Source organism: Bufo gargarizans, chromosome 4, assembly GCF_014858855.1.
Source record: "Bufo gargarizans isolate SCDJY-AF-19 chromosome 4, ASM1485885v1, whole genome shotgun sequence".
In the NCBI taxonomy this organism is placed as follows: Eukaryota; Metazoa; Chordata; class Amphibia; order Anura; family Bufonidae; genus Bufo; species Bufo gargarizans.
In genome coordinates, this window is record NC_058083.1 from 215,092,362 (window position 1) to 215,329,118 (window position 236,757).

The 236,757-nt window shown below is 45.1% G+C and overlaps 1 protein-coding gene across 3 annotated transcripts; it reads right to left on the reverse strand.

Annotated features, from left to right (window-relative positions):
* Nucleotides 1–61,279: 61,279 nt before the first annotated feature.
* On the reverse strand, nucleotides 61,280–173,965 carry ABCC5 (ATP binding cassette subfamily C member 5). Of its 3 annotated transcripts, XM_044289346.1 has the most exons (30): nucleotides 173,807–173,965; nucleotides 172,160–172,343; nucleotides 141,014–141,174; nucleotides 140,774–140,929; nucleotides 138,830–138,977; nucleotides 135,028–135,261; nucleotides 126,626–126,799; nucleotides 124,305–124,452; nucleotides 121,052–121,200; nucleotides 120,019–120,126; nucleotides 118,618–118,968; nucleotides 110,144–110,215; nucleotides 106,610–106,734; nucleotides 104,954–105,026; nucleotides 96,874–97,077; nucleotides 96,612–96,755; nucleotides 94,693–94,795; nucleotides 91,796–91,980; nucleotides 91,238–91,384; nucleotides 91,018–91,147; nucleotides 89,283–89,436; nucleotides 85,357–85,485; nucleotides 83,513–83,699; nucleotides 81,952–82,041; nucleotides 81,435–81,624; nucleotides 81,178–81,337; nucleotides 63,954–64,032; nucleotides 63,742–63,855; nucleotides 62,791–62,955; nucleotides 61,280–61,810 (listed from the first exon to the last, which is right to left on the reverse strand). In XM_044289346.1, the coding sequence occupies exons 2-30, from the start codon at nucleotides 172,295–172,297 to the stop codon at nucleotides 61,709–61,711; spliced, it is 4,320 nt and encodes a 1,439-aa protein (XP_044145281.1). In that variant the 5' UTR covers nucleotides 172,298–172,343; nucleotides 173,807–173,965; the 3' UTR covers nucleotides 61,280–61,708. The 3 variants fall into 3 exon arrangements, with proteins under 3 accessions (XP_044145281.1, XP_044145282.1, XP_044145283.1); XM_044289347.1 differs by lacking the exons at nucleotides 61,280–61,810; nucleotides 62,791–62,955; nucleotides 63,742–63,855; ... (14 more) ...; nucleotides 106,610–106,734; nucleotides 110,144–110,215 and having other exon boundaries at nucleotides 118,835–119,068; XM_044289348.1 differs by lacking the exons at nucleotides 61,280–61,810; nucleotides 62,791–62,955; nucleotides 63,742–63,855; ... (20 more) ...; nucleotides 126,626–126,799; nucleotides 135,028–135,261 and adding an exon at nucleotides 136,386–137,155.
* Between the last annotated feature and the right edge of the window lie 62,792 nt (nucleotides 173,966–236,757).

The following is a 236,757-nucleotide window of genomic DNA, read 5'->3' on the forward strand; positions in this document are numbered from 1 at the left end:
AGCCCAAACTACTGTATTTTTCGCCCCAAAATATGCACTTTTTCCACTTCATCACCACGACGGCTACAAGGAGATTGACCCCTGACCTCTGTAGGGGCAGGAACAGAGAGAGGGTTTAAATCCCCCCCTCCCACCACCAACACCAGTGTTTCCTGTCCCTACAGAGGACAGGGGCAGAGAGAGTCTCCCTGCGGGGAGATGAAGATGTAGCAGAACTTCCTGACACCTACCGGGTGTTCCCCCTGCCCTCCTGCGGTCTCCGTACTAACGCTGGGCAGGGGCGAAGGAGGGAGGCCTCGCTCCATTATTATATGTGAGCCTGCTCCCGGTCGCGATCTCCCGCCGGGCCTGTTTGGCTATCGCCGGGTGCGCGCCTAAGCGCTTCAGGATAACGGCCGTCGTCACTTCCGGGTGCCGAAAGGAAGTGACGTCATTCAGAGGCGTCTCCGAGTTCAAATTTTCGCGCGCAGCAGCGCCGATTGTCAGTGTGCCGGAGCCAGTGTGCAGTCATGTCGGCTGAACCCCGCTCCCCTGGAGACCCTTCTGTGCCGCCTGTAGTAAGTCCCCTGTGGGGAAGCGCTTTTTTTCCCTACCCTGTACTTGTCTTACACTGTACCAGGTTACTTGTTCCTCCTCCTCCACATCTCTGGCTTGGGGCTATATCCTGCTGTTAGCATGTACTTACCATAGCTAATTAGGGTTGTTCTCCCCAGGTCACTAAGGAGGCTCAGAGAAAGATCAAAAAACAGTCCAAATGTGTGTCCTGCCTCAAACGGCTACCGGACGACTATCGTAAAAAACTCTGTAAGGACTGCATATCTAATGTGATTGCCGAGGAACAGCCTTCTTTCCTTAAGGATCTGAGGTCCATGATCCATGAGGAAGTCAAAACCTCCTTATCTCAGATACCTTTACCCAGGGATGAACCCCCTTCAAAAAGACATAGGGGCCCATCCCCTTCACTATCTGATCCAGAGATTATAGAGGAGGAGGCCTCGTCCTCCAGAACACGGGAGGACGAGGTGGTCTTCTCTGATCTTGAGATTCCAGAATCAGAACAAAGATTCTGCTTCTCCTTGGACGAGATGCCTGACCTATTAAGGGCAGTCCGGGCCACTATGGGGGTCGAAGAAACCCCTAAAGCACACTCAGTCCAGGATGAGATGTTTGGGAGGCTCAGGGTTAAAAAAACCCGTGTATTCCCAATCAATGAGAACATACGGGATATGGTGCTGGACGAGTGGTCCAACCCAGAAAAAAGGTTGGGGGTATCCAGATCCTTTAGAAACCGGCTGTTGTTTGACACGGACGAAGTTAAAATCTTCAGCGAAACACCAAAAATTGATATCCAGGTGGCAAAGGTCAATAAAAAGACTGCCTTGCCCTTTGAAGACACCTCTCAACTGCGTGATCCCATGGACAGGAAAGCAGATAGCCTCTTAAAAAAATCTTGGGAAGCAGCGATGCTTGTCTTAAAAACAAACATCGCTGCTACCTCAGTGGCGAGATCCATGAAACTGTGGCTAGAGGAACTGGAATCTCGTATCACAGATAATACTCCTAGGGATGAGATCTTGAGATCCCTCCCCCTGTTAAAATCCGCCACAGCATTTATGGCTGACGCCTCAGCGGAATCGGTCAGATTCGCCGCAAAGGACGCGGGACTCTCCAATGCGGCCCGTCGCGCCCTATGGATGAAAAGCTGGTCGGGCGACAACACATCGAAGATGAAGCTTTGCTCCATCCCGTTCTCAGGGGAATACGTCTTTGGGCCCGTCCTAGACCTGTATCCTGGAGAAAGCGGCGGACAAGAAAAAGGGATTCCCAGAAGAGAGACCCTACAAAAGGAAATATCCCTTTCGGGCCCCCACTAGCCAGAACAATCCCTTTAAGGGTAAAGGGAAGTCAGGACGCTGGAGTTACCCTAAAGGGGGCAGGGGTAGGATTACCCCCTCCTCCTCCCAGGGTAAACCCTCGGATAAACAATGACGTCAGAGTGGGGGGGAGATTGAAGAACTTCCTCACTCCTTGGGAGTTCATTACCCCGAACCCTTGGGTCCGGGACATCATAAGATCCGGGTTCCGGATCGAACTCTCTTCATCTCCCCCAAACCGCTTCATTGTTACCAACCCACATTCCCCCAAAGTACGCGGAAAGATATTGGAAGGAATCCAAAGCCTTCTGGCAACGGACGTAATAATACAGGTCCCGCCAACACAGCAAAAACAAGGTTTCTACTCAAACCTGTTTTTGGTAGAGAAAAAAGAAGGCTCGTTCCGTACGATCATAAATCTGAAAGCCCTGAACAAATTTGTCATCTATCGGAAGTTCAGGATGGAATCCCTGAAATCCCTGATTCCATTGATAAAAAGGAATGCCCTGATGTGCTCAGTAGACCTCCAGGACGCATACTATCACGTCCCAATTCATCCAGAGTCACAAAGGTTCCTGAGGTTCGCCATCCAGGACCACAAGAAGGTAATCCGTCACTACCAGTTTACGGCCCTTCCCTTTGGGATATCATCTGCACCCAGAGTGTTTACAAAGCTGGTAGTGGAGATGATGGCCTTCTTGAGACACAAGGGACTGGTGATCATACCGTACCTGGACGATTTCCTCCTAGTCGGCAACTCAGAGGAGGAACTCAGAACAGACCTGCAGTCCTTTCTGTCCCTTGTCCAGGATCTGGGTTGGTTGGTGAACTTGAAGAAATCAAACCTAGTGCCCTCCAGCACTATCCAGTTCCTGGGCGTTATCCTGGATTCTCAAACACAACGTACCTTCCTTCCGCCAGACAAGGTCAGAAACCTTCAATTAAAGGTCCGACGATTCCAGCACAGGAGGTCCTGTCCTATAAGAGAAGCTATGAGTCTCCTGGGTCTCCTCTCGTCCTGCATCACGTCCGTCCCTTGGAGCCAGTCCCACTTCAGATCCCTCCAGTCGTGGATCCTGAGAGCTTGGAACAGACAGCAGGCCTCCTTGGATCAGAAGGTCATGATCCCTCCGGCAGTAAAAACCTCCCTAGATTGGTGGAAGAACACAAGCAATCTGTCATTGGGGGTCGTTTGGGAAAAAATCCCCTACATTCAGGTGCTTACAGACGCAAGCGAGAAAGGATGGGGGGCGACAGTGGGAGACCGTTGGTTTCAAGGTTCCTGGACCCCAACTATCCGCTCTCAGTCCTCCAATTTCAGGGAACTAGAAGCGGTCTGGAAAGCCCTGAAGACCGCAGAGATACTTCTGAGGGGTCAATATATAAAGATTCTCTCAGACAACACGACGACGGTGGCGTACCTATCTCACCAGGGAGGCACGAGATCGGAGAAACTGATGTCTATTACAAAGAAGATCTTCAACTGGGCAGAATCCCACGTGAATTCCATCTCCGCAATCCACTTAAAAGGGATACTGAACGTAGAAGCGGACTATCTCAGTCGCCAGGCGATAGACCAGACAGAGTGGTCCTTGAATCCAGAAGTGTTCCAGCTGCTGGCAGGAAGATGGGGCACTCCACAGGTGGATCTATTCGCATCCAAAAGAAACGCAAAGGTACCGACGTTCTGTTCATTAAACCCACGGGACAATCCCTGGGCGTTGGATGCGCTCACAATTCGTTGGGACTGGGATCTCAGTTATGCGTTCCCACCACTGCCTCTACTTCCCAGAGTAATCCAGAAACTCTACCGAGAAGATACGACACTAATCCTGATAGCTCCCTATTGGCCGAAGAGGAGCTGGTTTCCTGCTCTAAGGAATCTGTCAGTAGAGGACCCATGGCCTCTTCCTGCCAGGAGGGACCTGCTTCACCAAGGCCCAATACTACATCCAGACCCAAGCTTCCTCAAATTGTCAGCTTGGATCCTGAGGTCCAGAAGTTGAGGTCACAGGGGCTCTCGGACCAAGTGATAGCTACCCTTAAAGCTAGTAGGAAGAAGGTTACCTTCTCAATTTATCTAAAAATTTGGAAGAGATTCTGTACTTGGATGGGGAACCCAGCCCCAAACTTAGAGCCGCCCAATTTCTTGAAGATCTTGGACTTCCTCCAGCAGGGACTTGAACTAGGTCTCAGACCCTCTACCCTAAAGGTACAGGTCTCGGCACTAGCCTGCTTCTTTGATCGCGATATAGCCAGTCATCACTGGATCAGGAGATTCATGAAAGCTGCCTCCCGTCTACGTCCCTCTCTAAAATCTAGGATCCCCAACTGGGACCTTAACGTGGTACTCACCGGCCTAACTCTCGCTCCATTCGAACCCCTATCTGATTGTTCCATCAAACATCTATCATTTAAAACCGCTTTCTTGGTGGCCATCACGTCTGCAAGAAGGATAGGCGAGATCCAAGCATTATCGATACAGGAACCCTATCTCCGTATCACCGATGATAGGATTATTCTTAGATTGGATCCGGGGTTCCTGCCTAAAGTCGTATCGGATTTCCACCGAAACCAGGAGATAGTCCTACCCTCCTTTTGCAATAATCCCTCTAACGATAGGGAATCGGACTTCCACTCTCTAGACGTAAGACGCTCTGTCTTGCGGTATCTTGAAGTGTCAAAGGGTTTCCGTAGATCTAATAACCTGTTTGTCCTCTTCTCGGGGAAGAATAAGGGTCTGAAAGCCTCCAGATCCTCTCTAGCACGGTGGATAAAAGACTCCATTTCCATTTCTTACGGGTCCCAAGACCTGTCTTGCCCCTCAAATTTGAGAGCTCACTCTACCCGGGCCATGTCCTCCTCCCAGGCAGAACGGGCCGGAGCTTCCCTTGAAGACATTTGTAAAGCCGCTACGTGGTCTAACATCCACACCTTTACAAAACACTATAGGTTAGACCTATCCAGCTCAGACTTGTCTTTTGGACGGAAAGTCCTTCAGGCGGTCGTCCCCCCCTAAGCTATAATTTTTTATATCTCCTTGTAGCCGTCGTGGTGATGAAGTGGAAAGCCGGAATTAGACTTACCGGTAATTCAATTTCCACGAGATCACCACGACGGCACATATATTCCCTACCCTTCCTTAAGCCTTACCTGGGAGGTTATGAAGTAATACCCTCGGTTTAGTATGTTTTGTTCTCACCACTTTTTTTCTGTCTCTGTAATTTTGGACACACTGGTGTTGGTGGTGGGAGGGGGGGATTTAAACCCTCTCTCTGTTCCTGCCCCTACAGAGGTCAGGGGTCAATCTCCTTGTAGCCGTCGTGGTGATCTCGTGGAAATTGAATTACCGGTAAGTCTAATTCCGGCTTTTCCCCCCAAAAGGGGGAGGGGACAAGCCGGCAGTGCGTCTTATGGGGGCGAATGCTGCCGTTTTTGCATTGCTAACGCTGATACATCGCCGGCTGCGATGCTGCGCAGCGATGTATCAGCGGCGGGAGGGAGGGGCTGGAGGCCGTCAACTCGCGGACACTAAACAGTAATCCTTAAAGAGGTTGTCCGGGATCAAGATTATTATTATTATTATTAATTTATTTTTTTAAACCAGTTAAATCACTATTAATAACGGTTTGAAGGTCCCCCCCAGATGTTTTTAGGTATTTTTACATTTCAGCAGGGCTCCTACAGTCCCCCACTGATTGTTTACCTCTCTGTGTGCAGTAACTTCCTGTCTCACTGCTTTCTGGGTCCCAGCGCAGCATCGCGTTGTTTCAAGTGTGTGCCTGCTCCTCTGTGCAGCCGCCCCCCCCCTAATTCATATGCTGCCTCCTGCCGCAACTATTCCTCCCCCTAAACGCCTCCTTCCTTGCTAAGAATGCGCCCTGCCCGGTGCTGTCACCGGACCAGAGGGTCGTGGCTTAGCGCGTTCTGTTGCCGCCTAGTTATTGCCCCTCCATGCGCTCGAAAAAATTAGAGGCTGCCTGTGACATCACCAGGCTGCTTGCGAAGCAGAAGAAGAGGCTTCGCTATGCAGAAAGGGACCCAGGTACGTCAATGACTGTGATAGAAACTGCACTTAAGGCTGAAAATTTGAAGTGAAAAAAGGCCATCAGCAATGTCTATTAAGGGAAGGACAGGCATGAATGTAATATTTAGGGGACCATTGTACATGTACAGTCGTGGCCAAAAGTTTTGAGAATTACATAAATATTGGAAAAGTTGCTGCTTAAGTTTTTAGAATAGCAATTTGCATATACTCCAGAATGTTATGAAGAGTGATCAGATGGATTGCATAGTCCTTCTTTGCCATGAAAATTTACTTAATCCCAAAAACAACTTTCCACTGCATTTCATTGTTGTCATTAAAGGACCTGCTGAGATCATTTCAGTAATCGTCTTGTTAACTCAGGTGAGAATGTTGACGAGCACAAGGCTGGAGATCATTACGTCAGGCTGATTGGGTTAAAATGGCAGACTTGACCTGTTAAAAGGAGGGTGATGCTTGAAATCATTGTTCTTTCATTGTTAACCATGGTGACCTGCAAAGAAACGCGTGCAGCCATCATTGCGTTGCATAAAAATGGCTTCACAGGCAAGGATATTGTGGCTACTAAGATTGCACCTCAATCAACAATTTATAGGATCATCAAGAACTTCATGGAAAGAGGTTCAATTCTTGTTAAGAAGGCTTTAGGGCGTCCAAGAAAGTCCAGCAAGCACCAGGATCATCTCCTAAAGAGGATTCAGCTGCGGGATCGAAGTGCCAACAATGCAGAGCTTGCTCAGGAATGGCAGCAGGCAGGTGTGAGCGCATCTGCACGCACAGTGAGGCGAAGACTTTTGGAAGATGGCCTGGTGTCAAGAAGGGCAGGAAAGAAGCCACTTCTCTCCAAAAAAAACATCAGGGACAGATTGATCTTCTGCAAAAAATATGGTGAATGGACTGCTGAGGACTGGGGCAAAGTCATATTCTCCGATGAAGCCTCTTTCTGATTGTTTGGGGCATCAGGAAAAAGGCTTGTCCGGAGAAGAAAAGGTGAGCGCTACCATCAGTCCTGTTGCATGCCAACAGTAAAGCATCCTGAGACCATTCATGTGTGGGGTTACTTCTCATCCAAGGGAGTGGGCTCACTCACAATTTTGCCCAAAAACATAGCCATGAATAAAGAATGGTACCAAAACACCCTCCAACAGCAACTTCTTCCAACAACAGTTTGGTGAAGAACAAAGCATTTTCCAGCATGATGGAGCATCGTGCCATAAGGCAAAAGTGATAACTAAGTGGCTCGGGGAGCAAAACTTTGACTCTTCAGATCTTAATCCCATTGAGAACTTGTGGTCAATCCTCAAGAGGCGGGTGGATAAACAAAAACCCACTAATTCTGACAAACTCCAAGAAGTGATTATGAAAGAATGGGTTGCTATCAGCCAGGAACTGGCCCAGAAGTTGATTGAGAGCATGCCCAGTCGAATTGCAGAGGTCCTGAAAAAGGGCCAACACTGCAAATACTGACTGGATAAATGTCATGTAATTGTCGATAAAAGCCTTTGAAACTTATGAAGTGCGTGTAATTATATTTCACTACATCACAGGAACAACTGAAACAAAGATCTAAAAGCAGTTTAGCAGCAAACTTTGTGAAAACTAATATTTGTGTCATTCTCAAAACTTTTGGCCACGACTGTACACCAATGTCCCAAATCCCGGACAACCCCTTTTAACCTTGAGTAACTTTAACTTTAAAGCAGCGCTATCCTGTTTACTACCTTACAATCAAGCTCCGGTAACAGGCAGAGTGTGCAGCGGTGTAACGTCACGCGCCTACTCCTCACACTTTATGAATGAAGCAGGTGAGTGATGTTATGCTGCCATAACGGTGTCATCCACAGACCACCATTAGTTCAAAAGCCCACCTTTTGGTTCAAAATATTTTTTTCTTATTTTCCTCCTCAAAAACCTAGGTGCGTCTTATAGGGGCGAAAAATACGGTATGTAGTCTTCCCATTTATGGTAATTGTTTTTATTTGGCCTGACTTTGGAAAGGATTTTTTAAGGCCTCTGACTCTAGAAAAAAAAATCTGTTCTCTTTGATTTCTAGGAAAAGGAAAATCCCATTCGTAAATACAAGAAAGGGAATAGACTGAGATCTAGAAAGTGTGAAGGATTTTGTTTAACCCTTGGTTTCGAAGCCGACAAAGGACAACATCTGCATGGAGTTTGGGTGGGTTTCCTCCCACACTCCAAAGGCATACTGATAGGGACCTTATATTGTGAGCCCCTCTGGGCACAGGTTGATGCTAATGTCTGTAAAGTGCTGTGGAATATGTCAGCGCTATATAAGTGTATAAAATAAATAATAATTGATTAAGGCTACTTTCACACTTGCGTTCGGAGCGGATCCGTCTGGTATTTGTACAGACGGATCCGCTCCTATAATGCAAACAATGGTATCCGTTCAGACGGAACTGTCTGCATTATATTTCACTAAAAAAGTCTAAGTACAATTTGTATTCAGACGGATCCGTCCAGACTTTACATTGAAAGTCAATGGGGGGGGGGGCGGATCCGTTTGAAAAATGCACCATATTGTGTCACCTTTGAACGGATCCGCCCCTATTGACTTCCATTGTAACTCTGGACGGATCCGTTTGCCGCCAGGCGGACACCTGAACGTTGCAAGCAGCGTTCGGGTGTCCGCCTGCTGAGCGGACAGACGGTGCCAGACTGATGCATTCTGAGCGGATCCGCATCCACTCAGAATGCATTAGGGCTGGATGGATCCGTTCGGGGCCGCTTGTGAGAGCCTTCAAATGGAACTCGCAAGCGGAGCCTTGAATGCTAATGTGAAAGTAGCCTAAGCAATGACTCCAGGATTCAGGTTGGAGGAAGACTAAGATCCTAGATAGAATTACTGTAAATCCTTGGGTTTAAAGGATCCTAAAAGAAGGTTACAGTAGGTCTTCCTCCACCCTTTTAGGTCTATAGAGTTACTCCAGTCCAGAAATCACTACTACTTCAACATGCTCTGGAAACAGGCATCAGGGATCTGATGCTTATGAAGGTGTTGGTCCCAGTTTCTTAGGGTCAGTTGGGTAAAGGTTATTCTAATAAAAATAAAACATACAGAACTCATCAGGTAATTTAAAATCCTTGAGCAAATTTACGAAATATAAAAGGTTCAAGATGGATTCCATGAGATCCATAATAAATGTAAAAAAAAAAAAAAGTGATGTCATGGGTGTCCCTAGATCAGCAGGAGGCATACTATTATTTACCAATTTGTCCAGACGACCAAACATTTCTCAGAATAGCAGTTGTTCTGGCGAGACAGATTTGTCATCCAGTTCCAGGCCTTACCTTTTGGGATAGCATCAGCCCCAAGGGTATTTACAAAAACTATGGTGGAAGTAGTGGCTCATCTAAGGTTAAAGACTATGTACATCTTTGGAGGCAGTTTTTTATGATTGCATTTTACTCATTTTAAGCTAAAAATAATTTCTTCAATTGATTAAAAAATACTGAGCTGTTCTGTCACAAAGGCCTAAATTTGTGCCGGTCTATTACTATAAGGTCATAAACACTTTTATTTTAGCCACATTCTTATCAGCAAGATAAGAATTGAGCTTTAATGAGTGTTTATAAGGGCAGAGATAAGGAACAGTTAGCTGAACTGAAAAATTGAAAGGGGATCTAAATTAATAAAATCAAAAATTTTAAGCTCAAAATGAATACAATGCAATAATTTTAAAAAAAATGCCCCAAAGGTGTACATGGCCTTTAAATATAATGATTGTACCCTACTTGGATGATCTACTTACTATAAATAGAGAGAAGCTGCAGAAAACAGTGTGTTTCAACTTCTCTACAAATTTGGTTGGTTCATAAACTGCAAACTGAAAAGAATGGTGTGGTATTAAACGAGCAGGAAGTGCTCAACCCCACATGCAGTTGTGCATATATATAGGGGAGCAAATCCTGCACTTGTGGCCCGTTGCTAATGACGATCCCCAGCAAAAATGCATACAGTGGAGGATGCCCGCAGCGAACCACAAGTACCACAATAGACATCCTGCACAAGATAGCAATTATGTGGATGTGATAATCAATCTAGCAATATAACAAAATAGCAAAGACAGGTGCTCTCTGCGGTCTTACTAAACCCTCAAATTGATTTTAAAATTGAGAGATTAGCCAACATTTCCTACGGTGTAGGGCATGTCTGAGCCCGAGCACCGCGCCAAGGTTTCTCAAGTAACTCGGGGACCTAACACTCACCTACCTGTGCCGTATGGGCAATACCAGGAGCCAGTGGACAAATTACAGGAGCATGAGGCTGACTCAAACACAACTCACCAGTTACCTCCAGCATGTAACCATGCTAGTAATGGGAGGAGGACCTGCACTTGTGGCCCGTTGCTAATGACGATCCCTGAGCTACTTGAGAAACCTTGGCACGGTGCTCAGGCTCAGACATGTCCTACACCGGCGGCGGCAAAGAGCTGTGCTGTGGGAAGTGTCTGTTTTCTCATCTTTGTACAGGTGTCCCAAGGGAGTCATATAGACTGTGGAGGAATGCATAAGCCAATCATATGGGTTGATGATATATACCTATTATTCACTGCTTATAGAGAAGCACCTCCTCGAAGTGTCACACATGACGTATGCAGTATTCTTGTTAGGATAAACGCCATTACAAAATGGCGACGATAACCAGATGTTTACATTAGTTCACATTCCAACGTAGTGTGCAGAAGCCAGTGTGCTATCTCCTCTCTCTTATTCCTTCTTCCTTTTGAGCCAAAGAAATAATGCCTGGGCCTCAGAAAGTACTGCCCTTTTCTGAAGATACATATATCACTTACTGTGTAATAAAGGTTAGAGATTGCTTTGACTAACTTTTGTGTCAGTGTCCAGTCTCTTAACCACGCGTGGATATTAACCCCTTAGGGTACATTGATTTGGAGCACCAGAGTGAATCTCAAATGCTCTAATTTAGGGCTACTTTAACAAATGGCACCCCAGATGGGACCCAAAGGCGAAGGGAGCATCAACAGCCGACACACGAGAGGCCCCAGGACTTGACAAACGGCAGAGAGGAGATGGCCGGCTTTAATAGAACGGTAAGAATACTCTTACCCGCCTTTCTGCTATTTAGTTTGTCACTTCATGTTGGCTTAGTCTGCTGTGAGGTGGTACCCATGTAAGTATAGTACTCGGCTAATATGCTGAAAGCCTGGGGTCCATAGAACCATAATCTGAATTGATAGATCACTCTGGTGTGTATATGTTTTGTGTGTGTCTGTGATTTATCTGAGTGAGTGGAGCACAGACGGTAAAACCACAGACAAAGGGAGGGGACAGTAACCTCCTGGTTTGGAAGGGGGCGCTGTAGCGCCGAGGTGTGGGACAAAGTAAACTCCGGCTGCCCTGGCCAGGAAGACGCGTGGAACCGAATGACCCTTAGATAAGGGAAGACTGCAGAGATATTCTCCACCTGACCTGACCCCTAGGAAGATGCGTGCAGAGCCCGTCTGACCCCTGGAGAGGGGAAGACTTGCGGGGAGTCCCAGCTGACTAGGCAGACGTGATAGTCAGATTTGAGCCAACCAGAGGGGAGGGTGAATCCTTTGTGGAGGAAAGGGTTAAAGGTGCCTTTTTACTCCTCTGTTTTGTGTGTCAGTCTAAAATACTACTGTTGCAATGGGTCAGTCCCAGTTTTATGAAGAAGGAGAAAATACAGCCCCTAGCTAGTAGCGAGGGAATCATGCAGAGTAAGTGATGTGTATATATTATACAAGACAAAGAATTGTTCAATAATTTTCTTTCTTTCCCAAGCAGTGTAATGTGGGAATCCAGCTTTTAACAAAATGACTGTACTGTATGATTATAACATGTATATTGTCTTACAGCGACAGACCATCAGCAATTGTGGGTGTGGTGTGGTGTGGCTATCTGTTTCCAGGAAAGCTGTGTTTGTCTGTGCTGCAAGTTTTGGGATGAAACAAAGTAAAATGTGTGGCTGGGTTGGAAGACAAATGATTCAGTGCAATGTGAATGGGTGTGGCTTTGAGTTGTAGTTGAGGCGAATATGTGTGAAGACTGATGGATGTTTTTAGCAGAGCTGTGAATGCATATTTTATGTATGAGAGCGTGGTTATGAGCTGTTTGTGAAAATGAGTACATGAAAATGTGAATACGTATGGAGTACGATATTAGTTTTTAAGTAATATGCGCATTGAGAATTTTAGAGCAAGATTAGGAAACAGGAAATCCAGTATCGGCTCTACCTTTTAAACATTTTTAGCAGATTCAGTCTGGCCCAATGATATCCCTCATTCTGGATGATAAAAGTAGTAGTCCCGTTTTTATTTGATACTGGAGCAGCCAAGACAGTTATGCACAGCAAACATGGCCTCCCCTGATTTACTCTCCAAGGACACCAGTCTTTGGGTAGAAGTGCATGGGAAAGTAGTACGCTCCTTTTTCAACAGAAACCATCCATATTAGATTTGCCCCTAACCAAGATGCGCTTGCCCGTTTGCTGGTCAGTGGTAACGCCCCTTGTTGCCTCCTGGGTGCAGATTTGCTTGCAAAAGTACATGCTGGTGTCTCACATCAGGAGGACGGCACTGTGAAGCTTACAGGTGCCCTCAACGACCAGGAACTTTGTTGGCCATTAGTGATAAAATTCCCTGGTCCATGTTTGTATCAGTACTCCCAGCTGAGAAAAGCAAACCACACACAATTGGATGGTACATGACCTACATGCCGTTAATGAAGCCACAGTTTCTAACACCCACATCGTGCCCAATACACACACACACACACACACCTTGTCGGCTCAGGTTCCTATTACCCCTACTCACTCCACTGTGATTGATTTGTCCTTTAGTCCCTACTGCCTCCCAGATGAGGTGGTAGATGCTTTTTATGCCTAGAACTGGCAATTTTGTGTCCTTCCCCCCCCCCCCCCCCCCCCCCCCCCCACACTGGGCCTATCAGATTATTACATTTAGATTGTATTGTTATGAAGTGAGTGGCCATGACTCAGCTGTCCTCACCCAACTGCTTGGCCAGCAATAACGCCCCGTAGCATATTATTCAGTCAGACTTGATCCCGTGGCCAGAGGTGCCCCTTCCTGCATCAGAGCTGTAGTAGTTGTACTAGCTATGCTTGATGAAAGCTCTGAGATAGTTCTGAACCACAAAGTGATGGTGATATTACATCTATCCTCATGAACGTACAATCCAAATAATTGTTTTGTTCCCTGTTATTTGAGAATGCAGTGTTCCATTTTGTTGCCTGACAATGTTGCTCTCCAAAGGTGTGATACTTTGGACCCAGCCACCCTGTTGCCTCTGGACCAAGGGGGGAGGGAAGAGTTAGGGCACCGCACTTTAAACTTTTCTTCCAGATGCAAAGGAAGAGGCTCCTGACTGTTTGCAGATGATGTCACAAGAGGTAGTGGGATTTGGTAAATCAGCCATTAGGTAATCTAGATCATGTGCTCTTTGTGGATGGATCGAGGTATGGCCAGGATGGCAGGTACTACACAGGATGGGCAGTAGTGATTAAACATGAACTACCACACATGTCTGCTCAAGAAGTGGAGCTAAAAGACTCTGAAGATGGCTTGCAGATATGCAGATGGAAAAACAGCCACCATTTACACTGATTCCAGGTGTGCTTTTGGGATAGCCCATGACTATGGGCCCATATGGAAAGCCAGAGACCCCTTGATCGATTCAGGTAAATCCATCGAAAATGGGGAAGCAGTGAGGTCTCTGATGGAAGCCCTCTTGTCACTAACATGAGAGGTGATGATAGCAACGAAAGGCCACTGTAAACGGATGCAGAGGAGGCAAAGGGGAAAGCCACGGCAAATCAGGCGGCAAAAATGGCTGCCATATTGCTTAAGTAGACCCCTGTCTTAAGTGGCCACAGTTCAGGTCCCTGAAATAACTCCTCCTGTCTCCCGAAATTTCTTAAGACCTTACAGAACCAGATGGGGAAGGAGGAAAGGGACTGGTGGATGGAAAAGGGGGGACTATAAATAAGAAGGGAAACATTGCCTTCCCAGGTCCCTCTACTCCACGATGGCACAGGCAACCCATGGAGTGATGCACCAGACAAAAACTGCTATGTGTGATTTAGTACGTATCATATGGTACGCCCCAGGGTTCAGCACTGTAACAGTCAGACATACTCAAGGATAAATGATTTGTGCCCAGAACAACGTGGGCAAGGTGTGTATTAAAACTGATACAAAAACAAGTAATAGTTCCAGTTCCCAAAAAAGAGGAATGAGAAGAATTTTTATTCTCCTCTGTTTCTGGTAAAAAACAAAGCCAGACAGCTCTTATAGAACAAATATAATTTATTTTATAATTTATATTTAAAAAAATTAATGGGGTCATTTATCAAACTGGTGTAAAGTAGAACTAACAACCAATCAGCTGTCAAAAATAAAAGGTGGAATCTGGTCGTTATTAGCAACTTTCCAGTTCTACTTTACACCAGTTTGATAAATAACCTGATACATTTGTTTCCTAACAGCAAAAATAAAACCATAAAGTCAGCCATAAATTAGCTTTTTCCCTCACTGCTTCATGGCAGTCCTCGATCTAAAAGATACATTTCCTGATCGTCCTACGGCAGCACACACAAAGGGGGTTAATGCCAGATAGAAGAGAGACAGTTTAATTAGTAGTTTAAACAATTAACCCTTACATAAAAGACCTTGAAAGGAAACACACCCTATTTTTTTTGTCTCAACTATGGACAGAAGTATACTACATGATTGAGCCCTATATATACAGAGAGCGTTTCTCTGTCCCTAAGGCTTCATTTGGGTGCTGATCTGTATACCTAACGCTGGGTCCTTCAGTTTGCAACCTCTCACCCTGTGCTGTATACAGGCTGTGTCTGTCCCTAAGCCACTCACTGGAATGGTCTGAACAAGCCAAAAGTATCTGGTTGATGCAGAGTTCTTGTTATCATCCAGGCATACAGACTACCAGGACACCACATAAGGTGTCTGATGTGTAAGTTTGTATCCAGAAGACCACTTACTAACTTGCGGGTATATTGTAGTGTACCAAGATGGCAGCAGTTGGTTCAAATAGGCTTGGGCGCATGCATGGTTTTCGGACCCTATGCTAATTCTCTCTACGCATGTCCGGGATTGTGCAAATCTCGCGAGGACTCACGGATTTAAAAGTCCTGCTTGTTCATTTGGTTCCTGCGCTCTGCCCTCTCTGGCTGTAAGGTATCATTTGATACAACTTTGCCCCTCATCTTTGAGTAAGATGTCTATTTCTTTTGTATACTTAACGGTAATTTATTGTTGGAAGATGACTTTTCTCCTCAGCGTTCTGGAAAGAGAAAGAGCAAGTCTAACCACACACTGTGAGTTCATTGCCAACAAATAATGCCTGATAATTGTGATGAGTCTCTATGCTTTGCTTGTATGCCTGCTGGTTCTCTGCCGTCCCAGACGTCGGGTCTCTTTCTTGATTCAAAGAACAACTTTCTGAGAATTTTGATGAACTGAAAGCAACATTCACTGCTACTAAATCTAAAAAGAGTCATAGTTCTCCTGTTCCAGAAGACTCTTCAGATGGTGAAGTTCTTACTCTCTCCTTTGATGATGACATATCTATGGAAGAGTTGTATCTACTCAACAAACAAAAAATCCCAGCTCTGACTAAGACTCCATTCACACGTCCGCAATGTGTTTTGCGGAAACACGGAGCCACGGATCCGCAAAACACGGAAAGCGGCAATGTGCGTTCCGCATTTTGCGGACGCACATTGCCGGCACTAATAGAATAGGCCTGTTCTTGTCCGCAATTGCGGACAAGAATAGGACATGTTCTATTTTTTGGCGGAAACGGAAGCACGGGTGCGGATCCGCAAATGTGGATGCGGACAGCACATTCCGGCCCCATTGAAAATGAATGGGTCTGCACCCGTTCCGCAAAATTGCGGAACGGATGCGGATCCATTTTGCGGACGTGTGAATGGACCCTAAAGCTGTCAATCCAGAAGTAGAATCAGATAAGGATGTGAGTCATAAATCAAAGAAGGAGCAGTTGTTCTATTTTCCTTTTGCTAAGGATAAAGTGCTGTCTGCTGCATCCAGTGATTAATGATTGGCTGAAAAAAGACTGGGACAAACCAGAAAAGAAAGTAGATCTGGGAGCCAGATTCAAATTTACTTACAAATTGAATCTGAGAGCATCTACGGAACGGGAATTACCACCAAAGGTTGACTTGGTGCTTGCTAGACTGTCCAAGAAGTCCATCTTTCCTGCTAAAGAATCTTCCCTCCTTAAAGATCCCATGGCTTGGAAGTCAGATAATCTTTTAAAAAATGTGTATTTAACATCTATGGCAGCTAAGCCGACACTTTCATCTATTCCAGTAGCCAGGGCTTTGAGATTATGGCTTTCTCAATTTACCCCAGATGTTAAAGAAGGAGTCTCCTGAGAACAAATCCTCAAAATATGACACTAAGGAAGTCAGCTGTTGATTTTCTATGTGATACACCATTGCACACTATAATTTTTTTTCCTATAGATCCCTAGTTTTATCCAATGCTGCGAGAAAGGATTTATGGATTTAAGAGTGGAATGGTGATATCCCATCCAAAAATAATTTTTGTTCACTTCCTTTTCAGCCTTCATCACTGTTTGGGCCTCAATTGGAACCCATTTAGAAATCCTTGAACAAAAATATAGGAGTCTCCTTTCCTCATTCTACACGCAAGATATACTCCAGATTTCAAAGACCACAAACTTCTGGAGCGTCAGGAACACAGTGTAATTGTTGTCCATCCAGCTGTCAAAGACAAAGGAAGACAAAAACACCAAATTTGTCTCTAAAAGGAAACCATTTGACAAAGGATCCAACTAATGACGCCATTCTAGAAGTGATCCCTGTGGGCTTAAGACTAAATCACTATGCTAAAGCTTGGCTCCACATATCCTCAGATGCCTGGGTGTGTTCTATCATCATCCAAGGATACTCTCTGCAATTCAAACAAACTCCCAAGAAAACACTTTGTGATAAACAAAAGTCGAATTATTCTTCAGCCTTTACATGAATTCATGGGTAAACACGCTTTAGAAGTTCCCATATAAGAACCGGGTCAAGGGGTGTACTCCCCTTTTTTTTGCGGTTCCAAATACAGGAGGCACTTGGAGGTTGTTAATAACCCTAATGCATTTGAACACTTGTTTCTTGAACAAAAATTTTTAAATGGAGACTATTCAATCTGTCACCAATGTCATCCAGCAAGACAACTTTCTAGCAACCATAGACCTCAAGGATGCATTCTAATTCTTCAGAACCACAGAAAATTCTTGAGAATAGCTATTCCAGTCCATGGTCAAATTCTTTATCTGCAATTCACCTGCTCACCCTTTGGGATAACTTCTGCACCTCAAGTCTTCACGAAGATAGCAGTGATCCTATCAGCAGCCCTCAGACATCAAGGGTTATTCGTTATACCTTACCTGAATGACTGGTCAATAAGAGCCCCTTCACGCAAAATCCTGATGTCACATCTAGATGTTATTCTACTGACATTGAAGCATGGATTCATTATAAACAAAGATAAGTCCAATCTGATTCCATCCAGAGGGGAAAAAAATATCTGAGATTTGTCATCAATACATGCAATAAGATGCTTTTTCTAACTTCAGAAAGAATCCAGAAAATGACAGGAGTCAGGAAATTAATAAGACAACGCCAGTGTTCGATTCAGTCTGTGATGAGTGTCCTAGGGTTGCTGACAGCCGCAAATAAAAATGGTTCCTTGGGCGAAAGCACCTATCCGGATGTTACAGAGAGACATTTTGAGACATTGGAACAAGGATCACAGATGTTTTGATATCCAGATGCCAGTATCCTTCACAGTCAAAATAGATCTCAAATAGTGTCTAGTCCCTCACATTTGATGCAAGGTTGGGGTGGCCAGTCCCTTCACATTTGACGCAAGGTCAGTCCCTAAAACCGTGTCAACCTATAGTCCACACTGTTAATGCTTCAAATTTGGTCTGGGGTGCCCATGTAGGGACCAAGTGGGTCCAAAGACAATTGATTCCCATCCTCATATATGAGAGGGCTCAGAACCATCAAGTTAGTTAGTCCTGTTTCATTTCCTTACATATCTTCCAATCAGATTTGCTGTGCAGTCACAGGGGCTTTACCTTTATAAAGCACTATCATCTAGTTGTCCCAGCCTCTGAAAGTTCTAGTCTCGTCCTTGCCATTAGTACCAGGGTCCTATAGGGCTTGATAGTACTCTAGGTATTCCTGTCTATGAACTCGCCTACCTTCAGGGTCTGTTCATACTGGTAGTCAGTTAGGATTTTGGTTAGGGTTTTCACTAAGAGGTGTCCATTTTCCTTCCCTAGTTCTCAGGCCTGATTTACTGTCCCCCCCCCCCCCAAGCTTAGTGTGTTGTTTTCCTCCCACACCGAAGCGTGACACCCATGTACCAGAAGTAGGCTTGAGCAACTCGACCTTCGGATCATACAGCATTAAAAATCTTTTGGCTCCGTAGAGCCAAAGTTCGTTTCACCTGAAGTCATGTGAGACTTCAGAGGAATTTTCTACTGTATTCATATATGCATATCAAATAACAATTTAAAATAGCAATCTGACCTGGGCTATGGTATTGGCTGCTACCTCGGTACCAAAGCCCAGTTTGCATTGCTATTTTAAATTGTTTTTCAATACGCAGATATGAATAAAATAGGAATAGGAAGCCTAACCAGAAGCATCAAAAATATCTTCGTGTCGCAATAGAAAAGGAAGAAAATATTCAACAACTACAGTTCCAGGCCTTTCCTTTCGGTTTATCCATGGCTCCAAGGGTGTTCACGAAAATAGTAGCGGGAATGGCAGCTCATGTAAGAGAGAAGGACATTTTATTTATACCTTACCTGGCCGATTTCTTGATTGTGGCCAATTCAGAAGAGAAATGCAGGGTAGCAGTACGTTGAGTATCTCTGATCTTGGAGAAATTGGGGTGCAGTGGAAAAATCGAGACCCTTTCCATCCCAAAGTCAGATCTTTTTGGGGTTAGTTCTGGATTCAGTAAACCAGAAGTGTTTTTGGCCAGAAGAAAAAGTGGTCAGAATACAGGAGAGAATCCTGGATCTACACAAGAATCCACTAATATCCTTAAGAATAGGTATGTCAATTTTGGGCTCCCTGATGGCATGTATATCACCAGTAGTATGGGCCTAGCTACATTCCAGAGAATTTTAATGGCAGATATTGTCGACCTGGAAGGGGGGGTTAAAGCCTCTGGAAGCAAAAATAAAAGTTTCAGAGCTATCCCTAAAATGCTTAAACTGGTGGTTAGTAGAACAGAACCTGACTTAGGGGGTCCCTTGTAAGATAGAAAATCTGATATGTCTGACCACAGATGCAAGCCTCTGGGGGGGGGCTTTAGTTCAGAACCTGTTCCTTCAGGGGTGATGGAGGGGCAGCTTAACAGAAGCGTCCTCTAACCTGAAAGAACTTGCAGCAGTAAAGTTTGCAATGATGGAAGCTCTTACGGTACCTACAGGCAGGCATGTAAAAGTCATTACAACAGAACTGTGGTGTCCTGTATAAAAAGGCGGGGGGGAACAGAAGTGTAATGAAGATGGCCCAGGAAATTCTCCTGTTGGCAGAACAGAATTGCCAGTCAGTGTCAGCAGTTTGTATCAAGGGGTCGGAAAACATTCAGGCGGATTTTCTCAGTTGCCATATGATTTCTCCATTGAGCTTGAGTTATTCTATTTTCAAAATAATAACGGACAGTTGGGGGATGCCAGTGGTAGACCTCTTTCAGATCAAAACAACAAAGGGGCATAATTATTTTCTCTAGACCTAAGGGGATCCCCTTGTGGAGTGGATGCTTTCCTCCACAAGTGGGATTTTTCTCTAGCCCATGCTTTCCTCCTATTACCCTGATTCTGAGAGTCTTGAAAAAGATCAGGGAACATCATGCAATAGTAATTTTAATTGCCCCATTTTGAACAAAGAGAGCTTGGTTTACCCGGCTAAGGGTATTGTCAGTATCAGATCCTTGGATACTGCCAGAGGTCCACGACCTTCTGTCCCAGGTACCGTTTCTCCATCCACAGATAAAAAGTCCTACGTCTGACTGCGTGGAATTTAAAAGGGTCCTTCTAGCTAATAGAGGTTTTCTACCCTTCTTAAACGTAAGACAAGAATAACCATTTTCATCTATGCTACAGTTTGGAGAAATTTTTTTTTATTTTGCTGAATTAGAATTTACAAATATTCCTTCTCCAGCTCCAATTAATTAGACTCTGAAATTCTTATAAAGGGTCTTACACTAAGGGTTAGCTGGTAGTACCCAAGTCCATATTTCAGCTCTGTTGGCTCTTTTTTGCAGCTCCATCTGTGGGTTTCTAGATTTTCTTTTTAGATCAGTCAGAAGATCTACCCTGAGGGTTACCTCAAAATTCCTCCCTGGGACCTGAATCTAGTTTCAAAAGCTTTAACTAAACCTCCTTTTGATCCTATTGATGCCATCTCCATCAAATGTCTAACTTTTAAATTGTGCCTCTTAGTTCCTTTGGCCTCAGCGTGTAGGGTTGGTGAACTTCAGGCCACTTTTGTCAAACCCCCATATACTAACATTTTGGAGGATAGAGTCTTAATATGTCCTGATCTGGCTTGTCTCCCAAAGGTGGCTTCAGAATTTCACAGGTCCCAGGAGATTGTACTTCTAACCTTTTATGACAACCCTAGTACAGATTAGGAAAGGTCTCTTCATTCTTTGGATATCAAAAGATGTCTTGTTCTTGTTCAATCGAGTCTTCCTCGATGTTTATTCTCTTTCAGGGAAGGAATAAGGGAAATGAAGGCTCTAGGAACTCATTGCCAAGGTGGATTACTACAGCTTCTGGTGGGTCTCTTCCTGAGGGTCTTAGGGCTCATTCCACCAAGGCAGGGAGGGCCTCTGTTTCCATTGAAGACATTTGTAAGGCTGCAACCTGGTATTCTCCTTCTACCTTCTTTAAACATTATAGACTGGAGTTAAACTCTCCCTCTGACCTATCTTCTTGTAAAAAAAAATGATTTCTGCTATTGAATCACCCTAATTGATTCCTTGATTACTTGCTCTTGTGGTGCTGTTGGGTGAAGGGGAAAAATGAAAATTACTGTAACCTGTAATTGGGGTTTCCAGCACCCTTATTTCCCTTCTCTTCTTTTCTGGTATTCTATAGGTGTACAGTTGTGTTCAAAATAATACCAGTGTGTTTGAAAAAGTGAATAAAGCTCAAAATCCTTCTAATAGCTTTTATTTCCATACACAAATGCATTAGGAACACTACACATTCTATTCCAAATCAAAACATGAAAACAATATATATATATCTCAAATTTGTGTTGTTCCTCTAAATTTTTTTAAGAGAAGTGAATATTAGACTGTTCAAAAAATAGCAGTGTTTGTATTCTTCTTTACAAACTCAAACATTCACTATATAAACTGAAAAGTGTTTTAAGATTTAGCTTTCCTTTGAATCACAACTAATATTGAGTTGTATAACCACTGTTTCTGAGAACTGCTGTACATCTGTGTTGCATGGAGTCAACCAACTTCTGGCCCCTGTGAATAGGTATTTCAGCCCAGGATGATTGGACTACATTCCACAGTTCTCTATTTCTTGGTTTTGCTGGTTTTGCCTCAGAAACTGAATTTTTGAAGTCACCTGTCGAATTATCTTCTATATAAAATAATTCTTCATATAAAAGAGAGGATCCTAGAAAAATAAAATATAAAATGATCGGATCCTCTAGGCTGACATATCACCTCTAAGTTCTTTGATAAGGAATCTTAATTCATTTTGTGCAATCAGTTAAACAAGGGACAGATATTTATGTAAAAATATATGTAATCATTTATTTATAAATGAGTAAAATCCAATACAAAACAGACATAAGATAAATGGATAGACAAATTGGCGCACTACCAACAAACCAGTATTACTTTCTCACCAGCACAAAGCTATCAAAAAGCCAATGAAATATATAAAAAAATTGAAGATAAAAAGGATAAACAAGGATTAATACAGCAAGAATAACTGATCCACTGTCTCCTTATGACCAATCAAAAATATATATGATATTAATATGATATTATACCCCACTCGGCAATCAGACTATGAAAATATAATTTCCTGAGGTTTTTTCTCTACTCAGATAATGTCTAATCTCCCATTAGCAATATGCATCTTTGCTAAGAGGACAACTAGCATTAGTGAGGTGTTTAAAACTATATGTTCCCCCAGTATGGGAACTCTTGACTATATGCTGAGAGGAATATCTTATTAATACCACGATCAGTAAGCACAATATACGTTACTGGGTCAAGGATAAACAGAGTTTCGGGTGTGATCAGTTCTCAAAAACTTTTCCAGTAGACAAAAATGAATCCAAGTTTCTTTGTGGTAAATCCGTCTTATGAACAATTTTCTCTGTGCCAATGTTTCTTTGTAGTAAGTTTTCTTATATTGTGTTGTATATATATATATTTTTTTGTTGAAGTTGTATTCAAGTAGTATCTTTCTAACTTCTAAGGCCTCATGCACACAACCGTTGTGTGTGGCCGTTGTTCCGTTTTCCATGATTTTCTGCGGACCCATTGACATTTAATGGGTCCGTTGAAAACTCGGAAAATGCACCGTTTGTCATCCGCCTCCGTGATCCGTGTATCCTGTCCGTCAAAAAAATAGGACCTGTCCTATTTTTTTGACGGACAACGGTTCATGGACCCATTCAAGTCAATGGGTCCGTGAAAGAACACGGATGCACACAAGATTGGCATCCGTGGCCATAGGTTACTTTCATACAGACGGATCCGAAGATCCGTCTGCATAAAAGCTTTTTCAGAGCTGAGTTTTCACTTTGTGAAAACTCAGATCCGACAGTATATTCTAACACAGAGGCGTTCCCATAGTGATGGGGACGCTTCTAGTTAGAATATACAACGAACTGTGTACATGACTGCCCCCTGCTGCCTGGCAGTACCCGATCTCTTACAGGGGGCCGTGATCAGCACAATTAACCCCTCAGGTGCTGTACCTGAAGGGGTTAATTGTGCGTATCATAGCCCCCTGTAAGAGATCCGGGGCTGCCAGGCAGCAGGGGGCAGTCATGTACACAGTTTGTAGTATATTCTAACTAGAAGCGTCCCCATCACCATGGGAACGCCTCTGTGTTAGAATATACTGTCAGATATGAGTTTTCACGATGTAACTTATATCCAACAGTATATTCTAACATAGAGGCGTTCCCATAGTGATGGGGACGCTTCAAGTTAAAATATACCATCGGATTGGAGAAAACTCCGATCCGATGGTATAAAAGGGACTCCAGACTTTACATTGAAAGTCAATGGGGACGGATCCGTTTGCAATTGCACCATATTGTGTCAACGTCAAACGGATCCGTCCCCATTGACTTGCATTGTAATTCAGGACGGATCCGTTTGGCTCCGCAAGGCCACGCGGACACCAAAACGACTTTTTTTTTCATGTCTGTGGATCCTCCAAAAATCAAGGAAGACCCACAGACAAAAAAACGGTCACGGATCTGTTGGAGACTGAACATTGTTTCATGCTATGTTATACATTGCTTGGTTTATTTCCCTGTATGCCTATGTATTTGAAGTATTGAGTCTGACCACTAGATGTCACTATACACAAATACTCTATCATAATGTTCTATGTGGTGACTGTTATTGCATTTTCCTGTTATCTATGGTTGTTGTTCTTCTATATCTCCTGTGCTAACATGAGCACCATGCTCTCTGCTGTATGTTTCTTCAATACAAATGAATCCTAGTAAACTACAGCCATCCATATATGTCTGATTATTCTCTGCATCATCTGCACCAGCCAACAAAGGTTATGGGCCCAGACAACGTGAATCATTAGACAGTCGGAACAGAGGCCTAGTCTTCATCTGCACACCATCTTTGATCAAGCTGCGGAGGAAATCTGCTCTGAGGTATCCAGGTGCTTGGAATACGAGAAAGGTACATTAAACATGGCTAGCAGCGGGGATCTTAAACTGGGGATCACTAAGCTAAATAGTGACAACTACCAGATGTGGAAGTTCAAGATGGAGATGTTGCTGAGCAAAGATGACACATGGGATGTCCTCACCACAGACAGGCCGGATGTAGACAACCAGGAGTGGGATAAGAAAAACAGACAGGCAAGAGCCACAATAGCCCTACTGGTAGAAGATGAACAGCTTATCCACATAAAAGGGGAAGATACTGCCAAAGGTATGTGGAATGCACTCCGTAGATTACATGAGAGCTCTAGCTTAAACAACAAGTTATATTTACTAAGGAAGCTGTATCAGTCAAAACTGACTCCAGAAGGGGATATGCAAGAACATATAAGAAGCGTGCTGGAGATTGTTGCACAACTCAGGGACCTCGGAGAGGAGATCAAAGATAACCATGTGACAGCAATACTTTTATGCACTATCCAAGATGGGGAAAGAGTGATAGCAACAGCTAAAGCGGGTAAGCACCTTTATGAACTTGATGTTGTTGAGCAAGAAACAAAGCTCTGCACACATAAGCACAAGAACTGTATTAATTTATGGCACAGACGTCTGGGCCACAGGCACCCTGACGGCATACAGGAGCTGGCCAGACGGGATTTAACGAAAGGCTTCAAGTTAACAGGCTGCCCAAACACGCTAAGGTGTGAATGCTGCATCAAGGCCAAAGCCACCAGAGTAACCCCACCAAAGGCAAGTGAAAGCAGAGCAACAAGACCGATCGACCTAATACACACAGATGTATGCGGGCCTATGAGAACAACCACCCCAGGAGGAAATAAATACATATTAACTTTTATAGACGACTACTCAAGGTTTACAGTGACATACCTAATGAAGAACAAGTCAGAAGTATTCGACAAGCTGAAGGACTATGTTACCAAAGTAAGCAATAAATTTCACAGAAAACCATTAGTACTCAGAAGTGATAATGGTGGCGAGTACACCGGGTTTCAAGTAGAGAATACACTCAGGGAACTAGGAATAGAACATCAAAAGACTGTCCCATATACTCCAGAGCAGAACAGGGTAGCAGAGAGGAAAAACAGATCTCTGACTGAAATGATCAGATGCATGTTGACTGATTCTGGACTCCCTGAAAAATATTGGGGAGAAGCAGCACAAACGGCCACCTACTTACAAAACAGATTACACTCCAAGGCAACGACCAAAACTCCATACGAACTATGGCACAGTCGAAAACCAAGCATCGGACACCTCAAGATATTTGGAAGCAAAGCTTTTGCTTACATTCCGGGAGAAAAGCGCAGCAAGCTCCAAAATAGAGCAATTGAAGGTGTCTTTGTTGGTTATGCCGAAAACACCAAAGGATACAGAATCCTAGACCCAAAGACCGATAAAGTGACAATCAGCAGCAGCGTAACATTTATCGAGGACCTGAGAAATGAAGTAACGGAGCCAGCCATGCCAAGAGCAGAAGAACCAGATAACGCTGAGCAGGTTTTTTTTCCTATGGAACAAACACCCAAGAGTGATACTGTGTCACAGAAGAGACTGGAACAAACTGAACCAGCTAATGACGCTGAACCAAGACGCTCAATGAGGGAAAACAAAGGCAAACCCCCCAACAGACTCTCGTACAAAGTAGAAACATCCTGCGTAAGAGAACCCACTTGTTGGAAAGACATAACACAACTCCCGGAGAGGGAAGCCAAGAGATGGATAAAGGCAGCTGAGGAAGAAATCATCTCACTACAGGACACGCAGGCTTGGGTGCTAACGCAACTGCCGGCCAAAAAGAGGGCAATTGGCTGTAAATGGACTTTCAAGGTCAAGTACAACACTGATGGTACAGTTGAGAGATATAAAGCGAGACTCGTAGCCAAAGGATACTCCCAAAAATATGGAGAAGACTACGATGAGACATTTGCCCCAGTCGGTCAAACATACCACAATCAGAGCTCTACTCACAGTTGCAACTACAAAACAAATGCTAGTAAAGCACTTTGATGTAAAAACCGCTTTCCTACACAGTGACTTAACAGAAGACATCTACATGGAGCAACCAGAGGGCTTTGTAGACCCACAAAAGCCAGAACAGGTATGCAAACTTAAGAAGGGGATCTACGGGCTCAAGCAAGCAGCCAGAGCATGGAACATGAAGATTAATGAGGCGCTTTTGAGAGAATCCTTTCAGAGGAGCAAGGCCGATCCCTGCCTATACACCAAGAAACTAAATGGTAGGTGGATCTTTGTACTCATTTATGTAGATGATCTGTTAGTATGTTATGAGCAAGAAGGGGATTGTTCCAGACTGCTGGAGGTCTTAAACATGGACTTTGAAACAAAAGATCTAGGTGATGTCAAACACTTCCTAGGCATGCAGATAGAAAGAGAAGAAGATGGTAGTTTTCTTATTAACCAGAGTCACAAAATACAGGAAGTAATTGAAACTTTTGGGCTCAATGATGCCAAACCAGTCAACTCGCCTATGGAGACAAATTATCTTAAAGAATTAAACAACTCAATTAACCCCTTGCAGGATGACTCACAATTCAGAAGAGCAATGGGGAAGTTACTATACATTGCTACAGTGGCAAGGCCTGACATAGCCACAGCAGTGGGATTCTTATGCAGAAAAGTATCCCAGCCAACCCAGATGGACTGGAACGCAGCAAAAAGGATCATACGCTATTTGAAGAGAACAATAGACTTTAAACTAAAACTTTCATCAACAGGGAAAAGTGGTCTGACTGGATATGTGGATGCAGACTGGGCAGGTGACCCCAGTGATCGGAAATCCACCAGTGGACACCTGTTTCTATTCAAAGACGGGCTGATCAGCTGGACCACCAGAAAACAGTCCACAGTGACACTGTCCTCCACCGAAGCAGAATATGTGGCCGCATCACAAGCAGGGCAAGAGGTAATCTGGTTGAGACAATTGCTGGAAGATCTAGATCACAATCAGACAGAGTCCACGACAATCTATGAGGACAATCAAGGATGTATAGCACTCGCACAGACAGAGCGGATAAACCCGAGAACCAAACACATAGATGTGAGATATCACTTCTTAAGAGACTTGCAAGAGCAAGGACAGATGAATCTACGATACTGTCCCACTGAGGAAATGTTAGCAGACATCCTTACTAAGCCTTTGCCTGCAAAGAGACATATGGATCTAACAAGAAGAATCGGTTTGTCTAATTAAGCACTTCACAATGAGAAGGGGTGTTGGAGACTGAACATTGTTTCATGCTATGTTATACATTGCTTGGTTTATTTCCCTGTATGCCTATGTATTTGAAGTATTGAGTCTGACCACTAGATGTCACTATACACAAATACTCTATCATAATGTTCTATGTGGTGACTATCTGTTATTGCATTTTCCTGTTATCTATGGTTGTTGTTCTTCTATATCTCCTGTGCTAACATGAGCACCATGCTCTCTGCTGTATGTTTCTTCAATACAAATGAATCCTAGTAAACTACAGCCATCCATATATGTCTGATTATTCTCTGCATCATCTGCACCAGCCAACAGGATCACGGACCAACGGAACCCTGTTTTGCGGACAGTGAAAAAATACTGTTGTGTGCATGAGGCCTTACATGCATACTTTATGTTATCTAAGAACCCATCCCCTTCTAGATTAGGGTTTTTTCAATCAGACAAGGTGGGTGTTCTGGTATGCAGATAACAATGATGTCATTTTAACCCTTGAAATACTGGTGAAAATGACATACTATTATCCATCTACCTCCAGATGGCACTGTTGTACCACATAATTTCAGATATTTTAAGAATTTAACACACATAAATGGCTTTATTACACAACTTAAACCTCTCCCACTTTATATCAATTAGTAGAGATTCTTCTTTGACACTTTAGAATCACTTTCCCAGACATCACGGATCCAGCTTGACAGTTAACATACCATTTTATTTATGGTCAGATAAGAGAACAATAATCTTTTAACTTTTCTCCTGGTTTGTGTACCCTAACTGTTTCAGCTATTGAGTAATGATGTTTGAAATAACATCAGCTCCTCTGAATGGATCCTATTAGGAAAATGCAACTTAAATGCTCTTCTACAAGATTATAAATGCTCTTCTACAAGATTGTATATCCACTTAGTGAGATGCACATGGTATAAACTATACATTAACAATATTTGGTTATAATATATCAATATTGTATATTATATATGAATATATATATAGATATCTATTCCACACCAGATGTGTTTTATGGACATCTCTTCTTATCAGATCATGGCTCAGCCATGATCCCATTGTTCCACAGACAGACCTGTTTAGAGAAACCAGTACATTCCCTATAGATAAATCCAGCTGTAATCAGCATGTACAACATTTGCTGTCTTCCTTCCTTAAATAAGGGCAATAATTGCCACCTGTTTTTCAAAGAATGAATTGAACTCCACACTGCTATTATTTTGAACATGCCCCTTTCAATAAGTGATTGAATTACAGAGAATCAGCAGCATGCATGTCATGAGTGTTGGGTCTGTTGGATTTCTATTACTCTACTACACCTGATAGTAAATTATTTTCCATGCAGAAATATCATTTCTACCAAAAACAGTGATTGATCAGGTTAGCGATGTCTGACTGCTATTATTTTGAACACAACTGTACCTCACAAGTTTATTTTATTTATTGTTAGATACAATATTGATTAAAGGTTGGATGAGTTCCTCTTATACTTGGGAATTCACACTGACGTGAGAGAAGAGCCTCTGCATTTTTAAGGCTACTTTCACACTCATGTTTTGGCTTTCCGGTTGTGAGATCTGTTCAGGGCTCTCACAAGCGGTCCAAAATGGATCAGTTTTTCCCTAATGCATTCTGAATGGAAAAGGATCCACTCAGAATGCATTAGTTTGCCTCCGATACAGTCTCCATTCCGCTCTGGAGTCGGACACCGAAACGCTGCGTGCTTGACGAAACTGGTCCAAACAGTTCCAGACAGTAGATGGCCTTCGTGCGGACGTCTTCACCACTTGGAGAAATGTTCCCACTCACCTCATGGAAACGCTTGCATCAAGCATGCCAAAACGAATTTTGGAAGTGATAAACAATAACGGCGGAGCTACTCATTACTGAGTTCACGTTTGGCAGTTGGATTTCTGTATTGGAGGGGTTTAGTCCTAAACTTTTGATCAGCTGAAAAACAGCCTGTTTCAGTTTATTTGTTGTTTTCATTAAATGCTCAAAAAATGTTTTGTCTCACTCCCATTTCTTCTTGTTGCATGTTGAAGCTCTACTTGGAACCTTGTTAAGATCCAGCCATGCTAAATATGATTTTTTTGCCATTTTTCAAGTGGTCTTAAACTTTTGATCAGGACTGTATTATTATAACAGATACGTTTTTGCAGATCCATGACGGATCCACCCAAAACGCGAGTGTGAAAGTAGCCTAAGCTGCAAGTTTCCTGCCTGTGGTGCGGATGCTCTCTCTTGTGGTGCCTTAAAGGGGTATTGCCATCTTGCTAAACAGGGCCGGACTGGCCTATCGGGATACCGGGAAATTTCCCGGTAGGCCGCCGGCCCTAGGGCCGCTTTAAGATGTGCCTGCACTTTCGGCGGGCCAAAAGCTCTGATGTAGTGTAGCTGAGCAGGCCGGCCTCCGTTGGAGCGGCACTGCTTCCTCTGACCACCTGGTGTCGCTGTGATTTGCAGGCTCGTCCCTTTCAGTCCCGGAAGCGGCAGCCCGTGATCCTGGCCCGGCCTGGCTGGCTGTCCTGTGTGTGGCCACCCCTCTCTTCCTGCAAGTGGCCTCCCGCCGCCTCCCTAGCCCAGGGCTGCAGGGCCTAACCTCCAGATTCAATCTCAGCAGCTATACCGGGCCCGGGCCGCAGACCGGAAGCAGAGCCTGTGTGTATGCCGTCACCGATATAAACAGCCTGAGGCTGTGCCCACATGTGACTGTGCAGGCTGTCAGGGTTATGTAGTGTATATTATTAATATACAGTCTTATAAATTATAAGCTGGAGGTAGCACTTTGTGAAAGGTTGTCACACAGGTTGTCAGGGGCTGGGAGTGGAGAACATCTTGGTGTGTAACCTGGTGTCACTGTGCTGTACAAAGGATCTGCTGGGCATGGTGCCTCCATAGAGGACAGGGAATCAGATTGACTGAGGAGGGCTTGTACTTTGGAGAAGAATATGTAGCTTCATGTGACAGAGCAGAGGAATCTCACAGCAGATCCTTTGTACAGCACAGTGACACCAAGTTACACACCAAGATGTTCTCCACTCCCAGCCCCTGAAAACCTGTGTGACAACCTTTCACAAAGTGCTACCTCCAGCCAGAGCCCTGCTGTCAACTGCCCCAATTTCCTTGCTGTGATGCATAAAGAAGCACGTGAGGGTTACAGAGTGCCCATGGAGCCCAGATCCTAGAAGCTGATCTGCCCAGCTGATGTCACACCTGGAGATTCCCTTGCTGCTCTCTGTACAGGAGGGGACAGTGATCACACAGCTCTCTGCATCCAGCAGGCTGCTCATCCTCCACACAGGCAAGACAAGTGATCACAGCTCCCAGCAGTCTACTGTGCCTTCATACATGGAAGCCTAGAGGTCACTTCCAGGCAGCTGAAACTCCATGCATGATGGTCAGAGTGGCTGTGAGAAGCTTGGAGCCCACCACCTCCAGGCAGCTGCATTTCAACAACTTTTCCAGGAGAATCCAGCAACTCTGTGACAGCAGGAAGGGGTTGCCAGTCACTCGCTTGTCCCTGTGCAGCCTGCAGCTCCAGTCCTTCTCCTGGTGCTGCTGCTGACATACATTCAAGGGGGACAGAAGGGGAAGAGGGGTGGGGGGGGGGGTGAGGAAGAGGGGGACAGAGGGGGAAGGCCAGGTACTTACAGGAGGACTATATCTGAGTATAAATTAAAGGGGTTGTTTGGGTTCAGAACTGAACCCGGACATACCTCCATTTTCACCCAGGCAGCCCCCCTAGCAGTTCATGCTCCGATGCTCTTCTTTGCCCTGCGCTAAATCGCGCAGGGCAAAGGCATTTTTTGAAGATCTGGTGACGTACCGGGGCTTTCCATGGGGCTGCCAGGAAGCCCAGTGACGTCACCGTCACTGATGGCCGGGATTCAGCGCTGCTCTAGCCAGTAAAACGGTAATATGAACAATGGGGTTCTACAAAGGAGCTATTGTGGCGCAAAGTTCATATTTGTGTTTACACATGTTTTAAAATAAATGCTTTCCCCTTTTATAAACAAGTAAATAATGACGCAATGCTGTGGGGCTGGTATGCAACTTTTTCCAGGGCTGGTTTTTATCCCCAGTCTGGCCCTGTTGCTAAATCAGCCTGAACTGCAGTTACAGCAGAATTCACTTCCTGGTTTTTTGCTGCCAAGGCTGGGCGGGCTTAGGCAGTTTGAGTGAAGGCCGGCCACGCCTCCTTATGACATCACAAGGAGAACTCAGTCCTTGCGTGCTAGTTCATGTGAAGGGTATGACTCATCAGTCTGGCAGCCTGCAGTGTCTGTGAGGCAACCCCCTTCTGGGGAATCATCAGAGAGCCATGTGAAGTGAGCTCAGTGTACAGTAACACATGGCTGTTCTGCAGTTTTACACACAAAATCTCTGTCTGATCTTTTACAAACCCATTCTGTGCATCAAAAACTATAATTCCATATTATACATTAGCTCAAAAGCTTGACCAACCCCCACCCACCAGCACTGATGCAGATTTGTTTCCATTACAGCTGTGCTCCAGTTGCGTATAAACCTTACACTATCTATCTTTATAGATGCATATACAGCCCAGCTACATGTGTCTTCTCCAGTCCCCTAACATCACTTTGGCTGAATGGCTTCCTATACAGCCCTGCTACATCTTTATTCTACTCCCCCACTTGCAATGTGTCTGAAAAGCTTCATATACAGCTCTGCTACATCTGTCTGTTTATCTCTTCAACCAGCACTGTGTCAGAACAGCCGCATATTCAGCTCTGCTACATCTGTTTCTCTCATCCATCGGCATTGATGCTGACCCACCACATATACAGCTCTTCTACATCTATCTATTCCCTTCCCCTTTAGAGCTGTGTCTGAAAAGCAGCGTATTCAGCCCTGCTACATCAGTTTCTCTCTTCCACCAGCATTGATGCTGACCCGCCAAATATACAGCTCTGCTACATCTGTCTATTCCCTTCCCCACTAGAACTATGGCTGAACGGCAGCATATTCACCCCTGCTACATCCATCAGCCCCCATATGCCTCCATCAGCCCCCCAAGTGCCTCCATCAGCCCCCCAAGTGCCTCCATCAGCCCCCCAAGTGCCTCCATCAGCCCCCCATATGCCTCCATAAGCCCCCCATATGCCTCCATAAGCCCCCCATATGCCTCCATAAGCCCCCATATGCCTCCATCAGCCCCCCATGTGCCTCCATCAGCCCCCCATGTGCCTCCATCAGCCCCCCAAGTGCCTTCATAAGCCCCCCAAGTGCCTTCATAAGCCCCCCAAGTGCCTTCATAAGCCCCCCAAGTGCCTCCAACAGCCCCCCAAGTGCCTTCAACAGCCCCCAAGTGCCTCCATCAGCCCCCCAAGGGCCTCCATCAGCCCCCCATATGCCTCCATCAGCCCCCATATGCCTCCAACAGCCCCCCAAGTGCCTCCATCAGCCCCCCAAGTGCCTCCATCAGCCCCCCCATGCCTCTAACAGCCCACCATATGCCTCCATAAGCCCCCAAGTGCCTTCATAAGCCCCCAAGCTCCCCAAGTGCCTCCAACAGCCCCCCAAATGCCTCCAACAGCCCCCCAAATGCCTCCATCAGCCCCCCAAATGCCTCCATCAGCCCCCAAGTGCATCCAACAGCCCCCCATATGCCTCCAACAGCCACCCATATGCCTCCATCAGCCCCCATCAGCCCCCCATATGCCTCCATCAGCCCCCCATATGCCTCCAACAGCCCCCCAAGTGCCTCCAACAGCCCCCCAAGTGCCTTCATAAGCCCCCAAGTGCCTCCATCAGCCCCCCAAGTGCCTCCAACAGCCCCCAAGCGCCTCCATCAGCCCCCAAGTGCCTCCATCAGACCCCCAAGTGCCTCCATCAGCCCCCCATATGCCTCCAACAGCCCCCCAAGTGCCTTCATAAGCCCCCAAGTGCCTCCATCAGCCCCCCAAGTGCCTCCAACAGCCCCCAAGTGCCTCCATCAGCCCCCAAGTGCCTCCATCAGACCCCCAAGTGCCTCCATCAGCCCCCCATATGCCTCCAACAGCCCCCATATGCCTCCAACAGCCCACCATATGCCTCCATAAGCCCACCAAGTGCCTTCATAAGCCCCCCAAGTACCTCCAACATCCCCCCATATGCCTCTATCAGCCCCCCATATTCCTCCATCAGCCCCCTTATGCCTCCATCAGCCCCCCATATCCCTCCATCAGCCCCCCATATGCCTCCAACAGCCCCCCAAGTGCCTCCATAAGCCCCCAAGTGCCTCCATCAGCCCCCCAAGTGCCTCCAACAGCCCCCAAGTGCCTCCATCAGCCCCCAAGTGCCTCCATCAGACCCCCAAGTGCCTCCATCAGCCCCCCATATGCCTCCAACAGCCCACCATATGCCTCCAACAGCCCACCATATGCCTCCATAAGCCCACCAAGTGCCTTCATAAGCCCCCCAAGTACCTCCAACAGCCCCCCATATGCCTCTATCAGCCCCCCATATGCCTCCATCAGCCCACTAAGTGCCTCCGTCAGCCCCCCAAGGGCCTCCATCAGCCCCCAAGTGCCTTCAACAGCCCCCCATATGCCTCCATCAGCCCCCAAGTGCCTCTATCAGCCCCCCATATGCCTTCAACAGCCCCCCCATGCCTCCATCAGCCCCTAAGTGCGTCAATCAGCCCCCTAAGTGCCTCCATCAGCCAAAATGCATCCATCAACCCCGCATATGCCTCCATCAGGCCCCCCATATGCCTAAATCAGCCCCCCATATGCCTCCATCAGCCCAAGTGCCTTTATCAGCCCCCATATGCCTCCAACAGCCCCCATGTGCCACCAACAGCCCCCCCCATGGGGCACAGAGTGGGCATTACTACTGTGAAGGGGGCATAATGGGCATTACTACTGTGAAGAGGCATAACTGTTAAGGGGGCACAATGAGAGCATAACTACTCTGAAGGGGCACAAAGAAGGCATTACTACTGTTAAAGGAGCACAGAGAGGGCATAACTACTGTGAAGGGGGCACAGTGTGGGCATAACTACCTTGAGGAGGCACAAAATGGGCATGACTACTTTGAGAGTGCACACATCTGGACAAAACTACTGTGATGGTTGTACAAAGAGTGCAATACTGCTATGAGGTGTACAATTTTTTGGGTGGGGGGGGTTGGTACCCGCCCCGCACAAGCACTTTAGGTATGCCACTACACACACAATTATGTATTCTTTCAAAAAAAATATTTAGAATTATTAGTGTATAACAGTCTTTCGCTTACATCATATAACAGCATAGGCTATTTTCACACCTGCGTTAGGTGCGGATCAATCTGCATATGCCTCTTTTAGCCCCCCATATGCCTCCATCAGCCCCCCATGTGCCTCCATCAGCCCCCCATGTGCCTTCATAAGCCCTCCAAGTGCCTCCATCAGCCCCCCAAGTGCCTCCAACAGCCCCCCAAGTGCCTTCAACAGCCCCCAAGTGCCTCCATCAGCCCCCCATATGCCTCCATCAGCCCCCATATGCCTCCAACAGCCCCCCAAGTGCCTCCATCAGCCCAAGTGCCTCCATCAGCTCCCCAAGTGCCTCCAACAGCCCCCCAAATGCCTCCATCAGCCCCCAAGTGCCTCAATCATCCCAAGTGCATCCATCAGCTCCCCATATGCCTCCAACAGCCCCCCATCTGCCTCTAACAGCCACCCATATGCCTCCATCAGCCCCCCATCTGCCTCCAACAGCCACCCATATGCCTCCATCAGCCCCCATATGCCTCCATCAGCCCCCCATATGCCTCCATCAGCCCCCCATATGCCTCCATCAGCCCCCATATGCCTCCAACAGCCCCCCAAGTGCCTTCATAAGCCCCCCATATGCCTCCAACAGCCCAAGTGCCTTCATAAGCCCCCCATATGCCTCCATCAGCCCCCATATGCCTCCATCAGCCCCCCATATCCCTCTATCAGCCCCCCATATGCCTCCAACAGCCCCCCATATGCCTCCAACAGCCCCCCAAGTGCCTTCATAAGCCCCCCAAGTGCCTCCAACAGCCCCCATATGCCTACAACAGCCCCCCATATGCCTCCAACAGCCCCCCATATGCCTCCATCAGCCCTCATATGCCTCAAGCCCCCATATGCCTCCATCAGCCCCCCAAGTGCCTCCATCAGCCCCCCAAGTGCCTCCATCAGCCCCCCAAGTGCCTCCATCAGCCCCCCCTATGCCTCTAACAGCCCACCATATGCCTCCATAAGCCCCCAAGTGCCTTCATAAGCCCCCCAAGTGCCTCCAGCAGCCCCCATATGCCTCTATCAGCCCCCCATATGCCTCCAACAGCCCCCCAAGTGCCTTCATAAGCCCCCCATATGCCTCCAACAGCCCAAGTGCCTTCATAAGCCCCCCATATGCCTCCATCAGCCCCCATATGCCTCCATCAGCCCCCCATATCCCTCTATCAGCCCCCCATATGCCTCCAACAGCCCCCCATATGCCTCCAACAGCCCCCCAAGTGCCTTCATAAGCCCCCCAAGTGCCTCCAACAGCCCCCATATGCCTACAACAGCCCCCCATATGCCTCCAACAGCCCCCCATATGCCTCCATCAGCCCTCATATGCCTCCATCAGCCCCCAAGTGCCTCCATCAGCCCCCCAAGTGCCTCCATCAGCCCCCCAAGTGCCTCCATCAGCCCCCCCTATGCCTCTAACAGCCCACCATATGCCTCCATAAGCCCCCAAGTGCCTTCATAAGCCCCCCAAGTGCCTCCAGCAGCCCCCATATGCCTCTATCAGCCCCCCATATGCCTCCATCAGCCCCCCAAGTGCCTCCAACAGCCCCCCAAATGACTCCATCAGCCCCCCAAGTGCCTCCATCAGCCCCCCATATGCCTCCAACAGCCCCCACATGCCTTCATCAGCCCAAGTGCCTCCATCAGCCCCCATATGCCTCAAGCCCCCCATATGCCTCCATCAGACCCCCAAGTGCCTCCTTAAGACCCCCAAGTGCCTCCATCAGCCCCCCATATGCCTCCAACAGCCCGCTATATGCCTCCATAAGCCCCCCAAGTGCCTCCAACAGCCCCCATATGCCTCTATCAGCCCCCCATATGCCTCCATCAGCCCACTAAGTGCCTCCGTCAGCCCCCCAAGGGCCTCCATCAGCCCCCAAGTGCCTTCAACAGCCCCCCATATGCCTCCATCAGCCCCCAAGTGCCTCTATCAGCCCCCCATATGCCTTCAACAGCTCCCCCATGCCTCCATCAGCCCCTAAGTGCGTCAATCAGCCCCCTAAGTGCCTCCATCAGCCAAAATGCATCCATCAACCCCGCATATGCCTCCATCAGGCCCCCCATATGCCTAAATCAGCCCCCCATATGCCTCCATCAGCCCAAGTGCCTTTATCAGCCCCCATATGCCTCCAACAGCCCCCATGTGCCACCAACAGCCCCCCATGGGGCACAGAGTGGGCATTACTACTGTGAAGGGGGCATAATGGGCATTACTACTGTGAAGAGGCATAACTGTTAAGGGGGCACAATGAGAGCATAACTACTCTGAAGGGGCACAAAGAAGGCATTACTACTGTAAAAGGAGCACAGAGAGGGCATAACTACTGTGAAGGGGGCACAGTGTGGGCATAACTACCTTGAGGAGGCACAATATGGGCATGACTACTTTGAGAGTGCACACATCTGGACAAAACTACTGTGATGGTTGTACAAAGAGTGCAATACTGCTATGAGGTGTTACAATTTTTTGGGTGGGGGGGGTTGGTGCCAGAGAAAGTACCCACCCCGCACAAGCACTTTAGGTATGCCACTACTTTTCTTTTCTTTCAAAAAAAATAAAAAAATATTTAGAATTATTAGTGTATAACAGTCTTTTGCTTACATCATATAACAGCATAGGCTATTTTCACACCTGCGTTAGGTGCGGATCAATCTGGTATCTGCACAGACTGATCCACACCTATAATGCAAACGCTTGTATCCGTTTAGAACGGATCCGTTTGCATTATTCTTAAAAAAAAATAAAATCTAAAAAAAAAAAAAAAAAAAAGACCAAGTCAAAACGGATCCGTCCTGACTTACATTGAAATTGCACCATATTGTAAAAATCCGTTTGGCTCCGTATCCAGAGTGGAATGGAGGCGGAACGGAGCCAAACTGATGCTTTCTGAACGGATCCTTATCCATTCAGAATGCATTGGGGCTGAACTGATTCGTTTGTAAGATCCCTGAAACGGATCTCACAAACGGAATTCAAACCGCCAGAGTGAAAGTAGCCATATACAGGTTTTTGTGTGTGCACACGTCTTTTTTTCATTAAAAAAAAGCCGGAATTAGACATACCGGAAATTCAGTTTCCACGAAATCACCACAACGGCCCACAAGGAGATTGACCCCTGACCTCTGTAGGGGCAGGAACAGAGAGAGGGTTTAAATCCCCCCCCCCCCTCCCACCACCAACACCAGTGTGTCCAAAATTACAGAGACATAAAAAGTGGTGGATAGACCTTGAGAGGATATTAATTCATAACCTCAGAAACATAGAGCAAAAAATTAGCGTAGGGAATATATGTGCCGCCGTGGTGATTTTGTGGAAACTGAATTACCGGTAAGTCTAATTCCGGCTTTCCACCTCATCACCACGACGGCCCACAAGGAGATATACAAAATTATAGAATTGGGGGGGGGGGGGGGGGGAGACATGGCTCTAGTCGAATGGGCTTTGAAATTGGAGGGGCAGGGAAGGCCCTGGATCACATAACAAAGGGAAATGGTGTCCCTAATCCATCGAGCTAGAGAGGACTTGGAGGATTTCAAACCTCTACTCTTACCTGAGAAAAGGACTAAAAGGTTATCGGATCTCCAGAAATCTTTCGTAACCTCAAGATACCTTAAAACTGAACGCCTAACATCTAGGGAATGAAAGGTGAATTCTTTACTGTTAGAGGGATTGTTACAGAAAGAAGGTATTATTATTTCCTGGTTACGATGGAAATCGGATATGATTTTAGGAAGAAAACCTGGATCTAATCTGAGTACGATTCTATCATCAGTGATACGAAGATATGGCTCCCATATGGATAAGGCTTGTATCTCACCAAGCCTGCTTGCGGATGTAATAGCTATAAGGAAAGCGGTCTTTAGAGATAGATGTTTAATAGAATAATCAAGTAAAGGTTCAAAGGGGGCGAGTGTCAGGCCTGTGAGTACAATGTTTAGGTCCCAAGTAGGGATACGAGATGGATGGAGGCTGATCGCATTAATCTTCTGATCCAGCGGTCGTTAGCTAGGTCTTGGTCAAAGAAGCAAGCGAGGGCTGAGATTTGTACTTTAAGGGTGGAAGGTCTGAGGCCAAGTTCAAGACCTTGCTGAAGAAACTCCAAGATTTTTTGAATGTTAGGAGGTTCAGAATTGGGGACTGGACTACCTATCCAAGAACAAAACCTTTTCCAAATTTTCAAGTAGATATAATAGGTGACCTTTAGGGATGAGCGAACCCGAACTGTATAGTTCGGGTTCGTACCGAATTTTGGGGTGTATGTGACACGGACCCGAACCCGAACATTTACGTAAAAGTTTGGGTTCGGTGTTCGGCTTTCTTGGCGCATTTTGAAAGGCTGCAAAGCTGCCAATCAACAAGCGTCATACTATTTGCCCCAAGAGGCCATCACAGCCATGCCTACTATTGGCATGGCGGTGATTGGCCAGTACAGCATGTGACCCAGCCTCTATTTAAGCTGGAGTCACGTTGCGCCGCACGTCACTCTGCTCTGATCAGTGTAGGGAGAGGATGCAGCTGCTGTTAGGGCGAGATTAGGCAGGGATTAACTCAACAAAAACACTTAATGAAGTGATCGATCTACAGCTGTGAATCATTCAACTTCTGCTAGTTAATTGCTCACAGTTTTTAGGCTGCCCAGAGCGTTTTTCTGTCACTTATTTCTGGGGTGATCAGCGGCCATTTTGTGTCTTGTGGTGCGCCAGCACAAGTCCATTTTTTTATTTTTTTTTGCTATATCCTACATCAGGGGCTTGGCTGTGCTTATTGTCACCCCTAGAAACTCAGGATAGCATTTTCTATATTCTATTGAGGGGTGAAATTCACTTGCAAAAAATAGCAATACCCTAAATCTGGTGTTCCAGCTGTGGCTGGACAAGTTTTTTAGTGTCCGTCAAAGCATATTTTTTGTTCTGGGTTGAAATTCAATTCCCAAAATAGCAATACCCTAAATCAGTGGTTTCAGCTGTGGCTGGACAAGTTTCATAGTGTGCGTAAAAGGGTATATTACACTCAGCGTGCATCTCCAAGTGTATTTTTTTCTGTAAAAGGGTATATTACACAAACTGTTAAATTACAATTGCTGAAAGCATAAGCCTTTAAATTTGCACGCACTATTGTGCATCTCACATAGTGTATTTCTGTCTGTAAAAAGGTATATTAAATTAAAGGTGCAAATTCAAGTGCTGATAGGGTCATCCTCAATAACTTCACACGCTAGCGTGCATCTCCAAGTGTAATTCTGTCCGTAAAAGGATACCTTTCATCCAGGGCCTAAATACTAGGCCTACAATTTATATTCCCCTAAATCTGTGGTTACTGCTGTGCCTGTATTAGTGTAATACGGTACTTAGATAGCCAGATAGTGTTAGGTGCCTGTAAAAAAAGGCCTGAATTTGAATTCAATACATTGGGCCAAATAATTTTTTTCTTATTGTGGTGAACGGTAACAATGGGGAAAACATCTAGTAAGGGACGCAGACATGGTCGTGGTGGTGTTAGTGGACCCTCTGGTCCTGTGAGAGGACGTGGCCGTTCTGCCACAGCCACACGTCCTAGTGAACCAACTATCTCAGGTCCCAGTAGCTGCCACAATTTACAGCGATATTTGGTGGGGCCCAATGCCGTTCTAAGGATGGTAAGGCCTGAGCAGGTACAGGCATTAGTCAATTGGGTGGCCGACAGTGGATCCAGCACGTTCACATTATCTCCCACCCAGTTTTCTGCAGAAAGCGCACAGATGGCGCCTGAAAATCAAGCCCATCAGTCTGTCACATCACCCCCATGCATATCAGGGAAACTGTCTGAGCCTCAAGTTATGCAGCAGTCTCTTATGCTGTTTGAAGACTCTGCTGGCAGGGTTTCCCAAGGGCATCCATCTAGCCCTTCCCCAGCGGTGGAAGACATAGAATGCACTGACGCACAACCACTTATGTTTCCTGATGATGAGGACATGGGAATACCACGTCAGCACGTCTATGATGATGCCGAAACACAGGTGCCAACTGCTGCGTCTTTCTGCAGTGTGCAGATTGAACAGGAGGTCAGGGAGGAAGACTGGTTGGAAGACGATGCAGGGGACGATGAGGTCATAGACCCCACGTGGAATGAAGGTCGTGCCACTGATTTTCAGAGTTCGGAGGAAGAGGCAGTGGTGAGACCGAGCCAACAGCGTAGCAAAAGAGGGAGCAGGGGGCAAAAGCAGAACACCCGCCGCCAAGAGAGTTCGCCTGCTACTGGCCACTGCCACCTGGGACCGAGCACCCCAAAGGCAGCTTCAAGCAGTTCCCTGGCGCAGCAGTTCTTCAAACAATGTGCTGACGACAAGACCGGAGTGGTTTGCACGCTGTGTCATCAGAGCCTGAAGCGAGGCATTAACGTTCTGAACCTTAGCACAACCTGCATGACCAGGCATCTGCATGCAAAGCATGAACTGCAGTGGAGTAAACACCTTAAAAACAAGGAACTCACTCAGGCTCCCCCTGCTACCTTTTCTGCTGCTGCCTCGGCCTCTTCCTCCGCCTCGGGAGGAACGTTGGCACCTGTCGCCCAGCAAACAGAGGATGTACCACCAACACCACCACCTCCGTCACCAAGCATCTCCACCATGTCACACGGCAGCGTTTAGCTCTCCATCTCATAAACATTTGAGAGAAAGCATAAATTCCCACCTAGCCACCCTCGATCCCTGGCCCTGAATGCCAGTATTTCTAAACTACTGGCCTATGAAATGCTGTCATTCAGGCTGGTGGACACAGACAGCTTCAAACAGCTCATGTCGCTTGCTGTCCCATGTTGTTCCCAGCCGCCACTACTTCTCCAAGAGAGCCGTGCCTTCCCTGCACAACCAAGTATCCGATAAAATCAAGTGTGCACTGCGCAACGCCATCTGTGGCAAGGTCCACCTAACCACAGATACGTGGACCAGTAAGCACGGCCAGGGACGCTATATCTCCCTAACTGCACACTGGGTAAATGTAGTGGCGGCTGGAACCCAGACGGAGAGTTCTTTGGCGCACGTCCTTCCGCCGCCAAGGATCGCAGGGCAACATTCTTTGCCTCCTGTAGCCTCCTACTCGGCTTCCTCCTCCTCTTCTTCCACCTGCTCATCCAGTCAGCCACACACCTTCACCACCAACTTCAGCACAGCCCGGGGTAAACGTCAGCAGGCCATTCTGAAACTCATATGTTTGGGGGGACAGGCCCCACACCGCGCAGGAGTTGTGGCGGGGTATGGAACAACAGACCGACTAGTGGTTGCTGCCGGTGAGCCTCAAGCCCGGCCTGGTGGTGTGCGATAATGGGCGAAATCTCGTTGCAGCTCTGGGACTAGCCGGTTTGACGCACATCCCTTGCCTGGCGCATGTGCTGAATTTGGTGGTGCAGAAGTTCATTCACAACTACCCCGACATGTCAGAGCTGCTGCATAAAGTGCGGGCCGTCTGTGCGCGCCTCCGGCGTTCACATCCTGCCGCTGCTCGTCTGTCTGCGCTACAGCGTAACTTCGGCCTTCCCGCTCACCGCCTCATATGCGACGTGCCCACCAGGTGGAACTCCACCTTGCACATGCTGGACAGACTGTGCGAGCAGCAGCAGGCCATAGTGGAGTTTCAGCTGCAGCTCGCACGGGTCAGTCGCACTGCGGAACAGCACTACTTCACCACCAATGACTGGGCCTCCATGCGAGACCTGTGTGCCCTGTTTCGAGTACTCCACCAACATGGCCAGTGGCGATGACGCCGTTATAAGCGTTACAATACCACTTCTATGTCTCCTTGAGAAAACACTTAGGGCGGTGATGGAAGAGGAGGGGGCCCAGGAGGAGGAGGAAGAGGGGTCATTTTTAGCACTTTCAGGCCAGTCTCTTAGAAGTGACTCAGAGGGAGGTTTTTTGCAACAGCAGAGGCCAGGTACAAATGTGGCCAGACAGGACCCACTACTGGAGGATGAGGAGGAGGTGGATGAGGATGAGGATGAAGTTCACAGTGGGGTGGCACCTAACGCAGCTCGGGCCCATCACTGGTGCGTGGCTGGTGGGAAATGCAGGACGATGATGATACGCCTCCCACAGAGGACAGCTTGTCCTTACCTCTGGGAAGCCTGGCACACATGAGCGACTACATGCTGCAGTGCCTGCGCAACGACAGCAGAGTTGCCCACATTTTAACATGTGCGGACTACTGGGTTGCCACCCTGCTGGATCCCCGGTACAAAGACAATGTGCCGACCTTACTTCCTGCACTGGAGCGTGATAGGAAGATGCGCGAGTACAAGTGCACGTTGGTAGACGCGCTACTGAGAGCATTCCCAAATGTCACAGGGGAACAAGTGGAAGCTTAAGGCGAAGGCAGTGGAGGAGCAAGAGGTCGCCAACGCAGCTGTGTCACGGCCAGCTCCTCTGAGGGCAGGGTTAGCATGGCAGAGATGTGGAAAAGTTTTGTCACCACGCCACAGCTAATTGCACCACCACCTGATACGGAATGTGTTAGCAGGAGGCAACATTTCACTAAGATGGTGGAACAGTACGTGTGCACACCCCTCCACGTACTAACAGATAGTTCGGCCCCATTCAACTTCTGGGTCTCCAAATTGTCCACGTGGCCAGAGCTAGCCTTTTATGCCTTGGAGGTGCTGGCCTGCCCGGCGGCCAGCGTTTTGTCTGAACGTGTATTCAGCACGGCAGGGGGCGTCATTACAGACAAACGCAGCCACCTGTCCACAGCCAATGTGGACAAGCTGACGTTCATAAAAATGAACCAGGCATGGATCCCACAGGACCTGTCCATCCCTTGTGCAGATTAGACATTTATAACTACCTCCCCTTAACAATATATTCTTGTACTCCAGGGCACTTCTTCATTCAATCCTTTTTTATTTTATTTTACCATTATATTGCGGGGCAACCCAAAGTTGAATGAACCTCTCCTCCGTCTGGGCGCCAGGGGCCTAAATATCTCACAGTGGCCTGTTCTAGTGGTGGGTGACATAAAGCCTGATTCTCTGCTATGGGACCTCTCTCCTCTGTCTGGGTGCCGGGGCCTAAATATCTGAAAGTGGCCTGTTCCAGTGGTGGGTGGCATGAAGCCTGATTCTCTGCTATGGGACCTCTCTCCAGTTGATATTGGTTAATTTTCTTTTTTTTTTAAATTTATTTCCCTATCCACATTTGTTTGCAGGGGATTTACCTACATTGTTCTACCTTTTGCAGCCCACTAGCCCTTTCCTGGGCTATTTTACAGCCTTTTTAGTGCCAAAAAGTTCAGGTCCCCATTGACTTTAATGGGGTTCGGGTTTGGGGCGAAGTTTGGGTCAAGTTCGGATCCCGTACCCGAACATTTTCGGGAAGTTCGGCCGAACTTCTCGAACCCGAACATCCAAGTGTTTGCTTAACTCTAGTGACCTTCTTTCTACTCGCCTTCAGGGTGGATATTACTCGGTCGGAGAGACCCTGAGATTTTAGCATCTGGACCTCAGGATCCAGGCTGTCAACTTTAGAAAGTTCGGGTTGTGGTATAAGATTGGACCCTGATGAAGGAGATCCATCCTGGGTGGAAGAGGCCATGGGCTTTCTACCGAGAGGTTTTTCAGAGAAGGAAACTGACTTCTCTTTGGCCAGTAAGGGGCTATTAGGATCAGAGTTATATGATCTTGGCTGAGCTTTTGGATTATTTTGGGAATCAGAGGCAATGGAGGAAATGCGTAGCAAAGGTTCCAATTCCATAGTATCGTGAATGCATCCAGCGCCCAAGGATTGTCCCGTGGACTTAGGGAGCAGAATGTTGGTACCCTCGCATTTTCTCTTGAGGTGAACAGATCTATTTGAGGGGTGCCCCATCTGTCCATCAGCATTTGAAAAACTACCCGATTCAGAGACCATTCCGTGTGGTCTATTAGGTTTCGACTGAGGTAGTCGGCCTTTATGTTCAGAGCCCCCTTCAGGTGAATCGCAGAGATGGATGTTACATGGAGCTCTGCCCAATTGAACATTTTTTCTGAAATGTACATCAGTTTCCCTGATCTTATCCCACCTTGACGAGAAAGGTACGCTACCATAGTTGTGTTGTCGGATAGGATTTTTATGTGTAGGCCTTGGAGGAGGTCTTCCGCCGCCTTCAATGACTCCCAAACCAACCTCAGCTCTCTGAAGTTGGAGGATTGAGAACCAATTGTTGGCGGCCAGGTACCCTGAAAGTAATGATCCCCCACCTTCGCTCCCCATCCTTTTTTGCTTGCATCCGTTAGAATCTGAACGTAAGGAGCCTTCTCCCAGGGAACTTCCAAGGAGAGGTTGTTTGGGTTTGTCCATCAGTCTAGGGAGGTTTTCACTAGTAGAGGGATGGACACTCTGTGATTCAGGGAGTTCTGCTGCCTGTTCCATGAGAATCCAGTCTTGGAGGATCCGGAAGTGCGACTGACTCCAGGGTACCGAGGATATGCAAGACGAGAGAAGACCTAAAAGGCTCATGGCTTCCCTTATGGTGCAGGACCTTCTGCTCTGAAAACGTTGGAGCTTTAAACGAAGGTTTCTGATTTTGTCCAATGGCAGGAACGTGCGTTGAACTTGGGAATCTAGAATGACCCCCAGAAACTGAATCGTACTGGATGGTTGTAGATTCGATTTCTGCCGGTTTATTAACCAACCTAAATTCCATATGAATGATAGGAAGGTGTCTAGATCCTCTCTGAGCTGACTTTTGCTGCCCCCAATTATGAGAAAGTAATCCAATTATGGTACGATCACCAAGCCTCTGTGCCTCAGGGAGGCCACCATCTCAACAACAAGCTTTGTGAACACTCTGGGAGCAGATGATATTCCAAAGGGAAGAGCCGTAAATTGGAAGTGAAGGATTGAGCCTTTGTGATCCTGAATTGCGAATCTCAGAAACTTCTGGATGGATCTCAGGGGAATCTGGGTGGATCAGGAAGTGATACTAGGCGTCCCTTAGGTCTACAGAGCACAACAGAGCGTTTCTTCCTATCAGTGGTATCAGAGACTTTAGAGACTCCATCCTGAATCTCCGATAGACTATAAATTTGTTTAGGGTCTTTAAATTTATGATTGTGCGAAATGAGCCTCCCTTCTTTTGGACCAGGAAGAGGTTTGAATAGAACCCCTGCCCTACCTGTGACAATGGGACCTGGTTTACTATGCCCATCTCTAGAAGGCTTTGGACTCTCTGCTGGATTTCCTTGTTTACTGAGGATGAGGCGGGACTGGTGACAATGAAACGATTTGGGGGAGATGAAGAAAACTGTATTTGGAGGCCGGATCTTATGATCTCCTGGGCCCAAGGATCCCGGGTAATGGAGACCCAAGGGGCTAGAAAATTTTTCAATCTCCCACCGACTCTGGCATCATTGTCTGTTGCTAGATTTACCCTGGGAGGAGGGGACGGGGGTGCCTCTTCTCCTGCCACCCTTGGGGTAGCTCCAGCGACCCGACTTCCCTTTATCTCTGTAGGGCCTACCCTGACTATCGGAGGCACGAAAGGGAAATTTCCTTTTATAGGATCGTTCTTCGGGGAAACCTTTCTTTTTGTCTGCCGCCTTTTCTAAAATACGGTCTAACACAGACTAAAGACAGAGTCCCTCGAGAAGGGGATGGAGCACAACTTCATCTTTGAGGTTTTATCCCCTGACCAACATTTCATCCACAAGGCCCGCCGGGCCGCATTTGATAGGCCGGCATCCTTTGCGCTGAGGCGTCCGCCATAAACGCAGTGGCAGACTTCAGCAGGGGAAGGGAATTTAAGATTTCCTCCCTAGGGGTTTTGTCATGGATATGAGCCTCTAGTTCGTTTAACCACAACCCCATGGCCCTTGCCACTGAGGTAGCAGCAATATTAGACTTTAGGTTGTACATTGCTGCCTCCCAGGATTTCTTCAATAAGCTGTCCGCTTTCCTGTCCATGGGGTCGCGTAACTGTGAGGCGTCCTCAAATGGTAGAGCTGTCTTATTTACTTTTGCGACTTGAACATCGATTTTAGGTGTTTCATTAAATATTTTGCACTCATTTGGATCAAATAGAAGTCGATTCCGAAATGACTTTGGTACCCCCAGGCGTTTCTCGGGATTGCACCACTCGTCGAGGACCAGCTCACGTATATTCTCGTTTATGAGAAAAATGCAGGTCTTTTTAACACAAAGACCCCCGAACATTTCGTCCTGTACTGAATGGGACTTCTGGGCTTCCTCCACCCCCATTGTGGCTCTGACAGCCTTTAATAAGTCTGGCATGCATTCAGAGGAAAAACAAAATCTTCTGTCGAATTCAGAGTATTCTATATCAGAGGAGGCTTCCTCGTCGTCCCAGGGTCTAGAGGACGAAGAGTCTTCAGCTATTCCGTCTGAATCTGAGGAAGAGGGGGATGCTATTTTCTGTCTTTTAGCTGGGGGTGGATCCCTAGGTAACTAAGTAAGCTGAGATTAAGAGGATTTGACTTCTTCGTGAATCATGGATCTAAACTCCTCAATTAGGGAAGGTTGTTCCTCACATATAACACTTGAAATGCAATCTTTACATAATCTTTTATGTTAGTCATCTGGAAGCCACCTAAAGCACGATATGCACTTGGCGGGCTTCCTAACCTCCTTCTGCACCTTCTTAGGGACCTAGAAGGGGAGAGCGACTTTAAACCCTCTCTCTGTTCCTGCCCCTACAGAGGTCAGGGGTCAATCTCATTGTGGGCCATCGTGATGAGGTGGAAAAAAGTGTTACTTTTAGTAATAGTATAGCAGTCTTTTGTGTGAGATTATACACATAGGTATTTTCTTCCATAAATATTGTTTAGTACAGGCATGTCCAAACTGCGGCCCTCCAGCTGTTGCAAAACTACAACTCCCAGCATGCCTGGATAGCTTACAGCTATTAGGGCATGCTGGGAGTTGTAGTTTTTCAACAGCTGGAGGGCCGCAGTTTGGACATGCCTGGTTTAGTATCATTAGCGTATAGTGGTCTTTTGCATACATTATATAAAAGTCTATATTAGAGATGAGCTAAACTTTTGAGATTTGGTTTGCTGCTGAATTTTTTAGGACCCAAATTCATTCGTCCTAAATAGGGATGAGCGAACTTCTGTTTTTTAAGTTCGACGTACTCCGTTCTCTGCTAAGTGAAAGCAAACTCCACTAAATGGTACAGCAGCGACTGCATTTCCAGCATCTTGGTCAGGTGGGAGTTCAGCTTGTAGACAAGATTATTGTTGATCAAGAATAGATTTTTCATGGCCACACACAGATTCAGTTATGGATGTCTCACCATGGAGCGGAGGACAAGGAGGAAGAGTTTTCAGAGGGAGAAGAAGAATCTGAAAATTATGCCAAGGTCACCTTATAGCTTAGGGATGATGGCTGGGTGCCACAAGGAGGACAGACTTGTTCTGACTGGGAATACTGGCCAGTTATATTTTCCCAAAGGATCTGGGGATGCTGACTCGTGCTGCAATAGAGCTCTGATACCTATATTTGAGTTTGAATGCCCACAGCTTATTTTAATCCTGCAGATCTTCCACACAGCTGTGGTTTTGTGTGGTGACCCTGTGGAGAAAAAAACACTATACAGGAGTTGCTCGGATAGGTCTAGCACATAGAAGTGGACGTCCTTTAGCCACATCCCACACTGATGACCACCTCATTGTGAACAATGCCCTGTGGAACCAGATGATGAATGCCACACAACTCCAGGCACTTTTAAGGGAGATGAGAGGCACATCAGACTATTCAAAGTCCATTCACCCTGAGCAGAAATGATGGGCAGCAACGATGTTGGAGACATCGAGAGCGCTATGCATCAGCCACTGTTTGCCTTTGGTGGTGGTGTTAAAGTGTGGGCAGGTCTGTCTAGTCAATACAGAACTGCCCTAAACTTTGTGAATGATACAGTGACAAGCCCATACTATGTGAATAACATCATTAATCCAGACATTGTGCCTCTGCATGAACAACACAGGCCTAATTTCATCTTCATGGATGACAATGCGCAAGCTCATCAAGGTCGCATCATTAGGGAATGACCGCTGGAGACTGGGGTACCTCAAATGGAGTGGCCTGTACTTACTTCAGACCTGAATCCCTCTGAAAACCTATGGGATCAGCTGAGTTTCTGTGTAGAAGCTCATAAGTACTTCAAAAAGAGTGGGGTGCCATGCCTCAGCAGACAATAAGTTGACTTGTGAACAGCATTAAATGTCGTTGTCAAGCTGTAATTGATACTCAAGGCCACATGACAAGTTATTGAGACATTGACATTTTCTGTGGTGGTATACACACCATTGTTGTTGGCTTTTGTATCAATACATTGTTTGAGATGAAGAAATCACCATTGCATGCTTCTACTTAAATGCCCTACTTTCATGATACAATATCAGTGTAGCATGAACTTTTTAAATGTTACATAAATTTCACCAACTTTTTACAAAGTAGTGAATATATGTGTGTATGTGTATTCACACACTCTACTCCCCCCACCCTCGAACAAGGATCTACTGGCATTAGGACTGACTTACCCCAATTAATTTGCAATCCAGAATATGAACAAAAATTACACATGATAGTCATGGTTTGTGAAAGCGAGTCTGAAGCATCAACCAAAAACAATAGCATATCATCGGCATAGATGGCTACTTTCTCCTCTCTAGAACAATACCGAAAACCCAGGACCATCTAATCTGTGCTGCCAACAGCTGTAAGGCAATTGCATAAAGCAAAGGGTGGCTTCGGAGGGCGTATACACCAAATATCCACCAACGCAAGTTCCTGAAGGAACAGGAACCCCCCAGTACAATATATACATATTAAAGTCTCCTACAAGTAAACGGGAGATTCAGATAGTCTTGTATCCGTGTTAGAAAAACTTTCAAAACTCCAGAGCAATAAGGCGGAGGAATGTATACTGCAACCATTCTACACTATTATGTATATAACAGTGGAAACTAACATACCTGCCCTCTATGTCAATGGCATGAAGAAATTTAAAGGAAATTCCTTTGTGAACAAGGATGCCGACTCTCCTCTGTGTGGTATGTGTAGCATGAAAGCTATACCCCACACAAGTTCTATGAATCAGATGGGTGGTGTCATTAGGAAAGAAGAGTTCACATATTCATTTCATTTTCCGTTCTTCTGATCTGTCAGGGCTCATACAAGCGTGTGTGCCCCTTGCCGTGGACCGCAAATAGACTGTAGACCATTTGAGGATGCAGAACTATTGACTTTAATAGGTGTGCGATCCGCAAGAGACTGTCTGCACCGTAAAAAAAATTGGACATGTTCTATTGTTTGCGGTGCAGAGGCACTGATCGAAATCCCACAGAAGCACTTCGTAGTGCTCATGTGGGATTCCAATCCATGCCTCCACACCGCTCCGTATCCTGAGGATTCAAGTCAATGGATCCGCTCTCTGCAGTATGGGCATAGGGCACACACATTCGTGTCTATGAGCCCTTATGCAAAGGATCCAGTTTTTTTTTTTTTTACAGGATCCTGTTGCACATTTGGCATCCATTTAAGCCATTTCACTCTGAGATCCTTTATGTAGATGGAAAAAAGCCCTGCATGCAGTATTTTTTTTTTTTCTGTCTAAAAAACGGATACCAGATTCCATTTTTGTAAAGGTTTCTGGCTTTGCTTCTATTTTCTATCTAATGGATCAGAAGAATGGAAAATGAAACAGTGATGTGAACTCTCCATAAGATGTGATTCCTGTAAAGCAATAATTGCTGGGTGAAACTGTTGTAGGTAATTGAAAAATCACATAGCATTTGTTTGCACCCCCCATACATTCCTGGATAGTATATTTATTCTCCCTCCCGTACACAAGTATATAATAATGAGAAGCTCATTCCTCACAAAGCGCCACCAGAGGGCACCCTAGAGCAAGCTTATGCCCTCTCTCTGCCCCTTCACAGTAATAATCCCCATTGTGCCCCCTTCATTCTAGTCATGCCCTCTGGCTCTGTGCCCCCTCCATGGTGATAGAGATGTGTGAATATCTTTCTTTCATGTAACTAGATTGGTTTTCTTATGTAGTTGCCTTAACCCCTTAAGGACTCAGCCCTATTTCACCTTAAGGACTTGGCCATTTTTTGCAAATCTGACCAGTGTCACTTTAAGTGCTGATAACTTTAAAACGCTTTGACTTATCCAGGCCGTTCTGAGATTGTTTTTTCGTCACATATTGTACTTCATGACACTGCAAAAATTGGGTCAAAAAAGTTAATTTTTTTGGATAAAAAAATACCATATTTACCAAAAATTTTGAAAAATTTGCAAATTTCAAAGTTTCAGTTTCTCTACTTCTGTAATACATAGCAATACCCCCAAAAATGTTGATGACTTTACATTCCCCATATGTCTACTTCATGTTTGCAGCATTTTGGGAATGATATTTTATTTTTTGGGGATGTTACAAGGCTTAGAAGTTTAGAAGCAAATCTTGAAATTTTTCAGAAATTTACAAAAACCCAATTTTTAGGGACCACTACAGGTCTGAAGTCACTTTGCGAGGCTTACATAATAGAAACTGCCCAAAAATGACCCCATTCTATAAACTACACCCCTCAAGGTATTCAAAACTGATTTTAAAAACTTCGTTAACCCTTTAGGTGTTGCACAAGAGTTATTGGCAAATGGGGATGAAATTTGAGAATTTCATTTTTTTGCCTAATTTTCCATTTTAACCCATTTTTTCTACTAACAAAGCAAGGGTTAACAGTCAAACAAGACTTTATCTTTATTGCCCTGACTCTGCCGTTTACAGAAACACCCCATATGTGGCCGTAAACTACTGTACGGGCACACAGTAGGGCGTAGAGGGAAAGGTGCGCCGTATGGTTTTTGGAAGGCAGATTTTGCTGGACTGGTTTTTTGACACCATGTCCCATTTGAAGCCCCCCTGATGCACCTCTAGAGTAGAAACTCCATAAAAGTGACCCCATCTAAGAAACTACACCCCTCAAGGTATTCAAAACTGATTTTACAAACTTTGTTAACCCTTTAGGTGTTGCACAAGATTTAATGGAAAATAGAGATACAATTTCAAAATTTCACTTTTTTGGCAGATTTTCCATTTTAATATTTTTTTTCCAGTTACAAAGCAAGGGTTAACAGCCAAAAAAACCTCATTATTTATGGCCCTGATTCTGTAGTTTACAGAAACACCCCATATGTGGTCGTAAACCGCTGTACGGGCACACGGCAGGGCGCAGAAGGAAAGGAATGCCATACGGTTTTTGGAAGGCAGATTTTGCTGGACTGGTTTTTTGACACCATGTCCCATTTGAAGCCCCCCTGATGCACCCCTAGAGTAGAAACTCCATAAAAGTGACCCCATTTTAGAAACTACGGGATAGGGTGGCAGTTTTGTTGGTACTAGTTTAGGGTACATATGATTTTTGGTTGCTCTATATTACACTTTTTTGTGCGGCAAGGTAACAAGAAATAGATTTTTTGGCACCTTTTTATTTTTTGTTATTTACAAAATTCATCTGACAGGTTAGATCATGTGGTATTTTTATAGAGCAGGTTGTCACGGACGTGGCGATACCTAATATGTATACAATTTTTTTTATTTATGTAAGTTTTACACAATGATTTCATTTTTAAAACAAAAAAAATGTTTTAGTGTCTCCATAGTCTAAGAGCCATAGTTTTTTCAGTTTTTGGGCAATTATCTTAAGTAGGGTCTCATTTTTTGCGGGATGAGATGACGGTTTGATTGACACTATTTTGGGGTGCATATGACTTTTTGATCGCTTGCTATTACACTTTTTGTGATGTAAGATGGCAAAAAATGGCTTTTTTTACACCGTTTTTATTTTTATTTTTGTACGGTGGTCATCTGAGGGGTTAGGTCATGTGATATTTTTATAGAGCTGGTCGATACGGACGCGTCGATACCTAATATGTATACTTTTTTTATTTTTTATTTAAGTTTTACACAATGATTTCATTTTTGAAACAAAAAAAATCATGTTTTAGTGTTTCCATAGTCTAAGAGCCATAGTTTTTTCAGTTTTTGGGCGATTATCTTGGGTAGGGTATGATTTTTGCGGGATGAGATGACGGTTTGATTGGTACTATTTTGGCGTAAATGCGACTTTTTTGATCACTTTTATTACCTTTTTTGGAAGTAAGGTGGGCAAAATTTCAATTTTCTCATAGTTTTTTTTTTTTTTTTTTTATGGCGTTCACCATGCGGGGAAAGTAACATGACCGTTTTATAGATCAGGTCGTTACGGACGCGGCGATACCTAATATGTGTAGTGTATTTTATTTTTTTTATTTTTATTCAGTGATAAATGTTTTTTTTTTATCTTAACTTTTTTCACTTTTTTTTTACATTTTTTTTGACCCAGACCCACTTGGTTCTTGAAGATCCAGTGGGTCTGATGTCTGTATAATACAGTACTGTACAATATATATTGTACTGTACTGTATTTTACTTACCACTTTGTCTGAACAGATCTCTGCTTTCAGCACAGATCTGTTCAGCACCATGGACAGCAGGATGCCTGAGAAGGCGTCCTGTTGCCATGGGAACCTTCCCCGTCTGCTCAGTAGTGTTCAGAACTTCGCAGACGGGGAAGGGTAAGGACGGGTCTGTCGGGGGGCTGCCTGGGAGCTCTCTCCCTCTCCCATCGGGGGGCTGCAAAGGCACAGCAGCCCCCGATGGGAGAGGGAGGGAGCTCCCTGACCTGTTAACCTTTTCCATACAGCGGTCCGTACGGACCGCTGTATGGAAAGGGTTAAACGGCTGACATCGCATCACCGATGTCAGCCGTTTATACCAGGGTGCCAGCAATGTGCTGGCACCCTGGTATACCCACTAGAAGCCAACGATTATTCAAGGGGAGGCGGGCGGGGGATCGTGATCCCGCCTCCCGCACCGCCCGCCTCCCGCACCGCCTGCGACACCCCCCCTGCACCACCCGCCCACATAATATCATTCAGGGGTGCAGGGGGGGTTAATAAAAACTTAATTTCTGGCATTTTAACGTTTGATCCCCGCGGTCAGAGACCGCGGGGATCAGAATCGGCTAAAAGCGCAGCAAACCGCAGGTCTGAATTGACCTGCGGTTTGCTGCGATCGCCGATACGGGGGGTCACATGACCCCCCTCGGCGTTGTGACAGGATGCCGGCTGAATGATTTCAGCCGAAATCCCGTTCGGATTAACCCCCGGGGCGCCGCAATCTTATTTTAAACTCATGACGTACCGGTACGTCATGGGTCCTTAAGGACTCGGGAACCATGCCGTACCGATACGTCCTAAGTCCTTAAGGGGTTAAAGGGAACCTGTCACTGGGATTTTGTGTATAGAGCTGAGGACATGGGTTCCTAGAGGGCCGCTAGCACATCCGCAATACCCAGTCCCCTTAGCTCTGTGTGCTTTTAATGTGTAAAAAAAAAAACTGATTTGATACATATGCAAATGAACCTGAGATGAGTCCTGTCCCTGACTCATCTCAGGTACAGGACTCATTTCAGGTTAATTTGCATATGTATCAAATCGTTTTTTTTTTTTACACATTAAAAGCACACAGAGCTATGGGGACTGGGTATTGCGGATGTGCTAGTGGCCATCTAGGAACCCATGTCCTCAGCTCTATACACAATCCCAGTGACAGGTTCCCTTTAAGCTGCTTGTTCCTTATCTCAACTGCCTCCCCTCCCCCTTTGCTTCAAGCTGTCTATTTGTCCAACACTGAAGCAAGAACGGAGGGGGATTGAAGCTGCAATAGGCCCCTAACTTCTCCCACAGAATTATGTATAGACTGTAGAAGAATGTTTGAGCCAATTATTTAGCTAGATGATTCACTGCCTATAAAAAAGCACCTCGAAGTGTCACATGACGTATGTAGTATTGAGGTTAGGAAGACCACCATTACACCGGTCGGTACGCTGATGGCACTTGGGGGGTGGCGGCTGATGGCACTGGGGGAGGGGAGCAGCTGATAGCACTGGGGGTGGGGGGTGGAGCTGATGGCATTGGGGGGGGGGGGGGTCAGATGAGTTTTTATGAAGGAAAACGTTCTTCTTATTAGAGTACTCCATTAATCGTTGGGATAATCAATAGAATACTTGATTACTAAAATAATTGATAGCTGCAACCCTAGTTGAAGTCATTTAAAAAGGAAAATTTAGGAAATTAGATTTGATACTTATATGTCCCCTTCTGTTCTGTTGCACGTCCTCTCTTTGCTAAGCTCTTAAAACACCGGGGTGTGGCCTAGCGGAGCATGCGAGCGGACGTGTGGTGCAGAGCTCCTTCGCTACCTCTGCTATTTTATCCTGAGAATCTGCTGGTTCTACGCTTATCCTGTGCTTGCCCGACCGAACGGGCATTGAGGAATACCCTAGACTGTTGGGGAGGCTGATTGCAGTCACCATGACCCGGAGGAAAGAGCAAAAGGGATTGGAGGAGGGGGGCCAAGATGGCGCCGAGTCACCCCTGGACGTGCAGGTCGCGTCACTGAAAAGCAAAAGAGAAGCGGCGGCCAAACTAGAGAAATATGCCAGACTATCGACTTCTACCTCTGGGAAAGGCACTCCTAAGAAAACAGTGGCTACTGATGATTTGTCAGATGTGGACTCTGATGCTGAAAGACCTGACCCGGATAGAATTCCGGCCGCCCGATTGAACCATTTTGGCGCTCTGGCTACTGTGAGTGACCGTCTGCCCTCAGAAGCTCCCGATTCTGATTTGGAAGAGCCGACATTAAAGGATGTTATGCAAGCTATAACTAAATGTGGCAGGTCGCTGAGCACCCTTACCAAGCAAGGAGGGGCCATTAAGGAAGATGTTTCCATAGTGCGGCACGACATGAAAAAGTTGGCTGACCGTACGACTGCTTTGGAGGGCCGGATGGGAGAAATGGAGGACGCCATGTCTCCTTTGACTAAAAATGTGAGAGACTATTCTCTGAGACTGGACATTATTGCAGCTAAGCAGGACGATCTAGAAAACAGGTGGGGGCGCCAGAAAAAGCAGAAGGCAGCAACCCGACTGAATTTTTTAAATCCTGGCTGAGAGAGAACTTTGGTGCAGATGGGCTGACTCCTTCATTTGCTGTGGAAAGAGCCCATAGGGTCCCTGCACGTCCTTTGCCACCGGGCGCCCCACCTAGAACAATCTTGATCAAAATCTTGCACTATAGGGATCGGGACATTGTTTTGAGAAAAGCACAGGAAAAACCTGACCTGTCTGTGGACGGCCATAAAGTGGCGCACTTCCCGGATTATTCACAGGAGGTTTAGAAAAGGAAGGTCAGGTTTATAGATGTGAAGAGGCGGCTGCAGGTACTTAATGTGTCTTATTCAATGATGTATCCGGCTAAACTAAGAGTGGGACCACGCATTTCTTTGAGGATCCGAAGGAGGTGGCAAAGTGGATTGATCGTCATGAGAGGCAGCTCGCAGAGGAACACGACTGATCCCTAATTGAAGAGTACCATCATGTTTTGTTTAAGGTCCTATGTTCTTGCTTGGTGCGACCTGGTTGTGTTCGGGTGTGAGTGGTCCTTTTCCTGATGAGGGTATGTGGATGGTAACCTTACTGAATTAGGAGTTGACTGTATAGTCCAATAGGTACTGTTATTTTCCTAATATATTCATGTATAACTGACCGGGGAGCGGGGTGGAGGGAAGCTCTGGTTCCTGTTGAGCTTTCTATTTAGTGGTCACGCACCTTAGTTTGTTCCTAGCTGCACTCTAGTCTTACTATCCAAGTGATAGGAGGAAGGCCTTGGATACTCAGCTAGCCTCAGTAGCAGGTTGTGTTTCTCTACCCACAGGCCTTGTCTAGGTGCTTGAGTGGGACCTGCTAGTGGGGTGGCTGTTTTGTTGGGAGTCATTGTTGGAATGTTTAGGGAGGAATATTTGGGGGGGGGGGGGGGGGGGAGTTCTGTTTTATTATAATGCACGTACTATCTATGAAGGTGAAGGTATCTATTTACTGTCTGGGTATAATAAGACTTACCATTATGTTTGTCATCCTGGTCCTACTATACATGACATTAGACTAGCTAATTTTTGGATATTTGATCATGGCGGGGGTGGTTAGTTTTCTCAGCTGGAATGTAAGGGGGATTAAAGATACCATTAAAAGGCGGGCGTTCATGTATTGCATGCAACAACATCAACTATTGATCTGTTGTATTCAGGAGACTCAACTGACCCCGGATCAGACCAGATTGCTTACCCCTAAGTGGGCAGGGCACGTTATCACTCCACCTATTCGTGTCTTGGTACACAGATCGATTGCGTTTACCTGCTTGCTAAAAGGGTGAATAGTGAGGGGAGATATTTGTTTACACTGTATGATTTTCACTACTCTGTGTGTTTTGGTGGGAGTGTACATCCCGCCACCATACTCATCGGCTGTACTTAAAGGTATATTGCAGTTTATCGCAGACATGCCTGATATCCCAGTTATGTTACTTGGGGACTTCAATAATGTTCTCGATCAGAGTTTGGACAGAATGGGAGCAGGACAACTACCTTTAAGTGAGGGGGTTAACCTCCTTTGGGGTTCTCATGCGAGAGGCTATGATGCTAGATTTCTGGAGATTGAGGAATCAGTTAGTGAAGCAGTTCTCTTGCTGCTCTAGTACTTACAATTCTGTCTAGAATAGACCTTATTCTTGGGAATACCCTTATGGGAAAACTTGTGCGGTATATACACTACCTGCCTCGCAGGATATCAGATCACTCGCCAGTGGCTGCGGTGATTTTCGTACGTCACGGGTTCATAACAGTTGTGGTTGGAAATTTAATCCCTATTGGCTCCCCCTTTTGACAGACGCTGGCGGAATTGGAGAAAGGCTTAGAGAATTCTTTCAATTTAATTTACCGTCTGCGACCAAATTAGTAGTATGGGAGACTATGAAGGCGTTCCTGAGGGGCTTACTCATGGCGGAGGTCAATAGGAAAAAATGTGAATCTAGGGCGCACACGAGAAAGCCGATTTTAGAAGTTGAGGCATCGGAGGCAGATTATATTTTACACCCACAAAATATTGCTAGAGACAAATTGAAGGAATCCCCCCAAAAATTAAATGACAGGTTGTTAGAGCAGGTGAAAAACAAGTGGTTTTTCCAGAAACAGACCTTTTATGAGGAAGGAGAAAGAGCAGGTATACTTTTGGCATTGATATCTAAAGCCCAGTTGCAGTCCACGTATATTGCAGCTCTGAGAGATGCGCGTGGCATTATTCTAACTTAATCGCCACAGCTGCTCCAGGTCATGTACTCTTTTTATTACAAGTTGTACAAGTCCAAATAGAGAGTTACGGATTCGGAGATTGAGCAATTTCTAATGCCCTTAGAATTACATACCCTGTCAAGTGATCATAGGGCATTGTTAGATGGTCTCATCACTGTGCAAGAACTGGAGGTAGCATTGGGGACAATGTCTAATAACAAGGCCCCAGGAAGGGATGGCTTGCCAGCTGAGGTATACAAGCGATATTCCAGCATTCTTCTTCCTCAATTATTAGCGGTCTGTAATGAGGCTAAGCAGCGGGGACGGCTCCCTGATTCCATGAATGAAGCAGTCATTGCGCTTCTGCCTAAACCCGGTAAAGGCGTTCTTGATGCTGAATCCTATAGGCCCATTTCTCTGCTCCCAGTGGATATAAAACTTTTGGCAAAAGTATTAGCAAATCACCTGAACAAAGTGATATCCACTCTGATTTGTCAGGATCAAGCAGGCTTTATGCCCAATATGTTGACTGCGGTAAACATTAGACGTTTATTTCTGAATATTCAGGCAACCCAGGTCCACGCCTCGACCGCGGCGGTTGCATCTCTTGATGCGGCCAAAGCGCTTGATAGCGTAGAATGGCGTTATTTATGGCTGGTATTAAAGAAAATGGGCTTTGGAATTGAATTTATATCATGGGTTCAACTATTATATGCATGCCCTAGAGCTACGGTGAGGGTCAATGGCGATATGTCTGACCCGTTTCTGTTGTTTAGGGGCACGAGACAGGGGTGTCCACTGTTGCCGCTTCTTTTTGCGGTGGCAGTGGAGCCCTTGGCGGAGGCTCTCAGAGTGGCTACCACAGTCAGGGATCTTAGATATGGAACTCTGATAGAAAAAGTGGCCTTGTACGCTGAGGACTTGCTTTTGTTTTTGGATGACTGGGAGATGTCTTTTCCTGCTGCAATGACAATCATTAATCGCTTTAGGGATTTGTCTGGACTGGTGATCAATTGGTAAAAGTCTGTTTTGTTACCCTTAGGCAGCAATAATAGTTTGTCACTATCCGCTGCGGAAGGATTACAAGTAGTCACATCCTTTAAGTAGTTGGGGGTGTGGGTAACTGCAAATTCAGGTGATTATGAACGCCTGAATCTGGTGCCAATGCTAGCTGAATTCTGGAAGAAGGTACAAGCCTGGAGCAAATTACCTTTGTCTGTAATTGGTCGAGTCAATCTCTTGAAAATGATATTAATGCCAAAACTGTTATACCTTCTTCATAATGCGCTAATTTGGATCCCGCTTCGGTTTTTTAATACTGATATGAGGGAGACCTGATATGAGGGAGAGGTGTCCCTAGGATTAAATCGTCAACCCTGCAACGGCCAAAAACACGGGGGGGGGGGGGGGGGTTAGCAGTGCCTGACCCATGGTCCTACTACGTTGCAGCCCAGTTGCAACATTTTAGGGGATGGGGGGGGGGGGGCGAGACCCAATTAAACAATTCTGGACGTATCATTCAATACTTAATTCAACGTACCTGCTTAATGTCTGCTTTTAGAGCATGGATCCTTCCGTACTCATGGCACTCAGTACTCATTGTTAGGTATGATGCATAGAGTATGGTGGAAAACTAACGAAAGGGTGAATATCAGTGGGTATCTTTCCCTTACTCCTATTTGGCCTAGTCCCTTATATGCGGAACTGGATATTATTACGACACACTCAGGATGGAAGCCAATAAATCTAACCCGCTGCAATTATATGAGAAATGGAAGGCGGATGTAGAAGATATGACGATGGGATGGAAATCCTTACTGACTTGCCGACACTGTCAATGAGTGAGTCATATAGAATGTCCCAATTGTATCTTTTACACAGGGTCTATAGAACGCCCGTGCTGCTATATAGAATGGGCTACCGGAAGGATGATTTGTGCCCACGCTGTGACGCCTCACGAGCGAGCTTGATTCATCTTATGTGGAACTGTCCGCATCTGCATCTGAGGAGATATTGAGTGGAGGTAGTGGAACTTATTAACCAGGTTTTTCAGTCCAGCCTAGAGGTTACTCCCCTGACCTGTTTTTACTTGGCTTAGTAAAGGTGCCAAGAGGCATGTTGAAAAAAAAAGGTGGCTATTATGAGAGTATTATATCAAGCAAGGAAATGCATTGCTTTTCATTGGATTGATAAATCAGCTCCGACGGTTCAGGAAGTAGTGGGTAGGGTGCACACGTTGGTAAAATTGGAAGAGTATGTTTATTTGAAGAGAAACACGATAAAGAAATTTGAGGCGATTTGGGCTTCATGGGTGTCCCATCATAATCTATCTTAGAGTGGGTTAGTGAGAATTGAGTACCGAGATATGAATGTGTCACGATTGTTTGTAAGTAAGCCGGAGTGAGTGTGGGTATGTGGTGAATTGATGTGTGCGCCTTGTAATATGTGAACATATTACAAGCTACAGAAGTCCTTCAGCGGAGTGATGTCATGCGCCAAGGGAAGGACTGTGTTACCTTCAAATGGACTTACCGGAAACTGAGATGGACTATACCTTTCATCTTCTAAAGCAGTGGTCCTCAAACTGCGGCCCTCCGAGGACACTGATCCGGCCCGCTGGGTGTTTTGGGCATTTCAGCAATTCTGCCAGGGCACAGCAGGAGATGAGCGCTGCGCTAACATTGCGCTCATCTCCATAGTGATCTGCATCGCCATCCTCAGGACAGCGATACAGATTGCTGTGCTCTGGCAGGGGATGGAGATGTGTCTCCGTTCCCTGTTCCTCTGATAGGCTGCGGGCACAAGGCCCGCAGCCTATCAGAGGCCAGTGCAGGCGGCGCGATGATGTCATTGCGCTGCTTGAGCAGTACAGAGCGGGACACAGGCCAGAACCGCACCGCATCGCAGATGGTAAGTATGAGTGTTTTTTTTATTTTATAAAAAAAAAAAAAAGGCTAATTTTTCTGCCACACTTATTACTGACAAATGGGGGGAGCTGGCAGCAGAGAGGAGACTGGCACATGATAGGGGGGAAGAATGGGCACTTATTACTGGCACATGGGGGGGTGGCAGCAGAGAGGAGACTGGCACATGATGGGGGGAGAATTGACACTTATTATTGGCACATGGGGGTGGCAGCAGAGATTAGACTGGCACATGATGGATGGGGGGAGAATTGGCACTTTTTACTGACACATGGGGGGTGGCAGCATAGAGGAGACTGGCACATGAGTGGGGGGGGGGGAGAGGAGAGTGGCACTTATTACTGGTACATGAGTGGCGGGGAGAGGCACTTTTCACTAGCACATGATTAGGGGGCATCTATGGGGCACCTCTTACTGGCACATTATTGAGAGGCACTATGGGGACATTTACTGAAGCCACAAAGAAGGGGTATTTTATATGGGGGGCTCTGTGTGGCACTAATATTATCAGTGGTATTATCTGTTTCTGCAGTATAGTATTGGGGAGCTCTGGATCCGCCACTGGTTCTATTCATCTTGCCGCGCAGGCGCACCTCTTCCAGACCGGTATTAAAATCTTTTAAAATGTAATAAAATTTATCTGATAAAAAAAAAAAAAAAAGCTCTTAAAACACTAATCTCACAATTAAAATGTTGAATAAAATACCCAAACACATTCCATAGTTAACCCAGTGCTCATTTTAATATAAAATAAACCAGCTTACATCTTCACAGTAAATATAGGCTATATACAAACGCATGTAGAAAGCTTCATTCTAAGCTGGCTACATACAGAACTATGGTTGCCTGAACCATTTTAATTATTTTCAGTGCATTTCATAACGAAAACGCATATATTTTTACCTTTAGTAATAGGAATAAATACAATAGAACATGAATATTCAAACAGTTAAAAAAATATCTAAATCAGTCCTGAATTGGTTTGTGCTAAACAAAAAATAAAACAAGAAAAATAAAAATAAAAAAAAGGCAAAATATAACATTTTCAGTCAAGAAATAAAAGTAGGGATTGAGCCTGCCACAGGCAGGGAATGAGAAGCAGCGCACAGCCCCACTATGTGGGGGTTTTAGCTGAGGTGCTTATTATTTAGCCCTTCACGGTAACCTTGTTCTCTGCTGCAGCAAACATGGAATAGAACCGAGTATTCTCATTGGACAGCAAGGTAGACGGTGTGTCAAATTCCGTAACCTGAAACCAATAAAAACACAAGTTAGTGATTTGAAAAATGAAATGCAACCAGATCATTTATACCAACAATAGACATTTTGTTGCGTACCTTCAGTTTTCACAAAAATAACATTAGCTTATGACACTGCTGCTTTCACTTACTTAGAATAAAATACCTTTTACCACCTGAAATCCTTCAGTTGCCAAGTAAGCTTTTGATAATGGATGATATTTCACTATTGTGATTACTCTGAAACTTGGCTCAATAATGAATGGATTCTGTTCAACAGGGCTACATGTAAGAAGTATCATATGGCATTTCCATAAATCATACTGACCAGCAGAATAAAGTTAAAATGTCATTTAAAACCATGCAGTAAACAATGAAAAAATTAAAACCTAAAAGCAAAAGCAGAATTGCATTGTTTTTTTTCACACTGTCTTTTTTTTTTTTAGGGGAAATTAAGTTCAAAACAAAGAAAGTCATGTCATAACACATTCCTTCCCAATATAACTTTCCGCTATCCACCATACATATAATGATCAGTACAGGTGCCTGGCATAGCTAAATGCTGCAGCATCTAAGAGGTATACAGAGGGAAGGGGCTCCCTCTCCATAGTCTTCCCATGATAAGATCAGGGGGTGCCAATGGCTGCCATGACATCTAGAAGCCTTACAAAGGCCTCTGGACCTGCCATGTACAGAAGCTTATAAAAGGCCCAGCATGCAGGTTTCTCTACTGTGAAGTACGATGTGTCACAAGAGAATAATCTCAGAACTGGTGGGACATGTAAAAGCCTTAAAAAGTTATTACTACATTAAGCTACACGTCAGATTTACAAAAATAGCCTCTGTCATGAAGGTGAAAGAGGACTGTCAAAAAGGGGTTAATTAATACTTTGCTCTTGCTTACAATAGAATAATTTCCTACAATGTATTAGGTAAAAAGAAACCAAAGGCTCGGCAATAGAAATTCCATGGTACCATTCTTCTCACTGACCTGTCCCTGTACTAGCACCATGATACGGTCACACCCAAGTACAGTGTTAAGACGGTGAGCTATAGTCAACATTGTGCAGTCTGAAAATGCCTCCCGTATAGTTTCCTGGATCAAAAGATCAGTTTCTGCGTCCATGGCTGCAGTAGCTTCATCAAGAATTAGAATCTGAAACAAAATCATCATTATTTAGTTAAATGTAATTAAAGTATACCTAAACATAAACTTTATTAAATCCTATTGTACATGTTATAATTAAAAAAAAAAAAAAAAAAAAAAAAATATTTCTAATATACAGTATATATTTTTTGTTTGCCTAGTGAAATAGGCACCTGAAGTTCAGGGGCCTATCGCACTTTGGAATCCGTACATACGTACACCGCTGATATGTCACATGGTTACAGGCTTTCAGTAGGCGGAGGCAGAAGCTGGCCTAGTACATCGCTGCTCCTGTCTGTGCCCACTCCCCAAAAGCCTGACATAGCACATCACTGATGAGCTTTTAGAGAATGCAGCTAATACAGCAGGGGCAGCGATGTGTGCTCCTGTCTGTACATTGCTCACAGCAGCGCCAAAGGAATCCGTACACCAACAGTATAGAGCCAACATATCAGCAGTGTACGCATGTACGGATTCCAAAGTGCGATAGACACCTATTTCACTAGAAAAAAAAATAAATCTGAAATACTATTTTTATGTAAAAGTTAAGGTACATATTGGTTTTCAGTTGCAGCAAACAAGTGCGGCCCAGCAATTAGCAGCAACCTCTGTGAGAAGCAAAAACATTGGAAATGCAATACAATTAAGCACTAATTAAAGGGTTTATCCCACTAACAGGAGTTATCAACTATCCACAGGAAAGCAATCAGCCAGTCCCATAGAAGTTTAGAGAGTGGTGATCAGGCAAGCCAGTGGTCACACCCTCAATGAGACATTTATGAGTTTTTAGCTTACCTTGCATTTACGTAATAAAGCTCGTGCTATGCACAGCAACTGACGTTCTCCCACTGAGAAATTCTCTCCATTCTCCAAAACTTCACTTTCAAGTTTAAGAGGTAGTTGGGCAACCTAATATGAAGAAAGATATATGTTGAAGAAAAATGGACTTGCAGCAGTATAGCATTTTCATTCAATGGCTTAAAACATAATTGCAAATATTAACTTACACATTCTTTCATGTGTGTCCTTTCCAGGGTATCCCAAACCTGCTCCTCGGTGAACTTGTTAAATGGATCCAAGTTGTAACTGAAGAGATAAAAGATGAATATCAGAATATAACAAGCTGCAGAGAAATCTTCTGTAGAAAGAATCTGAAACTCTGCCCTAATATACAAATGTTAAATTATCATACACAAGACCAGTCTTAAAAGAAATTCAACAGTCAAAAATATTAAACTGGAAAACAATGCATATGTGCCTGAGTAGCAGAATCCCTTGGGACTACACGAGTCCTCATTAGAGGGTAACTAAACAACCGCACACCCTACCTACAAAACATGACCACGTCAATCCTGGCAATTTCCAGCTCCTCTAAAGGTCATGATGGTTGCTTGTGTGGCAACTAAAGCTTGTCTAAACGCCGATAGCAAAAGGTATAAAAGTCTTGTGCAGATGACAAAACACACAAAGACTTTATCATCAGGGGAATATATGAAGTCAGTTTTGCTGGAGAACTTTACTACTTTCTATTTGATAAATGTGGCATAATGTAGGACCGTGCTGCTTTCTCCACCCTTCAGGAAGCCAATCCTCCCGTGTTCGTTTCACAGGTGTATAGTCAGCACAGGAAAATTGTGATCCTCATACAATCCACAGTCCTCCTTTCATGAAGGACTCTGTGATAGACCAGAAGATCGCACCAATAGTGAAGCACTGTCAACCAACTTGCTATTTAAAGGATTTATTTATATACTCACAAACATCCATAAAATAAGGCACATCAAATAATAGAACACCCTCAGGATTCTGCCCGACCCGGGTTTTGCTCATACTTCATCAGGGGCGAATACCCCACCCTCATATGGGCTGTCCTTTATATCCACAAATCTCCATACCCCTCCCCCATTAGGACTTTACAGGTGTTACTGTACATAAATTTAAAACATCACAAGTACAACAATAAAATTCATTTTCTAATATAAACCAAATACTCATACATAGCCTATCTTATATATCCTATATACCACCATTTATATATATTTTTTAATTCAGGATTACACCTCACTCATTCATGAAATTGCACCTATTCCCAATTCTAACCACCAGAGGGCTTAACTACTATCCTTCCCCCACTCAGACACAACTTTCTTATTTCCTACTTAAACCATCAGGGCTCCGCATTCTGTTATTTCTGAAAAACACATGTTTCTGACCTCATTCAGACATTAAACTAAGGGTACTTTCACACTAGCGTTATTTTTTTTCCGACATTGAGTTCCAAACTAGGGGCTCAATACCTGAAAAGAACTGATCAGTTTTATCCTAATACACTCTGAATGGAGAGCAATCCGTTCAGGATGTCTTCAGTTCAGTCTCTGACTTTTCAGGACTGAGATTATACCGCAGCATGCTGCGGTTTCATCTCCTTCCAAAATTACGAAACACTGATTTTTTAAATCATGTTGATTTACGCCCAATTAGAGAGGAGATGGAGGAAGCTCATTTGCTGGTTGCATAATTATTTACAGGTTCTTAATTGTGCAATCCCCTGTTGAGTTTTTTTTTTCTTCTCTCAATCACATCCGAAAGCAATTTTCGCTTTTGGCCTCGAAATGGAACGGTCACCCCCATCTGCCAACAGAGGCAATCTTTTTATTTTGGATTTCTCTCTGCTCGGTTTTTTGCTTTATTTCTGATCACACATTTTTGTTATTATATTCTCTTTTTTATGAAGGGTCATTTTCAGGGCTACCTCAGGCACGTCAGCAGCCAAATTAAGAGTTATCTTACGAAACCATGGGACTGAAAATATTCTCCCTTAACACCAAATTGCCTACAAAAAAGATCATATTTGTGGAAGGAGGCAGTGTCTACTGGTGCAGATATTCTTTGTATACAGGAATCTCATCTTCTGCAAACAGATGAATGCCACATATAACACCGTCTATTTCCAATTCTCATCCATTCACATAATGTGAAAAAGTCCAAAAGGTGTGTTTATAGTTAAGAATTCTGTCTCCTTCTCTCCCATATCAGAGGGGCAGATACATAGTTCTGTTATGCTGGTGAACGTTATTTATACGCTAGTGAATATGTACGCTCCCAATGAACGTCAGATATCCTTTCTACACAAGGTAATGAGACAAGTTCATAAGGTAAAACAGGGCAAGCTAATAATATGCAGAGAATTTAACGCTATCTCTGATCCTTCTCTTGACTCTAACCCCTCTAGACGCTCTCTCTCAGGCCTAGCAGCATTTATCTACTCCGAAGGTCTGATTGACGTCTGGTGGGATAAACACAGTCAAGAGAGAAATAACACTTTCTTTTCCCAGATCCACTCCTCCTATTCCTGAATGGACATGTTTTTAGTAGACCACAGTCTTGTTTCACACACTGGACTCTATCGGCCTAATCCAATGGTCAGATCACGCCCCCATAATGCTACATCTAGCAGAACAATACCAGTCCACCCCCCTCCAGTCTGGTGAAATAACACCTACTTATTTTCTCAACATAAAGTCGAAATAACACAAGCAATTCAGGAATACTTTCGACTAAATGTTGGTTCGGTTTCAGACCCGCTCATTGTATGGCAGGCCCATAAGGCTTTTGTTAGAGGTCTTCTCATCAAACTGAATCATACAGAAAAGAAAAAGCGGGACAAAAATCACAATGATACTAGGAAAAATCTCAAAACTTGAAAATTAATAAAACAGCAACCTACAGCAGGTACCACAGAAGAATTACGCATTGAAAGGAACAAATTAAGGAATATTCACAATAGAGACTTTGATAAGTCACTTTACTTAAAAGCCAGATTTTATGCTCAAGGAAACAAAGCGGGCAAACTGCTAGCCAGTAAATTTAAACAGCAACAAGGGAAATCCAAAATCCCCTTTATACTACACCCAACCTCTAAAGCTAAACTCCTTGACCGTAAGGAAATTGCAGAACAGTTCCATCTGTACTACAGTAACCTATACAATCTTAACCCCTTAAGGACCAGGCTCATTTTCACCTTAAGGACCAGGCCATTTTTTGCAAAATCTGACCAGTGTCACTTTATGTGGTGATAACTTAACGCTTTGACTTATCCAGGCCATTCTGAGATTGTTTTTTCGTCACATACTGTACTTTAGGACACTGGTAAAATGGAGTAAAAAAAAAAATCTTTATTTATAAAAAAAAATACTAAAATTTACCCAAAATTTGGAAAAATTAGCAAATATCCAAGTTTCAATTTCTCTACTTCTATAATACATAGTAATACCTACAAAAATTGGTGTTACGTTACATTCCCCATGTCTACTTCATGTTTGGATCATTTTGTGAATGGCATTTTATTTTTTGGGGATGTTACATACAAGGCTTAGAAGTTTAGGAGCAAATCTTGACATTTTTCAGAAATTTTCAAAAACCCACTTTTTAAAAGGACCAGTTCAGGTCTGAAGTCACTTTGTGAGGCTTACATAATAGAAACCTCCCAAAAATGACCCCATTTTAGAAATTACACCCTTCAAGGTAGTCAAAACAGATTTTACAAACGTTGTTAACCCTTTAGGTGTTCCACAAGAATTAATGGAAAATAGAAATAAAATATAAAAATTTCACTTTTTTGGCAGATTTTCCATTTTAATAATTTTTTTCCCAGTTACAAAGCAAGGGTTAACAGCCAAACCAAACGCAATATTTATGGCTCTGATTCTGTAGTTTACAGAAACACCCTATATGTGGTCGTGAAACTGCTGTACGGGCACACGGCAGGGCACAGAAGGAAAGGAATGCCATACGGTTTTTGGAAGGCAGATTTTGCTGGACTGTTTTTTTGACACCTTGTTTCATTTGAAGCCCTCCTTATGCACCCCTACAGTAGAATCTCCAAAAAAGTTACCCCATTTTAGAAACTACGCGATAGGGTGGCAGTTTTGATGGTACTATTTTAGGGTACATTTGATTTTTGGTTGCATTGTATTTCACTTTTTGTGAGGAAAGTTAACAAGAAATAGATGTTTTTGCATAGTTTTTATTTTTTTGTTATTTACAACGTTCATCTGGCAGGTTAGATCATGTGGTATTTTTATAGAGCAGGTTGTCACGGATGCGACAATACCCAATATTGGTTGTTTGTTTCAGTTTTACATAACAAAGCATATATTTTATTTTTTTATGATTCTTTAAGTGTCTCCACATTCTGAAAGCCATAGTTTTATTTATTTCTTGGGTGACTGTCTTGTGTAGGGGCTCATTTTTTTCGGGATGAGATGACGGTTTGATTGGCACTATTTTGGGGTGCGTATGACTTTTTGATCGCTTGCCATTATACTTTTTGTGGTGCAAGGTGACAAAAAATAGCTTTTTTTTATTTTTTACGGTACTCGCCTGAGGAGTTAGGTCATGTGATATTTTTATAGAGCAGGTTATTACGGATGCGGTATTGTCCCAGGGTGCCTGCTGATCGATTTCAGCAGGCACCCAGTTCTGATCAACACCAGCCGCACGGCAGCGATCGGAAATACACATGACGTACCGGTACATAATATGTCCCCAACAGGTTAAAGACAGTTCCACATTACCGGAAGATTATGGGACCTGGGTCAGAGAATTCTTGAACAAGGCCCAACTACCTCAGCTCTCACCCTCACAGTTAGCCTCTCTAAACGCCCCAGTTTCAGAGTTGGAACTGAAGAAATTGATAGACCATCAGGACCTGGGGATTTACCCATAGGGAGGGATAGTATCAAACGAATATTATAAACACTTCTACACCACTCTAGCCCCATTTCTACTAACTATGTTCCAGAATACTATGTCAGGAACACCTTTCCCATCGGATATGTTGATGGCGTTGATAGTTACGCTGCCTAAGCCTGGCAAGTCAGACTCCCCTTAAAATTTTAGGCCTATTTCCCTACTTAATTCCTGTGGACGGAGGAAGAGGTCAGAAAGACCTCAAAACGCGTCTGGTGCTGTATACTGATGCGAATCCAGCGATCTGAGAGACGATCTTTCAGCCACATTAGAATACAACGCGAGAAGAAACCCGGCCCGTGACTTCGCACTCAAGTTCCCGCGAGAACCATACAGTTTGAACAACTGCACGACAGTCTGACCCCACCACAGGTTATCGATCCACTCCAAGTGCGCACACATGAGCGCACACCAGCCAGTGTGACGATCCTATACCAGGTGGGGTGAGTGCTCAGAGAGCAAGATTTTACTATCCGCACGTTGACACCTTACTGTGGTTACAAACTTTCCCAGCTCGCGGTTCCGACATAACCTGCAGACAAGCTACAACGCTAGATCAGAGCGTGTACGAGCTGCTACATATAGGCTGTTATAACAGATGCGCTAACAAGGACACCATTTGGAATATCCATTCATTCCGGCAGGAACATTTCCTTGCACCATCTCCCAGAGTGATATTTTATTGCCAGTATATTATATTGATATTGTGTTATTTATTTTGCTTGCTCCATGATGTATTCAGTGCTTGCCCACAAGTTTTATTGTATCTATTTGCATCTATTAAATAGAGTGATTCAATTTCAGGGTTTTTAGCACCTCTCCAGAGTCATTGGGGGTGAGCCACCCTAATAGTACTATTTACAACACCAGGAAATTGTTCGATCTTTTTAATGTGGCGGAAATCAAAAATATACCTCTTGAAGCAGTTATCCTGGACGCTAAGAAGGCGTTCAACCGCCTTCACTGGTCTTATGCCTTCTCGGCTCTTGAGGCGATGGGTTTTACATTTCACGCAATACAAGGCTGTTGCTAGAGTTTTTGTTAATGGGGTCTTATCAGACAGCTTCCACATTACCAACGAATCCCAACAAGGTTGTCCTTTATCACCCCTGATATTCATTTTAGCTGTGGAACCCTTGGCACAACATATCTGCCTATCTAATGACATAGAAGGATTAATGATAGGTGACACGCCATATATCATTTCCCTATACGCAGACGACATTCTCACAGTCACGAATCCCAGACATTCGTTGAGTCAAACATTATCCATTATCTCCCGCTTTGGGTCTCTTTCATATTATAAAATAAATAGCTCGAAATCACAAGCTCTTCCTATTAATATTCCACTGGCAGAACTAAGATTCCTGAAAAACATGTTCCCGCTAGACTGGCAGTCCTCACTTCTACCATATCTGGGAATTAAACTAGCATATCCCCGTTCGCTTGCATACTGGAACAACTATGCACCCCTCCTCTCTATCATGTCAAAAGACCTTGCAAGCTTCAGTATGAAAGATGTATTATGGGTTGGTAGGGTTGTGTCATTTCAGATCATGACGCTACCAAAACTGATATGTTTTTCGGGCACTGCCAATTCCGGTGCCGGATTCTTTCTTTAAAGAAAAACAGAGACTCCTTCATACTTACATATGGCACACAGGGTAATGTTAAGGGAAAAAAAAGACGGGCGGCGAGTGCCTTCCCTCAATTAAAGATTACTTTCATGCTATAGGCATCTCCTTTCTCAGGGACTGGTGGAACCCCACATCGGACAAACCCTGGGTCAAAATCGAAACTCAATTTTTACTGGCAGGTACATTGAAAGACCATCTTTATTTAGCTGCATGGAAATCAGAGGCTCTCAATCATTCCCTCATAACCATTATGGTCGCAGTTCCACCGCTCTCAGGGAACATCCAATCCCCCTAATCTTTCTCACATAACTATATATCTCTTGGGTTTATGGGCGACATTAATCTCTCAACCTGGAGGGAAGCAGGCATTAGCTCAGCCACTCAACTTATTTAACACTCAATGATGGTCTCTTTTGAACATCTTCACAAGGTCAGAAATCTACCTCACTCCGAGTTTCTATCATATATGAGGGTTCGCCAGTGCCTTGATTCACTCCTCCACTCTCTTCCTAAAACCCAGCCGGATGTCAGAATATTCCAGAATTCTACTCACCATATATACGATCTTTTAGGAGATAATGTAAATTTGTGAAAACCCCTCCAATGATAAAGTGGGAACAAGACCTGCAAACAACCTTTTCAGATGCGCTTCTCATTATGAAGCTGGAATAAAAACCCTGCTCAGATGGTACTTTACCCCCCCCCCCCCCCCCATAGGTTAAGTCTTATATACCCAGGATCATCGGCCTGTTGCTGGAGGAGATGTGGGGAAACTGGATCACGTCCTGTGGTCATGCCCAAAACTTGCAGCCTACAGGCAACAGACCTTCATCTTGATTTCACAAGTCTCACGTCCCCCACGACTATAGACGTATTATAGGTCATATTCTGTTGTGTACTAAACTAGTTATCACGAGACATTGGAAAGCGGTAGATTCCCCCGCTTTATTAGAGATCATTCAAGCTTTAAATACCTCCTGTAGATACAAAAAATTTCTCCCCGAGACCATACTCAACTCAGTAGTTAGGGATAAAACATGAGCTCCTTGCATGTTAGGCTACTTTCACACTGGCATTTTGGTTTCCGTTTGTGAGATCCGTTTCAGGGCTCTCACAAGCGGTCCAAAACGGATCGGTTTTGCCCTAATGCATTCTGAATGCATAAGGATCCGTTAAGAATGCATCAGTTTGACTCAGCTCCGCCTCCATTCCGCTCTGGAGGCGGACACCAAAACGCTGCTTGCAAACGGATCCCGACACACAATATAAGTCAATGGGGAGGGATCAGTTTTCACTGACACAATATGGCACAATAGAAAACGGATCTGTCCCCCATTGACTTTCAACGGTGTTCAAAACCGTTCCGTTTTGGCTAGGTTACAGATAATACAAATGGATCCGTTCTGAATGGATGCATTTATTTTATGCACTTATAGCACCACTATATTCCGCAGCGCTTTACAGACATTAGCATCCAACTGTCTCCAATGGGGCTCACAATCTAAGGTCCCTATCAGTATGTCTTTGGAGTGTGGGGGGAAACCGGGGTACCCGGAGGGGAGAACATACAAACTCCATGCAGATGCTTTCCTTGGTCGGATTTGAACCTAGGACCCCAGCACTGCAAGGCACCAATGCTAACCACTGAGCCACCGTGCATGTGGTTCAGGGGCGTAGCTAGAAATGACTGGGCCCCATAGCAAAAAAATGTTATGGGCCCCCCTCTCCCGGATCTCCCACCCCCACATACCTCTCAGACCCCCACCCCTTCCAGAGCTCCCACCCAAACACCCTTGCAGGACCTCCCACCCCAACATCCCCACACCCCTCCTAGACCTCCCACCCTAAATCTTCCACCGCCAGTCCCCAGATATAGTGGTCCAGACATCAAGTGTCCTGCTCCCCCCTCCTGCCTATATAATGGTCCAGACCTCCAGGTTCATGCTTCCCCCTACTCCCCATATATAATGGTCTAGACTTCCAGAATCCTGCTTCCCCCTACTCCAAATATATAATGGTCCAGACCTCCAGGGTCCTGCTCCTCCCTATATAATGGTCCAGACCTCCAGGGTCCTGCTTCCCCCTCCTCCCTAAATATAATGGTCCAGACCTCCAGGGTCCTGCTCCCTCCTAAATAGAATGGTCCAGACCTCAAGTGTCCTGTTCCCCCCTATATAATGGTCCAGACCTCCAGGATCCTGCTCCCCCCCCTTCTCCTTAAATATAATGGTCCAGACCTCCAGGGTCCTGCTCCCCCCTTCTTAAATATAATGGTCCAGACCTCCAGGATCCTGCTTCCCCCCCCTACTCCCAATATATAATGGTCCAGACCTCCATGGTCCTGCTCCCCTCTCCTCCCTATATAATGGTCCAGACCTCCAGGGTCCTGCTTCCCCCTCCTCCCTAAATATAATGGTCCAAACCTTCAGGGTCCTGCACCCCCTAAATAGAATGGTCCAGACCTCCAGTTCCCCCCTATATAATGGTCCAGACCTCAGGATCCTGCTCCTCCTTAAATATAATGGTCCAGACCTCCAGGGTCCTGCTCCCCCCTTCTTAAATATAATGGTCCAGACCTCCAGGGTCATGATCTCCCCCTTCTCCTTAAATATAATGGTCCAGACCTCCAGGGTCCTGCTCCCCCCTCTTACCCAGATATAATGGTCCAGACCTCGGGAATCCCACTCCCCCCTCCTCCCCAGATATAATGGTACAGACCTCCAGTGTCCTTTTCCCCCCTATATAATGGTCCAGACCAGACCTCCAGGGTCCTGCTCCCCCTTCTCCTTAAATGTACTGGTCAAGACCTCCAGGGTCCTGCTTCCCCCTTCTCCTTAAATGTACTGGTCCAGACCTCCAGGGTGCTGCTCCCCCCTCTTTCCCAGATATAATGGTCCAGGACTCCACAGTAAGTTTTACCAGTCCCAGAGTCAGCCAGCCCTCACTTCACAGCCACTTGAACGTCTGCGCACCCACACTCCAGCAGCACTGCCAGGTCTAGCAGCACGCAGCTTCGCTGTACGCTCCGCCTCCTCCACTTCCGGACAGTTGGACTGCCACCCAGACTGGGAGCGGGACCACTCCATCTCCTCATTACAGGTAGGCCTCTCTGCCTCCGGCCGCGCCCTATTGCACCGCCCACAGCCTGCAGGCCTTGCAGATAGCGCCTTCTCTGTCTGTCCCGGAGGGGCCTGTGACCCCTGTAGCTACGCCTTTTTTTAAATTTTAAAAAAATAATAATCCTTAGCCGGCGGCCCGGGCCCCCAGTGGCGTTGGGCCCCATAGCCATTGCTATGGCTGCTATGGTGATCCCTACGCCCATGGTTGTATTATCTGAACGGAAGCGTTAATGCAGTTGACGGATCTGCACCAAACGCGAGTGTTGTAAAAAATGAGGAAGAACTCCAGAGACTTATCGGACAGGGATACATATCAAATACTAAGAAGAAAATCTGACTGAGGAATATAAAAACAAAAGTTGACCAACCTTTTGTTAGAGGGCTTCAAAAGGGGGGATTATTAATAAGAGAGAACTAAAATATCTAACCATCAAGTTCCCTGTGACTCCGGTTATATACCATCTGCTAAAAATTCATAAGAGTCTGATCAACCCCCTATAGTCTCTGGAATTAATTCACTAACGAGTAGACTGACCGAGTATATTGACCGAGTATATTGACTTTTCCCTCCAAAAATATGTCACCCAAATCCCCTCCTACCTTAAAGGCACAGGCAGTGTTATTGAGATTAAAAACTTAGGTCCCAGCAAGAAAAATACTTGGCTCGCAACAGTCGATGTAGCATCTTTGTATACAATTATACCGAAAGAACTGGGTCTCAAAGCAATAGAAGATGAGTTGAAGAATGGCCCTGAAATGTCCAGTAAGCAGAACCTTAAAGGGAACCTGTCACCCAAAAATCGCCTATTAAGCTGTTTACAGTACCTTATAGTGCTGTATAGTCGTTTCCTGATGCACTTTTTGTTAGTTTTGCCGCATGTATGCTCAGTCAGAAATCGATGTTATATTCAGCTGCTGCCCCGTGCTTCAAGTCAGGCTTGAAGTCACGGGGGCAGCGGCCTCGGCGTCTTACATGGCCCTCTCCCCGCCCCCTGCCTCTGTGACTGACAGCCGAAATCCGATTCCGGGACCGCGCTCAACGGCCGCATGCGCAGTAAAGGGCGGCAGGAGCGCGGTCCCGGCTGCCGCGCGTACTACGCGCCGTCTTACTTTCGCCGCACTGCGCATGCGCCCGACATCCTGTATCAAACGCGCCCGCGCCCGGCATCTGGGCGCGGGCGCGTTTGATACAGGATGTCGGGCACATGCGCAGTGCGGCGAAAGTAAGACGGCGCGTAGTACGCGCGGCAGCCGGGACCGCGCTCCTGCCGCCCTTTACTGCGCATGCGGCCGTTGAGCGCGGTCCCGGAATCGGATTTCGGCTGTCAGTCACAGAGGCAGGGGGCGGGGAGAGGGCCATGTAAGACGCCGAGGCCGCTGCCCCCGTGACTTCAAGCCTGACTTGAAGCACGGGGCAGCAGCTGAATATAACATCGATTTCTGACTGAGCATACATGCGGCAAAACTAACAAAAAGTGCATCAGGAAACGACTATACAGCACTATAAGGTACTGTAAACAGCTTAATAGGCGATTTTTGGGTGACAGGTTCCCTTTAAATTTACTAGTGACATCAGTGCGACTTCTATAATTTTTATTATTTTATTGAGAGTGAAGTTTTTAAGACCAAAACCTTTTTCAAAGATACTGATGTGAATGGATATATTGCCACTACTAGCTGTCATTATGAACCGTGGCTTAAAAATATACCGAAAGGGCAATTTAAGATAATATATGCAAATTGTACGGATAGGGATGATTATAAAGCACAAAGCCAGATCATCGATGAGAGGTTTTTGGAAAAGGGCTACTTAGAGTGAACTAAATAGGTATAGCAAAAGTCTAGAAGGAAGCAATGAACAAAGAAAGATTGAGAGAAAAAAAGATTTCTGGTTTACATTCTTCACGCAGTGTGGGCTTCTTGAAAAAAGCGATCAAAAAGAACTGGGCAGTTTTGAAAAATGACCCCATTCTAGGAGATAAAATTCCTGATCAACCTGTAACTCCAAGTATGTAGGGAGAACGACCATAAAACTAAAGATAAGGATACAAGAACACATACAAAATATTAAAAAGGGTCTCGACACACATAGTGTACCTGCACATTTGGATTTAAGTTCGCTGGGATCGAAGCACTTAAACCACACTGACCCTTGGGGGATATCCAGTGGCCAGGATTAACCTGGTGCTTCACTATTGGTGTGATCTTCTGGTCTATCACAGAGTCCTTCATGAAAGGAGGACTGTGGATTGTATGAGGATCACAATTTTCCTGTGCTGACTATACACCTGTGAAACAAACAAGTGAGGATTGGCTTCCTGAAGGGTGGAGAAAGCAGCACGGTCCTACATTACTACTTTCTGGCTGCTGACTTGTGTGTGAATAGAACCCATTTTAGGACATGCAGCGTGGTTTACAGGCAACGTATCAGAGCCTTTTAGAAATTTTAAATTGCACATTTATCAAATGCTGTATGGCATTTGATAAATTTGTCTCATCCTTAAAACCTCAAACTTCCATCTAGAAAAGCTACTCCAGTTTTCCTACTCACCCTCCTACTGAAGCGAGATTGAAAACGAGATTTTTGTATAACTTACCAGTAAAATCTCTTTCTCGCTCTTTCCTTGGGGGACACAGAAGACCTTTGTATAGCTCATCTCCCTAGGAGGTGTGACACTAAGTTTAAACTGTTAAGCCCCTCCTCCACAGCTATACCCTCAGCCTGGAGAGAGAGACTGCCAGTTGCGTGTCCAAGTAGTGAGAAAAGGCAAAGCCCAACAAGTGGAACCAACAAGCCATCTACCCAACGGGTAAAACAAACTCGGAAACCGTGTAGAGAAAAACAAAGAAAGAATGGGTGGGTGCTGTGTCCCCCAAGGAAAGAGTGAGAAAGAGATTTTACTGGTAAGTTATACAAAAATCTCGTTTTCTCGCCCAGTTTCCTTGGGGGACACAGAAGACCTTGGGACGTTCAATAGCAGTCCAAGAGGGGAGGGACCACAGCACCAAGGCGAGGCACCCGAAGGCATCAAGAAAACCGCCACCTGCAGACCAGGCGGCCCAAGACAGCATCCGCTGAAGCCCGAGTATGCACCCTGTAGAGCTCGGTAAGACGTGAAAGGAAGATCAGTGACCGCCTTGCACAAATGCATGGCCGAAGCCCAATGCCTCCGGCCCAGGGGGCACCGACCGCTCTGGTGAAACGAACAGTGACACCAAAAGCAGAACCCTGCCCTTGGTGCGGTAACCACAGCAACAGCCACTCTGAGAAAGCGGAGGAAAGCCTGGAGGCCGCAACCCTTTGTGCGGACCTTCCGGAAACACAAGAGACCAAACATCGACAAGATTCGGAGATCTCCAAGGAAAAATGCAAGGCCCAAACAACGTCCAAACGCTGAAGCGTCCGTTCCCGGGGGTGGGAAGGGGAGGACGAATGCCTCGCTGAACTGAACGACAAACACCACCTTCAGAAGGAAGGAAGAGACGGGATGGAGAACAGCCCTGTCCTGGGGAAAGAAATAAGGCTCGGAACAAGAAGGGCCGCCACTCAGGCACCCGTCAGAGACACGATGGCTACGGAAACACAACCGCACAGGACAGAAGGAGTAGAGAGAACTACTGTAACGGCTCCAAAGGAAAGACAGGAGCGCCAAGAACCCAGCATGTAGATCCCAGGGCGGTACCGGAGGGCAGTACAAAAGGAACCCAAGAGTCGCTCCATGGAAGAAGGTCTTGACAGGCCCAGAGGGCCGGGGAACACCAAAAGAGGAAGGACAGCGCCGACACTTGACACTCCAAGCAACAGGGTCCCAGTCCCAGGTCCAGGTCGGACTGGAGAAAGACAGAACCATGGAGAGAGAAAGGCAGAGTGGGGGAAACGCCCAGCTTCCCACAGAACCCCAGGTAAAAACCCTAAGTCCTACAACAGATCCTGGACGAAAACACGGCCTGGAGCGAACACCAGCGAGCCCTCTAGGGTCGCCTAGGCAAGCGGGTGAAAACCCAATGAGATCAGGCGCAGACCAGTAACACGGGCAGAATGGTCGGCAAAACTGGTCCCGTCGGCCCCCGAGCAACGTTGCCCCGCATCCACCCGGAGTGGGGGAGCAGAAGGACAGACGGAAGGAACCGAAGGCTCCGCCCCGCAACCGCCAGATGCCAGGACAAAACAGGCTAAAGTCCATGCCGATGTAGTCACCACAGGAAGACGTTCTACAGTCCCGGTGTGGGAGATCAAAGGACAATCTTGCCCGAATGGTAGTCCTCCCAAGTTACCGAGAAGGTAAGTCCCTAGTAGAACCATTGCCCAGAATGGAAAAAACGCAATCTGCACCCAACGGGAGGACAGAATGCGGTAGACCCGGTAAATAGGCACACAGCTAGTACAGCCAGTGTGAACAAGGGAGACAGTACAAGGCCAAAAGGAACACCGGAACCATCCACATGAACAACCATGCACTCCCCAGAGGGGAGGGCAGTGAAAGAACAGCCTCTGAAGCGTGGCCGATACACAAAAGCCACATCAGAGTGATCTGTACTGAGCGGGAGCCAAACAGAGCCGGCGAGAAAAGGCAATCGAGCCAGAGGCCGGCAGAACACCCTCCAACCGAAAGGAGGGGTGGCCAACAGGGAAGCCACAGGACAGCTCAAGAGCAAAACCCCGCTACACCGAGACGCCCGGTACACCGTCTCGCACCAAGGTGGAGGTCCACCGGACCTGGGTAAGCGAGCACCCAAGAGAAGTTGGGTGACCTTCCCGAGAAGAGCGTCCCGAACCTGATAACAGATCAGACTGAAGCGCAGAGGGTGCCAACCGGAAGGACTCATACCACACCGCATCCGAAGGGGAGGAAATGGTAGTAGGCGAGGGAACCGTAGTCCCACCAGAGCCAACATAGAATTCGAGGGGCGCTGCAGACAGCACTCTCGACCATGTGACCACTAGCGCAGGGAAACAATGCTGCGGGAGGACGAATGGGTACGTATCTAGGGACCACGAACACACCCCGGGCGGAAAGGCCAACGAAAGGAATGAGTACCACCCAGCTCGGTGCAGTAGCGAACAAGTAGAGCCCGTCTACTTATATATAAGGTATATACCTTTGAATACATTGGGCATTCATCTGCTGTTTGTTGAACACCACCTTAGGCTCACACAGGTGGACCGAATGAGCTCTTTAGAGAATAGTGCAAGGCTTGCTGCAAGCATCGTATCTCAAGAGAAAAAAGTATATCTCAGGAGAAAGGGAGGCATACGTACGAGTAGCCCCGTAAGCAGTGAGAAGGCCAACTCACCTATGGGAGGAGAAGGCATACACGGCCCAAACAATGGACAGAGCGCACAAGAAAGTCCGCTCACTGCAAAAAATAGTCACTCCGTGAAGGATCAGCCAGAGTCCAACCGTAACAACGGAAGTGCAAGTGCAACCTGAAAGGTAGTCATGCACAAGACTAGTACTGCATGCGATGGAACGCAAACAGTCCGCCCAGAAAAGGGGGGAAATGTACCTGGCAAACACTGCAGTCGGCAAGAGTGCAGAGGCCTGCCCAAAAAAGGGGAGGATGCCAAGGCGAGTACCTACTTCGGAAAAGTAGGACATACCATATTCCGCCCAGAAGGGGGCCATGCCCATGGCCGCACATATCCAGCAGAACGCAGGAAGGTCCACTTAGTGAAAGGGGGCATGCACAGGGTTACCATCATTAAGTGATTGTGCAAAAATCCACCCAACACCGAATTTCATGAGAGTGCACCACTCCGCCAATGAAGGGGGACGTGTACCAGTCCAGCACAACATAAACAAGGACAGCCGTGGATCGCGTGAGCGTGCAAAATGCCGCCCATGGAATAAGGGGTGGCCATGCACAAGACCAGCACCGTATCCAATGGGAGTGCAAGCATTCCACCCAAGTTAGAGGGCATGCTCAGGACCGGCAACGCATCCAGTGAGTGCAGTATTCCGCCCAGAAATGGGGGTCATTCACATGGCCAGCATCGCATCCAGTGAGAGTGCCACCATGGATGGGGCCATGTACATGGCCAGCAACGTACTGGCAAGAGAACAAACACCGTCAGTGAGAGCGCTGCGAACCCCTGGGGGTGGGGGAACCTCCAAGCGGGAAGAATTCGCGCTTGGAGAGTTCCCCCCCCCCACCCAGAGGCCTGAATTTTGCAGCCTAGTAGGCCGTGAAGCCGGGGCCTAAATTTTAGCGTCGCCCGGCTGAACGGGCCGCAAGTATTTAAAGTACCGACCGGGCCTAAGCCGGCCGCGGGAGCCCCCGTACCGGTCGCTGGTGCCCACCCCGAGTGCCGGAATTGTGCCAGCAGGCCGCGAAGCCTGAACAAACTATGCAGCGCCCGGCCGGAATGCACCGACGGCCGGCCGGGGCCTGTTGGAGCACAGTTCTAGCCAATGCCGGCTGCGGGAGCCCACCCCGCGGCCGGAAGAATCAGGGACCCGAGAGGAGCGTGGAGGTGCGGCCCAGCAGGCCGCGATGCCTGGGCGCAAATTTGCGGCGTCCGGCCAACCTGACCGATGGTCGGCCGGGCCTAGTTGGAGCATAGCTCGAACATGCAATGCAGGCCGCGGGTGCCCACCCCGCGGCCCGGAAGAGTCAGGGCCCGGGAAGGAGCACCGGATGGTGCGGCCCAGCAGGCCGCGAAGCCTGGACTAAATTTTTGCGGCGCCCAGGATTACCCATGCCGTCAGGAGCGGCAGCAGGTCCTGAGCAGCGCACCGGTAAGCGCCCCCTCTTTGCGCGCGTCCTGCAATCAGCGGTATGATCTATGGAGGGGAGGAGAGGGAGCAGATTGCCGCCTTGCGGCACCCCAGGGACCGACCAGCAGGGCCACCCAATAGCCACTCTGCTCGGATAGGCTACCAGTATGGGGGTCAGTCACGCAGGAGACCGGGGAGGGAGGGGACGTAGGGCTGGAGAAGCCACTCTTACCACAGCCGTCTTCACCCTCGGTCCACTCCAGCAGGGTCGCCCCTTCAGCTACTGGCACCGTAGTGGCAGGACGCTGGAAGAGGGACTTGGCGTGCGGGCGACCCTTGCGCTGGCGGGATGCAGGGGAGCTGGGCTGCCCTGGTCCACCTTGCCTTCTGTGGGGGAGGCAGCAGTGCGGGTGACCGGCACTGGCGCAGCTCGACCCCGGGAAAAGCAGAGAGGTCTAGTGCGTCTCTGTTGTCCCTGATGATCTGGAACAAAAAGAAAAGAAAAAAAGTTAAAATCTAAATTTAGACGAGGAGAAAACAGCCCTGCAGAGCAGGGAGTGTCTTGCCTCCTTGGACACTAAGCAAAAAACTGGCAGTCTCTCTCTCCAGGCTGAGGGTATAGCTGTGGAGGAGGGGCTTAACAGTTTAGTTTAAACTTAGTGTCACGCCTCCTAGGGAGATGAGCTATACCAAGGTCTTCTGTGTCCCCCAAGGAAACTGGGCGAGAAATTTTGTATTTCTTTTTTGCAACTTTTAAAATAAGTCTCAATGATAAACCTGACGTAAAACTCATTAACATAGCTAACCGTAACCATGCCCGCTTCTGCACCTATATTTCAAAACTGGAGTAAATGGTGTAAAAATGCAAAAAGTCGCTAAATGTTTGCACAAGTGAGCCCAAACAAATTGGAAAAGGAGTATTTTAGAAGCCATATTTCGGGAGTGAAAGCATCAGTTCATGGGGAAAAGGGTGGGACTTACCGTACATATTTTAAAAGTGCTTACCGGACAGTTCCACTGAACAAGACAGGCTCCTGGGGTATAATCGAGAGCTTGCTGCGCAGATCTGCCAAGCCAATGTCGCTGATATTTACACCATCTATTTTTATACAACCATTAGAAAGCTCCACAAGTCGAAAAAGAGCCATACCCAGGGAGCTCTTCCCTACAGGATAAAATTTTATATTGGAAGGATTAAAAAGTACTGAACTGCAAAAATAAAGACATCAAATGATGTCATCGTACAATGATACTTCTCTCACCTGAGCCAGTCCTTCCCACAATTCCAATCTTCTCTTTCGGCTTGATGGTAAATGACACTTTCTTCAGTACCAAGGGTAGGTTCTCTCTGTATCGCATTCCTGCAGTTTCAAAAATGATCTCTCCTTCTTGGGGCCAGTCTGCAGGGGGTGCCTTGTTTTTAATCCTGGCAGGAGCCTCAAGGGCCAAAGTCTAAATAGAAAAAGGATTGTATAAAGAATCATACCAATGGATGATGGGGACATGCCCGAGGCCACTTTGACATGGTCAGTATTTGTAAGCCAAAACCAGGAGTGAAAACTATTTGTCTTACAAACACTGATGAAAAATACAAACACTAACCGTGTGAAAGTGGCCTAACCTGGGAAAAATAATGCTGCAAGTCCCAGTGGAAGGAGCACAACAAACTATTCTCACAGGAAGGAGGAAAGACTGGAAATCTGCTGAAGAACGCACACGAGTGCACACAGGCGATTAGGACAGACCATGCAGAAATCTTAGATACATATTGATGCTTACCTTGATATAATTGCTGATACGCTCTACTGAGGTGAATCGAGCTTCAGTTTCTGATGCAAGTCTGACTGTAAACTGGAACAATCCAGTTAACTGGAATTTAAAACAAAAAAATAAAATAAAATAAAAGTCAATAGCAAACGCATCCACTACTACTTAAAAGCAGAAAAGGTTACTGCAGCTTGAAGGCCATGTACACTGTAAAGAGACATTTTTAATAATTGCATTGCACCTTTTATGGGCTAAAAATCATTCTCTGAATAGGTTTTTTATTAAAGGGGATGGTCATTTTCTGGTTACTGCTAACCAATGTGTTTATAAGATGACTATATGGCACTTACAAATACAGCTTTTGTTAATATTCTGTGCAGTCTGCTATATTTCATAAGCCATGCCCCCTTCTTCAGTGCTCTCCACACAGAGGTCTTGTCCATAATATGGCTGCTGATGGAGGGTCATGTGACCAGGCAAAAATCACTCAGCCTCCTCTATTCACAGAGAGCACTAAGCTCCCAACAGTACAAGTGCAGTGTGTGAATAGAAGAGACTGAGCGATTTGCCAAGTTTTGTGCGGTCTTGTTCATACCATGGCTGCTGATGGAGGGTCATGTGACCAGGCAAATGAGGAGGCATACCTTATAAAATATAGAAAATGGTGCAGTATATAAGGAATGGCTACATTAGTAAGTGCTGTATAGTTATTTTACATACACATTAACCAAACGTAGCCAGAATGTGGCCAACCCTTTTAAACAGGTTAGTCATCTATAGCTGCGGTACTTGCGTATATACACACACACAGTTGACTTGGTATTTCTATTTGTCTTGCCCACTTTAAATATGACTGATCTTATGAAGGAACAGCACGCCAAATTGTGCACGCCGATAAAAATGTATACACAGCAACATGCTGAAATACAATTAGGAACGTATGACTTTGTGAACATGTCCCTAATGCCCTAATAGTTTTGTAATATAATTAATGCATTTTTATTACACTTCTTACCCCCTTAAAGCGCACCTTTCCCTGTGTGCTTAAAATTCACTTCTCTGTACACTGACTTGTCAGCGGTATACGGACTGTACATTTTATTAATGGGACCACAACACAAGGAGTACAGGCAGGAGCACACATTGCTGCTTCTGCCTGTGCCCCCCAAAGGTTTACCAACTCCTGACATAGCACATGGGTACCCTGTACCCATGTTTCATGCCAGGATTAGTTGAGTGGAGCAGGCTCCTACTTCTGCCCGATTTGCTAAGCTTAATGCCGACATGCAGGACTTTTAACTTGACAAAGCAGGAGCCCACTCTGCTCAGCTAATCGTGGCATAGTACATGGGTACAGGATTCTTTTATAAGCTCTTGAGAGCAGGGCCCTCATTCCTCTTGTTCTAATTATTGACTTGTCTGTTGCTATGCCATTTATGACTGTTTGCATGAAACCCTGAATTATAAAGAGCTGCAGAATAAGTTGCCGCTATATAAAGATTATTATGACTAGAAAACTGAAATGGTATGGAATATCACAACGGAAATCCAATTCCATAAATCCTTCACTCACCTGTACTGCATATGACATTGCAAGTCCAGCGTATGCCGGAGAGATGCTCCCATGCATCAAAATAATCATAAGGCCAGTAGTAGTGATTAGCGATATACTAATTATGTCAAGCCGTATGGCCAACCAGCGCATGGCACAGTTAAACAGATAGAAGGGGGCTTGGTTACTGTCCAGCAACTCCTGATACCTGGAAAAGCAAATCGAAAAGTCTGAGGCTAAAAGAAGACATTGCTATATTCATATCAACCATCAACAGCTGCTATACAAGAACACGATTTTGCAAGTTCTCCCACTGTAGGGGTCTGAAATTCATATTGTAGGTGCATTCCCACTCAGACAGAATTAAAAAAAAAAAAAAAAAATGGGGGGGGGGGGGGGGGGGAAATCACATTGTATGATTTTGAAAGAATTTATTTGCTGAACTTAAGTATCTGAACACCTGAGAAACAGCAAGAATTCTGTCTCTCAAAGACCAGTTACTGTGCCTTTAAAAAGTCCACCTCTACGCCACTCATTAATCTAACTTAGTAGCACCTGTCTGAGCTCTTTAAAGACCCCTGTCCAACCCACAGTCAGATGCCAACTACTACCATGGGCAAGACCAATGAGCTGTCAAAAGACACCAGAGACAAAATTGTGGACCTCCACAAGGCTGGAAAGGGCTACGGGGCAATTGCCAAGCAGCTTGGTGAAAATAGATCAACTGTTGGAGCAATTGTTAAAAAATGGAAGATGCTAAAGACGACTGTCAGTCTCCCTCGGACTGGGGCTCCATGCAAGATCTCACCTCATGGGGTATCACTGATGATAAGAAAGGTGAGGAATCAGTCCAGAACTACAAGGGAGGAGCTGGTCAATGACCTAAAACGAGCTGTCTCCACAGTGTCAAATGTCACTGTCGGTAGAAAACTACGCCGTCATGGTTTTAAAATCATGCACTGCACAGAAGGTTCCCCTGCTCAAGTCATCACATGTCCAGGCCCGTCTGAAGTTTGCCAATGACCATCTGGATGATCCAGAGGAGGCATTGGAGAAAGCCCTGAGGTCAGAAGAGACCAAAGGAGAACTTTTTGGTCTAAACTTCACTTGTCGTGTTTGGAGGAAAAAGAAGGATGAGTTGCATCCCAAGAACACCATCCCTACTGTGAAGCATGGGGGTGGTAACATCATGCTTTGGGAGGTACTTTTCTGCGAAGGGGACAGGACGACTTCACTGTATTAAGGAGAGGGGGCCATTTATTGTGAGATTTTGAGCAACAACCTCCTTCCCTCTGTGAGCACTGAAGATGGGTCGTGGCTGGGTCTTCCAACATGACAACGACCCAAGGCACACAGCCAGGATAACCAAAGAGTGGGTTCTGGAGTGGCCTAGCCAGTCTCCAGACCTAAATCCAATAGAACATCTTTGGAGGGAGCTGAAACTCTGTGTTGCTCAGCGACAGCCCCGAAACCTGACAGATCTAGAGGAGATCTGTGTGGAGGAGTGGGCCAAAATCCCTGTTCAGTGTGTGCAAACCTGGTCAAGAACTACAGGGAACGTTTGACCTCTGTAATTGCAAATAAAGGTTTCTGTACCAAATATGAATACTGAGTTTCTCAGGTGTTCAAATACTTATGTTCAGCAATGCAAGACAAATACATTCTTTAAAAATCATAAAATGTGATTTCCTGAAATGTTTTTTTAAATTTTCTCTCTCAGAGTGGAACTGCACCTACAATGTGAATTTCAGACCCCTCCACAATTTCTAACTCTAACTAAAATCGCAGGGTGTTCAACTACTTCTGTTCCTCACTGTATACCACACAATATAATGAAAATGCCAAGGTAAACATGTGGCACTGACCTGTGCAGAAACTCGTGCCCTTTGCTGTATGCGTGAATTGTGGAAAGTCCCTGAATACTAGATGTTATGTGTGACAAGAATGGACTTTGTGTAATGTTATCCAGCCGCTTTAACTCCCGAATGAACACCCTAGAAAACAATATACATTTACTTTCAATAACGAAAAAAAACACATATTCACATAATTCTTGACAATTTGTTTGCAGTTACAGGTTGTTTAACCCCTTGAAGACAATGACCTGTTTCTGCCTCTCGGCATTTATAAGATTTCAATTTTTATAGTGATTTAGCCCCTGAAAGCATTTTCAAATTCTTTGGGGTAGATATAGGTTAGTGATTATTATACACTATTCACCTTAAAGGAGTATTCCCATCTGAAACACTGATGGCATAGCGCTAGGATATTCTATCAATGTCAGCTAGTAGCAGATCCCAGCGGTGGAACTCTAACCTATTTAGAGAACAGGGCTCCCAAATATAAAGGAGAGCACACCGCGCATGTGCGGTGCACCCTCCATCCATAGCTATGGCAGTTCCAAAAACAGCTGAGTGAGCGTGCTCTGTTATTTTAGGTACTCCCAAAGTGGTGAATGGAGAGCAAACTAGCGTGGCCACCTTTCACTGCCTGAAACAGCTGAGCCAATGCTCAGCTATATTAAGAACTCCCATAGTGGTGAACGCTGGGGTGGCTGTGAATGTGCGGCTGCTCTGTGTTCACTTCAGGGGTCTGGTTCTAGGGATAGGAGCAGGTCCAAGACATGGGACCTGTACCTGACACAGATGGTGTATCCTAGCGATAGGCCATCGATGTCCCAGATATCCCATTAAATAAGGTTAGATTTACAATAACAGGTTGTTATATCAAATGTGTACATTTTCGTTTTGTAATTACTATATAATAGTATGTATAAACTGTAAAAATATTGGGGGTCATTTATTAAGACTGGCGTTTTAGACGCCAGTCTTCATACCCCTTTAGCTCGTGGTGGATGCGCCAAATTTATGTAGCAGCGCCGGCCTCTGCATAACATCAGCTTATCCACCTCCTGTCTAAATCTACACCACCTCCCTTGCTGGCGTATATTTAGACCATTTTCTACGCCTAAAACAGGCATAGAAAATGATAAATGAGGGGGGCCTGCTGTACCACAATCTGTGACAGATACAGCCAGGTCCATAAATATTGGGACAGCGGCACAGGTCTAAAATTTTTGGCGCTATACACCACCACAATAGATTTGAAATGAAACGAACAAGATGTGCTTTAACTGCAAACTGTTTGAGGGCATTTACATCCAAATCAGGTGAACGGTGTAGGAATTACAACAGTTTGCATATGTGCCTCCCACTTGCTAAGGGGCCAAAAGTAATGGGACAATTGGCTTCTCAGCTGTTCCATGGCCAGGTGTGTGTTATTCCCTCATTATCCCAATTACAATGAGCAGATAAAAGGTCCAGAGTTAATTGCAAGTGTGCTATTTGCATTTGGAATCTGTTGCTGTCAACTCTCAAGATGAGATCCAAAGAGCTGTCACTATCAAGGAAGCAAGCCATCATTAGGCTAGAAAGAAAAAGAAAAATCAGAGCGATAGCAAAAACATTAGGCGTGGCCAAAACAACTGTTTGAAACATTCTTAAAAAGAAGGAAAGCATCAGTGAGCTCAGCAACACCAAAAGACCCGGAAGATCACGGAAAACAACTGTGGTGGATGACTGAAGAATTCTTTCCCTGGTGAAGAAAACACCCTTCACAACAGTTGGCCAGATCAAGAACACTGTACAGGAGGTAGGTGTATGCGTGTCAAAGTCAACAATCAAGAGAAGACTTCACCAGAGTGAATACAGAGGGTTCACCACAAGATGTAAACCATTGGTGAGCCTCAAAAACAGAAAGGCCAGATTAGAGTTTGCCAAACGACATCTAAAAAAGCCTTCACAGTTCTGGAACAAAATTCTATGGGCAGATGAGACCAAGATCAACTTGTACCAGAGTGATGGGAAGAGAAGAGTATGGAGAAGGAAAGTAACTGCTCATGATCCCAAGCATACCACCTCATCAGTGAAGCATGGTGGTGGTAGTGTCATGGCGTGGGCATGTATGGCTGCCAATGGAACTGGGTTCTCTTGTATTTATTGATGATGTGACTGTTGACAAAAGCAGCAGGATGAATTCTGAAGTGTTTCGGGCAATATTATCTGCTCATATTCAGCCAAATGCTTCAGAACTCATTGGACAGCGCTTCACAGTGTAGATGGACAATGACCCAAAGCATACTGCAAAAGCAGCCAAAGAGTTTAAGGGAAAGAAGTGGAATGTTATGCAATGGCCAAGTCAATCACCTGACCTGAATCCGATTGAGCATGCATTTCACTTGCTGAATACAAAACTGAAGGGGAAATGCCCCAAGAACAAGCAGGAACTGAAGACAGTTGCAGTAGACCTGGCAGAGCATCACCAGGGATGAAACCCAGCGTCTGGTGATGTCTATGCGTTCCAGACTTCAGGCTGTAATTGACTGCAAAGGATCGAATTGAAATCAAAGTGACAGTTTGATTTATGATTATTATGTCCCATTACTTTTGGTCCCTTAACAAGTGGGAGGCACATATGCAAACTGTTGTAATTCCTACACAGTTCACCTGATTTGGATGTAAATACCCTCAAATTAAAGCTGACAGTCTGCAGTTAAAGCACATCTAGTTTGTTTAATTTCAAATCCATTGTGGTGGTGTATAGAGCCAAAAATGTTACAATTGTGTTGATGTTCCAATATTTATGGACCTGACAGTATATGCAAAAAAGTGGTATATATCTGTTAATAAATAACTCCCATTGTTTTTGTCATTTTATTAATTTTTTTCTTAAACTTTTTAGTAGAATTTTTTTTTTTAAAGTACCTATATGTATACTAGCGCATTGGCCTGTCTCCACCAGGATATATCTTAGTTTGCACAGGCATCACAGACAGGCAGCACTATGGTCCTTCAATAGAATCTGCACGATCTACCCATATAAAAAGGTAGGGTATAGATAGGGTCACAAAATATCCAGCGACACAATCCAAGGGGAAGACCACCTTTGCTTTGACTCTTGTGTGCTGATGGCAGCATCCAAGGGGTTATTAGTCGTTTTCTAACTCTACATTGTGGCTACTGTGCGGCATACTATTACAGTGGCAGTCATTGATATTTTCAGCTTCTCAGTGAAAGCATAAACAACAACAAGTTGTCTACCCCCTAATGACAGCTGAGAAAATAGGTCATCAGTATGTGATTGAGATTGATGGGTGTCAGACGACCAGCTGTTTGAAGAAGCAGCTGTGGCCTCATTGCAGTTTACCAAGCACAGCGGCTGTGATTGGTATTGCGCCTCATCCCCACTCACTTGAATGGGATTGAGCTGCGCCTAGACCATGTGACTGACGAATGTGACATCACTGGCCTAGGAAGAGGCTGTGCGCTCATTGAGCACCACGGTCTCTTTAAACAGCTGATCTTCAGGGATTGCAGGAGAGTCAGACCCCCAAGATCAAATAATGATGACCTATCTTAAGGATAGGTCATCGGACAACCCCTTTAGTAAACATAACACACCTTTCATCAGTAAATGGTCTTGTCTAGGGTTAGAAAAGAGGGTCTGCTCCATCTCAATCTCTACTCCCATCTCATCCTGTAACAGTGCCACATGTGTGTGTCCATGGGTTGAGCGAGTGTGGTATGGTAAACCATCTCCATTTAAATTCATGGGGATAGGCTGCAATACCAGACAGTCTGTGGACAGATGTGACACTATGACTTGGAAGGCAGCTCCTCGTTCTAATCCTGGATAACCTTACCAAATAGATCAGCTTAAACAGAAAATGTTGCCCTATGTCAAACCAGCCTGTAACAGCTAAGCCCTAAAATGTCTGTAGTATAGCACTTGCCTGGAAACCACGTGCAAAATGGTGAACAAGACAATAAGTGGTCCGACAGCTACCAGGAACCATGGAAAGACACCAGCTATGACTCCCAGACAAAAGAAAACTAGTATGACATTTTGGACAAACATTTCAGCTTGAAAAGGAAGGCGGACATCAACTGTAAAGAGAAGAGATTAGAATTATGTTCATCGGTTAACATTTCATGTAGATTGGGGTTAGCTCTCAAATACCACATTGTAGTACATAAACGAGTATTGTAAATTCATCCTAAAGAGGACCTTTCACCGATGATGACAATGTGAACTAACTATACAGACATGGAGAGCGGCGCCCGGGGATCTCACTGCACTTACTATTATCCCTGGGCGCCGCTCCGTTCTCCTGCTATGCCCTCCGGTATCTCCGGCCACTAAAGTTATAGTAGGCGGAGATTTCAGTCACTAAGTTATGGCTGGCGGAGTCTGCCCTTGTTCTGCTGTAGCGCTGGCTAATCGCAGCGCAGAGCTCACAGCCTGGGAGGTTATTTTCTCCCAGGCTGTGAGCTCTGCAATGCGATTGGCCAGCGCTACAGAAGAACAAGGGCAGACTCCGCCTACCATAACTTTGTGACCGGAGATACCGGAGGGCATAGCAGGAGAACAGAGCGGCGCCCAGGGATAATAGTAAGTCCAGTGAGATCCCCGGGCGCCGCTCTCCATGTCTGTATACTTAGTTCACAGTGTCATAATCGGTGAAAGGTCCTCTTTAAAGGTTTCTGTTAGAAAATGAAAAATGTCAGACACAAATTGGTTAAATTAGAATGACAATGGCTGTCTGCACGGGAATCAATTTACAGGGGCTGTCTGATCAGAAACAACCAGTTGCAGAATGCAGTCATGGTGGTGACCAGCTGATCGCCTTGAACTCATTAGTTTTGGGGAAAGCTTGGTCTGGTGGCCACTGTAGGGGGAATATGGTATTACATGTGTCCATTGAGATAAACTGATATAGAAGAGTCCCTCATTACAGTCCTACAAATTGTGAATGCAGTAATAGAGTATTTTATTTACACCAGGAATGCAAGTGATGTAGTAAAAAGAAACAAGAAGTCTTAAAGGAGTTCTCACTTTTGCAAATGGAATTTATTATGTGGAGAAAGTTAATACAAGGCACTTACTAATGTATTGTGATTAATATTGTCTTTGCTGGCTGGATTCATTTTTCCATGGCTATGACCACTCCTGCAATCCAGCAGTGGTGGTCATGCTTGCCCAATGCACATTGTAGGAAAAAGTGCTGGCCTCTATGGCGGCCAGTAACACAGGAATGTATGTAGGCCAGCGCTTTTTCTTATAGGGTGCAAGCACGACTACCACGGATGGATTGCAGGGTGGTCATAACCATGGAAACGAGAAGGTTATAATGCAATTGAAATATGAATCAAGCAAGCAAAGAAGGCAATATGGACAATCACAATACATTAGTAGGTGGTTTGAATTAACTTTCTCTACATGATAAATGCCATTTGCTGAAGTGAGTCAACCATTTTAAGTATTTCTTGTGACTCATTGCACATACATTTTAGTGAACCTCAAAGGTTCATCTGTTTGTTTATGTAGAAACCATTACATTTTCACAAAAAAGTTCAGAATAGTTTTTTATTTTAAAGAAATACCAATTGCAGCCAATTTGTGAACCAGCAAATCCTTTTCTATCAAATTACATGATACAATCTCTCCAAGAATATTAGAAAACTGACCTTCATCCATGTCTTTAGAAAACCTAGTCAGAATTCGACCTGTGGGGGTTGTGTCAAAAAACTTCATGGGGCTCCGGAGAATGCGTCTAAAGAGATCATCATGAAGCTTAGAAGAAGCTCGAAGAGTGCCCTGAAAAAATGAAACCAAAGAATATTAGTTATCCGTGGAGAGGAGTTAGCGGGGGAAGGGGGAATACCCCAAAAACTGAAAATTCATTACCTTAACGAAGACAATGCCACGCACTGCTTTCAGGATTAGCATGATAACCATAGACAGAGCATAGATGCCAGTATAGTAGTGCACATGAGGATTGTCCTTCATGCTGTTACTGACGACAGTTTCATTGTGTAACAGCACCGTAGTGTTCTGTAGGAACAAAACAGGTTTCAGAACCACTTACAGCAGTAATTCTGTAACATTTCACCATCATATCATACTTGTTCAAAAGTGCACAAACAGAAAAAATGAAGCAGTACTCTCACAGTCTATGACAATCCAAGATGAGTGCCAGCGTATTTAATCCCAACCGAGGATTCAAATAACAATAAGCAAAAATACCCCAAAGAACTCCAGATACATGCAAAAATGAAAGCGATTTATTCACCCATGTTCACAGCAGCAATTTTTGCATGTATCTGGAGTGCAGAGGAGTATTTTTGCTTATTGAATGAAATATGTGTCTCTCTCTCCATAGGAAAAAGGAAATCTGATACACAGTAAATATGGTTCAATCTGACTTTATGGACATGAAATTTAACATTGTAAAGAGAGCCTTACCCCGCTTCCTTGCTTAATCCAATAACCGAGCCACCAATTGCTGAAGGCTGTGCTTCCAACATTGAGCACAAATAGGGCCATGATGATGAAAAACGCGAAAGGACCGCCAGCTGCCTGGATATAATCACCATATACTGACCAGGGCACCGATCCTTTGCCTTTCTCCTCCATTTGCATAAGCTGGCCTGTGGATTACATAGCCCAAATAAAAACAACATTCTGTATAAAATGATAACTTATTTCACAATTATTTTAAACAGATCCTAATAATCCATCAACATTATGGAACATTATTGTAAATAATAACTACAGTTCCAGAAATGAGAAAGCATAGCTCGATAACAAATATGGATTCTTGCCCCTCTGAAGAACACTTTTCGTGCCTGTTTCTCAGTACACCCCACTGTTGCCCATCACTGCCACATCTTCAGTAGTATCACTCTAAAGTGCAGAAAGGCTGGCAACAGAGGATTTCTAGGTAAAGGTCCCAATCCCATGCCTTTTTATTTATTCTGGCATGGGAAGTTCCATTAAGCAGATATAAAAATTATAATCATTCCCAGTAAAAATTTCTAGCCTGATATCAATTGTCCCCACAATCAAACTTGAATTAGACAATGAGGGCATAGGTATAAAAACTGTACTGATGGCGATGTCACACGAGCGATGATCGGCACATGACCACAGTAGTCCCAGTGGGGGTGGGACACTTAAAAGGTGAGTTTTTGCCTTTATTTTATAACACCTACTGATTTTGCTACATTTTTGAAAAACACCTTTTGTTGTGTCTTTTCAAAGGTGTATAACATTTATATCTAAATATCCTAATTATAGTGGATTTCTTTACCTATAAGAGGCCATATTGTGATATATTTGTATGTATTTTAGAGTAGGCCCAAAGAGGTTCATGGAAAGGACACGGTTTATAAGGTTTCTTCTCTATAAGATGTGCCAGTCTAAGAGTCATTCTTGGCTCCTTACAGATTTATGACTGAGATAAGGATATTTTCTAGACACATCTGGTACTAATTATCCCTATGGTTTAATGTGAATTGATGAAGCAGAAAATCTGTGATTTATATGTATAATGAACATTAAGTTTTAATAGAAGATAATCAATAGGACATATATATTGTACTATGTTGTTGAATATTATGAAGGACATAAATGCATCTATTATCTTATATATTTCTCACTAGGAATGCATACACTCTTAAAGCATGATGAGAAAAATTTTAAGTGTAAACTTTATTAGTAAGATAATTTTATTTTAACTAACAATCAACCGTTGGAGTAACAGAGGAGACACACATCTGAGAGTACAAGGTCTATTATATTCTTATCGGTACCATAAATTTGATTAGTTTAGGACAGTGATAGTGAACCGTGTAGAGACCAAGTGCCCAAACTGCAACCCAAAACCCAAATATTTATGGCAAAGTGCCAACACGGCAATTTAACCTGAATACTACAGTCCAATATAGTATATAGTCCATGTACCAGAGCCTGCCTACATTCAATGAGCCACCTGTGCTGTTCATAGTGCGCCTTGCGCTGATGAATGGCGGGAAAAGTCTAAAGGCATATTGGTACACCATAGACTATTTCCAGGGTGTGGGTGCCCAGAGAGAGAGCTATGAGTGCCGCCTCTGGCACCCGTGCCATGGGTTCGCCACCATGGGTTTAGGAGATGTCTAACTGGTACCTGATTGTCTATACTTTAATTGGTACATGTGTCAAAGTTAATCCCTTAGCTCTGATTTAGGATTCCTTATGTTATGTGTATGGAATGTAAGACTAAATCAGACCTGGACATTTAACCCTTACTAGTGATGATGCTAGTAGCTCATGCAATAGTGCCACCTAGGTATGAATAGGCAACATTGCGCCAACAATTGAAATGCATTCTGGGTGATATAGTGACATCACAGTCATTATCATATGTACACACCTAACCGACAATGATTTGAAAACTCCAAGTTAGAAAGGTGTGTCTGATAAGTTTGTGATCATAAACCACATACACCTGAAGGGAAAAGAACACTGAAAAGAAAGACAAAAAGAGAGAAAAAAGGACAAAGAAAGGAGAGACACCCCAGGAGGAAAATCCCAATGATCAGAACAGACTTGAGAGCTGACTTCCCATAGACTCTGCATATCATTTGCATTCTCGGGTAACATAAATTTAATATGTGTAGTATTGATTGAATTAATTCGCTTGATATTTAGTAACTCCCCGCTGTAGTGCGGATGTATAATGTTAAAAGCGCTACATCAATATTATCACTATTCAGTAAATATGCATATTACTGAATAAAACATCTACTATTGATATCGGAAAAACTCGCCGATTGGAATCTTCACATTCCATAGTAATATCAGGCCTGATAATTTATAATTTGTGTAGTGATACTACCCGATATCCGAGATTGGTCATAGTTTGAGCAGAGCAAGGGTTCGTATCTGTCCTTATCACTTTTGAGTTTTATATCTGATAATTGTGGTCGGGACATGGTATTACATTCTTATGTTTGAGAATTAATAAGGAACGCTGGTATGTGTGCGAGAGCAATCTAATGCAGAATTTAGGGTACTGCATATCGCTGCTTGTTATTGCATATTATTGAATTTTATGTTCATTAAGCTTTGATTGTATTTTGAGTTACTGTATAATAAATTTATATTTTTGCATAGACGCTAGTACCATGTTTTACTGATTGCACAACATAATTAAAATTAACAAAAAACTCTTTTTGAGGTGTTTTATATGTCCACCTCTAGGATCAATTCCCCTTGAAATTTTTCCTTTGATCTTTTCTTTTATATAAAGCATTTACTTATAGTTCCAACACTTTAATGTGCTCAAAGGAAACCTGTGGGGGAGAGAAATAGTTTACCATCTTCTTTTTTTGTGACCTTCTCTTTCTTCACAGACCCTGGCTTATTTCCTTTGTCTAAAGGCTTCTTTAAGGAAGTGCTCACATTCTTTTTGAGACTCACCTGCATAGATAAAAATACATTTTAGGAAAATTACAAAAAAAAAAAGACAACCTACTCACGTGGATATTACAGAAAACAAACAAACAAGTGGGTTAATTATACAGTAAGCAAATGCTGGTAAGAAGTGTAAACCATTAAATGGTGAGTCTATTCCATACAAGTTACTTGCTTTAGACAAGTTGCAATAACAGTTGCAGAAATTGTCCTACTGGTTTAATAAACTGTCCCACTTCTGGGATCCCAATCTGTCAGGAGCGCTACAACCTCTTCTGGCCAACTTGTATTGCAGAATGGAGGTTAAGACATACAGTTCTAACAAAAAGTGCAGATCCCAAAAGGTGCTATAAGTGTATTCAGTTGAAAAACTGTCAGCTCAGGGTAGTGCAATTAACTTATTTCTCTATGCATGCCACTTAGATCGAGTTTACATCTACGTTGAGCTTTCTGTCCTTCTAATCCATTTTCTACGCTTTTGTCTCGTCAAAAATAACTGATGTCTGACGGAACTGACAGAAACTGATGCAAACTGAGCATAACTAATGTTCAAAATAATGGACTGACAGATCAGATGGACTGAAAGTTCAATGCACATGTGAACTCGGCCTTAGGCCTCATGCACACTGCCGTGTTTCACAGCCGTGTGCGGGCCGTGGAACCGCGGCCTGGATCCCTCCTGAGAGCAGGAGCGCACGGCGTCACTGGTTGCTATGACGCCGTGCGCTCCCTGCTGCCGGCACAGTACAGTAATACACTGGTATAGATCATACCAGTGTATTACTGTATTGCGGCGGCAGCAGGGAGCGCACGGCGTCATAGCAACCCATGACGCCGTGTGCCCCTGCTCTCAGGAGGGATCCAGGCCGCGGTTCCACGGCCCGCATACGGCCGTGAAACACGGCAGTGTGCATGAGGCCTTAGTGTTTGGCTAAGATCACAGTGATTACATGACTACATCCAAGGCACAGAATGCTCATTTTAGGTAGAGGGAGCATCCAGAGAATTTTCTGACCAAGTCATATTCTGACCCCTCCTCCCCCTAACTTTTTAATGCCTACAGGGCTGTGAGGGCTCAGTTTTTGCAAACCGATCTGTTTTTTAATGATAACATTTTGGAGTGTGTATGATTTATGATCATACATTTTTGGGATGGTGAAGTGACAAAAACCCCAAGACAACAAATTGGCCAACATCATTTCCCACCCCATTAAATGCGCAAAAACCCAATGCCCCAGACATTGGTAGTTGCACTGAACACTGTAAGCCTTAGCATAAAAAAAAAAAAAATGACCTTCAACGGTTCCAAACAAAAACACAAAGGGCTGTGTTTTCAAGTTCATCAACCGTCCTATAGTATCTAATAAGTTGCTCTCTGAATTAAGCTGTTTGACAGCCCCTTCCCTCTAAATGACAGCTGTAGTGGTCTTCTGATTGGATGATACACCTATCACTCGGAGTAGAGGGGAGGAGCTTTGAAGAAGCTTAATGCAGAATGTTTAACAGTGAGACCAGGCCATGGGAGAGAGCAGAATAAAACTTTATATTCACCACTTTTGATGAGAAAAGCTCCACAAAAACAAATTTTAATTCCCTCTTGTGCCCCCTACCAAATGCTGTCAGCAGCTTAGCATGGTCAAAACTGCTAACAGAATTTGTTAAATAAATTTGGATCATTTTGAGCCAATAGACTATGCCGAGACTGGCGTATGTCATGCCAGTTTTAGTACATTTGCCCTTGTTTCTAGGTTTTAAAGTATAAGAGGAGTAACACAAAAAAAAAAAAAAAAAAAAAAAAAAAGGCTAAATGCCTTAATCTTACCTCAACATGAGGTGCATCCCCGAGTTGTAAGTTATTAAAAATCGTAGCATATTCCCCATTGAGCTTCATAAGATCCTCGTGTGTCCCTCTTTCTGAGATGCATCCTTCCTTCATGTAAATCACTTCATCACAGTCCACAAGGTACTGGAGGTAGAAAGTGTTAAAGAGGGCACAGAATGACTGGTGTGTCAAGTTTGACCATGTGTTCAGGCTATGTCACCTTGGCACCATTCTTAGCACTTCCCTTGTCTCTGACCATTACCTGAAGTTGGTGGGTGATAAACAAAATTGTTTTAGATTTCATGTGCTTTTTGATAGCACTATTGAAGATGTGGTTGCCTACGTGGGCATCTAAGGCACTGAGAGGATCATCCAGAATGTAAATGCTGCGGTCACTGTACAGGGCCCTTGCCAGACTGATTCTTTGCCTCTGGCCACCACTCAAGTTGGCTCCACGCTCTCCAATCTATAAAAAAAAAAAATTCAGTTAGTCTTTATTAAAAATTTTGAACCACTGTCTTTGTGCAGCGCCTTGAGTTTCGATGGTCTCCTTATCTCAGAACTTGACCTCAAATGCTCATACAGCCCTTATCAAAAGTTTAAGGCCACTTGAAAAATAGATTTTTTTTTAAATATTTTACATTGTTGGATCTTAACAAGGTTCCAAGTAGAGCTTCAACATGCAACAAGAAGAGATGAGAGAGACAAAAAACATTTTTTAAGCATTCAATTAATTGAAAATAACGATTAAACTGAAACAGGCTGTTTTTCAGCTGATCCAAATTTTAGGACCACGTGCCTTTAAAAGGCTAAATCTGTGCAAAGATGTGGATTCATTGTCATTTTCTGTCAGGTAGTCACACGTTGTGATGGCAAAGGCAAAAAAAAAAAAAAAATCCCCTTTTTGAACATGGTCGGGTTGTTGAACTGCATAAGCAGGGTCTCTCACAGCGCGCCATCGCTGCTGAGGTGGGACGCAGTAAGACAGTCATTTGGAATTTCTTAAATGATCCTGAGGGTTATGGAACAAAAAAGTCAAGTGGAAGACCCAAAAAAATGTCATCAGCACTGAGCCGGAGGATCCAATTGGCTGTCCGTCAAGACACTGGACGATCCTCGACCCAAATTAAGGCCCTTACTGGTGCTGACCGCAGCCCCATAACCGTCAGACGGCATCAGAGACTGAAGGGCTTCAAAAACAAAAAAAAAACGTCTTCAAAGACCTCGTCTCCTTGAACGCCACAGAACTGCTCGTTTGGACGTTTCAAGAGAGCACCAAACATGGGACATTCAAAAGGTGGAAGAAAGTTTTATTCTCTGATGAGATTATTATTTTTTTTAACCTTGATGATCCTGATGGTTTCCAACGTTACTGGCATGACGAGCAGATCCCACCCAAGATGTTTTCTACGCGCCACAGTGGAGGGGGCGCCATAATGGTCTGGGGTGCTTTTTTCTTCAGTGGAACAATGGAGCTTCAGGAAGTGCAGGGGCGTCAAACAGCCGCTGGCTATGTCCAGATGTTGCAGAAAGCATTCCTCATGACTGAGGGCCCTCGTCTGTGTGGTAACAACTGGGTTTTTAAACAGGACAACGCTACAGTACACAATGCCCGCAGGACAAGGGACTTCTTCCAGGAGAATATCATCATTTTTTTAGGCCCATCCTGCGTGTTCCCCTGATCTAAATCCAATTGAGAACATTTGGGGATGGATGGCAATGGAAGTTTACAAAAATGGACAACAGTTCCAGACAGTAGATGGCCTTCGTGCGGACGTCTTCACCACTTGGAGAAATGTTCCCACTCATCTCATGGAAACGCTTGCATCAAGCATGCCGATTTTTTTTTTTTGAAGTGATAAACAATAACGGCAGAGCTGCTCATTACCGAGTTCATGTTTGGAATGTCGGGTATATAAAGCAAATGCTTTATATAAATATAAAAAAAAATTATCGGGTCAAAAGAAAAATTATGCAAACTATATTGACCCGTTAGATGGACATAAACATCTCAAAGAGTTCAATCAAGAACCTGATTATTTTGTGCAATCAGTAAAACAGGGTACAAGCGTCTATGCAAAAATATAAATGGTTTATTATACAATAGGTTAAAATACAAACGAAAGTGAATCAACATAAATTTCAATAATATACCATGATATGCAGTACCCAGAATTCACCACTATATGATACCAACAAAACACTACTCAACCAACACAAGAATTTTATGCAATACAGCTTTAAATTTTGTGAGAAATATACAATCAAAAAATGATGACCAATCTTTCAGATAATGGTAGTATTGCAACAAAACTTATAAATTATTGGCTTGATATCAAACTAGGGAATTCAAAGATTCCCAACAAAGAGTTTCTCCAATATTATCCCCTTGTTTCAGTTATATGCATCGTAACTGAAATCAGAGAAAATACGGATGTAGCAACTAACGTAACACGTCCGCAAATGAGTGGGTATCTGGCTAAGTATCAAGCCAATTAATTTAGATCAATACTACATAAAACAAAATATACATTACCCAAGGGTCAAGTGATGTGCAGAGTCTTGGGGCAGCCAGCTCTCAAGAGTTTTTCCCGATAATCCAAATGATTCTCCAGAGATCTATAATCCAAATGTTTGTTTCTCTTTTTCTTTCTCTTTTTTTTTCTTTCTGGTAACTGGTTTCTTAACCCAAAACTTATCAGATGAACACGCCCTCCGAGTTTGGAACTTTCCAATCATTGTTGGAGGGGTGTGTGCATTGATAAGGAGCATGACGTCATAATACTACCCAGAATGCAATTTTGCTACTGATGTAGTATTAACCGCTTATATCTAGATGGCACTGTTGTATAAGCAATAAACATCATACCATTAAGGGTTAACTCATACATGCCTAATATTTTCACTACTTCACACCTCTGACATCTGGGGCCTTGTCTCAGGGCTGAGGGACAAACTTTGATACATGAATATATACTTTGAGGAACATCTAGACCATTCTCACACTTTGGAATTCATGTTCAGATAGGAAAAACAATAAAGCCTCAGAATCTGCAGGTGCGGCGTATCTTCTAACTTTCTAAATGTATAATATATTGTTACAATAACACTAGTTATGAACAGTACAGTAATCTTCTCATGGACTTACTTTGGCCTACATGAAGCTTCATATAAAACAGTGAATATAAATCAACATTGCTCTTAAAGGCAATGAATACCCATTATAACTAAAATAAGTAAGTATAACTGTTTAAACTTATGAAAAAGCACAACAGGAAGTTGGATTTCTGTTTTGGTGGGGTTTAGTTTTTTTTTTTGGAGGTGTGGTCCTAAACTTTTGATCAGCTGAAAAACAGCCTGTTTCAGTTTATTAAATTGAATGCTCAAAAAATGTTTTGTCTCACTCACATTTCTTCCTTTTGCATGTTGAAGCTCTACTTGGAACCTTGTTAAGATCCAGCCATGCTAAATATAATTTTTTGCCATTTTTCAAGTGGTCTTAAACTTTTGATCAGGGCTGTATTTAATGATAAGAAGGTGGCTAAAGGCCCTATTACACGGGCAGATAGAGCAGACAATTGTCGGGAAGCCATCAATTTACAAAAAGCCCCCGTCTATAATTGACAGCACAACGTTCCACCTGGAATAACATACAATGTCATAACAAAAAAGCCAGTGGAGATAATATATCCAAATTCATATAACTTTATTATGTATAAAATATAGAGAGAAAGGGCAAGATGGAAAAAAGTAAACAGAAAAGCAAAGGGCATATATTCCACTAGACTGTAATGTATCCCCACAAGGCTAATAAGCACTTAACAGGGACCAGGTCCGTGCTGTGACTCACAAACATCCAATGTGCGCCAAAGAGGTGTATATACCCCCAGTGGAGAATTGCATAATATAATACTATTATCTCAAGAAAAATTAATGGATGTTAGTGCGATCCACAGCCTACGTCCATGGCAACCACAAGCAACATAGATATATGGTGCTTGGTACCAAAAGATCCACAGCCTAATCTAAGCACAGCACACGATAGTATATATGTATGACCTGATCAATAACATAGGCCTAATATGGATGCTGTATATGGCAATGTCTATAATGGTGTCTCAATAGACACTTAAGTCCTGGGACGTACCTGAAGACATAACCAAGCCCAGATGGATGTAATAGCCCTAAGCACAAAGACCTCGATGCGCGTTTCACCTCAGCGGCTTCGTCAGGAGGTATAAAAAAAAGGAATGAAAGAGCAGGGTATATGTACTAGTAACATAAGCGAGTAAGGTACCTAGATTGCGGACACCTGTGCTCCAACCAATCGGGCGCGACAGCACCATGATGTACGGCGCCATCTCTCAGCGTGTCCACGCCAACCATATATACTATCGTGTGCTGTGCTTAGATTAGGCTGTGGATATTTTGGTACCAGGCACCATATATCTATGTTGCTTGTGGTTGCCATGGACGTAGCCTTTAAACAAGTAACTGCACCACAAATATTTGACCTAGAATACTGAGCCTGGAATCATTTGAAAGCTAAAGGGCTCGGCTTTAATACCAAGATAAGCGCTAACTCTTACGGTATGTTCACATTGAAGTGTTTCACGGCAGTGAGTGGTCTGTGGAACCACGGCCTGGATTCCTGCTGAGAGCAGGAGCGCAAGGCATCATTTGTTGCTACGACGCCGTGCGCTCCCTGCTGCCGCCGCAGTACAGTAAAACTGGTATGATCTATACCAGTGTATTAATGTACTGCGGCGGCAGCAGGGGGCGCACCGCGTCCTAGCAACCAAGGACGCCGTGCACTCCTGCTCTCAGCAGGAATCCGGCCCATGGTGCCTTAGTCTAGACAAAGCAAGTTTTTAATTGGGGTCTCCTGATCTCCACCTCACCTCATGAGGCAGTTGCCAAACATAAGTAGCCACCTCTCTATTCATTCCCGGTCTGAATACAATGTGGGTCAGGGCATCTCCCCTTCCACTTATGGAGATTGGTGTGGAAATGCCCCATTAAAGTCATGGATGTATCACATACATCCTTGGGAGTAGAAGAATAATTGCGTACAGCTAACCATATCAAACTCATCATATTTAGAAACAAAGGTAAGAACTGCTTTGACTCCGTTTCAAACTACTCATGTAACAGTTTAACCTCCTCAGGACCAGGTCTTTGCGGCGGTCCTGTAATTCCTCCTGGACGCGCCGGCGCGTCATCTCGCGAGACTTCGGTCAGAGCCGGCCCGCGCATGCGCATCGCGGGCCGGCAAAAGTTAAAGGACAATTTCGTCATCAGCCTGCCAGCCAATGATCGTCGCTGGCAGGCTGATGAATATAATGTGTTAAATGGCTTCTGTGCTCCTCTGCTGGTCCTTTTCGTCGGTTGGTTCCAGCAGAGGAGCACAGTTCACAGTGAGTACACCAAACAGCACACTTAACCCCCAGATCACCCCCCCCCCCCATCACCCCAATTAACCCCTTGATCGCCCCTGTCAATCACTAGTGAAAGGGAAAAAAGTGATCAGTGTAAACGGTCACTTTTTTCCCCCCACTAGTATTGACTGTTAGGTTTAGGATCGTTTAGGCCCCTTGGTTAGTTAGTTAGCGTCGGTTAGCGCCCAGCCCACCGCAGTCACTGATTCGCTGATTAGCGTATTGCTAATCAGCATTTGTACTTTTATAGTATCTGTAAGTGATCAGAACTGATCACAGTCAGATCTATAATAGTATTAGTGTCACCTTAGCTCGCCCTCCACCCAAAACGCAGTGTTTGCCCGATCGGTCGCCCACACGTGCGTTAACCCACGCCCGCAGTGACAAAATTTGTATTTAATTTTTTTATCACTGCACAATCATTTTACAAGCGCTGCGGCGATAAAAAAAATAAAATAAAAAAAAATAAAATCAGTTTTGATATTTTTATCAATCGCAGCGGCCTCCGGTACTTCGCTAGCCTCCCATTTGTAAGACAGGCATGCTTTTTTCCTTGGTTAGTCTCAGGAAATACCCCCTAAATTTAGTAGTCCAAATGGCAAATAAGGGGTATTCTTCTGAAGAGGCCTACAGGCTTCTGACCCAGTCGGATGAGGAATGGGAACCCTCATCTGACGAATCCAGCGGGTCAGAATACAAATCTGTAGAAAGCAGTGGCACTCTGACCCAAAGTTCGGACGAGGAGGTTGAGGTCCCTGATACCACCAGGCGTACCTGGCCCCGTGTAGCTAGACCACAGGTTGCGCAGGATCTGCTTCAAGGGCAGCAGAGTGGGGCTGGCGCTGGCGGATTACGTGGTGAGGCATACACCAGCAGCGCAGCCCATCCTGGACCTAGTACCAGCACTGCCGTACAACATGGTGAAGTGGCGAGCACCAGAAGGGCAGTTGAAGCTGGTACGTTGGCACGTGCATTAGTTCCCCCGTCGCAGCCACCGCACAGACAGGCCCGTAGAGCCCCTAGAGTCCGTGAGGTACTGGCAAACCCTGATTGGCAGCCCCCAACTTCAGCCGCACCAGTAGTCCCCCTTTCACCGCCCAGTCTGGAGTTCGGGTTGAGACAGCTCAGATCGGTTCGACCATGTTTTTTTTTTAGATGTTCTTGACTGCGGAGCTGTTGGACTTAGTTGTGGTAGAAACAAAACGACATGCCACTCAATTTATAGCCGCCAACCCGGGAAGCTTTTATGCCCAGTCTTTCCAGTGGAAACCCGTCCAAGTTTCCGAAATTAAAATTTTTCTGGGCCTTCTCCTCAACATGGGACTAACAAAAAAACATTAATTGCGGTCATATTGGTCCACGAACCCAATTCATCACATGCCCATGTTCTCTGCTGCCATGTCCAGGACACGATTTGAGACCATCCTGCGTTTCCTGCACTTTAGCGACAACAGCACCTCCCGTCCCAAAGGCGACCCAGCTTTTGACCTGCTCCACAAAATTCGGCCCCTCATAGACCACTTCAACCAGAAATTTGGAGATTTGTATACCCCTGAGCAAAACATCTGCGTAGACGAGTCCCTTATACATTTTACCGGGCGCCTTGGCTTCAAACAATACATCCCAAGCAAACGCGCCCGGTATGGGGTCAAATTGTATAATCTCTGTGAAAGGGCCACAGGCTATACCCACAAATTTCGGATCCATGAGGGTAAAGATCAAACCCTGGAGCCGGTCGTTTGCCCTGACTACCTGGGGAGCAGTCTGGGACTTGGTGTCACCCTTATTTGGCAAGGGGTACCATCTTTATGTGGACAATTTCTACATAAGTGTGCCCCTCTTCAGGCATTTGTTCCTAGAACAGATTGGCTGATGTGGCACCGTGCAACCTAGTCGCCGGGGCTTCCCCCAACGGCTCGTTACCACCCGTCTTGCAAGGGGGGAGAGGGCTGCTTCGTGTAACCAAGAACTGCTCGCGGTGAAATGGAGAGACAAGCGTGAGTTATTCAATAAAATGTATCTGTATAGCGCCACCTGCAGTTAGTTTTTTCTCTTATTTCTTTGTCCTGCTCACTGAGATGGCTGCACATGCTCAGTTTCATCCTTCAGCTGCCTCCTGAGTTGTGATAAGGAGAGCATGGACACGTCCCCTAAGCTGCGTCAGAATAGACACTCCCTTGAGCTGCCAGGTTGATATAAATCTAGCAGAGTAATTAATGGGGAGATCTCTGGATCCATGTGAGGTACAGGGCTGGTTCTAGCTGCATTAGAAAGAGATGGTCATGTACTGTACTATAGAATGTCTAATTTTCATTTTTTACATTAGTCATGGGATAACCCTTTTAAGTAACAGTCTTAAGTAGCAATTATTTATGTAATCATTTATTAGCACAGTACTGGCAATTATTGATGGTGGTTATGTAGAAGATAATACAACATAAGTTATATAGAAAACAATCAGCAAAACACATAGGGCCAGATTTATCATTACTCTGACAGCTCACTCCACTTTCACATATGGCTATGTTTGATGGTAGCAGTTTATCCGTCAGTAAGCAGCTTTACAAAAGTCGCACGTCTTTACGAAAAAGTCGCATGTTCTATTAAAAAGTCTCATAAGATAAGCAAGGTCCTGACTGGAGTAAAATTGCGAATTTTTTTGCAACTTTTTTAATAGTCGCAATAGTAAATCTGTCTAAAGATTAATTTACATAAGAAAACACGCCTACTTTCAGAAAACTGACGAGCATACTGCAGAGCAGAAAAAAGTCGCAATTTTTTGCGCAGTTTTAGTGATTGCGCAAAAATTTGCGCCTTTCACGTCATTATTCTGACTTGAGCTAATGATAAATCTGGCCCTATGTCGGCAATGAATAAGGCAATGTAGCACTTAACAGAACGCACCTCTGTCAAATCACTGTTGGGCAGTATTGCCAAATCTGGTCTGAGACAGCAAACGCTTAAAACAGTGTTGTACCTGGAAAAAGAAGCAAGAATTAAAGCACATACAGATCATAATTACCCTAACTGTATCAAATAGCACAATTTTGTGGTGTATTTGCTCAAACATTTACTACATTCTACCAGTATGTATTTACATTATACATTCTAAGGTAACTACAGGCATGTACAATACAGTCACACCAAAACCATGCCTAGTAGAGATATCATTACCATTAAAGAGGAGACTGTCAAGTAGGAATCATCAGCACAAATGACATAGTAGTATGACGTGGCCTCCAGAAGTTACTGTGTCTAGATGTCATCACATTATGATCATTTGTACCTATGCACACAACTTTTTGCAATGTACAATTATGAAAGCTATTACCTAATGTTGCATAATGTCAGCCATCGATGAGGGCACAAAGTTAGGTTTAAGGCGTTTCTGACATTATATAGTTAAGGCATAAAGCAATAATACAGGCAAAATACCCTGTTCTAGAGTTTTCAGCTGTTTTCCTTCTTTTGTAAACTAACTTTCTCAGAAATGTGTGAGAAATCTTCTGCGATCAAGACAGACTACCTGCTCACTGAAGGATCAGATTACATCATTGCCAAGGCCATCTCCAGTGCTTCCAATAGAAATTAATGAAACGGCGGTGCATATTTCTGACCTGCTATTACGTCCATTTCAGGGGAGGGGTCCACATGGTATAGGGCCCCCTTTCTCGTAATTGGTGGGGGGTCCCAGCGGTAGGACCTCCCACCAATCTGATAGTTATCCTGTAGATGGGTGACAAATTATCACCTGTAAATAGGTGATAACTTGTTTTAACTGGAATACCCCTTTAAAGGGTTTCTATCGTGAGAAATAACATTATGTAGCTGACTGACATTAGCGATGTGCTAATGTCAGCAGTACATAACAGTATGATTTATAACTCTCTGCCTGCCGCCGCTCTCTTAAAATAAAGACTTTACAAATATGCTAATTAGCCTCTAGGTGCTATTAGGGCGTTGCTTCAGCACCTAGAGGTTCAGTCTACGCACCCTTTGGCACGCCCAGGTCCAGTTGATTCACTTTAGAGTTTTCCTCAGGGTCCCGTAAACCCTGCGCCATCTTGTTTAGTATTCGGCGCAGGTGCAGTGAGTGAATGACGCGCTTCTGCTGCTGGCTTCCTTCCTTCGGCGCAGTGAGTAAGCAGGCACCAGGAGCGCATCCTTCTCTCACTGTGCCTGCGCCGAATACTAAACGAGAAGTCGCATGCGCAGGATTTACAGGACACTGAGGAGAACTAGAAAGTCAATCAACTGGACCTGGGCGTGCCAATGGGTGCGTAGACCGAGTCTCTAGGTGCTGAAGCAACGCCTTAATAGCACATATAGAGGTTCATTAGCATATTTTAAAAGTCTTTATTTTAAAGAGAACGGCGGCAGGCAGGGAGTTAAAAAGCATACTGTTATGTACTGCTGACATTAGCACATCACTAATGTCAGTCAGCTACAAAACGTTATTTCTCATGACAGAAACCCTTTAAGCGCTGAAAACCGAAACATGGGCATTTTTTCATGCAGTTTTTACTTGGAGATGGATGTAATATAGTATCTGACACATACCTTTCCTCATCATAATCATTTCCAAACAGAATATTATCTCTTAGAGTTGCATTCAATATCCAAGCTTGCTGAGCAACATAGGCAAAAGACCCATTGACAGCAATGCTGCCTTCTAGAAGTGTCATCTGCAAAGAATATACTAGTGATTAAGTACTGAAAAAGTACAGAAAAAAAGAAAATTGGGGGGGGATTTATCATTCCCCTTTAGGCCTGAAAAATGGTGTTAAAAATGTCTCCCCTTTATTTGCTGTCCTTGTCACTTTTCTAAAAGGGTGTGTGACAAGAGTGGTAAAGGGGCGTGGCCAGACAGCAACAAATTTATCTTAATTTACACCAGTATGGAAATGAAGACAGAAATGTACGGCAGCTCCACGTGGTCGTAGATTTCTGGTTAGGCACACAGACTGCAGGAGGATGCACTTAATTTATGACAAGGTGTAGCCTAGTCATAAATTATGTGCATCCTCCAGCAGCTAAGGGGATATCAAGACAGGCACAGAAAGCGCCAGTCTTGATAAAACTCCCCCTCTAAAGTAATGCAGATATTACAGGGCTCCAGACAAAAAAAAAAAATATCAAGGAGCCATTGGCTCCTAACCGGAAAAATTTTGGAGCCAAATAAAAATTTTTAGCCGCCAAACTTAAAAATACATTATAAATTACGGTATAATTAAAAAAACAAAAAAAAATGTCTTACCTAGGGTTGTCACGATACCAAAATTTTGACTATTTCGATAGCATAAAAAAGTATTGCGATACTCTATTCCATGTGAAAAAAATAAACCGCCAAAAAAGTTGCGTGCATTCCAGATTTTATGGAATGTCTGGACCATAATAGAACAGTCCTAACCGAATTTTTGTTGGGACAAGGTGACAAAAAAAATGGCAAATTGCAAGTCCCCCCCCCCCCCCCGTTACAGCGTTCACCGCATAGGAGATATTTTTAAATATATTTTAATACTTTACATATCGCCACGCCTGAAAAAGTTTTTATTTTTTTATTGTTATAGTTTATATATTTTATATGTAAAATTGGGCAAGGGGGTGAGTTAAAAACGTAATATTTTGGTGTTTTTTTTTAACCTTTTTATTTATTACCCATTTACCCCCCTTAGGGGCTAGAACCTGGGATCTTTCATCCCTTGTCCTATTCACCCTGATAGAGCTCTATCAGGGTAAATAGGACCTCACACTGTCCCTGCTGCCCTGTGCACACAGCAGTATGGAGCCGACTATGGCAGCCAGGACTTCAATAGCGCCCTGGCTGCCATGGTAACCGATCGGAGCCCCAGGATTACACTGCTGGGGCGCCGATCAGAACTGCCACCAAAGATGATACTTGGGGGATGGGGGGCGCACTGCACCACCGATGATTATAATACCAATGAATATTGTTTATGCTTCATACAAACGCAGGCTGCGGGTGGCGGCCATATCCCATACCCGGCACCCAGCCTCTATGACTGCGCGCTGAGATCCGCCGCTATCAACCCCTCAGATGCGGAACCTGGGGGGGGGAGGGGTTAACAGCGTCAGATAGCAGCGCGCAGTCATAGAGACTGGGTGCCGGGTATAGGATGTGTCCGGCAGCTGCAGCCTGCGTTTGTATTAAGTGTAAACGATATTCATTGGTGGCGCAGTGGCCACAGCCCCTCCCCTCCTCCTCCCTGCTATCAGCGCATTGGTGGCAGCAGCAGCAGTGGTGCAGGGGGGAGGGACTGCCTCCTTCTCCCCTGTGCTGTTGAGAACATGGCACGAGGCTGAGAGCAGCGCGTGCCATGTCAGTAATGTGAAAGCGGCAGAGGTCTAGGCGCAAATGGCGACAAGACTACAATGTCTTGTCGCCATTTAGCAATTCTAGGTCGCATTTGCGACCATTTTGGTCGCCATCTGGAGCCCTGTATTATAGTCAATCATTTCTCAAAATAAAACCTAAATCTAAAAGGCAGGCAGGGGAGAAGAAACTTAAGAGAACTGTGCATTTCAGGGAATTGAGCCTAGCAGCTATAGACTGAATGCATGATGACTTTGGAATCCATGCCCAGATTATGGAGAACACAACATGATCCCAGTATATGGCAGCAAGTAATAAAAATTCACATCCCAATATTTGCTTTTAGTGTTATTACACTGGAAAACAATTGGAAAGTACACTATACTGCAGATATATTAGTGTGCCAATATACTCTGACACAACATAACATTTATGTAGCTTAAGGATCTGAAAACTCATTACTATAAAAGGCCTCATGCACAAGACCGTGTGTTTTGCACAGTCCGCAAAGTGCCTCTCTGCCCTGTCGTGTGCCAGAAACTGAAGTCTATGTCAGCCAGGGACGCAAGTTATAGTACAACCGGAGAGCTGCCCTCCCACTAAGCCACGCCCATTAAATAGTGCTTCGGAAAATGGCACAGACAGTGTGCGTTATAATGTGTAACTTTTTTACGCCACAATAGTAGCATAAGGGGCTTAGTAAATGTTCCTCAGTGTGTTGTCCACATCTTTTATGGCCCTGCTGAACTGAATGGGTCTGCATCTGATCTGCAAAAAAATAAAAAGGGACCCGACACAGACCAAAAATATGGTCGTCTGCATGAGGCTCAACATAATTATCTGTGATTTACTGCACTTTTACGTCTAGATTTCTTAACACAATATTGATATTTTAATCTGTCACCAGGAAATTGGCTACTAAAACCAGGCACATTGCCTTGTTAGCTAGCTGAGCTGAATGTAATGTTTCCTATTACTTAGCGATCTGTTGCTTCATTCTGGAGAAAAAGTATTTTTTGTAATCCATAGGCAACTTAGCAGTTAAGTGCACCTATAATGGGTCGATGGTCCTCCTTCCAGCCCATTCCCTTCCTTCTCGATAGAGGGCCTGTTCATGTATATTAATCTCATCTGCCCCTGTTTTAATCATAAAGAGGGAGGGGCTGGTAGAGGAGGAGGAGAAGGAGCAAGGGTGCTTACAGTGGCTTGGACTCACCCTCAGTGTAACTGCTTATTTAACTTTTTCTCCAGAATGAAGCAATGGATCAAAGTAAAAGGTATCATTACATTTATCTGAGCTAGCCCTACAAGGCAATGTGCCCAGTTTAAGGGTCCATTCACACGTCCGCAGATGGGTCTGCATCCGTTCCGCAATTTTGCGAAACGGGTGCGGACCCATTCATTTTCTATGGGGACGGAATGGATGCGGACAGTGCATCCGCATTTCTGGAGCATACCGCCGATCTTCCAGTCCGCGGCTCCCCCAAAAAAAAAAAAAAAAAAAAAAGGAACATGTCCTATTCTTGTCCGCAATTGCGGACAAGAATAGGCATTTCTAGGGGGGTGCCGGCCGGGTGTATTGCGGATCCGCAATACACTACGGACGTTTGAATGGACCCCAACTATGAATTTCCTGGTGATCATTTAAAATGGCCACGATTGTGTCAAACTTTGCAAAGATCAATAGTACAGGTGAATATGAGAAACTTTGTAACATATCTTACAAGACACATACACACTGAACTTATCCAGTACATTACCTGTCCCAGTATTGCAGAAATTAAGGATGTTTTTCCACTGCCCACACTACCACATATTCCTATCAGCTTGCCCTATGGAAAAAAGCAAATGAACAACTATGAAGAGATCACATTAACATAATTAAATGCATTCATAAATTGTATTCTTTAGGCTAATTAAATCAAGATTTTCTAATAATTTTATTAGGAAAAACAAAACAGGTTAAAATACTTTGGATATATAGTGGTGGTGGTGGCTACTCTCCTATATAGCCTATGGTATGGTGCTGCAAGCCCAGGGAGAGGACACCCTACCTCTCTGAATTGAATTGGAAATGAAGAAATGTATTTGGGCGAGCACTCTACCATAAAGCACACATTTATTGCAAAATAGGTTAATATAAAACAAGTGATTTAATATAAAACCAATGAGTAGCAATGTAAAACAAGTTAAAAAACACAAATAAAATACATCGATATAGCCACAATGGGGTGGATGGATATAGATCAATGTCCCAAAAATTATTATTCGATCCTCTTGCGTGAATTGTATCTGGAATTCTTTATAGGGCCTTCTAGTATGGCCTTAGTCTCCAGTGGAAGTCCAATATGCCCACAATGATAGGTAGTTGATGTTGTGAATACCTATACAGCGCTATAGAGGGTTCTAACAATCGACTAATACTTTTGGTATATCGGACGTCAATCCTGTAATATTTTGGACAGAAAAAAAAGAATGTTCTCAGCTATTCTGCCGCTTACCTCCCCTTTGTAGGGATAGTCTGCGTTTTTTTTCGAAGGAGCGGGTGAGGAACACCGGGTGATGTATGAGACCAGCATCTCACGTTGCTCTGTTCGATGACCGTGTTCAGTACTCGCAGGATTACACTTACGTGACTTCCCATATGGTCCGGTAGTGACGTCTTTCTTATATTCGATTCGAAGATTTGAAAATTCGATTTTTCGAATATTAAAGTCCTGTCTGCATGGCCATGCAACTAAAGAAATTTCGACAGGTGTATGGCGTTTACCCAGCCATACACCTGTCGAAATTTCTTTAGTTGCATGGCCATGCAGACAGGACTTTAATATTCGAAAAATCGAATTTTCAAATCTTTGAATCGAATATAAGAAAGACGTCACTACTGGACCATACAGGAAGTCACGTAAATGTAATCCCGCGAGTACTGAATGCAGTCATCAAAAAGAGCAACGTGCGACGCCGGTCTCATACATCACCCAGGTGTTCCTCACCCGCTCCTTTGGAAAAAAAAAACGTGGACTCAAGCGGACTATCCCTACAAAGGGGAGGTAAGCGGCAGAATAGCATAGAACGTTCTTTTTTTTCTGTCCAAAATATTACAGGATTGACGTCCGATATACCAAAAGTATTAGTCGATTGTTAGAACCCTCTATAGCGCTGTATAGGTATTCACAACATCAACTACCTATCATTGTGGGCATATTGGACTTCCACTGGAGACTAAGGCCATACTAGAAGGCCCTATAAAGAATTCCAGATACAATTCACGCAAGAGGATCGAATAATAATTTTTGGGACATTGATCTATATCCATCCACCCCACTGTGGCTATATCAATGTATTTTATTTGTGTTTTTTAACTTGTTTTACATTGCTACTCATTTGTTTTATATTAAATCAATTGTTTTATATTAACCTATTTGCAATAAATGTGTGCTTTATGGTAGAGTGCTCGCCCAAATACATTACTTCAGGTTAAAATAATTGGTTTCACATGCATACATAATATAAATTAATTACAGAGCATAAGTATAAAATATGACACACACAATAGTTGGAGAATTATCTTTTCACGACCTAACCAGTGGCGTTGCAAAGGGGGTGCGGGCCGCACCGGGTGACACCAGTAGGGCTAAAATACAGGCTAAATTAGAATACACAAGCACTGACTCCATATATGGACAGACAGGGCAGAACACAGGAAGAGACTGCATTGCATCGCTGACATGGAGGTAAGTAAAAGTTTTATTTTATTTTTTTATACCCGACTGCTATTGCCATGGGGGGAGCGGGAGGCACCATGATACTGGCACATGGGGGGGGTTGGCACCCTGATACTGGCACATGGGGGGGGTTGGCACCCTGATACTGGCACATGGGGGGGTTGGCACCCTGATACTGGCACATGGGGGGGGTTGGCACCCTGATACTGGCACATGGGGGGGTTGGCACCCTGATACTGGCACATGGGGGGGGTTGGCACCCTGATACTGGCACATGGGGGGGGTTGGCACCCTGATACTGGCACATGGGGGGGGTTGGCACCCTGATACTGGCACATGGGGGGGTTGGCACCCTGATACTGGCACATGGGGGGGGTTGGCACCCTGATACTGGCACATGGGGGGGGGTTGGCACCCTGATACTGGCACATGGGGGGGGGGTTGGCACCCTGATACTGGCACATGGGGGGGGGGTTGGCACCCTGATACTGGCACATGGGGGGGGTTGGCACCCTGATACTGGCACATGGGGGGGGTTGGCACCCTGATACTGGCACATGGGGGGGGTTGGCACCCTGATACTGGCACATGGGGGGGGGTTGGCACCCTGATACTGGCACATGGGGGGGTTGGCACCCTGATACTGGCACATGGGGGGGGGGTTGGCACCCTGATACTGGCACATGGGGGGGGGGGTTGGCACCCTGATACTGGCACATGGGGGGGGGGTTGGCACCCTGATACTGGCACATGGGGGGGGGGGTTGGCACCCTGATACTGGCACATGGGGGGGGGTTGGCACCCTGATACTGGCACATGGGGGGGGTTGGCACCCTGATACTGGCACATGGGGGGGGTTGGCACCCTGATACTGGCACATGGGGGGGGGTTGGCACCCTGATACTGGCACATGGGGGGGGGTGGCACCCTGATACTGGCACATGGGGGGGGGTTGGCACCCTGATACTGGCACATGGGGGGGGGTTGGCACCCTGATACTGGCACATGGGGGGGGGTTGGCACCCTGATACTGGCACATGGGGGGGTTGGCACCATGATACTGGCACATGGGGGGGGGGTTTGGCACCCTGATACTGGCACATGGGGGGGGGTTGGCACCCTGATACTGGCACATGGGGGGGGGTGGCACCCTGATACTGGCACATGGGGGGGGTTGGCACCCTGATACTGGCACATGGGGGGGGTTGGCACCCTGATACTGGCACATGGGGGGGGTTGGCACCCTGATACTGGCACATGGGGGGGGGGGGTTGGCACCCTGATACTGGCACATGGGGGGGGGGTTGGCACCCTGATACTGGCACATGGGGGGGGGGTTGGCACCCTGATACTGGCACATGGGGGGGGGTTGGCACCCTGATACTGGCACATGGGGGGGGGTTGGCACCCTGATACTGGCACATGGGGGGGGGTTGGCACCCTGATACTGGCACATGGGGGGGGGTTGGCACCCTGATACTGGCACATGGGGGGGTGTTGGCACCCTGATACTGGCACATGGGGGGGGTTGGCACCATGATACTGGCACATGGGGGGGGGTTGGCACCCTGATACTGGCACATGGGGGGGTTGGCACCCTGATAATGGACATGGGGGGGGGGTTGGCACCCTGATACTGGCACATGGGGGGGGGGGTTGGCACCCTGATACTGGCACATGGGGGGGGGGGGTTGGCACCCTGATACTGGCACATGGGGGGGGGGTTGGCACCCTGATACTGGCACATGGGGGGGGGTTGGCACCCTGATACTGGCACATGGGGGAGGGGTTGGCACCCTGATACTGGCACATGGGGGAGGGGTTGGCACCCTGATACTGGCACATGGGGGAGGGGTTGGCACCATGATACTGGCACATGGGGGAGGGGTTGGCACCATGATACTGGCACATGGGGGAGGGGTTGGCACCATGATACTGGCACATGGGGGAGGGGTTGGCACCATGATACTGGCACATGGGGGAGGGGTTGGCACCATGATACTGGCACATGGGGGAGGGGTTGGCACCATGATACTGGCACATGGGGGAGGGGTTGGCACCATGATACTGGCACATGGGGGAGGGGTTGGCACCATGATACTGGCACATGGGGGAGGGGTTGGCACCATGATACTGGCACATGGGGGAGGGGTTGGCACCATGATACTGGCACATGGGGGAGGGGTTGGCACCATGATACTGGCACATGGGGGAGGGGTTGGCACCATGATACTGGCACATGGGGGAGGGGTTGGCACCATGATACTGGCACATGGGGGAGGGGTTGGCACCATGATACTGGCACATGGGGGAGGGGTTGGCACCATGATACTGGCACATGGGGGAGGGGTTGGCACCATGATACTGGCACATGGGGGAGGGGTTGGCACCATGATACTGGCACATGGGGGAGGGGTTGGCACCATGATACTGGCACATGGGGGAGGGGTTGGCACCATGATACTGGCACATGGGGGAGGGGTTGGCACCATGATACTGGCACATGGGGGAGGGGTTGGCACCATGATACTGGCACATGGGGGAGGGGTTGGCACCCTGATACTGGCACATGGGGGAGGGGTTGGCACCCTGATACTGGCACATGGGGGAGGGGTTGGCACCCTGATACTGGCACATGGGGGAGGGGTTGGCACCCTGATACTGGCACATGGGGGAGGGGTTGGCACCCGATACTGGCACATGGGGGAGGGGTTGGCACCCGATACTGGCACATGGGGGAGGGGTTGGCACCCGATACTGGCACATGGGGGAGGGGTTGGCACCCGATACTGGCACATGGGGGAGGGGTTGGCACCCGATACTGGCACATGGGGGAGGGGTTGGCACCCGATACTGGCACATGGGGGAGGGGTTGGCACCCGATACTGGCACATGGGGGAGGGGTTGGCACCCGATACTGGCACATGGGGGAGGGGTTGGCACCCGATACTGGCACATGGGGGAGGGGTTGGCACCCGATACTGGCACATGGGGGAGGGGTTGGCACCCGATACTGGCACATGGGGGAGGGGTTGGCACCCGATACTGGCACATGGGGAGGGGTTGGCACCCGATACTGGCACATGGGGGAGGGGTTGGCACCCGATACTGGCACATGGGGGAGGGGTTGGCACCCGATACTGGCACATGGGGGAGGGGTTGGCACCCGATACTGGCACATGGGGGAGGGTTGGCACCCGATACTGGCACATGGGGGAGGGGTTGGCACCCGATACTGGCACATGGGGGAGGGGTTGGCACCCGATACTGGCACATGGGGGAGGGGTTGGCACCCGATACTGGCACATGGGGGAGGGGTTGGCACCCGATACTGGCACATGGGGGAGGGGTTGGCACCCGATACTGGCACATGGGGGAGGGGTTGGCACCCGATACTGGCACATGGGGGAGGGGTTGGCACCCGATACTGGCACATGGGGGAGGGGTTGGCACCCGATACTGGCACATGGGGGAGGGGTTGGCACCCGATACTGGCACATGGGGGAGGGGTTGGCACCCGATACTGGCACATGGGGGAGGGGTTGGCACCCGATACTGGCACATGGGGGAGGGGTTGGCACCCGATACTGGCACATGGGGGAGGGGTTGGCACCCGATACTGGCACATGGGGGAGGGGTTGGCACCCGATACTGGCACATGGGGGAGGGGTTGGCACCCGATACTGGCACATGGGGGTAGCGGATGGCACCCGATACTGGCACATGGGGGTAGCGGATGGCACCCGATACTGGCACATGGGGGTAGGGGTTGGCACCCGATACTGGCACATGGGGGTAGCTGATGGCACCCGATACTGGCACATGGGGGTAGGGGTTGGCACTATGATACTGGCACATGGGGGGAGGAGAGAGGCACTTGATACTGGCACATGGGGGGGTTTGGCACTATGATACTGGCACATGGGGGGAGGAAGGAGAGGCACTTGATACTGGCACATGATGGGGGGCATCTATGGGGACACTTACTGGCACATTATTGGGGGGCATTAGGCCGGCAGTCTATCAGAGGCAGGACACTGAGGGCATCTACTGGGGCACTATATATGGGGCATTTGATACTGGTACATTATGGGGGGCACTAGCAGGAAGGGGGGAGAGGAGCACTATGGGGGAACTACTTAGGGGTATAGGGCATCACTTACTGGGGGCACTATATAGGGGTATTTTATACTGGCACATTATGGGGACATTAACTCAACTGGGGGCATTACAAGGGGGTATTTTTTGCACTGTCACATTATAAGGAGAATTAATTCTACTGGGGGGGCATTATGGTGGGCTTTATTACTCCCCCGTGGTACGAGCCCCCTAGTAGCAGCAGCAGCCTCTCCCTGCTCTGCTATCCCTCTGCCCCTTCTCCAAATCCTTATTATGAAATCTTTCTCATTAGGATAAAACACATCAGCTCCGCCGAGCCCCCAAGCCAAAGTGTTGAAGTGGTGTCCGAGATCCCCAAGGGCCAAGCCAAGGAATTGTAAGTTTTCATATGAAATATGTTTATGTTATACACATATAGCCTACACTGTGCCACACAATATACAGTATACTGCTACACTGTGTAGTCTGTTCTATAAGCACCATTGTTTTTTGGCGACGGACAGAAAATCTTCTGGAAGTGCCCCTCCCGAGACCAGGCTCTGACTGCTGGGGGGGGGGGGGGGGGTCTTCTGAGCTAACGGATGCCCCCTATGGCAGTAGCACCACCATAGCCCCCATATAGTGACACCAGCCCTAGCAACACCACTGGACCTAAAGCCTCCCAAACCCACTCCCCAACACATTGATTGCGTGAGGGAAGACATACTGAAGAACAAAGAAAAAAAGGAGGGGGCTTTATACCAATCATTTGCCCAATTTATCCATGGTTCCCAAACACTGTAAAAATTAACAGTGTACCCCTCTTAATCTAACTAAGCTCTTCATACAGGATCATGCGAGTAAATGGCTCTTTTCAAAGATATAATAGATGGAGAGCTTGGATTTTTCCACCCCAGGGGGCAAGGTTCCTGTATAGTCATCTGGCCTGGTTCTGCCAAAGAGAGGGAGTTGGCAGAGGAAACAAGGGTGCACATGCTGGCTTGGTACCTCCCTTTATGCACTTAAAGGGGTTCTGCACTTTGTTTTAACTGATGACCTATCCTCTGGATAGATCATAAGCTTCTTATCGGCGGGGGTCCGACACCCGGGACCCCCGCCGATCAGCTGTTGGATCGCTGCTGCCTTCTCAAGTAGCGCAGCGGCCTTCCCACTGTCATCACGACCAATATTAAACTAGCGTGGGCGGGGCTAAGCTCCATTCAAGTAAACAGAGCTTAGCCCCGCCCACGCTAGTTGATACTAGTCGTGACATCACTGGGCCAGCGGTAAACAGTGGAAAAGCCGTGGCGCTGCTGCCTTCTCAAACAGCTGATTGGCGGGTTTCCAGAGGATAGATCATCAGTTAAAACAAAGTGCAGAACCCCTTTAACTGCTCATTTTCATATATTTTAACAATACTGTTTCTCCAGAAATAATCAACGGAAGTGAATGGTATCAATACTAGGCATTGTGCCTGGTTTAACAGTGAATTTCCAAATTACAGTTTCTGGTCTGTGCCCAATTCACAGACTACAGGCTGCCACCATGCTATAGTCTGCCAATGGGAACTCAATGTAATTTGCCAAATATGAAAACCATTGCTAATAATGTAAGAACTCTCAAACTACACACTGTCCTCTATACAAATATGTTCAGCCACGAGGTGGTTTTTCATTTACTGTAGATCATGCAGCTCACTTCATAGTCTGATGCAATATTCCATTTATAAAGATGAAATCTACTTAAAGTGTACCTAAAACTTTTAAATAAAAAGCTTATAAAAACCTATTTTAAATGCCCTAAAATAAAAAATTTCTAATATACTAATTTTTTGGGGGATGTTCCACACAAAATAGGCACCTGAAGTTCACGTGTCTATAGCGCTTTGTAAGGCTACTTTCACACTAGCTGAACGGATCCGATCATATTAATGCAGACGGAGGCTCCGTTCAGTACGGATCCGTCTGCATTAATAACTTAGAAATTTTTCTAAGTGCGCAAGATGCCTCCATTCAGACTGCATCAGGGCTGGACGGAGGCGTTCGGGTCCGCTCGTGAGCTCCTTCAAACGGAGCTCACGAGCGGACCGACGAACGCTAGTGTGAAAGTAGCCTAATCCGTACTCTCGTACACTGCTGACATATTAGAGGTGTATGAGAGTACGGATTCCACTGCTGGGCTCAGTGAGCACACATCGCTGCTCCTGCCTGTCTGCTGTGCTAAATCCTGGTGTAGATGGGCTATGCCAGGCTTTAGTGGAGCAGGCAGGCTAGTCCCTGCACCATGCAGAGTGAAGCGAGTGGGCTCTCAGTGTAGTAGAATATGGATTGCAAAAGAATCACCATAAACATGAATATGGACTTCTTAAATTAGTATTTTAATAATAGGATTATATTTCTTTTTTTACCTACCATTTCAATATCCAGATCAATGTTGTATAGAGTCCGCTGCAGCCGTATATTTGATAGCTGGATTTCTTTACCTTCTTCATCAGGGCTGGCTTGCTCATCATTATCCACCAGTAAATGTCCTTTCTGCTCTGCCAGAACAGCCTGTGGCCCTTCGTTCTGCAAATTAGCCTTCTCTTTCTTTCCTTTTGCCCCCTTCTTGTCTTTTTTCAGTTTGGGGGTTGTCTTCGGAGAGCACTGGGTGCTGGCATGGGAAGAATCCCATGCTAATGTAGCATTTTTCAGCTGAATGGTGATGTTTGAGGAGGATGGCTTTTTCTTTACCATGTGAACCTCTTCCATTAGAAATAAACTCTGATAGGAGGTTGTGAGAAAGGTGCAAAGATGAGACAGCAGGTCAGGTCTAGGTCACGCAGGAAGGAAAAACATCAGGCTATACAGTGGAAGGAAAATGCTGCGAAGCAAAAGGTAGCTCATTAGAGTCAACTAACTTCAGATTGAGGGTGACTCTGAGTATTTCTGGAGTAACTCTGCATTCTTCTTATATCAGACAAATAGTTTGGACAAGGCAGAACCCCCATTTATTCGGGGGGTGGGGGGGTGCACTAACCTTATAATATGAATTGAACCTGTACTAGTATAACACACCCATAAAGCAAGGACAACTGAATATAAATACATCCATACTGTTGTACGGTGTTTTACCTTTTTATTTGAAAATGCTAATAAAAATAAACTGATTACAAAAATTAAATATAAAAAACATGCAGCAAACCGAAATCCTCAAAGAATGAACCCCAACCTCATCCCAATATAGCCTATTATCAGCTATCCACCTTCTAAGCCTCCAATAGCCATACCCTGTGCAGCTACACCTAGTAGTCTTAAAACTTACATCCGTGAGATTTGACCAGGAGACCAATCTGACTTGATTGCTAGAGCTGAAACAAATGGCTGTTAGTTTTTTTTTAGTTTTTTTTTAAAGAGCTGGCATGCTCTTCTGGGCCTACATTACCTTTGCGGCAGCCCATAGGTCCCTCTGCCTGCTTCAGTGTAACTTTAACTGGCATGACATAACTCTACGTATATAGACCTGAAGACTGGTTAAGCACAAGAAGTGAGTGTTTTAAAAAGAAACATCTGCAGGTAAGTCCAGCTGTAATAACGTGAGGCAGATGGCGCCAATATTGTGCAGCCAGGAAAAATGCAAATAACCGTTACATACTGTTAACTACATGGACAAGATTATCCCCAGCATGAATCAAAGTGGCCAATTGACTAAAACCTCCAAAAATTAAACCCCAAGTTATAACATTTTGACCCCAGTTAGAAATTTTACATGACCGCATGTCATTTGGATGACTCAGGAAAGAAATGGGACCAAACCTGTGGACAGCAGCTTACCTTAAACCTTTCCATAGATACAGAAGCTTCAGACAGAGATTTCACAGAGAATGGCGTCACCTTTAGCGCAAACGTCATGGAATTAAAGACTGTGACAACTGTAAATGCCTAGGAAAAAAGTGCTCATTTTTAATCTTCACTAAATGAAAACTCCACCATCCGTTAAATTTACAGATGCCTTTTATTTAGTGGTGGAGGAGCCCCATGCAACTCAAAGGCCTATTTGTGCATCTTCTTAGTATCTGTTCGCTCTGACATGATGGCTCTCATTGTTACAGGTTTCAGGAGATTTGCAGGCAGTTGTTAGATTCTGATGAATTTGGTCAAACCGCAGATGTATTATAGTGTTTGCATAAGCAGGGCCCATATGTGTAGGGTAATATACATACATGTAGTTCCCAGTATTTGTAGATCCAGCATTTCTTTGGAAATAATTCACTTCTGTAAACGGGTTCTCTGGATTTTGATATTGATGGCCTTTTACTCAGGATAGTTCATCATTATCAGATTAGCGGGGGATCAGCTGCTCGAAATAAGTAAGTGCTTAGGCCTCTTCCAAGGCCATGTGATGTCACATTCATCAGTTACATGACCTAGGCCAGTGATGGCTAACCTCTGGCACTTTAGCTGTAGTTAAACTACGACTCCCAGCATGCTCTATTCATTTCTATAGAGTTCTCAGAACAGCCAAGCAATTGTGCATTTTGGGAGTTGTAGTTTTACCACAGCTGGAGTGTCGGAGGTTAGCCATCCCTGTCCTAGGCTGTGAATAGGGCTGAGCTGCAATACCAAGCATGGGCGCTATCCAATGGACAGCACTGGTGCTCACTGGAGCTATGGTGAGTGCTTCGACTCCATCAAACACCTGATTGTCCGGAGTGCCTGATGTCAGGCCCTCAACCAATCTCATATTGATGAACTGTCTCGAGGATAGGCCAAAATTGCAGAATGGCTGCGGACCCATTTATACAGTTATGTAAATGCACCCTTAAGGTTATATGTAATAGGTCCCTTCTAAATCATCGTATCTTACCTGGGCAGCGGTGAGATCATATCCAAGCAGCATATGCACAGAGAAAGTGATTACACTGGCAATGACCACAACAATGGGAGCAACTCCCACAGTGATGCTCTGGAAATACCCAGCTTTCTCAAGGATATTGCGTTCAGTTTCTCGTATTTCTAAAAGGAGGAAGAGGTTTATTATAAGAGTACTAGAATGTAAAAGATAATTTTTTAAACATAAGCAATGCCTGCTGCCTTACACAGATAGGGACATTGCACTAATTTTAGTACTGACATAGAGCAATATACAGTTCGCCCAAGATGGGGGAATAACTTTAACCTTTAATAAATGTAGGTTAAAATTAACACATTTGCTATGAACATACTATAAACACATTTGCTATGAACATACTATAAACATATAGCCAATATCTCTGTATATTTCTGGTGCACTTTATACATTTCCCATGCTCACATCACAAAGTAACTGTTTTAGAAGTTAGGTATTAATATAGTCAGTGCTGACCTCTATTGTTGCATCGCCGATCAACTGTATGAGTGCTTTCAAAACTAGCCGGACTCTGGCATAAACTGAGCACTCGCCCTGAAAAGAGCAATCCTGGCCCACACTGGAACCTAAACCTCCCTAACCATCAGGTCCCTGTCCTATGCATTTCGCTGTATCTGCTAGCTCCTCCGGGACTATTAGAAGCAGCATGTGAACAGGTGGGAGTTCAGAATGGCAGTGGCAGACAGCTCTCTCCTTATTGACATACAGACAAACTTTTTCCATGGTTAGTGCAGCATGAATCTGCTGACAGACTCCCTTTAAGAATACTACAATTACAATACCGTATTTCCCGGCGTATAAGATGACTGGGCGTATAAAACGACCCCCAACGTTTTCATTTAAAATATAGGGTTTGGACTACACTCGCCGTATAAGACTACCCCTGAATGCCCAGCCCTCCGTCTTGAAGGACTGGAGATCTGTGAATGGCAGTTATTGGGAGGGGGATCAGTGGATGACATGGCTATGGGTGGGGGGAAATCTATGGATGACACTATATAACATCTTATGCTATAGGTGTCATCCACAGATCTCCCTTCCTATAACAGTGCCATCCACAGACCCCCCCCCCATGACAGTGCCATCCACAGATATCCCCCCCATGACAAAGCCAATCCACAGATATCCCCCCCCCCCCCATGACAAAGCCAATCCACAGATATCCCCCCCCCATGACAAAGCCAATCCACAGATATCCCCCCCCCCATGACAAAGCCAATCCACAGATATCCCCCCCCCCATGACAAAGCCAATCCACAGATATCCCCCCCCATGACAAAGCCAATCCACAGATATCCCCCCCCCATGACAAAGCCAATCCACAGATATACCCCCCCCCATGACAAAGCCAATCCACAGATATCCCCCCCCCCATGACAAAGCCAATCCACAGATACTCCCCCCCCCATGACAAAGCCAATCCACAGATATCCCCCCCCCCATGACAAAGCCAATCCACAGATATCCCCCCCCCCCATGACAAAGCCAATCCACAGATATCCCCCCCCATGACAAAGCCAATCCACAGATATCCCCCCCCCCATGACAAAGGCCAATCCACAGATATCCCCCCCCCCCATGACAAAGCCAATCCACAGATATCCCCCCCCCCCCATGACAAAGCCAATCCACAGATATCCCCCCCCCCCATGACAAAGCCAATCCACAGATATCCCCCCCCCCCCATGACAAAGCCAATCCACAGATATCCCCCCCCCATGACAAAGCCAATCCACAGATATCCCCCCCCCCATGACAAAGCCAATCCACAGATATCCCCCCCCCCCCATGACAAAGCCAATCCAGATATTCCCCCCCCCCCCCCCATGACAAAGCCAATCCACAGATATCCCCCCCCCCCCATGACAAAGCCAATCCACAGATATCCCCCCCCCCATGACAAAGCCAATCCACAGATATCCCCCCCCCATGACAAAGCCAATCCACAGATATCCCCCCCCCATGACAAAGCCAATCCACAGATATCCCCCCCCCATGACAAAGCCCAATCCACAGATATCCCCCCCCCCATGACAAAGCCAATCCACAGATATCCCCCCCATGACAAAGCCAATCCACAGATATCCCCCCATGACAAAGCCAATCCACAGATATGCCCCCCATGACAAAGCCAATCCACAGATATGCCCCCCATGACAAAGCCAATCCACAGATATGCCCCCCATGACAAAGCCAATCCACAGATATCCCCCCCATGACAAAGCCAATCCACAGATATCCCCCCCATGACAAAGCCAATCCACAGATCCGCGCCCCCCCCATGACAAAGCTATCCACAAATTCCTCCCCCCTAAACAGTGCCATCCACAGATTCCCCCTCCCATAACAGTGCCATCCACAGATCCCCCTCCCGACGCTCAGAGGAGTATACATTAACGGTAATCCATAACTAACTTTAAATCAGCGCTCATCTCTTTTTTAGGGTACCTTACTCTCAGCTCCGGTAACAGGCAGTGCGGGCGGCGCTCACTCCCTGACGTCACGCGCCTGCGCCGCCTAGTGGGACTAGCAGGCACGTGACGTCAGTGAGTGAGAACCACCTGCACTGCCTGTTACTGGAGCTGAGAGTAAGGTACCCTAATAAAGAGATGAGCGCCGATTTAAAGTTAGGCCTCATGCACACGACAGTCGTTTTTCTCGGCCTCTGTTCAGTTGTTTTTTTTTTGCAGATAGGATGGGGACCCATTCATTTCAATGGGTCAGCAAAGAAAAATGCTGATAGTTCATCCGTTTGTGTTCCGCGTCCGTTATCAGTGTTTCCCTTCAGCAAAAAAATAAAATAAAATAGTGCACGTCCTACTTTTTTCACATTTGCGGACAAGGATAGGCATTTATTACAAGGGATCTGTGGGAAAAACCAGATCCTCCCCAAAAAACGGATACTGCATCCGTTTTTTTTGCGGATGCAAAAAACAACTGTCGTGTGCATGAGGCCTTACAGATTACAGTTAATAAATGTATACTCCTCTGAGCGGCGGGGCCCTGTATAAGACGACCCCCGACTTTTGAAAAGAATTTCTAGTGTTAGAAAGTAGTCTTATATGCCGGAAAATACAGGATGGTATTAGTAGTATTATACAATGACTTAAAAGCAAAAGCAGCATTAAAAAGTAGGGTATTGCTTTGTGCCTTTATAAAATCAAAAATAGAAAATGAATTAAAAAAATTAAGTGTCCAGTCCTGTACTTACTCTGTACATTTTGTGAGAATGCTTTCACCCATGCATACATCTTAATAAATTTGATGTAATTTAGAACTTCATTCATCTTCTGCACACGTTCATCCGTGACTGAAACGCACTTTCTTCTAAAGTATGCAGTGAGCCTGGATACAAACATCTGCAGGAAAGAAAAAAAATATGAAAAAAAAAAAAAAAAAAAAACATGTTTACTTGTGCCTCATTGTGCTAAAAATTTGATTCTCTAGCCGCTGCCCAAATATGCTTCCTTCACTGCAATAATACAATAAAACGTGCAGCTTAAAGGGACTGTCCTAGTATTCACCATGTATTGAAATGTATTGTTGTAGAGTATAATAAAAGGACAGAAGTGAATCTGTGATAATGAAATGCTGAACTGTCAGTGTAGTTCATAATACACTTGTGGGCGGGACTGTCCAGAGTCATTGAAAGTTGTGGCCTAAGGGCTGTATTACACCAACAGATTATCTGACAGACTTTCTGACCAATCCTTGTTCAAATGGCCAATTACACACAGCTCTTTTGTTATACACAACAACTATTGGTTTGATTGGACAGAAATTAGTCAGATAATCTGTTGAGGTAATACGGCCCTGCTGCATTTTAGAAAATCTGTATTATAGTTACAGTTTAAAAAAAAAAAAAAAAAAAAAAAAAAAAAAAACACAAGTCCATCAAGTTCAACCTTTCTCAGATCAATTATACGACATTGTTAGATAAAAGGGGTTCTGCAGTTTGTTTTAACTGATGATCTATCCTCTGGATAGCTCATCAGCATCTGACCGGCGGGGCTCCAACACCCGGGATCCCCGCCAATCAACTGTTTGAGAAGGCAGCAGCGCTCCAGCAGTGCACAGTGGCCTTCTGTTTACCGCTGGCCCAGTGACGTGACGACTATTAGCAACTGGCCTGGGCGCGGCTAAGCTCTGTTCACTTGAATGGAGCTTAGCCCCGCCCAGGCCATTTGATCCTAGTCGTGACGTCACTGGGCCAGCGGTAAACAGTGAGAAGGCCGCGGCGCTGCTGGAGTTCCGCTGCCTTCTGGAACAGCTGATCGGCGGGAGTCCCGGGCGTCGGATCCCCGCAGGTCAGATGCTGATGAGCTATCCAGAGGAACAAAAACTGCAGAACCCCTTTAATTATAACACTCAATGCGGTTTGCTATTAGATAAGAATCTAGCCCCCTTTTTTAAACACTGACACAGTATCTGCCATTACCACCGCTTGCGGTATTCCATAGACTACTCTAACTGTAACTGTATCCAGGGAAGAAATTTTCAGAGCTGGGGTCTATTCAGAAATCCGTAATGTTTTGCGGTCCGCATATTGCGGACCGCAAAACACTGACACCACACATCGCCAGCACTAAATAGAGAATTCCTATTCATGTCCGCAGCTGCAGACAATAGGACATGCTGTATTTTTTTTTTGCACAGCCGCGGACCGGAAGTTCGGGGCTGCGGACCGGAAATACGGATACTGACAGCACACTGTGTGCTGGCCGCATCTTTTCTGGCCCCATTGAAAATTAATGGGTATGCACCCGTTCCGCATAATTACGGAACGGATCCGGACGTCTGAATGGACCCTTACTGAGCAATAACATTACAGTTGGACATAGAAGAATGGGGGAGGAGGGATCTTCAGATTAGCTGCAATATCTCCTACACAAAGCACACAGAGAAATGGCTCTAGTACTATAATGAGGGAAAAAAAGGCTCCAGCAGGGTCTCTATTTCTCTGCCCCTCTATAGCCGCTTCCTCCTTCCTAGACTTCTATGGTCAACTGTAACCGGATCTCTTACCAAAGCTGAAAAGTCATCTAGAGATGGATATACATTTACCAATGAATGCAGAGTGAATGGCTACTTCCAGAGAAAATGAGCCTGATAAGATATTACGCGTTATTGTCACTCGTACTACTCATTTATGGAAATTTGTTTACAAATGGAGGTACACTTTAAAGGGGTTCTCCAGGATTTTCATATTGATGACCCATCTTCAGGATAGGACATGCCAACAATATCAGCGGGGGACTGACTCCATAGGATAGGTCATCAATATGAAATTCCCAGATAACCCTTGAACACTGGGCAGTCAAAATAAAAATAAAAATATTACAACAGTGCTGTATAGTATGTGCAGTGACCTACTAATTTAATAATAAAAAGGTCACAAAATTGAAAGGGGTGGACCTCCAATATGTGGATCTAAATACACAGCTCTAACATAGACCCACAATATGGCCGTGTATATAAAAAACAGGGATGAAGTCACACAAAATAAAGTTAAAACTGTATGAAATAACTTACCATAGCTGGGTAAAACATGATGAACACTGCAGAGCCAAGGAAACCAGTGGGACCCAATACATAGACATTGTACACCATTCCAAGGACTGCAACTATGGGCCCTCCTGCCAGCAGACTGCCAACAGCTGCAGCTTCAAACACTCGCTGCCCATCAGTGGAGCAAACATTTATCAGCTGGGAATCATAACATGGTAGTTATTAAAACCAGACCCCAATGATTAACAAAGATGCTGCAATTAGAACTTATTATATACATCTTTTGATAAAACACATTCATTTCATAAAGTATATAAAGCATATCCATTCCCGGATTAAGGAATTTCACGCCAACTCTAACCAACCATCTAGGGTCATTCCTAAATTCATATAATCCTCCTCACCTTCAAGACCAATATACTTTATAGAATACATTAGAGAGAAAAATGCTGCTCTGCTATCAACCAGATAGCGGAAGGTCTAATTAGGCCCCTTTTTACACGGGCGAGAATTCTTCGCGGGTGCAATGCGTGAGGTGAACGCATTGAAATCCATGACTTCAGGACCTGACCTGGGCAAGGTTAATCACAACTATATTTACAAATGCCTATGAGGGCAATAGAAACCCATCTTGGCCCAAGTACAAACTAATACTTCACTTTTATTATATTATTCATTAAAAAGTGTCACTGGTGGGTGTGATTCACATGTGATGGGACACAGACAAACAAACAGAATAACCTTCTAAGGTATTAAAAACACAGCCTACGACCCACTGTGAGAGATGGTGGATATGACTGGTTGGAGGCGATGTGTGTAATTGCTCGCTCCAAACAACATGAGAACTGCAAATTGTGCTACAACGTCCCACAAGTATTGTTCCAACTAATTTCCAGCTGGAATTACTGATTTTATTATCAGATATCAATAGTGGGAGACTGAAGCCTTCATCCCACTATATGGATTGAGAAGCTGTTTGACAGCCTACAGTTTACCAAACACAACATACACTTGTCATATGTGCGGCCGACTGGAGTGTGTGGACTACTGATAGTGCCAGTCAGGTACCAGTGAACGGGCCCAGCCCCTGTTTATTACTGACAGGGTAAATTGCCACGTCTGTAAATACTGATGCCTACTCAAGCTGATTGTACAGCAAAAAAACAGATTTACAGGTTGTTGCCCTTTATTTGTGAAGGGGGATTTGTGGCATCAACCCTCTACACAACTGGGAGTGCTATTTAGCAACTGGCAATTAAGTACAGACGATGGCAATACTGTTGATCACCTGAATGTGAACTCATTGAACCCGCACTGAATCAGGACACATTCACTATAATAGGGCTGTTCAGATGAGCGGTGATTTTCACGCATCACTTGTGCGTTGAGTGAAAATCACAGCATGTTCTATATATTCACGAATGGGGATGCGTGAAAATCGCAAGCACCCGCAAGCAAGTGCGGATGCAATGCGAGTTTCACGCATGGTTGTTAAGGAGACGAGGGATGAGTTACCCGGGACCCCATTTACTTTATTATTTTCCATTATAACATGGTTATAATGGAAAATAGCATTCTTTAATTCAGAATGCTAAGTAAAAGGTACATTGTGGGTTTAAAAATAAAATACGCAACTCACCTAATCCACTTGATCAAGCAGCCAGGCTTGTCTTATGTTGTTCTTCTTGCAGGACCTGACTGGAAAAGGACCTTCGGTGACGTCAGCGCAGGTCCTGCTGAATGAAGATAGAAGAACCTTCTATCTTCATTCAGCAGGACCTGCGCTGACGTCACCGAAGGTCCTTCTCCAGCCAGGTCCTGCAAGAAGAAGAAAGAAGATGAGCCCGGCTGTGCAATCAAGTGGATTAGGCGAGTTACATATTTTTTTTATTTTTAAACCCACAATAGACCTTTTACTTAGCATTCTGAATTAAAGAATGCTATTATTTTCCCTTCTAACCATGTTATAATGGAAAATAATAAAATATACAGAACACCAATCCCAAACCTGAACTTCAGTGAAGTCCGGGTTCGGGTCTGGGTACCACAGTCCATTTTTTATCAAGCACGTGCAAAACGCATTGCACCCACGCGATAAAAACTAAACATCGGAACCCAAATCGCGTACCTATTCGCATGATTTTCCCTGATGGTAGACGCAACGCATCCGGACACACTTGTCTGCAAGGGGCCTTACGGTCTTTCCATTTCATCCACCATATCGGCAACAAATGAGAACTAACAGATTACAATGTGGGGGGGGGGGGGGTAACTGCTTGCAATACAGAAGCAGAAATAGTCAGGCAATAGTGTTTTATGAAAGTACTGATACTAGACCAAGTTGCCGCCTTGCATATCTGATCAAGAGACACCCCGGCTTTCTCTGCCCATGAAGAAGCCATAGCTCCAGTGGAATGGGCCTTTAATTCCAGTAGGACAATTTTGACACATTAGGGAGTAGCAGCAAGAAATAGTTGTTTTTATCCAACGTCCTATGGATGCTTTGGAGAGCTTCTTCCCTTTATTTTTCCCCGCAAACTATATTAAAAAGGTTATCATCCTTCCTGAAAATTTCTGTGGCCTTTAAGTACTGAATAATTGTCTCGCTTACATCTAAGAGATGACATATTTTCTTCAGTGGGATCTTTTGGGTCACTACAGAAGGATGGCAATATACAGACGTGGACAAAATTGTTGGTACCCTTTGGTCAATGAAAGAAAAAGTCACAATGGTCACAGAAATAACTTTAATCTGACAAAAGTAATAATAAATTAAAATTCTATAAATGTTAACCAATGAAAGTCAGACATTGTTTTTCAACCATGCTTCAACAGAATTATGTAAAAAAATAAACTCATGAAACAGGCATGGACAAAAATGATGGTACCCCTAGAAAACACAGAACATAATGTGACCAAAGGGACATGTTAATTCAAGGTGTGTCCACTAATTAGCATCACAGGTGTCTACAACCTTGTAATCAGCCATTGGGCCTATATATATGGCTCCAGGTAATCACTGTGTTGTTTGGTGATATGGTGTGTACCACACTCGACATGGACCAGAGGAAGCAAAGGAAAGAGCTGTCTCAAGAGATCAGAAAGAAAATTATAGACAAGCATGTTAAAGGTAAAGGCTATAAGACCATCTCCAAGCAACTAGATGTTCCTGTGAGTACAGTTGCACATATTATTCATAAGTTTAAGATCCATGGGACTGTAGCCAACCTCCCTGGACGTGGCCGCAGGAGGAAAATTGATGACAAATCTAAGAGACGGATAATCCGAATGGTAACAAAAGAGCCTAGAAAGACTTCTAAAGAGATTCAAGGTGAACTTCATGCTCAAGGAACATCAGTGTCAGATCGCACCATCCGTCGTTGTTTGAGCCAAAGTGGACTACATGGGAGACGACCAAGGAGGACACCATTGTTGAAAACGAATCATAAAAAAGCAAGACTGGAATATGCCAAACTACATGTTGACAAGCCACAAAGCTTCTGGGAGAATGTCCTGTGGACAGATGAGACAAAAATCGAAGTTTTTGCCAAGGCACATCAGCTGTATGTTCACAGACGAAAAAATGAAGCATATCAAGAAAAGAACACTGTCCCTACTGTGAAACATGGAGGAGGCTCTGTTATGTTCTGGGGCTGCTTTGCTGCGTCTGGCACAGGGTGTCTTGAATCTGTGCAGGGTACAATGAAATCTCAAGACTATCAAGGAATTCTAGAGAGAAATGTACTAGCCAGTGTCAGAAAGCTTGGTCTCAGTCGCAGGTCATGGGTCTTGCAACAGGACAATGACCCAAAACACACCGCTAAAAACACCCAAGAATGGCTAAGAGGAAAAAATTGGACTATTCTAAAGTGGCCTTCTATGAGCCCTGACCTCAATCCTATTGAGCATCTTTGGAAGGAGCTGAAACATGCAGTCTGGAAAAGGCACCCTTCAAACCGGACACAACTGGAGCAGTTTGCTCATGAGGAGTGGGCCAAAATACCTGCTGAGAGGTGCAGATGTCTCATTGACAGTTACAGGAAGCGTTTGATTGCAGTGATTGCCTCAAAAGGTTGCGCAACAAAATATTAAGTTAGGGGTACCATCATTTTTGTCCATGCCTGTTTCATGAGTTTATTTTTTTACATAATTCTGTTGAAGCATGGTTGAAAAACAATGTCTGACTTTCATTGGTTAACATTTATAGAATTTTAATTTATTATTACTTTTGTCAGATTAAAGTTATTTCTGTGACCATTGTGACTTTTTCTTTCATTGACCAAAGGGTACCAACAATTTTGTCCACGTCTGTAATTTCCTGGTCATTATGAAAATTTGAAACTTCTCTACATGAAAAAGCTTGGCTCTCTCCTATGCGTCTAGCAGATGTTATTGCCATTAAGAAGGCCATCTTGAGAGAGGTTTTTTCAGGAGATGTCTGTCATTGGGGCAAATGGAGATTTTGTCAACCCATTAAGGACTAAGTTTAGCTCCATTTGAGGAAACATATATGTTTTAATGGCGGTCTAAGTCTGGATGCGGCTTTTCTAAACCTCCTAACCCACCTGTGGTCAGCTAGGTTGGTATGGTAGAAGGCCCCTAGGGCTGATATCTGCACTTTCAAAATACTTGGCCTAAGGCCTATGTATAGGCCTCTTTGGAAGAATTCTAAGAATTTTATCTGGATGGGCTTCTCCCAACCACAAACAGTACTTTTTCCAGAGCTTTAGATAAATGGCGGCAATAACTTTCTTAATCCAAGAGGCCTCTACTTCTTAGGATCTCTCTTTCAGAATCCAGGCCGATAGTTTGAGGAGACCTGGGTTTTGACGTAGGATTGGCCCCTGTGAAAGAATGTCCTCCTGAAAAGGTATCTGCCATGGATCTTCCAGAGCTAAGTTTTTGAGGATGGAGAGCCAGCTTATCTTGGGCCAATATGGGGTTATCAATATTACTGTCACCAGGTCTGTTAGGATCTTCTGCAGAACCCTAGGAATTAACACCCAAGGAGGGAACGCATATGCCAGATTCCAAGTCCATTTTACTGAGAGGGCATCTACTGCCCAAGGCTTTTCCCTGGGATCTAGGGAACAAAAGTGTTTGACCTTTGTATTTCTTTTTGAGGCAAATAAGTCTATTTGTGGTTGGCCCCAACTGGCTACTATTTTTTTTAAATACCTCTGGATTTAATGACCATGCTCCTGGGTTCAGAATCTTATTGCTTAGGAAATCTGCCTTTGAATTTTCTGCTCCTTTCAGATGAATTACTGTAATAGATAGGACATGTTCTCTGCCCAAGAAAATATTTCTCTTGTTAGGGATCTCAACTTTTGGGACCTTGTGCCCCCTTGATGTTTTAGGTAAGCGACAGCTGTCGTGTTGTCAGAGAATATTTTTAGATGTTTTTTGTTTAATAGATTTAATTCTAAAAGTTCCTCAGACCGCTCTTAATTCTCTGTAATTTGATGACTTGTTCCTTATTTCTTCTAGGCCACTTTCCTTGCCAATTTGAGGAGGCCACTTTTGCTCCCCATCCTATCGCGCTTGCATCTGTTACCATTTGTATTTCTGGTTCTTTTTGCCAGATTACTCCTCTGGCTAGGTTTGTTTCCTTCTTCCACCAATTTAAATCCGATTTTATCAGGAGTGGAATTTGTATTACCTTTTCTGAGGATGACTATGCCTTGTTACAACTGCTTAATTAAACTATTTTGTATCCATTTTTTACAATATCTAGAGCCCAAGGGTGCGAGGTTATGGATTCCCACTGGGTCAACAAAATGTTCAATCTCCAGCCTACTCTGGCATCATTGTTTTTCATTTTGGGGGTTGAGGAGGAAACACCTTCTTTTACCCCCACCCCTTCTGATAACTCCAGCGCCTGTTTTTTCCTTTTCCCCCATATGGCCTGGATTGTTGACTGTAGGAACGAAAAAACGTCCTTTTTTGTTCTTCAGGGAAACTCTTCTTTTTGTCTGTGGCCTTTTCTAGGATCTTATCTAGAACATTCTCCTGAGAACGCTATAGAGCACAAGTTTGATTTGGAGGTTCTGTTACCCCCAGGATTTCATCCAAAGTGCGCACCTAACTGAATTTGAAAAGTCGAAATCTTTAGCTGCGTCTGCCAGGAACGCCGTGGTGGATTTCAGAAGAGGAATAGACTGCAGAATTTCTTCTCATGGGGTTTTATTTCTTATTTGGTATTCTAGTTTATTAAGCCAGAAGTACATGGCTCTAGCAACAGATGTGGCTGCAATATTTGTTTTCACCCCAAACATAGACGCTTCTCAACATTTTCTTAGAAGCTGTGGGGATTCAGGGGTGCAGCACAGAGGAAAAGTAGAAGTTCTTGGTTCAAAACATCAGTGTTTATTCACACGTGAAAGCAAAACAAAAACGCAAGTTGCTTGGTGATCGTTCACACATGAAAAGTTCTTATACAAAACAGTCACCTTTTCTCCTGGGGTTACTTCACACTCTGTTCGACCTCACATGGGTCTGACCCCCCCAGCCTAGCTCAAGCCAAAGATCCCAAAAAGCCCTCAGATCACAGCACAGACCTCCTGAGCTCCACTATAAGACAGAGGTAATCCTCTCCACCTGGCAGTGCTGGCTGGTTTTTATGCCTGCAGCCTGGTATATTGGGAGTAGTCACCCACCCAGCACTTTGACTACTCCCAGATCAGCTATTATAGCCATACTAAGTATCAAGGTGTCAAACAGCAACTGCTGCTGACACAAAAAACGGCTCTTAATCCACCGAGGCCAGGAACCTCGGTGACACGTACCCATCATCCACGATTATTCTTTGTACCTTCCCTACACCGCTTTCCGTTCCATTGGGTCATGTAATTGGGATGCGTCCTCAAATGGCAGAGAAGTTTTCTTTAAAAGTTTTGCCACTTGAATGTCTATTTTAGGTGTTTTATACAATATTTTTGCTTCAGCAGGATCAAAGAGAATCTTTTTCCTAAATTCTCTAGAGACATCCAGTCTCCTTTCTAGATCCGCCCATTCATCAAGGACCATTTCTTTAATATTTTCATTAATAGGGAAGACCGTAGCTTTTTTTGTGCGTAATCCCCCAAACATTTCATTTTGTACCGATCTCCCCATGGTCTCTCTCACTGCCTTATGTAGTTCCTCCATCTCTAAGGAAAGTATTTATCGTCCTCCACTATCTCTCCTTCTCACAATTTATCATATTCAAGATCCTGTTTAGAGACAGACACCACCTCGTCCATGTCCTCAACATGAGAGGAGGAAGGGAGGATAATCTTGGTTTCTTAGCAGGAGGTGTGTTTTGAAGGGGAATAAGAGGCCAGTGAGGATGTAATTTCATCCTGAATCATGGATTTTACTTCCATAAGGATAGACTGTTACTCTTCTTTCAGAAGGTCACCCATGCAAGCTTTTCAATGTTTCCTTTTATATCCCTCAGGTAATTTTTATTTTATTTTTTTTAACAATTGACACACTTGTGATATTATGATTTAATTTTTGCTTCTTTAAGGGTACTTTCACACTTGCGGCAGAGGATTCCGGCAGGCAGTTTCGGAACTGCCTGCCGGATCCGTCAATCCGGACGCAAACTAATGGCATTTGTCAGATGGATCCAGATTCTTCTGGCAAATGCATTGAAATACCGGATCCCTCTCCAGTGTCATTGGCATAGGCTGCAGGAGGGCTGAGGAGAAGATTGGTCAGCCAATCTTTTTACACAAACTAAATAAAAATAAGCTGTAGCTTAAGAAAAAAAAAATACTCCTCTTAAGGAGTCCTCTCTGTGTAGTGCCCCGTAGGGACAGGAAAACACTGAGGGGTGAGAGTGGGTGGGGGGCTTTTAAATTCTCTGTATTTCCTGCCCCTACAGAGGTCAAGGGGTCAATCTCATCCGTTGCAGTAATGGTGGATGAAAAAGAAATATGATTAGAAAAGGACTACTCAACAAATGTATATACTGTAAATATACTTAAAATAATAAAAAGGCAGACATATACAATGTATGCTACCCATACCCATGCAAAGTAATTCTTGTTATTGTAACTTAACCATCCCCATCGCCAAAAGCAGCTATGGTTGGCATCTCTGAACAGAGAATACATCTTGCATGCAAATTTCAACGGTTTTATTATAGAAACAAAGGGTCAACAACCTAACTGCAAGTAGTAAGTAAGGGCTACATTATACCAAGAGATTATCTGACCAATCATTGGTCAGGCGGCCAATTACACACGCAGATCTTTTGTTATACACACAAACTATTGGTCCGATTGGACAGATATTGGTCAGATAATCTGTTGGTGTAATACAGCCATAAGTAGCATAGTAACAGACTCCAGAAGAGAAAAGCAAAATTTTACCACGTTAGGGAAACTGAATAACTAGCCAGTAGTATAGTCAAGAAAAATATATATATTACACACCTCTCCCAGTGATTTCTCCTTTATGTTCTTTAGCTTAAGAATCTTCTTAAACGCCATGGTAAGTATCGCTCCTCGCAGACGGGAACCAGTTCGATAATTCAAACCCCAAGTGAGTGCCAGGGACCAAGATCTGACAATCTCAGTCATGAGTAGCCCAAACACTAACAACAAGCTGTATGAGAGGTCCGTATCACTTTGCTGGGTATACTCCAAGAGGCTTTTCACTACGAACGCCTACGGGGAGAGAGGCAAAAGGGCATGAGGCGCCTAGCAAGCGTTTTACAACAATTTTTACCATGCTTTATGCCAAGTTAGAATACTGCCAGTGATTTTCGAAAGACCTAACAGAAAGACAATACCGTTGGAGGCAAGTGTGTAACGCTTGGAGACTGTGAAGAGCAAGTATATAAAAACATATAATGCTATTTGGTTACACATACACCTTCAAAGAAGCAATGGCAGAATTGTGACAGGACTCAGCATTCTAACTTAACATAAAACTTACTTCATGAGTAGTACAATACCAATATAAAAAACTGGTTTATAAGAAAACAGAGGCATTGAAAAAAAAAAATGAAAAAAAAAAAAAAAAAAATTCTTAATGCAAATACTTAATTTGTTTTCAACGTGCGCATTGGATAAAAAGGAACAGTTGTACCTACAGTTGTACGGGGAAGAGAAGGACATTTTGGCAATAAATTCCTGAAAATAAATATCAGCAGTTTATTATCATAGAGAAAAAAAAAAAAAAAAAAAGCAGCACGTTAAAACAATACAAGTCAGTTGTATACTCTGGACACTTTACGCTTACCCAGGCAACCCAGTCTTCCACTATACCAAAAGGTCTGAACGGTGGTTCACATTTCAGCCGTCTCTTTTATAATGATCTTTCCTATTTGACAGTTTCGTTATCTCTAAATAAATAACCAATTTACACTACTTCAAAGCTATTTTGCCAACAGTGGATAAAAAACTATGAACTTAGGAAAAAAACAAAATTTTATTAAGGGAGTGGGGGTTGTATGTCACCAACAGATTCCAACAAGCACTTCCGTAATAACAGAATCACATACAATTCAGAAACAAAACAAGAGAGCAAGTGGGTAATATACAAATCTCAAACATTCTACCAATCCATTCCAACTTGTTCTGGAAAGAAGCATAAATTTTTTTTTAAAAGTTAAAAAAAAAATCCTATTCGTAATTTTCTTGCGCTGTATCCAATATTTGTCGCCAAGATGAGAAAAAGGAATTTTATCGAGATATACAAGATTCATCAATAGATCAGAACGGTTATCAGATGACTGGAATCTTTCGAGTCTCTTCTAGTCCTTTTTACAACAGTCTTTTCAAGCTGAGCCAATCAACCAGTTGGCATGTGGCTGGCACAGAAGCTTTGAGTGCGTATGCCATTAGTAGGTATGAAGGAACCGGAGGTTACGCATTACCCAGCCTGCCTTTCCTGTTATTACAGGATGAGTCCGATGAGTCCATGTCCTTGTAGTTTCCCCAAATCAGCCCTGTTGGGGGTAACTTTCAGCTCATAATTGTATAAGGGAAAGGCAGCACTTGGAAAGGCGGACAGACTGCACATTAGGTTGCTTGTTTGGAAAAGGAACACTGGGGGTACCTGCTTGTGTAAAATTTTGGCACTGGAGGATGAAGCAATCTAATTTAAAAACACTGGATACATAGAAGAAGAAAAAAAACACAGATACAGCAAGATAACTGAAGACCTGCTTCTACTGAGCTTTGCAGAGGCACTGTAGGAAGTGTGTGAACCTCCTGACGCCAGGCAGAGACTCAAGAAAAAGCAGTATGTTCCGTATCCAATGACAAAAAGGCTAATAAAAGAAACGCTCAGCATTCACAATTATAAATTTACCAGGTGAAAATAAAATAAAAAAAATAAAAGAGAAATAAATGTAGAATGGGAGGCAAATAATGAAAGCACTGTTAAGAGTTAATGAGAGAAACTCTGCAGATTAATGTTACCATAGGCTTAAGCTTCTTGTGGTTGTAAGCATTCCCGTGGAATAAATAAGACCTTACCTTAGACTTGCACTGCGTGTGTTTCTGCCCAGCTTGCCTGGCTGAATCTGGCCGCAGAACTGCCACCCTGGAAATTCTAAAGAATAGCTTCTGTCATTGGTTCCACTACAGAGGTTACGTTAGTAACGATCCCCCTCCCACCCCACCATTAGTCCAGCGTCTCACATGGCAAACAGGAGAGGCTGGATTAAAGAGACAAAACATGTAAAACCAAACCACTGTACTTTTATAGTACACCCCAATATTCTTCTAGCTCTCAATTGGGGGACAGTCATTTGAAAATACATAACATTAAATACCTTCCAGTGAAGAATATTTCTATGACATGGCCTTTAAACCAACTTTTCAAGGCAAGGACAGGAATATATCACCTTGGAATGGCAGGTTGTGAGCCCAAAAAACATTCTAACAGGAAGAGAATCTTAGGAGTCCATATTACACCACAGAAAGAGAAACAACTAAATAAAAATCTCCCTGAACAGCTTAAAATGGACACTTACTGTTAAGAAATCAAGAGTCCATACATAGCAGCTCTAAGAGCATTAGGTGCTATAGTCACTAAATTACGCTCACTTTCTTCCTACTGACCAGTTCTCAGGTTCTACCATGGTTTGTTTCCTACTACAGGAAGACATGTTTCTTCTGATCTCATAAGAGGAACCTCGCATATCATCTGACATTGCCATAAAATGCCAACACCACTAAATCCTTCAAAAGATTCAACTCCATACATTTAGCCTCGTGACGTGAACTAAGGTCCTAAGGAACAGAATAGTGGATGAGCAGCACACCAAGGTGTGGTGTCAAAACAGGCTTGAAAAAGGCCATGTCAGACGAAATGTCATATCTGGATTAAAGCGATATGCACCTTGCACAATTGGAGTGCTGCCTCTGCTCTTTCATTACTTGAACTGAAGACTATGGAACTAACAGAATCCGATAATATCTAGCATGGGCCTGAAAATGAAGCCACTAGTACAAGTCCTCTGGGAACACCCATCGCCTATGTAGTGTAACAATGACAGAAGCTCTTCTTAAGGAAGCTTGTTTTGTTAAGTTTGGAGCATTCTACGTGTAACAGTACGCCTACAACTTTACACTCAACATTATCAAAACAATTGTATCCTCATGAAAAATAAAAATCAGTCGCTAGTACAATTCAGTATAGAAAGAGCCATTTACAGACATTTTAACAGTGCCCCATAGGTACTTACCCATACATTGCACCTTCATCTTTAAACAGCACACTGAAAATTAGTACTAAAAGCAGTGAAATTGCTATACACCTTAATAAAAATTAGTGAAAAGTCGCAATGGAGAGAATAGGGTACCGTTGTTTGCTGAATACATGCATGTACAGCCCACTGTGGAATAATGTGGGGGATATGGCCTTACTGAGGATTTATTTTGTCTGTCTTATGCTATAAGCAAGATAAACAATACCTCATTAGTGGCACAAAAAGCCAACACTGCTTTATATAAATGAAAACAATATGGATAAGCCAATGTTTAAATCAGCAGTGTATAGATATCATTACTGGGTTACTGGTTCTGCAATGCGTTGTAGTTGCCAAAAGTCAACTGTATACTACACGCCGTCAAAAATTTTTTATAAAATAGTTAACCAGGGTCAATTCTGCAGATCTAAACTAAAAGAAGGCAGTAGTAGGTCAAAGAGCGCACCAAGAACAAAAAGCTCTAAAGACAGTATTTACCTTTGGGCACATGAAACAGGGTGGAAACTACTTACTGGACCAATGAAGCCAGCCAGTTGAGTGAGCATCAGGCACATGATGGAGATGATCAGCCTCATACGACAGAATCTCCACCCAACACGCCGGAGAGAGGCTTCCTCTCCTCCACGCTCTTTCACCTCATCGAACCACAGTTTCTCCAGCCTGGATGGAATCAGAACAAACATTTCTCTTGTGGTCTGCTATGCTGTTCATCATACAAAATAAACTCTTTAATATTTAATAGTCCTGGTATTTTTGGATGCAGCAATTTCTATTATGTTTATTTTAATTTGTAATGGGGAAAGGGGGAGATTTAAATTTTTTATCCTTTTTGCATTTTTTATATTTTTACTTCATTTTATTTTTAGTCCCTCTGGGGTATTAGAACATGCAATTAGGGTTGTTTAAAGGTATCGAAATTTCGATAACCGATTGATACTTTTGTACCGGTTTTGATACGATACCGGGATTTCCATATTTTTTTTATACTGGGCTGCACTGTCTAGTATCACAAGTTCCCTCAGCATCACGCGGAGAAGGAAGCAGTCTCTACCTCCCCCGTGCCCCCACTGCCAACGAGGAGAGACGGGGGGAGGAGGAGGGGCGGGTGCACTGCGCCACCAATGAAAGTTAACTTCTTTTACAAATACAGGAGGCGGCAATCACATAGCCAGCACCCTGCCACTATGACAGGGCGCTGCAATGAGTCACAGTTAACCCCTCAGGTGCCACACCTGAGGGGTTAACTGCCGCTGATCGCAGCTCCCTGTCAGTTGCAGGGTGCCGGCTATGCGATTCTGCCGGCACGCCTCCTGTATTAAAGGTTAACTATCATTAGTGTGCCCTCTCCCCATCTCCAGTATTAAAAACATTGGTAGCGCAGTGCACCCTTCTCCCTCCCCAGTATCCCCCCCCCTTGGCTGCCATGGTAACCAATCGGAGCACCAGGACGCTACTGAAGCCCTGGCTGCCATGGTAAGCTCCCTGCTGCTGTGTGCACTATGCAGGGCAGCAGGGAGAGAGTGAGATCCTATTCACCCTAATAGAGCTCTACTAGGGTGAATAGGACAAGGGTTCTACACATTAGACAAGGTGGGAAAGAGTTCTATTTAAAAAAAAAAAAAATATTTTTTTTAAGTATAAATCACCCCCTTTCCCAATTTTATGCCACGTCCGAAAAGTCCAAACTAACAAAATATTTTAAAAAATCTATGCGGTGAACATCAGAATAAATAAACGCTACGGCTGCACTAGAGCCGGAGGCTACAAGCTGCACGTACGGCATCAGTGGCGTGCAGATACTCTATATGTTTGTATCTTTGTTTCGCTCCTGTGTTAATTATCAGCCAGGAAACGCGTCAAGCTTTAGATGCAACAACTATGGCACCATATGTAGCCGTTAATGCATTAGATGTTTCATGGGAGGGATCCCAGTATATATTGTGGGCGACCCGAGTTCCCAGTGTCTTGACAGACGGTATATAGACTTCAGTGATGGCTGCTATGAAGCCAGTACATAGGGCTTTACTACATTGAGACAGCCATAGAGTGTATATAGACTGCATATTGGGATCCTATATATTTCTCTGTAGGTGGAGTGGTATACAAAGTGAATCTGCAGTACAGAGATATTATTAAAGGAAAGGAGTTGGAGTGATGGAATAGTGTCATGTACTAATAGAGTGGGAGGCAGACAACAGTGGAGGTGCAAGAGATATTACGCTTTAATATGCACCCCTGTATATCTAATGCCCTAGCCTGAAAAGTACATGTTTGTGAACTATCACCTTGTTTTAATAGTTATTTAATAAAAGTATGTTTTAGCGATATTCAATCAGACAGTTAACTGTATTATACTCAATATCACCAATCTTGGTAGTGTTATTTTGCATATAGGTATACAAATTTCACATAAAACAAATAATGTGCATAGTAAATTGGCATTAGCATAAACATACCGTCTACAATTGACATCAGAAGACTCATGGCGGGACAATGGCCAGATATCTTCAAAAAACAATTCTCCCTTCTTGTATGCTTTATGTGCCAAAGGAGTAAGCCAAGAGAAAGTCATGAAGGAAAAAAGTCCAGCATTATCCACAGGGTGCTGGTGTCTGTAAGGACAAAACAGAATGAACAATTTTTGCAAACAAAACCACAAGTTCTAACAAGTGTGAAGAGGTGAGAAGACAACTTACTTGGAGGTAATTCGAAAAGGTTTCAGCAAGTGTAGACCATAGTGGTATTTGCTACTGTGGTGGTTGTCACCCAAGAACTGCAAGTGTGAGTGCATGGAAACATCCAATCCAAGACCCTCAGCTCGTGCAGCGGTCTCCAAGGCATCCAGAATGCCCACATCCTTTGAGGTTAAAAAAAAAATATATATATATTAGAATATTAGGAATACAATTTTACTAATTCTTTATATTAACAGCTAGGTATAAAGTCAGTGTGCGCATGTTACCAGTAGCAGGTGTGTTCGACTCTGTCCAATCAGTGCTGCTGTTGTCAGACTGTGCAGGGACACACCCCCAACTGGTAACACCCATCTGTACCTTTACTGCAAGCAGCTGACAATTCATTCTCAGTAGAAATAACAGGAATGGCACAACAGAGTGATAAGAATAGATGCTCCAGAATTGTTGGATGAATGGAGGATGCAGGTAGTTACAACAGACATGTCTGGAGACGTGGGGTTGTCCAGTCAGTAATCTTTTGTTTTAAATTAATTTAACCAAACAACCCCTTACCTGAAGTGTATACAAAACTTGCTAAAGGGACCAACAAGACAAATTTCACTGGTGAACATGAATCCTTTACAGACGTCCCATAGCCCTGATATGCAGCTGTCAGGAGAGCACAGCACAGTTTCATTAGCATTTGATGGCTAATGAACATGATATGGCACCTGCACAATGCAGGTAAAAAATAAAATTCCATTTCAAGACCTGTGAATGGAGGAGTAAGGCTTTGTCTACGGGTTGTTTTGGGATTCTGACTTGCTGCGGACCTGGGAACTGGCTGCTGCAAGGTCTGGGTGAGAGCAGATGAACAACACGTACAGAGTGACAGTTATGGAGCGCATGCACTGTCTACGTTCCACTAGGGAATGGAGCTTTTTGGTTAATCTGTATAAGGGCTCATGCACACTACCGTATGCCCTCCGAGACATACGGTCAATGAGTGGGCCATATGTTCCAAATCGGCATACATCGTGCGCACAAGAGCGCACAGCATCATAGGTTACTATGATGCTGTGCACATCTGCCCGCCCGCAGGACTATTGTCCCGCACTCATATGATATTATGAGTAACCTATGATGCTGTGCGCACGATGTATGCCGCTTCGGGACATATGGCCCGCATGTCTCGGAGGGCATACGGTCGTGTGCATGAGCCCTAAAACTGTAATCCTTCAGGAAAGAAGTCAGAAGCTCATCCTACAGGGAGAAGCCTCGTGTAAGGACCCAATCAGTGTTTTCCCAATCAAGGCCGCTTTCGCCGAAAGGGCTTCCCAGCTGATGTCGCTGTCAGATGATGTTAATTCAATCTGTGATGTATGTAACTAAGTCCAGCAGTAAAAATACAATCCAATACAGGGTCAGTAGATGTATGTATGTATCCTTCATTCTGGATGTAGTCAGGACTCCAGTTGAAGTGTTGCTATAATTGAGTATTATATTCTTTATCCTTTGTATATAGATAAGTGCATAAGAAGAACATTATATCGCTATATGAATATACTAGTTATTATATTGAATAAAATCATATTATAAATATTCATTTGAAGTGTAGCTGCAGTTAAGAGTCTCTCTTTAACCACCTCCCGACCGCATAACGCACGGATGCGTCCGGGAGGTAGTTGATTTATTCCTCCTGGACGCATCCGTGCGTCATCTCGCGATAGCCGAGATTTCCTGTGAACGCGCGCACACAGGCGCGCGCGCTCACAGGAACAGAAGGTAAGCGAGTGGATCTCCAGCCTGCCAGCGGCGATCGCTCGCTGGCGATGTTATTTTTTTTTAACCCCTAACAGGTATATTAGACGCTGTTTTGATAACAGCGTCTAATATACCTGCTACCTGGTCCTCTGGTGGTCCCTTTTGTTTGGATCGACCACCAGATGACACAGGTAGCTGTGTAAAGTACCACAAAACACTACACTACACTACACTCCCCCCCCCCCCCCTGTCACTTATTAACCCCTTAAGAACCCCTGATCACCCATGATCACCCCATATAGAGTCATTGATCACCCCATATAGAGTCATTGATCACCCCATATAGAGTCATTGATCACCCCATATAGAGTCATTGATCACCCCATATAGAGTCATTGATCACCCCATATAGAGTCATTGATCACCCCATATAGAGTCATTGATCACCCCATATAGAGTCATTGATCACCCCATATAGAGTCATTGATCACCCCCCTGTCATTGATCACCCCCCTGTCATTGATCACCCCCCTGTCATTGATCACCCCCCTGTCATTGATCACCCCCCTGTCATTGATCACCCCCCTGTCATTGATCACCCCCCCTGTCATTGATCACCCCCCTGTCATGATGTCATTGATCACCCCCCTGTCATTGATCACCCCCCTGTCATTGATCACCCCCCTGTCATTGATCACCCCCCTGTCATTGATCACCCCCCTGTCATTGATCACCCCCCTGTCATTGATCACCCCCCTGTCATTGATCACCCCCCTGTCATTGATCACCCCCCTGTCATTGATCACCCCCCTGTCATTGATCACCCCCCTGTCATTGATCACCCCCCTGTCATTGATCACCCCCCTGTCATTGATCACCCCCCTGTCATTGATCACCCCCCTGTCATTGATCACCCCCCTGTCATTGATCACCCCCCTGTCATTGATCACCCCCCTGTCATTGATCACCCCCCTGTCATTGATCACCCCCCTGTCATTGATCACCCCCCTGTCATTGATCACCCCCCTGTCATTGATCACCCCCCTGTCATTGATCACCCCCCTGTCATTGATCACCCCCCTGTCATTGATCACCCCCCTGTCAGGCTCCGTTCACACGTCCGTATGATTTTTACGGATCCACGGATAGGATCCGCAAAACGCATACGGACGTCTGAATGGAGCCTTTCAGGGGGGTGATCAATGACAGGCGGGTGATCACCCATATAGATTCCCTGATCACCCCCTGTCATTGATCACCCCCCTGTAAGGCTCCATTCAGATGTCCGTATGATTTTTACGGATCCACGGATCAGATCCGCAAAACACATACGGACGTCTGAATGGAGCCTTACAGGGGGTGACATTTTTTTTTTGGCCCAAGTTAGCGGAAATTTTTTGTTTTTGTTTTTTCTTACTAAGTCTCATATTCCACTAACTTGTGTCAAAAAATAAAATCTCACATGAACTCGCCATACCCTCACGGAATCCAAATGCCTAAAATTTTTTAGACATTTATATTCCAGACTTCTTCTCGCGCTTTAGGGCCCCTAAAATGCCAGGGCAGTATAAATACCCCACATGTGACCCCATTTCGGAAAGAAGACACCCCAAGGTATTCCGTGAGGGGCATATTGAGTACATGAAAGATTTAAATTTTTGTCCCAAGTTAGCGGAAAGGGAGATTTTGTGAGAAAAAAAATAATAAAAATCAATTTCCGCTAACTTGTGCCAAATCTATGAACTCGCCATGCCCCTCATTGAATACCTTGGGGTGTCTTCTTTCTAAAATGGGGTCACATGTGGGGTATTTATACTGCCCTGGCTTTTTAGGGGCCCGAAAGCGTGAGAAGAAGTCTGGGATCCAAATGTCTAAAAATGCCCTCCTAAAAGGAATTTGGGCCGCTTTGCGCATCTAGGCTGCAAAAAAGTGTCACACATCTGGTACGCCGTACTCAGGAGAAGTTGGGCAATGTGTTTTGGGGTATCATTTTACATATACCCATGCTGGGTGAGATAAATATCTTGGTCAAATGCCAACTTTGTATTAAAAAAAAAAAATGGGAAAAGTTGTCTTTTGCCAAGATATTTCTCTCACCCAGCATTCCCCAACTTCTCCTGAGTACGGCGATACCACATGTGTGACACTTTTTTGCTGCCTAGGTGGGCAAAGGGGCACACATTCCAAAGAGCCCCTTTAGGATTTCACAGGTCATTTTTTACACATTTTGATTTCAAACTTACCACACATTAGGGCCCCTAGAATGCCAGGGCAGTATAACTACCCCACAAGTGACCCCATTTTGGAAAGACGACACCCCAAGGTATTCCGTGAGGGGCATGGCGAGTTCCTAGAATTTTTTATTTTCTGTCACAAGTTAGCGGAAAATGATTTTTTTTTTTCTTACAAAAGTCTCATATTCCACTAACTTGTGACAAAAAATAAAAAATTCTAGGAACTCCCCATGCCCCTCACGGAATACCTTGGGGTGTCTTCTTTCCAAAATGTGGTCACTTGTGGCGTAGTTATACTGCCCTGGCAATTTAGGGGCCCAAATGTGTGAGAAGTACTTTGCAATCAAAATGTGTAAAAAATGGCCTGCGAAATCCGAAAGGTGAACTTTGGAATATGTGCCCCTTTGCCCACCTTGGCTGCAAAAAAGTGTCACATGTGGTATCGCCGTACTCAGGAGAAGCTGGGGAATGTGTTTTGGCGTGTCATTTTACATATACCCATGCTGGGTGAGAGAAATATCTTGGTCAAATGCCAACTTTGTATAAAAAAAATTGGAAAAGTTGTCTTTTGCCAAGCTATTTCTCTCACCCAGCATGGTTATATGTAAAATGACACCCCAAAACACATTGCCCTACTTCCCCTAGATGCCAGGTTTTAATATCTTCTATAGTGGGCATATCCTCTGACACTTCTAAATGCAAGACAGCTTCCTAGGTGTCTTACATTAAGGGTCCATTCACACGTCCGTAGACCCACGCAGACCCATTAATTCTCTATAGGGCAGGAATAGATGCAGACCACACACAGTGTGCTGTCCGCATCTGCATTTTCGGAGCGTGCCCCTGATCTTCCTGTCCGCGGCTATGAAAAAAAAAAAAATAGAACATGTCAAATTCTTGTCCGCAATTGCGCACAAGAATAGGCAGTTCTATGAGGATGCCAGTCAGGTGAATAAACCCTTAGACCATAATCAAAAATAGTCAAGCTCATCGGCATAACCAGCCACTGCTTCCCCCTGGATCCTGGGCACAGTGATCTGCCTGTGGAAGAGCAGAGGAGACGGCCCAGGACCCGCCTACATTTGCACCCAGAGGATAGTAATTGGAGGATTTGCAGGGACTCACATCTCGATAAGGTCCACCAGAATGACAGAACACCGGCTATGTGATTCTGCAGCCGGCAGCCACCTCCTGTATTTGTATTAATGGTTTGCTCATCTTCATTGGTGGCGCAGTGGCCACAGCCCCTCCCCTCCTCCTCCCCTCTCTCCTCCCCTCCTCCTCCCCTCTCTCCTGTCATTGGTGGCAGCGGAACAGGGGGAGGGAGAGACTGCTTCCTTCTCCCCTGTTCTGCTGAGGGAACATGGTGCGCGCTACTCGTTCTGCGATAGTAGGATGCGCAGTCTAGCATTGGTAAAAGGCAAATACCGGTATCAAATCGATACCGGTACAAAAGTATCGATTGGGCACCAAGTCCCAGTGCAACCCTACTCAGGATAGGCCATCAGTATTAAAATCAGCAGTGGCCCAACGCTCTGCACCCCTGCCAATCAGCCGGTACCTTGTAGCTCTGAAGCCTGAACTACACAGCGCCACTGTGTGGTGGACGGAGCTGGTAACTGCAACGCTGCACACACCAAAATGAATGGGAGCAGTGCTGCAGCTACCACCTGCATATTGGATGGAGATGTGTACCTCCAACACATGATTTCCAGTACAGGAGCTACAAGGTAAAAGTTGACCGGTGAGAAGATTTATCCATGTATTTATACCAGTTATCTGGCATAAACACATTAGCAAATCTGGCTGGGTTTTTATCCCTAACCACATTCATCAAGTGGTGTGTTAGTGACTGTGGAGATCACAGGGGGAAGAGACACCAGCACACGCTCTACATCCAGACTTGCACAAGAGACCATATTAAAAGAAGCAAGCCATAAATTACATTTTTTGAGATTACCTCAATTTGTAATATCATTTATTTCAATTCATGCGATTTAACTGAAGATCTTTTACAATGTACGTAAGCTTCCCAAATTTATGTAGAAGTCATAACTACCTTCTACATCCTCTAAGTGCTCTTTAATGGTGCCCATTATAATAAAACCCTGCACAGATTATTCTTCCATTATGTTGCCAAATGCAAGGAGAATTACTGTCAAACGCAACCTTAGTCTGAGCAATGTATAAATAGACAAGAATGCTTCCGTATCCTAAACATTCAGAATTAACGCACTGCCCTGAAGTACTAATGCAGTAGACATTTCTGAACTCGACAGATGCAAGATATTATCATTATTGCACTATTCATTCCATGGTGCTGTACATACAAGTACAGGGGTATACATAAGTAAGGCTACTTTCACACTAGCGTTCAGAGCGGATCCGCTCATATAATGCAGACGGTGGCTCTGTTCAGAACGGATCCGTCTGCATTATATTGTATAAAATTTTCTAAGTGTGAAAGTAGCCTGAGCGGATCCGTCCAGACTTTTACATTGAAAGTCAATGGTGGACGGATCCGTTTGAAGATTGAGCCATAGTGTGTCATCTTCAAACGGATCCGTCCCCATTGACTTACATTGTAAGTCTGGACGGATCCGCACGCCTCTGCACGGCCAGGTGGACACCCGAACGCTGCAAGCAGCGTTCAGGTGTCCGCCTGCTGAGCGGAGCGGAGGCTGAACGCCGCCAGACTGATGCATTCTGAGCGGATCCGCGTCCACTCAGAATGCATTAGGGCTGGACGGAAGCGTTCGGGTCCGCTTGTGAGCCCCTTCAAACGGAGCTCACAAGCGGACAGCCGAATGCTAGTGTGAAAGTAGCCTAATACAGACTGGTACAGAAGGAGAGGGTCCTGGGAGGACTTAATCTACGAGGTATCACAAAGAAAATTAGTAAAATATTGGATGCAAAAATGTCACAGCTACTAGAACGATAGATGCTTTTACATTACGTTCACATGGTGGAACATACCCAGGAAAAATCTGAGTTTTGTCCATATGAAGCAGGGCCATATTATGTCTTGGCCCAGTTCAATAGGGTGGCCGTCCACCACATTTTTTCTTGTGGAAACTATGTCTAGTCACTTTTTCCCCCGCAATACACAATTCCAGACCATATGGGGCACTTATTTTAAGTTCTTTATGATTAGATGCATTTCAGCATGTGAACATATCCTTAAAACGCTGATAATCTTTTAGGCTGTCCATAGTTTGTTAATACATCCATGCACAGTGGAAATAGTGCGCAGAAATGAAACATCTCCATGGGCGTTTTTCCATAATAGAAAAAAAATGATGTAAGACTGGCACTCAATATGTGGGTAATAAAACAGGTCACAATTTAATATGTATTTTACAACAATAAAATAAAAAAATAAAAACAACACAACTATAAATATTCATGCGGTATGGTTCTGCTTAAGCCATATGTGTCTGTGGCTGAGAGAGTGGAAGCAGAATATAGAGTAACAATCGCAATGGAATCTAAGACCATATATCACGTCCCTTGATTCAGTGTAACAAAGAGGTCTTATGGTTATCATATAAAAGTCATCCTCTCAATTCTGAGGATATCCATGGGGATGCCGGCCACTGAGGAAGGGAAAAGAAGTCCCCGAAACGCATCTGGCATCATCCACCCCTGCACCTGTTATCAACTGGATATACCGCAGAATATTGATTAAATAACAAAAATTGGAGCGCTCCAAAACTTTACATCTCGAGAATTGTTCTACCTATGAATTGGGACTGAAAGGCTACTCTCGCGATCTTTTGACGGTAACCACGTGACACGCATTGGTGAGCGAGGACGCCAACGGAAAGAGACATAGCCGCATGGCGTGGTGAGTAGAAGTTTGCGGTACGGGACATACCGATGAAGGATCGAAGCCGGTAGCTGTAAGATACTTAACACCGCTCCACTTACCACCTACACCTAACTGCCAGCGACACACTTGGCAAATACCAGCCCTGATAACAGATATTGTTTTTGATGGACTGAATCGCTGTATGCCCACTGTGCACAGTTTATGGACCGATTTTCTCCCCCAGGCGAATATTTGGAGAAGCAAGTATATTGCTGCTCATATAGCGCCATCTTCAAACAGATATCCTCAGAATTAAGAGGATGACTTTTATATGATAACCATAAGACCTCTTTGTTACAGTGAATCAAGGGACATGATATATATGGTCTTAGATTCCATTGCGATTGTTACTCTATATTCTGCTTCCACTCTCTCAGCCACAGACACATATTTAATCCGGAACTGTGAATGGTTAGAGGTGGCTTAAGCAGAACCATACCGCATGAATATTTATAGTTGTGTCGTTTATTTTTTTTATTTTATTGTTGTAAAATACATATAGGGCTGCAGCTAACGATTATTTGCCGATTAATTTCTACGATTAATCGGAAAAAAACGACAAAATTACAAAACAGAGAGGTTTATATGATCTTACTTGAAAAATTATGTTCAAAGGCCATATTAAAACAAATTGTGGACGACACTATTATGGGGGATCTGTGGACGACACTATTATGGGGGATCTGTGGACGACACTATTATGGGGGATCTGTGGACGACACTATTATGGGGGATCTGTGGACGACACTATTATGGGGGATCTGTGGACGACACTATTATGGGGGATCTGTGGACGACACTATTATGGGGGATCTGTGGACGACACTATTATGGGGGATCTGTGGACGACACTATTATGGGGGATCTGTGGACGACACTATTATGGGGGATCTGTGGACGACACTATTATGGGGGATCTGTGGACGACACTATTATGGGGGATCTGTGGACGACACTATTATGGGGGATCTGTGGACGACACTATTATGGGGGATCTGTGGACGACACTATTATGGGGGATCTGTGGACGACACTATTATGGGGGATCTGTGGACGACACTATTATGGGGGATCTGTGGACGACACTATTATGGGGGATCTGTGGACGACACTATTATGGGGGATCTGTGGACGACACTATTATGGGGGATCTGTGGACGACACTATTATGGGGGATCTGTGGACGACACTATTATGGGGGATCTGTGGACGACACTATTATGGGGGATCTGTGGACGACACTATTATGGGGATCTGTGGACGACACTATTATGGGGGATCTGTGGACGACACTATTATGGGGGATCTGTGGACGACACTATTATGGGGGATCTGTGGACGACACTATTATGGGGGATCTGTGGACGACACTATTATGGGGGATCTGTGGACGACACTATTATGGGGGATCTGTGGACGACACTATTATGGGGGATCTGTGGACGACACTATTATGGGGGATCTGTGGACGACACTATTATGGGGGATCTGTGGACGACACTATTATGGGGGATCTGTGGACGACACTATTATGGGGGATCTGTGGACGGCGTAGTTATGGAGAGGGGGATCTGTGGACGGCGTAGTTATGGAGAGGGGGATCTGTGGACGGCGTAGTTATGGAGAGGGGGATCTGTGGACGGCGTAGTTATGGAGAGGGGGATCTGTGGACGGCGTAGTTATGGAGAGGGGGATCTGTGGACGGCGTAGTTATGGAGAGGGGGATCTGTGGACGGCGTAGTTATGGAGAGGGGGATCTGTGGACGGCGTAGTTATGGAGAGGGGGATCTGTGGACGGCGTAGTTATGGAGAGGGGGATATGTGCACTGTTATGGGCATAACAGTGCACAGATCCCTTTCCTCATAACAGTGCACAGACCCCCCTTCCCATAGCAGTGCCATACACAGACCCCCCCTCCTCCCCATAGCAGTGCTATACACAGACCCCCCTCCCCATAGCAGTGCCATAGACAGATCCTCCCCCCTCCCCATAGCAGTGCCATAGACAGATCCCCCCTCCCCCTTCCCCCTAACAGCCCCGGCCCCGATGCTTGCATCTTTATTTTACCTTTTTACAATGACGCTCCCGCAACATACCAGGCAGAGCGGACGGCGGCGTAACGTCACTCAATCACGTGACGCGCCTGCTCCGCCCACTTCATGAATGAAGGAGGCGGAGCAGGCGTGTCACGTGAGTGCGTGACGTTACGCCGCCGTCCGCTCTGCCTGGCTGTTACAGGAGCGGGAGCGTCATTGTAAAAAGGTAAAATAAAGATGCAGCGCCCGCCCGCCCGCATAGCAACGAATCGGCGATTATTCGATAACTGGATTCGTCGACAACGAATCCAGTTATCGAATATAATCGATTACATCGATTAATCGTTGCAGCCCTAAATACATATTAAATTGTGACCAGTTATATGACCCATATATTGAGTGCCAGTCTTACATACATCTTTTCTATTTTCATTTCCTACTGATTGGCTGATCAGTCAAGACTAGAGCACCTATTCCATTCTGAGAAGGTTGCGAGCTATCCACGTTAACCATATTCAATCTAGTGTTTTTCCATAATGTCAGATCAGCTATCAAGTGCCTCTACAAAAATATCTTTGGTAACACTCTTCTCCTGCCACAACTGGCAGAATCTGAGAAAACTCCGATCCCAGCAGTTTTTGCCCTCAGTGCTCCAGTCAAACATGATCACCGGACTGTGTAAAGGAAGAAGTCCCATTGCCATAGGGATAGCTGTAATCATGGAGACAGCACAGTATCCGACAAGCGGAACCAAGGCCATCTCATGTGTATGTGCATTAGAGCATACTAGTGGTACCATAAAGTCCCCTTTACATATGTCAGGTGATCTGGTTCAATTCTCCTGTGTGAAGCAGAAAACGCTGGATGGGAACTGAAGCCAGAACTGATCCCATAGTGTTCCATGGGATCGTTCTCATACATTCAGCGCATCAGTTGTGATGCGGGATACCAAATAGAGCAAGACTGCATGCTCTGTTTTTCTGTCCGGCACAATCAGTGGGTAGTTACCTCCCGGCTCCCAGCCTAAGGCTACTTTCACACTCGCGTTTTGGGCAGATCCATCATGGATCTGCAAAAAACGATCCGTTACAATAATATAACCACATGCATCAGTCATGGACGGATCAGTTTGTATTATCTTTAAACATAGCCAAGACGGATCAGTCATGAACTCCATTGAAAGTCAATGGGAGACTGATCAGTTTTCTATTGTGCCAGATTGTGTCAAAGAAAACAGATCTGTCCCCATTGACTTACATTGTGTACCAAGACGGATCTGTCTGGCTCCGTTTCGTCAAGCGGACAGGAAAACGCTGCAGGCAGCGTTTTGGTGTCCGCCTCCATAACGGAATGGAGACTGAACGGAGGCAAACTGATTCATTATGAACGGATCCTTTTCCATTCAGAATGCATTAGGGCAAAACTGACTAAGCCAAAACGCCAGTGTGAAAGTAGCCTAAAATAGCTTACCTGGACACAAGTGATGTATGTGAAGCGGGCCCAAGAGGCTATGCATAGCCAGAGTATCCTGGCAAGCAGAATTATACCAGTTTATTGTTAATTTGCAAGTTGCTGAGGAAATGCAACATCAGTATGAAGACAGAGTTCAAGTATGGAGGCCTCATGGTGAGCGCTTCAATCCTGCCTTCGCTGTGGAGTGACACACTGCCCCATCTACTGGTGTAATGATCAGGGGAGTCGCCGCATACGTCAGTAACCCCTAATACTGATGCGAGGGACACTAACCTCTCAGCAGTATGTGCAGGACAACCTGCAACCACATGTTTTCCCTCATGGCAGTGCTTCCAACTGGGAATTTTCAGCAGGATAATACTCTCCCATACAGTTGCCAGATTTATAAAAAAAAACAAAAAAAAAAAAAAACATTTATGGGAACGGTTGAGACTCCAACTTTGGCAACCTACAAACGTGCAGGATCTACAGGCCCAGCTGCAACATCCGTGGGCAAATGTGCCACAGTATCCCATACAGAACCTGTATGCCTCCATGCCCAATCGTTTCTCATCTTGTACCCAGGACAAAAAGGGACCCAACAAGGTCCTTTTAACTGTAAAGTTTCTCCAACCCTTTTGCCCCAATATTGTAATCACTTACATACATCCTCATTACTTTCACACATAGAAAGTTTCATTCCATTCCAACTAGGGTTGTTGCGGGTATCGAAATTTCGATACCCAATCGATACTTTTGTCCCGGTATCGATACGATACCGGGATTTCAGTTTTTTCGATACTGGGCTGCGCTTCTGCGCAGTCTAGTATCTCTGAACATGAGCGCGCTGCTATCGGCGCGCTCATGTTCTCTCAGCAGCACGTGGAGAAGGAAGCTGTCCTCCCTCCCCCCTGTGCTGCTGCCGCTGCCACCAATGAGAAGAGAGGGGCGGAGGAGGGGCGGCAATGAGAAGAGAGGGGCGGCAATGAGAAGGGGGCGGAGGAGGGGCGGCAATGAGAAGAGGGCGGAGGAGGGGCGGCAATGAGAAGAGGGCGGAGGAGGGGCGGCAATGAGAAGGGGGCGGAGGAGGGGCGGCAATGAGAAGAGGGCGGAGGAGGGGCGGCAATGAGAAGGGGGCGGAGGAGGGGCGGCAATGAGAAGGGGGCGGAGGAGGGGCGGCAATGAGAAGGGGGGCGGAGGAGGGGCGGCAATGAGAAGAGAGGGGAGGAGGGGCGGCAATGAGAAGGGGGGGCGGAGGAGGGGCGCGGCAATGAGAAGGGGGGGCGGAAGGAGGGGCGGCAATGAGAAGAGAGGGGAGGAGGGGCGGCAATGAGAAGAGAGGGGAGGAGGGGCGGCAATGAGAAGAGAGGGGAGGAGGGGCGGCAATGAGAAGAGAGGGGAGGAGGGGCGGCAATGAGAAGAGAGGGGAGGAGGGGCGGCAATGAGAAGAGAGGGGAGGAGGGGCGGCAATGAGAAGAGAGGGGAGGAGGGGCGGCAATGAGAAGAGAGGGGTAGGAGGGGCGGCAATGAGAAGAGAGGGAGGAGGGGCGGCAATGAGAAGAGAGGGGAGGAGGGGCGGCAATGAGAAGAGAGGGGAGGAGGGGCGGCAATGAGAAGAGAGGGGAGGAGGGGCGGCAATGAGAAGAGAGGGGAGGAGGGGCGGCAATGAGAAGAGAGGGGAGGAGGGGCGGCAATGAGAAGAGAGGGAGGAGGGGCGGCAATGAGAAGAGAGGGGAGGAGGGGCGGCAATGAGAAGAGAGGGGAGGAGGGGCGGCAATGAGAAGAGAGGGAGGAGGGGCGGCAATGAGAAGAGAGGGGAGGAGGGGCGGCAATGAGAAGAGAGGGGAGGAGGGGCGGCAATGAGAAGAGAGGGGAGGAGGGGCGGCAATGAGAAGAGAGGGGAGGAGGGGCGGCCATGAGAAGAGAGGGGAGGAGGGGCGGCAATGAGAAGAGAGGGGAGGAGGGGCGGCAATGAGAAGAGAGGGGAGGAGGGGCGGCAATGAGAAGAGAGGGGAGGAGGGGCGGCAATGAGAAGAGAGGGGAGGAGGGGCGGCAATGAGAAGAGAGGGGAGGAGGGGCGGCAATGAGAAGAGAGGGGAGGAGGGGCGGCAATGAGAAGAGAGGGGAGGAGGGGCGGCAATGAGAAGAGAGGGGAGGAGGGGCGGCAATGAGAAGAGAGGGGAGGAGGGGCGGCAATGAGAAGAGAGGGGAGGAGGGGCGGCAATGAGAAGAGAGGGGAGGAGGGGCGGCAATGAGAAGAGAGGGGAGGAGGGGCGGCAATGAGAAGAGAGGGGAGGAGGGGCGGCAATGAGAAGAGAGGGGAGGAGGGGCGGCAATGAGAAGAGAGGGGAGGAGGGGCGGCAATGAGAAGAGAGGGGAGGAGGGGCGGCAATGAGAAGAGAGGGGAGGAGGGGCGGCAATGAGAAGAGAGGGGAGGAGGGGCGGCAATGAGAAGAGAGGGGAGGAGGGGCGGCAATGAGAAGAGAGGGGAGGAGGGGCGGCAATGAGAAGAGAGGGGAGGAGGGGCGGCAATGAGAAGAGAGGGGAGGAGGGGCGGCAATGAGAAGAGAGGGGAGGAGGGGCGGCAATGAGAAGAGAGGGGAGGAGGGGCGGCAATGAGAAGAGAGGGGAGGAGGGGCGGCAATGAGAAGAGAGGGGAGGAGGGGCGGCAATGAGAAGAGAGGGGAGGAGGGGCGGCCAATGAGAAGAGAGGGGAGGAGGGGCGGCAATGAGAAGAGAGGGGAGGAGGGGCGGCCATGAGAAGAGAGGGGAGGAGGGGCGGCAATGAGAAGAGAGGGGAGGAGGGGCGGCAATGAGAAGAGAGGGGAGGAGGGGCGGCAATGAGAAGAGAGGGGAGGAGGGCGGCAATGAGAAGAGAGGGGAGGAGGGGCGGCAATGAGAAGAGAGGGGAGGAGGGGCGGCAATGATGAAGAGAGGGGAGGAGGGGCGGCAATGAGAAGAGAGGGGAGGAGGGGCGGCAATGAGAAGAGAGGGGAGGAGGGGCGGCAATGAGAAGAGAGGGGAGGAGGGGCGGCAATGAGGAAGAGAGGAGAGGGGCGGCAATGAGAAGAGAGGGGCGGCAATGCGAAGAGAGGAGGGGGGCGGCAATGAGAAGAGAGGGCGGGCAATGAGAAGAGAGGGGCGGGCCATGAGAAGAGAGGGGCGGCAATGAGAAGAGAGGGGCGGCATGAGAAGAGAGGGGCGGCAATGAGAAGAGAGGGGCGGCAATGAGAAGAGAGGGGCGGCAATGAGAAGAGAGGGCGGGCAATGAGAAGAGAGGGGCGGCAATGAGAAGAGAGGGCGGCAATGAGAAGAGAGGGGCGGCAATGAGAAGAGAGGGGCGGCCGGCAATGAGAAGAGAGGGGCGGCAATGAGAAGAGAGGGGCGGCAATGAGAAGAGAGGGGCGGCAATGAGAAGAGAGGGGCGGCAATGAGAGAGAGGGGCGGCAATGAGAAGAGAGGGGCGGCAATGAGAAGAGAGGGGCGGCAATGAGAAGAGAGGGGCGGCAATGAGAAGAAAGGGGCGGCAATGAGAAGAAAGGGGCGGCAATGAGAAGAAAGGGGCGGCAATGAGAAGAGAGGGGCGGGCAATGAGAAGAGAGGGGCGGCAATGAGAAGAGAGGGGCGGCAATGAGAAGAGAGGGGCGGCAATGAGAAGAGAGGGGCGGCAATGAGAAGAGAGGGGCGGCAATGAGAAGAGAGGGGCGGAGGAGGGGCGGGCGCACTGCGCCACCAATGATAGGTTTATTTCCACACAGAGCGGCGCCCAGCGATGTCTCAGCACTCACCATTAGTCCTGGGCGCCGCTCCGTTCGCCTGCAGTGCTCCATTACTGTCTCCTCTCCTGCTCCACATGCTGCTGATTACTATCGGAGAGATGGGAGGAGACATCAGCTTCACTAGTGGGCGTTCCTTTTCCCTGCGCTGCGATTGGACAGCGCTACAGCCAGGGAGAAGGAACGCCCACTAGTGAAGCTGATGTCTCCTCCCATCGCTCCGATAGTAATCAGCAGCATGTGGAGCAGGAGAGGAGACAGTAATGGAGCACTGCAGGCGAACGGAGCGGCGTCCAGGACTAATGGTGAGTGCTGAGACATCGCTGGGCGCCGCTCTGTGTAGCCTAATAGTGAAAGTCTGGAGTCCCATATAGTAGTCAGTCTTTAACACATACAGGAGGCGGGTGCTGGCAGCAGAATCGCATTGCCGGCACCCTGCCCCTGACAGAGAGCTGCGATCAGCGGCAGTTAACTGCCGCTGATCTGCCAGTACCCGCCTCCTGTATAAAGGGGTAATTATCATTGGTGGTGCAGTGTGCCCCCCAACCCATTAAAATCATTGGTGGCACAGTGCGCCGGCCCATCTCAACCCCCCAGTATTAAAATCAGGGACCTCTCCCCTCCCCTCATTGGTGGTGCAGTGGCAGCTTCTGATCGGAGCCCCAGCAGTGTAATGCTGGGGCTCCGATCGGTTACCATGGCAGCCAGGACGCTACAGAAGCCCTGGTTGCCATGGTAACATCCCTGATGCTGTGTGCACAAAGCACAGAGCAGCAGGGACAGTGTGAAGTCCTATTCACCCTGATAGAGATCTATCAGGCTGAATAGGAAAAGGGATGAAAGATCCCAGGTTCTAGCCCCTAAGGAGGGGAAATAGTTATTAAATAAAAAGTGTAAAAAAATAAATAAAATAAAAAACAACACTAAAATATGAAGTATAAATCACCCCCTTTTCCCAATTTCACATATAAAATATATAAATAATAAACATATTACGTCGCCACGTCAGAAAAGTCCAAACTATTAAAATATAAACAAAAAAAATATAGGTGGTGAATGCCGGAACAGAAAAAATAAAATAAAAACTGCGCGATTCGCCATTTTTAAAAATGAGGAATGCACGTGGCTTTTTTTGTTTATTTTTTTTTGCGTGGTATCGAATGGTATCGAGTATCGCAATACTTTTTCATGGTATCGAAACCGAATCAAAAATTTGGTATCGCAACAACTCTGATTCCAACAACTCTTTCTTGGTGCGTTAGTCAGTGCACCAAGTGTCAAAGAGTGCACATTGGTATGGGTAACAGGCAACAGAATAGAAAATCTCAGATGCAAAGAAGTTGTAATTTAGATATGGTTTAGAAGACAGAATCAGATAATGTGATAGCATAGAGTCCAGCATTATGTCGTGCTTTTTCATAGGTATATAACATTTATAGCTAAATATCCTAATTATAGTGGATTTGATATTTAATAGGCCATATTGTGTTATATTCACCATTGTATATGTATAGTAGGCTGAAAGAGGTTCACGGAGAGGACACAGTTCATATAATTTCTTCTATGCAGATGTACCAGTCTGAGAAGAGTCATTCTTGTCTCCTTATAGATTTATGACTGAGATAAGGATAGACGCATTTGGAACCAATTATCCCCACAGTTTAAGCTACTTTCACACTGGTGTTTTGGTTTCCATTTGGGAGATCCATTTCAGGGCTCTCACAAGCGGTCCTAAACGGATCAGTTTTGCTCTAACGCAATTCTGAATGGATAAGAATCTGTTCAGAATGCATCACTTTGCCTCCGTTCTGCAGCGTTTTGGTGACCGCCTGACTAGGCGGAGGCAAACAGATCTATCCTGACACACAATGTAAGTCAACTGGGACGGATCCGTTTTCACTGACACAATAGAAAACGGATCAGTCTCCTATAGACTTTCAATGGTGTTCAAGACGGATCTGCTTTGGCTATGTTACAGATAATACAAACTGATCCGTTCTGAACGGATGCATGTGGTTGTATTATCTGAACTGAAGCGTTTGTGCAGATCCAACACCAAACGCACCAAACGCGAGTGTTAAAGTAACCTTAAAGGGACTCTGTCACCACTTTCTAACTATAGTTCTGTCCATGGAGCCCCTGTGATTTCAATGGTGTTGTTATATGCGAAATCCGCAGGCTCGTTTTGATAAAAAAAGCTTTTAACTAACCTGTCAGTCATGAGGATAAGGTGCCCAGGGCGTTTCTCCCGGTCTGAACATGCCGCCAGCCGCCGCCGCCGTTGGTGCCCAGCTCCTCCTCTGCCTTGAATTTGCGCCGCCTGAATGTCAAGAAATACGCCTCCGGCTCTCCCTCAGTCCCCCCTCCTTCTTTTCTAAGATCCCGCGCGTGCGGCAGTGTTCGCGTTATCGGGAGGTTGAGCGAAGTGCGCATGCGCACTTCGCTCAATGAGGCTGAATCGTAAAGTCTGCACGGGCGCATCAGGCACAGGCCTGTGCGCACGTGCGAAATTTTGGAAAAGGAGGGGGGACTGAGGGAGAGCCGGAGGCGTATTTCTTCACATTCAGGCAGCGCAAATTCAAGGCAGAGGAGGAGCTGGGCACCAACGGCGGCGGCATGTTCAGACCGGGAGAAACGCCCTGGGCACCTTATCCTCATGACTGACAGGTTAGTTAAAAGCTTTTTTTATCAAAACGAGCCTGCGGATTTCGCATATAACAACACCATTGAAATCACAGGGGCTCCATGGACAGAACTATAGTTTTAAAAGTGGGGGTTAGAAAGTGGTGACAGAGTCCCTTTAATGTCTCTTGATGAAGCAGAAAATCTGTAATGTACATGTTATGTATAATGAACATTAAGCTTTAGTATAAGATAATCCAGGGCTTGACAAATTTTCTTGGAATCTAGGAGCCAGCTAACAAAGTTAGGAGCAAATACCAGCAAAATGGCTAAGATTTTACCAAAAATCCTCACACTTCAAAAATCCACACGGAAATGAACCTACTGTGCACATTTCAAGTCTGCACCGTGGTAATATATGATTTCGCCATGTGTAACTGATCTTAGCCATTCAGGAGTCTTATGGCAGCTCCTAGGATAACTGTGTGGTATACAGCCTGCCACCCAGCTTTCCTGAGGAGAATATATCTCAGTATGGGAACATAGTCATGAGAAGTCATCAGATTATTTGGCCATTCAGTAGTCTTAGTTCTCATAGGAGCTGCAACCCGGCTTTCCAAGACTCCTGAATGGGTAAATCATATGATAACGTATCTAAATGTTCCTATACTGAGATATACTCTCCTCAGGAGACCAGGAAAGCTGGGTGACAGACAGCCTGTATACCACACAGCTCTCCTAGGAGCTGTCACCCGGCTTTCTGTGTGGTATACAGGCTGTCACCCAGCTTTCCTAGAAAGGGACAGAACTAAGAAGTGGCCGAATGGTAACTGCAGGGATGGAGGACGGTGCAGGAATGGCCACCATTTGAGGCTTGCAGGAGCTCCGGCCTAATGACGGCAGCAGGGTTGCAGCTCCCTGCTGGGTTCATGGCCGTGCTTGAGGCCAGCTTGGCTGCAGCAGGCAGACATTACAAACTTTGCAGAGTGCATCATTTACCGCTGCAGAGCCGGCAGTGCAGGGACCTGGCAGCACTTGGTGCCCTGGGATGCTGCACTGCCCAATCATGTACCCTGCTGTATACAGCAGGAGAAATGATGATGGGCTGATTGTCTTTTCTGCACGTCAGCGAGTAAAGTGTCGCTGCCTGTGCTCCCGTTCTGCCTCCCCTGCACTAACGCCTCTTCCCCCACCAAGGCTCTCTCACAGGGACACAGGGTCTGATGTCTGACGTGCAGTTATCACATAAGTACCGTCCGAGCTCCGGTAAAGCTCCAGTGGCTGCGCCCGGCGGCTGGTGTGCTGGGCCTATTTTTAAGCAGGGGCAAATACCCAGGCACCAGCACAAAATTCCTGGTCGCAATGGCGACCTGGGATTTGGCAAGTCCTGAGATAATCAATAGGACATATGTATTGTACTATGTTGTTGACTATTATGAAGGACGTCAATTATCTTATATATTTCTCACTAGGAACGCATACACTCCTAAAGCATGATGAATGAGAAGAATTTTAAGTGCAAACTTTGTTAGTAAGATAGTGTTATTTTAACTAACAATAAACCAACCGTTGGAGTAACAGAGGAGACCCACGTCTGTGATAGCACAAGGTCGATTGTATTATTATCGGTACCATAAACTTGGCAGCTTGAGAAACGTCTCAAATGGTACCTAAACGGCTATGCTTAAATTTGTTTATGTGTCAAAAATAATCCCTTTGCTCCGATTTAGTATTCCTTATGTTATGTGTATGGAATGTAAGATGTAATCAAACCTGGACATTTAACCCTTACTAGTTTGATGCTAATAGCTTATGCAATAGTGCCACCTAGGTATGAATAGGTAACATTGTGCCAACAGTTGAAATGCATTCTGGGTCATTATCATATGTACACGCCTAACTGACAATGATTGGAAAACTCCAAGTTGGGAAGGTGTGTCTAACTGATAAGTCACACACACATATGATGGAAAGAAAGACACACAGAGAAACAAAGTAAGAAAAGGGAGACCCCAGGAGAAAAATCCCAATGACCAGAACGTACTTTACAGGTGACTTCCCTTAGACGCTGCATATCATCTGCATTCTTGGGTAACATAACGTTATGTGTAGCACTGATTGAATTATTTGGATTTATATTATTAACTCCCTGCTTTAGTGCAGGTGTATGTTATAAGTGCTAAGTCAATATTATCACTATTCCGTAAAGATGCATATTCCTGAATAAAAGAACCAATATTGATTTCTGAGAAACTCTGATTGGATTATGCACATTCCATAGTCATTATCGGGCCTGATAATTTATAATTTGTTTAGCAATACTACACAAGATTGGTCATAGTTTGAGCAGAGCAAAGGTTCATATCTACCTTAAAGGGGTTGTCAGTTATTTTTTTGTTCTGTTTCTAACTAGACAAATTTAACAGCTTTTCAATTAACTCACTTTATCTCCAGTGGCTGGTTTCTCAGATTTCACTAAGGGTCACATGACCTGTGATGTCAGCTTCTCCCTGCTCTGATAATGTTCCTGCACAAAGCCTGAGAGAGCTATACACCAGATGTCACTGTGCTGGCCACGCCCCCCTGCACTGCCGGCTGCTGCTTATTGCCCTCTCCCAGGACTCTTCAGCCCTGAATCTGTGCATCTGAAGGGATTAAGTGTTCACTGTGTAGCTGCAGGCAGTGAGAAGACAAATGCTGGGCACAGAAGCTGAAAGAAGTTCTGCAGAGCATTGCAGATAGGGGGAAGATTCTATGTGTATCAGCAGTGTCATTGTACAGCTGGGACTTGTAGCCCTACACATACAACATGCTGCTGAGTCTGCCAGCAGGCAGACATGTCACTCAGGGCAGCACTTGTATTCACTCCCTTAGCAGAGCAGGGGGAGGGGCACAGATTGTTGTTTTTGCAAGTAAACAAAGGGCCAGAAAAGAACCAGGGAAATGAGGAAATAGATTTTTTTTGCCTAAAACTTGCTTAGGTTAGTTATATATCGCTGACCATCAGATTTACAGTGCTATATATTTTTTTTCCCATAACTCTGACAACCCCTTTAATCAATATTATGTTTATTGTATATATCTCTCATAATTGTCGTCGGGACGCTTGAATTAAATTTTTATGTTTGAGAGGTAATATGGAACGCTAGTATTCGTTATTCTATATTGTTCTTTAGCGAAAAAAAAAACAAAACAAAAAACGTGCCAATACATCACTGGGGGACACACTATAAAGGTAGTATAATAATTAGAGTATAGCTATCCAGGTGAAAGGTCCTCTTTTAGCTTTGATTGTATATTAAGTTATTGTATAATAAATCATTTACGGTATATGTTTTTGCATAGACGCTTGTACCATGTTTTACTGATTGCACAATATAATTAAATTAACGACAAACTTTGAGGTGTTTTATATGTCCACCTCTAGGATCAATTCCCTTTGAAATTTTTCCTTTCATCCTTTCTTTTATATGAAGCATTTGCTTTATATCCCCAACAATTTTTTATTTTTTTTGTCAGAGTGCAGCATTCTTACATTATGTAGCAGTGCTACACTACTCCAAAGTTAGGGATATTTGGCTTGTGGGTGAAATTTCAGGATGAACCTAAAATGCACTCTTACAGGTGAACTTAATGTGACCTTCTCAAACTTTTGAATGCACATGTCCAACTGTTCAATGTTTCAGTACTTTTTGCACAACTTGCTGTTTTCTAAAAAGGAGATAAAAAGGGTTATTCACATCACAGACAATGGGGGCATATCGTTAGGATATGACCCCATTGTCTACAAGGAGAACGGAGCAGGGAGAGCTGTGGCTGGAGGACACCGGATTTCCCGGGGTCCGTCCACCACGAAGCGCTGCTCCCATAGAAGTGAATGGGAGCACACGCGCGGCCCCTGCTCCCATTCCTTGCTATGGGGCAGATGGAAATAGCTGAGCCAGCGCCATTATCTGTGATGGGAATACCCCTTTAACATCACAACAGGTGTTTGATCCATGAATCACCCAATAAATTCCCTGGTTCAATTAGAATTAGTATTCAAACATTCCTCCTCCTCCTCATACTGTTCACATTTTGCCATGACACCAAGACGACACCTAACAATTGATAAACAGTACCTCGCCATTATGAGGCCTCAAGCAGGATGTTCTCAGATGGAAGTGGCCACTGAATCATCAGCAGGTTCCAACAGAGAGACTGGAAGAGTCACAGAATAGAAGTGGACGTCCTTTGGCCATATCCCACACTGATGACAGCTTCATTGTGAACAATGCCTGCGGAACCGGATAAAAACTCCAGGCACATTTAAGGGGGGTGAGAGGCACCCAAGTGTCACATCAGACCATTCAAAACAGTTTACACGTGGTCTGCGTGCAAGACGACCTGCAAGGGTGGTCTGCGTGCAAGACGCCCTGCAAGGGTACCCGACCACACCACCAGGCAGCTCATCGAGTTTGCATCATTAGGGAACAGCTGCTGGAGACTGGAGTACCTCAAATGGAGTGGCCTGCACTTTCTCCAAAACTGAATCCCATTGAAAACCTATGGGATCAGGTGAGTCGCTGTGTAGAGGCTCGTAACTCTATACCCCAGAACCTCAATGACCTGAGGGCCGCCCTTCAACAAGAGTGGGATGCCATGCCTCAGCAGACAATAAGTTGACTTATGAACAGCATGTCAGTGTCAAGTTGTAATGGATGCTCAAGGCCACATGTTCTGGAGACTGACATTTTTTGTGGAATACCCACCACTGTTAGCTTTTGTTTCAATAAATTGTTTTAGATGAGGAAATCACCACTGCATGCTTCTATTTAAATGCTCTACTTTCATAATATAGTAACTTATCTGTAGTGTGAACTTTTTACGTTTTCCATATATTTCACCCAAAAGCCAAATATCCCTAACTTTTTGTGAGTAGTGTAACTATCTAGTAAAGAAATTGCTACAACCAATATGATGGACTTATCTTGATTGAGAGTTATTTTTTTGCAGCGTTTTATCAATTACTGTGTTCAGAGTTTAATTTGTATCCCCCAAATATATGAAGGCCAGGAGCTAGATGTCGGCATGTATACTTAACACTGGTTTCCACAAGGAAGTCCTAAAAAGTAATCCTAATAAAATAAAAAAGCAATATTCAGAAGCAGAACTTATTTTTCTATATCACCCAGGCAGATTATATCTGCTGAACGCACACTCTCAGTGAGGAAGTAACAGAATGCAAATCTAAGCAACAAGCATTTCTCTCCTGGTGTGCTGGCAGACAGGATTTAAAGGCACCAAGCCAATGAGAAAGCTGTTGTCATAGGGAAGTGAGAGCAGATAGCGGATGTGAAGGCGATGCAGACAGCCAATGTGCAGCGGAGCAGTCACATGAATCACATGCAGGGGGAGGACAATGTCTGGGACTGAGTGCAGCATCAGCCTGGAACACGTTGCAAAACCATCCAAGTGGCTAGAAAAATAAGGAAGTGGTGGGTAAGAGCCTCACGCAATGCTGACTCACCACAAAAAGCTGACATAATGCAATTAGTACACTCAGTACTGTGATATTAACCCTATCCGGTCACACTACTTTCACGATGAACATTTAGAACTGATGCTTTGTTCTTATAAGGTGAGTTCAGATCACTGTTTTAGCTTTCGGTTCTTCTGATCCATCAGAAAAACAGAAAAGTTAAAAAAAAAACAAAAAAAAAAAAAAAAAAAACACACACCATTTATGCTCAGTTAGCACTAAAGAAATTGATCTGTCTTTTTTGAGCATCAGTTATGATCAGTTTCCGTCACTTCCATCACAGATCACTTATTTTTGACGGAAGAAAGTACCGCATCTCGTCAAAAATAACTGATCTCTAACGGAAGTGACACAAACTGATCATAACTGATGATCGAAATACAGGATATGTTTTTTTTGTTTTATTTCTGTTCTTCTGATGGATCAGAAAAACAGAAAGCTAAACGGTGATGTCGACTCGCCTTAATGCAAAAGTACAAAGTAATTCTATGCATCCGGCTGATAACCATATGGGGTAGGAGCAGAGAAATGTCTGTCAAGAACACAAACAAAGTACGGCTAGGTTTGCATCTGTAGCTAAGGTTATGTTAGGGCATGACCACGCAGCACGGTCGTGATACACGCGGTTAAGAAATGCAGCATGTCATTTCCCAATAGAAGTCAATAGGGAAATATGTTTCTTAGAGCTGGCACATTCCAAGTTATGATGATTGCACTTGTACGTACAGCTGACAACATGGAAAAACATACCCACCCGCTTGTGGAATCTGACCACGAGTATACAGATGATCAGCAGTTTGCGATATATTTTTTCAGATACATCATTATTTGAAGTAAATCGGAATGCTAAAGAACCACAACAGTTCAAAAAACAATCCATAAACGATCTTAGGCAAAAGACGCATCCTAAAAGTATGGTTTCACTTACGGAAGAGTTTCCCAACAGCTGCATGACGACACACACAAGAAAAAAAAAAAGAAAAAAAAACGCTGTATGTAGAGACATTTTGTCTAGCAGAATGACAAACCATACCAGAAACCTGACAGACCAGTCAATAGGATCCATTGAGCCCAGTGGTGTCAATCATATTCCAGGTCCGGTGTTTTATAAAGATTTCCCTATCCTCGTCACTTTCGGCTGCACCGGACATGACGTTACCAGCTTTGGAAGGAGGTGTGCCGCGCCGCGGAGGCGCACAACGACAGGGTAGGGAAATTTCACAGCAGAACAGTGGCCGACACTGCGCATGTGCCGGGAGCCTCAGCAGCATTACAGGGTAGGGAAAAATTATGGGCCAGTACGCACACGCGGCGGACAGGGAGATCTCTTATACCGAACATCCATCCGATCATCAGGCGATGATCAGATGGATGTTCGGTATGAGAGATCTCCCTGTCCGCTGTACGTGCGCACTGGCCCATAATTTTTCCCTACCCTGTAATGCTGCTGAGGCTCCCGGCACATGCGCAGTGTCGGCAGTGTCCTGCTGAGAAGTACGGCGCAAGTGCATTGCTTCTCAACAACTCTGCTATGAAACTGTCCCTACCAAGTCATTGTGTGCCTGCACAGCACGGCACACCTCCTTCCAAAGCTGGTAACGTCATGTCCACTGCAGCCGGAAGTGATGAGGGTAGGGACATTTTATAGAACACCAGCACCGATTTATTTAAAAAAAAAAAATAATAATAATTTCTGTTCCTATACCAGAACAGAAATTATGCCACAGATTTGAAAATAAGTGAAAAAAGTGTCAATAAGTGAAAATGGTAGGAATAAAAAAAAAAAAATAAATAAAAAAGCTACATAATTTGTGCATATTATAATATGTGACTATGCAATGCAGGTTTTACAATTTACTGTTTTGTATAAAGCCCTGTTGGGAAGGCCCCTGACATAAGCAGGCGCCTACACACAGCTGAGAAGAAAAGGGGGGATTTCTGGAGAATTATGTACTCCACAAGGATAGCACTGAGACTAATTACACTGATGATCACAACAAAACCAGGGGACGCGAGAAGGCAAAAGATGCAAGTGGTGAGCAGAAGGCTAGAAAAAGTGGTAGAGATCTCAAAATAGGAAAATTAGACATAGACACAACAGTCTTGTGTTGTCACTTCGCAGAATTGCAAATGTGCAAAGCCACAGAGTTTAAAAGTATGAGCAAATCTAGGTGAAAAGTCACAGCCCCACCACCACAATTCAGCGGCGCAGAAAAACTGAAAGAGAGAACTAAATGTTACAGGGTTTGTTGGTATCATATGCAAGGTCAAGCCGTACCGACAATTGCAAATCATGCACAGCGTTTCCGGCCAGGAGCAAGTATGGTGCTGCACCATTTGAATCCAACAGAGACAATGACCATAGAGCAGGGAGTTCTGACATGGTAGCTGATCAAGACTGGCCACAATGACAACCAGTGAGGACGGGAACCGTCAGATCACAGATTTGCGTCAACGACGAACTCTCCATGCATTCAAAAAGGCATGAAAAAAAAGAGCGTCCGTCACCTTTTCTATTTTTAATATATACGTAACCAATATATAACAGCTTATAGTAGATTGTTTAGTTTATTTAATGGCTCTTATCTTTTTAGGCTACTTTCACACTCACGCTTTGGTTTTCCGTTTGCGAGATCCATCATGGGCTCTCACAAGTGGTCCAAAACAGATCAGTTTTGCCCTAATGCATTCTGAATGGAAAAGGATCCGCTCAGAATGCATCCGTTTGCCTCCGCTCCGCTCTGCTTGCAGCGTTTTGGTGTCCGTCTGACAAAACTGAGCCAAACTGATCCGTTCTGACACACAATGTAAGTCAATGAGGACAGATCCGTTTTCTATGACACAATAGAAAACTGATCCGTCTCCCATCGACTTTTAATGGTGTTCAAGACGGATCCATCTTGGCTATGTTAAAGATAATACAAACTGATCCGTTCTGAACAGATGCAGACGATTGTATTATCTGAACGGATCCGTCTGTGTAGATCCAACAGAACAGGAGGAAATCTTTCCATTACACCCGATCTCTGAGTAGCCTGCACTCCTGGTTTGGGCTCCCAAAAACTGATTAACAAAAAACTGACGTGTGAACTGGGCCTAAGATGAGAATTTTCCATGACTGAAAATCAGTTTCATTCATTTGAGTGGGGCGGCAAGCACGTGGATTTTTGTAAGCCCCATTCAGGTGAATGGAATTGATTTTCAGGTGTCAGAAATTCTGCGTCAAAATCCACAGCATGTGTAGATGCCCTAAGAGCCGTTTCATGCATGCGAGTCCATTGTGGGAATCGTGCTCCATGTGGGAGCGTGAGCCTCCGCTCTGGACTTGCAGGAGAGCACGGCATTATCATGATTTAGAATGCTGTGTGTCTCTGCTTGACCTTATTTCTACAGGGGTATACTGGCAGCTTTATGTCACTATGATTCTGTATCTGTAAAAGTCAGTATAATGCCCTGAGCTTCTGCAAGTCCAGAACTGAGGATCTCACACACACACATGGAGCACAATTACTGCAAGAGACTCGCTCGTCTGAAACAGCCCTAAAAGTTTATATGCCCGGCTGGATCATGACAATTATACACAATCTAGCACATAACAAGCTCTTTCTCACAAAGCTAGAACCAGCCCTGTGCCTCACAAGGATCCAGAGATCTCCCCATTCAATACTTGCAATTATTCTGCTAGATTTATTTCAAGTGGAAGCTTAGGGGGCATGTCCTTTCTGCTGCAGCTGAAGGATGGAACTGAGCATGTGCATGTGCTTCCGTCTCTCCATCCAAAGGATCAGCATAGAGGAAGCTATTTAAAAGGGGTTTTCCAGGATTTTAATATTGATGACCTATCCTCAGGATAAGTCGTCAATATAAGATCGATGGGTGTCCGACACCTGGCACCCCTACCGATCAGCTGGTTGAAGACCGACACCTGGCACCCCTACCGATCAGCTGGTTGAAGAGAAGGCATACTCTGTACCAGACATCGCAGCAGTGAGCAGGTGTAACTACAATGACAAATGCTTTTTATAGTGCTGATACATGCAAATAATACAACTAGTATTCATCAATGGTACTGTCTGCAAGCCTTTTAACGGTCAAAGTAGAAGTCTGTGGACCAGAGCTGTACTTCATATTATGGGATGCTTAGTAGTCACTTAAAAGAAGGCACCTGAATACATTCCCAGAAGTATAAACTGAGCCCATGAGATGTTATACAAGATAATGCTAGTTTAGGAAATGACAATACAAATATACGCATTTTCATTTCAGGCAATAAGCTCTGAAAGCCAGTTGAGTCGGCATTCATGGAGCAAGGTCATCTCCATTATTATTGTAAATGGGCTCAATCACTACACCAATGAGCAATTTACGATAGGTGGCACCCGATCAATGTAAGATGCAGAGTTATTTCTAAACAGGGTGATCAATGGGCAAGTCCTACATACTTATAAATAGTAAAAAAAAAAAATTCACCCTGTAAATGGCATGTTGTAACCCAATATCTGCTGACCACAACTGCCCGCCTTCTTATCTAACAGCTGACAGGATGGGTGCAAGGAGTCAAACGTTGGCACCCAACCTCTTGTTTATATATATATATAAGACTATATCTAGTCTTCGGGACTTGTAGAGTCCTCCATAAAAGGCTCCATAATGACTTCTGGGAAAAACAAAGGCAATGGTCCAGTATCAGTTTATGTGGTCAGAACAACATGGAGATAGATTTTTAAAATGTTGTTAAAAGATAGAGTTTGGTCCTGAGGAAATGGTCTCAAAGGGCTGCCCGACACATGTTGCTTTTAATTATCTCTCTATTTGGAATGCTGCATGCCTTATTTAATAGCCATTCTATTGCTGAAAACGAATGAAAGCCTTAGGGCTGATTCACACGACTGATCGGCCCAGGAAACCGTGTCATGTGTGGCCGCATCTCTGGGCCAGTTCCTCTGACCCGAACTGAATGTATCACGCCAATTTACAATATAGTCAGCTCCTATTGTGATCACGGGGCTATTGTACTGCTCTTTAAGATAAAAATCAAAGGTGATGTCCGCTTTTTACTATTGATAAGCTAGACTCCGAATAGGTCCGGTTGCCGACACCCCCCACCAATCAACTGCTGAAGCTGTTGGGCACAAAGGTTAGAATTTCCTGAGCTTCCAGAGATCTCTTATATCTCATCTACTTTGCTGGTACTGTATACAGCAGGTCCGCAGTGTATCCATCCCAGGATGATGTACTCTATTAGATGATGAATGATTGGTTGAGTCACACCTTAAAGATTATCTGTCACCAGTCAGCTCCCTATCAAAATTTATGCATAGACACATAGCGTTTTAATCAGGTGAAGCACAGCTGTTTTTCTTTTGTTGATCAAGGCTCCATTCCCTGGTTAAACTTTATCTTAATATGCAAATTAGGCCTTTGGTGCAGGGATGGAGTCACCAATGCTCCACTCCTTTCTGTGGTCAGACCCTCCCTGGCTGTTTTGATTGGCAGGATCAGATAGTGACAAAGCAGCAATGCAGGGTCTGACCACAGAAAGGAGTAGAGCTTGGGTGTAACAAGAGCAATGGTGATGCCCTCAGCGCACCAAGGGCCCAATTTGCATATTAAGATAAAGTATAACTAAGTATGGCTACTTTCACACTAGCATTAATACTTTCCGGTATTGAGATCCGTCATAGGGTCTCAATATCTGGAAAAGAACGCTTCCGTTTTGTCCCCATTCATTGTCAATGGGGACAAAATGTAACTGAACAGAATGCTCCAAAATAAGTTCATATTCTTTGGACCCATGAAAGGTCCTCTTTAAGAGGGGATTTTTCTAGACCTACGGAGAGAACAATACAGCTGTCAAACTGATATCCCAAATTCTACACATGTTGCCATCATGAGGATAATCCTTCATATAACATCTCCTTACAATAGCAATAAACTGATAATAGATCATCTATCTACATAGGAGGTTTTAACCTCTGTGTTAAATTTTACAGAAGGAACACTTTCTATGAGTTTAAAAAATAAAATAAAAACTGTCCCTGTAATAATGTATTAAGGGGTGTAGTACACTTGATGAAGATCTTCAAGTAGGCCGATTCAGGGTCCACTCACACTTCCACATGAATGGGTCTGCATCCGTTCTGCAAGATTGCGGAAAGGGTACGGACCCATTAATTTTCAATGGAGCCGGAAAAGATGCAGACAGCGCAGTGTACTGTCCGCATCCGCACTTCTGTTCCGCGGCTCCGCAAAAAAAAATAGAACATGTCCGCTATTGCGGACAAGAATAGGCATTTTCTATTAGGGTCCATTAGGATCCGCACAACACGTGCACATGGCCGGTGTCAGTGTTATACGGATCCGCAATACACTTACGGACGTGTGAATGGACCCTTATACTGTGTCTATATAGAACCTTTTTTCTAATGGTGATGAAGCTTTTATTTTATGTTCATTCATCATAATGTAGTCTATATTCTCGAAAGGCTTTCATTTAAAGTGGAGATCAGTGTAAAGGTCTAGGCTACACAAAGACTATAAAGCTCCAGTTCAAAATAATAGTCTAAACTGCATGCAGTCTAGTAAACTGCTACAGTGAGTAGTTCGAAATGAATCAGTAGTGCTACAAATAGCCTGTGTGGGGTTCATTTCTTCTTATTACTAGGGTTGATTCTTCTTTCGGGGTGCTGTTGCTTTACACACATTAGGGGTACTGTGCTGTCTTTTAAACAGCTGCATTTTTTTGAGGAATGTAAACCCATTTGTTGTACTATTCTTGGTCACCGAAACCCAGAAAAGGTGCTATTTCTGAACTACCATCTGCTGCCAACATTCAGGGCCTTTAGTAAATATGATCAGTCTCGCCCTCCTTGGCTGTTGTCTACCTGGTTTCCTAACTGTTCCTCCATTAGCATTAATTACGGAGGCCCAATCATGCGATTTTCTGCCTAACCTAGTCATTGATTCTAATGCTAGGGTGAGGCTGATGCCCGGAATGACAAGAAGGCACAAGCGAGTGTGTGTGCAACACACACTGCCTTTGTGTTAAGCCGTCAGCTAAAGTAGTCACACTCTTGGGATATTAAAAATACATACCTGACAAATGGCAAACAGGTGCACGGCCATGAACATAACCAGTCATGGTAACAACAACAGACTGACAATACCTACATTCTCCAACGTTCCCTGCTTCAAAGCTCAATGGAAGCAGCAATTCGGTTGCAAAGAAACAAAATACTCTATTGTGTGACACTTCACATAGATCTGTGTGAAAGGATATATGGGCAATACTGTGCAATAATGCTAAACACGCAAGGCTGTTCCGATCAACGCCTTAGGCCGGGTTTACATGTTGCAGGTAAGTGGATGTTAAAAACAACAACAAAAACTACTCCATAAAAATGCTAAGCACCTTTACCACGATTTCTGCAGTTTTGTGATGGTGTGGTCAGCCATGTTAATTAGGTTTATACCAGATTTATAAACACAACTTTTTAATAAGTTGCAAAAAATAAATAAATAAACCTACTCCAGAAGGGGGTGTCTTATGGAAACTTGAGAAGTTGAGAGACAATATTAGAATACAAGAAAAAAAAACAAAAAAAACAAACACACACACACACACGGATGACACCTGTATGCCATCCGTTTTAATTTGCGGATCCACTGTAACAATGCCTAAAACGGACAATAATATGACATGTTCGTTTTTTTTTTGTGGGGCTACGGAACAGACATACTGATGCTGGAAAGCACGGGGTGTGCTGTCCGCATTTTTTTGCGGACCCATTGAAATGAATTGGTCAGCATCCTAACGCAAAAAAAACCCAAACCGACAAGGAAACCAACAACATTCGTGTGCATGTAGCCTAAGAAAGACGTTGAACTGACCGGTGATTTTTCTTTCGGCGCTTTCGAATATCTGAAGTCCTCTTGCTCCTTTTTCTCATCTTGGTTGGTTTGCTCCCGAACATTTCTGTACCCAAGGCTGGGTATGACATATTCGACTCCTAGATCTAGATCTTTCATCTTCTCTGAGCATTGAGTGCCTCTAGTGACACAGCGTTCACTAAAACTTGAAAGAAAAGACAGAATTGTTTCACTCCCATCTGGCCGCACCACCTGCGCTATTCACACCTTACACAAGGAGACTGCAGTTTTTATTGCCCCTGGACACAACTGTACACAAAAACAGGCACATGTCCGGGCAAGCCTGCACTAAGCGGGGGCTGACTGAATGCTCCCATTCATTAGGGTTCATTTGATTTCTGTCTGCATTTAGCTTGAATCATGACATCATGGCTGGGCTGAAGAGAAAGCAGCAGGCGGGTGAGCATTTACGTAATGGATAGAAAGGAGGAATGAGCGCACAAGGGATGCACTTGGTTCAGCATAACACAAGACATTAGGGTGTTTTATAATTTGCAGTACAATCTAAATACCAGCTCCTCTCCTACATCCCTAGGCGTCATATTACACCCAGGTAACCCTCCAATACCCTGGATAGGGGCAGCACTAGCCTGATACCAGGAGAAATGCATGCCAATGTGAAGATTTAGGGTACTTTCACACTAGCGGTTTTGTTTTCCGGCATTGAGTTCTGCCTTAGGGGCTCTGAATAAGTGTTCAGGATTTTTGGCCAGAGAGAAAAATGCTGCATGCTGCGATATTTTCTCAGTTTAAAAACCTGAAGGGACTGAAATGATGCATCCTCAACGGATTGCTCTCCATTCAGAATGCATGGGGATATACCTGATCAGTTCTTTTCCGGTATAGAGCCCCTAGGACGGAACTCAATAATGGAAAAGAAAAACACTAGTGTGAAAGTACCCTTAATTTTCCTTTTCTTTTGGATGGGCAGAAAACATCCTCTACTCCATCCCTGAAGATCCGTACAGAGGTAGAAGAGCAGGATCAGCCAGGCTTGTACATGAAGGCCGCCTGCTCGGTCACCTTGCCCTGTACAGACTGGAAAGAAGTCCATAAACCCCCAGCATCCAGGAGGCCGGGCATCACGTCATGCCGCAGGGTTCACAAATACCTGCAAATGTCTGCGCCAGCAATGCCAACTACTGCGCCAGCATCCAGTGCCAGTATGCCACCCCCCACCCGCACTGTGTGAGGAGAAAGGAGCTAGAGCTGCGCCAACAGCGCCCCCTGCTGCCCAGTATAAAATCACTCAGACAAACAAACAAAAAAATAAAAAGGAAGCGGCAGAGCAGGAGCAGAACACCGTCCGGCCGGGGCTGACAGCATCCCTGCGGCGCGTCACCTCACCCCATTATGTGATACTTCACCAACCGAAAAAAGCGTCTGGGGTGTAAACACAGAGCCGACTGCCCCCGCAATGTCACCTCTATCTAGTTACAATGGGCGAGAGATGTGTCAGGAAGAAGACGGGCGGCCTGCTTGCAGCACCTCAGGAGTCGAATGACAATGGCAGAGATATTAGGGGTGACATTGGTCTCGCCACCGAATGTCTTATCTAAATTTACGTCAGTAGTACTGAGGGGCATCACTAATCCCGGGCCCGGTTACCTGGCAGGGTTGTGAGCGCACGTAGCTGGGGGTTCAGGGCTGTCACAAGCTCCGGTCCTCTCTCGTCCACTGCGGCTCTTCAAATCAGGAAAACAAGCAGCCGGGCTGCGGAGGAGTCCAGGGAGAGACGTACTGCGCCTGCTCAGTGTCGGTAAAGGCTGACTGAACCGTGGTGCGAAACGGGAAATGTAGTTCTCTTCGGCTCAGCACTATTGGAGAAATACTGAGCACGGACTTCAACTCCCAGGATTCAATAGGCCCAGGAGAGGCGTGACTGTACTATCAAAGAGGAGAGTGGGATGGCCTGCCCTGTTGCCGGAGCCACGCCCGCACGTTGTTGTTGCTGCGGCTGCAGCACCCTCTGGAACGTTCTGTGCCGAGGCCTGGGTGGAACTGTTCCAGTCAGTGCTGCCAGAGGTAGTGCTGCATTCCTGCCATGTCGCAAGCTTTAATACCTGGAGATGATATTTCCTGGTGCACTAATTAAAGAGGACATTTCACCAGGATACATGTATTGAAATAGTTATATTACCTCACAGTGTGGCCCCCAGTGATGTATTTCCGCTTATTATTTTTTTCAAAGGACCCCCCCCCCCCCCTTTCGTCCGCTGTGGTCCCAGTTTGTTTTGGTGCCTCATATGCTAATGAAGTGATTCTGTTCAACTAGGCGGGGACTTTGTCCTGGGCGCGGTTATCTTCTCCCTGGCTGCAAGGGCCCCACTCTTAGCCAGGGAGAAGGAGCACAAGTTCTCGAGATTCGCGAGAACTTGAGCTTTTACACATCCCGAGCCTTGCGCCATCTTGGAGTCCCTTAGGGGGTGGTGGGAGGTAAATTAGTGAAACTAACATCATGCTCGTTTGCCTAGGGGGAGTGTTAGTAAAGGTTGAACAAGTTGATCTAAGGTTGTTTTTCATACTTACCCACAGGATGCCGCTGCCGCGGCGATGCTCTCCGCCGGGGACTCCAAGTCCCCGCCCAGTTAAACCTAATCGCCTGATTAGCATATGAGGCGCCAAAACAAACGGGGACCACAGCGGATGAAGGGGGGGGGTCCTTTGAAAAAAAAAAAAGCAGAAAGACATCACTGGGGGCCGCACTGTGAGGTAATATAACTATTTGAAAGGTCCTCTTTGAAGCTGTATTTGACATAGAAACAACGGCGTCCAAGTTCTCTGTTATATAATTACAGATAATAAAGCAGCAAATTACTAGTCTTTAAAGCAAAGTAGGTCGTCCACCAGGGCTAGGAGGCTAACATTGGAAGCAGTTAATAATAGGGTCCAGGTTGCCGCTCCCATTGGTTATCATTACTTGAGACTTACCATTTCATTAACCTACATTTGTAAGCATTTGTTCACACGTGTTTCCTAACATGACTTGTGTGTGTTCAGATCAGACAAATAATTATGGCGCCCATGTCAGTTGCTTAAAGGGAACCTGTCATCAACTTTATGCAGCCCATACTAACAGTAGAATAAAGTAGAGACAGGTGAGTTGATTTCAGCGGTCTGTCATTTATAAGGTAAAAGTAAGTGGCTGCCGAGAACCAACATCACAATCACTGCAGATCGGGCCTGGAAAAGAGTCCCGGCCACCTGAGAAGAGTCCTGGTTAGTCGTGAATTCCTGCCCACCTGCCGATGACTGACAGTCTTCTACCTAGTTTTCTCCCTTTCTCTCTCTAGGAGAGAACTGCCAACCATCAGCAGGTGGGCGAGGAGAGCAGGAGATTAGGAATAACCAGGACTCTTCTCAGGTAGATCTGACTCTTTTCCAGGCCCAGGCTGCAATGATTATGATGCTGGTTCTCGGCAACCACTTACTTTTAGCTCATCAGTGACACACCGCTGAAATCTGCATTTCTGTCACTATTTTATGCTGCCCTCAATGAGGTCAGCATAAGGGTCCGTTCACACGGCCATGGTGTATTGCAGATCCGCAATACACCCGGCCAGCACCCCCCCATAGAACTGCCTATTCTTATCCGCAATTGTGGATACACAAAAATGAATGGGAAACCCACCACTGATGCACAGCTGCCCTTCATTCATTACTATGAGAGTGCCAAAAATAGCCAACTGCTGGCTTGGCTATTTCTGTTAGTCCCATAGAAAATGGAGCTGTGGCCGTGGTGCATTTCCTATTCATTTTATTCAAGCGTTTTCCTAGCTATTTTTGTCACTCCCATAAGAATGACTGGAGGGCGGCCATGCATGTGCAGTGCACCCTCCTTCACTTTGTGCGGCCATGGGGGACATGTCCTAGCAATATTCCCCCAATGTTTGAGGTGGGAGAACCTCTTTAAGTAACAGAAGCAGACGTGCCGCACACCACTAATAGAATATGCTTATAAACGCCTGTCTCTGCCATGGGCACCATAATCATTTGTCTGATCAACAGTCACATGTGATATTAGGAAACACGTGTGAACAAACCCTTACACGGGTAGGTTAATAAAATGGTAAGATTCCAGTAATGTTTGAAGTGAGTCAACCCCTTTAAGGCCTCTTATACATGACCATATGGCTTTTTCAGTATTTTGCAGTCCACATAAAACGGATCTGCAAAAAATACGGATAATGTCGGTGTGCATTCAGTTTTTAGCTGAACAGAACAGGTGGCCGCTGATAGAACAGTACTATCCTTAATGAATGACAAAAAGAAAGCATATAAATCCATAAAACAGGAGTGTAGCACGGAAGCACTGAAAAACTATAAGGAAAAAAATAGAACATGTAAAAAACAAATAAAAGCGGCCAAACTAGAGACCGAGAGATTAATTGCCAAAGAGAGTAAAACTAACCCTAAAATGTTCTTCAATTATATAAATGTTAAAAAGTATAAATCTGAAGGTGTCGGCCCTTTAAAGAGTAATGAGAGGGGAGTCGCAGAGAGCAACGAGGAGAAAGCAAAGCTGTTAAATATTTTTTTTCTCCAATGTATTCACTGAGGAAAATAAACTGTCAGATGACATGCAGAATGTAAAAATAAATTCCTCATTAAAAGTGTCCTGTCTGACCCAGGAAGAAGTACATCAGCGACTTAAAAAGATTAAAATAGACAAATCGCCAGGTCCGGATGGCATACACCCGCCGTATCCTAAGGGAATTAAGTAATGTCATAGCCAGACCCTTATTTCTGATATTTGCAGATTCTATACTGACAGGGAATGTCCCACAGGATTGGCGCATGGCAAATGTGGTGCCAATATTCAAAAAGGGTCCAAAAACAGAGCCTGGAAACTATAGGCCGGTAAGTTTAACATCTGTTGTGAGTAAACTGTTTGAAGGTTTTCTGAGGGATGCTACGTTAGAGCATCTTAGCGGAAATAAGCAATGGCTTCGTGAGGGATCGGTCATGCCAAACTAATTTAATCAGTTTCTATGAGGACGTAAGTTCTAGACTTGACAGCGGCGAATCAATGGATGTTGTATATCTGGATTTCTCCAAAGCATTTGACACTGTACCACATAAAAGGTTAGTATATAAAATGAGAATGCTCGGACTGGGAGAAAACGTCTGTATGTGGGTAAGTAACTGGCTCAATGATCGAAAACAGAGGGTGGTTATTAATGGTACACACTCAGATTGGGTGACTGTCAATAGTGGAGTACTTCAGGGATCAGTATTGGGCCCTATTATCTTCAGTATATTTATTAATGATCTTGTAGAAGGCTTGCATAGTAAAGTATCAATTTTCGCAGATGACACTAAACTGTGTAAAGTAATTTACACTGAAGAGGACAGTATACTACTACAGAGGGATCTGGATAGACTGGAGGCTTGGGCAGATAAGTGGCAGATGAGGTTTAACACTGACAAATGTAAAGTTATGCACATGGGAAGGAATAATGCAAGTCACCCGTACATACTAAATGATAAAACACTCGGTAACACTGACATGGAAAAGGATCTAGGAATTTTAATAAACAGCAAACTAAGCTGCAAAAACCAGTGTCAGGCAGCTGCTGCCAAGGCCAATAAGATAATGGGTTGCATCAGAAGGGGCATAGATGCCCGTGATAAGTACATAGTCCTACCACTTTACAAATCGCTAGTCAGACCACACATGGAGTACTGTGTACAGTTCTGGGCTCCTGTAAACAAGGCAGACATAGCAGAGCTGGAGAAGGTCCAGAGGAGGGCATCTAAAGTAATAACTGGAATGGGGCAACTACAGCACCCTGAAAGATTATCAGAATTAGGGCTATTCACTTTAGAAAAAAGACGACTGAGGGGAGATCTAATAACTATGTATAAATATATCAGGGGTCAGTACAGAGATCTATCCTATCATCTATTTATCCCCAGGACTGTGACGATGGGACATCCTCTGCCTCTGGAGGAAGAAGATTTGTACACAAACATAGAAGAGGATTCTTTACGGTAAGAGCAGTGACGTTATAGAACTCTCTGCCTGAGGAGGTGGTGATGGTGAGTACAATAAAGGAATTCAAGAGGGGCCTGGATTTATTTCTGGAGCTTAATAATATTACAGGCTATAGCTGCTAGAGAGGGGTCGTTGATCCAGGGAGTTATTCTGATTGCCTGATTGGAGTCGGGAAGGAATTTTTTATTTTTTAAATTGGCTTCTACCTCCCTTTTTTTTTTTTTTGCCTTCCTCTGGATCAACTTGCAGGATGACAGGCCGAACTGGATGGACAAATGTCTTTTTTCGGCCTTATGTACTTATGTACTATGTTATCCTTGTCCGTTATGCGTACAATAATAGGACATGTTCTATCTTTGAACAGAAAACGGAATGCATACGGAGTACCAAAATTTTCCATTTTTGCGTTTTTATTTTTACTCCCTGCCTTCCCGGAGCCATAACTTTTTTTTATTTTTCCATTCACATAGCCGTATCAGGGCTTATTTTTTTGTGGAGTTAGTTGCACTTTCTAAAGTCAACATTTAATATTGCATAGAATGTATTGGGAAGCTGGAACAAATTACAAAGGTGAAATAGTTTAAATTTACTCACCGAAATTTCTTCTTTCCATGAGTCCCGAAGCAGCACACTGAAGGGTTAATCCTCCTTTCTCCCTACTAGTACAGAAGAAAAAAAGACAATATTCAAATGAGACAAAACCGCACAGAGGCAGATACTATAAGAACCACAATGGGACAACCCACACATGTTAGTATGCAGAAAAAAGAAAATATTTAATGGGCCGGATAAAGTTGTGCTGCTTCGGGACTCATGGAAAGAACAAATTTTGGTGAGTAAATTTAACCTTTCCAAATCGTCCCTCAGCAGCACACTAAAGGAAACTGGCAAGCAATAGAAAAGAAAAAAAGGGAGGGAATCACAACATCGCCCGTTCAAGGACCTGTCTGCCGAAGGTTGAGTTCATGCTGGCTGAGATGACCAACTTGTTTGATAAACGTCCCTGGTGATGACCATTTAGCTCCTCTGCAAATCTGGTCAAAAGAAATGTTGTCTAGCTCTGCCCACGACGTAAAGCAGTACGAGTGGAATGTGCTCGGATATTTAGGGGAGAGTTGAGACTGATAGCCATATAAACCTGTGAAAACGCATTGTAATAAATTCAAATATCATTGAAAAGTTAATTTATTTCAGTAATTCCGTTCGAAAACTCATATTATATGGATTCATTACACACAGAGTGATCTATTTCAATAGTTTATTTCTTTTAATGTTGATGATAATGGCTTAACCTCTTCAAGACACAGGGAGTACAGGTACGCCCTGATGTCCTGGTACTTAAGGATACAGGGCGTACCTGTACGCCCTGTGTATTTCCGATCACCGCCGCGCAGCCTGCTCAAATCATTGCTGCTTTTTATTGTGCGGGCGGCGGTGCCATCGGGTCCCCATGGGGCTGTAGACACAGTATTACTCATACACACATAGTATTACTCATACAGCCAATGCATTCCAATACAGAAGTATTGGAATGCATTGTAAAGTATTAGACCCCCAAAAGTTGAAGTCCCAAAGTGGAACAAAAAATAAAGTGAAAAAAAAAAGTTGAAACAATAAAGTTCCCCCCCCCCCCCAATTTTTTTTTAAAAGTTTCAAGTAAAAATAAACAAAAACTTCATTTTCCACAAAAAAAGTAAAAAAAAAATTGGTAAAAAATGGGGGGGGGGGGGAGAAAAGACATATTAGGTATCGCCACGTGTGTATCGATCGGCTCTATAAACATATCACATGACCTAACCCCTCAGATGAACACCGTAAAAAATAAAAACTGTGCTAAATAAACCATTTTTTTGTCACCTTACATCACAAAAATGACAACAGCAAGCGATCAAAAAGGCGTACGCCTACCAAAATAGTACCAATTTAACCGTCATCTCATCCCGCAAAAAATGAGCTCCTACCTGAGACAATCGCCCAAAAAATAAAAAAACTATGGCTCAGAATATAGAGACACTAAAACATCATTCTTTTTGTTTTAAAAAAGCTGTTATTGTGTAAAACTTACATAAATAAAAAAAAGTATACATATTAGGTATCACCGCGTCCGTATCGTCCGGCTCTATAAAAATATCACATGACCTAACCCCTCAGATGAACACCGTAAAAAAATAAAAACTGTGCTAAATAAACCATATTTTGTCACCTTACATCAAGTGTAATAGCAAGCTATCAAAAAGTCATATGCACCCCAAAACAGTGCCAATCAAACCATCATCTCATCCCGCAAAAAATTAGACCCTACCCAAGATAATCGCCCAAAAACTGAAAAAACTATGGCTCTCAGAATATGGAGACACTAAAACATCATTTTTTTTGTTTTAAAAAAGCTGTTATTGTGTAAAACTTACATAAATAAAAAAAGTATACATATTAGGTATCGCCGCGTCCATATCAACTGGATCTCTAAAAATATCAAAAAATATCACATGACCTAACCCCTCAGATGAACACCGTAAAAATAAAAAAATAAAAACTGTGATAAATAAACAATTTTTTGTCACCTTACATCACAAAAAGTGTAATAGCAAGCTATCAAAAAGTCATATGAACCCCTTAAAAAAAGTGCCAATCAAACCGTCATCTCATCCCGCAAAAATCATACCCTACCCAAGATAATCGCCCAAAAACTGAAAAAACTATGGATCTCAGACTATGGAAACATTAAAACATGATTTTTTTGGTTTTAAAAATGAAATCATTGTGTAAAACTTACATAAATAAAAAAAAGTATACATATTAGGTATCGCCGCATCCGTAATAAGTTACTCTATAAAAATATCACATGACCTAACCCCTCAGGTGAACACCGTAACAAAATAAAAATATAAACGGTGTAAAAAAAGCAATTTTTTGTCACCTTACATTAAAAAAGTGTAATAGCAAGCGATCAAAAAGTCATATGCACCTAAAAATAGTGCCAATAAAACCGTCATCTCATCCCACAAAAAATGAGACCCTACCTAAGATAATCGCCCAAACACTGAAAAAACTATGGCTCTCAGACTATGGAGACACTAAAATATGATTTTTTTTGTTTCAAAAATGATATCATTGTGTAAAACTTACATAAATAAAAAAATTGTATACATATTAGGTATCGCCGCGTCCGTGACAACCTGCTCTATAAAAATACCACATGATCTAACCTGTTAGATGAACGTTGTAAATAACAAAAAACTGTGCCAAAACAGCTATTTCTTGTTACCTTCTGCCTCACAAAAAGTGTAATAGAGAGCAACCAAAAATCATATGTACACTAAACTAGTACCAACAAAACTGCCACCCTATGCCGTAGTTTCCAAAATGGGGTCACTTTTTTGGAGTTTCTACTCTATGGGTTCATCAGGGGGGCTTCAAATGGGACATGGTGTAAAAAAAACAGTCCAGCAAAATCTGCCTTCCAAAAACTGTATGGCATTCCTTTCCTTCTGCGCCTTGCCGTGTGCCCGTACAGCAGTTTACGACCACATATGGGGTGTTTCTGTAAACATCAGAATTAGGGCCATAAATATTGAGTTTGGTTTGGCTGTTAACCCTTGCTTTGTTACTGGAAAAAATGGATTAAAATGGAAAATTTGCCCCACAAAAATTGAAATTCTGAAATTTCATCTCCATTTGCCAATAACTCTTGTGGAACACCTAAAGGGTTAACAAAGTTTGTAAAATCAGTTTTGAATACCTTGAGGGGTGTAGTTTCTAGAATGGGGTCATTTTTAGGTGGTTTCTATTATGTAAGCCTCGCAAAGTGACTTCAGACCTGAACTGGTCCCTAAAAATTGGGTTTTTGAACATTTCTGAAAAATTTCAACATTTGCTTCTAAACTTCTAAGCCTTGTAACGGCCCCAAAAAATAAAATATAATTCCCAAAATGATCCAAACATGAAGTAGACATATGGGATGTAAAGTAATAACTTTTGGAGGTATTACTATGTATTATAGAAGTAGAGAAATTGAAACTTGTAAATTTGCTATTTTTTAAACAATTTTGTTAAATTTGGTACTTTTTTATAAATAAAAATTATATATTTTTTAATTCATTTTACTAGTGTCATGAAGTACAATATGTGACGAAAAAACATTCTCAGAATGGCCCTAATAAGTCAAAGCGTTTTAAAGTTATCACCACTTAAAGTGACACTGGTCAGATTTGCAAAAAATGGCCTGGTGAAATAAGGCTGTGTCCCAAAGGGGTTAAAGCTAATGAAAACCCAAAAGTCAGTATCTCAGAAAATAAGAATATTGTGAAAAAGTTCAATACTGTAGACTCATGGTGTTACATACTAATAAGCTAATCAACACCTGCAAAGGTTTCCTAAGCCTTTAAATGGTCCCTATGGTTCAGTAGGCTACACAATCTTGGGGAAGACTGCTGACTTGACAGTTGTCCAGAAGACAGTCATTGACACCCTCCACAAGTAGGGTGTCACATTGCGGTTCACAGTGACGTTTTCCGTGTAGGCTGGCTGCATGCACCCTTGCGTGCTGGCTGCAGGCCAAAATCCTGTGCAGACTGGTTGTTAGGGACTGCGTGCTGGCTGCCGGGTCTGTTGTGAACCGCCTTTGTATGTCTGTTGTCCCCGTCTCTGCGGTGCCATGGGAGGTTGTTTCCTCGTGATACTTCTGATTGTCTATGGTGCCGGGTTGGTTGTGCTCTGGCGTACTGGCTGTGGGTGTTCCTGTGTATGCCGGTTACCAGGGGCAACACCCAATTCTGTACCTGTGTATCCTGTTGTTCTAAGCTCCGGTTCCATCAGTTTTTGTCAGTCTGTCCTGAGTCCTGTCTGTGGCTGTTCCTGGGGGTTTTCCATCTACCCTTCTGCTTGGTGTCGCCTGGTTTTGCATCAAGTGTCTGTTTTCCGGTTCCTATTCTGTTATGGTGTTCATGTCATGTTCTGATCTGTACCTGCCCTATATAGCCTTATATGTATTATTTTATGGACCATATGAATTGTCTTTTTGGCATGTTTTTACCTATGTACACATTTGTAGAGGGGAGGGGTTGAATTTTCAGCTGAATTTTCAGCCTGATTATCTCAGGTGAGAGACCCTCCCCCTCCTCTCTACAAAAGTAACTCACAGTGTATCTGAAACAGTCATGAGTAAGGGCTAAAATTGCATTGTGCCCCGAAACATGTAGACTCTGCTTTCTGTACCTGGATTTTATACTGAATTTTCAATAAAGAAGCCTTGGATTACCACAAGTACAAGCTGGACAAAATCTCTTTTCCTCTATATGCCCTGTCTAATGTATCATGTTATGGTCTGTTATCCTGTTCTGTTCAATGTATCGCCTAGCAGTAACTGCATCTGAGAGCCTGGCAGTGCTTAAAGGGACACTGACAGGCCCAATTAGCATATTTAGGTATATATATGTCAGTACAGGTCTTCTAAAGTCTATTAAAATCATCTAAGTACCCCCCCTGTCCACCTTATAAATACCGAAATATAAAGTTTTATAACCTGCTTGTCTGGTCACCAATCTGCCCAAGGGGCGGCGTTTCATGTCAAAATGCGCCGCTTCCAACTGCCGTTCTGAAGCCCCGCCCAGCTCATCAATATTCACTTCGCTGGGCGGCAGCTACAACTCTCCCGACTCAAGATCCTGCGCATGGCCCATTCAATCCTCTGGGCACGTCCTCCGTCCAATCTTCAGCGCATGCGCCCGGCGGGGGTCACACCGCGCCTGCGTACAGAGCGCTGCAGCCTCTGCTTTATGCGCATGCGCCGGGCACTTGAGTCGGGAGAGTTGTAGCCGCCGCCCAGCGAAGTGAATATTGATGAGCTGGGCGGGGCTTCAGAACGGCAGTTGGGAGCGGCTGGCTGGGCGCATTTTGACATGAAACGCCGCCCTTTGGGCAGATTGGTGACCGGACAAGCAGGTTATAAAACTTTATATTTCGGTATTTATAAGGTGGACATGGGGGGCTACTTAGATGATTTTAATAGACTTTAGAAGACCTGTACTGACATATATATACCTAAATATGCTAATTGGGCCTGTCAGTGTCCCTTTAACTGCTTCCGATGTATCATGTCCCATGTCTGTCCTGTAGTGCTTTTGGCTTCTTTCCCTGTTCTGTTCATGTCTGCCTGTTCCGTTCTGCCTTCAGAAGAGGGTTCCTGTGGTCCCCGGAGGGGGATTGCCCATTCTCTGTTCTGTGCAGCTCTGCCTGGGGCCGCTTGCTTCTACTGCTTGCGGCGCAGGTAACTGCTTCTGTCTCTGCTCTGCCTGTTCTGTGCAACTCTGCCTGGGGCCACTTAGCTTCTATTGCTTGCGGCATAGGTAACTGCTTCTGTCTCTGCTCTAGCCTGTTCTGTGCCTTGTATCTCTGCTCTGTGGTTCTCCATGTATTTCCTGTATTACGTCTCTGTCTGTGCCCGTATGTTTATGCTTCCTGCCGGTACCTAATTCAGGTACCCCCTGGTCTGTCTGGACCAGCTGCCACTGACTCAGTTTATGCTCTGGAGTAGCCCCTGGCAACTACCTTCGGCCCAAGCCTATCCTCACCATCGGAGGCTCTAGTGAATACCAGGTGTTGCTTAGTCACACCCCTCCAGAGTATTGCCAGTCAGTGGCATAGTGGGTCCACACCCGCTGTTCCGTGTAGTGCGCCTATGCGTACGTCTGTATCCTTGGTCTGTTTTTCCTGTATCCCAGTTCCCTGACGTCCCGGAGGTCTGGCATGTGACATAGGGTGAGCCACAAAACGTAATTGCTTAAGAAGCTGGCTGTTTACAGAGTGCTGTATCCAAGCATATTAATGAAAAGCTGAATGGAAGGATAAAGTGTGGTAGAAAAAGGTGCATATGCATAAGCAACAGAGATAGCAGCCTTGAAAGGATTGTCAAGAAAAGGCTGTTCAAGAATTTGTAGGAGGTTCACAAGTAGTGGACTGCGGCTGTAGTCAGTGCTTCAAGAGCCACCACACACAGATGTATCAGAGACAATGTTAGAAGTGTCTCATCTGGGCCAAGGAGAAAAAGGACTGGACTGTTGTTCAGTGGTCCAAAGTCCTGTTTTCAGATAAAAGTAAACTTTGCATTTTGTTTAGAAATCAAGGTCCCAAAGTCTGGAGGAAGAGTGGAGAGGCACACTATCCAAGTTGCTTGAGGTCCAATGTGAAGTGTCCTCATGTCATCTGCCGGTGTTGGTCCACTGTGTTATATCAAGTCCAAAGTTAGTTCAGCCGTCTAGCAGAAAATTTTAGAGCACTTCATGCATCCCCCTGCTGAAAAGCTTTATGGAGATGCTGATTTCATTTTCCAGCAGGACTTAACACCTGCCCACACTGTCAGAGGTACCAATACCTGGTTTAATAACCACGGTATCACTGTGCTTTATTGGCCAGCAAACTATTCTGACCTTAACCCACCCCATAGAGAATCTATGGGGTATTGTGAAGAGGAAGATGAGATACACCAGACCCAACAATGCAGACAAGCTGAAGGCCGCTATCAAAGCAACCTGGACTTCCATAAAACCTCAGTAGGTGCATTGTTTCTGGGCAGCAGATCACTGTTCAAACAGCACAATCTGCTGCTGAGAATCGATGGTTCAGGTGTCCACATGAAAAATTATTTCAACTATTTCACAAGCATTTCACTTGCTCATCGGGTGATGTGCAGCATCTTTAAAAAGGCTGATTATCGGGAATGGGCATTTGTATGAACATTTGTTGCCATTATCAAGTCAGGTAAACCTTATGTATAGAGAAATAGCTGTCAATGACTGAATAGGACTGTCCACATGATCCCTAAGCATATAAGGAGAAGAGGTTTAAATTATTAAGATAGACGTCATGCGAAATCTTTTCCCATAAAACTATATATCAATCTGCTCAGCTCCTCTTGCTCTTTAATATGCTGCCTTCAGATTGTACTCCATTTTCTAGGTGACAGGTTCCCATTAGCTTAGATATGAGCTAACATGTTTCCACTGTTAAAGAGGTTGTCTGGGTTCAGAACTCGGACATATCCCAATTTTCCCCCAGGCAGCCCCCCTGATTGTCACAGTCTCTCAGGTGACTGATGTCACGAATTTACGGAGATTGGCTGAGCATGGAGGAATCTAACAGCCTCCTTGATTTCTCTTTATTCAGTGTTGATAGGGTTAATGACCACTTCCCTTTTTCCAACTGTTGCTCAGTGGTCATCACTTCTACTCTTTATAGTCTGACCCCGCCCTTCTGACTATGTGGCTTCATTTAGGTTTGGCTGAGCTGGTGTGAGTTTGTCTCTGGTGTTCCTGCTCGTCCATCTCTACAGAAGTTGTGTCGCGTTTGTTTGTATTTGTTATATTCCCTGTTGTTTGTATCTGAGCCTGAGACAGAGACTTCCATTCATCTTTCTGGGGAAGAAGTGGTTGTCTCTGGTCCTAACCTTTTCCAGGGCCTAATAGGGATATAAAGGCCTAGGTATCCTGCATATGAATATTCCTTCCTTCAGGGTCTATTCATATTGATAGATAGTTAGGGCCCGGATGAGGGTTGTCTAGGAGGTGACCTGTTTCTTCCCTAGTTTCCAGGCCCAGTTACTGTTTCCCTTCCCTCCTGTGTTCAGTGTGGAGTCCCCTCCCCCACTTATTGTGACTCTGATATGAGCATCGCAGCATTTCATGTTCCGATGCTCTCCATTGCCCTGCACTGAATCGCACAGAGTAAATACTTTTTTGGGAGATCCAGTGACGTACTGGGCTCTCCATGGGGAAAGCTACGTGGAGGCTTCCTCCTAGAAGTGAACCCGTTGACACCTAGAAGTGTAAAAATATAAACAAAAAGACCCAATCCAGTGCAGAGTAATGGAGAACATCGGAGCATGAATTGCTCTGATGCTCATATCAGGGGGGCTGCCTGGGTGATAATTGGGTTCAGTTCTGAACCCGGACAACCTCTTTAAAAGTGGCAACATGTTAGCTCATATCTAAGCTAATGGGAACCTTTCACCTATAACAGGGGTGGCCAACCTTACAGACACAAAGAGCCCCCCAAAAAAACAACGTATGACTACCAGGGGTCACAAGCTATACATTTACACACAAGTCACCGTATTTTTTGCCCTAACAAAGAAAAATAAGAAAAACATTATTTTTCATCTGATCTGAGGTCTGATAAAAATATATTTTTCTTATTTTTCATTAGCAGATAAAAAAATGTAAAATATATTTTTCATCAGACCTCAGATCAGACTCCTAAATCAGATACCCAAACCTCATCTGACCTAAAATAAGACCCCCAATGCTTGGATCAGACAACACAAATCATACTCCCAGTGTCAGACCCTCAGTGCTCAGATCCCCCCCCCCCCCCAATATTCAGATATGCCCCCCATGCTCAGATCTCCCCCCTTCTCAGATCTGACCAACCCATGCTCAAACAAAACTGCCCATGCTCAGATCTGACCCCCTATGCTCAGACCTGACCAACCCATGCTCAAACAAGACCCCCATGATCAAATCTGAACCCCCATGCTCAGACCCCCCCCCCCTCCTTGCTCAGATCTGACCCCCATGCTCAGATCAGAGTCCTGATATGATTGCTCAGATCAGGACTCCCCCATGCTCAGATCAGACTAGGACCCTCCCCATGCTCAGATCAGAATCTTCCATGTTTAGATCAGACCCCCATGCTCAGTTCTATAATTTAAATAAATATCTTCCCTCTCCTGATCAGGCACTGGTCTCCTGCTCAGACACCTGCTACTCTGCAGGTCTGACAGGCTCTCCACTGTGACCTGATGAGCAAAACGGCAGGTCATAGTGCATGTCTCCAGGTACTACGTTCTCACGCTGTGTGCATCAGGACATAGTGGCGAGTGAGCTGAAGCTGTAAAGTAGATCTGAGCCTGGGGTGGAGAGTCAGCCGGCCTAACTGCTTCTGGGCTCCCCAGCTAGAGCCGCACTCGAAGAAGCAAAGAGCTGCATGAGTGTCATGGTCTTACCTTCTCACTGTTCTCCTTCGTTTGACATGTGCTGGCGGCCATCTTGGTTTCTGGGTTTCTTGTAGCCTCCCACCCTGCGGCTCCTCCTTCCCACTGGGAGGAGCTGGATGCCTAGCTCATATATATATAGAAGGTCTGTGGCTTCAGTTCCTTGCTTGGTCCTCCTGTGTTCACATGCTTCTAAGACTGCCGCTGCTTCTGGTTCCTGATCCTGGCCTCGTCTGACTACCCCGTTGGTTCCTGATCCTGGCTTCGTCTGACTACCCCGTTGGTTCCTGATCCTGGCTTCGTCTGACTACCCCGTTGGTTCCTGATCCTGGCTTCGTCTGACTACCCCGTTGGTTCCTGATCCTGGCTTCGTCTGACCACCCTCCTGGGTCCTGACCTCTGTCTACACAAGACCCTGCTTCGGTTTAGCCATCCGTTTGGACTTTTGCTACGGCTTGATTTCCAATAAAGCCTTCTTATTTCCACTCATCTCTGTTGTACGTCTGGTTCATGGTTCCATGACATTAGGACCAAGCCATGAATTCTGACGGTACAGGGCCATCCTCGCTACCTACGCTGGTTGCCAGACTTGATCAGCAGGATCACCTGTTGGGTCGGTTCGCTGTGGCGTTGCAAACCCTGCTTGAACGCACGGCTCATTTCGCTTCCGTTACCGATGGGTCGGTTGTCGCTCCTGGGCCCGCTCCTACTGCCGCTCCGGTTGTTGCGCCAGAGTCTACCCCGACACCTGTTGCTGCGCCTGCGGTGTCTCGGGGTATGACCGGTTCTGCCCCCCTTCCACAGCGCTTTGGGGGAGAGCCAACTCAGTGCCGAGGTTTCCTTAACCAGGTGGGCATTTATTTCGAGTTGCTGCCACATGCCTTTCCTACTGAGAGATCAAAGGTGGGCTTCTTGATCTCGCTGCTCTCGGACAAGGCCTTGGCCTGGGCCAGCCCTTTATGGGAGAACAACAATCCGGTGGTTGCCGAGTTTTCCGGTTTTGTTGCTTCTCTTCGGAAGGTATTCGATGTGCCGGCTCGTGCTGCCTCTGCTGCGAAGCTCCTTATGTCCATCAGACAGGGTTCACGATCCGTAGCTGAATACGCCATTGAGTTTCGTACCCTGGCAGCAGAGGTGGGCTGGAATAATGAGGCTCTGGTCGCTGCTTTCTCTCATGGTCTCTCGGATGCCTTGAAGGATGAGGTTGCAGCTAAGGACCTACCAGTGGAGCTCGAGTCTCTTATTTCTTTCCTGATTTTGATTGACACCAGACTCAGGGAGAGACCTTCCTTTAAGGAGAGCCTGCGGAGGTCTCCTAACAGATTGGCGCCTACGTTTGCTGTACTGTGATCCTGATCCTGATCCTGGCCTCGTCTGACTACCCCGTTGGTTCCTGATCCTGGCTTCGTCTGACTACCCCGTTGGTTCCTGATCCTGGCTTCGTCTGACTACCCCGTTGGTTCCTGATCCTGGCTTTGTCTGACTACCCCGTTGGTTCCTGATCCTGGCTTCGTCTGACCACCCTCCTGGTTCCTGACCTCTGTCTACGCAAGACCCTGCTTCGGTTTAGCCATCCGTTTGGACTTTTGCTACGGCTTGATTTCCAATAAAGCCTTCTTATTTCCACTCATCTCTGTTGTACGTCTGGTTCATGGTTCCATGACAATGAGGCTCAAGAGTACAATCTGAAGACAGCATATTATAGGGCAAGAGGAGCTGAGCCGATTTAATATACAGTTGCAAGAAAAAGTATGTGAACCCTTTGGAATGATATGGATTTCTGCACAAATTGGTCATAAAATGTGATCTGATCTTCATCTAAGTCATAACAATAGACAATCACAGTCTGCTAAAACTAATAACACACAAATAATTAAATGTTACCATGTTTTTATTGAACACACCATGTAAACATTCACAGTGCAGGTGGGAAAAGTATGTGAACCCTTGAATTTAATAACTGGTTGAACCTCCTTTGGCAGCAATAACTTCAACCAAACGTTTCCTGTAGTTGCAGATCAGACGTGCACAACGGTCAGGAGTAATTCTTGACCATTCCTCTTTACAGAACTGTTTCAGTTCAGCAATATTCTTGGGATGTCTGGTGTGAATCGCTTTCTTGTGGTCATGCCACAGCATCTCAATCGTGTTGAGGTCAGGACTCTGACTGGGCCACTCCAGAAGGCGTATTTTCTTCTGTTTAAGCCATTCTATTGTTGATTTACTTCTATGCTTTGGGTCGTTGTCCTGTTGCAACACCCATCTTCTGTTGAGCTTCAGCTGGTGCACAGATGGCCTTAAGTTCTCCTGCAAAATGTCTTGATAAACTTGGGAATTCATTTTTCCTTTGATGATAGTAATCCGTCCAGGCCCTGACTCAGCAAAACAGCCCCAAACCATGATGCCCCCACCACCATACTTCACAGTTGGGATGATGTATTGATGTTGGTGTGCTGTGCCTCTTTTTCTCCACACATAGTATTGTGTGTTTCTTCCAAACAACTCAACTTTGGTTTCATCTGTCCACAGAATATTTTGCCAGTACTGTTGTGGAACATCCAGGTGCTCTTGTGCAAACTGTAAACGTGCAGCAATGTTTTTTTTGGACAGCAGTGGCTTACTCTGTGGTATCCTCCCATGAAATCCATTCTTGTTTAGTGTTTTACGTATCGTAGATTCGCTAACAGGGATGTTAGCATATGCCAGAGACTTTTGTAAGTCTTTAGCTGACACTCTAGGATTCTTCTTCACCTCATTGAGTCTGCGCTGTGGTCTTGCAGTCATCTTTACAGGACGGCCACTCCTAAGGAGAGTAGCAGCAGTGCTGAACTTTCTCCATTTAAAGACAATTTGTCTTACCATGGACTGATGAACAGCAAAGCTTTTGGAGATACTTTTATAACCTTATCCAGCTTTATGCAGGTCAACAACTCTTAATCATAGGTCTTCTGAGAGCTCTTTTGTGCAAGGCATCATTCACATCAGGCAATGCTTCTTGTGAAAAGCAAACCCAGAACTGGTGTGTGTTTTTTATAGGGCAGGGTAGCTGTAACCAACACCTCCAATCTCATCTCATTGATTGGACTCCAGTTAGCTGACACCTCACTCCAAATAGCTCTTGGAGATGTCATTAGTCTAGGGGTTCACATACTTTGTCCACCTGCACTGTGAATGTTTACATGGTGTGTTCAATAAAAACATGGTAACATTTAATTCTTTGTGTGTTATTAGTTTAAGCAGACTGTGATTGTCTATTGTTATGACTTAGATGAAGGTCAGATCACATTTTATGACCAATTTGTGCAGAAATCCATATCATTCCAAAGGGTTCACATACTTTTTCTTGCAACTGTATATAGTTTTATGGGAAAATATTCAGCATGATGTTTATCTTATTCCTTTAAACCTCTTCTCTCATATTACAGGGGCTGCCTGGGTGAAAATGGGGATATGTACAAGTTCAGCTCTGAACCCGGACAAACCCTTTAATAAATGTGAGCTTATATTCTTGCATGTTTTTCATTATACACTATTCCTGTGCGCTTTGTTTTTGCCAATTTATTATTATTAAATAATACTAATTTGTAAAAAAAAGACTGCTATACGGCAGCATCATCCTTCTCTTACTAATAACTATAACTTACACACTGCTCAAATATAGCCTGGAAATTGTGTTACAGAATGTGAATCAATAGTTTCATTACATTGAATGCTAAAACTAATAACTGAAATGAGAAGTGTAAGATCCTCACCTGTCTCGCACTCCGGTGTGACCAAAAAGGATCCTCGTGGAGCTGCGGGAAAGGTTACGCGTGTCTCCATTGATACATCAACTCCGACCCCTTTGCGAACCGACGCGGGGATGCGTTCGCATGTGCGCCGGAGGGGAAGACCGCATGGCTTTCGGGGACAACTTGGCCGGGCTAGTGGCAGTACGCTGTGGCCGAGCTTGTCTCCGGTGCCTATTGCGGATTCCATTCCTGTGTCCATGTCGACGCGCTCATGCACTCTTGCAGAGCCTGTCTTACATCCACATTTACGTTCGAAAACGGGTTCGCAAGGGGATACGTGGTCGCTTGTATGCGCTTCTTATGTGCTTCGCTGACCAGTGAAGGGAATAGCACCTGGCCGTAGGTTCAAAGCAGATTAGGGGTCCGGCATTGGTCTAATTGACTCATGACCGACCAAAGCCTTGTACATAGGTGTAGGGCAGGATCATGACCTATGGGGAGTGGACACTTGGCGCCCTGGGATTTGTCAGCAGGCACAAAAGGGTGGCCTCCCAGGTTGGTCAGTGCCCACTGTTATCCTCACTTATCCAGGTGAAGGTCAGTACTGCTAGCTACTGACTGAAGTTTGCTGGGACTCCGTCCATTCCAGTGGGACCCAGGACCCGGGACTTTCCGTGACGCATCCATTTACCTGGCAAGTTGCACAGAGACTTATGCACGGATTGGGACTACTCCTTGATTTCCTTAGTTTTTTTATTTGCCCAGTGAAGTTTACCTGGACTTTGGTTTATTTTGTTAATAAACCCTTTTAATTTCATCCTCACTGGTCTGTTTCGTTGGTGCCTTGCATTACAGAACAGTGGGCCCAACAAACAGTTGCCATAGAAAATATCCAGCAGCAGCTAACTAAGTTAACAGAAGCAGCTAATCTGTTAACCCAAAGACGCCCCAATGTGCCGTCAGTCGCTGTAGCTTAAATCCAGGAGCAACTGTCTAATGTGATGGGGGAGGTTCAGCAGCTGCTCCAAGGAGCTTCCATGTTAACCATCATGATCACAAGACACCAAGTGGAGCCGAAGATTCCTCTGCCTGACTCCTTCACAAGAGATAGACAAGAATTCCTAAACTTCAGGGACTCCTGTCTTTTTTATATTTCCAGTTGCGGCCGATAGCTTCTGGCAATGTCAGACAGAGGATTGGGATCATAATGTCCTTGCTGCGTGGAGATCCCCAACGTTGTGCATTTAATTTGCCCCAGGACCACGCTGCCTATTTGTCAGTCAAAGCTTTTTTTGAGGCCTTGGCCGTTATCTACGATGACCCAGATCGTACCCATACTGCCAAGAACCATCTCAAGCATATCCAGCAAGGGCATATCCAGCAAGGTCACCGCCCTGCCGAAGAATACTCTCCAGAATTTAGGCGATGGGTAGCTTTCACTACCTTGGGCGACGCAACAGCCCTCCGCCATCGTTTCCGGCTGGGACTTTCTGATGCAGTCCAGGATCTTTTAGCCTTACCCACTCCTGTCTTATTGGGGATAGCCATCTCCCAGGCAATCGATGCTGACAGACGGATCCGGGAGAGGCGGTAGAACAGTCGACTTTCTTTACACCCTCACGGCCACATCCAGGGGCCACCAAGCCGGCAGAATAGCCAATGGAGGTTGGGTCCTCCCATCTTACACAAGCGGAACAAGCTTGTCGACAACAGAAAGGTCTGTGCCTGTTGTGTGAAAAAACAGGACATCTCTTTAAGACCTGTCCGCTCCTGTCAGCGGGAAATTAATATACCTAGGGGGCATAGAGGAGAACCTCCTAGGTGCTATTATCCCTCCTCCAACTCGAGTGATAGTACTAATTTCACTACAGTGGCAAGACAAAGTCCATGTGTTTTCTGCCCTGATTGATTCTGGAGCAGCAGGGAATTTTATGGACTCAGTCTTGGTGCATCGACTTGGCATCCCGCTTATCCAACCAAAGACCACCCTGTCGGTGACCGCTATTGATGGATCTCCTCTCCAGGATAGTCGTGCCGTGCGGATAAAACCCGGGATGCAGGTAACAGTGGGGGCTGATCATCGGGAGACCTTAAGCCTTTTTGTCCTGGATATGCCATCCATTCCTGTGATTTTGGGTCTCCCTTGGTTGAGACTACATAATCCGATAGTGGACTGGCACTCAGGTCAGATTTGCCGGTGGAGTACTGAATGCCTCACTCGGTGCATATGTCCTCAGTTGCCACTAGCCTCTACGGAAGTATTAAGTACATTACCACAGCATTACCATCACTTCCAGGACCTGTTTAGTCCACAGGGGGCTGATGTGTTACCTCCCCATAGGTCATATGATTGTCCCATAGATCTTTTGCCATGTACCATGCCACCCCGGGGACATCTATATAATCTCACTGGGCCTAGTGTGATTATATTAAAGAGAATCTTGAGAAGGGTTTCATTCATCCATCCACTTCCGCCTCTGGAGCCGGGTTCTTCTTTGTGGAGAAGAAGGATTGAGGCTTGACACTCTGCATCGACTTTCGCACCCTCAATCAGATCAAGGTGAAGAACTGGTACCCTCTGCCTCTGATTGATGATTTGTTTTCTCAGATGGCAGGGGCACGGATCTTCACCAAACTCAATTTGAGGGGTGCATATAACTTGGTAAGTGTCAGGGAAGGTGATGAATGGAAGACCGAACAGATTTGTTGTTGTCTATTTAGACAAAATACTAATCTAGTAGTCGGATCTAGTGTCTCATCGGAGACAAGTGTGTCAGGTTTTCCCGAAATTGAGGGAGAACCGCCTCTTTGCCAAACTTGAGACGTGTCTGTTTGAGGTAACGGAATTGCCTTTTCTAGGGTACATTATCTCAGAAAGGGGACTGACTATGGATCCATCTAAACTTTCTGCTGTCTTGGATTGGCCTCGGCCTAAGGATCTGAAGGGACTGCAGCGTTTCTTAGGCTTTGCCAACTTCTACTGCAAGTTTATTAAGAATTTCTCTGCGATAGTGGTACCTCTCACTAACCTCACTAAGAAGGGAGCTAATCCTTCAAAGTGGACGAGAGAGGCAGACAGAGCCTTTGAAACGCTAAAGCAGGCCTTTTACACTGCGCCAATCCTTACTCATCCAGACACTTCTCAACCTTTTGTCCTCTAGGTCGACTCCTCCGAGGTTGGTGTTGGGGCAGTTCTTCCACAGTATTCTGGGGTCCCTGAGAGGTTACATCCCTGTGCCTTCTTCTCTCGGAAGCTCTCTCCAGCTGAGTGTAATTATGACATCGGCAATAGACATTGGCTAGAGGGTGCGGAACATCCCATTACGGTTTACACTGACCAGAAAAATGTTGAGTACCAAGAGACTGCCAAGAGACTCTACTCCTGACAAGCTCGGTGGGCATTGTTTTTTACTGTCACGATGGGGAGTGGGGGAAACCCCCCACTGTACAATGTAAGAAGGATAAAAGTAGAAGCTAGGCTAGGATGCGAGGATCAGGTCACCTCCTAAAGTGTCCCTAATCCTTGCCCTAACTCCTCACCAGATGAGCGGACCTGGATGGTAGGACGGCTCATACCCAGGATACCTAGGACCCTGATAATCCCTCACATAGGAGCAGGGGAGAGACGACCTGTTCGTCCAAGACACAGAAGAGCAGGATTCTCTGCAGGCCAAATAGCGAGGAAAGGAAGCCAAGTGGAATGACAGATAAGTATCCAGTGGCAGGGATAACCACTGAATCAAGAACCCAGGAAGGCAAGGTAACTTACCAGCCGCTGGACAGCACAACAGAACACCACACCAAGGTAAACTGGAACCCATACAAACGTACTGCAATCCAAACACCAAGCGGATGCAGTACGTACTGACACACAGGAACCAGCACTCCAGCAACAGCACACACACTTGGCTTCTGGTTCACCCCTCCGGGAAACCATGGAGCCCCCTTCCGGAGGCACAACAAACAGGGTACGACTTGCATACATGCCGGACATAAAACACCAACTGACCAGACATATAATAACAAGACGAGACACCAAACCCTGAACATAAACCCACTCCAAACAACCACACAGGTAAGACAGGGGAACATGCAAGATAGAATGGGAAGACATTGATGTCCCACTAGGTGGCCCTCACACTGGAAGATGGAACAACCAGACAAAAAGCATAGCTCCAGCACACACCAAGGCTGGAGTACAACTGAATCCTGGCCTAAAGCCACAGGTATAAGATGCACAAGTGACCACACCCAGTAAGATAGTTAGTTAACCCTTACAGCATCAGACAGGGGAAGGCTACAATTTAAAGGGGAAGTGCACAAACAAGCCACCACGTTGCCACTGGCAACAGCAAGCATGGCACCAGTGTCACGGCGCACACAGCAAAGGCCTTGACATTCACCCGCTTAAATTTTCACCTCACGTATAAGCCAGGTTCTAAAAATTTGAAGGAAGATGCTATGTCCCGCTGCTTCCCTGAGGCTGCTTCCATTCTGAGCTCTGAGTCAGAGACGATTCTTCCCACTAAATGTTTTCTGGCCGCCCCAGGGACCGCAGAGTTAATGGAGGACTTGTCCTCTCTTCTCGAGCCTTCACAGGCAGAAAGTCCGCCGAACAAGCCCGAGGGGCGATGGTTTGTACCAGTTAACTTTCAGTTAACGCCGTGGAAACACTTTGATCGGCCATCCAGCTTGATAAAGGGCACCAAACTGGGCCCGAAACGTTGCTATAAGCAATAAATGTCATGAGATTGTACCACTGGTAAAATAAAGATTGAATACAAAGCTATTTGCTGACTCCGGTGTGCTGTCTCCAAACCACTTATTTAAAGCTACTATCTCACTCCGTGGGTGGAAGGAGCCTGTCAGGAGATGTGCACCCACAAAACCCATTTGACTAAACGTGTGCTGAGGTCTCACAGCGGTTAAGAAGTTAACCTTCAGTTAAAGGTTATCCAACAGCTCCACGACTTCAAGTCTGCAGGGCATCAGGGTTTTAAGAAAACACTTGCCCTTGTTAAATGTCACGTTTGGTGGCCCAGTATGTCCGTGGATGTTAAGGCCTATATCCAGGCATGTAGTGTGTGTGCTCGATGTAAGCCGTCTCGGTCCGCCCCTTCTGGTTCTTTGCTCCCACTGTCCATTCATCAGGTTCCATAAACTCACATCTCCATGGACTTCATCACAGATTTGCCAAGGTTTTCTGGAAGTATGGTAATCTGGGTAGTGGTGGACCGTTTTAGTAAAATGGCCCATTTTATCCCACTTTCCAGATTGCCTTCAGCCAGAGAATTGGCAGATCTGTTTTTGAATCATGTCTTTCGATTACACGGAGCGCTGGATGATATTGTTTCAGATAGAGGTGTTCAATTCATCTCTGGTGTTTTGTTGGTGCCTTGCATTTCAGAATTCGAGCTGTGCTCGTATAACAAAAGCTCATGCCTCCCAACTCTTGGTAGGCGTTCTGGGGCAGGGTTTAACCCTTTCACTGCCAGGGGTGTTTGGGCATTTTGCACCTCTGGTAGCCAGAATAATTTTCACAGTTTTGTCATGTCCAAATAGAAGTGAAATTACAAACTAAAAAAATCATACAAACCTCCATACCCATATATTTTTTAAAAGTAGAAACCTGCCACGTTGTCACAATGCCACTCAGCAGGGTATGTACACAGACACCTTCATGTAACTTTGTGTCAAAGTGTGATTTTTCATAAAAATTGCTCAAAAGTTGTTAGTCTTAAAAATAAACGTTCAACATGTGTAGAGTTCATACATACCACTTAGGCTAAAAGTGAATCTGTCATTCCTATTTTGTACCATTATCTACAGTAATTCATGAGCAGTCTTGCAGATATAGAGTCCAGATCACTATTTTGTATTTTCCTACTTCCCCCCCATTCCCCCTCTGTCAGCACTCTAAGCTGTGTTATAATACATTGTCAGGACTATCGTGCATGCTCACATGACTCCTCTCTATTATGTTAACACTGCAGTCCTGACAATGTATTTCAGTGCAGCTTCGAGTGCTTGGTGGGGGAAAAGGGTGTTACTGTAGCATGTAACGGGTATCAATAGAGAAGTGACTGGATGGAGAGTATAGGGACAGTATAAAATGTAAACTTTATTGATGTTTGTAGTGTGTTCAGTGGGACTTATTTGGCACTGTGACCTGGATGCTGGTAAATATCTTGGTCATGGCGTCAATATATAGCCTTATTAGGAGCAGATGGGTAATTAGATAAGCAAGCATTCAGCATCTCATACCTTTTCTGGGAAAACAAGACCCCATATGTGACAGTCAGAGAGCAAGTATGCTCTCTAATTGATGGGTGAAGGTGGACTGATAGCATGCATAGAAATCGATGCTATCCTCCCTCTGGAGACATGTACAGTCTGAAAAGTAGAGACTTGCTATGCAATTTCCCCCCTCCCCTAGTTGGCTGGCTTACATCTCAGCCAGCTGAAGGGTGAAGGGCTGCTTTCTGCTGGCATATCTCAGGCTATGTAACAGCTAGAGATTCATTTAAGGTCTTTTTTAAAAGCAGACAGTCTCAGGTTAAAACAAGACCAAATAAATAAATATATATATAGTAGGAAGGCGCAGGGGTCCGTAATTGACGGAAGGTACGTGTCACCGAGGTTCCTGGCCTCGGTGAGATAAGAACCTGTAATTTTGTGTGTCAGCGGTAACTAGTGCTCGCTGACACTGTTATACTTAGTATGGCTGTAAAGCCAATCCAGGTCGGTTCTTATTGGGAGCAGCCAAAGAGCAGGGTGGGAGGCTGTTCCCCACGTCCAAGCCAGGTTTTGGGCTGGGGTTTAAAAACCCAGCCAGAGGCTCAGCTGGGTGTGGTGTTATTCTCCAAGTGATACTGGAGCTGTGGAATCTCTTTGTTTTGGGAGCTGAGGAGATCCGCCACGCTGCCAGGCTGAGAGCTGCACGAGAGGAGCCTGCTATGGACTGCCAGGTGATTTGTGGAATCCTGCTGTGTGAATTAACACCAAGACCCTGTAAAGTGTTTTTTTTTTCTTTTCTGCTTATTTTGGTGTGACTAAACACTAAACTTTTGTTTTTCAACTGTGGTCTTGCCTCTGTGTTGCGTCCGCTTACCCTGCTTACCAGAGCAAATCCCTAAAATATATCGATATATACCATATTTGTGTATATATATATTGTGGCAAGGTGAACAGAAAAGTGTATGGTAAAGTCCTGGAAGGGGTGTATATCCCACCCAGCTTCCTCAACTGGGTCAAGTAAGGTTAAAATGGTCTCAGCAATGTGTAGGTTGCTGAGACAGTTTTGTTAAGTTTATGGGCTGGATTTTATTGGACTGGGAGAAGGTAGTGTTAGTAGAGGGACCTCCCCAGTCCACCCCATTCCGGGTCAGGTTTTCCCCAAGCCTGAGGGATCCCCAGCTGAAGCCAGCTGGGATTGTCAAGGTGAAAAAAAGCACAGTCCAGGCTGTCAGTCTAGGGAGAGTGATGCCTGGAGAAAGTCTGGGAAGCTGGCTGCCCTGCCGGCTAAAGAAGCCAAATTCTCTGTGTGAACTGTGTTCAATAGGTAAGTTAGGAACTTCACTGTGTTAGCCAGAGCCCAGATGGGCAGGTGTTTATTTTGGTTTGGTTTATGTTTTGTGGTGCTGGACCTTCACCTTACCCAGTGAATTATAACTGGGGTTGCCTGTATTTCCGGAGTGTGATAAATAAAGCAACATTTGGACTTTACCTCTGTGGTCTGCAAGAGAATCTGTCATCGCCGCCCTACCTGAGAGTGTAACCCCTTACAATTGGTGGAGGATGCGGGCACGCGTCCATGCTGAAAAAGGCAAAAGCAGGTTTCTAAGGGCATGACAGTTGATGATTTAATGTCCTGGGTAAAAGCTGCAACTACAATGCAAAGTGCATCAAGTGCCATGGAGGTAATGATGAAGCAGCTGGTGCAGGCAAACCTAAGGCAACAACAGGCCATGGAGCAACAGCAGAGGTTGCATGCAGAGGATAAAAAGAGACACGAAGAAGCCTTACGTGTCCAACAACAGGCTAATGCGCAGCAACAACAGGCCATGGCACAGCAGCAGGAAACTAATCATTTGTTGATGGAGCATATTGCTGCAATAAGAGAGACTGCTGTAACTCCAGCTCCACAATTGGGGGTAAGCCCCCAGAGACTTTAAATGTGAGGAGGGCTGTGCAGAGGGCCTTGCAAAAACTGACACTTAATGATGATATCGAGGCCTACCTGACCGTATTTGAGAGGGTGGCGGAAAGAGAAAGACTGCCAATATCAGAGTGGGCAGAGGTCCTTGCGCCCTTTTTGTCCGGCGAACTAGAAAAGGCCTACTATGACCTCAGGGAGCAGGATGTCCGGGACTGTGTCGAATTAAAAATGGAGATCCTGGCTCGTTTGGGCGTTATACCGGCGGTTCGTGCCCGGAGGGTCCACACATGGAGCTACACCCTGGACAAGCCTGCCCGATCTCAGATGTTTGACCTCCTCCATCTTGTACAGAAGTGGCTGGAACCTGAGTCTTCTACACCGGACCAGATCGTGGAGAAAGTAGTGGTGGATCACTACTTCAGAGCCCTTCCGGCGGAGCTACAATGGTGGGTCGGACATGGAGACCCCAAAACTGCGGATCAGCTTGTGAACATGGTGGAAAGGTTCCTGGCGATTAAGGACTACCTCGGTGATGTCCCTACCGCACCAACACCTCCCCGGAGTGCCCAACCTGTGTCATCTGTGGGTAAGAGAGTTCCGGCTGTTGGGGGTGTGTGGAGGGGTGCAAGAGGGAATAAGGTTCTAGAGGTTAGGCATGGGCTTAGTCTCCCGGGCAGTCCGGACCCGGAGAGGTCTTCTCACCTAGAAGACCCGTGGCGCCCCAGTGGTGGAGGTGCCGTGAGTGGGGGCACATTGCTGCCTATTGCCTTCTGACCTAAGAGCCCATGGAGTGTGCCGGGAGCCAGAGACAGTCACTGTAGGCGGTGCTAGTGTGTGCGGCCTCCACAGGACTAGAGACTGAGCCGCAGATGTGTACCCTGGTGATAAATGACTGCTCTGTCAGGGCTCTGTTGGACTCCAGTAGTCTGGTCACCTTAGTGCATGCCAGCTTCGTGGCTGGGAATTATGTGACGGACAAAAGAGTAAATGTGCTGTGCATCCATGGGATGCAAAATCATACCCGGTGGCTTGCGTTAAGCTGGAGACTCCGGCTGGGACTGTATCCTATGAAGTCAGGGTCGTAAAAAGACTTATGCATGATATGAGATTGGGCCGGGACTTCCCCTTGTTTTGGAAGTTGTGGAAGAAGAGAAACATTCCTGCAGAATCGGTGCCTTCTCCTTTAAATAATCATTGCTATGAGGGGCCCATTGAATCCAATGGTTTAAAGGAAGAGACCATTGAAAACAATGGTGCTGATAAGGTGCAAAATGAGGATGTCATGGTAACTGAAATGTCTGATGAAAATGTGGGGTTATGTGACGTACCTGATAATGACACTTTTCCATTGCAGATGTTAGCTGGTGAAAATGAAGCTTCCCCAACTGGGGAAAATGTGTTGGACTTAGGGGTGTCTCGAGGTAACTTTGGTACAGAGCAATTGAGAGACCCCACTCTCATGAGTGCTCACGGAAATGTTACTGTGATAGATGGTGTACCAGAGGTACCAGAAGTGGATAAAAAATTTCCAAATTTTGCCATGAATGAAAACCTGCTGCATCGAGTTAATACATGCAACAATGAAATTGTGGAGCAGCTTCTTGTACCAAAACCCTATAGACGTATGGTACTAGATCTCGCACATAACCACGTATTTGGGGGTTATTTGGGTGTTAGCAGAACACAGTAGAGAGTACTACAAAGATTTTTCTGGCCTGGAGTATATAAGGAAGTGGAAATATACTGAGAGTCCTGTCCAACCTGCCAGATAAGTGCCCCTACCTCACATTTCCGGAGTCCCTTGGTGCCTCTTCCCATCATTGAGGTACCTTTTGAAAGAATTGCCATGGACTTGGTGGGTCCCATTGTTAAGTCAGCTAGGGGGCACCAGTAAATCTTGGTTGTTTTGGACTATGCCACAAGATACCCGGAAGAGGTACCCTTGTGAAACATGGCGTTCAAAAATATTGCTTGGATATTATTTTTCATGTTCTCCCGCACGGGGATCCCTAAAGAAATTCTCACGGACCATGGTACCCCCTTTATGTCTATGGTAATGAAAGAGTTGTGCAAGTTGTTCAAAATCACCCAGATACGTACCTCGGTATACCACCCACAGACAGATGGGTTGGTCATCAGGTTTAACAAGACGCTGAAACAGATGTTAAAAAAAGTGGTCGGGACTGAGACTGCCTCCTAACATACCTTATTTTCTCTGTTAGGGAGGTGCCCTTAGGGTTCTACAGGGTTCTTGCCATTTGAGTTACTATATGGCCATCACCCGAGGGGTTTACTCGATGTAGCTAAAGAAACCTGGGAGGAGAACCTGGGAGGAGAAGACCCTACCAGATTTACCACGTAAATCTGATCAAGCCATGGAAGCCATGGAAAGATCGGGAGTCATTGGTGGCTGCACAGACCATGAGTAAGGAGGTGTCACCACCAATTCCTCCGGTAAAAATTAGTGAGGCATTGTCAGTACCCCAGAAACAAGAAGTAAAGGAGTTTCTACAGGCCGTACCCACCTAATAAAACATTCCGTGAGAATTGAGCCCCACAGTAAGGTGAATCTAAAGCCCTACAGGATACCAGAAGCACGCAGGAAAGCAGTATCCTCTGAGGTCAGGCGCATGCTTGAGGGGTCATTAAGGAATCTACCAGTGAGTGGTCAAGCCCTATTGTCTTAATCCCGAAGCCTAATGGGACTTGGAGATTTTGTAATAATTTCCAGAAGCTAAATGAGGTGTCAAAATTCAATGCGTACCCCATGCCCAGAGTAGATGAACTAATTGAGAGGCTTGGGAAAGCAAGGTACATCACGACCCTTGACCTTACAAAAGGGTATTGGTAGATACCATTATCAAATGATGCAAAAGAAAAGACGGCATTCTCAACTCCAGAGGGGCTGTTCCAGTACATAGTAATGCCGTTAGGGTTACATGGAGCCCATGCTACATTTCAGAGGTTGATGGACCTGATCCTGAAGCCACACTGTGACTATGTGGCCGCTTACCTTGATGATGTGGTCATTTTTTCATCTGATTGGAGAAGTCACCTCTGGAAGGTACAGGCCGTTATAGACTCCATTAGTAATGCTGGCCTAACCATAAACCCTGAGAAGTGTGCAGTGGGTCTATAGGAAGCAAAATATCTGGGCTACATTATTGGTGAAGGGCTGGTAAAACACCAGATCAATAAAGTAGAGGATATACAAGACTGGCCTAGGCCCTTAACAAAGACATAAGTCAGGGCCTTCCTTGGCATGACAGGGTACTACCACCAGTTCATACCGAATTTTGCCTCAATGGCAGCACCATTTACTGACTAAACAAAAGGCACAAAGTCAATAATGGTGAAGTGGACCCCAGAGGCAGAAAAGGCCTTTCAAAGCCTAAAGTCCACTTTCTGTCAACAGCCGGTGCTAATTTCCCCGGATTTCAGAAAAGAGTTTCTGGTCCAGACTGATGCATCTGAGACAGGTTTGGGAGCGGTCCTGTCACAGGTGATAAATGGGGAGGAGCACCCAGTCATGTACCTAAGTAGGAAGTTGACCCCAGCATAAAAAAATTATGCCATAGTGGAACGAGAGTGTCTGACTCTAGCCATTAAATGGGCTCTGGGGTCACTTAAATATTCCCTGCTGGGTAGAAAATTTCTGTTGGTAACAGATCACGCTCCTTTAACTTGGATGAAACAAAACAGGGAGAAAAATGCAAGAGTGACAAGGTGGTTTCTCTCCCTGCAAAATTTTAATTTCAAGGTTGAACATAGGCCGGGGAAATTACAGGGGAACACAGATGCTTTGTCCAGGATACACTGCTTGTTGGCTAAAAATATCCAGACCTCCGGTCTGGAGTAGAAGGAGGGGGGATATGTGGTAATGTGAACAGAAGGTTAAAATGGTCTCACCTATGTGTAGGTTGCTGAGACAGTTTTGTTAAGTTTATGGGCTAGATTTTTTTAGCCTGAGGGATCCCCAGCTGAAGCCAGCTGGGATCGTCAAGAGGAAATAAAGCACAGTCCAGGCTGTCAGTCTAGGGAGAGTGGTGCCTGGAGAAAGTCTGGGAAGCTGGCTTTATTTTGGTTTTGTTTATGTTCTGTGGTGCTGGACCTTCACCTTACCCAGTGAATTATAACTGGGGTTGCCTGTATTGCCGGAGTGTGATAAATAAAGCAACATCTTCTCCTATCAGGCACCTGCTCCTACAGCCCAACTCCACTGCCACCCTCCATTACGCTCACCTCATTTGAAGTACACTATGTTCGCATCTACTCTCCCTCCAACCTTCAAGTAGCCGTCATTTACCGCCCAGCCACCATCTTTGTTGACCACTTTAACACCTGGCTACTACACTTTCTTTCTGCCGACATCCCCACTATCATCATGGGTGACTTCAACATCCCTATTGACACCTGCCACTCGACCGCCTCTAAACTCCTGTCGCTCTCTTCCTCCTTCGGCCTATCACAGTGGTCTTCAGCTCCCACCCACACAGATGGTCACACTCTGGACCTTATCTTTACCCGCCTCTGCTCCCTATCTAACCTTTCTAATTCGCCTGTCCCCCTATCCGACAACAACCTACTCACCTTCTCTTCACTGGTCTCTTCTGCAGCTCCCCCGGTCCACACACCAGCACACCCCTGCAGGAACCTCAAACATCTCGACTTTCGCTTGCTTTCTGACTCTCTTCTCCCAGTCTCTACCATCTGCTGCCTCCAAGACCCAGAAGCTGCTACCACCCTATATAACACCACAATAAGTACAGCTCTGGACACTGTTGCCCCCCTCACACACAACAAAATCCGGAAAATCAACAGACAACCCTGGCACACCAACCTGACCCAAAAACTCAGACAAGCTTCCAGGGCTGCTGAGCGGCGATGGAAAAAATCCCCTTCTAAAGATCATTTCACTGCATACAAGCAATCACTCCTTATATTCAAATCCTCACTTACTGATGCAAAACAGGCCTACTTCTCATCTCTCATATCTTCCCTGTCACACAAACAACTTTTTAGCACTTTTAACTCCCTTCTCTGTCCCCCAGCGCCCCCACCCTTTCCTCTCTTCTCAGCTGAGGACTTTGCCAAATATTTCAAACAAAAGATAGTCCACATCAGAGAAAGCTTTACTGCACAGTCCCCACAGACCCGCTACACAACTGCTCGGTCCTCTTCCCCCAAAACCCGCTTCTCCACTATTACAGAAGAAAAACTCTCCACTTTACTCTCCAAATCTCATCTGACCACCTGTGCACTTGACCCAATCCCATCCCACCTCATCCCTAACCTCAATGCAGTGTTTATCCCAGCCCTAACTCATCTCTTCAATCTATCACTAAACTCTGGTGTCTTCCCCTCTGCTTTTAAACATACTACCATTACACCCATCCTCAAAAAGCCTTCACTTGACCCATCTTCCTTGTCCAGTTATGGCCCCATATAACTTCTTCCGTATGTCTCAAAGCTACTTGAACAACATGTCCATTCAGAACTGTCCTCCCACCTCTCCTCCTGCTCCCTCTTTGACCGCCTACAATCTGGCTTCCGAACCCACCACTCGACCGAGACTGCCCTTACCAAAGTCACCAATGACCTACTGACAGCCAAAACCAAGAAACAATACTCTGTCCTCCTTCTCCTTGACCTGTCCTCTGCCTTCGACACTGTGGACCACTCCCTTCTGTTGCAAACACTCTTATCTCTTGGCATCACTGACCTGGCCCTCTCCTGGATCACATCATACCTCACAGACCGGATGTTTAGCGTCTCCCACTTCCGCACCACCTCCTCGTCTCATTCCCTCTCTGTTGGTGTCCTGCAAGGCTCTGTCCTAGGACCCCTGCTCTTCTCTATCTACACTTTTGGCCTGGGACAGCTCATAGAGTCCCATAGCTTTCAGTATCACTCCTACGCTGACGGCACACAAATCTACCTCTCTGGTCCAGACATCACCACCTTACTATCAAGAATCCCACAATGTCTATCTTCTATATCATCCTTCTTCTCCTCTCGCTTTCTTAAACTTAACATGGATAAGACAGAATTCATAATCTTTCCCCCATCTTGTTCAACCCCCCCAACAGACCTATCTATCATGATCAATAGCTGCACACTCTCCCCAGTCAACAAAGCCCGCTGCCTTGGAGTGACCTTAGATTCTGCCCTTTCCTTCCGACCGCACATCCAAGCCCTTTCCACCACCTGCCGCCTCCAACTCAAAAACATCTCCCGCATCCGTGCTTTCCTTAACTTTAAATCTGCGAAAATGTTTGTACATGTCCTCATTATCTCCCGCCTAGACTACTGCAACATTCTCCTCTGTGGCCTTCCATCTAGCACTCTCGCACCCCTCCAAACAATCCTCAACTCTGCTGCCCGACTAATCCACCTCTCACCCTATTACTCCTCTGCCTCTCCCCTCTGCCAATCCCTTCACTGGTTCCCCATTGCCCAACAAATTCACTTCAAAGTACTAACAAATACACAAGGCCGTCCATAACCTGTCCCCTCCCTACATCTCTGAGCTACTTTCCCGATACATCCCCACACGCACTCTCCGATCCTCACAAGACCTCCTTCTCTCCTCTCCTCTTATTGCCTCTTCCCACAATCGACTCCAAGATTTCTCCTGTGCATCCCCCACACTCTGGAACTCGCTTCAAATCCTTCAAAAGAAACCTGAAAACCCACCTCTTCAGACAAGCCTACAACCAGTGACCCTGCTGCCTTTATACCGCCATGACCAACTTAACCCGCACCTACTGTGTCCTTCTCCCATACCATGTAGATTGTAAGCCCTCACGGGCAGGGCCCTCTCTCCTTCTGTACCAGTTTGTAACTCATCTTGTTTATGATTAGTGCAATTGTCTGGATTATGAATGTGCACCCCTTATCATATGTACAGCGCTATGGAATGAATGGCGCTTTAATAATAAATAATAATAATAAATAATAATAATTTGGACTTTACCCCTGTGGTCTGTAAGAGAATCTGTCATCGCCGCCCTACCTGAGAGTTAAATCAGGCCTTCATGGTGGAATATCTGCTAGGAAACCACTGCTAAGGACAGGCAACAAGCAGAAGAGACTTGTTTGGGCTAAAGAACACAAGGAATGGACATTAGACCAGTGGAAATCTGTGCTTTGGTCTGATGAGTCCAAATTTGAGATCTTTGGTTCCAACCACCGTGTCTTTGTGCGACGCAGAAAAGGTGAACGGATGGACTCTACATGCCTGGTTCCCACCGTGAAGCATGGAGGAGGAGGTGTGATGGTGTGGGGGTGCTTTGCTGGTGACACTGTTGGGGATTTATTCAAAATTGAAGGCATACTGAACCAGCATGGCTACCACAGCATCTTGCAGCGGCATGCTATTCCATCCGGTTTGCGTTTAGTTGGACCATCATTTATTTTTTAACAGGACAATGACCCCAAACACACCTCCAGGCTGTGTAAGGGCTATTTGACCATGAAGGAGAGTGATGGGGTGCTGCGCCAGAGGACCTGGCCTCCACAGTCACCGGACCTGAACTTAATCGAGATGGTTTGGGGTGAGCTGGACCACAGAGTGAAGACAAAAGGGCCAACAAGTGCTAAGCCTCTCTGGGAACTCCTTCAAGACTGTTGGAAGACCATTTCAGGTGACTACCTCTTGAAGCTCATCAAGAGAATGCCAAGAGTGTGCAAAGCAGTTATCAAAGCAAAAGGTGGCTACTTTGAAGAACCTAGAATATGACATATTTTCAGTTGTATCACACTTTTTTGTTATGTATATAATTCCACATGTGTTACTTCATAGTTTTGATGCCTTCAGTGTGAATCTACAATTTTCATAGTCATGAAAATAAAGAAAACTTTTTTAATTGAGAAGGTGTGTCCAAACTTTTGGTCTGTACTGTAGATATATATACAAACCGGATTCCAAAAAAGTTGGGACACTATACAAATCGTGAAAAAAAACTGAATGCAATGATGTGGAGGTGCCAACTTCTAATATTTTATTCAGAATAGAACATAAATCACGGAACAAAAGTTGAAACTAAGAAAATGTACCATTTTAAGGGAAAAATATGTTGAATCAGAATTTCATGGTGTCAACAAATCCCCAAAAAGTTGGGACAAGGCCATTTTCACCACTGTGTGGCATCTCCCCTTCTTCTTGCAACACTCAACAGACATCTGGGGACCGAGGAGATCAGTTTCTCAAGTTTAGAAATAGGAATGCTCTCCCATTCTTGTCTAATACAGGCCTCTAACTGTTCAATCATCTTGGGCCTTCTTTGTTGCACCTTCCTCTTTATGATGCGCCAAATGTTCTCTATAGGTGAAAGATCTGGACTGCAGACTGGCCATTTCAGTACCCGGATCCTTCTTCTACGCAGCCATGATGTTGTGATTGATGCAGAATGTGGTCTGGCATTTTCTTGTTGAAAAATGCAGGGTCTTCCCTGAAAGAGATGACGTCTGGTTGGGAGCATATGTTGTTCTAGAACCTGAATATATTTTTCTGCATTGATGGTGCCTTTCCAGACATGCAAGCTGCCCATGCCACACACACTCATGCAACCCCATACCATCAGAGATGCAGGCTTCTGAACTGAGCGTTGATAACAACTTAGGTTGTCCTTGTCCTCTTTGGTCTGGATGACATGGCGTCCAAGATTTCCAAAAAGAACTTTGAATCGTGACTCGTCTGACCACAGAACAGTCTTCCATTTTGCCACACTCCATTTTAAATGATCCCTGGCCCAGTGAAAACGCCTGAGCTTGTGGATCTTGCTTAGAAATGGCTTCTTCTTTGCACTGTAGAGTTTCAGCTGGCAACGGCAGATGGCACGGTGGATTGTGTTCACTGACAATGGTTTCTGGAAGTATTCCTGAGCCCATTCTGTGATTTCCTTTACAGTAGCATTCCTGTTTGTGGTGCAGTGTCGTTTAAGGGTCCGGAGATCACGGGCATCCAGTATGGTTTTACGGCCTTGACCCTTACGCAGAGATTGTTCCAGATTCTCTGAATCTTCGGATGATGTTATGCACAGTTGATGATATTGCTCCACTATCTTTCTGCGCAACATTGTGGGAATTGGTGATCCTCTACCCATCTTGGCTTCTGAGAGACACTGCCACTCTGAGAAGCTCTTTTTATACCCAATCATGTTGCCAATTGACCTAATTAGTGTTAATTGGTCTTCCAGCTCTTCGTTATGCTCAAATTTACTTTTTCCAGCCTCTTATTGCTACTTATCCCAACTTTTGGGGGATTTGTTGACACTGTGAAAATTTGAATCAACGTATTTTTCCTTTAAAATGATACATTTACTCGGATTAAACGTTTGATCTGTCGTCTATGTTCTATTACAAATAAAATATTGACATTTGCCATCTCCACATGATTGCATTCAGTTTTTATTCACAATTTGTTTAGTGTCCCAACTTTTTTGGAATCCGTTTTGTATATATATATATATATATATATATAGAGGAAAAATGGCGGCACTGGCTATGAAAAAAGTAGGGTGCACGTTCCTGGGGAATAGACTTCTCACCCCTCAATAGAATCCAGAAAAAGGACGGCACTCCAGTAAAATGAAATCGATGTTACCTTTATTCAACCATCCAGTTGAATAATATACATAGTAGATATATATATCACTAGATACAGCACTTTGATTGAGTTTGAGATTGGGTCAGAAATTAAAGCAGCAGGTATGGGTGTGTGGTGCCAGATCCCCGCCAGTCAGATTTTGAAGGTCTATCCTGAGGATAGGTCATATCATAAGTAGGGATGAGCGAACTCGAACTGTATAGTTCGGGTTCGTACCGAATTTTGGGGTGTCCGTGACACGGACCCGAACCCGGACATTTTCGTAAAAGTCCGGGTTCGGGTTCGGTGTTCGTCGCTTTCTTGGCGCTTTTGTGACGCTTTCTTGGCGCTTTTTGAAAGGCTGCAAAGCAGCCAATCAACAAGCGTCATACTACTTGCCCCAAGAGGCCATCACAGCCATGCCTACTATTGGCATGGCTGTGATTGGCCAGAGCACCATGTGACCCAGCCTCTATTTAAGCTGGAGTCACATAGCGCCGCCCGTCACTCTGCTCTGATTAGCGTAGGGAGAGGTTGCGGCTGCGACAGTAGGGCGAGATTAGGCAGATTAACTCCTCCAAAGGACTTGATTAACTGATCGATCTGCAGCTGTGGATCATTGAGCTGCTGATCCTCAATTGCTCACTGTTTTTAGGCTGCACAGACCGTTTGTCAGTCTCATTTTTCTGGGGTGATCGGCGGCCATTTTGTGTCTTGTGGTGCGCCAGCACAAGCTGCGACCAAGTGCATTTAACCCTCAATGGTGTGGTTGTTTTTTGGCTAAAGCCTACATCAGGGTGAAGCTGTCACACCAAGTGCATTTAACCAGCAATAGTCTGTTCATTTTTTGGCCATATACAAAATCAGGGGCAAGCTGCGCCTGTCACCAAGTGCATTTAACCCTCAATGGTGTGGTTGTTTTTTGGCTAAAGCCTACATCAGGGTGAAGCTGTGACACCAAGTGCATTTAACCAGCAATAGTCTGTTCATTTTTTGGCCATATACAAAATCAGGGGCAAGCTGCGCCTGTCACCAAGTGCATTTAACCCTCAATGGTGTGGTTGTTTTTTGGCTAAAGCCTACATCAGGGTGAAGCTGTCACACCAAGTGCATTTAACCAGCAATAGTCTGTTCATTTTTTGGCCATATACAAAATCAGGGGCAAGCTGCGCCTGTCACCAAGTGCATTTAACCCTCAATGGTGTGGTTGTTTTTTGGCTAAAGCCTACATCAGGGTGAAGCTGTCACACCAAGTGCATTTAACCAGCAATAGTCTGTTTATTTTTTGGCCATATCCCAGTCTAATTCTGTCACTAAATCCATACCGGTCACCCAGCGCCTAAATACTAGGCCTCAAATTTATATCCAGCTAAATCTGTCCCTAGTGCTGTAGCTGGGCGAGTTATTTAGTGTCCGTTCAAGCACATTTCTTGTTCTGGGTTGAAATACAATTCCCAATTTAGCAATTTCATAATTTAGTGGTTCCTGCTATATCAGAGCTATTTGAAATCTATCCCAAAAAGGGTATATAATATTGAAGGTGCACATTGGGTCATTCAGAATAACTTCACACACACCCGCTACTGTGTATTTCCAAGTCTAATTCTGTCACTAAACCCATACCTGTCACCCAGCGCCTAAATACTAGGCCTCAAATTTAAATCCCTCTAAATCTCTCGTTACCGCTGTACTGTTGTTGCTGGGCAAGATATTTAGTGTCCGTCAAAGCACATTTTTTGTTCTGGGTTGAAGTACAATTCCCAATTTAGCAATTTCATAATTTAGTGGTTCCTGCTATATCAGAGCTATTTGGAATCTATCCCTAAAAGGGTATATAATATTGAAGGTGCACATTGGGTCATTCAGAATAACTTCACACACACCCGCTACTGTGTATTTCCAAGTCTAATTCTGTCACTAAACCCATACCTGTCACCCAGCGCCTAAATACTAGGCCTCAAATTTAAATCCCTCTAAATCTCTCGTTACCGCTGTACTGTTGTTGCTGGGCAAGATATTTAGTGTCCGTCAAAGCACATTTTTTGTTCTGGGTTGAAGTACAATTCCCAATTTAGCAATTTCATAATTTAGTGGTTTCTGCTATATCAGAGCTATTTGAAATCTATCCCTAAAAGGGTATATAATATTGAAGGTGCACATTGGGTCATTCAGAATAACTTCACACACACGCTTCTGTGCATTTCCAAGTCTAATTCTGTCACTAAATCCATACCGGTGACCCAGCGCCTAAATACTAGGCCTCAAATTTAAATCCCTCTAAATCTCTCGTTACCCACCGCTGTACTGTTGTTGCTGGGCAAGATATTTAGTGTCCGTCAAAGCACATTTTTTGTTCTGGGTTGAAGTACAATTCCCAATTTAGCAATTTCATAATTTAGTGGTTTCTGCTATATCAGAGCTATTTGAAATCTATCCCTAAAAGGGTATATAATATTGAAGGTGCACATAGGGTCATTCAGAATAACTTCACACACACGCTTCTGTGCATTTCCAAGTCTAATTCTGTCACTAAATCCATACCGGTGACCCAGCGCCTAAATACTAGGCCTCAAATTTAAATCCCTCTAAATCTCTCGTTACCCACCGCTGTACTGTTGTTGCTGGGCAAGATATTTAGTGTCCGTCAAAGCACATTTTTTGTTCTGGGTTGAAGTACAATTCCCAATTTAGCAATTTCATAATTTAGTGGTTTCTGCTATATCAGAGCTATTTGAAATCTATCCCTAAAAGGGTATATAATATTGAAGGTGCACATAGGGTCATTCAGAATAACTTCACACACACGCTTCTGTGCATTTCCAAGTCTAATTCTGTCACTAAATCCATACCGGTGACCCAGCGCCTAAATACTAGGCCTCAAATTTATATCCCGCTAAATCTCTCGTTACCGCTGTACTGTTGTTGCTGGGCAAGATATTTAGTGTCCGTCAAAGCACATTTTTTGTTCTGGGTTGAAGTACAATTCCCAATTTAGCAATTTCATAATTTAGTGGTTCCTGCTATATCAGAGCTATTTGAAATCTATCCCAAAAAGGGTATATAATATTGAAGGTGCACATTGGGTCATTCAGAATAACTTCACACACACCCGCTACTGTGTATTTCCAAGTCTAATTCTGTCACTAAACCCATACCTGTCACCCAGCGCCTAAATACTAGGCCTCAAATTTAAATCCCTCTAAATCTCTCGTTACCGCTGTACTGTTGTTGCTGGGCAAGATATTTAGTGTCCGTCAAAGCACATTTTTTGTTCTGGGTTGAAGTACAATTCCCAATTTAGCAATTTCATAATTTAGTGGTTTCTGCTATATCAGAGCTATTTGAAATCTATCCCTAAAAGGGTATATAATATTGAAGGTGCACATTGGGTCATTCAGAATAACTTCACACACACGCTTCTGTGCATTTCCAAGTCTAATTCTGTCACTAAACCCATACCTGTCACCCAGCGCCTAAATACTAGGCCTCAAATTTAAATCCCTCTAAATCTCTCGTTACCGCTGTACTGTTGTTGCTGGGCAAGATATTTAGTGTCCGTCAAAGCACATTTTTTGTTCTGGGTTGAAGTACAATTCCCAATTTAGCAATTTCATAATTTAGTGGTTTCTGCTATATCAGAGCTATTTGAAATCTATCCCTAAAAGGGTATATAATATTGAAGGTGCACATTGGGTCATTCAGAATAACTTCACACACACGCTTCTGTGCATTTCCAAGTCTAATTCTGTCACTAAATCCATACCGGTGACCCAGCGCCTAAATACTAGGCCTCAAATTTAAATCCCTCTAAATCTCTCGTTACCCACCGCTGTACTGTTGTTGCTGGGCAAGATATTTAGTGTCCGTCAAAGCACATTTTTTGTTCTGGGTTGAAGTACAATTCCCAATTTAGCAATTTCATAATTTAGTGGTTTCTGCTATATCAGAGCTATTTGAAATCTATCCCTAAAAGGGTATATAATATTGAAGGTGCACATAGGGTCATTCAGAATAACTTCACACACACGCTTCTGTGCATTTCCAAGTCTAATTCTGTCACTAAATCCATACCGGTGACCCAGCGCCTAAATACTAGGCCTCAAATTTAAATCCCTCTAAATCTCTCGTTACCGCTGTCCTGTTGTAGCTGGGAAAGTTATTTAGTGCCCGTCAAAGCACATTTTTTGTTCTGGGTTGAAGTACAATTCCCAATTTAGCAATTTCATAATTTAGTGGTTCCTGCTATATCAGAGCTATTTGAAATCTATCCCAAAAAGGGTATATAATATTCAAGGTGCACATTGGGTCATTCAGAATAACTTCACACACACGCTTCTGTGCATTTCCAAGTCTAATTCTGTCACTAAATCCATACCGGTCACCCAGCGCCTAAATACTAGGCCTCAAATTTAAATCCCTCTAAATCTCTCGTTACCCACCGCTGTACTGTTGTTGCTGGGCAAGATATTTAGTGTCCGTCAAAGCACATTTTTTGTTCTGGGTTGAAGTACAATTCCCAATTTAGCAATTTCATAATTTAGTGGTTTCTGCTATATCAGAGCTATTTGAAATCTATCCCTAAAAGGGTATATAATATTGAAGGTGCACATAGGGTCATTCAGAATAACTTCACACACACGCTTCTGTGCATTTCCAAGTCTAATTCTGTCACTAAATCCATACCGGTGACCCAGCGCCTAAATACTAGGCCTCAAATTTAAATCCCTCTAAATCTCTCGTTACCGCTGTCCTGTTGTAGCTGGGAAAGTTATTTAGTGCCCGTCAAAGCACATTTTTTGTTCTGGGTTGAAGTACAATTCCCAATTTAGCAATTTCATAATTTAGTGGTTCCTGCTATATCAGAGCTATTTGAAATCTATCCCAAAAAGGGTATATAATATTCAAGGTGCACATTGGGTCATTCAGAATAACTTCACACACACGCTTCTGTGCATTTCCAAGTCTAATTCTGTCACTAAATCCATACCGGTCACCCAGCGCCTAAATACTAGGCCTCAAATTTATATCCCGCTGAATTTGAATACAATACATTGGGCCAAATAATATATTTGTTGTTGTGGTGAACCATAACAATGAGAAAAACATCTAGTAAGGGACGCGGACGTGGACATGGTCGTGGTGGTGTTAGTGGACCCTCTGGTGCTGGGAGAGGACGTGGCCGTTCTGCCACATCCACACGTCCTAGTGTACCAACTACCTCAGGTCCCAGTAGCCGCCAGAATTTACAGCGATATATGGTGGGGCCCAATGCCGTTCTAAGGATGGTAAGGCCTGAGCAGGTACAGGCATTAGTCAATTGGGTGGCCGACAGTGGATCCAGCACGTTCACATTATCTCCCACCCAGTCTTCTGCAGAAAGCGCACAGATGGCGCCTGAAAACCAACCCCATCAGTCTGTCACATCACCCCCATGCATACCAGGGAAACTGTCTCAGCCTCAAGTTATGCAGCAGTCTCTTATGCTGTTTGAAGACTCCGCTGGCAGGGTTTCCCAAGGGCATCCACCTAGCCCTTCCCCAGCGGTGAAAGACATAGAATGCACTGACGCACAACCACTTATGTTTCCTGATGATGAGGACATGGGAATACCACCTCAGCATGTCTCTGATGATGACGAAACACAGGTGCCAACTGCTGCGTCTTTCTGCAGTGTGCAGACTGAACAGGAGGTCAGGGATCAAGACTGGGTGGAAGACGATGCAGGGGACGATGAGGTCCTAGACCCCACATGGAATGAAGGTCGTGCCACTGACTTTCACAGTTCGGAGGAAGAGGCAGTGGTGAGACCGAGCCAACAGCGTAGCAAAAGAGGGAGCAGTGGGCAAAAGCAGAACACCCGCCGCCAAGAGACTCCGCCTGCTACTGACCGCCGCCATCTGGGACCGAGCACCCCAAAGGCAGCTTCAAGGAGTTCCCTGGCATGGCACTTCTTCAAACAATGTGCTGACGACAAGACCCGAGTGGTTTGCACGCTGTGCCATCAGAGCCTGAAGCGAGGCATTAACGTTCTGAACCTGAGCACAACCTGCATGACCAGGCACCTGCATGCAAAGCATGAACTGCAGTGGAGTAAACACCTTAAAACCAAGGAAGTCACTCAGGCTCCCCCTGCTACCTCTTCTGCTGCTGCCGCCTCGGCCTATTCTGCTGCTGCCGCCTCGGCCTCTTCCTCCGCCTCTGGAGGAACGTTGGCACCTGCCGCCCAGCAAACAGGGGATGTACCACCAACACCACCACCACCACCTCCGTCACCAAGCGTCTCAACCATGTCACACGCCAGCGTTCAGCTCTCCATCTCACAAACATTTGATAGAAAGCGTAAATTCCCACCTAGCCACCCTCGATCCCTGGCCCTGAATGCCAGCATTTCTAAACTACTGGCCTATGAAATGCTGTCATTTAGGCTGGTGGACACAGACAGCTTCAAACAGCTCATGTCGCTTGCTGTCCCACAGTATGTTGTTCCCAGCCGGCACTACTTCTCCAAGAGAGCCGTGCCTTCCCTGCACAACCAAGTATCCGATAAAATCAAGTGTGCACTGCGCAACGCCATCTGTAGCAAGGTCCACCTAACCACAGATACGTGGACCAGTAAGCACGGCCAGGGACGCTATATCTCCCTAACTGCACACTGGGTAAATGTAGTGGCAGCTGGGCCCCAGGCGGAGAGCTGTTTGGCGCACGTCCTGCCGCCGCCAAGGATCGCAGGGCAACATTCTTTGCCTCCTGTTGCCACCTCCTCCTTCTCGGCTTCCTCCTCCTCTTCTTCCACCTGCTCATCCAGTCAGCCACACACCTTCACCACCAACTTCAGCACAGCCCGGGGTAAACGTCAGCAGGCCATTCTGAAACTCATATGTTTGGGGGACAGGCCCCACACCGCACAGGAGTTGTGGCGGGGTATTGAACAACAGACCGACGAGTGGTTGCTGCCGGTGAGCCTCAAGCCCGGCCTGGTGGTGTGTGATAATGGGCGAAATCTCGTTGCAGCTCTGGGACTAGCCAATTTGACGCACATCCCTTGCTTGGCGCATGTGCTGAATTTGGTGGTGCAGAAGTTCATTCACAACTACCCCGACATGTCAGAGCTGCTGCATAAAGTGCGGGCCGTCTGTTCGCGCTTCCGGCGTTCACATCCTGCCGCTGCTCGCCTGTCTGCGCTACAGCGTAACTTCGGCCTTCCCGCTCACCGCCTCATATGCGACGTGCCCACCAGGTGGAACTCCACCTTGCACATGCTGGACAGACTGTGCGAGCAGCAGCAGGCCATAGTGGAGTTTCAGCTGCAGCACGCACGGGTCAGTCGCACTACAGAACAGCACCACTTCACCACCAATGACTGGGCCTCCATGCGAGACCTGTGTGCCCTGTTGCGCTGTTTCGAGTACTCCACCAACATGGCCAGTGGCGATGACACCGTTATCAGCGTTACAATACCACTTCTATGTCTCCTTGAGAAAACACTTAGGGCGATGATGGAACAGGAGGTGGCCCAGGAGGAGGAGGAGGAGGATGAGGAAGAGGGGTCATTTTTAGCACTTTCAGGCCAGTCTCTTCGAAGTGACTCAGAGGGAGGTTTTTTGCAACAGCAGAGGCCAGGTACAAATGTGGCCAGCCAGGGCCCACTACTGGAGGACGAGGAGGACGAGGATGAGGAGGAGGTGGAGGAGGATGAGGATGAAGCATGGTCACAGCGGGGTGGCACCCAACGCAGCTCGGGTCCATCACTGGTGCGTGGCTGGGGGGAAAGGCAGGACGATGACGATACGCCTCCCACAGAGGACAGCTTGTCCTTACCCCTGGGCAGCCTGGCACACATGAGCGACTACATGCTGCAGTGCCTGCGCAACGACAGCAGAGTTGCCCACATTTTAACCTGTGCGGACTACTGGGTTGCCACCCTGCTGGATCCACGCTACAAAGACAATGTGCCCACCTTACTTCCTGCACTGGAGCGTGATAGGAAGATGCGCGAGTACAAGCGCACGTTGGTAGACGCGCTACTGAGAGCATTCCCAAATGTCACAGGGGAACAAGTGGAAGCCCAAGGCCAAGGCAGAGGAGGAGCAAGAGGTCGCCAAGGCAGCTGTGTCACGGCCAGCTCCTCTGAGGGCAGGGTTAGCATGGCAGAGATGTGGAAAACTTTTGTCAACACGCCACAGCTAACTGCACCACCACCTGATACGCAACGTGTTAGCAGGAGGCAACATTTCACTAACATGGTGGAACAGTACGTGTGCACACCCCTCCACGTACTGACTGATGGTTCGGCCCCATTCAACTTCTGGGTCTCTAAATTGTCCACGTGGCCAGAGCTAGCCTTTTATGCCTTGGAGGTGCTGGCCTGCCCGGCAGCCAGCGTTTTGTCTGAACGTGTATTCAGCACGGCAGGGGGCGTCATTACAGACAAACGCAGCCGCCTGTCTACAGCCAATGTGGACAAGCTGACGTTCATAAAAATGAACCAGGCATGGATCCCACAGGACCTGTCCGTCCCTTGTCCAGATTAGACATTAACTACCTCCCCATAACCATATATTATTGGACTCCAGGGCACTTCCTCATTCAATCCTATTTTTATTTTCATTTTACCATTATATTGCGATGCTACCCAAAGTTGAATGAACCTCTCCTCTGCCTGTGTGCTAGGCCTAAATATATGCCAATGGACTGTTGCAGTGGTGGCTGACATGAAGCCTGATTCTCTGCTATGACATGCAGACTAATTCTCTGCTGACATGAAGCCAGATTGTCTGTTACGGGACCTCTCTCCTCTGCCTGGGTGCTGGGCCTAAATTTATGACAATGGACTGTTGCAGTGGTGGCTGACGTGAAGCCTGATTCTCTGCTATGACATGCAGACTGATTCTCTGCTGACATGAAGCCAGATCCTCTGTTACGGGACCTCTCTCCTCTGCCTGGGTGCTGGGCCTAAATTTATGACAATGGACTGTTGCAGTGGTGGCTGACGTGAAGCCTGATTCTCTGCTATGACATGCAGACTGATTCTCTGCTGACATGAAGCCAGATCCTCTGTTACGGGACCTCTCTCCTCTGCCTGGGTGCTGGGCCTAAATTTATGACAATGGACTGTTGCAGTGGTGGCTGACGTGAAGCCTGATTCTCTGCTATGACATGCAGACTGATTCTCTGCTGACATGAAGCCAGATCCTCTTTTACGGGACCTCTCTCCTCTGCCTGGGTGCTGGGCCTAAATTTATGACAATGGACTGTTGCAGTGGTGGCTGACGTGAAGCCTCATTCTCTGCTATGACATGCAGACTGATTCTCTGCTGACATGAAGCCAGATCCTCTGTTACGGGACCTCTCTCCTCTGCCTGGGTGCTGGGCCTGAATATATGCCAATGGACTGTTGCAGTGGTGGGTGACGTGAAGCCTCATTCTCTGCTATGACATGCAGACTAATTCTCTGCTGACATGAAGCCAGATTGTCTGTTACGGGACCTCTCTCCTCTGCCTGTGTGTGTGCTGGGCCTAAATATATGCCAATGGACTGTTGCAGTGGTGGCTGACGTGAAGCCTCATTCTCTGCTATGACATGCAGACTGATTCTCTGCTGACATGAAGCCAGATCCTCTGTTACGGGACCTCTCTCCTCTGCCTGGGTGCTGGGCCTAAATTTATGACAATGGACTGTTGCAGTGGTGGCTGACGTGAAGCCTGATTCTCTGCTATGACATGCAGACTGATTCTCTGCTGTCATGAAGCCAGATTGTCTGTTACGGGACCTTTCTCCTCTACCTGGGTTCTGGGCCTAAATTTATGAAAATTGACTCTTACAGTGGTGGGTGACGTGAAGCCTGATTCTCTGCTATGATATGAAGACTGATTCTCTGCTGACATGAAGCCAGATTGTCTGTTACGGGACCTTTCTCCTCTGCCTGGGTTCTGGGCCTAAATTTATGAAAATTGACTCTTACAGTGGTGGGTGACGTGAAGCCTGATTCTCTGCTATGATATGAAGACTGATTCTCTGCTGACATGAAGCCAGATTGTCTGTTACGGGACCTTTCTCCTCTGCCTGGGTTCTGGGCCTAAATTTATGAAAATTGACTCTTACAGTGGTGGGTGACGTGAAGCCTGATTCTCTGCTATGATATGAAGACTGATTCTCTGCTGACATGAAGCCAGATTGTCTGTTACGGGACCTTTCTCCTCTGCCTGGGTTCTGGGCCTAAATTTATGAAAATTGACTCTTACAGTGGTGGGTGACGTGAAGCCTGATTCTCTGCTATGATATGAAGACTGATTCTCTGCTGACATGAAGCCAGATTGTCTGTTACGGGACCTTTCTCCTCTGCCTGGGTTCTGGGCCTAAATTTATGAAAATTGACTCTTACAGTGGTGGGTGACGTGAAGCCTGATTCTCTGCTATGATATGAAGACTGATTCTCTGCTGACATGAAGCCAGATTGTCTGTTACGGGACCTTTCTCCTCTGCCTGGGTTCTGGGCCTAAATTTATGAAAATTGACTCTTACAGTGGTGGGTGACGTGAAGCCTGATTCTCTGCTATGATATGAAGACTGATTCTCTGCTGACATGAAGCCAGATTGTCTGTTACGGGACCTTTCTCCTCTGCCTGGGTTCTGGGCCTAAATTTATGAAAATTGACTCTTACAGTGGTGGGTGACGTGAAGCCTGATTCTCTGCTATGATATGAAGACTGATTCTCTGCTGACATGAAGCCAGATTGTCTGTTACGGGACCTTTCTCCTCTGCCTGGGTTCTGGGCCTAAATTTATGAAAATTGACTCTTACAGTGGTGGGTGACGTGAAGCCTGATTCTCTGCTATGATATGAAGACTGATTCTCTGCTGACATGAAGCCAGATTGTCTGTTACGGGACCTTTCTCCTCTGCCTGGGTTCTGGGCCTAAATTTATGAAAATTGACTCTTACAGTGGTGGGTGACGTGAAGCCTGATTCTCTGCTATGATATGAAGACTGATTCTCTGCTGACATGAAGCCAGATTCTCTGTTACGGGACCTCTCTCCTCTGCCTGGGTGCTGGGCCTAAATTTATGACAATGGACTGTTGCAGTGGTGGCTGACGTGAAGCCTGATTCTCTGCTATGACATGCAGACTGATTCTCTGCTGACATGAAGCCAGATTCTCTGTTACGGGACCTCTCTCCTCTGCCTGTGTGTGTGCTGGGCCTAAATATATGCCAATGGACTGTTGCAGTGGTGGCTGACGTGAAGCCTCATTCTCTGCTATGACATGCAGACTAATTCTCTGCTGACATGAAGACAGATTCTCTGTTACGGGACCTCTCTCCTCTGCCTGGGTGCCGGGGCCTAAATATCTGAGAATGGACTGTTCCAGTGGTGGGTGACGGGAAGCCAGATTCTCTGCTATGGAACCTCTCTCCAATTGATTTTGGTTAATTTTTATTTATTTAATTTTTATTTTAATTCATTTCCCTATCCACATTTGTTTGCAGGGGATTTACCTACATGTTGCTGCCTTTTGCAGCCCTCTAGCTCTTTCCTGGGCTGTTTTACAGCCTTTTTAGTGCCGAAAAGTTCGGGTCCCCATTGACTTCAATGGGGTTCGGGTTCGGGACGAAGTTCGGATCGGGTTCGGATCCCGAACCCGAACATTTCCGGGATGTTCGGCCGAACTTCTCGAACCCGAACATCCAGGTGTTCGCTCAACTCTAGTCATAAGTATAAATATCCTGGACAGACACTTTAATTAACAACCCATTTAATGCATAAACAAGAATGAATATAACTTTGGAAATTAATTTGCTAACGTAAGAAATATATCACGTATATGGTAGAATTATAGGCCTGTGTGCACATACAGTAATACCAGTGAAAAAGGACTTAGTCAACATCTTCCTACTAACTTACTGCAAATAGATGATTTATATAGGAATTATTATCTGTAGGTCTCACTCCTGGGTTATCATCAGTGAGGTTTTTCTGCAAAGGACATTGGGTATGTTTATATATGCCATACTCCATATTTTATTTGTAGAGTCGCTGGTTACTTTATGGTGGAAAAATCTACATTTACTGCATAAATGTTCTGAAGTTTTGAAGAAATGTTCAAAAACGATAAAGGAAAATCTTCAGAATGCACAATTACTCCTTTATTGTGCAAAATGTAGCTAACAAAGTATAAACTCTGCATGCACTCACATGATAATATGTCAGCTTTGACTTCCTGAAGCGTAGATATGTATCTAAAAAGAATGAAGATGGTAACATTAAGGCTAGTTTCACACTAGCGTTTCTATTTAACGGTATTGAGATTCGTCATAGGTTCTCAATACCGGGAAAAAAACGCTTCAGTTTTGTCCCCATTCATTATCAATAGGGACAAAGCGTAACTGAACAGAACGGAATGCTCCAAAATGCTTCCCGTTCAGTTCTCATACCAGAGAGCAAACCGCAGCATGCTGCGGTTTCCTTTCCGTTCTGGGATGCGGAGCAAAACAGATCTGTCAGGACCCACAATGCAAATCAATGGGGATGGATCAGTTTACTCTGACACAATAGAAAACTGATCTGTCCCCTATTGACTTTCAATAGAGTTCATGACGGATCTGTCTTGGCAATGTTAAAAATAATACAACCGGATCCGTTCATAACTGATGCAGATGGTTGTTTTATCAGTAATGGACCCTTCCGGATCCAGCAAAAACACAAGTGCGAAAGTAGCCTAACAATAATATACAGTCAGGTCCATAAATATTGGGATATTAACACAATTCTTACATTTTTGACTCTATACACCACCACAATGGATTTGAAATGAAACAAACAAGATGTGCTTTAACTGCAGACTGTCAGCTTTAATTTGAGGGTATGTACATCCAAATCAGGTGAACGGTGTAGGAATTACAACAGTTTGCATATGTGCCTCCCACTTTTGAAGGAACCAAAAGTAATGGGACAGAATAATAATCATAAATCAAACTTTCACTTTTTAATACTTGGTTGCAAATCCTTTGCAGTCAATTACAGCCTGAAGTCTGGAACGCATAGACATCACCAGACGCTTGGTTTCATCCCTGGTGATGCTCTGCCAGACCTCTACTGCAACTGTCTTCAGTTCCTGCTTGTTCTTGGGGCATTTTCCCTTCAGTTTTGTCTTCAGCAAGTGAAATTCATGCTCAATTGGATTCAGGTCAGGTGATTGACTTGGCCATTGCATAACATTCCACTTCTTTCCCTTAAAAAAACACTTTGGTTGCTTTTGCAGTATGCTTTGGGTCTTTGTCCATCTGCACTGTGAAGCGCCGTCCAATGAGTTCTGAAGCATTTGGCTGAATATGAGCAGATAATATTGCCCGAAACACTTCAGAATTCATCCTGCTGCTTTTGTCAGCAGTCACATCATCAATAAATAAAAGAGAACCAGTTCCATTGGCAGCCATACATGCCCACGCCATGACACTGCCACCACAATGCTTCACTCATGAGGTGGTATGCTTAGGATCATGAGCAGTTCCTTTCCTTCTCCATACTCTTCTCTTCCCATCACTCTGGTACAAGTTGATCTTGGTCTCATCTATCCATAGGATGTTGTTCCAGAACTGAGAAGGCTTTTTTATATGTCGTTTGGCAAACTCGAATCTGGCCTTCCTATTTTTGAGGCTCACCAATGGTTTACATCTTGTGGTGAACCCTCTGTATTCACTCTGGTGAAGTCTTCTCTTGATTGTTGACTTTGACACACATACACCTACCTCCTGGAGAGTGTTCTTAATCTGGCCAACTGTTGTGAAGGGTGTTTTCTTCACCAGGGAAATAATTATTTGGTCATCCACCACAGTTGTTTGCTGTGGTCTTCCGGGTCTTTTGATGTTACTGAGCTCACCGGTGCGTTCCTTCTTTTTAAGAATGTTCCAAACAGTTGTTTTGGCCATGCCTAATGTTTTTGCTATCTCTCTGATGAGTTTGTTTTGTTTTTTTCAGCCTAATGATGGCTTGCTTCACTGATAGTGACAGCTCTTTTGATCTCATCTTGAGAGTTGACAGCAACAGATTCCAAATGCAAATAGCACACTTGAAATTAACTCTGGACCTTTTATCTGCTCATTGTAATTGGTATAATGAGGGAATAACACACACCTGACCATGGAACAGCTGAGAAGCCAATTATCCCATTACTTTTCGGTCCCTTAACAAGTGGGAGGCACATATGCAAACTGTTGTAATTCCTACACCGTTCACCTGATTTGGATGTAAATACCCTTGAATTAAAGCTGACAGGCTGCAGTTAAAGCACATCTTGTTTGTTTTATTTCAAATCCATTGTGGTAGGGTATAGAGCCAAAAATGTAAGAATTATGCAGATGTCCCAATATTTATGGACCTGACTGTATGTGTTGTAAAAAGAAGAAGAATTTTCTATGGGGCTTGCAGAAATCCATGTGCTTCGTTAAACCATCCCTATTCACAAATCAACCTTATGTTAATCTACCTTAAGGGATGTACTCATGATGGGTTTTTCAGCGTAATTTTGATTCACACAGCCGCCACAAAATTTCACAAAAACTCGCTGGCGGCCACATCCTTTCTGCCTCCCATAGCGCTCAACGGCGAAAACAGACATGGAGGATGTATGGAAGGCAGAAAGGACACAGCCGCCAGCGGGTTTTTGGCAAAAATTGAGCGCGGCTGTCCTCGCCAAAATGTTGCTGAAAAAGCTGTTGTGTAAATGGGCCCTAAGGGTGCACACATTCAGGTTTTTTAATGCAAGTTTCAGAGCCAAAACTAGGAGTGGATAAAAATAAAAAAAATTAGCTAAAGTAATACCTGTCCTTTATACTTTGTCGCCTTGATTTTGGTGTATGCATAAAAAAACCTGAACGTGTGGCAGCACCCTATGGACTGCAGCAGGCTTGTCCATGCAGGGGGTCAAGCGGTGATACAAACATCAAATAAAGGATGATCACATATAGCAAGCAAAGCAAAGAGAGAGGAAGGATCTGAAAAGGAAACGGGGAACTCTAGAGAGGTTATTAATGTTATCCAAGTCAATGAAGTGATAATGAGTGGTGGGATGAATACAGGAAGAAATTCAATCTTAAGGCTGTATTAGACAGGCAGATAGTCTGCCAGATTATTTCTAACAAGCATTCGTAGTAACGCTCATTAGCGAAGATCTGGCTGTGTAATATGGCCAATGATTACCTGATGAATGAGTAAACACTCATTCATTTGGCAATCCAGATTTATTTAAATGATCATTTGCCGGCGGCAGATCACGGTGTCTAATCATGATCTGCTGCCGGCAGACAACGAGTGGTGGCATTGGTGATCACTCCTCCCCATCCTGTGGAAGAGATCGCTGCATGTAATAGAAGCGGTCTCTTCCACTAAAGGAAAAGGTGATTGCCGGGAAGGAACACTTCCTTTCCGACAATCGCCTGCTGTAATACAGCCTTTAATAGGAAACTCACACTTCAAGACAAGCCCTAATATGTAGAGGAATACATAAATAGAACAACTGCTGCTGACTCCAGATCAGTAATTTGATCCCCTTCTGAGCACCTGCAAACTAGCCATGAAATGCATTGAGGCTACTTTCACTTCCTTCTTTCACGTTCTGGCGGGGGATCAGCCTGCCGGATCCATGCTGCCGCTAATGCACCGTGCCGCTGGAAGTCCGCTCCGGCCCCATTTACTATAATGGGGGCGAGCCAGAAGTCCGGCCGCAGCACGGCAAACATGCCGAGAGGCGGCCTGAATAGAAACATAGAATGTGTCGGCAGATAAGAACTATTTGGCCCATCTAGTCTGCCCAATATATCTGAATCCTATGAATAGTCCCTGGCCCTATCTTATATGAAGGATAGCCTTATGCCTATCCCATGCATGCTTAAACTCCTTCACTGTATTTGCCGCTACCACTTCTGCAGGAAGGCTATTCCATGCATCCACTACTCTCTCAGTAAAGTAATACTTCCTTATATTACTTTTAAACCTTTGCCCCTCTAATTTAAAACTGTGTCCTCTTGTGGTAGTTTTTCTTCTTTTAAATATGCTCTCCTCCTTTACCGAGTTGATTCCCTTTATGTATTTAAAAGTTTCTATCATATCCCCTCGGTCTCGTCTTTCTTCCAAGCTATACATATTAAGGTCTTTTAACCTTTCCTGGTAAGTTTTATCCTGCAATCCATGGACCAGTTTAGTAGCTCTTCTCTGAACTCTCTCTAGAGTATCTATATCCTTCTGGAGATATGGCCTCCAGTACTGCGCACAATACTCCAAGTGAGGTCTCACCAGTGATCTGTACAGCGGCATAAGCACTTCACTCTTTCTACTGCTTATACCTCTCCCTATACATCCAAGCATTCTGCTGGCATTTCGTGCTGCTCTATTACATTGTCTTCCCACCTTTAAGTCTTCTGAAATAATTACTCCTAAATCCCTTTCCTCAGATTCTGAGGTCAGGACTGTGTCAAATATTCTATATTCTGCCCTTGGGTTTTTACGCCCCAGGTGCATTATCTTGCACTTATCCACATTAAATTTCAGTTGCCAGAGTTCTGACCATTCTTCTAGTTTTCCTAAATCCTTTTCCATTTGGCGTTTCCCTCCAGGAACATCAACCCTGTTACATATCTTTGTGTCATCAGCAAAAAGACAAACCTTACCATCGAGGCCTTTTGCAATATCACTTATGAAGATATTAAACAAAATTGGTCCCAGTACAGATCCCTGTGGAATCCCACTGGTAACATGACCTTGTTTTGAATGTTCTCCATTGACTACAACCCTCTGTTGTCTGTCACTCAGCCACTGCCTAATCCACTCAACAATATGGGAGTCCATGCTCAATGACTGCAGTTTATTGATAAGTCTTCTATGTGGGACAGTGTCAAAAGCCTTACTAAAATCTAGATATGCGATGTCTACTGCACCTCCACCGTCTATTATTTTAGTCACCCAGTCAAAAAAATCTATAAGATTTGTTTGACATGATCTCCCTGAAGTAAACCCATGCTGTTTTTCATCTTGCAATCCGTGGGATTTTAGATGTTCCACAATCCTATCCTTTAATAGGGTTTCCATTAATTTGCCTACTATTGATGTCAGACTCACTGGTCTATAGTTGCTCGATTCCTCCTTACTACCTTTCTTGTGAATGGGCACGACATTTGCCAATTTCCAATCTTCCGGGACGACTCCTGTTACTAATGATTGGTTAAATAAATCTGTTAACGGTTTTGCCAGCTCACCACTAAGCTCTTTTAATAATTTTGGGTGTATCTCATCAGGCCCCTGTGAATAAAACTACGACTTGTCATAGTTTTAGTTTGGCCTCCTCTTGGCATGTTTGCCGTGCTGCGGCCAGACCTCTGGCCCGTCCCATTATAGTCAAGTCGATGTTTTTATCCGTGTACAGGGAGAAGCAGCAGCCGCAGTATGGGAACCAGGAGCGCTGTGGGGAGCAGGGTAAGTATATTACCTGTGAGGGGTCCGGCACATGGGGGGGATGTTTGTGAAATTGGATAACCCCTTTAACGATTGTTCATTCCCATACATTTGGCATGCACAATGATTGCTTAATTTAAATGGAGCTTAAAGGAATATTCCAGGCTATTAATATTGATAGCCATCAATATATGATCAGTGGGGGTCCGGCACCTTGCACCCTGACCAATCAGCTTTTTCAGCATAGCTCCTACACCCCAGAAGTCAGAAGAACCACACAGCAGAACCACACAGCTCTGATCTGTACAGTGGACAGAGCTTTTAGCTACAGCATTGCTCCCAATCACTTCAATGGGAGCAGCGCTTCAGTTTCCAGTTCCGTCCACTACACAATGACCATCAGTTTTAAAATCCTGGAATACCCCTTTAAACAAGCTCTGATTGACATGCTGTATCTTTAGATGGTGCTAGTTACTGGAAGGAAATTTGCTCTTCTCATTCAAAACACATACATGCTCAGCCAACCCATCTGTTCGTGTGTATACTACTATATTGATTTTTGCAAACTCATGACAGTTCGACATGATCAGGATGGATTTTTAGCTTCTGCATGTAAATAAGTATGTTTCCATTCACTGGCAACAAGCCAAGATCTTGAATCCTAAGAAAAATTCAAACAGTAGGGCGAAGGTTCATCAAAGACTTCTCATCATACAATACACACGCCTCATCGTAAGCGCACCCTCCGACAGTCCATGCACCTAGAATGATATCTAAGTCAGCTTGTAGCTGGCATGGATTTTAGTCTACAGTTCCACCAGGCAACTGGCATAAACAATGACAAATCTGCCAGCCCACTCCACTCCCCCTTTGAGTGTTGAGAAGTGTAAAAACTGCATTTACGCAAACAAATTTACTTAAATGGCATTTTTGAACTCACAAACCCACAGTTTGTAACTTTTTTGTGCAACTTTTTTGGAGTTGATAAATGTCTCAGTATACACAAATTAAATCATAACTTTTAATTATATAAACTAAGATAACCCATTAACGAATTGGTTGTGCTTACACAGGATTGACTCACTATGGTGTAGTCCCCCAGACTATTAATTACTGCAGATTATTATTTTTGCTGCATAGCTACCTCTGACCTGACTAGTGACTAATTTACCTTTAATTCCTTGGTGTCGCATTTAACATTCATCGTGTGATTTTCCTACTTTGTCTTCTCCAGGGATTAAAGCTTTCAGTATAAATGAGTCAGTTAATAGATTTCTACTTTTTTTCTTTGAGCTGAGAATAGAAAGTGACGCAATACTCGGTTATGTCACTTGCAGAGAGGGATTTGGGTGTCCTTGTAGATCATAGATTATATATCAGCTTACAATGTCAATCAGCTGCTCCCAAGGCTACCAGGATATTAAACGAGGCATGGACTCATGGGGCAGGGATGTAATATTACCATTTTACAAAGCATTGGTATGGCCTCATCTGGAATATGCAGTTCAGTTCTGGGCACCAGTCCATAGAAAGGACGCTCTGCAGCTTGAAAAATTACAGAGGAGAGCGACTAAACTGATAAGGGGCATGGAGGGTCTTAGTTATGAAGAAAGATTAAAATAATTACATTTATTTGGTCTTGAGAAGAGACGTATAAGGGGGACATGATTAACCTGTACAAATATATAAATGGGCCATACAAAAAATAAGGTGAAAAGCTGTTCCATGTAAAATGCCCTCAAAAGATAAGGGGGCACTGCCTCCGACTGGAGAAGAAAAAGTACAGTCTCCAGAAGCGTCAAAGCTTCTTTACTGTAAGAACTGTGAAGCTGTGGAATAGACTTCCTCAGGACGTGGTCACAGCAGGAACAGTGGACAGTTTTAACCCCTTGAGAACCGGGCTCATTTTCACCTTAAGGACCAAGCCATTTTTTGCACATCTGACCAGTGTCACTTTATGTGGTGATAACTTTAAAACACTTTGACTTATCAGGGCCATTCTGAAATTGTTTTTTCGTCACACATTGTACTTCATGACACAGGTAAAATGGAGTCAAAAAATGTATTTATATTTATAAAAAAATACAAGATTTACAAAAAATTTGGAAAAATTTGCTAATTTTTAAGTTTAAATTTCTCTACTTCTATAATACATAGTAATACCTCCAAAAATAGTTATTACTTTACATTACCCATATGTATACTTCCTGTTTGAATCATTTTGGGAATGATATTTTATTTTTTGTGGATGTTACAAGGCTTAGAAGTTTAGAAGTAAATCTTGAAATTTCTCAGAAATTTTCAAAAACCAACTTTTTAAGGACCAGTTCAGGTCTGAAGTCACTTTGTGAAGCTTACATGATAGAAACCACCCACAAATAACCCCATTCTAGAAACGTCACCCCTCAAGGTATTCAAAACTGATTTTACAAACGTTGTTAACCCTTTAGGTGTTCCACAAGAATTAATGGAAAATAGAGATACAATTTCAAAATTTCACTTTTTTGGCAGATTTTCAATTTTAATATTTTTTTTCCAGTTAAAAAGCAAGGGTTAACAGCCAAAAAAAACTCATTATTTATGGCCCTGATTCTGTAGTTTACAGAAACACCCCATATGTGGCCGTAAACTGCTGTACTGGCACACGGCAGGGCGCAGAAGGAAAGGAATGTCATACGTTTTTTGGAAGGCAGACTTTGCTAGACTGGTTTTTTGGGCACCATGTCCCATTTAAAGCCCCCCTGATGCACCCCTAGAGTATAAACTCCATAAAAGTGACCCCATCTAAGAAACTACACCCCTCAAGGTATTTAAAACTGATTTTGCAAACGTTGTTAACTCTTTAGGTGTTCCACAAGAATTAATGGAAAATAGAGATACAATTTCAAAATTTCACTTTTTTGGCAGATTTTCCATTTTAATATTTTTTTCCAGTTACAAAGCAAGGGTTAACAGCCAAACAAAACTCATTATTTATGGCCCTGATTCTGTAGTTTACAGAAACGCCCCATATGTGGTCGTAAACTGCTGTACTGGCACACGGCAGGGCGCAGAAGGAAAGGAATGCCATACGGTTTTTGGAAGGCAGATTTTGCTAGACAGTTTTTTTGGACACCATGTCCCATTTGAAGCCCCCCTGATGCACCCCTAGAGTAGAAACTCCATAAAAGTGACCCCATCTAAGAAACTACACCCCTCAAGGTATTCAAAACTGATTTTACAAACGTTGTTAACCCTTTAGGTGTTGCACAAGCGTTATTGGCAAATAGAGATGAAATTTCAGAATTTAAATTTTCCATTTTAATAATTTTTTTCCAGTAACAAAGCAAGGGTTACCAGCCAAACAAAACTCATGCTGTATTGAACTGCTAGTGTCTTACACTGTAAGACGCTAACAGTTGCCTAGGAGACCCAGCCTGGGGGCTGGGCCTCTTAGGCCTCGTAGTTAACAGGCCCCAAGCCTCGGAATGGCTTGTGGCTGCCATGGCAACGATCGAGTCCCCGCCACAGCACAGCGGGGACCCGATCCATCAGGTGAGGGAGCGCAAACCTCCATATGCCGCGGTCAGCGCTGACCGCGGCATATGAGGGGTTAATCCACCGGTATCGGCGTTATCGCCTATGCTGGTGGATGCAGCAGGGATCCGGCGGTCAGTAACCGCCGTATCTCTGCTGCTGACCGAGGGGATCGCACGCGGGGGGAGGAACGACTCCAGGACGAAAGCTCTCGTCCTCGAGCGCTAAGTGCCGGCATTTGAGGACAAGCCATCTCATCCTGGGGCGTTAAGGTGTTAAAAAGGGTTTCGATGAATTCTTAAAAGTAAACAACATTAATGCTTATGAAAATGTGTAGAAATCTTATTTTTATTTCCTTCTGGCATTCGCGTCCCCACCTATCCCTTGGTTGAACTTGATGGACTTATGTCTTTTATCAACCATATTAACTATGTAACTATAAAATAAATGCCAGAAGAAGAAAAAAACTGCAGACACTTTAGGCCCCTTTCACACGGGCGAGTATTCTGCGCGGATGCGATGCGTGAGTTGAACGCATTGCACCCGCACTGAATCCTGACCCATTAATTTCTTTGGGGCTGTTCACATGAGCGGTGATTTTCACGCATCACTTATGCGTTGCGTGAAAATCGCAGCATGCTCTATTTTTCACGTGACGCAGGCCCCATAAAAATGAATGGGGTTGCGTGAAAATCGCAAGCATCCGCAAGCAGGTGCGGATGCGGTGCGATTTTCACGCACGGTTGCTAGGAGACGATCGGGATGGAGACCCGATCATTATTATTTTCCCTTATAACATGGTTATAAGGGAAAATAATAGCATTCTGAAGACAGAATGCATAGTAAAATAGCTCTGGAGGAGTTAAAAATAAATAAAAAATAATTTAACTCACCTTAGTCCACTTGATCGCGAAGTCGGCATCTCCTTCTGTCTTCATCTTAGCTGTGTGGAGGAACAGGACCTGTGGTGACGTCACTCCGGTCATCACATGATCCATCACCATGGTAAAAGATCATGAAATGGATCATGTGATGACCGGAGTGACGTCACCACAGGTCCTGTTCCTCCACACAGCTAAGATGAAGACAGAAGGAGATGCCGGCTTCGCGATCAAGTGTACTAAGGTGAGTTAAATTATTTTTTATTTATTTTTTAACCCCACCAGCGCTATTTTACTATGCATTCTGTATTCAGAATGCTATTATTTTCCCTTATAACCATGTTACAAGGGAAAATAATACAATCTACAGAACACCGATCCCAAGCCCGAACTTCTGTGAAGAAGTTCGGGTTTGGGTACCAAACATGCGCGATTTTTCTCACGCGAGTGCAAAACGCATTACAATGTTTTTCACTCACGCGGAAAAATTGCGTGTGTTCCCGCAACGCACCCGCACATTTTCCCGCAACGCCTGTGTGAAAGAGGCCTTAATGCACTGTGTTTAAAAAACATGCCTAAGGCCCAAAAAAACACAGAATTTACAAAAAAGAGCTGGCATTTTAATTGCAAAAAAAAAGGCAACTAAAATCCTAAGAGTGGTCTCATAAATGTCATTTTCAAGCAACTACCAGGATTGGATGATAAATGGAGGGGAAGTGTATACGAAAACTCTACTTCTGCTTTATTTGTAGGTTTGGCTTTAAAACCCTGCACCAAAGCTATGTGTGTAGTCTCTGTTGCTGCAGTGCTGTGCAGTGTGGCTGAGTTACTATTATTTTTTTCTTATTCTTTCCCACTTTCAAAATTCAGCTGATTGCCTTGAAAATAAACAGGTTACCACCCCATGATCTACCAGCTTATATCAAACTCTATCTTTATCTGAACACAGGAAACTGAAGGTCAGCCCATTACAGCTAATGGCAGTGAATGAAGCATCTGATGGGAGTCCCAGGAGCATGTTGCTGTAACCCAGTGTTCCCCAACTCCTGTCCTCAGGGGCCAGTATTTCCTTAGTAGAGCAGATGATATAATTAGTCTCAATGCATCAGGACTTTCCAAAGGTAGTTATTCTGTGGGATATTCTCAAATCATGACCGGCAGGTGGGCCCAGAGAACTGGAGTTGAGGAACACTGCTCTAGCTGCCAGTGCTGCCCCTACCATTTGTGGGGGCCCAAGTATTCAGATGCCATGGATGTACTTGAAAAAAACACTCTTTAATGTATTTAGCCATTAAAGTATAGAAGTCAAAAAAATATAGTTTTCATGATTGTGTCTCTTCTGTTCTCCAACAGCAGCCGTAGGGGCACATTTATTAAAGACCTCCAGTCTTAATAAGAGTCATATTGAAGTCAGATGCAAAGAATTTAAAGGGGTTGTTGCACAAAAAATATTCTACAGTTTTCAAACCAGCACCTGGATCTAAATACTCTTGTAATTGTATGTAATTGTAATAAAAATTGTATAGCCACTGAATTATTTAATAAAATGTATCTGTATAGCACCACCAGCTGTTTGCTGTTTTTCTTATTCCTTTGTCCTGCTCACTGAGATGGCCGCACATGCTCAGTTTCATCATTCTTCATCTGCTTCCTGAGCTGTGATAGTGATTCTAATCATGATCTGACAGCGAACAGTCATTCACTATAGGGAAGAGTGATGGCATTAGCGATTGCTCATCCCCATACTGATGAGGAGATCACTGCATGTAATAGCAGCGGTCTCCTCCGCTGATGAGCAGGTGATTGCCGACAATCACCTGCCTGATCTGGCTGTCTAATCCAGCCTTTAGGTACAAGGCTGGTTCTAGCTTTGTTAGAAAGAGATTGTCATGTACTATATGATGTCTGATTTCCATTTTTTACATTACTCATGGGATAACCCCTTTAGAGGCCTCTGAATCTGTCTAATAAAGTCTACACCAGGTACGGGCAGAAAACTGCCATAGATTAGACTGTGGCTACATGGTGATTTTGGCCGCAACCTAAGACATCTTTTGGGTACTGTAGCCTTAAAATATGATGAAAGTGAATGGAGTCACAGAACAACATGCAAGTTGCCTTAGCCTAAACACTGCTGGATTTTTTGCAATTGTGGAGGTGCAGTGGAGGTAACATGAGTTGCTCTGTGAATTTATTAAATTACATTTTGTTGCAAGTCTACAGTACTACTCAGCAATATTTGGTTATGCAAGCAGCCATAGTCACTATGGAACCCCAGTCTTATGGTAAATGTGTTGGGCCGAGGAGAACATGCCAATTTCACAAAGCCATGCCAATTCCACAAAAAGTTGCAATTCATTCTGCAAAATGACACTTGTGCAAAAAATGCACAACCTTTGTACACCAGTAAACTCCTTTAGTAAATACAGCTATAGTAAATGTGCCCTACATTTTTTTATGCCATGTGACATAGTCAATGGGACAGGTGTACCAATCCTATGAATGGCACAAACTTTGGCTGTCTAGACCTGCACCACATTATCACAGTGGCTTATGCTGGATGGTAAATTTGGTGTATGGATGAAAATTTTACACTAGAATAGTGCCACAATTGTGAATACAATTTTGCATAGTAGATCAACACCCCTTTCCTGCAAATTACACCTTTTCCGGTAAGCCACACCTCTTTTTGGGCTAGCTACAGATCATTTCTCTAAACCTAAATACACTAATTTGCACAACATTTTGGCAAAATTTACAGCAAAATGCACTCACACTAGTAAATGTGGGACGGTTTCTATATATGATAGCTATTTTATTAAGTACATTTATTTCACATACATTTAATCGGAGGGGGCGAGATGGGTGTCAGACCCCTCCATGGATCTGATATTGTTGACTTATCCTTATAGAGCAGACACAGTACACATGTGGAGCCTGCTCTCTCTGAATTAGAGGCCACTTGGCAGTTAAGTATTAAATAGACTAGGGTCCCATCCAGAAAGAGATCACCTTGCCTTGGCGGATGGGTGCAAATGATTTTGACCAAAGTATATTTGCTAAGTACCTCATATTCATTTTAGAGTATAGCATTAGTTCCTATATTCTATGTTTGGAGAGTTCTGTTGCATTGTGTTTGCTATCCTGCGGATAAGTCACCTATAGTTAAAGATAAAGTTTTAATATATGCAAATGGGCCTCTAGAAGCAACAGTGGTGTTGCCGTTACACCTAGAGGCTCTGCTCTCTCTCTGCAACTGCTGTGTTCTCTGCACTGATTGACAAGGCCAGGCAGGCCTGATCACTTTTAAACTGCCCTGTCAATCAAAGTGCAGAGGGCTCAGCAGTCGCAGAGAGAGCAGAGCCTCTGGGTGTAATGGCATTACTTCTAGAGCCTCATTTTCAAATATTAAATCATAATTTTTTTTCAGCCATGCGGGCACATATGAACATAGGATCAACACAGACGCCTTCAGATGCCCAGCGCACATGTAACAGGTCAGCCAGTTTCATAGGAACAAATCTGTTGACAGATGCCCTTTAAGTACCAGAAAACCCCTTTAAGAAACAGAATCAGCCTGGACTCCAGTGACACGCTTCGGTGTGGGAGGGAAACACCACACCGAGCATAGGAGGGAAGGGGGGAACAGGGAATCAGGCCTGAGAACTTGGTAAGGAAAATGGACACCTCCTAGTGAAAACCCTAACCAAAATCCTGACTGACTACCAGTATGAACAGACCACAAAGGTAGGCGAGTTCATACGCAGGAATACCTAGAGTCCTTTCTAGCCCTATAGGACCCTGGTACTAATGTCAGGGACGAGACTACCTGTTTCCCTAAAAGGAAAGACGAACAGGAGTCTCCTTCCGGCCTAATACAAACAATAGGGAAATGCAGCACACAGAACCCAAACAAAATACAAAAGGGAAAGGAAAGACTTAACTTCAAAGGAGCAATGGGAGTACCAGGAACTCAGCCGAGATCCAACCACAATCTATCCAAAAGGTCCAAACAGAAGCTATAAACCGCACAGCATTGTGGGAGAAGCAACTATAAATAGAGAAGGTTAAATGACCCTAATAGCCACACCTGGGGAAAGAAGGTGTGGCAAGCACCAGAAACAACACAGACGTCATTTGATTCAAACGGAAAACATGTCAGATCAAACCACGTGTTGCCAGTCTCACCCGTGTTGCCAGTCTCACCGATCTCCTGCCACCTGTCGCGGGAACGTCCGTGACATCCATACTGATACATCGTAGTAAAATGTCAGAACAGGAAAGAGATTTGTGCTGCTGATTTAAGTAGCTCACAGAGTATTGCCTAATGGATACATTTATCACAAGCACCTAGCCGTCTAGGTTTTTATCCTCTAGATCAGTGATGGCTAACCTCCGGCACTCCAGCTGTGGTGAAACTACAACTAACAGCATGCTCTACTAATTTCTATGGAGTTCTGAGAACAGCCAAGCAAGTGTGCATCTTGGGAGTCATAGTTTTACCACAGCTGGAGTGCCAGAGGTTAGCCATCACTGCTTTAGATACAAACTCACATCACGTTTTTGCTATTCGTTTGACGGATACATTGTAAAAAGAAAAAATGCATACAATAGAGCAGAACACCATGCTTTTGTATTCTGCAGATACTGGTAAAAAAAACATATGTGTTAGCATATACTTTTTTTTTGGGAACTCTATGGTGAATGGATGCCACTGTATGGCATCATTCTGAGGCATCTGTTAACGTATACAGTACAGACCAAAAGTTTGGACACACCTTCTCATTCAAAGAGTTTTCTTTATTTTCATGACTATGAAAATTGTAGATTCACACTGAAGGCATCAAAACTATGAATTAACACATGTGGAATTATATACATAACAAAAAAGTGTGAAACAACTGAAAATATGTCATATTCTAGGTTCTTTAAAGTACTGCTTTGCACACTCTTGGCATTCTCTTGATGAGCTTCAAGAGGTAGTCACCTGAAAAGATCTCAAATTTGGACTCATCAGACCAAAGCACAGATTTCCACTGGTCTAATGTCCATTCCTTGTATTCTTTAGCACAAACAAGTCTCTTCTGCTTGTTGCCTGTCCTTAGCAGTGGTTTCCTAGCAGACATTCTACCATGAAGACCTGATTCACACAGTGTCCTCTTAACAGTTGTTCTAGAGATGTGCTGCTAGAACTCTGTGTGGCATTAACCTAGTCTCTAATCTTAGCTGCTGTTAACCTGCGATTTCTGAGGCTGGTG

Excerpts from the sequence above, each read along its gene's own strand:
- ABCC5 (XM_044289346.1), bottom strand. The coding sequence starts at position 172,297 with ATGAAAGATCTAGATCTAGGAGTCGAATATGTCATACCCAGCCTTGGG. Across the intron at positions 140,930-141,013 it reads CCTTTTCGAATTACCTCCAA|ACACCAGCACCCTGTGGATA; the intron begins GTAAGTTGTCTT and ends TTGTCCTTACAG. Across the intron at positions 63,856-63,953 it reads GGACACACATGAAAGAATGT|GTTGCCCAACTACCTCTTAA; the intron begins GTAAGTTAATAT and ends TCTTCATATTAG.